Raw genomic sequence first — 288,358 nt, forward strand, 5'->3', positions numbered from 1 at the left:
TCTTGGAAGACCTCTGTTGTTTGCAAGTTCACTCAACAATGTTGCAATTGAACTCTGAACTCTCAGTGCACCTGCATATCCAGTGCATTCTTTCATTTAATGATTTTTTATTGACCACTCAAAATACATCTTTCAAAGAACACATCCGTGCACCCTAACTTTCTGTTTTCAGCAATCAAAATCCACCAATCACTGTTACTGCTTCATGAACACAGAAACTCCACAGTTTTTTTTCATTTTACACTCTCATTTTTTCAACTGCCATTTCATTGCCACACTTCATCTGACTGCAGGAGAACCTTCTCTCACCATGTTTTCTGTCTGGATTGTTGGACATAGTTATATTCACTGGGCTCAAAGGTACGTTGAAAACAGGAATTTACCTAACCTCAATTTACAAGATGTGGAAATTAAGTGGTTTGGCCACAGAGGATTAAAATGTCACCAATTGATACCATTGGTGAAAACCTTTATGCATTTGCCCAAACCTGACCTGTTAATTGTGCACTGTGGAGGTAATGACTTGGGCACTTTGACTGGTGTAGGTCTGGAAATGCTTTTAAAGGACACCTTTGAGCAATTAATGGCACTTTTTCCTCAGACTGCCTTGGTATATTCAAATATATGCCAAAGACAGAAATGGAGGTGGTCAAACCAATTTTGTCCACAAATTGAGAAGTCGAGGAAGCATGTAAACAAATCTGTTTCAGCTTACATGAGAGACCATGGAATGGGCTCCCTGTACAACAATAACTTGCGTTACTACATGCAAGATATCTACAGAGGAGATGGAGTTCACTTCTCAGATGAGGGCAACAGAATTTTCACTCTGAATTTAAGAATGTGCATTGGTACCTACTTATAAGTACCTAAATGTACCATAAACCCAAAAGCTCTTCTCAGAGCTACCCTACATCTAATCACTCACAATTATTATTTTACTCTAACATTTTTCACTAATTTTCAACAAAGTACGCTCCCTGGGGCGCTACCCGGTACGCGAACCGATGACATCACTGATGACATCTCAAATGACATCACTGATGAGATCACTGATGACGTCATCCAGTGACTGTGTGTTTCTGTAAAGTTTAAATATGTTTTACATATTGAAGAATGAGTAGATGTATAAGTGTCTGGACGAAGGATTTAGTAGGTGCATGACTGAATGTATGAGTGAGTGATTAAATGTGTCTCACTGAGTGCATGGGTTAGTGACTAAACTGTCTTAATTTGTGCATCATTATGTCTGTTGTTCTGTAAACTGCTGCATGTGTTGATCATTAGCTATACGAGAGGCTATATGTGTTATTAATTGGTTGCCCAAGTATTTCTATGGCAGATTGAGTTTGTGTGGGGGTGGCTGGAAGGTGTGTGACTCTATGCATAGATGTGTGAGCAGTTTATTCACTAGGTGTATGAGTTCAAGAGTGCATGTGGCAACAGCTACATGGGCAGTTGACTGTGTGCATGAGTGTATTGATGAGTGAATGGATATCTCAATGCTACATGTCATAGTAAGTACATATGTAAAACACAGTACATGTGAGAGTTGGCATATATAAATAACTGTGCATGAGAGCCACTGAATGAGTGAGTGGTTGTATCGATCATTGTGAACTTGTATCAGGGATTGTATAAGAGAGTAAATATGTGTTAGTATATGTTTCAATAAGTAAGGTGTGTTTAACTGTATAGTTGAAGAAATGGAGGTGAGATTGTTTCTTTGCATGACTGACTGGGTGTGTGAGTAACTCCATGGATGAGTGGCAGTGTGTGAGTGTCTGTATACACTGAGTGTATCTAAGGTTATATTAGAGTCTGAAGAGGTTTATCGTATTAGCACAAGAATGATGTCAAATGAGATGTCATCAGTGATGTCATCAGTGATGTCATTTGAGATGTCATCAGTGATGTCATCAGTGATGTCACTGACCATGTCATGAATGATGTAATATGTGACATGATCAGCAGTGGATTGCGGGTGCGCGATATATAGTTAGTGCAACTAACTATATATGGAATTTCAATGGTTTTGTGTGAGTAAAATAAGGTTTTTTAAATGCTAATTCCTAACTATATATGGTCTATAACCTATGGTTTTTTCAGTGAATTTTCAAGGTTTTGTAAATGCTAATTCCTAACTATATATGGTCTATAACCTATGGTTTTTTCAGTGAATTTCAATGGTTTTTTAATAGCAAATATCATAAGCTGTCGAATGTCAAGTACGTGGTAAGTGAAAACATTTTCGTGTTTATGCACACTGATCTGCTTTGAATGGTCCCCCCCCCCCCTCATTTCTATTAGGAGTACTCTCTCTTTGCAGATAGTGAAAGGTAGTTAACGCAGGCCTCTGCCCCCGTTGTAATCCGTCGTGCCTGCTTCTCTCTCCATTTGATTGATTGTTATCCAAGTATTTACTGTTTTAGAATTAGTTCTCTTTGGTTCATTCTCTATTTACAAACAAACACAGAGTCGCAATACTCTGTTTAGTCTTTGCAGATAACGAAAAATCGTGTAAAAAAAAAGAAAAGGAATCGAGCAAAATCAGTAGGCCACTAATGGGATCTCTTTTTGACCTCGCTAAAATAGAAACATTAGGAACAACCCCTCATGACAAATACAAAACTAGTGAGATGAACTGAACTCCACACAATGATGGCTGCAAAACAGCTCGGCTCCGCCACCCACCCCGCCCAAAATAACGATAAAGAGCGGCTGCCATGATTGGTTGCGGAATGGCCACAACGGAGCTACGAAATGGTGGTGCTCTCATGCTAACCCCAGCTTCAGTCTGAAACATCCAGAAACACTGTAGACTACCAATTCGATCAGTTCCGGTAGCGCCCCAATGTAACCCGGTAGAGAAGAACTAGCCCTCCCCTCTTTGACTGATGGTTCTTGTTGCCTGTCCCTTCTGTTGTCATTTAACAGAACTATTTAGCCTGCTCAAAGGGGTTGTGTTTCGACCGCTGGTCGGTGGAGACATTTTGACTATATTCTGGACCTGCGTTGTCGCGTAATGCGTCATATGACGCGCCGCGTTAGCGCATCCGGAAGTCATCCGGGGCGCGCAGCGCGTAACGTAAGCATAACAAGTCATGTGACTTGTTAATAAAACTTTTCATTGGTTCATTTTACTTTTCTTATTCTAATGATGAAAGCCTTGGTCATATCACCTAAAAATTACGCTTTTAATTACTTCCGAACATTATTTTTTCTTAAATATATGTTATAATGTTCCAGGCTAATGTACTTTCCCGGAAATTTTACAACTGTCCTGCAAGTAAAATATATTCTTTTTTCGAGAAAAAGAGCGTTTCTTCGTCCCATGACGGAGCCGTTGAGCAAAAGAGGGTCGACCTGCTGTCTTAGTCGCCGATACGCCTGAATATGAGATTCTTATCGATCACTTTATGTTGCAGGAATAGAAAACACAACAGCCCTTGACCATTTATCTTTACTGCGTTCCTTCGTATTATACCTTTTACCCTTCATGTAATTGGTCTGCTTTATTTCACTTGCCTTTTAATGATTCTAAAACAGTGACTATTATTAAAAACTTTACCAATGTATATACTACTACCATGTTTTCTTTTAAAAACCTTTATTGTGAAAATTTCATTATACAAATACGAGCCTATAACCACGTGGGCCGGCCACGGAGCAAACTGTAATCGTATATGATGAGTAGACATTTACACTGTAGAGGAACGTAACGGGCGGGCCATTAGGTTGCAAGAACTAAGGTGTCTAACAGTTACGGAATCGGTGGACGTACATTTTATAATTAAAATACGACAGGGCCAGTTACAATAAAATTATCTAGATATACATTTGCGGGCAAGTACCATGGGTGACGTTAATTCGAATTTTCAACAGTACAGTAATCAATAACACATCAGAACTTAATATCAATAGGGATGTCGAAATATTCAATCAATTCTCGTCCCCGCCCGCCATGTGCTTCAAAACTGCATACGTATCTCGTGATTTCAAGGTTCTGCAACCAGTACACAACAAGGAGTTACGAGTCCCATTTATTCCGGCGCCATTTTGGGCGAGGACGGGCAGGTCCAGGATATAGTCAAAATGTCTCTACCAACCATCGACTATGATGATGTTCATATGCTGTATTTATTAGAGTAACACTCATCTGTCCACATGAAATTAATTTACCACAATCTAAACATGTCATTTTAATCTTTCCAAAGTTCTTCTAAATATTTGGGACCGTTTCCCTTGCCTCTGAAGCTCTCAGTGCCACTTCTTTGATGAATGTACTAGCAGGTCAGGGGTTCTCCTCCAAATCTCTCTTTTATGCAGCACTATAATTAATTGGTGCCACCTCTCCATATGACGATGCATGGTATAGTTACCACAACTATATTTTTTTTCGGTTCCTCTGGAGAGTTCATCGTGGCAGATGAAGCGTGTAACGTACCGGGCATTTACCTTTTTTTGCATGTACAGGAAAGGAAAAAAAAAATCGAGCGTCCGAGTTCTAAGGTGTCCCAGGGCCATTTTAGTGGACCAGGCCCAAATCCAAAGAACAGGCCGCCATTTTGAGAGTCCTCTTGCAGCCGCCTGTCGCTGTAGCATCAAGAGCAGCCGAAACTCAGCTGAATGGCAACTGAAACGGTAAATGGGCGCCCCACTACATTTCAGCATTGTAGGATGACCACACCAGTACAGCAACTTGCTAGACATCACCTCGGTGCCATCCGGATCTCGGCGCCCCACTGCAGATGAAGTGCCTCTCAACTATGAAACCACCACGGTGACATCCGGATCTTGGCGCGTTGTGCTGCCTTCGGCCTATTCGCACATCGGTCCGCTACTGACGCCATCTCACAGACTAATGGGGTGACCCACGCCGAGTTTCAGCATTGTAGGATGACCACACCAACTTGCTAGACATCACCTCGGTGCCATCCGAATCTTGGCATCTCAACGCCTAGTGGTATCTTCCATACAGAAAATATTGTTACGCTGCCTTTGGCCCCATTCGCACATCAGTCCGCAACTTAGACATCACCTCGGTGCCATCTGGATCTTGGCATCTCAGCGCCTTGTGGTGTCAGTCAGAAAATATTGTTGCGCTGCCTTTGGCCCCATTCGCACATCAGTCCGCTACTGACACCATCTCACAGGCCAATAGGGCGCCCCACGCCGACTTTTACCATTGTACGATGGCCACACCAGTGGCACAACTTGCTAGACATCACCTCGGTGCCATCCGAATCTTGGCATCTCAACGCCTAGTGGTATCTTCCATACAGAAAATCTTGTTACGCTACCTTTGGCCCCATTCGCACATCGGTCCGCAACTTAGACATCACCTCGGTGCCATCCGGATCTTGGCATCTCAGCGCCTTGTGGTGTATTCTCTTCAGAAAATATTGTTGAGCTGCCTTTGGCCCCATTCGCACATCGGTCCGCAACTTAGACATCACCTCGGTGCCATCCGGATCTTGGCATCTCAGCGCCTTGTGGTGTCTTCTACTCCGAAAATATTGTAGAAAATATTGTTGCGCTGCCTTTGGCCCCATTCACACATCAGTCCGCTACTGACACCATCTCACAGGCCAACAGGGCGCCCCACGCCGACTTTTACCATTGTACGATGGCCACACCAGTGCCACAACTTGCTAGACACCACCTCGGTGCCATCCGGATCTTGGCATCTCAGCGCCTTGTGGTGTCTTCAAATCAGAAAATATTGTTGCGCTGCCTTTGGCCCCATTCGCACATCGGTCCGCTACTGACGCCATCTCACAGGCCAACGGGGCGCCCCACGCCGACTTTCAACATTGTAGGATGGCCACAGAAGTGCGACAACTTACTAGACACCACCTCGGTGCCATCCGGATCTTGGCGCGTTGTGCTGCCTTCGGCCTATTCGCACATCGGTCCGCTACTGACGCAAACTCACAGGCCAACGGGGCGCCCCACGCCGACTTTCAGCATTGTTGGATGGCCACACCAGTGCGGCAACTTACTAGACACCACCTCGGTGCCATCCGGATCTTGGCGCGTTGTGCTGCCTTCGGCCTATTCGCACATCGGTCCGCTACTGACGCAAACTCACAGGCCAACGGGGCGCCCCACGCCGACTTTCAGCATTGTAGGATGGCCACACCAGTGCTGCAACTTGCTGGACACCACCTCGGTGCCATCCGGATCTTGGCGCGTTGTGTTGCCTTCGGCCTATTCGCACATCGGTCCGCTACTGACGCCGCCTCACGTGCCAACGTATTTTCTCCGCATTTTACACCCTATGCCGCATAACAGGTCATGTGACTTGTTTATAAAACTTTTCATTGGTTCATTTTACTTTTGGTTTCCTAATGATGGAAGGCTTGATCATGTGACCTAAAAACAACACTTTTCATTGGATGAAAACTTTTTTTTTTTCCCAAACGATGAAAGCCCCACCTTGTTTCTGGATGTTTCAGACTGAAGCTGGCGTCAGCATGAGAGCACCACCATCTCGTAGCTCAGTCGTGGTCATTCCGCGAGCAATCATGGCAGCCGCTCCCCACCAGAAGCCTGCAGGAGTCGGAGCCCCCAAAACTTTTGATGAATTCTCAAGGCGGAGGGGACGCTTTCGAGAATGGGGTCCAAGACCTAGCAGACAAGCGTCCGATTTCCAAGGTGTCCCAGGGCCATTTCAGTGGACCAGGCCCAAAAAGGAAACAGCCTGCCGCCATTTTGAGAGTCCTGTGACAGCCGCCTATCGCTGCACCGCAAGAGTGGGCGCAACTCAGCTGAATTGCGGCTTTTGACACAGTGGACCAAAAACGGACGGAATGGCAACTGAAACGGTAAAGGGGCGCCCCACTACAACAGATGACACTCCACCTGGAGAGGCCCGTTCACGCCGCCTCCCCCGGGGCGCCCCACGCCGTTATTCAGAGCAGCATTGTAGGATACCAAAACCAGTGCGGCAACTTACTGGACATCACCTTGGTGCCATCGTTCTGCTGCCTTGGAACTATTCGCGCAACAGTTTGCTACTGATGACCCACCCCCCGCGACGCCCCATGCCGTTATTTGCTGGGTGGCAACTTACTAGACATCACTTTCGTGTCATCTAGATTTCAGCGCGTTCTGCTGCCTTGGAACTATTCGCACAACAGTTTGCTACTGATGACCCACCCCCCGCGACGCCCCACGCCGGAAATCTGGACGTTGTGCTGCGTTGGGACTATTCGCACAGCCGACCGCTACTTCGTTGTTTTTCCCTAAAAATGTTTATATGTTATTACTATTTTTGTTTTCTTGTATATATTTATAAATTATTAAAGTTTTATAATCTTACTACTTTGTCGGAGTGCTATATATTTTTAATGTGACACATAATTGTAAAAACTTTGATGTACAAAGAGTCATCCCTGGAATCTTCCGCTTCAGGCTCGGTCCCCTCCCCAATCACAATACAGGATGGTTTTCAGATAATAGCAACGCTTCTGCTGTGACGGATCTCATCGAGTGTGGGCCTTGATCTACTATAACTCCTTTGAAGAGGGGTGATTCTTTACAGCTGTGGCCATAAACTACATCTGCAGGGCTAGCTGATACCCTAGGACCAGCCTGGACAATCGGACACAGAGGAAAAGGAGTGTCAGAGGGTGCGGTAGTGAATAGGGCGAAAGGGAGGTGTCGGGCGGGCACAGGGTGTGATTCTCAGGGAAGAGCAGCGCAGATGGGGGGAGGTTTATTACCCATGCATAAGACAGAGAGCGGGGGTGACCACTGCCTGGGGGAGATGCTTGCGAGGGTGGGGAGCCATGCTAAGGATCGACAGCGTGCACAGAGTGGGTCTGGTCAAGGCATCTAAAATGGCTGCCGTGCACGACAAAAGTGTGGCATTTGAAAAAAGACAAGATGGCGCAGACAATGTTTTTCAACACTTCCTGATTTCCTTCGAATCGAACGTTAACAGACGTTGGGGCATATTACCAAAGTTAAGCGATATTTATCCCTAACGATGCTTAGCAACGATTTTTTTACCGTCAGAAATTATCGCAGATAAACCTTGCTATTATCAAGGTTTATCGGAAATACGATAAAAAACGACCGCAATGCATTAATATCGCTGAAAACTCAGCGATATTCATGCATTACCGAGCTAATGCTCTTAGCCATGTTATCCACCTCCCATTGGATAACATGGCTAAGAACTGCTCAGGGCAGGTGGTAGCTTTTGGAGATATTCGCGCTTATCTCGAATATTTCCAAAAGTTGATAATAGGAGATAGCGATGTTAGCGACTGTTTCCAGTCGCTAACATCTTGGCATGCCCACTTTGCATGTCATTAGTGATAAATATCACTCACATGCAAAGTGGGGCCCAAGATGGTCGCTATCTTCTACTAGCCGTCGCTAACTGGTGTTAGCAACAGCTAGGTAATACACATATAATTTTATCTCCGCGGAGCGCTGTTACAGATATATATCTTGTTTCTGAACGTTAGTTTCTCAAAATGCACTGAAGCACATATATTGAGACCTAGCAAAGGCACATCGGGCTACCAGTCCCTACAATTTTGCCAAGTTTCGTGCAAATCCATTCAGCTGTTCCATCCTACCGAGAGACAAGATGGCGGCCGCTACGGACTGTTTGGAATGTTTACAGACACCGGAGAGCCAATCAGCTTCGCTTCGCAAAGCTCCGTAACGCGAAAAGTACGCGAAGCGGTGCGCTGTTACAGATATATATCTTTTTTTGAACATTAATTTCTCAAAATCCACTGGAGCACATATATTGAGATCTAGCAAAGGCACATCGGGCTACCAGTCCCTACAATTTTGCCAAGTTTCGTGCAAATCCATTTAGCTGTTCGATTATTATTATTTTTATTTTTTTTTGCCCCGCGGGGCCCTTTTAAAACCTCCACATCAAACCTAGGGGGTGAGCGACAATGTACTATGCCCCCTTATGGTCATTTGCCCCTTCGCTTTGGCCTCCTCTTGTCTCTCGATCCTACCGAGAGACAAGATGGCGGCCGCTACGGACTGTTTGGAATGTTGACAGATGCCGGAGAACCAATCAGCTTCGCTTCACAAAGCTCCGTTGCGCGAAAAGTACGCATAGCGGAGCGCTGCCCGGTCCGCTGTTACAGATATATATCTGTTTTTGAACATTAATTTCTCAAAATCCACTGAAGCACATATATTGAGACCTACAAAAGGCACATCGGGCTACCAGTCCCTACAATTTTGCCAAGTTTCGTGCAAATCCATTCAGCCGTTCGGGCTAAAAGTGAGGCCAACCGCCCTATGGAAATTAACATGGGAAAAACGCGTTTTGGGACCCCCCTTTTTTCTCAGCCCCCCCTTGACGAACCCCCCCAAAATTTTCAGGGGCTGCTCAGAAACAAAATGTGCCATTTTCCTGAAAATTTCAGCCAATTCCGTCCACAAACGCCAAAGTTATTAGACATAGAATTTTCAAAAATCCCATAGGGAAAAAATCCTAACTATATATACCTACTGGCGACCGCCAATAGGTAATATATATACATATATTCACACACATACATATGTGCATTTAAACACATATCCACAGCCATAACTATACAAGTTTATCCATGTTTCCGAAAGATCTACCAATCACCAGATGGAGTAGTAAAGTTACCAGTGCCCTATTTAATGGAAATTGACTAGCTGGATTCAGAAGAATATACAATTTGATTTCTGCCTCTTTAGAAAATTGGAACCTTTTAGAACAAATATTATTTCTTCATAGTATATAATTTCACTGGTTCTGCCAATGTAAATGACCCCACAACATCTAGGTGTCATGATAGTCATCAAGATAAACAACAACAGGAGAAGCCATGTGATAGAGATGTACATGTAATAACTGGATTACAAAATGATTGGGTGCATGTTAGGATAAAAACACACTGAGATAGCCTTTTCTATTCATTCCGTTTTTGCTATTGTGTCTTAACCTGGACATATTAAAACATCAGGCGTTTCTGATATTCATCAGGGCAGGCTAAACTCCACTTTGCTATTACCAGGGAAAGGGAAACCCTGGAACTCTCTAAAGTTGTGAGCTAAAACATATGGAGAACGCCATCTTTCTTTATCTATTGAAACAGAAAGCAACCAAGCTGCAACACTTCCCAAACTCTTTGTCATTGGATAGTGGGAACTGCTTTTGTTACCTAGGATTTTGGCATATTCCTGAGGATTTTTCAGCATTTTACCTGGATTGGCATGATGTAGAACTTTGTATGGACTGCTGTGTTTTTTCGTCTTCTAGTTTGATTGAGGTGATTTTTTTAAACTTTCTTTGGGTTGTTACATTTTCCAGAATATGAATTTGTTTTTCAGAGGACTAGCAGAGAGGTGCCACTAACATTCTGCTATTTGATTGGTATTCAAAAAAGGAATCAATTGCGAGTTGACAGCGATCTCTATCAGGCTGTGGTTAAATATATTTGATTGCCTGGTTTCTAGGAGGTGATTACTGTAATATTAGAATCCGTTTCTGAAAACCAATAAATGTTATGAATAATCCTAAATTATTTTCAGTTGAGTTCCTTTAGGAATCACTGCACCAGGAATACATAAAGAGAGAGAGAGAGGTCTTGTGCAAGAAGTGAACAAGTTATGGGAGATAAATAATTTCAATTAAATATTCATATTATATTAACCATTCCTTTACCCCTCTGACAGATACCAGTGTTGTGACTACACGTGAATACAGCTCACTTTCCTTTGAACCGGAAGGTTGTTCCTCAACAGTATTTCCTTCTCTTCCCTATTCCCCTATCTGGCTGCAGGGTTTGCTACAGTCTTTGATTCACCGACGCCCCTAGAGGGTGAGATGATTCATCAATGAGCTCTGTCATTCCCGCAGAGATGGTAAGTCCACAGAGAAGACAGAAGTCCTCGTCCTTGTCCCCACGCCCTCAGCCTGGGACAACACCTGTTGGCCCACCCCCAAAGACCCCACCCGGAACCTCGGTATCATACTCGACTCTTCCCTCACCCTGACCTTCCAAATCAATGCTGTCACCTCCACCTGCTTCAACACCCTCTGCATCCTCCGCAAGACCTTCAATTGAATCCCACCCGAATACAGGAAGACCGTCACCCACGCACTCATAACAAGCATACTAGACTACGGAAACGCCCTCTATGTGGAATCAACAAATCCCTGCTATACACACTCCAGACCATCCAGACTAGTCCTCAGCATCCCAAGACATAAACACATCACCCAAAACCTGAGAGACCTCCACTGGCTCCCCGTCAAGAAGAGAGTAACTTTCAAGCTACTCACCCATGCCTACAAATCTCTCCATATCACCGGGTCCACATACCTCAGCGAAATAATCTCCTTCTACACACCCAGGAGAAACCTCCGCTCTGCTGACACTGCCCTCACAGAAACCCTGCTCATCCCCAGGACCAGAGCGGGTGGAAGAGCCTTCTGCTACATCGTGGCAAAAGCCTGGAACGAGCTCCCAATAAACATCAGACGCTCCCTCACTCTGCACACCTTCAGAAAGAGCCTCAAGAGCTGGCTCTTCGGCTGACCCGGAGCAGCAACCCCCCCCACCAACACCTTGAGACCCTCATGGGTGAGTAGCGTGCCTTACAATTCCCTGATTGCTTGATTGATTGAGACTCTCTACCTGAATGTCAAGGATCAGACTACTTTTACCTTCAATGATTTGGGTTGAGCGGCTCCTAACCTTCAAAAAGTGGTATCCCATACACACTCAGAAAACTAGTGGTTAAGACAAAAAGTTGTATATTATAAATATTTCTCACCGGGTGGAAGACCTGAATAACTATGGTACTCCTTTACCCGATGTCCATTTTTGTCCTGCTAGTGGTCAGTGGAGTACCTAAGCCACATGAAAAAATAGCTTTTAAAATGCAACTATGGTGATACAATTTTTATATCCTCCTCAAATCCTGTTGCCCACTGCAGAAACATTTAGTTGTGTCCCTCATAAATTATTTATTTGTATAAAACAATGTAGTCTGTACATTTTATGTAGACCTTTATCCTTTCCCATATCAAAGTTTTGTATAGTTCTGTGTTCATTCCAAAGTTGCAGCATGGCATCAAGAAACTAACTCAGACCTGATAACACATTACAACGAGGGAGAAACAATAAAATGACTATTATAATTAATACATTTTTAGGTCTTTTCTAAAATTACAGAGGTTCACAATCAACCTATGGTGCATGGCCAAGGACTTTCACTCCTTTCACTCCTTAGCTTTAAAAATCCATAAAAACACAACCTCCTCCACCCCCCAACCCCTGAAGATTAGTGGTGGAGTTTAGTAGGAGTTTTTTCTGTAACCTTTATGATCTTGCTGGCTGACAAAGATGGAGTTGTGAGTTCAAAACATAGCCTGATCAAGAGCAGATGATTCTGTACACCAGACACATAGATTAAGAGAGAATGCAAGTTTTAACAGGCAACCAATGTAAGGAGGCCAGCACTAGAACTATATGGCCAAGTGAATTAAATACTCTGGTAGACCAAGGTAGATCAAATTATAATATTCAAAACAGAACGAAAACAAAGGCATTAAAAATCTGGACCTTGTGAGAAGATGAAACATATAGGATACATTTCAAAAGGCCTACACTGATAATAGCAGCTCTTTGCCACTGCACTGAATTGATCCACCAGGAAGAAAGCTGAGCCCATTTTATGTCTACATTTTTAGTATTAAATCTTTTTATTGAAAGATCACAGCACATACATAGAAAACAGGAATCCACAAAGCCCCCAATTCTCGATGTACAGTGAAGTCCAAAGCACAAAAGGAACGGAGCGGGCTGTTCCAAGCTACAGAAAGGGGCCTATTGCCAGGTATACTGTGTGTGCATACAATCAGCATTGAGCAAAAGATTGAACGTACTCAAACAAAACCCCCAGCCACCCACCCTAACCCTCCCAATTCCACCCTCCACCCGTGTTCCAAGTCCACCACTCAGCATATTCGGGGGGAAGCCCCCATTAACCCGCCTTCTGCCATTCCACATCAGACAAGCGTAGTAGGCACAGGTAGCGGGGACAGGTGACTTCTCTAAATTCCGAGGCGAGGAGAGACAGAAAGGGCCGCCACAGCTCTGCATACTTAGCACCTTCTCCCGCCAGCGTCAGGGAGAGCTTCTCCATGCCCAACACATGCCACAAACGATGAAGCCAGCCCTGGAATGTGGGAATGGGTGCGGTAAGCCAATGAGAAAGGATATTTTGAATGGCGGAGTCCAACGCGATAGCAATCAAACGGCCTCTGTGAGAGCGCAGCGGGTATGTAACTGGGTTTGGCAAACCTAACAGCACGTATGAGGGAATTCGCAGGATCTCTGTATCAAAGTGCGCATCCACCTCATCCAGGATTCACTTCCAGTATTGCTGAAGATGGGCACAACCCCAGAGCAGGTGTACCAGTGTGCCTGTCTGACTACAACCCCACCAACATATCGCCTCCCTAGAGTGATCCATCGTGTGTAGGCGCTCAGGTGTATAGTACCAGTAGGTTGCGACCTTAGTGAGTGTGTCCATGAATCCCATATGATATGCAGAGTGTCGTGCTCTATAAAATATGCCCTCTCATTCTTTATGACTGAGTACCCTCCCCAAGTCCCTCTCACAGCGTGCCTTCCCCGCGTTATCAATATAGGTGTATTTGGCTTGCAACAGTTTGTATGAATCCGATATCAGTTTCTTGTCTGTTGTACATGTGATCAACCAGCGTTCATATGGCAGCAACCTTCTATCGGCCGTAGGACGTACATATTCGCTAAGTGCACAGTGTCACGCCTGTAAGCACCATAGTCTCTCTGATTCCAGCAGGCCATACTCCTGTCGAAAAAGAGGAAGGGACATGACACCTTCCTCTGTGTACAAGTAAAATAGGTACCTGCACCCAGCCGGCCTCCAACTTGCATAGGCCACCGAGTCTATACCTGAAGAAAAGTCTTGGTTATGCATTGAGGGAGTAAGTGGGGATGGGAAGGATGTTTGATGTTACAACGCGATCAAAATGATCGCGGTACATCACAACGCATCTTTTACAACGACTTGCGCTGTAGGGTGCTGGACTTAGGAATAGTAAGATTTACTATTCCAACTCCAGCCTACGTACAATAGGGAAGGTGTTGGAATAGTAAATCTACTATTCCTTAGTCTAGAGCGCCCTCCAGCGCAAGTCGTGGTAACGACTAGCATTGTAAAAGACGCGTCGTAATGGCACCGCGGTGTTTTGACAGCGGTGTAAAGGTTGTAGACCGACGGGAAGGTAGTGAGCCCATATTTGACATTGGTCTGGTCCCAAACTTCCATGGGTACCCTGGTGATATACAAGGCATACAGATTGGGGGCAGGATTTCAGTGTATAATTTAAGATCGACATTAATGAGTGAAATTGGGAGTTATGCCCCACATTGCGAGCGATCCTTCCCCAGTTTAGGAATGACCACAATAGTTGCTTCCAGGAGGTCCCTAGGGATCGCCCCTGGTTCTGAAAAGGAGTTAAGAAGGGCCCCGAGAAGGTTGCCCCGAATGTTTTGTAGAAGCTCGCGGGAAAGCCATCTGGTCCTGGCGGTTTTGACAGCTTTAAACAGGAGATAGCTGCGATGATTTCCTCCGGTCGAATGTCGCGCTCTAAGAGTTCTGCTTGATCTTTCGTAAGAGCTGGAAGGGGAATGAGCTCGAGGAAGGATTCATCGCTGGAGGCGCCCGCAGGGGAACCAGCATAAAGGCTGGCATAAAAATCACTAAAGGCCCTGGCAATGTCAGCATCCTCCGTGACTCGCCCGCCATCCTGCCGGAGAATTTCCTGCAGATTTTGGGGCTACCAAGTTTCACGCAGCTTGTGAGCCAATAGACACCCACACCTATTTCCATCTGTATAATATGCATGCTTCAGCCTCAGGGCTGAGAATTCCGCCCGATCTTGATTTATGGCCGCCAGCTGTTGCCTCACCGCCTTAAGCTGCCTCCAGATACGGGGAGCCCCCGTTTGCTGGTGCATTTGTTTCAACTCCCGGGTCTGCTGTGTGAGTTCCTCCCTCTTGTGTGCCCACTCAACATTGTCAGCCGCCGAGATTGCTATTAACTCACCGGAGAATACCGCCTTCTGGGCTGCCCAATTTGTTGCTAGTGTGGTGTCAGCATTATTGTTAAGTGTTAGATAGTCTGCCAGAACTCGCTGTATCTGTGTGACCACCTCCTTGTGATGCAGCAGCGTTTCCCATAGGCGCCAACCACGTGTCGTACGTGGATGGGTGGAAGGGCGAGGACGACTGTCACTGATGCGTGATCTAAAAGAGATGCTGCCCCGATGTCTACGGTGGTCGCAAGTGCATGCGCTGAAGGGGAAATTAACAGATAATCCAAGCGGGCATATGTTTTATGTGCATCAGAATAGTAGGAGTACTCCCGGCTTCGAGGGTGAAAGCAGCATCAAAGATCTACTAAGCCTGAGCCAACAGTAAACGTAGAGGTGCCCATGGAAAATCTATATGTCAGTAGCACTTTGCCCTTAAACCCCTGGGCCACCAGAATTGCGACTCCTGCGGTTTTTGTAGTATTAGAAGAAGAGAACTGTATGGGGAACTTCCGAGATCGGAGACGATGGCAATCCTTCTGTAGCAGGTGCGTCTCCTGCAGGAGGCATATGTCGGCCTGACAGTGAGAGGACTGCCTTGAGCTTTATCGGGTTATTCAACCCCCTCACATTTAACGTAAGGACTTTAAGTTCCAATGCTGGCATCTACTCACTAAGGGTCGAGGGTGCTAAGGGTACAAACACGCCTGTGAATGTGTCTGGCTGTATACCGCTCGGCTCCCAAACTACGCGCGCGTGGTGCGCCTGACATAACCTCCGCCGCACTGTGGACTTGGAACAACTGAACTCTCCCCCCAACTACCCCTTCCTAAGAACAAAACCCCCAACACAAAATAAGAAAAGCATACTCATATTGTCCATCATCCTCAGATGATTGGCAGAATGGTAAATCGGGGTAATCCATTACACATCCAAAGTCCCCCCTCCTGCCAACGACCCAATCAGCATGATGACTACACAGTCGGCCTGAGAAAATTACGGAGATCAGCCAGTCAGGGAGGTGCTCCTGTCCAATGCCACCACCTCCACCGCGGCACGCTGGCCCTCCACAATAGCAGCCACCGAAGGCTTCTTCACTCGACGCCGTCTGCCTTGCTGTTGCCACCAGGGCCCAGAATCATCCACGGCGCTGCTCTGACTCGCCCCCTCACTCTTGTCGACAGGCGGATCAAGGCCCAGCAAGTGGCAGGCCTCAGACACAGTCTGCAGTTGGTAAAGCTTATTGTCCAGTTTGAATACCAGACGGAACGGATGGCCCCAGCTATAAGAAACGTTCCGCTGCTGTAGGTGGGTAGTAACCGGCTTAAAAAGTCTGCATTTCTGTAACGTGAGAGCCGAGAGGTCCTGAAACAAAACCGGCGACTGGACCTGAAACGTTAGCGTATGCATCTGCCTGGCCTTCTGGAGAATCTCTTCCTTTGTGTGAAAGTCTTGTACACAAACCAGAATAACCGGCGGAGGCGCCGGGGAAGCTTGTGGGGGCCCAACCCGATGTGTTCTGTCCAAGCGCAGTTCCGACTCTAATGGGCGCCCCAATATGTGATTGAAGAGTTCTGTCGTGAAGCGAAATAAGTCTCTCGTCCCATTGGCCGCGTCACATTCCGAATCCTAATATTGTGTCGTCGAGAGCGGTTCTCCAGGTCTTCCAGGTGGGTCTGGAGGTCAACCTGCTGGTTGTGCATCCGGACAGTTTCTTGCTGTAGGGCTGCTATCTCGGTGTCCTTCACATCACTCTTGTTCTCTAATTTAGCTACACGCTCGCCGATCCCAGCCACATCCCTACGAGCCTCCCTGATTTCGCCCGCAAACTCTGTCTTTAAGGTGTGGATGTCCTCCCTCAAGGATGTGAATAAAGACTCTAGAAAGGCTTTAGTGATAGGTTCCAAGCCAGCCTCCCACTCCGAGGGAGTCTGTGCCGGGGCAGATGCCATGGGGTCACTCTGCTGACCTGCCTGAGCCTTGGCAAAGAGATCCTTCACTGTTTTGTCTTTGCGTACTCTGGTAGTGGACATCGCCCGTCCTGGCACCACTGCATCCCCCAGACCAGAGCTGTTCGCCGCCTCGCACTGTTCCAACAGGCCTATCAGGCCAAAGTAGCCCTCCAGCTGCTGTCTACTCCAGGCACGACCCCCAAAATCCCCTCCGCCACTCGCAGGGCAGTCACGCATGGGCCAAACTGTAGAGCCTGACCACCTCCTCAGGCTATGACCGGTATGATGTCTCCCAGCAGGTCACCTCAAAGCAGGCAGATGTCCTCGCTCAGACCTCCCACACTCAAGCACAACGGCCTCCGTGGTCCCGTAAGGGCGCTGCAAGCTCACCACTCCATCACCATGATGCAGGCGCTAAAGCAAGTCCGCCACTCTCCAGGACCCCCGGCAGACCTCCAACCACCCTGGTCCTCAAATCTCAGCACCAAGTGCGTGACTGTCCACACCAGAAGGTGGCCCTTAGGCCCTGCCCCAATTCTGCCGCCAGCCGCTTCTACTAGAACTCACCAGGCCCCAGAACGCAGGTTCGTCACTGCCAACACTCTCCTGAGCCCACTTCACTGCTTTCTGACTCCCTGGGCGCGCAAGCCCGTTCTGCAGGAGTCACATCGGCCGCTTCCAAATCCGGGAAAGGAGCCTCGCCACACGTCCGCCAAAGGCCCAGATCAAGCAAAGGTGCTGCAGTAGGACGGCTCACCCAGTCTCTGTGCCCCGCCGACAGCTGGCTCCCACTGGTGTTATAATGTCTCCACCATCAGCCACAGGCCACTCCACCCCCCCCCGCAGAGCAAAGGGCCTTCTGGACTTGCCTCATGCAGCCCCTCACCTGCTCCTCCAGCGGACGTATCAATCTCAGAGCCCACCCGGGAGGAGTCGCCTTTCTTACTAGCAGCTCGCAGGGCACCAGGGCGCCATAGTCGTCACCAAGCCCAGGGAGGCCCGGCAAGGGAACCCCAGGTGTAGCATCGTGCTACATAGAAAACACAGACTCAGATTCTTATTCTACTGGAGCTTTATTGCCTGCTTCCGTTGCCTTCCCTGTCCCTTTTCTAACTGTCGTGGTTCCTGTCTCTGGCTCCTCCCGTTCCTGCTCCTCCCTCTTAACTCCACCCCAACCACTAGACCACATCATACAATCCGACATCTCCCCCCTTCTTAACAAACTGAACTTAATTTCCACAGTGTTCGCAATTCTTCAATCCACCACACGGGTTGGCGGACGGCTTGTTCTTCAAGCATCAGTAGTGTCGAATCCGTGGTGGTCCTGACATTGGCCAATCTTTTCGGTGCCTTAACCAAGACATCCTTGATTACGGGAGTGCACTTTTGAGAATGCAACCCATTATGTGTGGGCTGTTTATTATCCGGTTCCGCAGTTATCATGGTTCTTTCATGTTGTGTGACTGCTGCTGGCTCAGCTCGGCAGTGGCAGTCTGCTGTCCTTGGTGACTCTTGTTCTGTCGACGGTTGATCTCCTTCGGGAGTGGACAATGTTCCGGTCTTCTTCCGAGCTCCCACCTGTAAGGTTATTTCTCTTTGTCTTGTCGGGTTGGGAGCAGCACTGTTCTTCTTTTCACCATCGGGCATGCCAGACATTAATGTACTATCTGAAATGGGTGTCCTGTCTTGATTCCTGGACTCGTTTGCTGCCTCTGTTTGTCTCTCTCTCTCCCACTCATGTTTGAGACCGGCAAAACCCCTGACCATCCGGTCAGGTACCTGTTTCTCTCTCATTCGGTGACAGTCGATCTCCGTCACCACTTTTGGTCCTCCTCCCGGGGTGACAGGATAATCCTTTTCTACTTGGTAGATACTGTCCCATCTCTTTGTTTTCCTTCCGTCAGTTCTTTTAGTCAGCCTCGCTGATCCCATCAGGGGTGACGGCACATTACTCATGTCTTGAAATGGCGATGACTGATGTGACATGGTGTCCTTTGGTTCTGTTGTGCGGTCGGGTGACTGATGCCATGGACGTGGTCGGGACCATGATTTTGTTGACCTGAATGATTGGACAGACATACTTTCTGACTCGGAGGAGTCGTTCGTGGATTTCTTTTGAGAACGTTCCTTTGTGGGCATCGTGACTGATAAGTTTATTGAGTCGGTGGTTTGGGACGACATGCTCCTGAAGTCGGAGCTATCTATGGAGCATTCCTTTGGGTACGTCTCTTTATGTGTCTTTTGTGTTGTTGTGATGGAGAGATTGTTTGTTAACCACACATTTACTTCTCTAGTTTGATCTCGGCGCATTTGGTCTTTACCCTTTACACGGGACATCACTTGTCCCTTCTCCGTTTTCTCATTGACACAACTGTCTTGAGTGCACGTGCCCCCCCCTTTTCGGTGTCTGAGTGACTTACCACTCCTCATGTGGTTGGTTTCTTCTTCTCGTTCGCTAGACGTGCTGACGTCCGTGCCATTGGGGTGATATGTCTCGCTGATTGATGCTTCCTCGGACTCATCTATAGACTTTGGAGCATAGCGGGAGGACGCCCGGGGATGTTCGTGTGCCGATTTCCGGCGTTGACGGGACTGGTTCTGTCTTCTGTAGTTTGTCTTGCTTGCCCCTTTGTTGAGCAATCTGCCATCTTGTCCATGGGTGTGATCTGACCTGCTTGACACTTCATCCGCTTCGTAGCCATTTTCATCATCGGTTGACTGACTCCTTGAGGTAGAGTAACTCCGTGAGGTTGTATCAGTATAGTCATCTGTTGACTGACTCCTTGAGGTTGAATAACTCTGCAAGGTTGTATCAGTGTCGCTTTCGCAATCCTGATTCATCCTGGTCTGTTGTGATGGTGACTTGGGGTGTTCCATGACGCTGTGTCTCTTGTTTCGTCTTGGCTCTGATTCACCCGCCTTCTTTTCAGTTTTGTTTGTTCCCTGGGCCTTGCCCCCAGACATGAGGGATGTCTCTCTCCAGACACCCATGTGTCTTGCATTCGAGTGCATGTCTTTCGACAAGTCTTTTGCTTTTATCCGCACTCCAACCTCGGCCCCTCTGATGATTCTCTTTAGTGACCACTGTTCCTGAAGAATCTTGCGCTTTGTGTCTGTGCTTGAACAGCCTTCGATTATCCGGAGCCGAATTGCTTCTTCATTTGTAAATGTATTGAAATAGCAGCCGGGTGCCAGACTTAACAACCGGGTGATGAATTTCGGCAATGGCTCTCCTGGTTCCTGCCGTGCTGTATTGAAAGCGATGCGAGCATGATCCACTTCCACCGGTGCATGGAAATGGGCACGTAACTTCACTTGGAGTCTTTTATAGCTCTCTGTGTCCCTTTTGGGAAATGTTCTGATTAAGCGTCGGCCCTCATGACCGACCAGTTGAAGGAGTAGCATCAGACATTTTCTGTCTCTTCGCTCACCAATTGCCTCAAGAAAATCGTCCAGTGATTCCAGCCACCGGTTCCATTCTGGCCCCAGGCTCAGGTTGTTAGTCTGTGTCACCGGGGGTGGCACTCCAATGCAGGGGCTCGAAGTATGTGTGTCTTCTCTCACCGACATGATGGTGGACTGCCCTGGCTTGACGATATCGCAGGACTGTTCCCTTACTCTTCTTCTTGTCTTCTTTTGCTGACCCTCCCCGGTCTCTAGTCTCTGTTTGGTTATCTCCTTTGGAATCGGGTAGGTTGAGCCTTTATCGTTGCGTGGTGCCGGAGGTATGCTTCGGTATTCGCCTTTGCTCGTGTTTGTTTACGTGCAGGATCCGTGTTTGCTTGTGTTTGTTGTCAGTGTTCTTGCGGTTCGTTCTAAGCTAATGCAGATTGTCCGGTCACTCGGTTGATGAGAGACGACTTCTTTTATACTTGTCTGCTCCCGCTTCTGGATCATTTGTTTTCTTGACTTCTCCCACTTCTGCAACTATTTGTCTTCCCGTGGTGCTGAGGTTTACTTTGGTACTTGTCTTTGCTCGGGTTTATTGGTGTCCACGTGTTGCTTCCATCTATCTCTTGCATGCGTCTATGCTTGCTTCTTACCTCTGCCGGTGTTAGTTTGTCTCTTTGGGGCAGTCTGGCCTGTCTTCCTTGTGTTCGTGTCCTCAGTCAGGCACTTTCCATTTGCCGCTGCTTGTTGTTTAGATCTCTTCTCATTTACTTTGCACTTGCCAGTGCTTATTGATCTCTTTTGGGGCTCGTGTGTCGCAACTGCGAATCTCCTCGCACGACGCCCAGGGACTGGACACTCCTCATTGGGGTCCGGGGAGAGCCGAGAGCTCATGTCTGTCCTTGTGCTTGTCTATGTGTTTTGCCTCTTGCTTCAGCCTGTGCTTGTTTGCCTTTACACTTGCCAAAGGTTGTTTGCTGTTTTTAGTGTGTTTCCCAATGCTTCATTGAGGTTTCAAGCTCTCTGCCTGACTTCAAAATGGCCGCCGATGATCCCTCGCAGGGGATTGGCTAATGCTGCCTGACTTCAAGATGGCCGCCGGGAATCTCGCTTTCAACGAGATTTTGGTCGTTTCTGCTCGTTCCTTCGACCGGAGCCACACATTCACTCGGGGCTGCAGTTTCCCACTCACCACTCGCCGTTTTCAGCCGCGATCCACCGCCAGAGTCACTGCTGCAGGTGAGATTTCTTTCTTTCGTCTCTTGCCGCCGGAGTGGGCTCCCGGTCAGCTTTTGGTTGTCTCTTGTCCACTCCTCACACGTGGGGTGCTCTTCGCTGCTACTGCCGCCGGGTGGGCTCCGATGGGCACGCTCAAGCCTCCAGGCACGGGGCGAGCTCCGCTCTGTTCGCCGCCGAGGTGGGCACTCGGTGGGCGCTTTCACTTGCGCTTCTGCCGCCGAGGTGGGCACTCGGTAGGCGCTTTTAGCTCCACGCTCCAGCCCCACACGCAGGGCGAGCTTCAGGCTAGTTGCCGCCGGGGTACGCTCCCGGTGGGCACTTCTGTTCTTGTGCTCCAGCCCCACACACGGGCGAGCTCCGACCCTCCTACGCGCGACGGCGCTCCCACGCTCATTTACCGCTCCACGCGGTCATGGAGGTTCAGGGTCGGCTTTTCACTCACGCTGCCGGGGGACAGGGTCACAGTGTCGGGCAGCGTCACAGGATCAGCACATGTCACACTGTGTGCTCGATCCCACTCTCGTCGCCAGTTGTAGCATCGTGCTACATAGAAAACACAGACTCAGATTCTTATTCTACTGGAGCTTTATTGCCTGCTTCCGTTGCCTTCCCTGTCCCTATTCTAACTGTCGTGGTTCCTGTCTCTGGCTCCTCCCGTTCCTGCTCCTCCCTCTTAACTCCACCCCAACCACTAGACCACATCATACAATCCGACACCAGGCACGCCGGTAACTTTCCACTGCCTCGCACTCCTCTGTGGTCGTGGCGCTCTTCACTTTCTGCACCTTTCACGCCAGGTAAAATGTTCCGGCCGAACCACCCACCCGGTCCCACGAACACAGGGACCATGAGACTCACAAGATGGTGGCCCGGGTGTGGCCTCCCTGCTCTGCTCAGAACCCCGGGAATGGGGGCCCGACCATCCGCAACCCTCAGGTCTCCGCGATGAGCACCTGTGCCTCAGCATCCACAGCAGCACCGCCATGTCTATTGGGCCGCCGCTGTACCCCACCGGGTACTCCCAGCCGGCCTCCACAGCAGTGCTCCTCTCATACAGAAAAGCCACGAGGTCAGGTGGTCTCAGGTCGTGGACACTGGACGTCCTCGCCGCAACCTCCGTCAGCTCCAGAAAACGCTCATGAGGCTCCCGAATAAAGAAGCCCCAGGTATGTCTGCTGAAGTATGCTGACACGGCCCGAAAGCCGGTGCTATTCTAGGCCGCTGGCGGGAGCTGCAGAGCCTGCCGTCCACTCACGCCGCCATCTTCATGTCCCCATTTTTAGGTCGAGCCTAGCGTTGCAGCGCATGCTCTGCACGCTTTGCGATACATGCATCATTCAGTATAGCATGGAAGCTTCGTGGAAGCTCCGCCCACACTCCGCCCATCATTTTCATTGGCAGTATTCAGTATAATGAGGAAGCTTCGTGGAAGCTGCCTTCTGATTCATTGAAGGCTTATCTCCTTATTACTGCCATGTCGTCATTTGTGTCATTCCATGGCTGCTGGCCCCTTTACCACACAGAATACTTTCTTCCCATGCCCCCAACCCGCAGTCAGATGCCTTCTGGCCCCCCTTTCATGCCTTGTTGCCAGCCGGTACTATCGTTTGCAATGCAATAGGTCTTGCGTAAATGCGAGTCCTATTGCATTGCAAATGCTTGTTTTATTAGGCATCCTGCTTTTCATTTCCTTTATCTACCTTTGGCTGTGAATGCGGAAAGGCGGGGGCAACGGCCGGTTTCACAGTGCAGAGGGGCCTCCCTCCATAAAGCCAGCATGCTGTCTGAGGTACTGGACCGCGGTTTATTATTTAAGCACCAGTCCATTTAAACTAGGTTGTGCTATTTTTAGGCACCAGGCGATGGAGTGATTTGCACAGATTCACGGGATGTGGAGTCCACACCCGGACTTGAAACTTCATTTCTGCCACTGCGCTTTGTTTTATTCGCCCACCTACCCCGAGTTGGGCTGTTTCTTTACTTTTCAATTTACTTTCCCGGGCAGCAAGAGGCATTGAAACCCTTCATACTACCTCTTCCTAGTCATGGTGGAGGCTTCAGGGGCCTCGGTGGGAGGGGTCTGCCCGGCTGCGTGCCTTTCTTATTTTCTACAGGAGCTCACTTTCATGTAGCTCCCCCACCTGCCCCGTCGCTGCCATGTGCTGTCACTTCGTGTTAGTGTGGGTTTGTGTTTTTTTCAATGCAGCCCTGCTCAGTTCCATGGACCCTGCCCCACACCACATCAGCACAGGGGTAGGTGGTATGTAATGATTACCCACCAACCAGCTTTCTTTCCTTTCTTATCTAGTCCTGCCGGATGCCCGACCCGCCCCCCAAGCCATCAGTCAGTCGCATTAACCTTCTATCATTGATCTCCACGAAAAATTAAATACCGTGCAGAATTCAGTTCGGTTAAAAAACAGAGCCTCAGTTATTCCCATTATGCTGGAATTAACTTGTAACTGCATTTACTCTTGAAGTATTATGGCATTTTACCAGTGTTTACGGGTGCACAGTTACCAACCCGCATGCATTGTAACCTTCTAAAGAGAGGCTTACTGAACGGAGTGGCACTCTGCAGCCCCTTCCCTAATTAGCATTTTTCTAACTTTCGCTGCATTGTCTACCCTATTTTTAGGTCTCGCCTGTCGATGCGCATGCGCATCGAGCAAGCGAGACTATAGGGGCTCATCGACTCTTTATCTAACTTGCAAGGAATCGTGGCGATTCCTTGCAGTGCCCGTGACTTTTAAGCTCAATGCGCATGTGCATTGAGCTTAAAAGCGCGTGCACAGCCGCCCGCATTCCTCCGACACCTTTGAAGTGAAGCTTAGCTTCACTTCAAAGGCCCGGCTTCTTCACACCCACATGCCGCTCTGCCCCGCTCCGCCCCCTCCCCTGAGTCATCCTGCCTGCCCAGACTTCTCCTCCCCCCTACTTACATCCCGCTTTCACTTGTTTTTTTGACTCGACGTTCCCCCCGCCCCCTCCCGCCACGCAATGCCGAGAGCTTGTTGACAATGAAAACAGTTTTAGTGATAGTCCTGTGGCATTGTCGTGTGTAATCTGACACTGAACTTTACCGGACCAGAAAGTATGCTTGTCTTTCATTGCAGCTTTGCTTTTTCTGACTGCCTCGGCAAGCTCCCATCCTATCGTGGCTCCTATCTTTCTAACATGATTTGGCCATGCCAATCTGCCTCATTTGTTTGTAATAGGAAGGAGGGGTTTGGTGTATATACTGTGATATATAACGAAGGCATTTCTATTCCCGGCCGTACTTTTTTTTCTACTCCCCCCTAATTATTCACGGCCGCGTTGCCCAGAGCTGCCACTTCTCTTTTTTTGTGCACACCTTTTTTCTTTTTTTTTTTCTTATTTTTTGCTTGCATTTTTTATCACCTCTCTCTTTCCACTCACCATCTACCTCCCTCCGCGATCTTTCTCGCTCTCTCCCTCCCTGTCTCACCCCCTCTCTTCTTCTCCACCGAGTCCTCCCCTGCCCCCCCCTGCCCTCCCCACTGCCTCTTTTCACGCCGCTCTCTCTTCTCTTTCTCCCCTCCGTTATGTCACAGGTTGTTACCCGCGGAGTGAGACCGGCCGGGTGAGACCCGGTTGAATCAGCGTCTCTCGCCTGTCAGCCTCTCACCCCATCCCTCCCACCCCTCCGGTCCCTTCCCAGCTTCTCCCCGTCTCTCCCTTTCATCGTCCCCGCAGCATCTTCCCCATGGACCCCACACTTCCGGTCCGATTCCGCTCCACATCTACCTTTCCTCCCCTTCCTGCCCCCCTATTCCCTTTCAGTATTTCTCTTTTCATCCCCTCTCTTGCGTTCCCTCGTGCCGCCCTTCCACCCCCTCTCTCTCTCCCCACCTCTCCAATTATGCTTCTGCCACTGTTCTCCCTTCCTGTCTCGTCTTCTCTCCCTTCGCTTCTTCCCAGTCTTTCCCACCCTCTTTCCCTCCAGCTCCCATTTTACCATTATCTTTCTTCCTATCTTCCCCTCTCGCTCTCTTTCACTGCCCTTCCACTCTCTCTCATTTTCCTCTCTTACCATCTCTCTCTTCTCCGTTCCCGTGGACTCTTTATTTTTCCCCCCTCTTTATTCACTTTCCTTTTCCCATCCACCCCTGCTCTCTGCCACTCCTCTCTCCCATGCCACCAGCCTTGTGGAGTGCTGGTACGCTCCCATTCAATGTAATATTACACCTCTACTGAGAAATTAAGGTACTCTCCTTCATGAGTTCTAGAGTCGCAGGCACTGAGTACCGGACAGTACCTGTCCACTCATGTCACTATGCTCAACCGGAAGCTATATGGAAATGCACGTGCGTGTGTTCTTTCACATATGAAGAAGAGCTTTGGTGACTGTAGCGCCTCGCCTTCTTCTCGGTATCAACTTTAAAATGGGTGCAATATTGTGATTTCGCCTCTCTCTCTCCCCACCTCTCCACTGACGCTGCTTCTGCCACTGTTCTCCCTCCCTGTCTCGTCTTCTCTCCCTTCGCTTCTTCCCAGTCTTTCCCGCCCTCTTTCCCTCCAGCTCCAATTTTACCATTATCTTTCTTCCTATCTTCCCCTCTCGCTCTCTTTCACTGCCCTTCCACTCTCTCTCATTTTCCTCTCTTACCATCTCTCTCTTCTCCGTTCCCGTGCACTCTTTATTTTTCCCCCTCTTTATTCACTTTCCTTTTCCCATCCACCCCTGCATTCTGCCACTCCTCTCTCCCATGCCACCAGCCATGTTGAGTGCTGGTAAGCTTCCATTCAAAGTATTATTACACCTCTACTGAGAAATTAAGGTACTCTCCCTTATGAGTTCTAGAGTCGCAGGCACTGAGTACCGGACAGTACCTGTCCACTCATGTCACTATGCTCAACCGGAAGCTATATGGAAATGCACGTGCGTGTGTTCTTTCACATATGAAGCAGAGCTTTGGTGACTGTAGCGCCTCGCCTTCTTCTCGGTATCAACTTTAAAATGGGTGCAATATTGTGATTTCGTTATTTTGTGTTTAATGGCTGAAACAGAAATGTCGAAAACGGCAATGGATTAATGTGTACTACAGCGCACTTCTCCAACATAGTGGCATATATATTTTTTCGGTTTACACATTGTCATGTCCGTTGACAAGAATTTGACCGAAATTACAAAAACATACAGAGGGATTTGCATGCAGACCGCTTTCAAATTAACTCTTTCAACAGAGTGTTTATGATTTTCTACACATTTTTTTTAGCGTGAACTTGACCCGAATGCACTGGAGCAGTGTACAGGAGCACCAGTTACATTACACAAGGGCACACATTCATGTGTTTTTTTTGTTAAGTATCGAGACTTTAAGTGATTTGCCCAGAATCACAGGATGTTGAGCTGCGGAGAATCGAGCCTATCTCACCACTTCTAAAATCAGCACCGCTGGCCGTAAGCCCACATTTTCTGGCCATTTTCTACAAACTTTTTTTTGGGCCAGTGCACTATATCGAAATATTCCATTTCAGCAGACTTTGCACTTATCCTCCCATAGTAATCAAAAACGTAAATAAGTGTGATTAAAAACTCACTTCTACACTTTATATCAATGGTTTCCAGCCACCATAAATGATTGTCAATAAATGGCCGACATTGAGAATACAAAGATATTGTGTCTGGTGAACAAAGGGACTTTTTTGCCCCGTTTTTTCTAGGTGCCCTCACTCTATCTATCTATCTATCTATCTATCTATCTATCTATCTATCTATCTATCTATCTATCTATCTATCTATCTATCTATCTATCTATCTATCTATCTATCTATCTATCTATCTATCTATCTATCTATCTATCTATCTATCTATCTATCTATCTATCTATCTATCTATCTATCTATCTCCCTCACTCTATCTCTCTATCGCCCTCACTCTATCTATCTATCGCCCTCACTCACCCTCACTCACCCTCACTCACCCTCACTCACCCTCACTCACCCTCACTCACCCTCACTCACCCTCACTCACCCTCACTCACCCTCACTCTCACTCACTCTCACTCACTCTCACTCACCCTCAACCCCTCACCCTCACTCACCCTCAACCCCTCACCCTCACTCACCCTCAACCCCTCACTCACCCACCCTCAACCCCTCACTCACCCTCACTCACCCTCAACCCCTCACCCTCACACGGTGCAATAGGTCTCGGAGCATTTGAGTTAGAGCTTTTAGAAATGTTTATGGCTTTTTTTTTTTTAATTCTTTAGCATTGGCTACAGGAAACAAAAATGCTAAAGATTTACAAAAAAAACCATAAACAATTCTAAAAGCACTAACTCTAATGCTGCGAGACCTATTGCATTTCCAATGCTTGTTGACCTTCTTCTCGGTGGTAGTCTTTGTCTGGCTCCAACTCATTAAAACCAATACATGCTTTGGAGCACTGCTGCACGTTTGGGCAGAGTTTTATTTTTGTCTATCTCTCTCCACCACACTACGCTCTGTGAAGGGCTTGAAGGCCCATTGTTTGTGCTGAGGAAGGCCACATAAGCACTCTCTGGAACACCTCACCCCTCAACACAAATGCACATCTCCCGGATGTCTGCTGCTTTAACACAGGCTGACCCTTCCTGCCGTCATTCCTTGCTCCTCACCCCCGAAAGAATTTGAGATGGTATGTTTGACCTCCAACCTTGCTTATACATCCCAGTCCCCATCTATTCTCAAATTTAGTTTACATGCCACTGCACAACAACCGTTTTAAAACCACCCAGGGAATATACTGAGCAGTCACCTGCCACATCAGTAATTGGTTGATGTGGTCTGGGGACTGGGAGGGGGGGAAATCTGTACAGGCACCCTTCCAACGCCTTATTGCCTCCTTGTGGCTTCATATGTACAATTCTGGGTATAATAGTTGTATAATATCAGTTGATATAAATTAACTTTTCAGTTTAAGCGTGAATGTTAATCTTGAGATAAACGAGACTATTCGTCTTCATACGTCTGGCTTGAGGACACGGGGTATGTTGATTACTTTTTAATAATTCTTTAAAATAGCAGTAATGGGCTTGCGTTCGGGCCAGAGGAACATTTCTCTTACCACATGTTATTTCTGTTCTTCACCTCCTGTCCCGTGATTCTAATGTAGACACCTATCTGAGCATGCCGTTATCTAACCAAACTACACTGTTAATCTTTAGGCGTGCTAACTTATGCTTTAATTATGCATTATGATCATTAGGCTTCCTGTGAGTTTTGTATTGTTCTCTTTATTCTGCAGTGCTAGTAATATACTTTCTTTGTTTTTTTTAACTAACCTTGAATATGTCCGTCTTTAGATGAGCATGCCTGCACTGTTTTGATTGTGTATATCATGGCCACTGCTGCCACCATTTTTTTATTATTCTTTACTCCCACTATTATTCAGATGCTCATTGAGTGCACTGATGCTCCTAGTATGGGTGTAGTTGTGCTGTATCAAACTATTGTAAGTGGCAGCATTAGATTATGACACTACATATTAGAAGTCCAAAAATATGTCATTGTAGTGCTGGTCTTGGCAGAATCCAAACTGTTTCCTGTGCTCCCCCAAGTGTTGGCTTCTTATTTCATTTGATGCATTACTGTGCATTTCCATTGTTTCCTGGAGCAGTTTAACCCCTTGCATGCTGATGACGAGCTCAGCTCGTCATCAGCGTTACCTGCCTTGTGCTGATGACGAGCTGAGCTCGTCATGTAACGCGGTAATTTTTAAAATGCCGCATACCGCGGGAAAAGCCGCCGCACGCATGCGGTTAATGACTTGTCTCCGTGGTTAGGGTTTCAGTGCAGACATTTTTTAATGTTCCTAATGTCTCTGTAAACTGTCACAGAAGTTTTAAATATCCATTTCACCAAACTCAGTGTTATCTGATTTTTGCCCCCTCTGGCTTTCCTGTTGTGACCTGCAAGGCAACCTGCAAGTCACCACATACCTCCAATCCACACCGCAGATTTCCACATCATGCCACAAAATTTAACAGCACACCACATAATGCAACTCCACAACACACCAATACCATTGCACATAGTAAACTCCGTAAACAACAATCGCACTCTAAATAATTCCAGTATATTCAATACCATTTAATTATTATCCCCATAATTCCACTGTACACCATGCCATATATTTCTACTACACAACTCCACACCACACAATTCCATTCCACACAATTCCACAGCAAACGATTCCAAATACAACCCATCTTTCCCTCGCACTTCCACACTCCCCTGTCATCTCTCCCCCACACAACCACTGCCCCTCTCCTCTGCCCCTCCCTCTCCCACTACTACTACCCCCTCTCATCTCGCTATCCCACTTACCCCTCTCATCCCTCCCTCACACTCCCTCTCGCCTCTCTATACTGCCAGCTCACACATGCTACTTTGCCATACCTCCTCATGCTGTGCACTGGTCCACCTCTCACCACTCATACCTCTAGGTAGCACTTCCACTCATCCGTCCTTCTCATACTCTCTCTCACCCATCTCTCCCTGCAAGGGCAGCTCCTACATTAGGGCGAAGGAGCATCGCCCCACTGCTTTCTCGAACTGCGAGAAGCAGAAACATAAATGGTTTATTTTTCTGCTTCTCGCGCTGCGAGAAAGCCGAACGGTATGCCTGGTTGGGGACAGGCGGGTGGGTCGGGGAGGAGTGGTTTGCCCAATGCTGTGGGCCTTGGCTGTTTGGTTGGCCCTCTGGGGCCGACAAAACCAGCCATGAGCACTCTGGATTTTCATGCATCCTACATGGACAAAGCAGCATCCCTATAGGTGCCCAGCTGCAAATGCTTGTTTACATTGGTGGACAGCAGTGGTTTCAGACTGTAGAAAGGCGGTAAGAATGATAGGTCGTAGAAAATGATGAGCAGGACAAATTATCTTTGTCTTGTCCACATTAAAATTAGAGATTATTAGCACTAATCCGTCCTTCAACCTTGGAGAGACATTTGTAGAATGCAGTTACTGTCTTGTAAACATTCCTGGTTAAGTTTAATGCAGTCGGGTAGAAGTCAGCATATAGGTCAATATCAAAGGAGTGAATCATGGTGGCTAAAGTGATAAACTAGAGACTGAAAAGGAAATAAAATAAATCCGTGAGGAGCCCTAAAATTGAGTGTTTTGACCGACAAAATGAATTACGGAAATGGCACATAAATGATCTCCCAGAAAGAAATCTGGAGAACCAGGTGAGTACACTGTTGCCGACACAAAGCGAGGATATGGTGACCAACCAAATCAAATGTTAATTGTAGGTCTAACAGAATGAAGGTAGTGGATAGATCAAGACCTGCACAGTAGCACAACGCATGCAGGCCTTATACAACACACACTTTGATTGGTGCAACTGTGACAAAAGCCTAGTTCAGATGGGTGCGATACAGAGTTATTCGTTACAAACTCAATGAACTGCATAAATGCAGTCTGCTTTAATTACTCAGCCAAGAGTGGAAGCTGAGATAAAGAGTGATAGTTCGCTAGGATGTCACCATCCAAGGAGAGTTTTTTTTATTAGAGTACTAAGAGCACATTTGTAATCACTAGGGACCTTTCCATAGTGATAAATTAAGAATGGCTACTGTTGATGAATGCTCAAGTATTAGCAGTTCGTTATGCAGTTTAGTGGGGCGCTGGTCCAGAGATGAACTAGAGCTCATCAAAAAAGAGTCTAGAAAAAAAGCTATCTCACAACGAATGCAACAACCTAGATCAGCACCCAGAAATGTCTGGATAAATAATCCTCATTCACTCATTTGTGGCGTGCTTCATCGTAAGTAACTTTACCCCATCCTAGTAAGATAGTGTTGCCTGGACAGACTCAACCTCATCATAGAGTGAATTATCAATGAGGTAATACTGGAAAGAAGGGATCGAGAGTTGTAAAAATACCTAAAGGGTAAACCCAAAGAAATGTATTTTTATTGATGCGAGTACTCCAGATAAGGTAAAAAGTAGAGGGGGATGTCTAGAGAATACTATGACTCATACATCCTCATCACTTGCCAACATGTTTTGGCCTGAAGTGTTGTCTATATGAGTCAGAGGCCTTCTTCAGGTCTGAGATAAATCTCCACCTAACTAGTACATATGGTCATGCATACAGTACCTGAATAAGAACTATTTTCATACCTCACTGGGTTGACAGATTGTGATTGATGCAACCTAAGGGAATATAAAGGTACTAAATAGGAACATCTTAAATATACATGCACCTCTGAAAATAGCAAGAATGTATTGTTTCCAAAGTGATAAAATGTGCAGACACTGCAAATCAACACAGCACTCATGGGTAAGTGCATACAAGCACTATCTGTTGCTCAACTTTCCCTATCTAATGGATATCATGTTGCCATGGTCATAACATGGGGCACCCTTGGTAGTCACACACTTATATGATCAAAAAGATCGGAGAAACTGCGGCCCTCATCCTCCTGGACCTCTCCGCAGCATTCGACATTGTCTGCCACCGCACCCTAGTGCAGCGCCTCTGCAACGTCGGAATCCAAGAGAAGGCATTAGATTGGATCATCACCTTCCTCGCCGGAAGGACACAGAGAGTCCGCCTCCCCCTGTTCAGATCCGAAGGCACTGAAGTCGTCTGCGGCGTTCCTCAAGGCTCCTCGCTCAGCCCCACCCTCTTCAAGTCTACATGAGCCCCCTCGCGGCCATCGCACTCCAACACAACCTCAACATCATCTCTTACGCCGACGACACCCAGCTGATCCTCTCCCTCACCAGCGACCCCGCCACCGCCAGAGCCAACCTACGCGAAGGGATGACAGACGTAGCTGAGTGGATGATGAACAGCCGCCTGAAAATGAACTCAGACAAGACGGAAGTCCTCATCCTAGACCCGTCACCCTCCGCCTGGGACGACTCATGGTGGCCCACCGCCCTGGGCAGCGCACCCAAACCCACAGACTACACACGCAACCTGGGCTTCATCCTGGACTCCTCCCTCTCCATGACCAGACAAGTCAACGCCGTCTCCTCGTCATGCTTTAACATCCTGCGCATGCTACGTAAGATCTTCAGGTGGATCCCCACCGAGACCAGGAAGACGGTCACCCAGGCCCTCATCACCAGCCGACTGGACTACGGCAACTCCCTCTACGCCGGAACCACCGCCAAACTCCAGAAGAGACTCCAGTGAATCCAGAACGCCACAGCAAGACTCATCCTCGACATCCCCCGACACAGCCACATTTCCGGACACCTAAGAGACCTGCACTGGCTTCCGGTCAACAAGAGAATCACCTTCCGTCTCCTCACCCACGCACACAAAGCTCTCCACAACCAAGGCCCAAGATACCTCAACAGCCGCCTCAACTTCTACACTCCCACACGCCAGCTTCGATCGACCAACCACTCCCTCGCCGCCGTCCCCCGCATCCGAAGAGCCACCACAGGAGGAAGGTCCTTCTCCTACCTGGCCGCCAAGACCTGGAACACCCTCCCGACCCACCTCCGCCTGACCCAAGACCACCTCGCCTTCAGGAAGCAGCTCAAGACCTGGCTGTTCGAGCAGTAGCAGACCCCCCCTCCCCAAGCGCCTTGAGACCCTCCGGGTGAGTAGTGCGCTATACAAATGCTTGATTGATTGATTGATAGTCATGGTTGATAAACCACAGGCCAAAATGGGCTTGCATATGGTGTGCATTCTCTACAGAACCATGGTTAATCACATACATTCAGTTTTAGCCATTGTTTATGGCAATGGGGTTGATATCATCATTTGTATATAAGAACTATGCTAATTGCAAATGCAAATACCTTTCATTGTTTGCGCTAGTTATTTCTCAGGTAAAAATACCCTGTGGAGAATTATAAAGTAGTATTATACCTGTTATCATTGCATGATTTGTTACTTGTCGCAAATGTCAACATTCGAAATAGTCTATTAAATATTTTTGAATTATATTCAAAATAGATTATTAAATTTTAGCTATATAATATTTTTAACATACATTTTTATTTATCTATGTTTTAATTAGTTTTAAATAATGTATTTTGATGTAACATTATTTAATTTAGAGTTTTATTTTAAGACTTTAAATCCATTATTTTCTATAGGAGGGTGCTGCAGTACCCGTTGTTGGTCATGTGCAGTACTAGACTTACTACAAAAGCGTAAATTACTACTTAGGTGTAGGTTACTACAAAAGTGAAGTTTGTGAATACCCAAAAGTAGTAAACTTATTCCAAAGTGTAAACTTAATGAAAAGTGCAGATTGTAAATGAGGGTCAAGCTGTCTGGGTGTTTTGCCAGATATGGCAGACCACATGCATTTGTGATTGTTGCAGATAATGTTTTTGGTATGATTAGAGATATCAAAAGTAAACACTGGTCAACCAGACCATAACACAGGCCCATACACTAGCAAGACTAGCCCTTCTAGCATTGCCAGATTGTCCTGTAGGCAGTCTGATCCAGTCTCTTATTTCTAGCTCCCCCGTTATCTCTTTTAGTGAAAATTAGTATTGCTGCTGCTTTTTGCCTGAATTAACTTCAGTTGCTCATGTCTAGTTTCCCATCCATTATTATGTTATGTTCTTTACACAGTTTATTTCTTACCTATTTCTAGCATTTACAAAAAAAGACATTACAATACATTCATACCAATAAACAGGTCAGCAGTGATTAGTATGGGATGTTATACGTAATGAGGCCACTTTTGTTTTAAAATTCATAATAAAATAGGTTGAATATTTACGAAAAATATAATGAAATATCATAAACACAATCAGTCCTGTTCCCACTAATCTGTAGGAACTGCTTGTTTGTGGACAACATAAACTTTGGGTTAGGTACTGAGACTGATTCCATGCACCCCCATAGTATATAGAGGCCTAGAGACCAGTTAGCTCACAGTGCCACCATAAGCCCCCCTAACCCAAACAAAGAGCAAATGGCTCCTGGTAACCACTGTACATGACAACCCCGACCCATGAGGGATCGTGGTAACAGATTTGGAACCTTTACGCTCAGTCACTCGTGCACTCTCGTTCTCAGAGAAGTATAGAGAGAATACACAATGGGACATTTGGAATATATTTATTGAACCAATGGTATTTCTGTATAGAATACATGTGCTGCGATAATCACTAGACAGAAGCAGAGAAAAGTGATTACAAGCACCAGAAGAGGAAATATCAGTTATAGTTCCACCATGGTGCTAAGACAGTGTATATATGCAGGGATATAGTACAAGGTAGTAATCAGGTGTACTACTACTATGCAATCCCTACTCTGTGTATGTCTAGAGTGTTGTTAGGAGTCGAGCAAGATCCCCCAACATGATGGTTCAACTCTATTACCTGATGGGAAAGAATGTAGGACCCCTTCTTGGCCATGAACTGGACACTCCTCACGGAGGTCTTAGACAATTGCTAGGCGAAGCCTCAGCATGCAGGACCTTTCGATGTCAGCTGAAGTGTGTCCTCTGCTAACCCCCAGAATTGTTTAGGTATTTTTAATAAAAAGTATCCTTGTGATGTATATGCCAATTAGCATTGTTATTAATATGTAGATAACCCTGTTGCCCCGAAGATGCGATACTTGTACAGCATCTGTAAAGGCCTTGTACTTGGTGTTCGAGTCATCATGATAATGTTGCGCGAATCCAGATGTAAAAGCAGAGCCGTTTCAGAGAAACTAATTCCACATTGTCACACACTCAAATATGTGCAAAAGGTTACACTGAAATGTTATTGTGCAGAAAGAAGACAATGTAAGAAAAGGTGCAGCATTTCTACATGGGATGAACCCGGGCACATAACAGTCTAATTCAGCAATTGGGTTAGATCAATTTCCTCATACATTATTAGAACATTGGAATGTTGGGAGCTCTATTGCAGACAATGGAGTGCTCCCTGCTTCTACGGGCCGGTAAAGGCCCGCAGAGCAACATTCCAATGTTCTACTAAGGCTTCTCGAAGTTCGAGGGGATTTATAGCCCCTCGAGCTTCGAGAACCCTTTGTTTAATTTGTTAGAACATTCTGCCCTCTAGCGGCAGAATGTTCTAATAGCTTTATAGCCCTTCGTAGCAGGGCTATACCGGCTATTAAAGTCCCGCTGTTTCGTTAAAGTCCCTTGCCTTTGGCTCGGGCTTTAACGATTCAGCGGGCCTTTAATAGCCGGTATAGCCCGCTACGGCGGGCTGTAAGGCTATATTAGATCAAGAAGCAGTCATAACTAGTCCTTACATGATGCAGATATTAACGAAGAGGCATATGCATAACACAGTCAATATCCCAGCAACAACCCAGGGTGGTTAATCATCATTAGTTTGTTTTTGAATCACTGCATTCATTTTTGTTAGGCACAGGAAGATTAAGTGATTTGCCCCCAATCACAGGATGTTGAGCGTCGTTGCTGAGACTCGAACCCGGTTCCCCAGCTCTGAGGTCAACAGCTCTAGCCGTAAGGCTACATCCTCTCCCCTATTTCTGGTGTCTATTTGATTTCCAGTTTATCACTATGCATGTCTAGTGCCAGGGGGAGAAATGTATTACTGTAATTTTTGGGCTTCTTAGGCCAGTGCATTAGAGGTAGCTGTCAGGTGTCTAGTTTCAATATACAGGTATTTTCTCTAGTGTTAGTGTAATTTTCTCCAGAATTCGGTTATAACTGAGCATAAATAGACCATATATTATCAGTCTACTTGGGAATTCCCAGCTTCACACAGTAGCAAGGTAGTATTTGGATAGATATTTGTGCTCAAACTCCTCAATTGTATAGACAAGATCCTTGTCTTGTTACAGTCCACTCAGTACATTAATACATCCTCTGCATGCAGCAAAATGGCATTGTAGCATTCAGCAATGAAGTAGCAGTCAGGGACAGACAAATGGGTAGGCCCTGAAGAGAAAGTTTCTCACCTTGAACAACAGAAACTGCTGACTCACCACCTCTCTCCTACCATCCTCCAAATGAGACAGACCAGGGAGCACGAATCAGCAATCCCATAATATAAGACTCTAAAGAGAGTCCTGTCTCCTTCTTCCCTTGCTTCAGTGTCTGGGTCGCCACCTTTAAGCCACAAGAATGCAGGCAATACTTTTTCAGCTGTCCTCATTCTTCATGTTGTGCCATGCTACAGAAGGGGCCATTCAGAATGGATCCAACTGGTCTCAGCAGTCATACTCAGACCTCACAAGGAGTCTTGCTACCATAGATGACTCACACATCCATCAGGCATACACACACTCAACACGCGCACACTGGATGTCAGCGCAAGGGTCTGCATGTGACATCTTAATGGAACATAACATGAGCTGGCCAGTAGGCCACACTCCCCCTGAAGTAAAAATAAAGTCCAGTCAGGAGTATGAATCCCTAAAAATTTGTATCTTGCCACCACCCCTGTGTGTTAACAGCCCAGGACATGGATAGTAGTTCCATTCCGTTAGAGAGCGCACACTTGGAGCACCTCTCCAACTCACAGGAAGGTTCTGGACCTTGGGTATACCAATGACGAGCCTCAGTGTACAATGTGGATTTGCATGCTAGGTAACTCGAAAATAAGTCAGGATACCAGTTTCTCATGAAGTCGGGTCACTCATAGTCAGGGCTTGCTACCCGGCTTTCCTTATTAAACAATGCAAAACGAATGTTTAAAAAACGTATACTTTAAAGCTATTTGTTTTGCATTGTTCATTTAGAAGCACCGGCAGCTCCTCAGCAACAAAATCAGCCCCTCCACAGTGAACCTGGACCACACCCCAGCAAAAAACACCCAGCAGCCAGTCTGGCCCTTCTCATAGTCTCAATTAAGTAATGACAGTGGCGGCTCCTCTGCAATGGCAGTGGAGCGTTGCCCTACTGCCTGACTCAGAGCCAGGAAATGTCAAATAAAATGATGTTCTTGCATTTTACATTTGCCAGCTCTTAGACAGGGATTTTGGAAGGGGCGGGGCTGAGGCATGGGAGGGGGAGGAGGAGCGCTAGTGATCTCTACTCCCTAAGTGCTTCCTAAGTGATCATGTGTGCCTGGCAGGCCATCTCAGGTCGATCAAAACACACATGCATGCTGAGGTTTTGTTCAGCCCAGCTGCCTTAGGCTGGAGGAACTCCACAGACGCCCTGGTCAGAGCAGGGCGTCTTTTCTGCCTGCTCAGATTGGACAGGGAGTCTGGACCCAGAAAGAAGAGGAGAGGCGGTGCAATGAGAGGCAACAGGTATGTTTATCTTCAATTTTTAATATTGTATCCCCCTGACGCCTCCCATGCGATGCCACCAGACCACCACCTTTTGTTTATGGTGGCCGCCACTGAGTAATGATAATCTGTAAAATGCAGCTTTATCATTTGTGTTGTGACTAATTTTTGGAAGGGGGACTATCAAGGCTTTCATTGCTTCTGGAGGTAATTTCCCTTCTTGACATGCTTACTAGTATAAGTTATGCATCCTCTGTGCCGCTAAGTCTAGGTACATAACATAAAATTCTACAGGAACACCACCTTTGTGGGTTTTTCCCTTGGACAACTAAATTTTGCATTCTTAAACTCGGATATTGTCAATGGACTCTTCGGTTTAGCTTTCTGTGCTGCTAATTAGGAGAAATGTCAGGACCAGGGAGCTGACTTAGGTGTTTGATCCAGATACAACATGCCTATATTCATAAGAGTGGAGTGCCCGCCTGACCGCTGAGCCTCCGCAGTTGTAAACGGTTAGAAAATGGCCCTCTCGGAAGGGTCACCCCAAACTTTCTGCCTTCCTTCTCATTTTGGTGAACTATTTTTGTTGGCTTTAGAGCTCTGAGCACTTTATCACTGCTAATCAGTGTTAAAGTGCATGTGCTTCATCCCTAAACATGTGTGTTATTGGTGTATACTTGATTGACTTTTTTTATTTCGTGTAAGTACCTTGTAAGGTGGCAAACCATATACCCAGGGCCTGTAAGTTAAATTCTGCTAGTGGGTCTTCAACACTCATTGTGCCACCCACACAAGTAGCCTTTCAAACCAGCCTCAGGCCTGCCACTGAAGTGGCTGTGTGCAGTTTACTGCCACTTTGACTTGCCATTCAAAACTACTGGCCAAGCCTTAAACTCCTCTTTTATTACATATATGTCACCCCTGAGGTAGTCCCTAAGTAACCATAAAGAGAGGGTACTATGAATGAAAAGGTAGGACATGTACCTTTATGTTGTGCATGTCATGGTAATGACAAACAGACTATTTCAATTTTCACTACTGTGAGGCCTACCCCTCTAATAGGCCAGCATTGTGAATTACTCATTATACTTTTAAGTTGTAATTCCTGACCAGATAGGAGATACTTTTTCAAGTCTGATATGTTTGGAATGGTAATGATCAATCCTTCGTGGATGTAGCTTTACTCTTTCAAAACTGACACTTTTCGAAAGTGAATATTTTTCTGTGCTTACTGCTCTTTGTGCCTGACAGCCTGTTTCCAATACACATCTAATTTGGGTGACAGCTACACTTTGTGCATTCCCTCTAGACAGCCACAAACACAGGAAGGTGAGGCTCATCTTCATTCTGAACAACCACCTGCAGTTTGATAGCCTTCCTCGGCAGGACGGGTAGAGGTGGCTCACCCCTCCATTTAAATAGGCAGTGTGCTTTCCTCACAAAACACTGATTTACCCCCCAGGGTTATCCTGACAGACAGTATTTGGCTGAAAGGGATCACTGTACACTTCAGAGAGTTCTTTTAAGGCCACCCCTACATCAAAGACACTTTTGCATGTAAGTACTGGGGCTCTGGCCCCACCAAATCAGACACTTCTGGATCTTAAACTGAACAGTTGGAGCGCTGTGCTGGTTAAAGGACTCAACTGGACTTCTTTTTTGGAAGAACTGCTTTTCTGCTTGCTGCCCTGCTGCCTATTGCTCCATGACTTTGCTGGAAGGAGACCTGGACTCTATCTTACCCACAAGTGATCTCCAAGGGCTTGCTGGCTTGCCTCCTGTTTTTTGAAGTCTCAGGGACACAAAAGACTTCCTGCAATTCGGATTGTGCTGCTGGACTCTGCCTACAGTGAGCCCTACCCATACCTGAGGTGCCTCCTTCTTCGAGCTCTGAGCTTCAGAAGTGGGTTCTGCAGCTACTTGTATTACATAAAGCTCCTGAGCCCCTGAAATCAAGATTTTGGGCTTTTCGCAACAACAAGCGCACCTGTTCATACTGGGACTGTGCTGCTTGCTTAAGGGATCAGGGCGAGCAGGTGCAGTTTAGTCTCTTTGCACAGTGAGTATCACCACCTGTGACAGCGAGGCTCTGTCTGCCATCCGCAACGCCTGGACGACTCTTCACAGGATCATCGCTAGTGACGCTCTACCTGCTCAAGGCAACCATCTCCCCTGCGAACAGGGCTTTTGGTGCAACCTGAGAAGATAAAACTTCAGCAGTACCAGTTTGGAACTATATGAACCTGCGCACCATCACAGTTGGCCTGAACTTTGGATTTACCCCGGTCTAGTGTGACCGATAGTCAATTTTTAGCGCTATTGACTTCTAAGCATTGTTGATGCATTTGTTCTTCTAAAATTCATATCTCGACTCCTACTGTTTGGAATGTTATCATTTTGGTCTTATTTTGCTCAGATATATATTCTCTATTTTTACTAACCTGTTTGGAATATTTTTGTGATGTATTCATTGTGTTACTGTGTGTGTGATGCACAAATACTTCACACATTGCCTCTTTAGATAAGCCTAACTGCTTTGTGCCAAGCTACCAGAGGGTGAGCACTGGTTATCTTTTGGTGTGTATTTAGATTACTCTGATTAGAGTGGTAGTTCCTGCCTGGCCTGGGTGCATACCTCCGCCACCCATGAACCCCATTTCTAACATAAATATACTATTAATTTGGAGTTTGTGAATTCTACAAACAAATGTAAATTTACACAAAAGTGTGTGTTTACCTTTGTAAATCAGGCCCTAAAATTGTAACTACTGGACATATTTTAGGGTTGGCCACTAGTTGTTAAGCATAGGCGCATTTTTGCACAGTGCTTTTGTTGTTGTATACTGATATACACATTATCCAGATATTGGGATAATCCTTTTACTTCATCAGTGCCTAGTTCTGCATAGGGATAAGCTTACTTCATCAGTGCCAATTTCTGTGTAGAGGTTTCTGTAGTACAGTAGAAATACTTGCTTGATCCCAACTAGTGTCTAGATTTCTTGGCCGGGGGTGTCTCGTACTGTAGTAATCAAAGCACCTCACAGTTCAGTTTAATCATCCAGGCTAGCATACGCCTGGCCTTGTCCCCCTTATTATGTGCTTTTGTACATATGTCTTGTAATCCAGAAATTCAGGTGCTCCACCAGTGGTGCATGCACTTTCTTCAACTTATTCACTTCTTCCTTCATCTCAGGAGTACAGGGGACAGTTTATTTCAGTGCTCTCAGATGTTATTCAAATGTATCCATCTTGTTCTCTAGTGATTTCCTTATACCTTATCATTCTTATGTGGAACAATCTTATTACCACCTTAAATTCCCTTAAATACCTTCATTCATTAGAGGTGTTAGAAGCTGTCCCATTATTTTCCTGGAAGAAACATCTGATCTCTTCCCCTATATGGGGTCTTACATCTGTATTTGTATTCATAAAGCACATGATTAACCAAATACATCCTAGCACGGAAAGTATGATGAGTAAGTCAATTTACAATGAAAACAGCCATGTGATAAGATAATTTCAGAGTCTCTGCAAATTAATTTGGCTTCTAAGGGGTTCATTATGTCGGACACCAACTCGTTCGGTAGTCCAGACTGCCCCATTAGTATACAACCAAACATTGTTCGGTCGCCTTCCTATATCTCACTACGGAAGTATGCATTACGGCCGTAAACCGGCCATAATGCATGCTCCCATAGTGAAATTATAGGTGCGCTTTATCCCTGCACCACGTGGAAGGCATCTCATGGTGCCTGCCACAAGGTGCAGGGATCGACGGGGGGGGGGCACCACGCCTCCAATCGGAGTCCATGCATCAAATGGGGCCCTGCTGGAGGCCCCCTAACATGCTTTCCGATATGGTTTCCATGTTGGGCAGACAGGCATGGAACCCATGTCGGAAATCGTGATCTCAATCTCAAGGTTGGAAAGAGCCGCCCGTGAGGTTACAGACCGGATTCCAACAGGCGGACGGGCTCTCTGAGCCCGTCAGAAGCCCGCCAGAATGAACGGGCAGTTTCCTTTCTGACCGCCTCCTTCATAATGAGGCAGTCGGAAAGGAAACCAACCTGCCCTTTACGATGCAGCTCTAAAGGCTCCGACCGAAGGTTGGAGCCTTTACGGGCTGTATCGTAATCGGCCCCTAAGGCTCAAAGGCAAAGAATTTGATACAGGTGTTACTTAGTACCCAAATTATCTGCGACTGTGCAGACTCTCTTTTTTTCTGGAACTTGAGATTGGCTGAAGAAGATTGAAAGAGTGGATGGAGTATACAAGGAAAAAAATAATCTAATTTGGTTCCACTTTGGTTTAGTGCCTTAAACTCAATACAAAGTCTCTTAAAGTTGCTACACTTTTCTACTGTAAGCCAGTGTAAGGATCGCAGGTGCCCAAAAATTTGAGCATTACGAGTCAAGTCAAGAAAGACCGAGTCTGCACAATTCTGAATCAACTGTAAATGCTGTAAATTGCTAGCAGGGTTGCCAAAAAGAAATGCTTTTGCACAATAGAGACGGGCTCCAACCAAGGCCTGAATTATTAACCACTTCCATGCTAATGACAAGGCCAGCTCGTCATGCAGTTTACTGGACCTGTGCTTATGACAAGCTGACCTTGTCATGAACAATGGATAATCTCAAAGCTCAGCACCCAGCGGGAATTGCCTTAGCATTGAAGGTGTTAATCCTGGTCCCCTGATATACCTCCATAAAAAATTGTCCAGAAAATGTTATTTTTGATTTGTGTTTTGGGATCTTTAAAGAAGTAATTTAGATGGGCTAGACATTGCTGAGCTGGGGCAAATTTCTTTTGACAACATTTTTATAAATATTGTATGTGTGGCAGTGATGATGTAATTTTTCAAGAACCATGAGACCTATATACTTAATTTTGGTGTCCAAACATAGGTTTTGGGAGTCAAGTAGTCTTATAGAGACCGAAAATAACTCCCCAGGGCAACCCTTCTGCAATATTCAAAATGGCGGCTATAATAGAGAAAGAGACATATTTAGAAATGAAACAAATAATAATGGTTTTAAATCTTTTTATGTATACACCAAACAATGTTTATGATCTAAATATGGAAAAAAATATCTTGTTTATCTCTACTGTTTTAGACACATTTTCATAGTTCACTTTATTTATTTGTTCCAGCAATCGCTCGTGGCACATTTGCAGAATGTTGAATGTTTGAGAAGATCGCGTTGACAGGGACATGTTTTTGTAGCACAGGTTTTGCAAGTGCATGCACATGTAAGGTTCTAGGTAGAGTCTTTCGAAATTAGTTTTAGCACCCCTATCAATAACTTCCCAATCAAATTCACATTGATCTTTTTTTCTCTACATATGCATGATCCAAAACATGCACACATCCTTTGATCATGTAGAATGCTCTTTTAATGTGTCCACACAAGGATTATGACATCTGTGTAAGGTCATTTAGCATGACTGATCTCTTGAACTAACTGTTCCAAAGATTGTCAAATGTGTGACAGTCAGAACCCGTTTTCCACACACACACAAGGTATTTTTCTACATCTCTAAAGTCACATTCGTCATCTGTCTCAGCAAGTCCTTTTAGAAACTTCACAGGTTCAACAGTTAAATCTCCAAGCTTTGTTCCAATTTTGCTCCAAGTGTCATCACCCGCAAGAATATGTGGCTTGATAAGAACACTGGGCATCTCTGGGTCAAGTTTCTTGTACAGAATATGAAGCAGGATTAATTGTCTTTTCTTGCTTGTTCCATAACTCTTTCAATCCTTGACTTATGAACATTGGAACAAATCTAAGAAGCTCAATAATATCATCTGTGCCATTTGAGTGTGCCACTCAACATGTGGCACAACACGAAGGTCACCTTTCTTTAATTTACTGTTAGGTTCTTGAACAATATGGCCCATGCCTTTTTAATATATCTATGCAGGCACCAACTCCTCATTGACAATCATTCCACTTGTAATAATTGGAAATTAAGTGTTTACTAAAGCATCAGCAATGTTTTGGTGAGTCAACATCTACAAGTTCACCTTGTTCAGCGTTTATGACTGGAATTTATCAAGTTTCACAGGCATAGGTGTCGCATGTTTGATGCTGGCAAAGGTCAATTGTCCCACTTGTAGACGTTCGTCTGATTCTCTTACATTCTTTGAAAGATAGTTCAAGATAACTGCCAAAGGTAATGTGGAGATCTTGCTAGGTGCACACTGACTTTGATATCTGTAGAACAGTCTGAACAACCTCTTCAAAGTTTTGCATTGATGAAATCTTGACCATTTCCAATTGTGACATATAGTCCACAACAACAGCAGTTTTCAACTAGGACACCTTTTTGAATTGAAATTCTTCAGGTGAAAGTTGGTTTCAGCTCATATGTGAGTTTGTGCTTTACTGGTTTGGTTGCAGCATCGCCATCAAATAATGTGTTTGTTGGAAGAAGATCATGCAACAGAATGTCCTTGATATCTTTACCCCTTTCTTTTTCTACATCCTTCTCTGCATATGCTTGTGAAAGGTGTTTTTTGTAACCTGTTTTGTAGTGGCTGGTTGGATTAACCTAAATTTAAGGATTGTGTTAAATCCAAAAATTAGATATGGTACACAAATAATCATAAGACTCCTCTTGTCAGAATTGGCATGTCGCCGCGGGCGCGTTTCGGCATTTAGGAATCTTGGCCTTCTCAGGACAGGGGTGAATAGACAATCTAGGTAAATACACAGAAGGAACCCACAAGGTATTACACCTATCCAACAGCTATCGCGCATCTCTGTGCCACCCTGGTCCAAAGTGACCGTCACCACAAACCGAGAGTGAGTGCTCTAGAAAAATCATCAAACGCAGTGTCAGTCACCCATTATTGTGCACAAAGAGAAAGGGCACAACAAAATCTCAATTGAGAGCCACCTCTAGCCATAAGGGAGTGTCTAAGGAAGGAAGGTCACAACACCTACTACATCCAACTACCTTTATATACCATTTGTGAACCAACCAAGAAAAATATTATAAAATATACCACAAAAATAATAACCAACAACTTACTATTATTCAAATAAATCCGGGTGCCCCAATTTATATAGCATGGACTTAACATAGGACACCCACTTAATGTTGCTAGCTTTCTCCAGTTTGACACAATCCTGGAGGATTTGATGATTATTATTATTTATTATTATTTGAGAGTTTTGTAGAGCGCGCAGCGGCCCCAACGGGGCGTCCCGGCGCTGAGAGCTCTGAAAAATAGAGGTCTTAGGGTCAGATGTACAGTGTTAAGAGGAGAATAGATGTGTTTTCAAGGATTTACGGAAAGCTGATTCTGTCTGACAGGTGCGTAGGTCTAGTGGAAGCTTGTTCCAGCGCTGAGAGGTGCAGACTTCAAAGGTTTTCCCACCTGCCCGAGAGCGTTTAAATCGGGGAGTTTCCAGGAAATGGAGGGTATTAGAACGTAAAGTCCTGGAGTTGGCATAGGGTCGCAGGGTGTTTTTCAGATGTGCTGACCCACTGCCTTTTGATGCTCGGACGGCCAGTGTCATGGCCTTGAACACACATCTTTTAGCTATGGGCAGCCAATGCAATTTGCGGAGATGGGGAGTGATATGGTGTCTAGCCGGGATTTTCTCCACCAGCCGGGCGGCGGCATTTTGGACCGTCTGGAGTTTATGGCAGAGGCCTGCTGTGATACCAGGTATAGGGCATTGACATAATCAAGATGGGATACGATAAGTGCCTGGATCACAGTCTTACGGCAGTCCGCCGGCAGGTAGTTGATAAGACGTTTTATGGTTCTAATCTTAGCGAAGCAGGAGGTAGCTACAGGTTGTACCTGATTTTTAAAGCTAAGTTGATTGTCCCAGCGAACTCCAAGATTTCTCACCGAGTCTTTAGGGGTGGGAGCTAGGCTCAAGTCTTCTGGCCACCAAATACTAGAATCCAGGGGGGATGGTGTGTTAAAAAAAAGGATCTCTGTTTTTCCCGCATTGAGTCGGAGGGAATTGGCATCCATCCAGCTCGAGATGTCCCTGAGGCAGGATTTCAGTGGATCAAAAGCTGAGGCGGAAGGGGAGTTGAAAGTAAAAAGAAGCTGGATGTCATCAGCGTAGGAAGTGGATTTGATCCCCGTCTGTGCAATCAGTTTGGCCAGGGGGGTGAAATACACATTAAAAAGGAGCGGGCTCAGGGAAGAACCCTGTGGGACTCCCCATTTGAGAGGTCTGGCAGGAGAGGAAAATGGAGGAGTGAAGACCTGCTGTGTGCGGTCCAAAAGGTAGGATAAGAACCATTTCAGGACAGCGCCGCCCAACCCTAGGTCCTCCAGTCTTTCCAGCAGGATTTTGTGAGAGACGGTGTCGAATGCTGCCGAAAGATCCAGCAGCACCAACACCGCCCTCGACCCTTGGTCAAGCGCCCACCTCACCGAGTCAGCCATTTCGATTAGGGCCGACTCGGTGCTGTGGCCCGACCTGAAACCGTGCTGGGAGTCGTGGAGAAGGCCATTGGTTGCAATGTAATTCGACAACTGGGAATGTACCAGTTTTTCCAGGATCTTAGCTGGGGCAGGCAAGAGAGAAATAGGCCTGTAGTTACTGGGGTTGTCTGGATCCAAATTGGGTTTTTTAAGAATGGGGACTAAGGAGGCACGTTTCCATTTGGCAGGGAAACAGACCATTCTGAGAGAGTCATTCCAGATAAGATTGAGGTGAGGGTTGAGAAGGGAAGCAAGATTCTGATTCAGAGTCAGTTCTGGGTTAAGCCACGTTTTAAGCCAGCACAATAGCGGGGCGGTTCTTGTGACATCTGAAACATAGCCTTGCCCCAGTTCTTGATGTATATAGAAAGTTGGAGTAGACTGGGGAACAGACAAAAGAATACACAAAAATGTATTTTCTACTTGCTGCAACCCCTCCTGCTGCTTAAAACCCCATATTGAGGAGCCATAGGTGGCAATGGCTAGGCACTTTGAGGAGTACACTTTAAGGATGACTTCCACTGGCCTAGCCCCCAGACGTTGGGCAAACCCTAACAGGTATGATGTAGATCCAGAGACTGCATTTTTTAAAAATTTTCTCTTGGGGATCCTCTCTCGTCAAATACGACCCCAAGGTATGTAAAAGAAGACACCCTAGTCACTTCCACCCCATACAATAAAAAACCTTAGGTTTCTTATGACTTTTACCGGAAATCATAATGTGAGATTTCTCTGTATTAATGATCAAATCCAGTGATATCATGTAGGCGCCAAAAGAGTCCAATAGCCTCTGTAGGCCTATCGCGGTCCGAGTACGGCATCATCCGCGTATAGGAGCACCGGCACCATACAGACTCCTTCACGCAGGATATCCGGACTCGCTTCTACAAGGGATTTGTCCAAAGCATTAATATATAGGGTGAATATCAAGGGCGCAAATATACACACTTGCCGGACGCCCCTTTCTGATTTAAAAGGCCTAGTGCGTTTGCCAACCTGCGAGGCGCGAACAGACGCTAAGAAGTTCCGGTGGAGATCAGCCAAAAAATAAACTAAACAGGACTCGATCCCCATTTCTAACAGGATATTCCACAGCTTCGACCTGTTAACCAGGTCGAAGGCTGTGGATAAATCCATAAATGCCATTTAAAGGGATCCATCTTTAGCCATTGAATATTTATTAATTAATAAATACAAATTAAGACATTGGTCCATAGTACTTCTGCGTTTCCTAAATCAGTACTGTAAATTGGACAAGATCTTGTTATCTTCGGACCCGGACCAGTCAGAAATCTTCGCTAAAACCACCTTGCCTAAGATCTTTACTGCTGAGTCAAAACAGGGATAATAGTCGAATGGGACCAAGAAAGAGGGAACCCTTGCGACCTAGAGGCGTTGAAGACATTTGTCAATATTACTGCCCAGAATTTGGGATCAATTTTAAATAAGTCTGCTGGTACTCCGTCAGGACCCAGGAGCTTTATTACTAGTGGTCTCCTGAATAGCTCTCTCAGTATCCGCCACAGAAAACACAAAAGGCGCAGTTTCCACACGAGGAAAAGACATTGGAGGGAAATATAATGACTCCACAGAGCCATAGATTTCTTCAAAATGAGCCAACCACTGATCTTCTGTGATAATATTATCCTGGTTATCATTTTCCAACTCTGAGAAAAATGGGGTGTTAACTATTGCCCAAAATCTGGAACTGTCCTTCAACACCTCCCCAGATAAGAGGGCATTCCAAGCCTCTGTCTTGATCTCAGCCTTTCGCTTTTGAACTGCGAGTTTACACTGCTTTTGCAGACTCGCTACCCTGACCTTATCACGCTGTGCGCTTTTCAAAGCTATAATTAGGGATCTATGTAAACGGGAGCACTTTCCATCAAACCACCCTCCATGAATTGCACACATGTACGACTGGTTTCTCTGCAGCAACATCACATCGGAACAGGAACCGAAAGCACAACTACTCCATCAATATCCAGGCCATTGTGGACCATTGGGGGATGTTCACCATCTTGCCAGCAAAATACCCAGGGAATGTGCATGACGTCTACATCTTCAGGACTCCATCATCAAGCAGTGCCTCCAGAATGGGCAATATGGGAATGGCCTACTTGTAGGTAAGCAAAACTCAAGTACATAACAGAGCTACTAACAGTTAGAAAAGTATGAAAGAATAGCCATCTCTGTGTCTGTTGACACAACTAGGGCCATATGTATGAGTTGTGTGCCTCATACATGCAGCATGCATCATGGTACCTGTGTTATGCAAACCCCCAAATCACACTTATTAAGACACGCAAAGCCACTTTCAGTGCTTTTGAATGGCATAAAGGTGCACAGCAATGCAATGCAGTCCGAAATGCAGTATATCATCACTGGGTGCAAGGGAGGTGTTCCATGACTGTTGTGGGGATGTCTCCATGCAACTTCCATTATTCATAAGGCATGTCATGTATATCCAATCCCAGGACAATTTTGTAATGTGACAAATCAATTGGCTCCCCAGGTGAAGTGTAACAATGAAAAAGCACTGAAGTCATCCTAGGCATTCCATGTACTTATGTGTGCTACAGTTTATGGCCCACATACATAGATGAACAGGTCTTCGGGGGTTCACCATGTACATGAAGGTGCAGCCTCCTGCAAGAAGACAATCAGCAATGCAGGCCCGATCACTGTGGTGAAAGTCTGTCTGTGTTAGTGATATGCAGCAGATTGTGGGCTAGTGTAGGGTGAAAGTCCAGAAAGGGCTCTCTGGCCTAAAAGGTGTGCACTACTGCCCATTCTCAGTGAAGCATTGCAGTGCAAGAAGGTGGTTTGCTGCACAGCACAGTGCAACGCTCCCAAATATCTGGGTCATTTTGTCATGTGCACATAGTAGGAACAATACACTGCAGTATGTAGACAATGATGTGCCACATTGACTAATCAGTCAATAGCAGTAGTGACAGAATGTCAGTGAGTAGCAATATGCCAGTTCCACTCTTTGTGGATGGATGGAGATACAGCAACTGCACTGGGTAATGAATCATCAATGAAATCATGTGGCATGACACACAACTCAATTATGAGTACAAAGGCAACACCGGGGCGAAGTCTGAGGTGAGTGTCTCATCAATAGCGTACCACCTCTTGGTGTCAATCATAGGTCAAGGTCAGTATTGTGAGAACAAGTACTGTGAAAATGTGCAAGTCTGTTACATATGGCAGTTCACCTATATGCTGACTAAAGTCTCAGGTGCAACAGAGGAAGAAGAATGTGGAAGGCTCACCTGTGGCATTCCATGTTAGTGTAGGCCCCATACAAGTCTAAATGTCAATCCTTTATAATATTGTGACAACAACAGTAAGAAACACACATATGTCTGTGCAAAACTGACAGTTGATGTACAGACCTAGACTTAGGCAGACAGCAGCATTGACCGATGCCACTAATGTGACTGCTCACCTGTTCTGTGTATATAAATCCACCAAGGTAAAACTCACAAAGTCAAACACAATGCTACCAAACATGTCATACATCAGTCCTCAACATAGACTAATATCTTACCTGGACAAGGTGCCACATTGCCCGTAGGATACCAATATTAACATTAATTATCCACAGCAAAGTTGAAAAAATCACTTATGCCATAGAAGTACACAATCACCTACACGTTTTGAGTCATACACATACATGTGAATACAAACGTATTGTAGCTACTTTTGTGGTAATTCTTTAAACAGAAGAGGGGCCCTGAATCTAGGAAAAAACTACAACAGGGGAACAACCCGCCAGGGCGAGAACATGAGAGAACAACATGAAAGGGGTGTTTCCCAAATAGAACAAATCAAAGTTTAATAAATATTAACAGAATACCCACCAATTCACAAAGAGAGTAAATATATTCAAAAAAAGTTTTTAATTTTCATTTTGACAATCAACACGATTTTTTTTATAGATAGTAAAAAAAGTGATTCCATTTGAACAATACATAACATTTGGAAAAAATATACATAATCAGAAACATACAAAATTAGTCTAAAAACTAGGACACGCAAAAACACTTCAAACCGGACAATAAATTAAATCCACTCATACATCAAAACATACCTTTTATACAATCAAATTCATACTCAGACATTCACATCCATATCACTACACATAAAGGACAGGAAAAGCGCCGACGCGCGTTTCGGACAAGTGCCAATAAAGGCTTCCTTCATCAGGGCGCACTTCAAATATTGTACAGACAAGCAGAATAGATAATGTCTGTGACACGGTCCTGACAAGCGGTCCTAGTAGCAGCAAAGCTGTGGGTGGGTATTCTGTGGGCAAAAAGGAAGAATAAAAGGCAAGTCGGGAGAGAAATTTATTTGTTTCAATAATTAAAACATATACTGGTCTAAGACTAGAGTCAGCAAGACAAAAGGGTTTCAATCAGTCAGGGGCATGCACATCAGTGAAGATAAACTATCCTTATATCCCCAAATTTTAAAAGCACCAGAAAGGAATATTCAGGGATTAAAGAAAAGTGTGTCAAGATTATCAAAATTAACATAAGTGGATAAAGAGAAATTAAAGGAAAAAGCATAAGTCGGTTGCCCAAAAATTGGTACACCTGTAGCCAGAGACAAAGTTTTCAAATAATGGTAACCTACCTAAATACCCAACAATAACGAAGCCCCTTTAAATATGTGGTTCACAATCCCAGGGTTTCATCGGTCATGAATAGCGCATATTAGAATAGGTCCACAAGGGATCCAAATGTACGAGGGAACCAGGAATAAAAGCAATACCATGAAATAAATTCCAAGTATCTAGCAGGAATATAAGAATAAAAATAAAAACAGGGGTAACACATCTAAACATCTAGCATAATGACAACACAAGACTGAAGAAATTATGGTTTAAGGAAGGGCAAAACTACCTCAAAACGAATAGCTAGCACTGATGCAGAGCAGTTAGTAACCCCGGGGCCGACAGTGAAAGATGACCTATGAAGCAATAAAAAGCCATAATAAGCTACACAACTCTTGAAAAAGGTCGTGACTCTAACATGAAGCAGACTTAACACACAGCGAACTGCAACCTACCTCAAGACAGTAAAATTGAGCCATTATTTGGATGAGGTGAGACGAACACCGGAAATGTCATGATAAGGCCCAGCTTCAATCCCGGGGAATAGGGGGCCTGTAGGGACAGAAACGGCAGAGGAATTTTAAATACGAATAAAAAGTGGGAATAATAAGGGAAAGATAGCGTGATAAGACGGATCGAGGGGATGGAACACACGGGGCCCGCAGGAGGGAACTCAGGATCCGAAAAACACTAACCTGAAAAACGGCCCGGCAGTGCACGTAGAATGGTGTAGTGACTGCACACAGCACAGAGTGGTCAGGAACATCTCTAAATAGCCATCGCTGAAACCTACTGGAGCAACATGAAAGTCAGGATGTAGATGCGTACAATGTATCAGGCCATTCTCATCATTTGCTATCACACAGAGAAATGGATTAGACATGCCTAAACAAATGAACAATTGTATATGCCACACATATTGTGAATTACTGTAAGAAATGTGTATGAGTATTTCATTATTAGACATGCCTAATCATTTAGTCAAGTCAAGTCAATAATCTTTATTCGGATATTTCATTATCCATAAAAGTACACACATAATCACGAACATGGTCATGATGATAAAAATAACATTAAAAATAGGATAAAAACATTGTTATGTTTTCCATTTCATTAGCAACAGCAGCAATACTTGCATGTCAGTGTGCAAAAATGCATTATTTCCCAAGACATCACCAACTTTCAAATATATTACTATATAGCATCATCGAGTAAAGTGCCCAAGTGCAAAAAATCTCATTTAAGATAGCAGCAAAACATACAAAATACATGAATTCTCATAGCAGCAGCTACAGAAGCAGATCACTAGGGCAATTAGCAGCATCGTCTAAAGTGCGAGTAGTATAAAGTGCGTAGTTCCTATTTAAAATACCGTTAAGATAAAGTGCAAAATGCAAGGTTTCACATAGCAGCAGCAGAAAGGGTAGATTACTAAGGCTCATATGAGTTAATCATTTAATTTGGCGATAAGGATGTTGTAGGAAGGTGGCTACCTGACTATGGTTACCCCAGATTTCTTGCCTTGTGTTTAGCTGGTTTTTGACTTAGTTGACCTGGTTCCCTGCTAATCAGGGCCCCAGGCCATCTGCTCTCTCTGTAAAATGGATTCCATGTACCCTAGGTACATACCACAATTGGAAATGGACTCCTTGTCAGCCCCTGTACCAGGCACTATAGGTGCCCTGGGCATAGGAGCCACCAAGGCCTACCAGGGGCTGCAGCATATCTTTTGCCACCCCTGGCTGGTTCTTAAATTGACACAACTGGCTGATCACTCAGCTGGGGTAAGGTGGTGTAATCACCCCTTGCTTAGATATAGTATACCTATATCTAAACCTATATCTGGACACATATAAACCTGTGAGCCACTCCTATGGAAGGCCTCATCAATCCTGGAGGCAGAGTGCGTGGTTTAATGTGAGATGGAGCTCTAGCATGAGCTGAGCCTGTCTGCAGCTGTCGGGAACAACTCCCTAAGCTGTTTCAGGATAATGCCATACCAAATACTCTTAAGTGCATTATAATCCTCGCGGTTATATAGCAACTTTGGTTTGGCTTTATCAAAACATGTTGTGTAAGGTGTCATACGATTTGGAATACTATCCCCTCGCCAGTTATGGCGACGGGGATAGCATTCCACCCCTCTAGAGGAGTAAGACATGTTACTTTACTTAAATGCGGTTAATTTCTAAAAGGGCCTCAGATCCACAAAATGGATGCTTCTGCCACAGACACAAGTCTGACCCCCTGAAGCTGACCGAAACTCAGCCCAAGGGGCCTGGACAAAGGGTTTCCTGTCGCAGGGAGGTGTTACACCCCCCCAGACAGGAGATAGTGGATTGTAGCAGGGAGGTTTGAAAGAAAGCAGACACTGCATGGGGAGCACAAGGCTGCCCCTTGCATAATCCGGCCAAACCGGTTCTGGGGCACTCCAGCCCTCGTGCCAGCGCGGCCTGGATCAAAGGAAGGGGGTGTATCCACCCACTTCCTGGGTCCCACCCATAGGAGGGGACCTAGCAGGTAATCCAGCCCCCTAGATTGGTATAAGAATGGGAGCAGTGCCAATGCACTTCAGATTATCCTGATGAAACATAAGAAACAAAACTCTGGACCCTTCGACATCCTACTCGACGTAGAAGACTGAATAATCTCCCTTGTGGTCAAGGAGTGACCACCCTGTGCAAACAGGCACCATCCAGCCATCGACGTCTGCTTTGTTGCAGTTCCTGAGCAACAATAGATTGCACACGGTTCCCCTGAGGATGAGTGATGGCGTAGTGCGATAAGCTGTCTTCCTCTCTACCTCATGTATGAGGTGTTAACTTGCCTCAATCCAGCAGGGAAAGGTATCCCTTGTCGGAACTAGGGATGCCTCACACAACAGACTGGTTTTACGGCTGTTGTCATGTCACCAGTTAGTCATATCGTAACATCATCGGCTCCCTGCTCCTGCGTCAAGCCGGCGCTGCAATGCCTGACGGGTAGCACGGAGTGCTACACTCTTGCGGAGATCTTTTGTTCCTATGCCGATAGGTGTAAGGGTGTGAGGGCCCTAGTAGGTGAAGTAGTGAGCGTGAGTGAGGTGAATTAAAACAGGTTGGTGTAAACTACGGCTTAGGTTTTATTCATGTAGTACACCACCTGAAGTAAAAACGTGTGAGGGGCAGTGGGACTGCAGTAGCTACGAGGAGTCAGTCCCATTCAACCCTCAACTGTGAAGCGGTCAACATGTTTCATGCCTATAGTGGCAATTCTTCAGGACCAGACAGAGGTGCTCATAAACTTAGTGATTGAACTGGAAGCCCCGCATAAGGCTGAGGCTTCAGTAGTATACAACCTGTTGGGTTGTTGGATCCAGCCGGAGAGGGGTTCCTGCGTCAACGGGATACCCTGTAGGAAGAGAAGTAGAGTTCAGCTCGTGGATCAAGTCCCCCAGTAGACAAATCAGGGGGGTGTATCTTACTTCCATACCGTGAAGCAGTGTATGATGAGGTGGGGAAGACAGAGTACAGACACTACGCATCAAAGGGATAGTGAGTCTCACTTAACAACGTTGCTGGGTAAAGGTTTCCAGCAGACATGAAGTGTATCCATAAGCCAGGTAGGTATTGAGAGGTGTAGGAGTACACATGATGTTAAAATATTAATAAAAATACAAAATACAAAAGACCAAAGTGACAGGATATCACGCCAGCCGGCGTGCCCCTGCACGTTGTGATGGCAGTGCCTCAGGGTATATTAGAAAAGGACTATTAGAATCAATGGAAAATCGACGGAAAGTCGAGGGACTTACCCTCACTGGTGGTTGTAAAGGCCCCAAGGCTGCTCCCGTGGGGTCTGTGCAGGTAGGGCAGTAATCTAGAGGGTTTGAAGCAGATGGTTATTAATTTATATGGACAGATGGCATCTGGGAGTGGGAACGTTTCCGAGTGTCCCAACACTGGGGACAGCAAGGGGGAGGGGTCGGTCAAGGTATCAGTCCGTGGCGGGCCCCCACACAAACACTCCCGGCGTACTCAGGACAGTCACACCACCCAGGGCGGTCGCGGTCCGGGGGAGCACCAGGGCGGGGCCGGTTTGGCTCTCCTACTGGCATTGGCCGCTGACCGGTCGGCCGGCCGCCCATCACCGCCAAGCGTGGTAGGGGATATCGAGGGACGCTTTGCGGAGGGGCCGAGTCAACCCCCAGCCCAGCGGTCGGCATGCCCGTTGCGACGCCGCCCGGTGCCCCACCAATACCGACGGCCTCGGAGGGGGCCGACGCCTGAGGTCCCTGAGGGGTGTCAGAGAGAGGAACAGCACCGAGGACCCCACCATCGTGACCGGGCTCCTGGCGGTCCATAGAGTTGCATCACCGGAAAATCCCGGTCCGGAAACCTTACCTCTGTAGAGCGGGCTGGTGAAGTCAGTACCTAGTCCCACGTCCAGGCGCGCGGAGTCGCCAGAGACAGCCGTGATTGTAGACTGGTTGGGCGCCCAGATAAGGAGTGGAAGCCGGAGGCGTGTCAAGAGGGCGGCTGCGCGGTGCACCGGTGTGACGTCAGAGCGTCAGAGTGTCGGTGCCTGCCGCCATGTTGGAGAGGGAGAAAGGGAACGTCACGGAGGTCGCTGGTGCTGCAACCATCTATTGTTAGCACAACGAGAGATCACTCCTGGCTCGCTGTATAGGGGACAGGGTGCACTGTAGGGCTCTCAGAAGTTTAGAACAGCCGGGGTGCACAATAGACGGTAGTGACTCAGTGCGGAACCCTTCGGAGTGCACACAAGACGGTAGTGACTCAGTGCTAAACCCTATCGAACAGCAGTAGTATGGAAACCATGTGGTAGATGGTATAATACATAACGGGGGGCCAAGTGGCCTATGGTGACGCCCTGTGTAGTGTGAGACTGTTGGTCAGGGGATGGATACAGGCAATGGTCCTGCAGGGGTTGGGGCGGGGACAAGGAGGAGTGTGGGCCCAGAGCTGGTCGAATGACTGCTGTCATCTGCTCGGTTCTGCTCCTGTGGCAAAGGTATACGTCTGTAACGAGTCTCAGAAGGCCAGCATTAAATAGGGGACCAGTTGAGTATGAAAGAAGACCCTGGGTCAGCCAGAAGGCAAGACTCTGATTGGCTGAAGTATAAGTGGGTCCCACTAGTAGTGAGGACCTGTAAGAAGGATCACGAATAGTAGATACAACCGTGTATTGAGTGCAGTGTGCAATATGACTCTGAAAACCGTCAGTACCAGGATGAAGGAATAATGATAATGATAACAATGATAACAGTCAGGTTTAAGAGCAGATCCGTGGACAGGGCGTCTATCTAGACAATGTGTTCCACGGGACAGAGTCATTCAAACCCTCAGTGTCTAGACGGAGACGGTGTACCCATCTTTGCTCCAATCTAAAGAGGGCCTGTTGCTTTAATGAAGGATGCCATTCTAGCACAACCCATTGAATGTCCTCAGCTGCATGCCCCTTCTCTTGACAGTGAGCATATAGACGCGTTTGTGTCTTTCTACAGCGTACGTTGCTGTTGTGTTCCATGATGCGTGTTTTCACAGGGCGGGTCGTCATCCCAACGTATTTGAGTCCGCAAGGACAGGTGAGTAGATAGATGCAGTTGCTGCTATTGCAATTGGTGTGTCGGTTTAAACACCAAGTGAAGGTATCAGTTAGTTTGACAACTGTCGTTTTGGTTGTTTGCGGGCACACCACACAGTTGCCACATCGGTGATGTCCCACCACAGGGGGCAGGTCCCACAGGGTGTTCTGCGGACGGGTAGTGGTGTTCTTTGGTCGGGTGTGGACAAGCTGGTCCTTCAGGCTGCTGGTTCTCTTGAAGGCGAAACGAGGCCGTGGAATGTCTAAGGCCACAGAATTCAAAATCCCCCAGTGTGTATTCACTGTGCTCTTGATGTAGGATGAGTTTTTGGTGAAAGAAGTCACACACGTGATTATGTTCTCACTTTCTTTGCTGTGTGTTTCCAGGAGGGATTCTCTATCATTGTTCCGGGCTCTCTTCATGGAACGTTTCAGAAGTCTGGTGGGATAGCCCCTGTCTTGGAGTTTGTGCTGCAGGCATCGCGCCTCCCGTTGGTAATCGGAGATGGCAGAACAGTTTCTCCTAAGTCTGAGAAACTGTCCAAACGGTAGACTGTCCCTCAATGCCTTGGTGTGATGACTGTCATAGAGCAGGAGGCTATTCCTGTCGGTCTCCTTCTTGTAAAGGGTAGTGGTTATTCCCGTGGGGCCCAACATGATCCTCAGATCGAGGAACGGTATGGAGTCCTCGGCGATCGTCCCTGTGAATTTCAGAAAGGGATCCTGTTGGTTAATCCAGGAGCAGAAGGCATTGCAGCTCGATCGATCCCCCTTCCAGAAGATCAGGATGTCGTCTATATAGCGACGCCAGAAGGACAAATTCTCGAGGAACGGGTTGCGCTCGGGAGAGTAGATGAAGAAATTCTCAAACGTGGCCATGTAAATGCAGGCCACGCTCGGAGCGAAAGTCGAACCCATCGATGTCCCCCGTATCTGGTGGTATAGTTGGGTGTCATACTTGAAGAAATTCTCCGTCAGGGCTATGTTGGCCAGCTCCATGATGAATGAGATGGGGGTATGGGAGGTCCACTCCTCTAATCTCAGGGTGGATTCCACTGCCTCTAGAGTGGCCTGTTGTGGTATGTTAGTGTATAAGGCTTCCACATCTAGGGTCAGGAGCAGGTCCACGTCAGTCCTACCATCCATCTCATTGATGAGGCGGAGGACATCCCGGGTGTCTTGGAGGTATGACGGTATCTTCTTCACCACTTGTTGCAGTTCCTGCCAGAACTCGAGCGACAGAGATCGACGAGATCAAGCTTGCCTTCCTTCCCACAGACCGATCCACAGTCCCTGCAGAGCTGAGACCCGTGGAGGCGACTGGAAGCGTGGGGCACGCCATCTTGAAAAGAGCATGAGACGCTGACCGTGCAGCCCACGAGTGACCCTCGAAGCTGTACACCGGGGTTTGAGAAGCCCCAACCCTGAGCCACTCTTGCACCGAAGTTCAGCCCTCCACACTCGACGAGTGCTGCGTGGGGCCCTTCTGCTTCTTTTGGCTCAACGCGTTGGCCCGGTCACTTGCCAGCCGGCTAGTGGCCCCTGTGCCGACGAAACCTGAAATTCGACTTGCGATTCTGGTTGCTCCAGATCTTCACCAGCTCCCCTGAAAAGGAGCCCCCACTCTGACCCTTCTGGTTTGAGTGAGAAGCAATCTCCCGGTTCCGCGTGGATTGCTTTTGCCAAGTGTTGTTTGCTCCAATCTTGAAGCCGACAGCGCCGACGGCGGGAGCCTGCGTGGGACAGATCGTGACCCGCTCCTGGACGTCGCAGATGCCCCAGAGCCCATGTGACAGCGAAGAGAAGCTCCTCGAACACCACCTGATTGCGCCCGACATTGCCTGGTTCCGTCCTGGTTCCACCCTGGTCACTGTTGAGTGACCCAGACTCTGTCCCCTCTGCTTTCAGGTACTTTTCGACTTGAGTCCACCCTTGGACTCCACCGGACGCTTCTCCTTCACCTCGCCTGCAGCCCTTTCAGCTCCAAGCACCAAGAGCCTGCGTGACGAAACCCGACTCAACTTCGACCCTGTGCACCCGCTTCCTGTGGGTGAGGTAACATTGCAACGCCGGTGTTCCCACACTGGTACACACCTCTAGGGTCTGTGTCTTAAGTTTTGTTCCTCAAGGTTCAGCGGAAGTGTCCTTAAACTTTAACTTTGTAACTTTTACGCACCATTGGTTAACATTGATGCATGCGTGCACTTTCTGCACTGCACCCGAATCCCGCGGGCTTTTCCCGACTTCAGCATTGCTCGTCCCGACTGCTCCCAGCGATTCCCTAGGCCCTAGGCCTAACCACTGATCGATTGGTATCTCTTATACCATTTTTTTTTTATATGGTCTGAGTGGCCCCTCGTCCTCATCCATAATTGTGCAACTTTGTATGTTATACTGTGCTTTTGATTTAACGCTTGTGCCCCTTTATTCATAAAGAATACTGGGGATTGTTTTTAGTAATAAATACATATATTTCTATAATATATACTTGTGTGGTGTCCTTTCATTTGATAATACAGGATTGTATGTGGTAAAACAGCTCGCTTAACACGACCTCTTAAGTTAAGCCTTTAGGCTGCTTAGTCCATGCTACCCCTAGGATAGCTTGTCTAATAAGGTTGACTTACAACCAGACACCATAAGGGATTGATTGGTCTGATAACAGGTGGTTCAAGAATTGGAAACATCACCTATCAGGCCAACTTCTCACATTGGTGAGCAGCGGTGCGGATTTGAGCTTGCTGTTGTTTTACCATTACAATCTTTTATCAAATTGAAAGATCACATCAAGTACCTTAGGTACATATAAAATCAAAAGCTTAGCATATTTAAGTTCTACTGAACTTAGTAGTTGTAGATTAAAGGGATTAGCACACCCTGACTACAACTCACTAGCAAGGTACAGTAGGGAAACACTTAGTGTAGGTAGGTGCATCACTTACACCACACTAGAGTCATGTCTGGCACAGGTGAAGCCTCAGGCTCTCTGCCTGTGACAGTTGACCTTACCTAGGCAACTTCCAGTTATGACAAACTAACCCACAAAGACTTGGTTGCCTTGTGCATATCAAGAGGGTTAAAAAGGGGCAGAAGTCCCACCAGTCCTTCCCTGATAGCCATTCCAGAACAGGATGACTTAGATAAGGCAACTGCAGTTCCCTTAGGATCAGGAGATGGAGTACAACCCCATGAGAATAAGATTCCCCCAGTGGTAGAAGAGGAGGAGGACTCAGATGTAGAGGACCCTGAAAATCAGGATCAAGGGGTTAACCAGGTTATAGTTGCCAGGCTTAGCCAGGCCAACTTAAACCTACTTGGGAATGGAGAGGGCCAGCACCTCCCCAGACCCTATAACATTCTCACAGGCAACAGAAGAGTGAGATCTCCAGCAGGGGACTCTCATATTTCTAGTGCCTCAAGAGAATCTCAGAGAGGAATGACTCCCTCTCAGAAAAAAGAGCATGAGGCAAGAATGAGGGCTGTCAAACTCCAGATAGAGAGGGAGAAGGTAGCCCTGGCTCAAGCTAGACTTGCCTTGGCAAGAGAACAGAAAATGTGTGGCTTAGATGCCACTGGTGGCAGCAATATTCCTAAAGAGAAACCCAGGTCCTATGATAGTAGAAACCTGACAAAGATTGTGCCCCCCTACAAGGAAGGGGATGACATCCACAAGTGGATAACTGCTCTTGAGAGAGCCTGCATGGTACAGCAGGTTCCTGAGGAACAGTGGGCAGCAATCTTATGGTACTCCTTTTCAGAGAAAGGGAGAGATAAGCTCCTCAATGTCAGACATGAGGATGCAAACAATTACAAAGTCCTGAGAAGTGTCCTAATAGATGGGTTTGGCTTAACCACTGAACAGTACAGGTTGAAGTTCAGAGACACCCAGAAGACACAGACACAGGACTGGACTGATTTTGTAGATTGTGCTACTAAGGCTCTGGAGGGTTGGCTAAATGGCAGCAAAGTACATGACTTCACAGGATTGTATAATTTGATTATGAGGGAGCAGATCCTAAGTAATTGTCAGAACCAGCTCTTACACCAGCACCTGGTGGACTCAGATTTGACCTCTCCCCAAGAATTGGGAAAGAGGGCAGATAAATGGGTCAGAACCAGGATTAGGCCTAAGAATCAGGACAGTAACCAGAAGAAGGAGTCTACCAAGCCTCAAGATAAGGGTGGGGATAAAAGTAAAGAAAAGACTTCCCCAGGGCCCCAAAACTCCAAGAATGGGGGTGGGTCCCAAGACACTTCTTCAACTGAGAAAAATCCCTATTGCCATGTCTGTAAGCAGGTTGGGCATTGCAAAACAGACAACTGTTGTCCCAAGAATGGCAAGAAAGAGAATATACCTCCAAAGCCAGCTCTAACACCTCCTGTTACTGTCAGCAGTAATCCCCCAGGAAGTGGGAGCACACCCAGGAATCTGGGTGGGTTTACTTTTGGAGCCCAGGAGGACCCTGGCCTATCCAGGTCCCCATCCCCAAATAATCTTGTTTATGAGACTGGCATGGGGTTTGCCAACTTCTCTGATTGCCCAAATACTTTGAGCAAATATAGACAAGAACCCATCATCAATGGTTTGAAAGTTGAAGCCTTTAGAGACACAGGGGCTAGCATCACCATGGTGGCTGACTGTATAGTCCCCTCTAAGCAACTTTTACCAGGTGCCACATACCAGGTAACAAAAATTGATGGAATCCAAACAAATCATCCCATGGCAGTAGTAAGTCCCAGCTGGGGAGGTGTCACTGGCCCAAAGAGAGTGGCAGTGTCACCAAACTTGCCTGTAGACTGCCTACTGGGTAATGATTTAGAAATCTCAGCCTGGGCTGAGGTTGAACAGGAAACCCATTCTAGGATGGTAAATTCCAATGGAAAGGTTAGGGGGGCTGTAATGGCTACAGCCCCAATTCAAGATGTCCTTCCTGAAAAGGTTGGTAGAGCTGAGCAACTCTCTGCCCCATCTTTAGCAGAAGCTCTTCCTGAACAGAATAGCAAAGCTGTGATGATAACAACAGAAGAAACCCAAACTGAGTCTCCTCCTGAAAAGGTTGGTGGGGCTGTCATGGCCACAGCCCAAACTCAAACTGATATGTGTGTTGTGAAGCCTGAAATGATGGATAACTCCACACAAACTGAGAGCATGGAGGAGGAAGAGAAATCTCCCCCTCACCAGACTTTAGGACAGGATCAGCCTCCTCAGGGAACTGATCTTACCCCTGATGAAGGAACTGCCCCAGAGGTTGTTAGGCCTGGCCTGACAGAGCCTCTGATGGTGGTGGACCCTTCTCAGGTGAGACCCAGTCTGGAGCAGGTAACCTGCCCCTCTCTCCCTTGCCTTAACAAGCCCAGGGCTGCAGAGGACAAGAAGGACAGTGAGACCCAGAGGGCCCCCTGTCAAATAAAGCACCCCCATCAACAGATTAGGGGCACCAAAACTAGTAGCCCTAGTGAGGTGAAAACTTTAAAAACTCCTGAGGGAGCCCCCTTAAAAACAGTTAGGGACCTCCCACAGATGGATTCTGTTGGGCACAGCCAAACCTGGGACCCAAAGGGCCCAAACCTGAACTGTCCCTCCAGCAAGCCAAACAGAGGGACCCAGCCTCCAGCTTTAGGTAGCCAGAGGTTGACCCTGAGAGCACAGTGCAACTCAGTTAAAGAAAGAAAGGCACACATGGTGGAAGATAATTGGAGAAAGCTGAGCCCTAAATTAGTGGAGCCTCACTTCAATACTCCATATCCAAACCAGCCTTTAACTTTGCATAAACACACCCAAGGTAGTGATTCCCTATGGTGGAGACCCTCTAATACCCCAAGGGTGAGGGACTGCTTAGTGGACCATGAGACAGGGGGTACCCATGCTAGTGCAGGTACTTCCTTATATGGCCACTCAGGCAATATAGGCTTACCTGGCCAAGGATAGCCTTATCTCCTTTCGTTTGGGGGGGGTTATGTAGGAAGGTGGCTACCTGACTATGGTTACCCCAGATTTTCTGCCTTGTGTTTAGCTGGTTTTTGACTTAGTTGACCTGGTTCCCTGCTAATCAGGGCCCCAGGCCATCTGCTCTCTCTGTAAAATGGATTCCATGTACCCTAGGTACATACCACAATTGGAAATGGACTCCTTGTCAGCCCCTGTACCAGGCACTATAGGTGCCCAGGGCATAGGAGCCACCAAGGCCTACCAGGGGCTGCAGCATATCTTTTGCCACCCCTGGCTGGTTCTTAAATTGACACAACTGGCTGATCACTCAGCTGGGGTAAGGTGGTGTAATCACCCCTTGCTTAGATATAGTATACCTATATCTAAACCTATATCTGGACACATATACACCTGTGAGCCACTCCTATGGAAGGCCTCATCAATCCTGGAGACAGAGTGCGTGGTTTAATGTGAGATGGAGCTCTAGCATGAGCTGAGCCTGTCTGCAGCTGTCGGGAACAACTCCCTAAGCTGTTTCAGGATAATGCCATACCATATACTCTTAAGTGCATTATAATCCTCGCGGTTATATAGCAACTTTGGTTTGGCTTTATCAAAACATGTCGTGTAAGGTGTCATACGATTTGGAATACTATCCCCTCGCCAGTTCTGGCGACGGGGATAGCATTCCACCCCTCTAGAGGGGTAAGACATGTTACTTTACTTAAATGCGGTTAATTTCTAAAAGGGCCTCAGATCCACAAAATTGATGCTTCTGCCACAGACACAAGTCTGACCCCCTGAAGCTGACCGAAACTCAGCCCAAGGGGCCTGGACAAAGGGTTTACTGTCGCAGGGAGGTGTTACACCCCCCCAGACAGGAGATAGTGGATTATAGCAGAGAGGTTTGAAAGAAACCAGACACTGCATGGGGAGCACAAGGCTGCCCCTTGCATAATCCGGCCAAACCGGTTCTGGGGCACTCCAGCCCTCGTGCCAGCGCGGCCTGGATCAAAGGAAGGGGGTGTATCCACCCACTTCCTGGGTCCCACCCATAGGAGGGGACCTAGCAGGTAATCCAGCCCCCTAGATTGGTATAAGAATGGGAGCAGTGCCAATGCACTTCAGATTATCCTGATGAAACATAAGAAACAAAACTCTGGACCCTTCGACATCCTACTCGACGTAGAAGACTGAAGAATCTCCCTTGTGGTCAAGGAGTGACCACCCTGTGCAAACAGGCACCATCCAGCCATCGACGTCTGCTTTGTTGCAGTTCCAGCCGGAACTCGAGCGACAGAGATCAACGAGATCAAGCTTGCCTGCCTTCCCACAGCCCGATCCACAGTCCCTGTAGAGCTGAGACCCGTGGAGGCGACCGGAAGCGTGGGACACGCCATCTTGAAAAGACCACGAGACGCTGACCGTGCAGCCCACGAGTGACCCTCGAAGCTGTACACCGGGGTTTGAGAAGCCTTAACCCTGAGCCACTCTTGCACCGAAGTTCAGCCCTCCACACTCGACGAGTGCTGCATGGGGCCCTTCTGCATCTTTTGGCTCAACGCGTTGGCCTGGTCACTTGCCAGCCGGCTAGTGGCCCCTGTGCCGACGAAACCTGAAATTCAACTTGCGATTCTGGTTGCTCCAGATCTGCACCAGCTCCCCTGAAAAGGAGCCCCCACTCTGACCCTCCTGGTTTGAGTGAGAAGCAATCTCCCGGTTCCGCGTGGATTGCTTTTGCCAAGTGTTGTTTGCTCCAATCTTGAAGCCGACAGTGCCGACGGCGAGAGCCTGCGTGGGACAGATCGTGACCCGCTCCTGGACGTCGCAGATGCCCCAGAGCCCATGTGACCTCGAAGAGAAGCTCCTTGACAACCACCTGATTTCGCCCGACATTGCCTGGTTCCGTCCTGGTTCCACCCTGGTCACTGCTGAGTGACCCAGACTCTGTCCCCTCTGCTTTCAGGTACTTTTCGACTTGAGTCCACCCTTGGACTCCACCGGACACTTCTCCTTCACCTCGCCTGCAGCCCTTTCAGCTCCAAGCACCAAGAGCCTGCGTGACGAAACCCGACTCAACTTCGACCCTGTGCACCCGCTTCCTGTGGGTGAGGTAACATTGCAACGCCGGTGTTCCCACACTGGTACACACCTCTAGGGTCTGTGTCTTAAGTTTTGTTCCTCAAGGTTCAGCGGAAGTGTCCTTAAACTTTAACTTTGTAACTTTTACGCACCATTGGTTAACATTGATGCATGCATGCACTTTCTGCACTGCACCCGAATCCCGCTGGCTTTTCCCGACTTCAGCATTGCTTGTCCCGACTGCTCCCAGCGATTCCCTAGGCCCTAGGCCTAACCACTGATCGATTGGTATCTCTTATACCATTTTTTTAGTATATGGTCTGAGTGGCCCCTCGCCCTCATCCATAATTGTGCAAATTTGTATGTTATACTGTGCTTTTGATTTAACGCTTGTGCCCCTTTATTCATAAAGAATACTGGGGATTGTTTTTAGTAATAAATACATATATTTTTATAATATATACTTGTGTGGTGTCCTTTCATTTGATATTACAGGATTGTATGTGGTAAAACAGCTCGCTTAACACGACCTCTTAAGTTAAGCCTTTAGGCTGCTTAGTCCATGCTACCCCTAGGATAGCTTGTCTAATAAGGTTGACTTACAACCAGACACCATAAGGGATTGTTTGGTCTGATAACAGGTGGTTCCAGAATTGGAAACATCACCTATCAGGCCAACTTCTCACAGATGTACCCCTTCTTCACCTCGCTCTCTCTTTGCTTCTCCCTAAGTATTTCATTGCACATAACACTCATGGACAGGAATGCAGCTGCAACAGAGAGCAAAAGCATTGATAGTTTGCTTTTATTTTTCACTTTCAGCTGATCAAGCATATGGTCTCCAGCCATTGGTCATGACCCCAATTGTACATCCCCTGAGCTTTAGGGAAACTACAATCAGGCACACATCAAGACCTATCATATTGTTGAGAGAACCTTTGATCTGCTCATGGCCAGGTTCAAGTTCAAGTTTCAAGTTTCAAGTTTATTTGATTTGGTTCTCCACTGAGAACCACAAATATTCCATACATAATATACAATTTTAAACCGTTTTGTTGAAAGAAAGGTTTTCATTCTAATACAAAGTTAAAAAAGGTTTTACAAATTTGTATAAATTGTAGCAGACAAACTCGTTTGGTGGATGCTTACATACTATGATCAATTCTTGTACAGAGTTAATTCTACATTTGGTATAGATTGGTTGTAAAAACCTTTTTCTTGCCTTTACCACTGTCGCGTTTTGGCAAGTGAACAACAAATGTTCCAAGTCCTGCTCTCCACCATTACACAGATTACAGATAAAACTTGATTTTTCTTTTGGGTGCCACCTATATGTAACTGTTTTTACAGGAAGTATCCCAAATCGGAGCAGCACAATCGATCTCCTGACCCCATGCTTTAAATTAAAATTAATATACTGTTGTGTTTTCTTAAAAACTATAGATTCTGTGACATTTTTATATAAAGGCAATTTAGTGCAGTGCTGAGAGTCAAGGTCAAAACTGAGTCTTGGAGTAAAGTGTTTTAAAAAGAGCTTCAGCTGAGCAGGTGTCCATGATTGTAACAAATTAATGTTAACATCGGATATCTTAAAAGCAGTTAAAACATTCCTTGAGAATACATATTTCAACGATTCTTTTTCAAATGTATCTATTTTAAGTAGAGATCGAAGTGTTCCTTCTTCCGCATGGAGGAAGTTGTATGCCCACCTGATGATATTGGCAATTCCTTTGGCATAGGAGCTGGTTAATGAGAACTCGAGGCGGAGAGCTTGTACCGGTACAGCCTGAGGCAGTTTCGTTAGTTTCCGTAGGATCTTCCCTTCTTTTAGGTCTAGAAAGCTCCATTGAATTATTGGTACATATTCAAGAGCGTATGATCGCACTGGTGGAATCCTGGCACTGTATACCTGAAGCAGAGAAGAAAAGTGTCTTTGTCCAGTTGCAGCATATAACCGTGAAAGTGCCCCCACATGAACATCAGATTTACGGGTCAAATTTTGAATATGGAGCCTATTTTGTAGACTTGGTGAAGATACGGCCTAAATAGGTATATTCATTTGCCACTTCCACCATTTTCCCCCTAGAGACCAGTTGAATTTGGTACTCTGTTACCTTCCTGAAAACTGAACTATTTTTGTTTTCGCGATGTTCGGTATTAAATAGTTTTCCTCCGTATAGTTGTGAAATGCTTTGCAGACCAAATGGTGTTAGGTCTAAAATGATTACATTGTCTGCATACTTCAAAGTGTGGATTTTGTGGAAGGCAATTTTGGGTGGAAAGTTGCATATCTGTTTAAAACATTCAGGCATATCACTAAGGTAAAGGGAAAACAGTAGGGGAGCAAGAAGGCATCCTTGCCTAAGACCGTTTGGAGTTGGGATAGGGTTAGTGAGACCCTTTTCCCTCCCCATTTGAACTTGACACCAAATATCAGAGTGTAATGATGTTAATATATGAAGTAATTTTTCCGGGATACCCATTTTGCTGAGTTTTCTCCACAGTGTTCCTCTATCCACTCTATCGAATGCAGTGGTAAAATCGATAAAATCAGCATACACAACCTGGGATTTTATAGTCACGTATTTATCTTAAATGGTTTGCAACACAGCAATATTGTCGATGACCGAGTGCTTTGGTCTGAATCCAGCCTGATATAGAGGGATTAGTTCAGATGAAATGGCCCAGTCCTTAAAATGGTCTAATACTGCTGCTGTGAAAATATTTGCTGTTGCATCTAAAAGGGCTATCTGCCTGTAGTTGCGAGGATGCAGCCTCGTACCCTTTTTCTGTATGGGTATTACAATGCTCCCCTTCGAAGATTTGGGGATTTCCCCAGTGATAAAAATATGGTTAAAAAGGGGAGATAACATCTTGCTCCATTCTTTGGGGTTGTATTGGAGGACCTTGATCGGAATTTGGTCAGGACCCATTGCTCCTGTCGTTCTCACCTTTTTTATAAGTAGCTCAATTGACAAAGGGCTAGATGCTCCGATATTTGAGAATTTTATTTCTGGATTTCTAGCAAAATTATGAATCATTTCTGAATTAGTATTTAATTTATATAGATTGGCAAGGTATAATTCCCATTCTGACGGAGGGCCCGGGATAGCTTGTAATGCTTTTTTCGTGCCCGTTTCTTTAGCAATTATATTCCAATAGGTACGTTGGTTATTTTGTTTTGCTGCTATCTGCATATCTACCCAGTTTTTATCTTGGGTTATTCTCTTATTTTTTTCTTTTTCTCTCCTACGTTGATTTTTCAATTTGTTAATTTCTAGCTGTTTAGAGACTGAATTTTCTAGAAACTGAGATCTTATCAATTTATTTAATTGTTTTGTATTAGTAGCTAATTTTGTTTTTTTGTTTTGATTCTTTGTTGTTCTCCATTGAATCAACTTTTCCTGTAGTTTTTGTATTAACTTTTTGATAGCCATTTCGAAGTTTAATATCGGATTTGTGAAGTGGATTACTTGCAATAATTACGTTGAATCGATTATGGTAATAATTTTGTTGAGTGTAGCTGAATTCCAATGGATCCGTCTTTGGGCCTGATTTACCAAAACTGTGCTATGACTATACATAATTTGACTTGACAAGGAAAGTTGTGTCTTCCACTCTGAATTTACTTGTAGGATAGCATGGTCACTGCCATGAACAAAATTAATTTGGAGTTGTAAAACTGTTCCAAACAAATCAAAGGTACAGATAATGTACTCCAAGAGTGAGGAACTACAGATTCCTTGTCTTGTATTTGAGGCGGGAATGTCTCCTTCTACATTACCATTTAGTATTATTCCACTCAACATTGGGAGTGATGCTACTAAGAATTTTCCTCTTTTATCCACTTTGTTTTCTTTAGGAAATAATGGAATGGAGATTCCCAGAGCCTCTTCTTTGTGCCAGTTTGCCCATTTTAGAAGTACTTTATTTGATATTTTCCCATTGAAGTCCCCCATAATAAAAAGCGATGGATAGCCTTGTTTTTCTACTGTTTTTTCGATGTCTTTTAGAATTTCTACAGCAAGTACATCCATTTTTGCTCCAGGGGGAATATAAACATTACAGATTAATAGATCTCTTAGTGCTTCTAGAGGATTTATCCCGAACTTAACCTTGATATATTGATGATTCCTTGAGTTAGTTGGAATTATTTCTTGGGCCCATTTGTAATCTTCATTAAGCAAAATCTCTATCCCACCTTTCGAATGTCCCTGATCAACCTGCTCTGCGGGAATATCATATACATAGTATTTTTCTTGATCAAAATTTAGTATAGACCAAGTTTCTTGCAGGGCCACTATTGCTGGACAATTTTTTGTTATTTCAGTCATCTTTTCTTGAGTTTTCCCTGCAATATTCCAAGAGGAGATCGCCAAGCCTGTGCTAAACGGAAGATTTGTTGTCTTTAATTTGTTTGTTACTGTTCAGGGTCCCCGAGGTCCAAGCCCATGAATGATCCCTCTTTGTTGTTTCCCTGTTAGGAGTATTTTTTCTCCAAATTTCTCTTTCGTCATTCTTTATGGAAACAAATATGCGTCATGGTCTGGGGGGTTGTTCATGGTGTTAAAAATTTGATTCAGTCGCTGCGTCTTGCGAGATTCTTCTATTATTTGTATCTTTTGGACTTCATGATTCAATACTGGAGTCAAATCATAGCCGTATTTGTGGAGAATCTCACTCTCCTTTAATATAATGCCTGGTATCACTGGAGACCAGAATTCTACAATCGCTGTTGTTATTTTAGTTTTTTCCGGGAACGTAACTAATTTTATTTCGTTTCTCGCTAAGGATTGTAATGGCTGAATCTTTTGAAGCAGACTGATAATTTGGTCACGATTAAGTGGAGCTTCACCTGAAGTGAATAATTCTGTGATTTCCAGATGGGTAGGCCTGATGTCCTCTTTTTCTGGATAGTAAAAGTTATTTTTGGGATATCTCATAATGCCGGGGTACCGGTCCGTGACCTATTAATAAGAAATTTGTTGCCTTTGGATTAAGTTTGTTAAGTTGGTTAGAATTGACTGTTTGGATTTTCACCGGCGACTTCTGCTCTTTTACCTTCGGGTTCTTGGGCATTTCTGCCCTTTCCTCTTTATCTAGTAGTCCGATTGGTGAAGGGGGATTGTTCTGGAATCTTGTTTTAAGGGCTTTCTTTTTCTCAATTCTTCTGAACGCCTTTCTTCTTTTCAATTCAGTCTTCTTTTGTTTTCTTTTGCTATTTGTACTTTCTGGGCCCTGTGTGGCATTGTTAGATAACACAGTCTCAGCAGTTGCTTTAAAATGTGATATTATGGGACTGCTCAAAGTCAATTTGGGTTTGCTTTTTGTAAAAATTGGATAATATGCTACAAGCGGTTGTGTGCCTCTGATTTTTTTTCCTCCTTGAAAAGTTTTCTGAGTGAATATACCTGGTTATAATCCTGTTTGTCCTTAGATTCCTTAAATAATTTCCTTCCGGTTTGGGTTGCAGTTTCTTTCTTCAGTGGGGTAAGAGCTTTTATTATTTCAACTTTTGGATTGGGAGAATTTTCCCCTTTACATTTACCACAAGCTCCTGCTATTAGTGTTGATTTTAATTGTTCTTTCTTCCTTTTTTTCTCTACTAGATATTTTAGCATTCCTAATTGAGTATCAAGCATTTGATCTGAGTTTTCCAATATGTTCCCTAAATGAGTAAGAACTGATTTCAGGATGGATTGCAGAGTGAACAGAGATTTGGAAACTGGGGTGAAATTGTTCGAGAGTCCTGTATTTTAAAAAGAGAAAGATCTGTTGATTTTTCAAGGAATCCTTCCAGATCGGATGGTTTTTGTGGAGTACTATTCTGAATATTCTGTGTCTCCTTTTGGGATCCCATGTGAAATATCAGATCTTTGATCTTAATATCTGGACAGGTGATGTTACACTCGAGATTGTTGTATTTTGAATGATTCCGGTATTATTGATTCCAATACAGTAGTGTTCGGAATTGACTCCTCCAGGTCTATTAAGGTACTTTTTTGGGGGACCTCTGGTGTTCTTTGATTTTGGATTTGGGTTTGATTGATGGTTTGTATTCCATCCTTTCCAGCCTCGTTACTCCCTTTTTTTTGCTGGCTTATCTGATGGTCTTTTTGTTATTGCCCCTGTTCATCTAGGTTTATTTTTGCAAAGTACTTTTTAATTCCAGGGCTTGCTACAGACTTTCCGGCTCTTATAGTCTTACTGGTGCTCTTTCTAATTGCTTCTTCTGTTCCCATCCTCTTCATAAAGATGGTTCTTGATCTTAATTTTTTTTAGGCCATTAGAGTGCAAAAAAATCACTTAGTATTATTTTAGTTGACATTTCAGTCGTCCTGGTTATGCCAAAGAGGTATTACCTGGTGGATCGTGGCCAGCTGTGCACTTAATCTGCTGGCCCGTGCTGCCCCCTACTTTTGATCCAGCGTTAGGAAAGATACCCTTGTCCAAGTCCAGTCAACACAGTCAGGGAGGTTAAACTCCAAAGCACCAGTATGTCGGTGCGCCGCTCATGCAACACCGAACCTAGCGCCAAGTTCCCGCTCCCTAACTCACAGTTTCTTATGCAATTGTACAAATCCCACAGATATCAGACATTAGTTACCAATCATTAGTTAGTTGATTATTGTACTACTAATACCGCTGGTTATTCCTGCTGCTGAGAGATCCTGTTAATTTAAAGCCTGTTTCCAAGTAAGGCTTTTAAGGCACAACCCGGGCCTTGAAAGACACTATAGTAAATACAGATGGCCACTTAGATGAGATTATAGGGAGTTGCCAGTGTTAGGGTTCATCCACCGCCACCCTTTCTTCACAATGACCATCAGCTCTTGTACTCACAAACTCCTTTCAGATCCCACGCAGCTCCCCATAGCGTCTTCAGGGGATCCTTGCTCTGGCATGCTGCATGACTATTATCAAAATGTATTGCAGCTCCACTGAGGGTAAAGGGTCACTAACAATCATATGCGTTTGTTATCAGCTTACTCAGGAGGGACTATCACTTGTGTCCTTTACCATGGACAAGACCTCCTGCTGTAATTTGGGGTCCCTCGCGGCTTCGGCTGCACACCAGGCACCACTAGCGGGTCCTGCTGCGTTCTGGGGACCTTCACGGCTTCGGCCGCTCACCAGACACCCCTCGGGGCCCCTACGGCGTCCGTGGAGCTCTCACGGCTTCCACCGCAAACCCGGCACCACTCGCGGGTCCTGCTGCGTTCAGAAACAAACTGTTGCACCTGCAACTGCTCAAGCGTCAGCGCCGAGTCAGCGCTCAGCGTTCAGGCGGTCACTCTACAAATTGCCGGCTCTCACGTGATTGAGATGGCTGTGTGGAAACCGCTGCGCGCACATTTTAATTTCACTAAAATAAATTAGTAGCTTGAGAACCAACTGCAAAGGCCTGTGTGCACTCCGCACGGCATATATTCTGATTTGGATAGATAATTGGGTTTGTGCATCTGCTGCTGAGAGAGGTTCAGATTTTGGACATGTCAGAGGGTAGATTTCTCTATCGCCCCCTGTAGTGTACAAGATGATACTTGTATGTGCCATTCTACACAATATCTTTGTCCGTGCAAATGTCCTATGGGCCGGGCACCATCCACAGCAGGACCCAATGAAGGATGATGAAGATGGTGAAGACATCAGAATACATTGACTGGCAATAAGCGACGCACACACATTGTGCAACATTTCTTCACCTGAAGCACATGTACTGTGATGGAGTGTGAACAAACATAATATGAAGGTTCAACATGCATAGAAATGTTTGAATCCCTGATTTATCTTTGCGTTTATGCCAAAGTTCCAGTACACATCCACTCACCCACATCTCGTCAGCTAGAAGTAGGCCTACAAATTTAACACTCATGTCATCAGACCTGTTGACCTACATGGTGCCATGCCGCACAGCTATCACTTGCATATGCACAGAAATACTATGTGAAGCAGTGTACTGCATTAGAGGAAGAGGCCATGCATGCCACATTTCCTATTCCAAATTGATCCTCACTCTCCCCTTGCACTTGAGCAGTGTAGAGCTTCACAGCTTGCAGTCGTGCTGTGTTGTGCAGCAGCTAAGTGTACAACAGATGGCCCTCTGTAAAGTTTGGGACACAAACCACCAACCTCCACACCTGAGAATAACTGCAAAATTTAGCATCTCACCAATGTGTTAGAATGCAGAATTGCGGCATTTTGCTGGAATTAATCTCTTTGCAGATACCATCAGAGATAATGAGTGACAGTTGTCAAGGTCAAAAGCCTAGTGTCATGCTAACATGTAAAATCTGTCACATCTAAAGAGCGCATACTTCCATGTGTGGTTTTACACAAAACACAGGTCATGTGAACTTTTTACTGGCTACATTGTCACATATACCACATCATGCTACAGTAAATAAAGGACATATTTTCCATGCAATGCAAAGAAATGCAATGAGAATCAAAGGCCTGCAAAAATGTCATACTGAGCAAATGACATTTTACAGTTAGTAAATAGCAAGAGCAGTATGACATTGTATAGGTAACATGCAAACATCAGAAGACTTGAAGAAAACTGAAATGTCAAGAGTATGAATACATGTGAATAAAAAGGCACACAAAACTGTATGTGTATATACACAAACTCATTGGACATGGTTATATTGAGGTACTTAGATGTGAAGTTTGGTCTGCATGGTACGAGTTGTCTCCCCCTGACCTGAGTTTACAAGTACATAGTAGAGTGGATTACTAATCTTATGTCCACCCAAAGGGGAAATGCAAGTTGAGTGTGTCCCATTACATATGCCCGTTTCAGGGAATGCACTATCCTTGGACCAGGAGGCACACACAAAGGGTGGCCCTCAGAGTAGACATACTATCATTGACAGGCGTAACACAGAGATCATTTGTAATTGGCAGCATCATGTACATTGAGCATCCCAGTCATGGTACAGTTGTGCCCCACAAAGCACCACAGAGGTAACACAACATGAACCCTGCATGTTAAGGCCACTTCACAGAGGGTGCTTGAGGGATAGTGACAATGAAGTAGCTTTTGGTGTTACAAATGTGGATCACTGTAAAGTCCACATGATGTCCTGCAATTGGAACTAGAGGGGCATACAGTGCTGCCCAGAGAATCTATCTGCCCTCCACCTATGTTTACAAGCTTATTGCACAATTTGCACTGTAACCAACAGGACACTTTAAATGTTGAATCTTGACCTGTGTTGGGGCAGGAATGGCCAACTATGGTCAATACAGGCCGATGAGACAAGGATGCAGCTGTTACATGTAGGAATGGGTGTGACAATAGTGTTGCATCTTACTGATAACCTGTATATGGTCCAACTATGTGTGCTGCTGTACACAGGAGACACATTAAATAGTAGTAAAGATAAGTTGTTACGGTCAACAAACATGTAATATATTTCCAGTGAAGATAGCAGTCGCTGATGCTTTACAGGTTTGCATGGTGTCATCTTTTAGAAAAGGCAAATGAATTACTACCCACATGCTAAGGTTAAGCAACCCCTCTCTGGTGCAGAGCTATACAATGCAGAGAATAGATATACATAAAGATATAAATATAGTGGCACTCAGGATTCACCACACCTGTTTGGACTACTGAAGCAGGACTTGACATGGTCAAACCATCGGCTAACAGATTGAGCCAAGATATTTTACAAGGTGCATTGTGCATGTGCCACACATCTTGTTTCCGACACATAGCCTATAGAGCAGATGTGTCTGCGCCATAAAATCCCATGGTGGAAGTTGGCTACTGTGGTGTCCAAAATGATTTCTGTCTGAATATCACAGGTGTTATATTGGCCCAACACCATACCCATAACATCTGTCCAGTAAATAGATACATAGGGTGCCACATTGTCTGTAGACTGACTGAACCAGCCAGTCCATTTGCCTCCCTGTGTGTTGATTGCATCCATAAGCAAAGCTATGTCATCAATGTAGACAGATGGTATGAATGATAGTGTATACAAGAGCATATTTAATTGCCATAGAAATGCTAGATAATTAGGCTACAAGATGGCCACTAGGCAGCTACCTATTTAGCATACGATTTAAAGTACATGTTAGATAGGATAGGTTTAGTTTGGGTAGCTGTTAGATTTTTGTATATTTCTGAATAGGTTATAGTTTTTACATATTTATGAAGTTTTAGTGGGTGGGGAGATCACGTTTTGGCTTTGTTATTAGGTAAGAAAAAAATAAAAATACATTTGTTTAATATTTAATTTATAGGTAGTGTCTGTATAGGTGTAATTTATGTTTGTATTGTGAGACTTAGGGGCACATGCATCAAAGTAATCATTTGCGATTACCATATAGCAAATTTTAAGGATTTGCTATTTGGTAATTGCAAATGCCTATGCATGAAAGATTCGCAAATAATCTTGCGAATCTTTAACATTCCCTAATAGCGAAGCGCAAATTGTGATTCGCTATTAGGGAATGCATTCCCATTCATTCCTATGGGCCTGTTAGCCCATAGATATGAATGGGAATGCATTCACAATTTGTGATTACCAAATTTGTAATTGCAATTTGCGAATGCTAATCCAAGGGTGCCTAGGGGCCTAAGGCCCCCCTGATGCACCCCCTAAAAAAGGGTAAGTATGCCCATGTGTAGCACACACATGCCCTAAGGCAGCCGCGGAGGGTGGAGGGAGGTCCGTGGGGCAGAAAGGCGGGGCGGGGAGTATTAAACACCGGAATATGGATAGTTGGAGGTAAGTAAACCATTAAATCAATAAAACGAATTTCGTAGCGCATGCTCCATCGCATTTTGCGATGCAGGGCTCGCTACGAAATTTGTTTTCCCTAAATGCATTCGCAATTCAGGTAATCGCAAAAGAATTGCAATTACCTATATTGCAAATGCAAAAAGGTACATGCATCAGAAAAGGCATTTTACTGCTCGCAAATGGGCCGATACTGCTACTCGGCCTGTTTGCAACCCGTAAAATGCTTGATGCGTGTGCCCCTATGTTTGTTAAAGTGGTTGGGGATTGATGTTTAACATGTCTATTGTGATATATGTGTAGAGTTGTTGAGGACAAGGTTAAGTAGGTTAAGATAGGGTTAAGTTAAGGTAGTGTAGGTTAGTTCGCCTGGATTAGTTTAGTCATAGTTTAGATAGGGTAAGATAGTTAGTGTAGTGTTAGTGTAGGCAGTTTTAAATGTAGATATTTTACAATACTTATATTAAAACAATGTTTTCTACTTTTGCCACTGCTTAATGTCTTACTGTGTAGGAGTTCTTTTCTATGCTTAGGTTGATTTGAGCACTTGCTTTTGGATTTGCATGCGTGCTTATAGATATATGTAACTTTATGAGACGCCTATGGACAAGAGTCAGTCAATTTTACAATGGAGTCACTTCAGGAATCTTCATCAATGTTTGGGCAGTGTAAGTGGCCCTCTTTGTGTGATGGAGACACAGTACAACACAGCCAGTCACCTACTGTTGCACTGTGTGTGTATGTTATGCTACATGTATTGCAGAGATGACTATGTCTACATATAATAACAAATACTGGATGTGTTGGCTCACACACTGATGCCAGCCACTTGCACCCTCACCCTTGAACCATTTTATTGTAACATCAGTGTTGTGTGCTGGCTAGTATCAATGGAAGTGGCCCGGAGACTTCAATCACCATTCCAATTGACTATTTGGTCATTCTGCTTTTCAACTAGAAAAACAACTTGCTAGTTTAGATGCACAATGGGCTCACCTTACCTGTTCTCTTGTCATGTGTAGATGTTTCCGTGGGTCTGTCACCTTGATCATAACATGTGATATGTGCGTATATGTTTATGATGATGTCATGTGTCTGTACGTTCACACTCAATGCATGTGAGGGCTCTCAGAGGCAGTGTGCCTTACTACACAATTTATAATTAATTAGTGGTTGCAATTCATGCTTACTAACATCCACGTTGTTGCACTGAGCTTCTACATCCTTCATTGGCAAAGATATGATGCTATACAGGTGGAATCTGGCCATTAATATTGGCCTTTACTCAGTATATGCCTTATGATAGCTCTCATATGTAAACTTCTGTTTGAGCTTTGAGACTGACATATGTGAATTATGACATTGTCATGATTCTTGCGCAAGGTATCTGTGGATGTGTGAGCATGTGTTAGTGGCTCATATGCATCACAGGCCCAATTAGTACACGTTTGCTATCATGTGATTAGTTGGCCAATTTCACTCTGTGGCATCCAAGGTAGCAATTCTAATTGTCGCACAATGATGTCCAATAGTAGTAAGGGATTTGCCACGTATTGCCATGGCAGGGAAGGTGCATGATGCTTGCACTTGTCAGACCTGAGCATGTGATAGGGATAGTAGTGCAATTACCAATAAATGCTGAGAAGTGTATTTTGTATGTACACATCCATTGTGGTCTAATTCGTCCTATCTGCAGCAGACATTCAGCATGCTGGTTCATCTTAGTGCTTTTATTTACAAGTGTTCCAAGGAGCAATGAGCAAGTGACAGTCCTTGCAGCATCAACCCGAACATTGTAGGAGAGACATAGGATGTCCAGATAGAGTACATTAGGATACATGTTGTGACAAGTTGAAGAGAGGAGTGTTCCAGTGAGGAGGAGGCCAAAATTGCCATTAGGGAAGGTAGACCACATCGACAATGCAGACATTTTTTTTTATTTTTTATTAGGCGTACAAATGATCCCTGAGGGGATCTCTTTGCGCAAGAGCCATCAGATACATGTCACAATTCCATACACTGATTAAAGATCAAACAACCATGTTTTCAGGAGTTTCTTAAAGAAGATTAGGTCTGAACAGGAGTGAAGGGGAAGGGGTTGCTGATTTCAGTATCTGGGAGCCAAAAAAAAGGATCTAGCTGGGAACACTGACAGAATATCGTCAAGCAAAATATTTAACTGCCAAAATATCGAGGAAAAAATATAGAATGGCAGAATGTCAACTTTCTATCTACGAACAGCTAAGTACAAAAATATTGAATCCAAAATATAGTTGTAAATAATATAGTTTGGTAAAATATCACACATTTCTAATATCTTAAAAGTAATGTAAAATTAATGAAATAATAAATATAATTAAGTAAAACATACTTAAAAATACTTAAATAACCTTAAAATTAATAAATAATTAATGTAATAAAAATATAAAAGATGCATTTTTATTTTTAATACATATATATTAACTTAATAATATTAAAACATATTCAATATTTTTAGCGTAGGATTGCGAGAGGGTAAAAATTACTATTCCCACTCCAGTGAGTGCAACAGTAGGGATAGGGTTGGGTAGCGTAGGGGTAAAAACTACTATTCCCATTCCAGTGAGAGCAGCAGTAGGGAAAGTGTTGGATAGTGGGAGGATAAAAATTACTATTCCCACTCCAGTGAGTGTAACAGTAGGGAAAGCGTTGGATAGCGGGAGGGTAAACATTACTATTCCCACTCCAGTGAGTGCAACAGTAGGTTAAGCGTTGCATAGCATAGGGGTAAAAATTACTATTCCCACTCCAGTGAGTGCAACAGTAGGGAAAGTAACAATTTAATATTTAAATAAAAATAAATTAAATATGAATACCAATTAAAAAATTAATAACATTAATTACCAATTACAGAATATTTCATAATGAATTAATTATAAATACCAATACATATTATTTACTAAAAATGAATTGCTAATTAATTAACAACAAATTAATTTTCAATACCAAACACTTAATAAGTCATAAAAAATTACCAATTATTAATTAATTAAAATTAAATTAATTATCAATACACACCAATAATTTCAATTTATGAATAAATAAATTACAATTAAATGACTTCCCACTCTATTCCCCTATAAATGCACACCCCACTCCGAATAATAAACTAATACAATTAATATAATTATCAATTAATCAATTAATACATTAATGACCAATTAATAAATAATTAACAATAAATTAATTATCAATACCAATAAAAAAGTTACTTAGTTACAATTAAATTACTTCCCACCCTATTCCCCTATAAACCCACAACAACCTGCAACAAAACTAAAAAGCAAAATTAAATAAAAAATAATTAATAATTTCTAAAAATTAATATTCAATTTACTATAACTAAATGACTTCCGACCGTATTCCCCTATAAACTCACAACCCGCTATGGAATTAAGCTACGCTAAAATTAAATAACATAAAATTCATTACTTAAAAAAAATTCAAACACATTACAAAAATATTACATACTTTTAACACATAAACTAACAATTAAAACGCTGTAAAAAAATCGATATTTTCAACAACTATATTATATCTGTTGATATTACTAACTTCGATATTATAAAAATCGATAGTTCTTACCTGAATTTCGATATTCTGCACCACTTTATTTTTGCTATTTGATATTCTGTCCACTCTATATAAAAAACTCAATATTCTGTCCAGTTGATATTTTTTTTCTTGATATTATGACTAGTTGCCATCTAGCTGTGTGGACACGTTTGGGGCATAGCAGTAGTAGCTCACTGGATCTGAGCCGTCATAACTGGATATTAGGCTGCAGTTTGTTTTTGGGTTAACATGGACCCTTCCCATGCAGTGATTTGAAGACCAAACACTTAAGTTTGAAGAGCACATGTTTTTTTATGTGAAGCCAGTGAAAGGAGCGTAATAAAGCTTCAGATGGAGATTGCAGAGGAAGATTAAAGATGAGGCATGCTGATGTGTTCTGTACCACCTGAAGTCTGGAAAAAAGGTATTCATTCATGGTGACCATAAGGAAATTCCCATAATCGAAATTACTCACTATCAATGCCTGGACTAGGATTTTCCTAGCAAGCAGAGGAGCCCAGTGAAAAGCTTTCCTAAGCATGCGCATCAGGCCGAGTTTTAACATACTTATTCATAGAGAGTTTATCGTACAAAAAGACACCTAAAATTTGAACCAATTTTTTGGGTGTCGGGGATCATCCAAGTTTGGATAGCCACTGGTCAGTGAGCCACCTTGAATGAGCCTTCCCAAAAAGTAAGACTTCTGTCTTACTGGTGTTGAGAGGAAGGAAATTAGCAAGCATCCATGATGCAATTTTTAACATACAATGTTCAAATTTGATTTTGGTAAGTTCCAGATTAGAATCCATGGTGATGACAAGTTGCGTATCATCAGCATATGAAATTGTATCGATACAACATGACCTGAAAAGCCTAGTCAGGGGAGCCACATACATGTTAAAAAGAGTAGGGCACAGGAACGATCCCTGTGCCATCCCTTTGTCCAAGACCATGAATTTAGAATGGGAGGGATCCATTTGTACTATATGAGTTTGTTCTGACAAAAAATTATCCACCCATTTCAGAACTTTGCCGCTGACACCAATCTTTGAATTTGGGTTGGGGTGGAGATGGTATCAAATGCAGCTGATAGATCAAGGAGAATCAGCATTGCTGAATTCTTCTGATCTAGGGCGAGTCTGATTGTGTTGGTGATCTCCATTAATGCTGATTCTGTGCTATAGGAGGCACGGATGCCTGGCTTGGAGGGATCCAACAAGGAGTTGGAGTCTAAAACAAAAACACAAATTGGAGGTTTACTAACGACTCTTTAACTTTGGTGATGAGAGGGAGCATTGATATAGGCCTATGGTTTTGCATGTTTGTAGGATCAGCCATAGGTTTTTTAACCCCTTCGCTGCTAGGCCTTTTCCCTCCTGTGCTGAGGCTTTTTTTGGCGTTTTGGAGTAGTGCGCACTTAGGCCCTTGTAACTTTTTGACCACATAAGGTATCCGCGCCAAATTTGCGCCCTTTTCTTCCAACATCATGTGGATTCTAAAGGCACCCAGGGTTTGTGGATTCCCTTGGAGGGGTCCCAGAAATTAACCAAAATATAGTGATTTTTTTGTTTTTTTCAGAAAAATGGGAAAAACGGACTGTAAATGAAAGCCTCTGGGTTTTTCCCTGAACATGGTATCACAAAAGGGTTTGTAGGGCTGAAATATCCATTTTCTCAGCTTTCAGGGAATGACAGTCTTTTGTCAGAGAACCGAAATTTTTCACTCAGTTTTGGCATTTTTCTGGGACATAGCCTATTTTTGCTATTTTTAGAGCTTTCCACCTCCTTCCAGTTAATGGTAGAAATGAGTTTGAAAGCAATAATGGATCCTGAAAAGCTTTACATTTTCGAAAAGTAGACAAAATTCTGAATTCAGAAAGGGGTCATTTGTCTAAATCCATAAAGGTTTCGTTATAGAAACTAACAGTTAGATATTGGAATATTTGAAAATTTGTTGGAAAAAACAGCCTTTTGTCTCAACATTTTCACCTATAACTTTTTCTAATTTTGACAGCTCTTGGAAAGCAATATACCGTTACATCCGTTAGACCTTCCTGGTTGTGGGGATATATAAGACTTGTAGTTTCACCAAGAACCCGACGAACCCAGATCCAAAAACTGAGAAGCAACTTGCAATGGTATTTTTTCATTTACTGGGTTTAGTGCACTTTGTCTTGGAAAATGTATACATGGAATAATCTGTATGAAAGACACCTATGTATTTATGAATTGGGTACAAATTATAGAGTTCAGAAACAGTATGTAATTGCACATTTTCAAAGTTGGGAATACTCATACTAGATGAGAATTATTGGTCATTTTTCATAAATATTTTCTTTTTTACACAATGTCTTTCATTCAAAGGGAGAAATGCATGAAATCTCAATTGGTAATAACAGTTGATTTACAAATCTGAATTACCCCAAGTGTCCCGATAAAAACGGTACCTCACTTGTGTGGGTCGGCCTTGTGCCTGCGACAGGAAACGGCGCAAAATGCAACGTGGTCACACCTAAATTTTGCAGTTACAAATTGACCCTTTTTTGGCAAAGTGCATACCTGTAGTTTTTGCACCCTAGCTCTGCCGACACCTAGGGAAACCTAGCAAACCTATACATTTTTTAAAAGTAGACACCCAGGGGAATTCAGGATGGGATGATTCGACTGCCTACGTCCAGGTTTTGTTACCCAGAATCCCTTGCAAAGCTAAGATTTTGACAAAAAAAACACATTTTCCTCACATTTCTGTGGTGGAAAGTTCTGGAATCTGCGTGGATAAACAAATTTCCCCCCACCCAGCGTGCCCCTAGGTCTCCCAAAAAAAATGGTACCTCACTTGTGTGGGTCGGCCTTGTGCCTACGACAGGAAACGGCACAAAATGCAACGTGGTCGCACCTCAATTTCCCAGTGAAATCTTAAGCTCTTTGGACAAAGAGACTACCTTTTGTTTTTGAGCCGTAGCTCAGCCAGCACCTAGGGAAACCTAGCAAACCTATACATTTTTGAAAACTAGACACCCAGGGCAATTCAGGATGGGGTGACTCGTCTGCCTACCCCCAGGTTTTGTTACCCAGAATCCCTTGCAAACCTAAAAATGTGACCGAAAAAACACATTTTTCTCACATTTCTGTGGTGGAAAGTTCTGGAATCTGCGTGGATCAACAAATTTCCACCCACCCAGCGTGCCCCCAGGTCTCCCGAAAAAAATGGTACCTCACTTGCGTGGGTAGGCATAGTGGCTGCGACATGAAACAGCGCAAAATGCCGCATGGTCACACCTCAATTTCCCAGTGAAATTTAGCACGTTTCGGACAAAAAGACTACCTTTTGTTTTTGCGCCGTAGCTCTGCCAGCACCTAGGGAAACCTAGCAAACCTATACATTTTTAAAAACTAGACACCCAGGGTAATTCAGGATGGGGTGACTCGTCTGCCTACCCCCAGGTTTTGTTACCCAGAATCCCTTGCAAACATAAATATTTGACAAAAAAACCCACATTTTCCTCACATTTCTGTGGTGGAAAGTTCTGGAATATGCGTGGATCAACAAATTTCCACCCACCCAGCGTGCCCCCAGGTCTCCCAAAAAAAATGGTACCTCACTTGCGTGGGTAGGCATAGTGGCTGCGACATGAAACAGCGCAAAACGCAGCATGGTCGCACCTCAATTTCCCAGTGAAATTTAGCACGTTTCGGACAAAAAGACTACGTTTTGTTTTTGCGCCGTACCTCTGCCAGCACCTAGGGAAACCTACAAACCTATACATTTTTGAAAACTAGACACCCAGGGCAATTCAGGATGGGGTGACTCGTCTGCCTACCCCCAGGTTTTGTTACCCAGAATCCCTTGAAAACATAAAAATTTGACCAAAAAAACACATTTTCCTCACATTTCTGTGGTGGAAAGTTCTGGAATCTGCGTGGATGAACAAATTTCCACCCACCCAGCGTGCCCCCAGGTCTCCCAAAAAAAATGGTACCTCACTTGCGTGGGTAGGCATAGTGGCTGCGACATGAAACAGCGCAAAACGCAGCATGGTCGCACCTCAATTTCCCAGTGAAATTTAGCACGTTTCGGACAAAAAGACTACCTTTTGTTTTTGCGCCGTAGCTCTGCCAGCACCTAGGGAAATCTAGCAAACCTATACATTTTTGAAAACTAGACATCCAGGGCAATTCAGGATGGGGTGACTCGTCTGCCTACCCCCAGGTTTTGTTACCCAGAATCCCTTGCAAACATAAAAATTTGACCAAAAAAAACACATTTTCCTCACATTTCTGTGGTGGAAAGTTCTGGAATCTGCGTGGATCAACAAATTTCCACCCACCCAGCGTGCCCCCACGTCTCCCAAACAAAATGGTACCTCACTTGCGTGGGTAGGCATAGTGGCTGCGACATGAAACAGCGCAAAATGCAGCATGGTCGCACCTCAATTTCCCAGTGAAATTTAGCACGTTTCGGACAAAAAGACTACCTTTTGTTTTTGCGCCGTAGCTCTGCCAGCACCTAGAGAAACCTAGCAAACCTATACATTTTTTAAAACTAGACACCCAGGGCAATTCAGGATGGGGTGACTCGTCTGCTTACCCCCAGGTTTTCTTACCCAGAATCCCTTGCAAACCTAAAAATTTGACAAACAAAACACATTTTCCTCACATTTCTGTGGTGGAAAGTTCTGGAATCTGCGTGGATCAACAAATTTCCACCCACCCAGCGTGCCCCAAGGTCTCCCGAAAAAAATGGTACCTCACTTGCGTGGGTAGACATAGTGGCTGCGACATGAAACAGCGCAAAATGCAGCATGGTCGCACCTCAATTTCCTAGTGAAATTTAGCACGTTTTGGACAAAAAGACTACCTTTTGTTTTTGCGCCGTAGCTCTGCCAGCACCTAGGGAAACCTAGCAAACCTATACATTTTTGAAAACTAGACACCCAGGGAAATTTAGGATGGGCTGACTCGTCTGCCTACCTCCAGGTTTTGTTACCCAGAATCCCTTGCAAACATAAAAGTTTGACAAAAAAACACATTTTCCTCACATTTCTGTGGTGGAAAGTTCTGGAATCTGCGTGGATCAACAAATTTCCACCCACCCAGCGTGCCCCCAGGTCTCTCGAAAAAAATGGTACCTCACTTGCGTGGATAGGCATAGTGGCTGCGACATGAAACAGCGCAAAACACAGCATGGTCGCACCTCAATTTCCCAGTGAAATTTAGCACGTTTTGGACAAAAAGACTACCTTTTGTTTTTGCGCCGTAGCTCTGCCAGCACCTAGGGAAATCTAGCAAACCTATACATTTTTGAAAACTAGACACCCAGGGCAATTCAGGATGGGGTGACTCGTCTGCCTACCCCCAGGTTTTGTTACCCAGAATCCCTTGCAAACATAAAAATGTGACACAAAAAACACATTTTCCTCACATTTCTGTGGTGGAAAGTTCTGGAATCTGCGTGGATCAACAAATTTCCACCCACCCAGCGTGGCCTCAGGTCTCCCCCAAAAAATGGTACCTCACTTGCGTGGGTAGGCATAGTGGCTGCGACATGAAACAGCGCAAAACGCAGCATGGTCGCACCTCAATTTCCCAGTGAAATTTAGCACGTTTCGGACAAAAAGACTACCTTTTGTTTTTGCGCCGTAGCTCTGCCAGCACCTAGGGAAACCTAGCAAACCTATACATTTTTGAAAACTAGACACCCAGGGCAATTCAGGATGGGGTGACTCGTCTGCCTACCCCCAGGGTTTGTTACCCAGAATCCCTTGAAAACATAAAAATTTGACCAAAAAAACTCATTTTCCTCACATTTCTGTGGTGGAAAGTTCTGGAATCTGCGTGGATGAACAAATTTCCACCCACCCAGCGTGCCCCCAGGTCTCCCAAAAAAAATGGTACCTCACTTGCGTGGGTAGGCATAGTGGCTGCGACATGAAACAGCGCAAAACGCAGCATGGTCGCACCTCAATTTCCCAGTGAAATTTAGCACGTTTCGGACAAAAAGACTACGTTTTGTTTTTGCGCCGTACCTCTGCCAGCACCTAGGGAAACCTACAAACCTATACATTTTTGAAAACTAGACACCCAGGGCAATTCAGGATGGGGTGACTCGTCTGCCTACCCCCAGGTTTTGTTACCCAGAATCCCTTGAAAACATAAAAATTTGACCAAAAAAACACATTTTCCTCACATTTCTGTGGTGGAAAGTTCTGGAATCTGCGTGGATGAACAAATTTCCACCCACCCAGCGTGCCCCCAGGTCTCCCAAAAAAAATGGTACCTCACTTGCGTGGGTAGGCATAGTGGCTGCGACATGAAACAGCGCAAAACGCAGCATGGTCGCACCTCAATTTCCCAGTGAAATTTAGCACGTTTCGGACAAAAAGACTACCTTTTGTTTTTGCGCCGTAGCTCTGCCAGCACCTAGGGAAATCTAGCAAACCTATACATTTTTGAAAACTAGACACCCAGGGCAATTCAGGATGGGGTGACTCGTCTGCCTACCCCCAGGTTTTGTTACCCAGAATCCCTTGCAAACATAAAAATTTGACAAAAAAAACACATTTTCCTCACATTTCTGTGGTGGAAAGTTCTGGAATCTGCGTGGATCAACAAATTTCCACCCACCCAGCGTGCCCCCACGTCTCCCAAACAAAATGGTACCTCACTTGCGTGGGTAGGCATAGTGGCTGCGACATGAAACAGCGCAAAATGCAGCATGGTCGCACCTCAATTTCCCAGTGAAATTTAGCACGTTTCGGACAAAAAGACTACCTTTTGTTTTTGCGCCGTAGCTCTGCCAGCACCTAGAGAAACCTAGCAAACCTATACATTTTTTAAAACTAGACACCCAGGGCAATTCAGGATGGGGTGACTCGTCTGCTTACCCCCAGGTTTTCTTACCCAGAATCCCTTGCAAACCTAAAAATTTGACAAACAAAACACATTTTCCTCACATTTCTGTGGTGGAAAGTTCTGGAATCTGCGTGGATCAACAAATTTCCACCCACCCAGCGTGCCCCAAGGTCTCCCGAAAAAAATTGTACCTCACTTGCGTGGGTAGACATAGTGGCTGCGACATGAAACAGCGCAAAATGCAGCATGGTCGCACCTCAATTTCCTAGTGAAATTTAGCACGTTTTGGACAAAAAGACTACCTTTTGTTTTTGCGCCGTAGCTCTGCCAGCACCTAGGGAAACCTAGCAAACCTATACATTTTTGAAAACTAGACACCCAGGGAAATTTAGGATGGGCTGACTCGTCTGCCTACCTCCAGGTTTTGTTACCCAGAATCCCTTGCAAACATAAAAATTTGACAAAAAAACACATTTTCCTCACATTTCTGTGGTGGAAAGTTCTGGAATCTGCGTGGATCAACAAATTTCCACCCACCCAGCGTGCCCCCAGGTCTCTCGAAAAAAATGGTACCTCACTTGCGTGGATAGGCATAGTGGCTGCGACATGAAACAGCGCAAAACACAGCATGGTCGCACCTCAATTTCCCAGTGAAATTTAGCACGTTTTGGACAAAAAGACTACCTTTTGTTTTTGCGCCGTAGCTCTGCCAGCACCTAGGGAAATCTAGCAAACCTATACATTTTTGAAAACTAGACACCCAGGGCAATTCAGGATGGGGTGACTCGTCTGCCTACCCCCAGGTTTTGTTACCCAGAATCCCTTGCAAACATAAAAATGTGACACAAAAAACACATTTTCCTCACATTTCTGTGGTGGAAAGTTCTGGAATCTGCGTGGATCAACAAATTTCCACCCACCCAGCGTGGCCTCAGGTCTCCCCCAAAAAATGGTACCTCACTTGCGTGGGTAGGCATAGTGGCTGCGACATGAAACAGCGCAAAACGCAGCATGGTCGCACCTCAATTTCCCAGTGAAATTTAGCACGTTTCGGACAAAAAGACTACCTTTTGTTTTTGCGCCGTAGCTCTGCCAGCACCTAGGGAAATCTAGCAAACCTATACATTTTTGAAAACTAGACACCCAGGGCAATTCAGGATGGGGTGACTCGTCTGCCTACCCCCAGGTTTTGTTACCCAGAATCCCTTGCAAACATAAAAATTTGACCAAAAAAAACACATTTTCCTCACATTTCTGTGGTGGAAAGTTCTGGAATCTGCGTGGATCAACAAATTTCCACCCACCCAGCGTGCCCCCACGTCTCCCAAACAAAATGGTACCTCACTTGCGTGGGTAGGCATAGTGGCTGCGATATGAAACAGCGCAAAATGCAGCATGGTCGCACCTCAATTTCCCAGTGAAATTTAGCACGTTTCGGACAAAAAGACTACCTTTTGTTTTTGCGCCGTAGCTCTGCCAGCACCTAGAGAAACCTAGCAAACCTATACATTTTTTAAAACTAGACACCCAGGGCAATTCAGGATGGGGTGACTCGTCTGCTTACCCCCAGGTTTTCTTACCCAGAATCCCTTGCAAACCTAAAAATTTGACAAACAAAACACATTTTCCTCACATTTCTGTGGTGGAAAGTTCTGGAATCTGCGTGGATCAACAAATTTCCACCCACCCAGCGTGCCCCAAGGTCTCCCAAAAAAAATGGTACCTCACTTGCGTGGGTAGACATAGTGGCTGCGACATGAAACAGCGCAAAATGCAGCATGGTCGCACCTCAATTTCCTAGTGAAATTTAGCACGTTTTGGACAAAAAGACTACCTTTTGTTTTTGCGCCGTAGCTCTGCCAGCACCTAGGGAAACCTAGCAAACCTATACATTTTTGAAAACTAGACACCCAGGGAAATTTAGGATGGGCTGACTCGTCTGCCTACCTCCAGGTTTTGTTACCCAGAATCCCTTGCGAACATAAAAATTTGACAAAAAAACACATTTTCCTCACATTTCTGTGGTGGAAAGTTCTGGAATCTGCGTGGATCAACAAATTTCCACCCACCCAGCGTGCCCCCAGGTCTCTCGAAAAAAATGGTACCTCACTTGCGTGGATAGGCATAGTGGCTGCGACATGAAACAGCGCAAAACACAGCATGGTCGCACCTCAATTTCCCAGTGAAATTTAGCACGTTTTGGACAAAAAGACTACCTTTTGTTTTTGCGCCGTAGCTCTGCCAGCACCTAGGGAAATCTAGCAAACCTATACATTTTTGAAAACTAGACACCCAGGGCAATTCAGGATGGGGTGACTCGTCTGCCTACCCCCGGGTTTTGTTACCCAGAATCCCTTGCAAACATAAAAATGTGACACAAAAAAACACATTTTCCTCACATTTCTGTGGTGGAAAGTTCTGGAATCTGCGTGGATCAACAAATTTCCACCCACCCAGCGTGGCCTCAGGTCTCCCCAAAAAAATGGTACCTCACTTGCGTGGGTAGGCATAGTGGCTGCGACATGAAACAGCGCAAAACGCAGCATGGTCGCACCTCAATTTCCCAGTGAAATTTAGCACGTTTCGGACAAAAAGACTACCTTTTGTTTTTGCGCCGTAGCTCTGCCAGCACCTAGGGAAATCTAGCAAACCTATACATTTTTGAAAACTAGACACCCAGGGCAATTCAGGATGGGGTGACTCGTCTGCCTACCCCCAGGTTTTGTTACCCAGAATCCCTTGCAAACATAAACATTTGACCAAAAAAACACATTTTCCTCACATTGCTGTGGTGGAAAGTTCTGGAATCTGCGTGGATCAACAAATTTCCACCCACCCAGCGTGCCCCCAGGTCTCCCTAAAAAAATGGTACCTCACTTGCGTGGGTAGGCATAGTGGCTGCGACATGAAACAGCGCAAAACGCAGCATGGTCGCACCTCAATTTCCCAGTGAAATTTAGCACGTTTCGGAAAAAAAGACTACCTTTTGTTTTTGCGCCGTAGCTCTGCCAGCACCTAGGGAAATCTAGCAAACCTATACATTTTTGAAAACTAGACACCCAGGGCAATTCAGGATGGGGTGACTCGTCTGCCTACCCCCAGGTTTTGTTACCCAGAATCCCTTGCAAACATAACAATTTGACCAAAAATACATTTTCCTCACATTGCTGTGGTGGAAAGTTCTGGAATCTGCGTGGATCAACAAATTTCCACCCACCCAGCGTGCCCCCAGGTCTCCCAAAAAAAATTGTACCTCACTTGCGTGGGTAGGCATAGTGGCTGCGACATAAAACAGCGCAAAACGCTGCATGGTCGCACCTCAATTTCCCAGTGAAATTTAGCACGCTTTGGACAAAAAGACTACCTTTTCTTTTTGCGCCGAAGCTCTACCAGCATCTAGGGAAACCTAGCAAACCTATACATTTTTGAAAACTAGACACCCAGGGGAATTCAGTATGGGGTGACTCGTCTCCCTACCCCCAGGTTTTGTTACCCAGAATCCCTTGCAAACATAAAAATTTGACAAAAAAAACACATTTCCCTCACATTTCTGTGGTGGAAAGTTCTGGAATCTGCGTGGATCCACAAAATTCCACCCACCCAGCGTGCACCCAGGTCTCCTGAAAAAAATGGTACCTCACTTGCGTGGATAGACATAGTGGCTGCAACAGGAAACTGTTCAAATCGTACAGTGGTGAATTTACATTACCTTATTGCAAAACTACCTTGATTTTGGGCGGGTGGCATCTGAGTTTGTGGCCCGGGGCTCGGTGGTATTCTTTGCAAAGTAGCAAACCCAAACAGTTCTGAAAACTAGACACCTGGGGGAGTCCAGGGAGGTATGGCATGCGTGAGTCCCCCAATGTTTTATTACCAAGAACTCCTTGCAAACCTTAAAATTAGGTAAAAATAGCACTTTTCCAAACTTTTTGGCGTGGGATCGCCGTGCCGGCAAAAACGTCCTACCACCCTGCGTTCCCCTTGTTCTCCCGAGTAAAAGGATACCTCACTTGTGTGCGTGCCCCAAAGCAAAACACGCCAAAAATGAATTTTGAAAAAAGTAGTTTTTAGTCATATTTAAGTTTTACAAATTAAGCCCCCCAGCCTGAGTCACATGCCTTTGGCCCACCCACACAAGTGAGGTATCATTTTACTCGGGAGAACAAGGGAAACGCTGGGTGGTAGGACATTTGTTCCGGCAGCGAGATCCCACCCAAAAAAGTACGGAAAAGTGGTTTTTTTGACCAAAATTTCAGGTTTGCAGGGGTTTCTGGGTAGGAAAACATTGGGGGACCCACGCATGCCATACCTCCCTGGACTCCCCCGGGTGTCGAGTTTTCAGAACTGTTTGGGTTTGGTAGTTTCCAAAGATGCCCGCCAAGCCCCGGGCCAAAAGCTCAGGTGACCCCCTCAAAAAATAAGATTATTTGGCTAAAGGTAATGTTTTGGTCTCCACAGTATGAATTGGGCCTTTTCCAAAAGCAGCCACTATGCCTACCCACGCAAGTGAGGTACCATTTTTATCGGGAGACCTTGGGGAACGCTGGGTGGGAGGTAATTTGTGTGAGCCCAGTGATGCCACGCTTTCCCACACTAAAAAGTGTGAAAAAACTAATTTTTTCCAAGCAACAAATGAGGTTTGCAAGGGATTCTGGGTAAAGGAACGTTGGAGGATCCACGCAAGCCATACCTCCTTGGAAGCCCCCTGGTGTATACTTTTCAGAAATGTGTGGGTTTGGTAGGTTTCCCTAGATGGCTGTCTCGCACGGGCCAAAAACCCAGGTAACCCCTCTTGCAAAAGCTGGTGAACTTAACATTTTCACCATTGTTAAATTCACCAGCTTTTGCAAGAGGGGTTACCTGGGTTTTTGGCCCCGTGCGAGACAGCCATCTAGGGAAACCTACCAAACCCACACATTTCTGAAAAGTAGACACCCGGGGGCTTCCAAGGAGGTATGGCTTGCGTGGATCCTCCAACGTTCCTTTACCCAGAATCCCTTGCAAACCTCATTTTTTGCTTGGAAAAAATCAATTTTTTCACACGTTGTAGTCTGGGAAAGCGTGGCATCACTGGGCTCACACAAATTACCTCCCACCCAGCGTTCCCCAAGGTCTCCGTATAAAAACGGTACCTCACTTGCGTGGGTAGCCATAGTGGCTGCAACAGGAAAAGGTCCAAATCGTACGGTGGAGAATTTAAAATACCCTGAAGCAATATAACTTTGATTTTGGGGGGGGCACCTGAGTTTTTGGCTCGGGGCTGGGTGGTATTCTTTGGAAAGTAGCAAACCCAAACAGTTCTGAAAACTAGACACCCGGGGGAGTCCAGGGAGGTATGGCATGCGTGGGTCCCCCAATGTTTTCTTACCAAGAACTCCTTGCAAACCTTAAAATTAGGTAAAAATAGCACTTTTCCAAACTTTTTGGCGTGGGATCGCCGTGCCGGCAAAAACGTCCTACCACCCTGCGTTCCCCTTGTTCTCCCGAGTAAAAGGATACCTCACTTGTGTGCGTGCCCCAAAGCAAAACACGCCAAAAATGAATTTTGAAAAAAGTAGTTTTTAGTCATATTTAAGTTTTACAAATTAAGCCCCCCAGCCTGAGTCACATGCCTTTGGCCCACCCACACAAGTGAGGTATCATTTTACTTGGGAGAACAAGGGAAACGCTGGGTGGTAGGACATTTGTTCCGGCAGCGAGATCCCACCCAAAAAAGTACGGAAAAGTGGTTTTTTTGACCAAAATTTCAGGTTTGCAGGGGTTTCTGGGTAGGAAAACATTGGGGGACCCACGCATGCCATACCTCCCTGGACTCCCCCGGGTGTCGAGTTTTCAGAACTGTTTGGGTTTGGTAGTTTCCAAAGATGCCCGCCAAGCCCCGGGCCAAAAGCTCAGGTGACCCCCTCAAAAAATAAGATTATTTGGCTAAAGGTAATGTTTTGGTCTCCACAGTATGAATTGGGCCTTTTCCAAAAGCAGCCACTATGCCTACCCACGCAAGTGAGGTACCATTTTTATCGGGAGACCTTGGGGAACGCTGGGTGGGAGGTAATTTGTGTGAGCCCAGTGATGCCACGCTTTCCCACACTAAAAAGAGTGAAAAAACTAATTTTTTCCAAGCAACAAATGAGGTTTGCAAGGGATTCTGGGTAAAGGAACGTTGGAGGATCCACGCAAGCCATACCTCCTTGGAAGCCCCCTGGTGTATACTTTTCGGAAATGTGTGGGTTTGGTAGGTTTCCCTAGATGGCTGTCTCGCACGGGCCAAAAACCCAGGTAACCCCTCTTGCAAAAGCTGGTGAACTTAACATTTTCACCATTGTTAAATTCACCAGCTTTTGCAAGAGGGGTTACCTGGGTTTTTGGCCCCGTGCGAGACAGCCATCTAGGGAAACCTACCAAACCCACACATTTCTGAAAAGTAGACACCCGGGGGCTTCCAAGGAGGTATGGCTTGCGTGGATCCTCCAACGTTCCTTTACCCAGAATCCCTTGCAAACCTCATTTTTTGCTTGGAAAAAATCAATTTTTTCACACGTTGTAGTCTGGGAAAGCGTGGCATCACTGGGCTCACACAAATTACCTCCCACCCAGCGTTCCCCAAGGTCTCCGTATAAAAACGGTACCTCACTTGCGTGGGTAGCCATAGTGGCTGCAACAGGAAAAGGTCCAAATCGTACGGTGGAGAATTTAAAATACCCTGAAGCAATATAACTTTGATTTTGGGGGGGGCACCTGAGTTTTTGGCTCGGGGCTGGGTGGTATTCTTTGGAAAGTAGCAAACCCAAACAGTTCTGAAAACTAGACACCCGGGGGAGTCCAGGGAGGTATGGCATGCGTGGGTCCCCCAATGTTTTCTTACCAAGAACTCCTTGCAAACCTTAAAATTAGGTAAAAATAGCACTTTTCCAAACTTTTTGGCGTGGGATCTCCGTGCCGGCAAAAAAGTCTTACCACCCTGCGTTCCCCTTGTTCTCCCGAGTAAAAGGATACCTCACTTGTGTGGGTGCCCCAAAGCAGAACACCCCAAAAAGGAATTGTGAAAAAAGTAGTTTTTAGTCATATTTAAGTTTTACAAATTAAGCCCCCCAGCCTGAGTCACATGCCTTTGGCCCACCCACACAAGTGAGGTATCATTTTACTCAGGAGAACAAGGGAAACGCTGGGTGGTAGGACATTTGTTCCGGCAGCGAGATCCCACCCAAAAAAGTACGGAATAGTGGGTTTTTTGACCAAAATTTCAGGTTTGCAGGGGTTTCTGGTTAGGAAAACTTTGGGGGACCCACGCATGCCATACCTCCCTGGACTCCCCCGGGTGTCTAGTTTTCAGAACTGTTTGGGTTTGGTAGTTTCCAAAGATGCCCGCCAAGCCCCGGGCCAAAAGCTCAGGTGACCCCCTCAAAAAATAAGATTATTTGGCTAAAGGTAATGTTTTGGTCTCCACAATATGAATTGGGCCTTTTCCTAAAGCAGCCACTATGCCTACCCACGCAAGTGAGGTACCATTTTTATCAAGAGACCTTGGGGAACGCTGGGTGGGAGGTAATTTGTGTGAGCCCAGTGATGCCACGCTTTCCCAGACTACAACGTGTGAAAAAATTGATTTTTTTCTGCTAAAAATGAGGTTTGCAAGGGATTCTGGGTAAAGGAACGTTGGAGGATCCACGCAAGCCATACCTCCTTGGAAGCCCCCGGGTGTCTACTTTTCAGAAATGTGTGGGTTTGGTAGGTTTCCCTAGATGGCTGTCTCGCACGGGGCCAGAAACCCAGGTAACCCCTCTTGCAAAAGCTGGTGAATTTAACAATGGTGAAAATGTCAAGTTCACCAGCTTTTGCAAGAGGGGTTACCTGGGTTTTTGGCCCCGTGCGAGACAGCCATCTAGGGAAACCTACCAAACCCACACATTTCTGGAAAGTAGACACCCGGGGGCTTCCAAGGAGGTATGGCTTGCGTGGATCCTCCAACGTTCCTTTACCCAGAATCCCTTGCAAACCTCATTTTTAGAAGAAGAAAATCAATTTTTTCACACGTTGTAGTCTGGGAAAGCGTGGCATCACCGGGCTCACACAAATTACCTCCCACCCAGTGTTCCCCAAGGTCTCCCGATAAAAACGGTACCTCACTTGCATGGGTAGCCATAGTGGCTGCAACAGGACAAGGTCCAAATAGTACGGTGGAGAATTTAAATTACCCTGAAGCAATAACTTAGATTTTGGGGGGGGGGCACCTGAGTTTTTGGCTCGGGGCTGGGTGGTATTCTTTGGAAAGTAGCAAACCCAAACAGTTCTGAAAACTAGACACCCGGGAGAGTTCAGGGATGTATGGCATGCGTGGGTCCCCCAATGTTTTCCTACCAAAAACTCCTTGCAAACCTTTAAATTAGGTAAAAATAGCACTTTTCCAAACTTTTTAGCGTGGGATCGCCGTGCCGGCAAAAATGTCCTACCACCCTGCGTTCCCCTTGTTCTCCCGAGTAAAAGGATACCACACCTTAACAGAGTTACTCAAAAGTCAAACATTCAAGCACGGCTATCTATTCCTCAAAGACACACACATACAGGTTGGATTTGGCACGAGGGCGAGTGATGGTTCAGTACATAAAATTTTATTAACAAGATATTTCAAAAAAATGAAATGGTCTGTCAATAAATAAATGCATAAAAACCGAACCAGTGACTCGCAACTCGTGAGCTGTAAAGCCACGACAAGGCACCAACCGTTTTACAGGCCATTCACGCACCTTTCATACCTGATACAAACCAGACCATTGACAGCATCCGAATAGAAAAGCAACACATTACAACAATCACAATAAGGGACAAGGTACACCCTAATGCAGAAAGAGAAAAAAAACAACTATTACTGCACACCCATCTAATCCGCAAGCACACACACATACTAGTTGGATTTGGCACGAGGGTGAGTGATGATTCAGTACATACAATTGGATACGCAAGTAATTTCATCAAAAATGAAATACACTGCGTATAATTGAAAGTATGATAAACTGAACCACTGACTCACAGCTCGTGAGCTGTAAAGCCACGTCAAGGCACCAACCTCTTTACAGGCCATTCATACACCTTTCGTACGCGTGACACATACAAAACATTCACACCGCCAGCCGCGGACCCATCACATTTCAACACTCACACCAGCAAACAGCGCCATTCAAGGGCCCATCACTTTCACACGCCCACATTTCTGACACTGCAACTACACAAAATGATGGACTGTGTGGAGTGTCACTCAACTAGCAGTGTGTGTAGTGACCAACAGAAAGTAACTACTCACACACCGCCTGCCGAGCGCCAGTCCACCCACACCACCATCCAAGCACCAGACCATGCACACTGCCGGCCAAACACCACTCAGCGCACACCGACAGCCAAGTACCACTCCACACACACCACCACCCAAGCATCACTCCACGCACACCACCAGCCAAGCGCCACTCCACAAACACAACACCAGCCAAGCACCACTCCACACACACGGCCAGCCAAGCATCACTCCACGCACACCACCAGCCAAGCGCCACTCCACAAACACACCAGCCAAGCACCACTCCACTCACACCGCCAGCCAAGCACCTAACCATGCACTCCGCCAGCCAAGCAAAAATCCACGCACCCCCCAGCACAACTCCAATCCATGCACTATGCCAGCCAAGCACCAGACCACGCACACCACCAGCCAAGCGCCATCCACTCACACCACCAGCCAAGCACCTAACCATGCACTCCGCCAGCCAAGCAAAAATCCACTCACCCCCCCAGCACAACTCCAATCCATGCACTATGCCAGCCAAGCACCAGACCACGCACACCACCAGCCAAGCGCCAGTCCACGCACACCAACAATTCAAGCACAATCCTGCACACACCACCATCGAAATTAGAATTTTTTAAAGAAATACCACAAATCAAATGTAGAAACCTACAAATCTGCTAACACAAATTCAAAAACTAAATGCTTTGCACTAATGCAAACCTTAAAGCAGACTAAAAAATATTACAGAATACAGACCAGACAGTACACTTACAAGCTCAATGAAACTCCCAAAACTTCTTTTGTGTGTGGTACGATTTAAAACAAGCTGGCACACACAATCCAGGATTTGAAGGACAGTCAGGACAGTGCATACGAGACTCCCACCGCACTTCTCTTCGCCAACAGACTCTACATCTTTTAGTGGGATTGTCTTTTGCAGTTGTGGGAGGAATGTATTCTTGAAAGTGGCGATCTTTCAGTCTAGCCACTTCCTCCACAAATCCAAATCTTGGCACACTTGCCTGTTCCACTAGTACAAGGCTGCCTATTATAGTCTCCTGAAACTCAACAAAAGGCATCTTTGACTCAGGACAAGATTTCTGGAAAACAACTAAAGCATTAAAGGATGCCAAGTGGAAAAGATGGATAGCCAACTTCTTGTACCAAACGTAAGCCTTTCGAAGAGCAGCATAAGGTTCCAACCTCTGATCTACTCTGTCAACACCACCCATGTACTTATTGTACTGTAAAATGCACACAGGTTTACGCACTTCAGCAGTCTCACCCCGAACTGGCAGAGCTTCAGTGCTTTCGTCATGGATAGTAGTCAGCATGTAAACATCTCTCCTGTCTGAAAACTTCACAGCTAGAAGCTTCCCACATCGCAATGCAGTAGACTGTCCCCGCACAAAGCCTTTTGCAAACAAGTTCTATTGGGAAACCTTTCCGGTTACTGCGCATCGTGCCACAAGCAACAGTGCCCACTTTGGCCAACTCCTTGAACAAACGCACACTAGTGTAGAAGTTATCTACATATAAATGGTGGCCTTTGTTAAATAATCGTCTACCTAGTTCCCACACAATTTTCTCAGTCACTCCAAAAGTGGACGGACAAGCAGAAGTGTTAATGCTGGAATCCTTACCGGTGTACACCCTGAAATTATAAACATATCCAGTATCACTGTCACACAGCATATACAGTTTGATTCCATAGCGTGCCCTCTTACTAGGAATGTATTGCCTAAAAACCAAGCGGCCCTTGAACAATACCAAAGACTCGTCCACAGCTATTTCTTTTCCAGGTGCAAAGATCTCAGGAAAACGATCAACAAAGTGATCAAGGACAGGCCGAATCTTAAAAAGACGGTCACAATCAGGGTGATCGTGTGGCAACGCTAAATCATTATCAACAAAATGCATCATGCGAAGAAGAAGCATATATCGATCACGAGTCATAACTGCTGGAAATATAGATGTTGCCATCAAGGGACTAGTGGACCAATAAGAAGACATTGATGGCTTCCTTAGCAAGCCCATCAAAAAAGTTAATCCCAAAAACTTCTTCATCTCTTCAACCTATGTGGGAGACCAATGGGTAGCTCTAGAATGGGGCTTAAGGCTGGCATTGTGGTCCCTCAAATACTGCTCTGCATACAAATTAGTTTGCTCCACAATCTCCTGCAAAAACTCATCGTCAAAAAACAACTGAAAAAAATTGAATTGGCAAAAAATTGTCAGTATTCACTCTACACCCTGGAACACCAGTGAAGTCTGGCAATTCCGGCTGCACCATGCCAGGGGCAACCCAGACGTCATCACTAACATCGGGAGAAAAAGCCACCCTAGCCTGCAGCCCAGATGCCTCTTGCTGCACTACATCAACGGGAACACTAGCATCCCCAGATGCCTCTTGCATCACTACACCAACAGGAATACTAGCATCCCCAGATACATTTTGCATCTCTACACCAACAGGAGAACTCACATCCCCAGCTGCCTCTTGCATCTCAACATCAACAGAAGAACTCGCATCCCCAGATGCCACTTGCTGCTCAACAACAACAGAAAGACTAGCAGCACCAGATGCCTCATGCTGCTCTACAACAGGAAGACTAGCAGCACCAGATAACCCTTGGCGCACCACAGCAATGTGAAACCTTTTGGGCGCAGCCTTTACCACACTTGCCTCTTCCTGATGAGAAAAAAGGGAAACCTTGAGGACCTAGGCTGCCGCTCACATGGCTCTTGCCTCTCTACCGGCACATCAATGTCCCTCTCTACCACAGGCACTTCATCAGCACTAGAAGAAGAATCATCATCCGATGATACCATGCGAAGAGAAAACTCACTGCCTGAATCTTCTGCACCTACCTCATGCTCCGAATCAGAGTCAGTGTCTGGACCATGGTCAGAAGAAGACTCAAAAAGCAAACTAACAACCTGCTTAGCAGTCATCCTGCGAGCAGCCATTATCCTTACAAAGCAAGAAGACTACACACACAAGTGAACAACAACCTACACTGTGCAAAGTAAGAAGTAAACAAGGTAGAGTCTTCACACAAAAATCAATAAACTCAAAAACAATTCAAATCTAACCAAATATAAGAACACTCACCAGCACCTACTCTGCTGAAACACAGCAAAAAGAAAGGAAATCCCACTGGAAAGAAAAAAAAAGTATAGATTAGACAAAGTACACATCAAGCAGCAATACAAAAAAAAGTTAACAATCAAGAAACACAAAGCCACACAAACAGCAATAACTTCACTTTTCATAAAAACATATTCATCTAGGAAAAGTAGTACAAAAAACATTTACTTACCAAGCACATGCAACTACACAAGCTGCAAAACCAGCATTAACTGAACCACAACCTACACCAATACGAACAGCAAAAGCCTGGATCAAAAACAAAGAAGAAAAAAAATAAATTAATGCTACATTTCACAAACAACATAACAAATGAATAAACAACACACAAATTTACCCCCAAAATCACATCCACACAGATGGGCCATCAAAAAGGGAAAAACGGACAAAAGTACGGGTTGATTTGCCCACCGGGGGGCCAGAAAATCTAATTTTAAAATCCGACCCACCTGGAAGCGACCCTTGCCCAAGGGGTCACTTCCTACAATCTAAAATAAAATCCCTGGTGCTAGTGGCGGCATTTCCACCGCACAATCGCAATGCTGTGCGCGACCGTGAGGCAGAAATGCCCTGCAAAGAGACATCAGGAGAGAGGAAATTCACTTGCCTCTCCCCTGATGCCTCTTTGCAGCCCCAAACCCCCCCAAATATCTCAAAACCAACCTAACACCTCAAGGCGCAGGAAGCAAATGGCTTCCCGACCACCTGGGAATCCCTGAAGATGTTGGCGCGTGCTGTGCGCGCTGACGTCATCAGGGATTCTCATGGGGAGGGGGGCAGCAGAATTACTGTGGTTAACTGTGCTGCTGGACAGAGGCACTTGCATCCTTGATTTTCACAAGCGCCATCCAAAAACAATTCCTATGACCAGGAGCTTCTTTCTCCCCATCTGCTGCTCTCATCAGTCTCTGACCATTTATACACATAAGAGGCATATGAACTCACACAGAAGACCCCCGTTTGGCCACGCCCACCAACTAGCGGAGTGCACCATCTTTCCTAAATTTACCCACTATGATGGACAGCTCACTCAAGGGACCTGTGCACACATCGGTGCGATGGCATAGTAACACACACGGTCACTGGAGACAAAGCAAGCGCTCGAGTTGCAGCACAAATTCAGGAAAACATTCATCAGCCCAAAAACATTTGTGACCTTCCCACTATGATGGACAGCTCACACAAGGGACCCCTGCGCACATCTGTGCAATTGCATAGTAACGCACACATGGACACTGGAGACAAAGATGGCGCTCGAGTTGCAGCACAAATTCAGTAAAACAATCATCAGCCCAAAAACATTTGTGAGCTTCCCACTATGATGGACAGCTCACTCAAGGGACCCCTGCGCACATCAGTGCAATGGCATAATAACACACACAAAGGTCACTAGAGACAAAGCAGGTGATCCAGTCGCAGCACAAATTCAGGAAAACATTCATCAGCCCAAAAACATTTGTGACCTTTCCACTATGATGGACAGCTCACACAAGGGACCCCTGCGCACATCTGTGCGATTGCATAGTAACGCACACATGGTCACTGGAGACAAAGATGGCGCTCGAGTTGCAGCACAAATTCAGGAAAACAATCATCAGCCCAAAAACATTTGTGAGCTTCCCACTATGATGGACAGCTCACTCAAGGGACCCCTGCGCACATCGGTGCAATGGCATAATAACACACACAAAGGTCACTAGAGACAAAGCAGGTGATTGACTTGCAGCACAAATTCAGGAAAACATTCATCAGCCCAAAAACATTTGTGACCTTTCCACTATGATGGACAGCTCACACAAGGGACCCCTGCGCACATCTGTGCGATTGCATAGTAACGCACACATGGTCACTGGAGACAAAGATGGCGCACGAGTGGCAGCACAAATTCAGGAAAACAATCATCAGCCCAAAAACATTTGTGAGCTTCCCACTATGATGGACAGCTCACTCAAGGGACCCCTTCGCACATCGCTGAGATGGCATAGTAACACACACATGGTCACTGGAGACAAAGCATGTGTTCGAATTGCAGCACAAATAAAAAAAAAACATTCATCAGCCCAAAAACACTAGTGAGCTTTGCCTAGGCAGGACAGGTGTGTTTTTTAGCCACTTCAGATAAACACAAAGTAATAGAAATGAAGGACAGAGGCACTTGCATCCTTGATAAATATTAGCAAAATAATTATACATTCAAAATGTCCCCCATCAGCATTTTTTTTATACCAAACGACCATTTCTCATCATAGGAGGCACACAAAGACATCCAAAATAATGTTCCCCCAAAAAGGGGAGCAACCCTTCCCCAAGGGGCCGCTCCCCGAACAACGAAAGTGGAAAAAAAATAATAATTAAAATCCCTAGCATTCCAGCTGCACGATCGCACGATCGTGCAGCAGGAATGCTCTAAAGTTGCATCGAGGGAAAGGAAAAGCCTTTCCTTTCCCTCGATGTAAGTTTCAAAAAATTTCCCCCTGCCCCAGCCGCAAAACGAACCTCTAAGTAATCCGACGCGCAGGAAGCAAATGGCTTCCCTGCGCGTCGATAAACAAAAGGAACCTCCAGTGACGTCAGCGCGCCTCGCGCGCTGACGTCATTGATGACGCGGGCGGGGAGGGCGGGGGGAGGCAGGGGAAGGTCTTCCCCTGCCATCCCCGCAAAAAAGAAGAAAATCGGGCAGACTCGGGGGGAGCGCTGGCGCTTCCCCCGAGGGTGGGGCTCATGACGAGCTGGGCTCGTCATCAGCGTGCGAGCGCCCTGCTCCATGACGAGCCCAGCTCGTCATCAGCCCCGAAGGGGTTAAGAATCTCCTCTGTGCAGGTTTCCATTTCTATGGAAGAGTTACAAGAGTTCTTTTGAAGAATCCTTTGGAGAATTAATTATGTCAACAATGTGGGTCCTGCTTTCAGTATTGCAGGTATTTAGATATTTTTTTAATGCAATTTTATAGATGAGTTTTCCCTCATCTGATTTAGACTTTCTCCATTTGTGCTCATGTTTCCTACATATAGATCTTTCCTTCTTTAAGGATTCAGTTTACCAAGGAGCAAGAAGATGTTTTGTTTTGATTTTACCCAGTTTCAATGGAGCAATAGTGTCTAAGGCCTGTGTAAATGAGTCCTCAAAAACCTTTAAAGTGAGATCCATAGCTTCCTAGTTCCTCAAAAGAGGGGGAAAATGGGGAAGATAGTAGAAGGAACTGCCTTCCTCCAAGGTCTGGTACGTTTCAAGACATTGGCATAGACAGCACTGGATTTCTGAATGGTCAAATTAAAATTTAGAGGGAAATGGTCAGTCCACACCAGAACAACTGGGGGTTCAACTGCTAAGTCAGGGGTACTGGAATACTACATCCACAGTACGTCTGGCGATGTACCTTTTGATAGAGACCAAAGGATTCTAGATCTGTGAGAAAACAGATAGAATCAGAATCAGATTTATTGTCCACATGATAGTTAAGATCCCCTAAGAGCAGAAAATTGTCTGCTGCTAGAATATGCGGGACTAGCCATTCCATAAGTTTGGAGGTGAAATCTTTCTTTTCGCCAGGAAGGCGATAGACCAAAGCCCCCTTCCAGGCTAAAAATGCTTCGGAATAGATCGCGCATTAAGATACAAGTTGTGTAACTGAGAAGAGGTACACCTAGGGGTATAAGGGGAAATAATTTTTTATACAAATTGAAGGGCTATGCCCCATGGTACAGAGACACTCAGACTTGGGAACCGATTCCGATCTCGTTCGGAAAGCATTGCGAATAAATCATTTCCTGGAATGCTTTCCGGATGACTCGGATCGAAGAAGTCCGACTGAGCAATTACGATGCATCCATATGCTTCCGGATACGGTTCGGTCGGGCTCCCATTGACTTCATTGGGAGCCTGTGTTAAGAACACAGGCTCCCATGGAAAAAAAGGGCTGTTGGGGAATAATGTCCGCCATGTGGTGGGCACCACATGGTGCATGCCACATTATGCATGGGTGGGAAGTGGGGACCCATGGGTACCCCCAACGGGCCTGATTCAGAGGTCCCCAGGTGAAGGGGGGCCTTCTACAGGCCCCCATAGACAAATTGTGGCAGCTGATTTGTTCCAGTCAAACAAATCGAAAAAGCTGTCTGAATTGTTCATCATACTCGTTTGTTCAGAAACCAAGTCTATTGAGCTGCACGAATCGGATCCGAAAGGCTCGTCCAGTCCGAATGCCTTCCAGAACTGATTTGGACGGCGTAAACGGTTTCCAGGCATCGTACTTGGGAGTTCGGAACTGGGAACAAGTCAATCAGAAATAAGGCCTCCGGATTGGATTTGCAAAACACAAATCCAATTCAGAGACCTTCTGCACGACATTGGCATTGAGGCCATTGTCTGGGAAGGGAAGAGAGCACAGGAAAATGTGCGCATGCTGCAGTGCCATGGACCTACCTCACCCAAGGGTAGTAATGCCCCTATACAGAAGGCACTAGAATTTAGATTCCTTATATTTGTGAGATCAGAACAGGTATTGGATAAGTGGGACATAGTCTACCTAGTAAAGGACACAGCCTTGCTGGTGGCGCCAGGCGCGGACGGCCACAGACAAGCCTGCCTTTGGCTCACCGTCTGCGCGCGTCCGCTGCACATCCGCGTTGGGGCTCTGCTTAAAAAACTGAGGGAAGCTCGTGAAAGAGAAGCATATTGGAACACTAGACCATCAACTGCCCAAGATGGCGGCAGCCGATGATCTAAAGATTAGGCTGTCTGATGCTTCCTCTCTCCGCACAAACAGCACAAACCACGGCAGAACAGAGAGCAGCACTGTAAAGACAATGAGGTAAGTAAGTGTTCTTTTTAAAAAAACATTTTGAGCATTTTAAAACCAGCGATAACAACAGTGCCAAATGAAGAAAGGTAATGAAATAAATAAAATCCCTTCTGCTATTTTTCATATAAAATGGTATACAATCGTGGCCTGCATCCACTGCACATTCTCATTGGGGCTCCGCTTAAATACCTAAGGGAAGCCCAGGGAAGAGAAGTATATTGGAACACTAGATCGTCAACTGCCCAAGATTGGGTCAGCCGACGATCTAAAGATTAGGATGTCTGATGCTTCCTCTCTACGCTCAAACGGCACAAGCCGCTGCGAAACAGAGAGCAGCACCATTAAGACAATGAGATAAGTAATGAGTTATGAGAAACAAATAAGATCAACAGGTGGAAAAGCAAATAGAGGACACTGCCAGTTTGCAAGTGTACTGACATGATCATAAACACAGGTCCAATTTGAAGCTGTCCGGAGGCACAGACAAATGTTACCAGACAGTTCTTCAGGGGGAAATGTAGTAGTCCACATCTTTGTCCTCTGATGTGTGTTGTGCCTCCCCTGTAGGGTCCCCGCATGGTCTCCACCCCCACCCACACCTCATCTCCCAGCTTCCGCTGGACTCCTTACTGGACGCCATTGGAAGACAATTTGGGGGTCCTTGGAGTCCAAGGCTGGGCTTGGGCTGGCAGATGGGTATGGCTGGTGGTATGGGGATCCTCTGGCGACCCTGTGAAGCTGTCAGCACTTCCCGCAAATGGAGATGATGAATCAAAGGAGGCCAACATTTTCTTTAAGGTGTCTAGTTCCAGGGTTGGCAGCATGTCATCCTCAGCACGGTCCTTATCCAGGACAGGCAGTTGGTACGGAGATGTTGTTTCTCCCTCTGCAATGAAATAGAGATATGTTAATCATGATCTGTGTTAGATGTTGACATGAATTACCTGGCTGATATAAGACTTTATACTCATTCATTTTCAGTTCTGCATTGATGTGTTGGACATATGTTACTCATAGGTAATGAGGCCAAGTTGCACTGTAATTGCCTTTAAGATGGCAATATGTCTGCAATGCTCACACAATTACTTTGTGACAAGGGTGACTTTTAATGCCATGACACACATTGCAGCACAGTTACACAGGTCACCGATTACCTTACTTTTTCATGATGTTTATACTGGGGCCACTACTCAACCCACACCTCCTGGGAATGTGATATGGGTTTGGTGATGGATTTGATTTGATTTGATCCTGCAGTCTGCCTTTCACACAGTACAACCCAGCACTCAGCCTTGTTATGCTGTCTTGCATGCATATTGTGCATTGATGTGACAAAGGGTTCATGTTTCACATGCTTGCACATACATTTACACAGCTAACAACCTTGCTACACTGCTGGATTGTGTAAGGGCACATACTTAGCATGGGGTTCCTATTTGTGTATACTCATGTGATTTCATTGCACCACAGTTGGCTCCATAGCTGTGGACAATGGGCACTGTGTACCAACCGAGGGGATTGGCCCAGTCAAATTACGTTGATTGCTAGCACTGACTCTCACCCTATTTCATAATCGACAGTGTTGGTTATCTGCAGAGCATCACACATCATTTGACTCAGGCCCACTCACATGTACATGTACATGACTTCTCTGTCAATCCTCATTCATGCCCAGGAACTCAACTTGATGCCACACAGTGATGAAACCTAGATCATACATTAACTCTCATGTGACTCCAAACTCCAAAAGTATGACAGACCATATCCAGTTGACTGACATGTTAGCCTGTATTTGAAGGCTACAGATTAAGCTGTACTCCACCTGCTAGTAGTGCTGGAATTGGTGACATGTACCTACCCAGGTTTGCCACACAACTTGGCCCATACACCTCATTGTCCCATCATCCCTGAATCCTGCCCTGTGTGGTGGCAATCTAGTTCATCCTATAACTTCACAAAACACTATTTCACATCCTCCTACTTAGACATTATGGCATGGTAAGATATTTTCCAGACTCCCTCCAGCCATGTGCTGCATCTTCATCTATATCCACATCACATGGGGAATGTGGTACACCAAAGGGCTGTACTCTATCATCCCTTCCCATCTGGGACACAAGTCTGACAGTGCCAGACACAGCAGTGCATGTGTATTGGTCTGGCTACCTTGCAATACACACGTCACCTTGCTATGCAAAGTCTCCCCATTCAGACACAGTGCAAGTTCCAATTTCTCAGCCACATCTACAATGCACTGCACTACCAGGAGCCCATCAGGCTCACACAGAAACACACATGAGGCCTCATTTATGAGGAATTAACATAGGGTAGTGCTGGCAATCTTCTCTTCTGTGTGGCCCTACACCTATGTGAAAGGTCAGGAATGCACCATATTAATGCAATATTGTGCATTCCTGCAGTTTCCCCTGTCCTGGCACACAATTTGCTGCCTAGCGCCAAAGGTGGGGCCTTTACACCATAGTGCAAGGGTGTCTCCTTTGCTGGCAGGATTATTTTTTGCTTTGTAATGATCTAGCCTGCACTCCAAAATGAACTTAGTTCTCAAGTGTAAAGTGATTTAATCAAGTGTTGGGAGCATCCCAGTGGTGGACTGTGCCCTACAGTCCCGTGTGATCCTGCTCTGTAGAGACCTAGAAAGACTCGGTCTAACTGGGAGCTCTCCTGATGTCCCTAAGGTTTCAAAATATATTTACAAAAGTTATTCACATTTCGTCCCCAATGAATCAAACGCCAAAATAAACGAACTCTTCTTCTTAAGAATCAAACAATTTATTCATGGTATTTTGAATTTAAGAAATCTCATATGTGTTTCAAAACAAAATGCAATTGTACAAATGAATTTTTCAAATTTTTACATTTGTAATCTATACCAGTAACTATTTTCTGTGTTAATTTACACATATTAACGATAACATAAAAGTGGTAACATTTCCCAATGCATTTCGGGTCCAAATCGACCCTTCTTCAGGGGAATATAACTATTGTGCAAAATCAATTCCTGGTAATTCCTGATGATTCAATGATTTTCAAAACTGTTCCGTTTCCGGGCACTACAATATAAAATTATCTGACATTACTCGTGAACCTGCGTACATGATTTATCAATTAGAATTGACACTAGTCACCCAAAAAGTGTAGAAAAATACGTAAATGGTGAAGTCACCCCGAATAAGAAGATGCGTGTGTAGAATATGAGTGAAAAGATACAGAGAGGCAGCTCACATGGAAAACAAGATCGAGTTAACTATCACCACCAACCTAGCAAAAGTGATCTGGAAGATAGAATCAAAGAACTTAATGATCACAATGCCAAAATACAATTCACCCACAACATCCAGGACCATAAAATACAGTTCTTTGATATAGAAATGAGCAAAACGCAAAAGGGAATCTCGACTACGATTTTTCGAAAACCAACTGATGTCAACAATGCGTTACACTACAATAGTGCACATCCTAGAAATTTAAGGAATCATTTACCAACTTCACAGTTGATTAGAATCAAAAGGATCTCCTCGGACCCCATAGAATGTGAAAATTTGATTCATCAACAAGTAGAGAGATACATAGAAAGAGGTTATCCAACTGATGTCAAGTTTCTTTGCAACGGGCGGGGGAACATGGCGGCGGCAGGCTAACGGCTGCTGCGGAGCTCTCACGCCCTGACACAGCGTTTACTGAAAACCTACCGGTACAATGAGGACCTTGTCGGCCAGCCCTTGTAGATCTCCATGGTGAGAACAGATAACGATTTTGGCTTCTTTTTTCTTCTCGTAAACTAAACTGTTTGCCCTGTCTTTTCTCGTCGGAGAAAAACATCCAGGCACTAGGACCCCGGGACCTGGATTCGCGAAATGCAGCCTTGGTACTACGTCACACGCGACGCCCAGCTGAGCACCCGGTCGGAGGAAGGAGTACGGAGAGCGGGGCGGCAGAACCGTGCAAGAGTCACAGGGCGCAATCACTGTGCTACGAAGGTTGCGGTGAATCCATCCACTGATAGCCTCAGAGATACGAGGTTATTCCGCAGCCGTGGTCATTGGCAGCGCTCGAGAGTAGCGCTCATCCATCGGGCAAAAGGTCCGGTTTGTTTCGACTTTCATCATCTTTCTTCAAGCCCAGGGGATTTCAAGACTGCTGGTAAGGGGGTTTTAAGAGGGAGCGCCTGCATGGAGGCAGAGGTCGTGAGTGAATGTACAAACAGACCGACGGTAGCTAATACCTTGGGCAACACAGAAAAAGGCTTTAAACAGTCAAAGGGGGTAGTGCTAGGAAGTGGTGGAGCTGCAGGCATTAGAAATAGATATCAGTAAAGGTCTAAACAGGACCTTAGGAGGCAGGGGCTTTGGGATTTGGAAGAGTCCCAGGTTAAAGAGGGACCGACCCCGGTATCCCCTTATAAAAACAAGAAGAGGGGGGGGAATAGAAAAGTTGGGGCTGTTAAGGGTAACAAACAGCTACTAGCCCAGAAAGGCACCCCCTCGCTCAAAAGTTTTTTTAAGATAATGGAGCAGGCGGTCAATTCTGGAAAGCCAACGGCGGGAGCAAAAGGAATACAAGATATTAATGCAGAGACTCCCGTTCCGAATGAGGTGGTGGAGGTGGTGGAGGTAGTTGCAAGCATTAATGAACTAGACACTGAGTCCCCCCTCCCCATCATTTTGACAAACTTACCACTGGAAAACAGGTATGCAGCATTGGGGTCAATAGTACAAATGGAAGGATCTGATTTTACACTAACTGCTTCCCCAGAACCAGAAATTGGGTTGAGTACTAATTCTCCAAGTAGACAAGGGCCTCCCCTTTCAAGCATAAACCTGGATGCAGTAAATTTGACTACTGTTTCACCTCCGGTCTTGTCAATGGCCCAAAATATACCTGACAATGAGGGTACCTCTCTCTCTCAAGCCCCCTGTATAGCTCAACCCCCTTCCTCTTACGGTTTAAATACCTTCCTACATGCTCCCACCTCTAGCGCATTAAACACTAGAGACAGGTCTGATGAAGCTCTCAGCTGTGAAGAGACCGACCGAATTGGCTGTTTATTTTGGTCTCTTAGGGAAGACCTGATGGACAAATTTGCAACTTCGGAGAGTAATCAGAGAGGGTTATATGATAGATTTGATAACCTGGAGGCAAGTATGGAGGGTCTAACGGCTCGTACCAGCATCCTAGAAAATAAAGTCACTTCGTTGGTGGGAGTATCAAAGGACAACTCCGAAGACATTAAGACCCTGAAGGAGCAGAATCGCAAGCTCACAATGGATATGGAAAGACTAGAAATGCAGAGCTGTCGGAACAACCTGAGAATTCTTAAAATCCCAGAAGTGACGGAGGTGGAAGATATAAAAGGATTCGTATGTAGATTATTGAGGGAAGATATATTAAAGGATAGCCCTGATATAGACTTAGAAGCTGAGATTCAGCGTGTACATAGAGACCCCTTTCGGTTACATCCAGACCGTAAAGCTCCCCGAAAAATACTGGTGTACTTTCAGACATACACTGTTAAAGAACTAATCCTCAGTAGGTGCCTCGCAAGATCTTCTCTACACTATCAGGCCAACCCCTATCAGATCAGATCAGATATTGGGGGGAAAACGGCTCAGAGGCAATGGGAGCTGGGCTCCAGGATGCCTGAACTTAGTTCTTTGGGGGCTCAGGTGCAAATGAAATTCCCTGCCCTGCTAAAAATCATGTGGAAAAACAAGATGCATAACTGTAATCATCCTGAGGAAGTAGATGAGCTACTAGACACAATGAGAAAATAGTCATGTTACACCTAGTTACAAATTTATCACATTTGACAAAAAATTACACAGTAGTACGTAACAGTATGTAATAGTAATGAAGGCAGAAAAAAGCTTTTATATCTTGCTGGAAAATATACAAAGAAAGGGGGACAACAAGGGGGGGAGGGAAAAAAAATATATAAACAAACAAAAAAAAAAAAGAGGGGGAAAAAAAAATGCACGCGGGTTGCCGAGGGAAACAATAGTTGATGGATAAAATGGTTAAAATGGTCAACACTTAGAATAACGTAGAACACGGGTAGGATAAACTTGTTTTTTCTTAAGTAAGATGCGGTGTCACGGCGGAGAAGGGCTCTCTAGGGCGTAGGTACGCCTAATAAGAGCAAGGAGGGAGGATTCCTCGGTGGGAGGGGTGGGTGGGGTCACTGGGGGGAAGGGGTAAAACATTTAAAAACGTCCTCATATGCCAGAAGTTTTTATTTTGACGGGCTGAAAAATGAATTCAGATCTCAACGAGCTATAACTATTAGCTTCCACCATGGCAGTGAACACTAAGATACTATCTTGGAACTTAAATGGAATAGGGGATCGAAAGAAACAGCAAAGAGTCTGTGAGTTCCTTAAGAGCACAGAAGCACATATTCTCCTTTTACAGGAAACTCATCTTGAGGCGGAAGCCTGCGGTAAACTTTTTTCCGGATTTAGATGGGTTCAGGATGTTTTATGCTCTGGGCAGAAGGGTTCCACTAGAGAAGTGGCTATCATAGTGCGAGCAAATAAGGGTATTAGAGTACAAAATTGGGGGACAGACCAATCCGGGCGTTGGCTAGTAGCGGTCCTCTCCATAGGTAGCCTCTCTATTCTATGTACTGCATATTACGGCCCTAACGAAGATAATCCCAGGTTTCTCCAAAAAATCGAAGAATACATGATTCAATATACAGCTCCAGTTATTATGGGAGGTGACTTTAACCTTGTTTTGGATTCTTCCTTAGATTGCACCTCTAAGGCAAAATATAATCCCCCTAATAAAACTTTGTTAGCTCTGAAATACATTATCAGAAATTTCAATCTTAGGGAGGTCTGGAGGATCAAGCAAGGGAATCGCAGAGAATACTCTTTTTACAGCAAGAAGTACAAACAATATTCCAGAATCGATTTCTTTTTATTAGACCAAGCTTTCATACCAGATATTATATCTATATCTCACATTCTGGTCGGCTTCTCCGACCATTCGGTAGTGGAACTGATAATTGATCTTAGGGTCAAAACCCCAACATACAGATGGACTCTAGATAGAACGATCCTTTTAGACGATACAATTAGAAGTAAAATCAAGGGAAATTTGTCAGAGTTCTTCTTATTTAATACACACACAGCTCCCGAATCCATTGTCTGGGATTCTTCTAAGGCTTATTTGAGAGGTACCCTGGGATCACATATGGCCTTAAAAAGAAAGCTCATGCTAGCTAGAGATAGATCTGACCATGATAAGATTAAAACTAAAGAAAAACAACTACAGTCAGCTGCATTGGAAGACAGGAATAGAATTCCACTACTCGAGAAAGAGCTGACTGAATTACAAACTAACTTCAAAGCACGCGCTGATAAAAAAATCAAGGACAGATGGGAAGTGAGTAAACTTCGAAATTTCGAGTATGGGGAGAAGTGTGGCTCTCTTCTCGCCTGGAAAGCTAGAATGGAACGATCCAGGAATAGTATTAGTACATTGATACAACGGAGTACAGGTCTGCCCATAACCGAAGATGCCGACATTAGGATAGAGGCTAGAGGGTTCATGGAAGAACTTTATCGGGAACAGAACAGCTTGGAGGAAGAAGATTTAGAACGTTGGTGGGCCACGAGAGAACTACCTCAGTTGAGTGAGCCTGATAAAGAATACCTAGCTACAGAGATCACTGAGGGGGAGGTGCGAGCCCAATTTAAAAAAATGGTCAGGAACAAGGCTCCGGGTCCAGATGGACTGCCAACCGAGTTGTATAAGGATAATGTGGAAGAAATAATCTCCCCACTATTGTCATTATTTAATAAAATCTTTATAGAAGGAGAGGAGGCCCCAGTTTCTTGGTCAGAGGCTACTATCACTCTGATCGCAAAACCAAACAAAAACCCTAACTTTATAGAATCATATAGGCCCATTTCACTCCTCAACTCGGATTCTAAAATTTATTCTGGTATTCTTACATCTAGATTGGCAAAGATAATCAAGTCCATCATTCACCCTGATCAACGTGGATTTATACCCGGGCGCCAATTAAACGAACTTACCTTTCAAGTAGTAGGAGCAATAGATATGGCAGTACAGCAAGGACTTCCGCTGACCATTGTGGCGATCGATGCTGCAAAAGCATTTGATCAAGTCAACTGGCTTTTTCTATGGAAAACCATGGCAAACCTCGGACTCCCAGAAACATTCATTAGAGGAATCCAGACACTATACAGGGGCCCACGAGCCAGGGTATTAATCAATGGAGGGCTGACGGAATGGCTGGATATCTCGAGGGGAACGAGGCAAGGGTGTCCCCAATCTCCTCTTTTCGATATTTATATTGAACCGTTCGTTTACTCCTTGAGATCTGACCCAGTGATTCTCCCCTTTAAAATTGGAGACTTGCCCCTTAAGACAGCACTTTATGCTGATGATTTGCTTTTGTACACATCAAATCCTCAGCAGGCCATTCCCAGACTATTTGAATTGGCAGAAGATTTTGGTAGGGTCTCGGGATACAGTATTAATAAAGAAAAAACCGACATCATGAGTTGGAATAACTTGCAACCGATACCAGAAGCCAAACTAAAAATTAGATATTTGGGTATTCAGCTTACTCACAATTTGGGTGAGACTACCAAATGCAGTTGGCAGACGGCAGTAAAAGAAATTAGAAAGCTCTTGACTAGATGGAATAATTTACCTCTGAACATTTATGGGAGAGTGAATCTAGTCAAGATGATAATACTGCCGAAGGTCACTTTTCTTTTTAATTCTATCCCCTTATATTTTAACAAAAAAGATATTTCTAATCTTCAAGGGAGGATTGGCTCGTTTATCTGGGTGACCAAGTCCCCCCGAATTGCCTGGCGGAAATTAAGAAGGGGTTTAAAAGTGGGCGGACTGGCTTTGCCGGATTTACTTTTTTATTATTATGCTTTTCAATTTAAGAACTTTAGACTCCTGACAAATAAACTATATTCTTCCTCACACGGAAGACTTTTTCATGCCATGCTATCAGACCTGCCACAAGGGCGGGAGTATTTTCTATATAAATTTGGGGACCAGAAGTTTTTTAAAAAGGTTAGACTGAAGCTTCTTGGGACAGCACTCAACATCTGGAGGGCAATACGTAGAATTCTTAACATACCCTATTATCACCCCCAAGCTCCCATTTGGGACTCCCCAGGTACACCAGACTGCTTGTTAGATCGATTGGCTCTTCCTCTGAGAGCTGCAGGATTAAATAAATGGGGAGATCTAACCAATGACTCGAAACTACTAAGCTGGGAATCTATTTGAAATCTAACAGAGGGTTCTATTTCCAGGTTTAAGTTTTACCAACTATCTTCTTGGTGGGGCAGTCAAAGTTGGGTTAACGAGGATGATATCCCGATCCTGGGACTCATTAGTAGGGCGACTGGGAAGAAAGGGGAGGTTTCACTCTGGTACAATGCACTGGTGGGGGCAAAAGATGAACTAGGAGGGGACATCACCAAGCTCTGGGCTAATGCCATTATCCAAGACCCCGAAGAGTTGCTGAAGATTTGGATAGACTCTTTCACAATTTCCTAAAAGACTATAAAACCATCCAATCTTAGGAGAAATCACCTATTTACAACCCATAGGGCCTATTGGACTCCAGCTAAATTATCAAGGATCTCAGCAGAAGAATATGTCTGTCCAAGATGTAGGTCACCAGATGCAGACGATAGACATATGTTTGTAGACTGTCACGGAATTGTCAACTACTGGGACCAGGTGACTGGGTTTCTAGAAGAGGTCCTATCAATACCAGTTGTAAAATCCCCCAGGTTAATATTTTTCGGCCTCCCGATGGAATATGGTGTCAGCAACAGTATTTCACAGTTCATTTTCTACGTTATTGTTATTGCCAGAAGAGAATATGCAGGGAGTGGAAATCGGCCAGTCCTCCTCGATTTGCAAACTGTCTCAAGAACATTATGGCTGTTAGTCGTTTTGACCAACTATGTGGAGGAGAGAGTGCGGCAAATGTATGGTCCCAACTAATAGCATGGTCTGAGAGATAACGGACAAGGTATACAATAATGTCCAATGATTATGCCAGAGGTTCGTGGTCCGGTCCTCCCATGGGTCTCGATACATTACGGAAGGGAGTGGGACTAGGTAACGACCTACCTCTGGGCGATCTTCGATGGCTATACACGGCAGCCAGGGCATGAACAGTTATTCCGTGGTAAAGGCCAGGAGATAAGCCCATCTAGAGTTGACAATATCTGGTGGCATTTATGAGGACAAAAAAAAACAACAAAAAAAAGAAAACCAACTGATGTCAACAATGCGTTACACTACAATAGTGCACATCCTAGAAATTTAAGGAATCATTTACCAACTTCACAGTTGATTAGAATCAAAAGGATCTCCTCGGACCCCATAGAATGTGAAAATTTGATTCATCAACAAGTAGAGAGATACATAGAAAGAGGTTATCCAAGAAACATATTGGAAGATTCCGTACAAAAAGTTGCTACATTAGATAGACAAAGACTTTTGCAGAAAACCGAAAAATCCCCTAATGAACGGATAGTGTTTGTAATGAAACATTCCACGCAATCACAAAGGATTAAACAGATCCTCAAGAAACGATGGGAAATGATAGCGAATGAACCGGATTTTGCGAACCCATTTAGAAATGTTCCTATTGTGGCACATACCCGTGCCAAAAACATCAGAGAGATACTGAAAAATCCACGGGAAGTGAAAACAACCAATTTTCGAGGGATGAGAAAATGTTAAAATTGTGGACAATGCAACAATGTGATAGTCAGCAAAGTGTTTTCACATCCACAGACAGGAAAAGATATAAATCTCAAACACAGTGCAGATTGCAATTCTACAGGTGTGATTTACGCCATACTATGTCCATGTGGCCTCACGTATGTAGGAAGAACCTCCAGAAAAATAAAGACTCGCATCATCGAGCATAAGAGTACAATACGTAACAGGTCTTCCTCATCCTGTTTAGCCACACATTGGATTAAAAAATCTCACATAATACCGCAATTGCGTTTTACGGTACTAGAACTAGTTGAAAAGCACACAGGCAGAGACCACAACACAGCCTTGTCACGTAGAGAGACATTTTGGATTAAAAAATTGGGAACCTTGACCCCGGGTGGGCTCAATGACCAATATGAAATGTTATGTTTCTTGTAGATATATGATGATGTCAGATATGCTTGATATAATGCTGCTCTTTTGCATATATCATGAAACCACGCACAGAATGTATTCAATAATCAATATGTCATTTTTTGTTATACAAATCATAGCTTAGAGACATTTCATGTTACCACATGTATCATCAAGATTGAACAATATGGAGTGTACAGGATTGACACATAGTATTCTGGGTTTACCTTTTCTTCTTTTAATTTTTTTCTTAATTTTTTTCTATGTTATTAATTCTCTTGGTCATTTTCTTTCTCTTATTTTTTATTATTCACTTTTACTTTGTGTTTCGCATTGACGTTTGTATAGTACACACTTTGTGATAATCTGCGTTGCTAGCGTAGCACCGTCCGACACTGAGGAATAAAGTTATGAGGATTCAATGTACGGCTCGCCATAAGAGGGGAAGCCACGCTTTACCGGATGTTTACACCGGAAGTAATCCTAAGGTCACAGGCCAATGCACGCCATCGGGACGGGGTAGGCACGCAAGGGATAGCGGTTAGTGGCGTTCTTGGTTGTTAAACTCTAGTTCACTCAGGACTCTGAATCTTTCTTCATTTAATTTTCCTTAAGCTGCCACTTTTGGAATCACCGAACGCACTGTAGCGTCGAGGGAAAACAAGCGAGAATAGATCTCGTCGATACAATTGGGTAAGCCCTCGGTAAATAATGTTGCACCGAGGATTGTTTTTATCGGAATCTTTCACATAGTTTAACCAAGGGTTTTTCCATTGTTAATTTTCAGCCGTGATTACATGCACTTCCGCAACCATTTCCGGTTTTCACCTACAGTTACACCAAGTTGGTAAGAGCTCATGTTATTGAACACCATGGCATTTTATTGGAAACGAGTGTTGGACATAGGCTCGAGGAATTTTTTACCGACTTTTCACACTGAGCGGGTTAATCGACACATTAGGTTGGTGGTGATAGTTAACTCGATCTTGTTTTCCATGTGAGCTGCCTCTCTGTATCTTTTCACTCATATTCTACACACGCATCTTCTTATTCGGGGTGACTTCCCCATTTACGTATTTTTCTACACTTTTTGGGTGACTAGTGTCAATTCTAATTGATAAATCATGTACGCAGGTTCACGAGTAATGTCAGATAATTTTATTTTGTAGTGCCCGGAAACGGAACAGTTTTGAAAATCATTGAATCATCAGGAATTACCAGGAATTGATTTCGCACAATAGTTATATTCCCCTGAAGAAGGGTCTATTTGGACCCGAAATGCATTGGGAAATGTTACCACTTTTATGTTATCGTTAATATGTGTAAATTAACACAGAAAATAGTTACTGGTATAGATTACAAATGTAAAAATTTGAAAAATTCATTTGTACAATTGTATTTTGTTTTGAAACACATATGAGATTTCATAAATTCAAAATACCATGAATAATTTGTTTGATTCTTAAGATGAAGAGTTCGTTTATTTTGGCGTTTGATTCATTGGGGACGAAATGTGAATAACTTTTGTATTTGTAAATATATTTTGAAACCGTAGGGACATCAGGAGAGCTCCCAGTTAGACCTAGTCTTTCTAGGTCTCTACAGAGCAGGTTCACACGGGACTGTAGGGCACAGTCCACCACTGGGATGCTCCCAACACTTGATTAAATCACTTTACACTTGAGAACTAAGTTCATTTTGGAGTGCAGGCTAGATCATTACAAAGCAGTTTAACATAGCCCTAACACTAGACCTGCACCAACAGAATTAAAGACAATGGCTTCTTTTAAAGACATAGCAAATCTGACACTGAACCCGGCTGAAACTAAAGTATATAGCACAGATGATGCAGCATCCATCTACTCTCTAATTGAACAGGTACGCACATTCAGTACGTCGAAGGGTACTACGACACAGATGTTGAAACAACTTGAATACACTATGCGCAGAGAAATCAATCAACGACTTCATGCGACGACATTGATCGAATACCACAAGGTTAAACGCATACCGAGAGGTTTACGCATTGCATTAAAACCCATGTTGTTTAAATTCAATAAGGCATTCATGACCAAATGGCAAGCAATCTTGAACAAATGTTCATTGGACTTGATACTTCTGATAATAGAAGAACTATCACAGATATTGAATGATCTAAAAGAAGATATTTATAAACTACAGCAAGAACTGTCAAGGAACATACCAGAAGAAGACTGGACGAAAATATTGGAGGACATCAATACCAGACTAGACGTCCACGCAAAGGAAGTACATGACCGTAAGATCCGTATATTTCGTAGAGATACGATAGATTATAAGCTGGACGAAGTCTACACTTGGGTAGAAGCCTATGCTCAGAAAAGATTTTCCAGTCAACCTTCTAAGAATACCTCTTCAGAGGAAAGTGTAGTACAGGATGAAGACCTCTCTATACAAAGGGCACGAGCACCAACCATGATAGTGGTTGACCCGTTAGAAATCACAACGGCAGGACCATCCAGAAGTGGGAAACCGTCTTTTTTAGCAGAAGGCCAATCATCAATCCACCCACCAGATCAAACAACCGAACCACGTTCAGACGGACCCGTAGGGGACAAGGTCACAAAAAAACCTACAGAGAACGGACGACCACAACGAGTTGTCACGAAAAAGGGAAATTAGTGGTTAATATTTCCAAAAGGCAATTAACACAAGATGAGGAAAGAGTGTTAAACAAGGGCACCTCCTTTGTTCCCACCTATGTTTCTAATGGTTTAGATACAGAAATTTCTCTTTTTTAATTTTTGCGTAAACTTCGACTGAAGTGGTTCTTTTCAACCACGATGACGAATGGAACTAGACGAACACCAGAAAAATTCAAACCCAAGAGTAAATTCATGTCTCCAATTTCACACAAAATATTGGACAATTTTGAAATCCTAGTGAGAAAAGACTTAGAGGCTATTAAGTATGAAACTCCCAAAAAACAAAACTTATCGAAAAAAGAGAAGAGGATTCTAAACGATTTGAGACAAGATACCTCTATCACATTCCAACCAGCTGATAAAGGTGGAGCACTGGTGATGATGGACACCTCATTTTATGATCGTAAAGTCAACTAACATGTCTTCGACACTGAAACCTATATTCAACTTGATCAGGATCCAACACAGGAATTCAGCAGATTACTAGATGAAATCATCACCAAGGCGGAAGAATCAGGGACCATCAACATCAATATGGGCAAATACTTAAGAACAAGCACACCTCAAATACCACATATATACATGTTGCCTAAAATACATAAAGACACCAATGATCCCCCGTTTAGACCCATCGTGGCAGGATGTGCTTCTATTCATGAACCAGTGGGACGTTACATTGACCATTATCTACAACCACTTGTTCAAACTTGGAACACCTACTTGAAAGACACAACTGACTGCCTGACGAAACTGGCGGAAGTAAATGAATTCATTGACGACACCACATTACTGTGCACCATTGATGTGGTGTCCCTTTACACATCAATAGTGCATGGGGAAGGCTTAGAAGCCATTGAATGGAGACTGTTGCAGTCAGACCTTGATCAACAACAAAGTGTCTTTTTACTTGAACTTTTACATTTTTCATTGTATCATAGTTATTTTACTTGGCAATCACAGTTTTTCCTTCAAAGAACTGGAACATCCATGGGCTTCTCGGGGGCCCCAGCATACGCGAACATTTTCATGGCGTACTTTGAACAACGATTCATTCTATCAGACACCAGATGGACAGATAACTTAGTGTTACTGTTGCGATTTATAGATGACATTTTGATTATATGGCATGGAAGCAAAAGTGATCTGGAAGATAGAATCAAAGAACTTAATGATCACAATGCCAAAATACAATTCACCCACAACATCCAGGACCATAAGATACAGTTCTTGGATATAGAAATCAGCAAAACGCAAAAGGGAATCTCGACTACGATTTTTCGAAAACCAACTGATGTCAACAATGCGTTACACTACAATAGTGCACATCCTAGAAATTTAAGGAATTATTTACCAACTTCACAGTTGATTAGAATCAAAAGGATCTCCTCGGACCCCATAGAATGTAAAAATTTGATTCATCAACAAGTAGAGAGATACATAGAAAGAGGTTATCCAAGAAACATATTGGAAGATTCTTTACAAAAAGTTGCTACATTAGATAGACAAAGACTTTTGCAGAAAACCGAAAAATCCCCTAATGAACGGATAGTGTTTGTAATGAAACATTCCACGCAATCACAAAGGATTAAACAGATCCTCAAGAAACGATGGGAAATGATAGCGAATGAACCGCATTTTGCGAACCTATCTAGAAATTTTCCTATTGTGGCACATACCCGTGCCAAAAACATCAGAGAGATACTGAAAAATCCACGGGAAGTGAAAACAACCAATTTTCGAGGGATGAGAAAATGTTAAAATTGTGGACAATGCAACAATGTGATAGTCAGCAAAGTGTTTTCACATCCACAGACAGGAAAAGATATAAATCTCAAACACAGTGCAGATTGCAATTCTACAGGTGTGATTTACGCCATACTATGCCCATGTGGCCTCACGTATGTAGGAAGAACCTTCAGAAAAATAAAGACTCGCATCATCGAGCATAAGAGTACAATACGTAACAGGTCTTCCTCATCCTGTTTAGCCACACATTGGATTCAAACATCTCACACAATACCGCAATTGCGTTTTACGGTACTAGAACTAGTTGAAAAGCACACAGGCAGAGACCACAACACAGCCTTGTCAAGTAGAGAGACATTTTGGAATAAAAAATTGGGAACCTTGACCCCGGGTGGGCTCAATGACCAATATGAAATGTTATGTTTCTTGTAGATATATGATGATGTCAGATATGCTTGATATAATGCTGCTCTTTTGCATATATCATGAAACCACGCACAGAATGTATTCAATAATCAATATGTCATTTTTTGTTATACAAATCATAGCTTAGAGACATTTCATGTTACCACATGTATCATCAAGATTGAACAATATGGAGTGTACAGGACCGACACATAGTATTCTGGGTTTACCTTTTCTTCTTTTAATTTTTTTCTTAATTTTTTTCTATGTTATTAATTCTCTTGGTCACTTTCTTTCTCTTATTTTTTATTATTCACTTTTACTTTGTGTTTTCGCATTGACGTTTGTATAGTACACACTTTGTGATAATCGGCGTTGCTAGCGTAGCACCGTCCGACACTGAGGAATAAAGTTATGATGATTCAATGTACGGCTCGCCATAAGAGGGGAAGCCACGCTTTACCGGATGTTTACACCGGAAGTAATCCTAAGGTCACAGGCCAACGCACGCCATCGGGACGAGGTAGGCACGCAAGGGATAGCGGTTAGTGGCGTTCTTGGTTGTTAAACTCTAGTTCACTCAGGACTCTGAATCTTTCTTCATTTAATTTTCCTTAAGCTGCCACTTTTGGAATCACCGAACGCACTGTAGCGTCGAGGGAAAACAAGCGAGAATAGATCTCGTCGATACAATTGGGTAAGCCCTCGGTAAATAATGTTGCACCGAGGATTGTTTTTATCGGAATCTTTCACAAAGTTTAACCAAGGGTTTTTCCATTGTTAATTTTCAGCCGTGATTACATGCACTTCCGCACCCATTTCCGGTTTTCACCTACAGTTACACCAAGATGGTAAGAGCTCATGTTATTGAACACCATGGCATTTTATTGGAAACGAGTGTTGGACATAGGCTCGAGGAATTTTTTACCGACTTTTCACACTGAGCGGGTTAATCGACACATTAGGTTGGTGGTGATAGTTAACTCAATCTTGTTTTCCATGTGAGCTGCCTCTCTGTATCTTTTCACTCATATTCTACACACGCATCTTCTTATTCGGGGTGACTTCACCATTTACGTATTTTTCTACACTTTTTGGGTGACTAGTGTCAATTCTAATTGATAAATCATGTACGCAGGTTCACGAGTAATGTCAGATAATTTTATTTTGTAGTGCCCTGAAATGGAACAGTTTTGAAAATCATTGAATCATCAGGAATTACCAGGAATTGATTTCGCACAATAGTTATATTCGCCTGAAGAAGGGTCGATTTGGACCCGAAATGCATTGGGAAATGTTACCACTTTTATGTTATCGTTAATATGTGTAAATTAACACAGAAAATAGTTACTGGTATAGATTACAAATGTAAAAATTTGAAAAATTCATTTGTACAATTGCATTTTGTTTTGAAACACATATGAGATTTCATAAATTCAAAATACCATGAATAATTTGTTTGATTCTTAAGAAGAAGAGTTCGTTTATTTTGGCGTTTGATTCATTGGGGACGAAATGCAAATAACTTTTGTAAATATATTTTGAAACCTTAGGGACATCAGGAGAGCTCCCAGTTAGACCTAGTCTTTCTAGGTCTCTACAGAGCAGGATTATTTTTTGTGCATGAAGGGGCACAAGGAAAAAACAAGGAGAAACAAATATATATCTCCTCGTTACACCTGGTCTGGGAAGGTGTATGGTTTTGGTGCTGCCCCAGGTTTATATGATTAAGTAAATCTAGTGCAGTGTCCAAATCCGTGGGCACTGCATGGGAGACCTTTTGTTCACCATATATGGGTGTATAAGTGTACATCTGTTTGATTTGAGATAAAAGGAATTCATGTTTAAGATTTCATTACGTTGAAAAAGGCAATAGACTAAAAATGATGGGCTGTCAGGTGCTTTGTGCGTGGCTACATTCAAGGGATTTAACGATGAAAGTTTCTTTGGCAATCTTGAAGGGTAAGTGCACAATTCAGCTAGCGATTGACAATGACTTTGCTTGAAAGATCCCTGCCCCGCAACCGCCATTATTACTCTGGGGTGACTGAGTTGCTGCTGATCGATTGTTCATTCGAAGAAGGAACTTAGCGGCCCTACAGGAGAGCTGAATTGATTTACTGTTCAGTTATGTCAGCACTGCAGTATGGCATGATCTTATGTTGAGTGCTCGAAAGGCGGGGCAAAGTAGTTTCTGCCTTAAAGAGATTACAGATGGACAGATGCATAAAAAGTGTAATAAACTTTCCTCAAATTGGCCGCAAAGTCGGCAGAGAGAGTTCGACTATCTCGGTTCCCAGAGCGGCACCTGATCTTTTGAGGGGAAGGCTCCAATTTGTATTACTAAGTAGAAATGCTGGCTGGTTTGAAAAAGATGACACTTAAGTATGGTTGAGGCCCCCAGATGCTGTAAGATTGTAGGACTTTCCAGCTGTGTTTTTTGCCTGTCAATTATGCTTTAGCCATCGACCATGATTTTAGTTTGGTGGTATTATTGGCAATTGGTTTTTAATGCTGCGTGGCTAATATTTAGCTCCCAGGCCTCGTATAAAATGAGGGATGACAATGCTTGGCTGAGCGCTGTTGCCTAGCTGTTTTTGGTCGTGCGCTGATTTTTCATTTCGGACCAACAAAAGGCAGCCAAAGAATCTGGAAGGGCTGCTCTCAACTTCCATCACAGTTTTAGTAGGGCAGCCACTCTTGCCGGCAGCTTTTGCTGGAGCCCAAATTCGAGGCGGACTTGAGCTTAACAAGTGTGTCTTGAGATGCAGTAGATGCTTTTGAACAGGACGGACTGTAGAGTATTGAGAGTCGATACGTCTTTGACCGTAAGAATTTCTGAGCCGTAGGTCAGTGATGGTAGGAATTTGGGTCTAATGGTTTGCAGTAAATAGGTCTGAGATGAACTCCCCATTTTTTTATTTATTAAGTTGAGGGCAAAGAACAGTTTGTTTGCTAAGGACCTTTGTTGAGCAAGATGCTTTTTGAAGTTTTGTCGAGCGTCGAGTTCCACCCCAAGGTATTTACAGGTACTGACCTGGTCGATCTTATTCCCGGCAACTTTCCATTGAATTTCAGGTTTTGCTGTCTGTTTTTTGGCACAAAACAAATGACTTTAGTCTTACTGTAATTTAGCTTCAAGCCTAGGGATTCATTATACTATATAGGGTGGTTATTTGTCGCTGCACGGCAATAGGAGTCTGGCTATGCAAAACAATGTCATCCATGTATTGGAGGCTATGCACTGGTCTATGTGAGAGTTTTGGAGGGTTACTCAAGACTTCAGATAGCAGGGTATCCAGATCTGCTGTATAAATATTAAAAAGGCAAGGGGCTAGAACACATCCCTGTTTGAGACCAATGGATGTGGGGATCTTTCTGGTCCCTCTATCACCCTTGCCTATTTTAATTTGTACCCAAGTATCAGTGTAGATGAATGATAGATTTGAGAGGGTTTGGGGGCACACCCCATCTGGCTATTTTTGCCCATAAAAGGTCTCTTGGGACCTTATCGAATGCTGATTTTAAATCACCAAAGCAGGTTTATAAGTTGGAGGCCTTATCGGTAGCTTTTTTGATCATAAGAGTGAGAGCCAGGAGATTATGAGTTGTGGTCATGCCTGTCCTAAAGCCAGTTTGGGTAGCCAGAATACTTTTTGGGGTGGATACCCATGCTTCCAAGTCTGTCAAGAGATTGGTGGCGTAGAGATTTGTTTCAACATCGATCAAAGCAATTAATCTATAGTTTGCTGGATTTGTCCATGTGCCTGATTTAAAGATGGGATGGAGAACACTGCCCCTCCATGATGAAGGAATTGAATTGGTGTTGAATGCAAAGTTGAATAGGGGTGTAAAATAAGATGCCCAAAAGACCTGTTCGTATTTGAATACATCGTTGGGGAGACCATTTGGTCCCGGTGCCCCATCTGATCTAAGATTTTTCAACAATTGCCCAACCTGCGATTCGTCAACCCAATTGGTCTCTGGCAAACTTACATTGGGCGATATGCCCTTAGCGGCTGCACCTTTTTGTGTGGCACTGTGGGTGGTTTTCTCTGGATGGGAAGCCTCAATATACACTATCCAATCCGATTCTGAGAAGCCAGCGTTATGATGACAATGACTGCCATTTGTAAGCGTATTGATTTATGCCCAGAATAACAGTTTTATCCAAATGCTTTCCTGATATGAACTTTTTGTCGCCCAGAGTGCCTTCTTGGAGGCGCGTCTTAAGCCTGCAATTGCGATGGTGAGGTTGTTAGACAGACTTTGTTCAATCCAGGTTTCGAGTGATTACGGAAGCTGTGAGTCATTGGTGTGTCACGTATCAACAAATGAATGCAGGGAACAAGCCTGTTGTTGCCTTGCTCCACATTGGCAGATGAGAGGGTCCCTTTAATCGGATCCCAATGGATTTTGTTGAGATGCCTGTGTGTAATGGGTTGAGATACATTCTGGTTGTTTTGTGCATCTTTTCTCGACGAGTTGAGCCTTACCTGACTAGGAGATGTGATAGCCTCACAGTAGCTAAGTTGTTGTTAAGGGAACTCATTCCTAGATTCCGATTTCCAACTACATTTGAGTTAGATAGAGGTACATATACTCACAATTTAGTAATGAAGTTGCTGTGCACTTCCTTTCATGTGGACCAAAGACTACATTCTAGCTACAAGCCAGAGGCACCAGGAATGGTGGAGCAAATGAACGGTACCTTGATGTCGAGGTTGGCTAAAGTGTGTGCTTCGACATCTTTGAAGTGGCCTGATGCGTTACCTTTAGTGCTAAGGAGTCTGCACAACATCCCTGACAGGAGAACTGGGTTGTCGCCTCATGAGATACTTATGGGAAGAGCAATGCATTTGCTTGCCATGCCCGCTACCGCATTAGTTAACATCACAGATAATTTGGCCCTTGAGTACTGTAAAGGATTGGCTGACGTGGTTCGTTCTGTGTCTCATCAGGTTGAAGCAGTGAATGCACAAATATAAAAAGATCTCCGCCACGACCTGAAACCAGGAGATTGGGTTCTCATCAGAAAGCACAAGAGAAAAAACTGACTTGATTCTTGTTGGTATGGGCCATATAAAGTGATACTGGTGACTACACTGCTGTGAAGTGTGGCGGAGTGCCAAATTGGGCACATGCCTCTCACACTCGACGAGTCTTAGGTCCCTCTGATGAAACAGCTCCTCTCCCAAAAGAACTTCCAGCTGTGACCGAGGGGTCATGGAAGGGGACAAGCCAAGCTGTAGAGGTACCTGAAGAGGCTAGATACACACCAGATTGGTCTGAAAGAGGTCAAGCTACACAATACCCTGCTATATGTTCTGAGAGAGATGGTAATATTGTGAATGACAGAGAGTCTGACTCAGTAGAAGAAACTGTTGTGACAAGTGGTCGTGTGCAGGTAAGGAAGAAAGATGCTGCAGATGAGACCTTGGTTGTGAGACAGAGAAGAAGGAACCTGAGACTTGCATCTGAAAGAGAACTTGCACCAATAGGTGAATCTTCAGAGTCTGATTTAAGTGAGACTGAGCAAAACACAGAGACTGCGACAAGACCCAGGAGAGCTTGAGTGCCTTGTTGGAGGTATTCCTCTCCCGAATAGACTTATCTGGTTGCAAATGCAAGCAAGATCTGCGATTTCGTTGCTGATTGCCGAGATCTTGCTGAGAATTGCTGGGAATGAAGCCAATGCACTTCTGTCATTGATGGTTCCTTTTCCAACAAGGCTAAGTGGCTTATGGACTCTAATTTTGGAAGACATTGACTTCCCGCGCACCACAGTCTCCTCAAGAGATTTCAGTGTTGTGAGCTGAGCTGTTACAATGAGTCATTGAGGACATTGGCTCTGACCTGATAAGCGATTTGAATTGAACTTTGATCTGTAAATAATTTGTTTGGAGAAGATAACTTAGGCCCTGGTGGAAGAAAAATACATTTAGGGATATCTGTCTAGAAGAAGAAGAAGAAGAAGAAGAAGAAAGAGGGCTAGCGAGGTCTTCAAAGCTGTGTAAATACTGTAAACTAGAGACTGTTGAAAAGAACTTTCCAAGATTTCAAGGATTGCTCTAGAGCTTTGTCAGATGGAGAGAGAGATGTAAAAAGGTCAGGCTACCAACCAGAATAAAAGATCCTTAAGTATTGCCCGGCGGTATCGCCTCTTAAACCCACAAGATATTAACCAATGAAGAGGCAGGCGCTGGAGACTGGAAGGCAGGAAACAAAGGTTTTATTCTCTCCGGAGGAGAACACATCAGTTCAGACAGCCAGTATCGTCACGAGGTGCTCTAGCCGCATCTCTGAGGCCTGGCCTCTTATACACATTTTCATGATCTTTATTGCAGGTAACACATTTGTGTAATGCTTTGAAGTATGAAAGGGCATCCTCTGAATCTCCCCTACAGGCCCGTTCCCACACACATTTACAGTTGAAGTCCCCACCCCGGTCACAACAGGTGATGATTATTGCGCAGCTGGACATCCCGCCGATTCACGGGATGTGGGGGGGTTGATCGGATCTCATAGGGTGGGGGCTTTGATCAACTCGAGGGTCCCTTGATGAGGGAAGCTCCCTACTGTACGGGGGGGGGGTAATAAACAGTATCCGCAGAGCTAGGTGGCGGCCTGGGAACGAGGAAGACAAACGGGCACACAGGAAAGGGGGTTTGTATCAAAGGGCCTGGGACCATGAAAGGAATGAAGGGAGGTGTCGCGCTGGGAACAGGATGGGGTTCTGAGGCAGAGCTGCGCTGAAGAGGGGTTTATGACTCAGGGCATGCGAGAGCGGGGGGGTTGTCAGCGCGCGGGGGGGATGCCTGCGAGGTTGAGGGAGAGAGAGACGCGCTGGCTATCAGCGAGGGGCAGGGAGGCCATGGTGCTCAAAATGGCTGCCGCTTACGTGCACGAATGGGTTCAAGGAGAGCAAGATGGCGCCGATAATGTTGACGTTTGCAGCCTAACTTTTAACAGTCCTCCCTTTTCAACATATCTAGCCAACTTGCCTATTCAATGTCAATCTTCATCAAATTCCTAACCTCAACATCATATAATGCTCCCATGCGTTTGTTTCCAAAGTCCACAGTCTTAGGGCAAATACAGTTTGCTCATAATGAACACAGGGGTGGCAGACATTGGATTCCTAAGCATAGACCGCATATTACAACTACAGGAATCAGGATAATGGTGAACAGTCTCCAGCCCCAGGTCTTAACAGTGTTCCAGAACCAACCACCAAGCGACCATTCTTCCTCATCCTGGTGGACTTCTGAAGAGAGTCTGTGAAGATGTTCGATGGCTTTGTACACTGAGGGCGAGTTGTCCGGTATGTATGTACAGCAGCTGGACCCAATAATGCGGCATGCTCCACCACGGTCCGCAAGAACCACATCTAGGACAAGGCGGTTCTGGAGGGCCACCAAGCGGACCGCTTGGAGTTCGGCGGTGTTGTTAGCAAAGATACCAGCTGTGATGTTCATCGTTGTCTCAACTGCCTGAGTCAGATGTCGGATGGCACGGCTGTTTGCCATCGGGCCCCAGAGAGGAACAAGTCCCTTCATAGCATCGAGGAACTGCGCTCCTGTTGAGTCGGCTTGCTCAATGTCCTTGGCTCGTTTATGTCTATGATGATTCGCTGGGGCCACATAAGTCGGAGGGAGGATGAAGGAGATGAAACAAGTGCCCCCCCAGCCTTTGGGGAGCCAGGTGTAGGCCTTTGTGCCGCAGACGAAATACATGTTTGGGGACGACACAAAGGAAGGTGGATCCGTGGAGTCCAAAGTTCTGGTAAAACGGCAAGTACTGTGGCCCACCAGCTGTGTCCCATGTCCTTCTATGCACATGTGGCCTGTGACGTTGATGACTGACAGGGCCACAGTCAGAGTGGCAGCCGTTCGTTTCCGCAGGTAGGAGAAGGTGGGTCTGGTTGGATTGTTGAATACCTGCATTTCAATTCGTTCTTTAGCAGGGATGTCCATGTGGATCGAGTCGTTGGAGGTCTGCGGGCAGAAGTGTGCCTTTGTTTTGTTCCGCCAGACCCCGTGGAAGAAATGCGTTACGGTTTTGCTGGAGGTGGCATTGTCCTTATAGCTTTCTTGCAGGAGGATCAGCCAAGCAAGGCAGGAGCCATGAACTGAGAAGGGTGAGGGGATGAATGGTATCGAGTGTCCAGTGGCGTGGGATAGCAACCCACAGATCCAACAGTTGGTGGCATTGGTGGCGAGATTGTGCTGGTGAAGGAGCTGTACGAAAGAGTTATTCCAAAACTCCTTTCGCCTCTCTCTGAGTTGAGGAGAGAGCGAAATCAGATAATGTTCCTTCATGGTGGTAGGCTGAGCAGTGGTCAGGAATGTTTCGTGAGCAGGCGCATTTTCTTCCACAATCCAGAGTGTGGTCATGAGGAGAAAGCAGAAAAGGATTGCGATGAAGAGTGCAATTGTCTTTGAGCTATGGAGTCTGTCTGTCCTTGGGTTTCTGTAGTGGGTATTTCCTGTTGCCTCCATCATCTTCTTATTTGGCGCTTCCATCATCTTCTTATCTGGCGCTTCCATCATCTTCGTTTTCAAGGTGCTCGGTAGTGGGCAGAACCACAGACTTAGTTTAGCTTCTCTCCAGGTAACCCTTGGTTGCTTTGGGTCACCGTTCTGAGATTTAACTTAGTTCGTGGTCTGCTTAGCCGAAGCTCCCTCCTTTCGACGCAGGAAATACCCTTCTCTGGATGGCACAGTGGGATCAGAGAATTTTGAAAGTTCAAGTGCTTCGGTATCGGGATAGCAGGTTAGCGACGGTCGGTCTTTGTTCAGGAGCTCTTCTTGGTTGTCGATGTTTTCCGTCGTGGCCAGGGTCGAGGAGACCTTCTTACAGTGGTGTGCGTGCAGCCAGTGCCGTTTCCCCTCCACACGAAGAGCCGTCCGGGTGGTGATCAACACTTGCCAGGGGCCCGTCCACCGGGGTTCCAAACTCTTCGACCGCTGAAAGTTCCGGATCAGCACGAAATCTCCAGGTTGGATGGCGTGACCCGGACCCCTGGAAGCATCGGGGATGGCCTGCTGCACCTGCTGATGAATGACAGACAGAGTTTCAGTCAATTTATACAGATAATCAGACATTAGGGCGTCCGGGACGTCATGAATGGAAGTTGGTTTCGGTGCAGACCAGACACTCATGGGTCGACCGAAAACAACTTCATAAGGTGTCAAGTGATGTCGGGTGGGGGTGGAACGCATCGATAGCAATGCCAGTGGGAGGGCGTCTGGCCATTTCAGACCCGTGGTAGCCACTATCTTGGCCAGTTTAAGCTTTAGTGTGGCATTGTGTCGCTCAACAAGTTCAGCAGACTGGGGGTGGAAGACTGCGTGAAATTTCTGCTTGATGCCCAACCCCTTTAAGATGAACTGGATGACTTCGGCTATGAAGTGGGGGCCATTATCGCTCCATAAAATACGACAAAGGCCGTAACGGGGGAAAAACTCCTTTAACAGTACTTTTGCAGTGGCCATAGCAGTGTTGTCACGGGTTGGATATGCTTCCACCCATTTGCTAAATGCGCACACCACGACAAGTACATATTTCAGGCCTTGGCACCTGTCTAGCTGGATGTAGTCCATCTGCAGGACTTCAAATGGGTGATTTGGGACCCCAAATCCTCCCCGGGGTACTACAGTTCCTTTCCCGGGGTTGTGTTGCAGGCATATCAAGCATTGTTGGACCAGACGTTTGGCGGAATCTGTGATTTTATCATTGTGCCAAACTCTGGAGACAAGTTCAATCATGGGGGCTGATCCTATGTGGGCAGGGGAGTGTGCCATAGCCAGTATGGGAATCAGGTATGAGTCAGGTAGCAACCATTTGTTTGTGTCTCTTGTCCGCCAGCAGCCTTCATCATCTTTTAATCCCACCCGTGTCCATTCAGTCAGCTCGTGTTGTGTGCTAGCCGTTTGAATGTCTCTAATAGTGTCCCTAGCGTCAGTCCATTTTTCTGCTTGTGACCTGGTCACATACATATGTGTTGTCGTCCTATTTTCAGCTGTCGTTCGGGCCGTGATGTCGGCTAGCGCATTTCCCTGTCCAATGATGTCTGTCACCTTTTTGTGTGCCTGGCATTTGACGACTGCAAGATTTTTGGGGAGAAGGACAGCTTCGATCAAGGCGGAGACTAGATCCCCGTGCAAAATGGGGGTGCCGTGTGAGGTCAAGAATCCCCTTTCCCTCCAAAGGAGCCCAAAATGGTGAACCACCCTGAAGGCATACTGGCTGTCGGTGTAAATGTTCGCTGTGGTTCCTGCTGCCAGAATGCAGGCTCGTGTCAGGGCGATCAGTTCTGCTGCCTGGGCAGATCGTTGCACGATGCGGGCTATCTCGACTACCGTTCGAGCCGTGGTGACTGCATAGGCAGCGGAAGTGATGCCATCGGGGAGTTTGATGCAAGAACCGTCCACCCACAGCTCCCCGTGAGGGTCAGGGAAAGCTGTGTCTCTGAGGTCAACCCTACTTCTAGTCTGTTCGTCCGTAAGAGTCACGCAGTCATGTACAGGGTGCACATTGGGATCGTTCTCTGGCAAGGGTAACAGAGTTGCCGGGTTCAGTGTGGTGCATCTTTTCAGGGTGATATGGGGGGCAAGCAAAGTCAGTTCGTATCCAGTCAGTCGTGCACTCGTCAGGTGTTGCGTCTTGGTTTGGTTCAGGAGGGTGTCAACTGCATGGGGTACCAGTACCGTGAGGGAATTCGAGAGTACGATCCCCTCACTCTGTCGGATAGAGATTGCAGCAGCAGCTACAGCTCGAAGGCAGGCAGGCAAGGCTCTGGCTACAGGGTCAAGAGTGGCAGAGAAGTAAGCGCACGGTCGTTGCTTTGGGCCAATGGCCTGGGTCAGGACAGATAAAGCGCACCCCTCCCTTTCGTGAGTGTAAAGGGAGAAGGGCTTTTTGTAATCAGGGGTACCTAGGACAGGGGCCGAACAAAGGGCATCTCGTAGTTCCGTGAAGGAGGTTTGACACTCAGGGGTCCAAGGGAGTGGGAAGGGGACGTCTTTACCTAGCAGAGAAAGCAGCGGTTTCACAACGAGGCTAAAGTTTGGTAACCACTGTCGGCAGAAAGAGGTGAGGCCTAGTAGAGAGCTAACCTGTTTCTGGGTCTTAGGGACAGGAGTTTCGAGAATGGTTTGGATTCGATCAGGAGTGAGTTTCCTTCCCTCTTTGGACAAAAGGTGGCCTAGGTAAGTGACCTGGGGTTGGCAGAATTGCAACTTCTTCTTGGAGACCTTGTGGCCATTTTCCGCAAGGAAGTGCAGGAGTTGAATGGTGGCTGTAACTGCTAATGGAGTGGTGTCGGCTGCCAAAAGGATGTCATCGACATATTGCACTAACACCACTCCATCGGGTAACTGGACTTGGTCCAGTTGTCTCTTGAGGGCCTGGCTATAGATGCTAGGGCTTTCTGTGTAGCCCTGGGGTGCTCGGAAGAACCTATATGAGCGGGCTTTTAGGGTGAAGCCGAAGAGGTATCGGCTGTCTGGGTGGATGGGGATGGAAAAGAATGCGTTTTTGAGGTCAATGACAGTGAAGGTGGTGGCAGTAGAAGGAATCAAAGTCAGGATGGTGATGATGTCCGAGACCACAGGGTACTGGGGTACCACCACTTTGTTGATCTCTCGAAGGTCAATGATAAAACGGTATGCTTTCTCATCTCCCTCTCCCTGTTTCTTGATGATGGGCAAGATAGGGCTGTTGCAAATGTTGCTAACCACTTCCTCTACCACTCCTGCATCTATTAGTGACTGAATAATCTTTACCAATGCCTTCTCGCCCTCGGGCGATATCCGATATTGTGGAAGTTTTGGGAGTGTTGCGTCTGGTCGGACAGTAATGTGCACTGGGTCAATCAACATGCGCCCTACGTCCGAATCCGCCTTGGCCCACAGATACGGAGGCAGAGTGTCAAGCAGGGATGTGTCAACGTCGGTGATGGAAAACATGCGTCGGGGAGGGCAATGTCTAAGCAGAACGGGGTTGTCGTAAAGGAAAACTCGAACTCCGTCTTGAGAACATCTGATCGTCGCTCGGAAGTGTTTCAATAAGTCAAGTCCCATAATGGCGTCGGGGCTATTGGAGGAAAGTAAAAACGTGGTGTCAGTGGTGTTGTTTTCCACGTCAAAGAGGATCGGGCGGACAAAGGGTTAGTGGAGGGCGTTCCATCGAAACCCGTCGATGTTATAAGTGAGCCAGACAAGGGTGCCCTTGGAATCAGTCGTTTAGATAACGCACTACGTGTTGCGCCAGTGTCTACCAGAAATGGAGACTTGGTACCCAGGACCTTAGCAGTGACGTAAGGGCCTTGCTGGTCAACATGGAGCTCGACTGGATCCCTCCCTTGCCCTTGGCTGTCCTATGCAAAGTCGTGGGCGTCATCGTAGTCAGATTGCTGGTATTGGTTCTGCCTGGGTCGATCAAACGTATTTGGTCTGCCTGATCTGTCGTTAGTCGTGTCATTTGGGGGCCCTCGCTGTTGTCCCTTATTTCTCGGTCCACTTGCTACGTCCTTGGGGTCTTTGTTCCTGATTATTTCCAGAAGAACTGGGCACTGGGATTTCCAATGGCCAGTTCCTTTGCAGAAAGCACACTGGTCCTCTCTAAGGTCTGTACGTCCACTGTGGGGAGTCAAAGTGCGGTCCTGGGGAAATACAGCCTTAGGAGCGTTTGTCTGATAGTTTCCCCGGTATTGGTCTCGCCCTATAGTCACCCCTTGCAGTTGGGCCATCATCACCCTCTCTTTCAAGTCCTTCTTCTTTTTCTCTGTTGCCCTATCGTTTTCATTTTTCTGATGTTCATAATATTGGGCCATCTGGAGGATAGCCGTAGGTTTGGAGGCTGCCCAACTACTCTCGCTAGCCTGCAGTTTCTGGGAGACCTCCGATGACAGACCCTTAACATAATTCTGGACAAACAGATGGTGTCCGGTTGCAGTGGTCATGTCCTGGCCGCTGTAATCGGAGAACACCGTTTCAAACCGGGAGAAGTATTCCGATACATCCTCCTGGGGTTTCTGGCGACAGGCCGTTACTATCGACCAGTCCACTTTCTTTTCTGGGATCAGGGTTTTTAATTTCTGTACGATTTTATCTGGAAGGTCTAGAATGGATTTCAAAGGCTTTTGTCCAGGTCCTCGTTGTTTATCAATGTTATCGAGTTGTGACCAGGTATGTCCAAACAGCTCAAGGTGGTCGACTTTCCGGATTTGCTTCCACACATCAGCTGGTAGACATAACCCGAAAAACAAGTCGATGTCAGCCAGGGTCATGATCGTTGAACCTAGGGCTGTACCCAATTCAGTGTAGAAGGCCGTGGGGTTTTTACGTAGGTCAGGCAGAGATTTCCGGAATGTCAGAATCTCTTGCCGGTCCCATGGCTGGTAGACCCAGTTGTACACTACCCTTCCCTTTGCATCTGGGTGGTTTGCATCATCGTTAGTCCCTGCACCTCATGGAGGAACCCAGTAAGGGGCAGCCTCTCGTATCGGCATCATGGTGTTAGATTGCTCAGTTTGTGGCTCGGTCGCTACGGAGGTCGTGGGTTTAGTTCCCGATTCTCGTTCAGTGAGGTGGCGGAAAACCTCAAGCGTACGCGTAAGGAGGTCCGTCACATCACACTCGCCCTCATCCCCGATATCAACCTTCCGGTACAGAGTCGTTAGGCTCTCGGGACCTTTGTCTCGATATCGGTCCTCGTATGCGTTCAAGACATGGTAACACAGTCGTACGGTAAAATGTCGTCTGTGACTCCCGGTATACGAGTTAAACATATCCGTGATGTACTCTTCATCTTCCTTCCTTTCTACCAGTGTCCTTGCTATCTTGTCGATCCCTGTTCGCTCATCTTTGCTTAGTCTGTTTGTTCTTGCAGAACCAGCCCTTCGGGTCTCGGGGTCGCCTAACTTTGTCGTTTGTGTAGTATTTAATACAAGGGGTTCGGCCGGCACAGAGGCCATGGGGGCCGAAGCTGTGACGCTACCTTCGTTTGTACCTGGGGGTGGTGGGTGCTGTGCTAAGGGTTGGGAAGGGGCATATGGAGGGGGCATGTAGATGGTCGGAGGACCTAACAGCAGATCATCGTTGGCTCGTTGTCTCGAGGATAAATCGGGGTAGAGCATGGAGGACGTTCTAACCGGACACTGACTTGATGTTTCCATTTCTAGTTTCTGTTTGGCTTTCTCCCTTTCCTTAATCTCTCCTTCTAGTTTCTGAGCAGCTAGGTGGGCTGCTTTTCGCAGCTCTTTTCCCAACCTACTCTCAGTTTTCTTTTTACGTTGTTCAGTTTCTTTGCGCCACATGCCGAAACTATCAAGCATAGTGGGCGTTGTCTTGTTTTTACCAAGGGCTGTTTCTAGCGCATTTATTTTGTCATCATCGAAGGATCCTATCAGTGGCCACTGACTTTCTCGATCCTTTTTCGTATATTTCTGCCACAGTTTGTTATAGGCTATAGCGATCAATCCATGCTTCATGAACATGTCCTTATTAGGGGTGCCCTCCAGTGGAGCCGGATGGTTCACCTCTAATAAGCGGTCCGGGCTAAACAGGCTACCAATCAGTGGGGAGAAGACAGACATGACGGAGCACACTGGGGACAAAAAGTCAGCACTGCCTATCTTATCACTGCGTGCAAAGACTAGACAGAATATTCCTATTCTACGTTGTTTGCAGGCAGCGAATACCTCATGAACCAATATCAAATAGTCAACGTTCGGTCAAAAAACAATTCAGTGGGGAGAATAAGTAGGCCCGCAAAGGTCTGCGTTACCTACCCTTTCACTATCTGTAAAAAGGGGGGGGGATGCCTTTCCTGTTTGCACACAGAGAATCTCCAGAAAACAGTCGGCGAACAATAGTTCAGTTTCAAATAATTAATCAGTGGGGGAGAAAGATAGGCGCGACGGTTGCATTACCTATCCTCCACTGCTTGCAAAGAGAGAGCCTGTTGTTTCTCCGTTTGCAGACAGTGGATCTCCAAATAAATTAACAAAGAGTAATACTAGTATTTTCGGAACAATTCAAATAATCATTTCGCAATTCGTCGTGTTTACACGACCTTACCCGGACCGCATGGACAGTTTCTTGTCTTCCGAATCCAGCGCCCGATCGTCCTCTTTTCTTCGTAATCCTCGCGGCACTCCTGATGGTTCCCAGTCAGGACCGTAGATCACTCGAGAGAGGTCTGTTCGGAACCAGTGAAGTTCGGATGATCGGCTGTCAGACGAGGGTCTATCGGACAGGTGCACTCCCGATCGTTGCAGTCGTTCACTCTGTCGTCAGGACCTCTCCCACTGGATCCACGAGTCACTGATGGGCCCCACGTTTGGGACGCCAATTGTAAAAAGGTCAGGCTACCAACCAGAATAAAAGATCCTTAAGTATTGCCCGGCGGTATCGCCTCTTAAACCCACAAGATATTAACCAATGAAGAGGCAGGCGCTGGAGACTGGAAGGCAGGAAACAAAGGTTTTATTCTCTCCGGAGGAGAACACATCAGTTCAGACAGCCAGTATCGTCACGAGGTGCTCTAGCCGCATCTCTGAGGCCTGGCCTCTTATACACATTTTCATGATCTTTATTGCAGGTAACACATTTGTGAAATGCTTTGAAGTATGAAAGGGCATCCTCTGAATCTCCCCTACAGGCCCGTTCCCACACACATTTACAGTTGAAGTCCCCACCCCGGTCACAACAGGTGATGATTATTGCGCAGCTGGACATCCCGCCGATTCACGGGATGTGGGGGGGTTGATCGGATCTCATAGGGTGGGGGCTTTGATCAACTCGAGGGTCCTTTGATGAGGGAAGCTTCCTACTGTACGGGGGGGGTAATAAACAGTATCCGCAGAGCTAGGTGGCGGCCTGGGAACGAGGAAGACAAACGGGCACACAGGAAAGGGGGTTTGTATCAAAGGGCCTGGGACCATGAAAGGAATGAAGGGAGGTGTCGCGCTGGGAACAGGATGGGGTTCTGAGGCAGAGCTGCGCTGAAGAGGGGTTTATGACTCAGGGCATGCGAGAGGGGGGGGGTTGTCAGCGCGCGGGGGGGATGCCTGCGAGGTTGAGGGAGAGAGAGACGCGCTGGCTATCAGCGAGGGGCAGGGAGGCCATGGTGCTCAAAATGGCTGCCGCTTACGTGCACGAATGGGTTCAAGGAGAGCAAGATGGCGCCGATAATGTTGACGTTTGCAGCCTAACTTTTAACAGAGAGGCGGAGAAGAGAGAGACTCTGTGTGTTGATCCTCCTTCAAACTGTTATCCGAGCTACTCTAAAATGGAATCTGGAAATTTAAATCATAGGGACAAATGTATTGTAGGTGCACTCATTGTAAGGGTAGTTGTAGTAATAGCTGGAGTCATTATAGAGTCAATTTTAGGTTCACCTGAAAGCAAAGAGCATAAGATGGTGGTACACAGGACATCCACACCTACCACTGCTGTCTCAAAAGAGAACACACTAGGATCTGAGAAAGACTTAATAGAGCAAACTAGTTGCTTCCTTCATGCTAACCTAAACAAGGGTGATTATACATCGAATGCTTATGCTAAGCTGATATATGACTATGTGGGCACTATGGAATTTAGAGATTGCTATGTGTGCATGCAATTACCTGCCTCGGTCGAGGAGGGAATACAATACCATCAATTAGCCTTTATTTTTGGCATTTGTTATATTGTACTTAGAATGTTTTATGGAAACTGCCATTATAAGGTACTCCTTTATAAATTATGACGTGGTACTTTCAGAAATGCATGGAAAAAAACATCTGAATAAATACGATTACTATAAGAGAGTCGAAAGAATAGAACATTGCTTCACACCAATAATGACACAAAACACTGCTCACATGCATAGGCATAACTTAACATGCATACTTACAGATATAGAAATGAAATGTATATGTCAAGTAGAAGATAGACATATGGGATTAGTTAATAATGTTGACAAGAGAGACAATGATTCTGATTGGACCAAGGAGGATTTAGCTCAAAGGCAAAGGAAAGTTCAGGTCCTATAGCTTTGGAATGGCAACAAAGAGGCAAGCTTTGCACACATCAAGCTGAAGGTAGTTACGATTCACTATTTGTGGAACAGAGTAAGTGTGATCATACCTTCTTAGTCAATGGTCCTTGAAAGATGTTTTTGCAAGAGTCATTTCGAATGGTACCAGGAGTATATTTTGTGTGTGGAAAGAATGCATGAGTTCGATTGACAAGCAAATGGTATAGTACTTGTTATTTGGTGGTTGTGTTTCTGAAAATATGCCATATGGATGACTTGGAGACCTCTGAAGGAAAGTCGAACAGCAGGGAAAAATGTGGACTAAGTGCTTGAGAGGTTGTGGGAAATATATTATTAGTGATAATACCAATTTGAAAGTGATGTTAAGTGACATCAAGATTAGAAGGCTGTCCACCATAGTGGATAAGTTATCTGTTAACCCGACCCGGGAGACGGTGTCGATTAGGGCAATGGTGATGCAGATTCGCATTGCATTAGATGTGCTACTTGCAAAAGAAGGCAGAGTCTGGTGTATGCTGAAGGTCCAGCAATGTTGTACTCATATCCTTGATAGAAGTAAAGATCTGAGGGGATATATTATTAACATCACTGATATACATCATGAAATGCAGGACTTAGCAGCTGAGAAGTTTGGGATAAGATAGGAAAAGGATTTGGTGTGGTTAGAAATTAGTCCGCAAATCTGGAAAGTGGAATTTTTGGATACATCTTATGCCTGATAATGATTATTATAATCTGCATCATTGTCTTGGTGTGGATGATAAGGGCATATAAGTGGCACAAAGCAAGGCAAGAGAAAAAGAGAGAAGGATGTAAAGACTTGAGGACAGTCACTATGAGAACTTGAAGCGAATGGAGGAGTTCTGGCAGAGAAGATTAGCTGAGACATCTGTTTAGATCAGTTTATTCTGCAGGGATGTTTTTAAGGTTTTTGTGATTGTGATGACTCAACGTCATCAGAGAGGGGAGCTGATGGAGCGGAAATCTCATTCCATGTGCAGGGGTGCATCACAATCATGTGACTATAGTAATGTGAGGTATTAGAATTGTGAAATGTTTTAGAATAACTACGTAACATATTTTAAGTCAAGTCAAGTCAAAGAGGCTTTATTTCGACATATAAAATATCTTAAAAAGCATACATACAAGTAAAATTCATTTCAAAGCATTTAAAGATAAAAACGTATTTTAAAAAGAAACCCCTTGCATGATCTAAGTCTGCAATTTTTACTATTATGTTTTTTTTTTTTTTAGGGGAAAAATATTTAAATTACCTAAAATAGGCATGGTTATGGAACAGCCGTAAAAATAAAAACATAATTAAACAATTTGTCTGAGTCTTTTTGACCGAATCCGCCATGCCCACCCAAGATACTTCGAGGTGGCGCATGCATAAAAAGTGCGAGTGTCTGAAACAAGAATCCTTAGTGCCTCGTTGCAATGTCTAGTTCCCAATGTACGACACAGAGGTTTTAACCATTTCATCCTTGGGACTTTATAGGCAGGGCACTCAAATAAAAAGTGAGGGACAGATTCATGGCGCTGTGGGCAGAAGGGGCACCATGGAGCAGTCTGGTAGGGACTTTTCCAGTGGCTAGTAAGATCCTTTACAGGGAGAAGACCAATTCTAAATTTAAAATACAGGGATCTTTCCCAAGGGGCTGAGATAATGTCCAGATACGGTTCTCTAATGGGGACATCTTTGGACTCCATAAAATTTCTGGTCGACTTACAAAACGAGACAGAAGAGTTCCTTCTACTTACCACCCAATTCCAATAAAGCTGTTTTATCGTTGATTTGGGCGGGGCTGACTGTTGGTGCCATGCTTCTTCCAGCCCCAAATTGGTGAGTGGTGCTTTGATATCCGTTAGCCACTTTATTTTCGCCCAACCTGTCGATCTCATTATCTCCCGCAGGCCATCCGCATAACTTGAGAGCTCAGGGACTCTCCAGATGCGGGCCCACAAAAGTAAAGGGCGTAGCTTTGCTAGATCTTCAATCGCCCGACAGCCCATGTCCAATTGCAGTGGCAAGATGGGGACAGAGGGACCAAGGGACATCAAGCTTCTCAAGAAGGTGTTCTCAGCTCGAGTAAGATCTTTCGAGTTTGACATTCCCCAAAGTTCCGCCCCATACAGAGCGGCGCTTACTCCTCTGGCCGAGTAAATGTCCAAAACTGCAGCTATAGGTTTAGTTGAGGCAGCTCTCTGCTCTTTCAGCAGGGTCCCGGTTACTCTTTTCAAATTTAGCAGCATTTTGGTCAGGTGCTGGTCCCATTTCATAGAATCTACCAGCCGGATACCCAGATAATCGAAAGTCTTGGTCCTATCCAGAGCAACCGAGCCCAGTGTTGGTGGAGGGCCAAGTTTTTGCGGGGGATTCAAGATAAGATACTTTGTTTTGTCTGTGTTTATACAAAGTCCTCTTTGTTTGCAAAAATCATCAAAACCAGAGAGAAGCTGTTGTAGGCCCATTGGCGATTTTGACAGAAGCAAAGTATCGTCCGCAAAAAGCAGGGTGGGAATTAAGCGACCTGCCAAGCGAGGTGCATCTGCTGATATCCTTGACAGGTGGTCCACCACCCCGTTAACATAGAGCGAAAAGAGTGTTGGGGCAAGAACGCACCCTTGCCGCACGCCTCTATTCACATCTATTCTTGAGGTCTTTTGACCATTCGGTCCCCAGCGAATTTGGGCATAGTTTTTTTCATGGAACTTCATGATCAAGTAGAGCAGGTAAGGTGGCAGGCCAAGATCACTAAGAACCTTCCATAAGTTATTTCTGGGGACCAAGTCGAAGGCCGTCCGGAGGTCGATGAAGGCAAGATATAAAGTGCCCTTCCCAATCGTGACGACCTTCCAGTAAATCATGAATAGCCTTAACGATTGTTCGATTGTTCCTGTACCAGTTCGGAACCCTGCTTGGAGATCCGAAAGTATCCTGTTTTCATCTGCCCACTGCTGTACTCTGGTTAGGAGGACCTTGCCTGCTACTTTTTGCGAACAATCTATCAGGCTAATCGGCCTGTAGTTCGCAGGGTCTTCTCTTGAGCCTTTTTTGTGCAGAGGGACCACTTCGGCGGCCATCCAAGAGGCGGGCAGTGGAGCACCCGCCATGGCAGCGTTCAGTACTGATGAGATTAACATACTCCAATCGCCTAAGTCTGCACGAAGCAGGTCGCCCGGAAGCCCATCGGGACCAGCCGCCTTGCGCGGGGCGAGAGATTTTATAGCACCTTCCGCTTCTTTCTTGGTAAACAGACTTTCATCATAACTCGCATCACCTCGAGGGATCTGTGGTAATGCGAAATCCATCGCTTCAGCTACTGGTGCTGTATACAGTTTCGAAAAATGTGAGTACCAGAGATCCTCAGTTATGTTACAAGTGATGACTGTATCTAGGGGTCTGTTTTTCTTGCGAATTAAGTCCCAGAACCCTTTTGCGTTTTTTCCACCACTGGCGATACGGAGTTCCTGCCAAAAATCATCTTCCCAGTCTCTCCTTGCTGTTTTAAGCTCCGCTTTATAACTTTTACGTTTGGTGGCTATTAAGATTGCATCTCCACTTTTTACAGCCAATATCAGTGCTCTCTTTCTAACACGGCACTCCTTCGAATACCAACCCGGTTTGCCCTGCCTCATATCCCGGTTGGTATTTCCCTTTTTTACTTTGGTCTTAAATAGGTCCCCAATTAACAGCGAGATCTCACTAAACATTGCTGTAATCCGATTTGGGCTGACAGGCTCATTTTCGAAGGTGGCACAGGCTGTAGAAGTAACAGCTCTGATGCATGAAAGTTTCTCTTCATCTATTGCCACTTTGTCCCATTTCAAGCGTCTTAGGCAGTTTGATGGAACCACCCCTCCCAATGGCCCAGACGCTGGTATATCCTGGTTTCCACAAGCAGGGTGAATCTCCATCCACCAATATAATAGGGACAAGGAGAGTGCATTATGGTCACTATCCAAGGATGGTAGAACTATCATATCTTTAGTGTGAGCCCACAAAGAGAAATTTAAAAGAATATAATCTATCCTGGATGAATGACCAACCCTATTATATGTGTGTGCCCCCGCTAGGTCTGAGCGTGTCCTCCCGTTGGCTGCTCTCAGGCCGTGCTCAAGTGTGAGAGAATTTAGCTGGATAATTCTCGGAGTCCAACTATTTATGATTGGAAGATCAAGTGACGGGACACCTCTCCTTGAATCTTCATCATATAAGTCCAGGGATTCGTCGGGCAACAGGGGCTCGAATGTACAATTAAAGTCCCCCATGACCATAATTAACGAATCGCTATTACACTCACCCAAGACTACCTCCAAGTCCGAGAGAGTTGGTGACAACGCTCTCCCAGAGGCCCCTCGTGTGTAGATATTAATAATCTCCAGTTTTTCAGCTTTCCTCGGGCATGTTACAGTGAGGTGCATCAAGTCTGGAGATTTTTGGGGATGATGGTGTACCCTCCATCCCAGGGAGATATCTACCCAAACTAAGAGACCTCCATAGGGGCGACCTCTTCCCGATGCTGGAATGTCTGCCGGGACAAAGAAGGTGGCATGGCCCACTCTGTGCCTTGGTTCTACGCACCACGTCTCTTGGAATGCGCAGACTGAATGGGGTTCAATGAGCGCCACCCAGTCCGGGACATCTATCTTACTGTTTAAGCCTGCCACATTCCAACTAATGGCTTTCAGGGATGCATGATGCAGGGGCTCAACGCATCCTGCATTCCCACCCTGTGTACCGGGAGTCCGTGCTCCATCCACTAACTCAATATTCTCAGACCCATCGCCTGAGAGAGAGGGCATAATTGGATTAGACGGGGATTGGGGCACAGAAATATTGGACAAGGGAGCCCGCCCAATTGCGCATGGAGTATTGACCCCAGGAAGGGGGGCTTTTGTTGCCACTAAATTACCAAGTCACCAACCCCAACCCTGTGGGGGGGCTGCTTGAGTAGGTGTCCATGCCCTTGCTCTGGGGTCCAATAATGGATAACGAGGGAACCATGCTCCTCTACCCTCATCTTGTAAAGATTTTCTGGGCCCCATTAGAGGAGGGGGGTGATAAAAGTACCCCAGATCCCTAGTTTGAATGTCGCAGAAATTGTAATGCGACTGCTGACTACAGATCGTACCTGCTGCTCTGGGGTCGTTGAAATTGATCAACACGCAGTCCCCGGTAAGATCCTTACGTCTGTTACCAATCCAACCCACACGTCGAACAAAAGCTATTCTGCCATCGATATGCCCTGGGAGGGGTCTATTAGCTTTGAGCCAGGAGAGCGTCTTGTGTTTAAGGTCAGAATATAACTCACAAGAACCCTCTTCAAGCTCAGGGACCCCCGTTAAAATTACCACATAAGGCTTACAACCAGGGGGAAGGCTAGCATTTGGCGTGTGCCTTCTTCCCCTGTCTTTAGCCGGGGATTTTACCGTGGTTTTTGCTGGAGGTTTGGGCACAGCCTGTTTGGCGGGAATTGGGAGGGATGGGGTTGTATCACCCTTCTTAGCGCTCACTGTGCTTCCTGGTACCTTGGGGTTTGGCACTATAGGCTTGGGATTTGCAGCAAAATTAAACTTCAGCGCCTTGGGTGCCTGGGTACTAGCTTTGTTCCTTGGTCGGGCCAGACTAGACTCAAGAGTAGGAGTTAGTAGTGAGGGTGTGGTTCCGCTTTTGGGATGCTGCGGTTGGGGTGCCTTTCCCAGGCCGGGCGACTTTAGGCAGGGTGTGGGCTCAGGGTGGGCTATGGTGACAGAGGGAACTAAAAGAACAGCACCACTCCTTAGCCCGCCATTTTCTTCAACCTGGGCCTTAGCGTGAAATTTGACTAATGATTTCACTGCGTAAAAGTTGTCCAGCATTGACTGTTCAAGTGAGGCTAGTTTGCGTGTGAGGCCATCGATCTTATCTACCAGGGGCATCACCACAGACTTAATTATGCTCTCAACTTGAGGGAAAATGCTGGTATCTATAGGAGCTATTTGACCGGGAATGCCTTCCAATGGAGATTCTCCGGTGAGGGTCGCGTATGGTTTTGAGTAAGGAACCTGATTCGAACTGGTACTCCCTTTGGATACAATGTTCCTACTTACTTTGCTGTAGGGCTTTAGAGAGCCTCCCCTACGGGGGCTAGCGGGACGCTTTCTCTTCTTTTGTGGGACAGAGCCTAAGACTAGATTCCCTGCGGGTATGGTTTGGTGTGCTACTACTCTGGGAGTACTGGCTTCGGTGTGTACTACAGTGTGTGCTACAGTGAGTGAGGAGTTCATGGCTTCCCTAGATAGCATCGGGGGACTAGAGACTACATGGGTTTCAGGATTGCAATTCAGGGTTTGCCCCCCCGGCGAAGGGTTAGTTTGGACGGAGGAGTTGGAGTGTGTCGGGTCAAGTACAATACTTGGTGCGGTGGTAGATACCCTTTCTAAACTAGCCCTAATCCGGCTCACTCTCTCATCACATGTTGGGGAATCTATTATTACCAAAGGAGTTGGGGAAATATGTTCAGGGCTAGCAGCTAGGGCAATGGCGCCCAGAGATGAGCGCCTGTTGGACATACTCATAGAATCCCGGGATAATCTTCGTTCAGCCAGGATTATCTCCTTTTCGACTATGGAAACTGCTCGAGTTATGAATTGGTCCATAGTACCTAAAACAACGTCTCCTGCAGATTTCTTCGTTTTACAGGATCGAGTACCTGAAGCCATTGTCCCGTTGACTGGATGCCCACTTTACGTAGCCAAGAGATGTGGCCCGGCCCGGCCTCGTCTGGCCCCTGATGGCCTGAGATGGTCCCGCCCTTGTCCCGGGCTTCTCCCGCGGTGCTCCCGCGTGCTCCCGCACAGCGGGGAAGGGGCGTTCCTTTATGGGGCGTGATTCGATTGGTGGGAGGGGCAATCGGTCTGCAGGTGTGCCGTGGCGCAGGGACTCCTGGTTAGTTGAGTCCCTGCAGCGGCACCGGCGGCGCTGGTGGATAGAGCGCGACCCTGCTCCCAGATGACCTTCCTAGGGGCTGTGAGCAAACGTGCTCCCAACAGCCTTGCTCAGCCAAACTGCGACGCGGCACCCGCGCAGCGGGTGCGGCTAGCTGTTGCTTGAACTGAAGGCGGCTACAGCAACACTTGACTGCAAACGTGGGAAGACGCCGGTAAGCCCTCGGCGTTTCTGTGTCCCCGTAACATATTTTAGGTTGTTGACAAATAGCATGGATAATTAATGTAGGAAATGATTGTAACTGGCAGAAACGTTAACATGAAGAACTCATGTTGTGAAGTTTACACCACTCATATACTGAAAGTGTTTAACACTGATATTTCTGTCATGTTGTAAATGTGTTAGTTAAAACACAATAAGGTTATGCCAATCTGCTTAATGCTTAAAATGAGACGTTGTTATGTTGGCTAAAATTGTAGGCCTGAAATTCAAGTCCCTTAAAACTCTTGCTTTGGAATGAATAGTGCCCTCTGGAATCTGTTCTTTGTCACATTTTGTATTGCAGGTGAAGGAGCATTCTTTTAGGCAGAGAAATGTGTTTGTTTTAGTAGCCAGGCAAGGAGAGAAGAAGTTACAATCGTGTGACTTGGATCGATGAAAGAAAGACACTGCGTTTCACACAGGAGAAGGGAGCCAAGGTTGAAATGTTGCAAAGGTTGCACATGGAGAACACTGTGGAAAAGAATGCTCAGGACTGTATCAAGAGTGGATGGCGTGTACAAGGTGCACTAAGGGAAATCTACCTGTGGATAACTGTTGGAATTCGGGAAAGAGACCCACTTTTTCTTGACTTCAGAGCGAGAGCATCCTGGAATAAGCTTTTTCTATGTGATGGTGGCTTTATGCTACTTGAACCATTGATTGTGGGGAGGCTTCTTAGGAAGACTCCACTTACTGACACCTTTTCTTTCTATTGAAAAAGCTTATGGAGGGATGTCATCTTAGTGCTAGAGTAGGAGTAGATTTAATGCTTTTCACTCACCAGCCCTAGATGTAGGGAAACTTGGACTCATGCTCCTTGATTATCTGTATTCTACTTCTTGCATTAATAGTTATGTTCATGCTGCACCGTCAAAATTTGGATATGTAGATTTGGCTTCATGCTAATTCCTTCGTATTTCCGTACCCTTGTGTTGAGGTGTCTCTATGTCCAGTTATATTTGGCTTTGTAGTAAACTAATTAACCTAATGTAGCTGTCATTGATTTATTATATACCTAAGATAATTATTGGCTAATTAACTGTTTATTAACAACTTTTCTCCCCTTTACACTTTTATGTTGTGAAAAAGAATCATCGGAGTGTGTCTCTAGAAAAGTTCCAGAACTAATGGGCTCGGCCCTTTTAAAAGCATCAGGAAGCCCTCACAGTGGCTACCGGAGAGGTTCAAAAGATGCCACGTACTCCATTGGCAGTTGCAACCCCACCTTTTTCATGCAGCTACCACATATTAAGCATGATTTACTTACATTTTGGATTATTCAGTCCTAGCTGAAAGATGTTGAATTTTCAAAAGTTAGCTTTCATTCTACATTTATAGTACTTCAGCCATATTTTCTTGGTTGGTTGCTGTCAGCTGTATTTAATTGCTTATATCGTAACCTTTTCCGTTTCACAGCAGGTTTCTGGGTAATTTGCAGTGGGCTAATTATTACGTCATTCTCTATTACACTGTAAGTACCCTAGGGAATTTGTTACTGCTGGGTGTTAACCCCTGAGTGGAGAGATTTTATAGACTCATTTCTCTCTGCTCAAGCGTGTTCCTCGACTTGCCTGTCTCATTAGTACCTCCCTCTCCAAGGGAAACCAGGTAAAAATTGCTCTGTGGGCGGCATCAGGCTCTCCATTGCCCTTTCCTGCTGCTTAGAACCAGAACATTCTGGTAGGTTTTACGAAAAAACTCTGGTTTCCTCTTTGGCTGCCTCTGAAAGTCAATAATATGTAAACCAGAAAAAGGCTAAATCGGAGTAGCTTTTCTCCTCTCACAACCGCAGCAATTCCAAAATGGATGACAGCATCAACTGTTGAAGGTGATGGAGCTTCTTGTTTCATGGACACCCTTCAGTGAGCACAGCCTGCCCTGCATGTCTAATGCTGGCGGTGAGTGTTTAAACCTGTTGGGGAATTTCGCCATAGAGCAGCTTGTACTGAGTGCTAGAGGAGCAGTATAAGTTTGGCTCCACCCTTTCGTGATAATTAGGACAAATATATATATTTACTTATGGTGTTATATATTCCTGTGACTTAACAATACTAAAATATGGTGCACTTGAATCAATATGGAATGTGCATTTCTGTGTAATCTCAGCATTTATATATGTACATTTAAATATGTATTCAAATGTCTGTGACACTAAGTAGACCAAAGGCCTTAAGCACTTGGATTTCGCAATGTTTAATCTTCAGCGTGTTGCTTTGCATGCAATGTTTTTCTCCACTGCAGGGTGCGGGAAATCGAGCTCAGGGACAAAGAAAGGCACATTGTGTGGAAAAGATAGTGGACTCGAAAGGAGTATCTCTTGGCAAGGACAACATATTTTAACGAACGTGGGGAGGACTCGACTGTTTGTATGAATGGTACCCAAGTACTTTGGATGCACAGATCAAATGAAAGAAATTCTCAATTGAGGGTGCCAAAGTATTGTTGGTCTCTGCTCGGCTGCTGCTCTCTGCTCTGTTTTTCTGCTTTCTGCCTTTTTTGCTCATCTGCTCTTTTTCTGCCTTTTTGCTCCTCTGCTCTTTTTTCACCCTCCTTTTATCTATTACTGCTTTAGTCACTTTCTCTAATTTCTCTTCTTTTTTTCGCCTGTTTTCTTTTTCTGTATCCTTGCCGCTGCTCGTTCCCCGCAGCCCACCGCCCTCCAGCGCCGTTTCCACTTCCTACCTCCCAGATGTCCGCCCTCCCCAAACCCTACTTAATGGCAGCTGCTGTGCAGTGAATGAGTGATCTTACTGACCTTGTTAGTAAATTCCTTCCCTCACCGCACAGCTGTGCTTGGTAGCTGTTGCCCCCTGCCTCTTTCAGGTCCTAAGTTCGAGGCTTTCTTCCATATGCAAGCACCAGCCTGCGCCTCCTCCCTGGCGGTCCAGTGGGGAGCATATCTGCTCTGCTACTGCTACTGCTCTCTGCTCTCTGATTTTCTGCCTTTTCTGCTCCTCTGCTATTGTTCTGCCTTTTTGTTCCTCTGCTCCTTTTTCGCTTTCCTATTATTAACTATTACTGCTTTTCCCCCTTTCTCTAATTTCTCCTCTTTTCCCCCCCTTTTTTCCCTTTCCTTGCACCTTGACGCTGCTCGCCTCGCACAGCCTGCCCCCCCCAGTGCCTTTTCCCCGCTTCTCGCCTCCCAGCTGCCCAGCCCTCCCCAAACACTACTGATTGGCACTGCTGTGCGGTGAAGGAGTGATCTTTCTGACGTTGTCAGTACACTTCTTCCCTTGCCCCACAGTTCTGCCTGGTAGCTGTTGCCCACTGACTCTTTAAGGTCCTAAGTACGAGGTCCACCTCCACCTGCAGGCACCTGCCTGCACCTCATCCCTGGTGGTCTAGTGGTGAGCATCTCTGCTCTGCTGATGCTCTCTGCCCTCTGTCTTTCTACTTTCTGCCTTTTTTTCTCCTCTGCTCTTATTTCTGTCTATTTGCTCCTCCGTTTAGTTTCACCTTCCTTTTTTCACTTTCTCTAATTTCTTCTCCTTTTTTGCACCTTTTTCCCTTTCTGCGCCCTAGCCGCTGCTCGTTCCACCTGACCCACCCCCCAGCAGCACAGTTTTCCTGCTTCCCGCCTCCCAGCTTGCTAGCCATCCCCAACACTACTTAATGGTGACTGTGCCGCTTGCTGCCAAAGGCGTGCCAAAGGTAAGCCCGCCCATGCCTGGACCTTGCCCAGCACCACGGACCCTGGTTCTCGGACCATCCACAGATATCACTCCAGCACCCTCCATGCACTCATGCACGGGCGGTCCACCGCTTGCCATCTCACATCACCGAAGAACACCCAAGGCCTGTTCACCTGCCGCAATTGTGCCTTCCCCTGCCTCAGCACACCAGACCCACTGACCGCACAACCTTTAAGAACCAGACCTGACCACCTCAGATGCATCCTACTCAACATCCTCTCCCTCAAAAAGACATGATGTGGTGATGTGGAGATCTGGGACCTGCTCGACTCCATTGCCCCGATGCTGGCTTCTTTACGATAACCTGGATGACCCCACCTCAGCCACGGACATTTCAACCGCCATCCCCGACGGCTACAAAATCATCCTCAAGGACTGTGTCAACCGACTTGGAGGAGCATTGCCGTTATACACAAAAACATCCTCTGCCTCTCCACCAGCTCCGACAACCACTCATCCAACATGGAGCACCTCCATTTCCACTTCCTGACCAACTGGAATGTCGCCCTCCTTCCCGGCACCCTCCTCCATAGACCTCTCGGACCCCGCTCCCCCTTCTTTGAAGCCATGGCCGACTTCATCACTCACCACATTTTTGCCTCAATGGACTAAATCGCCCTCAGTGACCTCAATTTCCAGCTGGAAAACCTCGAAGATCACAACACCTCATCCCTACTGGAGAACCTCGCCACCATCGCTCTCAAGCAACTGAGAACATCTCCAACCCACTCAGCAGGATACACACTCAACCCCATCTTCTCCACAAGCAACAACATGTCTGTCAGCCACAACTCCGAGCCGCACTAAACCGACCATCACTGCATCCACTTCTCCTTCACCATACCCACCATACCCCACAATGCTCACTGCTATCCTCTCAAAAGCTTGAACAAGGCCACCGGAGACCAGCTCACCAACTCCCTCAGCAGAACTCCACCACTGACTACCACGAATGCCAACACGTCAGCACATAACCTCCACCATCGGACTTCTGACTGCGCCAAAACACTGGCTCCCCTCAGGAAACCCTCAGGCAAGCAGCCCTACAAGAAAGCCAGCTGGTTCTCCCCGACCTTCCAAGAGTCCAGGCACAACTGCAGATGGCTTGAGAAAAGATGAAGGAGCAGCAAGATGGTGGTAGACCATGTAGCCTTCAAAACTATTGTGTCCGCACACCACCACCTCATCAGAACAACAAAGAAAACATTCAGACAGAATTCACCAAACCTAGCACTGAGACAAGTGACTTCCCCCTCTCGAGACCTCTGTGACAACCTCACCACCTTCTTCCACCTCAAGATCAAGGAGATTTAGGAATGCTTTGCAACCCAAGACCCACCCACCCGCCCACAACTGCAGCGCCCAATGGCTCTAGACCCCAGCATACCTTGCCAAACTGGACCACCCTCAACCTTGATGATACCCTCAGAATCACTCCACTCCAGAGTTCTCTCTGATCCCTGCCCTCACCATATCTTCAACAGAGCCGGCACCTCCATTGCACCCAAACTCTACCAACACCATCAACTGCTCCATCGAGTCTGTCACCTTCCCTGAAGAGTGGAAGCATGCAGAAATCAACCCCCTGCTGAAGAAACCCTCTGCAGACCCAACGGACCATAAAAACTACAGACCCATTTCTCCGCTCTCCTTCCCAGCCAAAGACATTGAGAAGGTCATCAACGCCCAACTCTCAGAGTTTATCGAAACAAACCACATCCTGGACCTCTCAAAATCAATCAGGCTTCAGAAGCAACCACAGACAGAGACCGCTCTCCTTGCAGCTACAGACAACATCTGCACCCTCTTTAACCTTGGTGAAACTCATCCTTCTGGACCTCTCAACCACGTTCAACACCATCTCCCACAAATCCTCTGCGCAAGACTCCATGACGCCAGCATCCACAACAAAGCCCTAGAATGGATCCGCTTCTTCCTCACCGGCTGAACACAGAGAGTCTGACTTCCACCGTTTAACTCTGCACCCACAGAGATCTGCTGCGGAATGCCTCAGGGATCTTTCCTGAGCTCCACCTTCTTCAAAATCTACGAGGCCCTGCTTACAGTCATCATCAGAAGCCACAGACTCCACATTGTCACCTATGCTGATGACACCAAACTTTTTCTCTCCCTCACAGACAAACCTACAGCTGCCAAGAGCAACTTCCACAACAGGAAGAGGCAGTCACCACCTGGATAAAGAACAGCTGCCTAAAGCTTAATTCAGACACGACTGAAGCCCTCTGCATGGGATGACGTCTGGTGGCAGAGGTCGGAACCCCCCCACACCCACAGATCATGCACAAAACCATGGCATCATCCGGAACTCCACCAAATCAACGCTTCTTAAGATTTTTAAGTGGATCCCCACGAGTCCAGGAACACATTCACCCATGTGCTTGCCAGGAGCAGACTCAACTACAGCAACGCACTCTATGCTGGCACCACCCAGAAACTCATAAAGAAACTGCAGAACATCCAGAATGCCTCCACCAGAATCATCATGAACATCTCACACTGCAGCCACATCACCGGCCACCTTAGATACCTTCACTGGCTACCTATCAACAAAAGAATTACCTTCAAGCTCCTCACTCATGCCTGCAAGCCCTCCACAATGCCAGACCTGCATACCTTAACCTTGCTTTCCACACTGACAACCGACATCTCCACTCCGCCTTACCAGCCCTGACCACCAGCCCCCAAATCCTCAAGACCACTGCTGGAGACACATCATTCTCCTACCTCTCTGTGAAGACCTGGAACTCCTTGCCGCTGCACCTAAGGCAACCATCATCGCTGCCACAATCAGAAGGACCTCAAGACCCGGTTCTTCTACTGAACTGCAGCTCCACCGCCACCACTCAGCACCTTGAGACCCTTACAGGTGAGTAGTTGCGCTTTATAAACAACTGATTGATTGAAGAGTGAGAATGAAAAATTTCCTAGCTAACGTAACGGAAAGTTTCAATTCTATTAAGGACTCGGAGGCGAGGATTATGACTTCTTTCTTCATTTTATTCCACAGCAGCAAGAAGGTAACAACAAAAATTACTTTTCCCATCAACCACTGGGAAAAAGTAGAAACAGAAACAATCATGGTAACAACCAATCATGAGCCAAGACCAAGTCCAATCAGGGGCAGGCAGCCCAATATAGTCCCCCTCTATGGTCCAGTCTTCCTCTTTCTGAGCGCGACGACAGTTGATCCGCACTCTTCAGGCATCCTGCTTGTGAGCGTCCGAGCCTGTAGAGAACAGGGACATGTTATCCACTCAATACCAACTCAAGGATGTATTAATTAAAGCACCAACCAACAACAATATACAAATACAGTTCATGTAAACCAGGTACATTAATGGAAGCTAGTTACTTACTGATGTACGGGGAGGGGTCTCCTCACAGAGCCAATGGGCAGGATAATCCTCGCCCGAGTCCTTAATAGAATTGAAACTTTCCATTACGTTAGCTAGGAAATTTTTCATTCTATGTCAAGACTAGAAGCGAGGATTATGCTTCTTCAAAGCTTGCCCACAACCAGTTGCGCCATATTCAGCACTGGTTTGAATTAAAACCTCTTAAAGGTAGAATCCGAAGACCAATCCACTGCATTAAGGATGTCTTCCAGCCGTGCACCTAAGCCAAAGGCTTTCGAGGCCATCGCTCCCCGAGCGGAATGTGCACCAAAAGGCCGCAAACTAATGTCGGCCTCCTGCATAACCCACCTAACCCATCTGGCGATAGTGGGTGAAGACACTGCCTTAAAGGGCTTCTTGAGAGAAATAAGTAACTGTCGCTCTCCCGGGGGACGAAACTCTTCCGTCATGTCCTCGTATGCCTTGAGGCACTGAACCACGCACAGCTTAGGCGAGTCCGGATACGCTGGGTGCGAAATAACCCTGGTATGACACTTAGTGGATGGTAGGAGAGTAAAGGTGACACCCTCCGGAGAAAAAAATCCTACCCGTGATGTTAAGGGTCCGCACATCAGAGACCCGGTGGCACGAAACCAAGCAGAGGAGCATAGCCAATTTAGCCGAAAGCTCCTTGCGAGACAGGAACCGATTAGGTTGCCATGACAGAAAAAGGTTCAGTACCTGGTTGACATCCCAGAGGGAGGAATAACAGGGTTCAGGCGGCAAAGAAAGATGCACACCCTGAAGGAGTTTACAGACCAGGGGGTTCTTCCCAACTAGAGCCCCATTGATCGGAACATGACCCGAGGAGATCGCGATCTGAATGTATTTATAGAGCGATACGCAAAGCCATCAGAATCCAGTTCCGCAAAGAAGTTCACCACGGCAACAACGTCGGCGACCAAGGGATCAAAACCCCGTCACAGACACCAACGGGACGATCTGCCCCATGCAGACCGGTATTGTTTGACCGTGCTGTCTGCCCAGGCTTTGGAAATGAGGTCTTCAGCCTCTCTCGAAAGGCCCGGGGTTTCCCATCTACCCCGAAATCCGGCATGCCATGAGAAACAGGGAGCCCGCTAGCACCAGCGGAGGATGATTCCCGTCTGTATCCGTGAGAAGGGCTGGAAACTGGGGGAGTAGGATTGGAAAATCCCAAGAAAGTTCCAGAAGAACTGGAAACTAAACTTGCGACCTCCACAGGGGTGAAATCATCACCAGATCTACCCTTTGCCTGCGAACCTGACCAGAGCAGCGAGTAATCATCGCAAAGGGGGGTAACGCGTACCCCCGCTCCAGGCTCCAATCCTGGAGAAAGGCATCCGTGGCTTCCGCTGCGGGATCCGGCCGCCAGCTGAAGAACCTGGGAATCTGGTGGTCCAGGTGGGATGCAAACATATCTGCCGTAAATGGACCCCAATGAGCGCTCAAGGCTGCAAAGATGGAGCGATCCAACATCTACATGCTGGAATCCTGGAAGTGGCGTGACTGGTTGCCTGCCTCCGAATTGTCCCGACCCGGGAGATACTCTGCCGTGACCGAGATCCGACTGTCCAGGCAGTACTGCCAAAAGCTCGCCACGAGGTCCGAGAGGGCTTTCGATTTGGTGCCCCCCAAATGGTTCACATACCGGACCGCCGACACGTTGTCCATCTTCAGGAGGATGCAGGACTGCACTAAATCTTTCAGAAATTACACATAAACTGTCTGGAGCTTTTGGCAGGTTCGTTTGCCATACGGTGCTGGACGAAAGATTTAGTGCGGTCCTGCGTCCTCCTGAAGATGGACAACGTGTTGGCGGTCCGGTATGTGAACCTGCCAAAAGCTCCAGACAGTTTATGTGTAATTTCTGCTCGTCTGGAGACCACAAACCTCCTGTGGACAGATTCCCGCAGCGCGCCCCCCAGCCCAGCCTGCTGGCATCGGACTCTATTACCAGATCCGGGGCCGAACCGAAGATCGCTCGCCCGTTCTAGGCTTCCATGTGGTCTAACCACCAATGGATCTCGGCTCTCACTTCTGGCGTCAGGGCCACTTTGTGGGAATAAGGGTACCCTTTTCGGAGGAAGTACGCCTTGAGGCACTGCAAAGCCCTGTAGTGCAGGGGACCCGGAAATATGGTCCGAACAGAGGCCGACAAAAGACCCACTACTCTCGCAACCTGACGGAGGAAGACCTGGCGGGTGGCAAGAACCCGTCGCAACTCATGCCGGATCTTAGACATCTTTCACGCCGGAAGGCTGAGCGTAGAGGACGTCGAGTCGACGATGAACCCCAAGAAGGTAAGTGAGTCGGTTGGAACATGGACTTTTCTCTGTTGATCACAAACCCAAGTCTCTGTAACAGGTCCACCGCCATGCGAAGCTGAGCCTCCAGCTGATGAGGACACGATGCCATCAAGAGGAGGTCGTCGAGATACACAATCATTCTGACTCCTCTGGCCCTCAGAAACTCCACCGCTGGCTTGAGGACCTTTGTGAAGCACCAAGGTGCTGAGGAGAGGCCGAACGGAAGAGACTTGAACTCATAGACCTGGCCTCTCCACATAAACTGCAGGAACTTCCTGTGTGCGGGAAAAACTGGGACCACCAAATACGCGTCTTTGAGATCCAAACAGACCATCCAGTCACCGGGGCGCAACACATCTCGAAGGAGGTGAATACCTTCCATTTTGAAATGGCGGTAAACCAGCCACTCGTTGAATTCGCTTAAGTTTATGACATGGTCTCTTGCCCCCGTCTGACTTGTCCACCAAGAAAATATTGCTTAAAAACCCCTCTGGGTGGAGAACCGAGAGGGAGCTGGTGCACTTGCGCAGAAGCGCCAACACCTCTGCGTTCACCAAGTCGGAATCTGGCGCTGAAAAATGAAGGGGCTGGGGAGGGCAGGGTTGAAAGGGGGACCCCATGAACTCTATTTGGAACCCTTGGACTGTCTGGAGGACCCATGCATCGCGTGTGAGTGATACCCAAGCCTGGTAATAGTTTGCCAACCGCCCCCCTATCTCTGATGAGGAAGAAAGGTGAACACTCACTGGTATTATTGTTGGAGGCGCCGCCACAGAATCCTCTTCCTTTCCCTCTGCGGCCTCTCGTCGGGTAGAAGGACCCAAAACGGGACTGGTCCTGTTGCTGACCGGAGCCTTTTTGATTACCCTGTGGGTGGCCTCGACCTGCCGAGCGAACCCTGCCTCAGCCGGCCCCGTGGAAAACACGGGGAAACACCTTGCGGATCGTAGACTGTGCCCTATTGAGGTAAAGGTGTTGACAAATTTCCTGAGCTCCTTCACAAAGGGCTCGCTAAAGAGGCCCCTTTGAGCCACTGCAACCGCCTCAGAAACCACCAGATCCCCAAGCTTGGGGTCGATCTTTATGAGGAGGGACCGTCAACGCTCTGTTGAGAGAGCACAATTTGCATTGCTTAGGAAGACAGCGACTCTCTGAGCCCAGTTGGAAAGAATCTCAGGAGAAATCACGGAGCCGGACTCCTTGGCCTCCTCGGCCATGTCCAATATCTTCGTAGCAGGCCTGAGTGCATCCAGAAGCTTGTCCTGGCAAGCCCGCCAGGATCTATCTATTCCCTTCTTCGGGTCACAAATAAACTTCTGCAGGAATGTATGCATCCGCGAATCAATCTCCAGGGTAAGGGCGACTTTACCCTCCAAGGAGGGACGAGGGCATTCAGCTCGCAAGCAATTCCTGGCCTCCTTCTCCAAGGGACGGCAAATGTGTTCTGCCACGTAGGCAGCAACCTTTTCTCCAGTAACCCACTTCGAAGAGCGGGGATGGACGATCTCATTGGGGTCCAGCATATCTGCGATGACCGGAGGGGGAGCAGAAGGATGTGAAGAAGGACTAAGGTCCGAGTCCAGATCCTCAGACGGAGGAGCCACGAGAGGCTGAGACGGAGCTGGAGCGGGAAGGGGGAGGGAGCACTCCCGGCTGCCCTGCCCGGCTATCCAAAAAGGCCTGGCGCAAGTGCTCGAAGGCATCCGAGTCCACTCCCCGAACACATGGACGTTTTGCTGGAGGGGAACCCACCTTGGCGGGAGGCGAAGAAACCACTGGCGTGGCGGAGGGCCCCATGTGTTTCTCCATGCGCGATAACACCTCAGTAATTTGGCTGGACAATCTATCCTCTAAGGGCGTCATCGCCTGGCCCACAGCCTGGTAGATTGAGGAGTCAAAGGCGTCATAAAAAGCATCACCCCAGGGCATCTCTGCCAGAGGATCCTCCTCCTCGGGGTATTCGTCATAATACTCCATACCTGACGACATAGAGGGCCCCTGCAAAAGGCAAGGTGTATTGGTCCTGATTAGATCAGGCTGGAAAGGTAAGCTGGTTGTCAGCTGAAACATCACAGCGGGCGGGTACCGCCACAATTCATGGGGTTCTAGCCCCAGGGGATCTCTGCTGGCAACAACTGATACAAACAGCACACCCTAGCATAGGGCGCTTTCCAGTCTGGGCCTGATCCCCTATGGGGCCAAGCAACTGGCCATACAAGACCTCTGAAGAGGCGTTCAGAAAATGCACAATACAGACTCCTGCTCTGTAAACTGCTTATCGAGGGCAGGAGCTTGAAGAAACACCGCAGCAAACCGGTAACGCAGCCGATTCCGCCGCTACAACCCAATCGGGCGTTCCCCGCAGACCAGGGACTCCGTTCTTACAAAAAGTGACGCGCGTGCTGCGTTTGAATCTCAGGAGAGATCAAACCCGCGCCGCGTCCCTCAACAGCCTCCCGTGCCCTCTATAGGCGGGAGGCCTCCGGAGCCCAAGCCAGCATAGTACGCGCCACGTAGGAAAGAGGGGAAGCCTCAGCCCCGCGGCGCTGCAACAAAACTCTAAAAAAACCCGCACCAAAAGGTGCCACGCTAATCTCCAAAGGAGGACTGACCGCAATGGGCGATAGAAGCGCCCGAGGGAAAAAAACACAAACGCTGCTTAAAGCATCAACAGGCAATGAAATAGCATGGAACACGCACAGTAACAGCAGCGCACTAAAATCCCTTACAGAAACAACACATTTAACAAAGCCAAGAACTGAACAGCCCCCAAAGGAAACTGAGGAGTACTTATCTCTGCTGTGGAGCAGCGAAGAAAGAGGAAGACTGGACCATAGAGAGGGACTATATTGGGCTGCCTGCCCCTGATTGGACTTGGTCTTGGCTCATGATTGGTTGTTACCATGATTGTTTCTGTTTCTACTTTTTCCCAGTGGTTGGTGGGAAAAGTAGTTTTTGTTGTTACCTTCTTGCTGCTGTGGAATAAAATGAAGAAAGAATGCATAATCCTCGCCTCCAGTCCTGACATAGAATTAATTGTGCACGTGATCTGAAGTCTCAAATTTTCCTACTGTATGTGTTAACAAGTAGCACAGTTTGATCATAATCAGATTCCCCTAGACTTGGAGAGGTACAGAATTCTTTGCCGCCTTTTCTGTTATACAATATTCTTACTTTGTGAACTCCTACACAATTTCTGCTATGCTGACACCTTTTTACTCAACTATATCTTTTTTGGGATTTTCCCCATTTAGCATATATAATAGTAAGTTACTTAAAGAGTATTAGAATTCCTCATGCTTTATAGGCAGAAGGACCAAAGCTTTCGATCCCACCATCAAACACTGTTTCTTATTCTATAAACTGTGGCTACCAAAGTTCTTATTTGTTTCCTGTTATTATGGATAAACTTTGTGCCTCTGTTTCCATTGGTGAGCTTATATTTCTATACTATGTTTTTGAGATTGATTTAAATGATCTTGACTTTAAATCTATAATAAATCCATACTTAATCCCAGCTATTAACTCTTAGCTTTACTGTGTGGTGAAATGGGTTACACTGTCATTTGTGAGTCTTAACTCAGACCTAACTCTTTTTATATCTCAGGCACTTAAAAACATTTCCATTGCAGGGTGTACATGAAGAGGAGCAGACTTTATGTGTGAGCATTAGCATCCTGGCAGGTGGATATGGTACTAGAAAACCATAGTCAGAATATCATCTGACATACATATTGTGTCCTCTATATATTTAGCTAAAATATTGTACCACTGGAGTTCATAGTAGAACATATTGCCCCCCTGGATTTGGCAATAGTATATACACTCAGTGGAACAATAGTTTTATAAATGATATTTGGAAAATAATATATATGTCACACAATATTTCTGTATGAGATAATCTGACATACAACTGGCAGCTGATAACCTTTATTTCCACTTACTAGGAGCTTATCACGCTATATTTAATGAGTCAATTTGTATTTAATGCATGATTCATCATTAACTGCTTTTTTCTAACCTGATGATGTGCTGCATACTCACAGAATTATGTATTACTGGAAGTGTAATTCATACACAAATAACTTACAGTACATTTTTCTTCTTTACCAGCTTTTATACAGAACTATATCAGACTGTTCTAGCCATGGCTTTTGCAACAGAAGAAATTAACCGAAATCCTACTATTCTCCCACAAACTACCCTAGGATTCAAAATCTACGACACTTGTTACTCCGAGGCAGCTGCTATTGAAGGGACTTTGTGGTTGCTATCGGGTCATCAGGCGACTATCCCTAATTATTATTGTGTCAGCAAGTTTAAACCATCTGCCATCATTGGTGATTTATTATCCTCAGCATCCATTCCAATAGCCAGAATCCTTGGTCTCAGCAGATATCCTCAGGTATGACTTGGACACAATTCGATAGAAAGTTCAATAGCACTCCATAATCCATAGTAAGACATTTCAATTGTGTGATGTTGTGAACCTCCAAATACTGAGGTCTGTGTAATATTAACATTCATTATACCTCTAGCATGTGTTCACCTAAATTGAGAGTACAATATTGATAATGTCTGTATTCTTGTTAAATTTTTCAAAAGGAATGCTATGTAACTAATGTGAAATTTCACTTTTGAGATAAGGGTGGGCATAAGTTGAATAATTCTGTGTAGCGTTTATCACTCAGAATTACCAGAGGCTTCCGCAGAATTTCTAAAAAATAATAATTTTGCATTAAGCTCTAATTCTTAGAGCATAAATGTCCCCATGCATACAAAATGGGAGCAAGCATTCATTTTGTGCTAATAAATAGCGCATGCTAAATGTGCTCTTGGGGTAGAATTTTCCCCCAACTCACTCTCGACATTTAGAGCTATTTTCTTATTGCCAAATGTACTTTTCCTGTTCAAAATATTTTATTAGGATTTTTTGTAGACATGACAAACAAAAAAAATACAATGTAGGTATATGTAATAATAATAGTACTAACAATAAAATATTATCTTAGCAATATCCATATATAATTTGTTTTTACCATTCTCATAAAAGCAGTCAAATTATAAAAGTTAAAAAAAGGGGAACAAGCAAGGCTACTCCTCAAAGCAGTAGTTATACATAACTGTTAACCGAAGCAATTTGTGTTATTAAATATTATATAAATACATTTTAATATAATCCTCAATTAATTTCCAAAACTGTTAAAAAGACAAAGTATTTTTTAATGGCCCCTTGTAAGATAATTGAGCGCCATATCTTATAAAAATAACATATGACCACCATGCATGGATTGGCATTGTTTCTGATGATTTTCAATCAAAAGGAATGGATTTAATAGTAATAAAGAAAAGGTGATGTATGTATGTATGTATTTATTTATTTGTTAAGCGCGGCTGCCACCCAAAGGGTATCCTGGCGCTGAGACTACATCTGTGCTACAGGCAGGACTACCATTACATTATTCTCGGGAACAAAAAGGTCTTAAGGTCCCTTTTGAAAGAAATAAAATCTTGTCTGCTGATTAAAAAGTTTAGACTGAGGTTCCAATAAGGTGGATGTTTGAACATAAGATTTAACAACATGTATGCTCTAAGTGAGAGTCTTAGAAATAGGAAGTATTTTAACAATGATATCCCAAACATTTTTGCAGAATCATTTGCAGTTCCAACAAAGTGGGGAGTCTATAAGTTTAGCCTTAAATAATTTATAGGGAGTCCACAGACAAATGAACAAAATAAAGGCGTTGGTTTGGGATAATGATACAGGAAACCAACCTGAGATATTGATGGACCAAATTTGTCTCCATTCTTTTAACCAAAGATTTAAGGAAAGTTCTGTGTTTTAAAAAGTGGATAAAAAGGTATTTTAGTAGCATTTGTACAATGGAATTGTTTATAAAATTTGGAGACAGTATGTTGGGAAGCAGAAAAAACTTTAATACAACTTACTGAATCTGGAGTCTTAATTTGGGGTAGCATAATTGGAAAGGTGTTAAGCAGTGTGTTACAAAGAACTTTATATTTAGTTGTTTCGGTATTGGGTAACATGAATCTGGTTATAGTTTAGAAAAAGAGAATACAGCAGTATCTTGATAAATATCCAGCAGAAAGAAAATACCAGCCGAAATCAATAATTTCCAGAATGCAATTGTACGATTATATTTCAATGCAGGATTATGCCAAAGGGAGATTATCGTAGAATCTGAAATACGTGATGAAAAGGAAGCATCAAACTCCGTAATAATCAGTTTAGAGGATGCAATGATGGGGGAGGATTTGAAAGGTTTATTTGAATTAGACATGGACAGAGGTGTTGGACGAGGAAATGGTGATATTAAATTGTGCTCAATCATTAACCATTTAGGGGAATAGTTAGGGTCCAAGACGATAAACAAAAAAAAAACAGTTTTAAAAGAAATTCTTTATGGTACTGGAAAAAATCAGGCATACCAAATCCTCCATTCAGTTTAGATAGTTTAATTTAGCGTAAGCAATACAAGGGAGTTTGCTATTCCATATTAATTTAGAAATAAAATTGTCAAATATTTTGCATACTGAGAGGGGCAATTGTATTGGGATCATACATATAGAAAATAATTGGAGCTAATACCATGTTAATGGTTTCAAGTTTCCCTCCACATGATAAGTGTAGAATGGACCATTGTTAATACATAAACATTCCCAAATGAGAGTAATGGAGTGTTTTAAAGGAAGTGAAAAAAAGTATACCTAAATATAAAGGGGCAGAGCAGATTTACAAACCCTTGCGCCTTTTTTACGCCGCCGTTGCATCACTTTTGTGACGCAGCGGTGGCACAAAAGATGCGCCATGGTGCGGGGTATTTACAACGTGATGCATCTGGGAGATGCGTCACGTTGTATAGCCCTGCGCCATGAGGAGGCATCCCGGCGCAGGGGGGGGGGGGGCGTTCCTGCGCCGGAACGCCTCCTAAAAGAGGCTGAGTGAAATCTGCAAGATTTCACTTAGTCACTTTTAGGCCAATGCTGCATCAAAACCATGCGCCTGCTTGAAGCAGGCGTAATGCTTGACGCAGCATTGGACAGATAGGGCCCCCCAAGGCTTGCTGGAGCTGCGTTGCACTTGCGACGCAACTCCAGCAATGCGCTGCCTTTACGGCACAGATGCGTGACGCATCTGTGCCGTTTTTGCCCCATGGTGTGCCGCAATGTAAATGCTGCGCACCATGGGTGGCGGAGCTGCGGCGCACAATAACTGGCGCATCCCTGGGGATGCGCCAGTTATTGTAAATCTGCCCCAAAATGTTCTCTTTTTGCCAAATAATTTCAGTATTGCCTAGTACTGAGGGTGTACAATGCACATTTAGGGGAAAAATTCAGTTATATGAGTATTTATAGTATAACCAGAAACAGTGATATAATTGCGTACAACATCTAAAACCGCCGGTAGAAAAGTAGTTAGATTGCTAAGATATAATAAGACCATTAGATGTAATGGGGTGACCCTGTAACCCTCAGAACCTGGGTGGGTAGTAAAACAATGAATAATGGTTCTGTCGGAATGAAATACACAGTTATATAGTATTCCCTCTTGTACTATTATTGTCCTCTGTCCCCACACTGGGTATGCAGATACTAGTGGTTTTGTCACTCTAAAGAAATACACTGAACCCAAAATTGAAACAAAGTAAAGTTTTTTAGTCAAATACTTTCATGTTGTTCAAGATACATACTAGGACTAAGAATAACCCTGTGGGACTATTGTATTTCCAGTTGACATCCTTTAATAACTATTTGTGAATTGACTGCGTTATATGGTCATCTTATATGTTCTTGAGTCTCACACACACACTGTAAATGTCATTTTTGTTGAATCGTTTGAATGTTTTGTTTGGACAGCTATCTATGTATTTTAATGACTATCTTGAACAACATGAAAGTATTTGACTAAAAAACTTTACGTTGTTTAAATTTTGGGTTCAGTGTATTTCTTTAGAGTGACAAAACCACTAGTATCTGCATATTGTCAGTGTTTGATCTGACAGCCTTTAAATCCTCCAGGATAGTAATAAGGGAGGGTTGCGATGAGTTAACCATTTTTAACTTCAGAGTAGGAGGAGAAACAGTTTGTTTACGCTTATTTGCCGTAGATTTATTTTCCATTCTCAATAAAATAAATAAACCCAGGCAAAAGTTGTCAAAATTACAGAAAAAGTAAAGAAAAGTAATTCAAACCGGTGCAGCAGCTAAAACTAGTTGTGGGAGCAAACCAAGGCTGAAGCTGCACCCTCTCTTGGTGCAGTACTCCGCCTCTCTGACAGGAACCTTGTAGCACGCTGAGGGAAGTCTTGGTGAAAAGGAGACTGCAGCCTGAGGGGGTCCAGAGTCATAGAAATCGCTGGGAAAGCTAGTGAAATACTCTCCTTAGGACAGGTGAGTGATGTTGATAGCAGGAAATGCCCAAATCCTGTATTTGCGGCTTAATTTACCTCGTTGTTAAGACGGGTGAGCCGGAGCTAACTAGCGAGCGGCCATCTTGGCTCCCGCGCTCGCACGTCTCCAAGCGCCAAATGTACTCTTGCATCCAAAATGGACTCCAGGATACATTGTCCACTAGGATACAGCACTAAATGCAGCACAACACAAGTAGCAAGGGCAAGCAGCCAATCACGCTCACTAAATGAGGTCTCAGAGTATGATTTGTTTCTCTCAAATTACTCAAAATTACACGAGGAGTAATTGTGTGATTATCTGTAATTTCGTGTCAAAGTAACACGGAATTACCCAAATTACTAAATGATTACTCAAATATAATTGATGTTCCACAAAGCCTATTTTGAAATATACCTACCAAAAATAACCTTTAACTAAATAGCTACCGCTGGAACACTGGACCAATCTGGACACACAATATCAGACACTATACAAAAAGTAGACACCCTCCCACAATTCTGCTCACTACCAAGATTACATACTCGCATGACTCTACACTGATGAGCTGCAGGGTCGATACATTTTTAAACATTTTAATTTACTGTCATAATGTTTAAATTCTTTTTAATATTCTGCCTATTAATTACTATCAATGCCATTTTTCTGTCTATTTTTATGGCAACATATATAATTTATACTTTAAACTGGAGTTAAATAAATGTAGGAAAGTACCCCTTTCTGTCTTGGTCGTCCTCACTTTTTGCCACTGGTACTGATGCTTTTTGACTGATGTGCACTGGGTTCTGCTAAGCAGGCCCCAGTGTCAGTGCACTTTTCCTTAAACAAGGTAAAATGGTCTAATTGTCACACTATTGACACTCATTTTGGCACCCCTGTAAGTCCCTAGTAAGTGGTACCCCTGATACCTAATCATGGATACCAAAGAGGGTCCCTAAGGGCTGCACCTAGGATTATGCCAACCTAAGCAGACTCCCCAGGATATTGCGGCATGATTCAGCAAATTTAGCGGACCAAATATGGAAATTTAGCGGCACAAATATGCAAATTTAGCGGCATTTTTGCGGCACTTAATTTCACTCATAATCATTCATTTTCTGTCTGAAATCAATGGAAAATGTTTCAGCAGAATATTCCACTTTGCAATAGACATGTTTAAAGAGTGCAGCTCTACGAAAGCACAGCTCCACTGCTTTCTCGCAGTGCGATAAGCAGAAAATAAAATGGTATTTTAAATACCATTTTATTTTCTGCTTCTCGTGCTGAGAGAAAGCAGACCGGGGTATGCCTGGCTGGGGCGGGTGGGAGCATGTGCCTGGTTGGAGGCTGGCGGGTGGGCGGGTCGGAGAGGTGTGGCTTGCACCAATCTGAGTGCCCTGACTGCTTGGTCAGCCCTGGGGCAAACCATAGCAGTCATGTGCACTCTACGTCTTCTCGATGTAGGCTGCCAACATAGAGAAAATGGCCTTCCTACAAGCACCCGGCTCGGTGCTGCCCGCGACTCCGCACCAGTCACAACGCTGCCATAACAGCGTTGTGATTCTCTACAGGAGGGGAGGGAGCATGCCTGTTCCGGACGCCCCAGGAGCAGTGGCGGCGCAGGACCGGGATCAGGTAAGTTTTTATTATATTCTACTCCATACCCCCCCTGTAACAGCTGCGTGACCCCCATTGCCCCCCCTCACGCGAGAATTGCGAGCGGCGACTGACCGGACATGTTTTCCTGTTCTGGGGTACTGTAAATATTTCCACTAATCAGCAGGAGCTGAAACGGCTCTACAGGGATGTGTTGCTGTTATACCTCTCACCTCAGGGTAATTGTCAGAAATGCCTGGAAGCCATTCTCTGGCGCTATGTCCTCAAACATCTAAATATTTTCCAGATATTGCAGACGGCTGCCGATTTGGTTATTATAACCCCACTCATTTCCGGAACATTTATCTACCTTGTGACCAAATTATGATATTCTTGACTCTGGTGCTGTAGCCATTACGATTTTAAGTGCCGATTTTTTTTGATCAGTTATGCAAATCTGTGTGAAGGGCAGATGTTTAAAATGCAGAACTTTGCATCCTTTTAGCACCATTTACAGTTTTGTGGGACACGTAAATAACAAATTTTGCATTTTTTGCAAGCATAGACTGGGTGCTCTGCTTAAAGGGGCAGAGTTAAGACAAGGCATAGATAAACAACACAACAAGCTTAGGGATCAGACTGGAACACTGACGCAAGGCTTTGCTTCCTAGATATCTGTGTTGTTCCGCAAGGGAAATACAAAGGGCTGCCAGGCCAACGCCTTGCGGAAATATGAGACTGAAGCAGCTGCAAACAACTGGCGTGTGATCAGTGAATGAAGATTTTAAAGGGATGTCCATAAAGCCACATGATGGCACGCACATGTGATATACAATGACACAGCACCACCTTCATCAAAATTGATAATATGCATGGCACATAGAATAAACAATGACATGGCTTCATCAATGTATGCACATGCATGGCGCACATGAGAATGGCATGGCACACGTCATATAAAATGGTATGGCACACCCTTCACGAAGGCATATTACATATAGTGTAAATGACTTGGCGTATGTGACATAACATTGTATGGACAACCTTCAATCAGGATAAGAAACTGCATCATAAATATTGACGAGGCACGGCCCATGGGTGACAAAAAATTGCATGGCACAACCTTCAGCTACATACATTAATTAAAGGCAGACGTGATAAACAATGACGTGACTCAGGTGATATAACAGCGTGCATACTTTCGGCAAGATATATATATATATATATATATATTCACTGAAAAAACCATAGGTTTCACATCAGTTATAGTTAGCTGGAAATTTTACTCGCATAAAACCATTGAAATTCCCACGTTATAGTTAGTTGGACTCACTATAACTTGCGCGTGCAATGCACTGCTGATGACGTCACATATTACATCACTCATGACATGGTCAGTGACATCACTCATGACATCACTGATGACACCATCCAGTGAATGTGTGTCTTTCTGAAAATTAAATATTAGAGAATAATGTTTAAATATTTAAATATATGTATTAGTGTTTCACTTTGTGTATAAGTGGCTGCATGGGTTGCTGAGTAGCTACATGTGTGTGTATATGGGTTAATAGATTTTTTTTAGTATCAGTATGAGTGTCTGTATAGTTTGGTGGGGGTATTACTTAGCACATAGATGCATGAATGACTGACTCACTGTTTTTATGTGTTTTGAAGACAGCATATGTGCAGGACTGTATGGGTGGATGAGTGTGTATATGTGTGTGTTAGTGAGTGAATGACTGTCTCACTAGTGTCTTTATCAGTAACTACATATGTTTTAATCTAGTATATGTGAATATTGATGTATATAAGTGAGTATATGTGAGAGTGAGGGATTGTAAGAGTTCCTGTTTAAATAACTATGTTTTTCAATAAGTGATTGTTTAACAGAGTAAATATGTGTATGTTTTCTTAGAAGTAAGGTGGTAGTGTGTGTATAGCTGTATATGCAAATAAATGGATGTTCAATTGTTTATTTGCATGTGTGAGTATGTGTGTGAGTAACTTTTGGAACACTGTTGTTGTGTAACAGGATATATAGGTGTATCACTATATATGATGAGTGAGTATATGTATGAGTGACTACATAGAACTGTTGGTGAATGAGTGGATGTGTATATAGATGGTGGAATTACTGAATTGGTTGTTGTAACTGGTATGGGTATCTCCATTTTTTTGAAAATTTTAGTTTCTATTTTTCAATATGTGTTTCAAGGGTTACATTACAGTGAAAGGAGGTCTGTCACTCTGTCACAAGGATGGTGTCATGAGTGATGTCATGAGTGATGTCACTGACCATGTCATGAGTGATGTAATATGTGACGTCATCAGCAGTGCATTGCACGCGCAAGTTATAGTGAGTCCAACTAACTATAACGTGGGAATTTCAATGGTTTTATGCGAGTAAAATTTCCAGCTAACTATAACTGGTGTGAAACCTATGGTTTTTTCAGTGAATTTCATAGGTTTTCTTAATGCTAATTCCTAACTATAACTGGTGTGAAACCTATGGTTTTTTCAGTGAATTTCAATGTTTTTTTAATAGCAAATATTTATAGGTATAGAAAGTGAAACATTTTAAAACAAATTTTATATTGTATAAATATGTTATTTTATTTTTTTAATTTTTTTAAATTTTTTAACCCTGGGGCGCTCCGGGGGCACGTACCGGTGAACGCACGGGTAAGCGCAATCATTCATGTGATAATACGATGAACCTCTTCAGACTCTAATATAACCTTATATACACTCAGTGTAAACAGACACTCACAGACTGTCACTCATCCATGGAGTTACTCACACACCTAGTCAGTCATGCAAAGAATCAATCACACCTCCATTTCCTCAACTATACAATTATACACACCTTACTTATTCAAACATATACTAACACATATTTACTCTCTTATACAATCCCTGATACAAGTTCACAATGATCCATACAGCCACTCACACATTCACTGGCTCTTATGCACAGTTATTTATATATGTCAACTCTCACATATACTGTGTTTTACATATGTTCTTACTTTGACATGTAGCACTGAGATATCCATTCACTCACCAATACACTCATGCACACAGTCAACCGCCCATACAGCTGTTTCCACATGCACTTTTGAACCCATAAATCTAGTGAATCAACTGCTCACACATCTATGCACAGAGTCATACATCTCCCAACCACCCACACACACACTCAGTCTCCCATACAAATACTTGGGCAACCAATCAATAACCCATATAGTTACTCATATAGCTACAGATCAACACATGCAGCAGTTTACAGAACAACAGACATAATGATGCACAAATTAAGACAGTTTAGTCACTAACCCATGCACTCAGTGAGACACATTTAATCACTCACTCATACAGTCAGTCATGCACCTACTAAATCCTTCATCCAGACACTTATAAATCCACTCATTCTTCAATATGTAAGACATATTTTAACTTTACAGAAACATACAGTCACTGGATGTTGTTATCAGTGATGTCATCAGTGATGTCATTTGAGATGTCATCAGTGATGTCATCAGTGATGTCACTGACCATGTCATGAATGATGTAATATGTGACATCATCAGCAGTGGATTGCGGGTGCGCGAAATATATAGTTAGTGCAACTAACTATATATGCGAATTTCAATGGTTTTGTGTGAGTAAAATAAAGTTTTATAAATGCTAATTCCTAACTATATATGGTCTATAACCTATGGTTTTTTCAGTGAATTTTCAAGGTTTTGTAAATGCTAATTCCTAACTATATATGGTCTATAACCTATGGTTTTTTCAGTGAATTTCAATGGTTTTTTAATAGCAAATATTAAAAGCTGTAAAATGTATTCTTCTTTTAAAGGAAAAATATATTTTATAGTTATTTAATATAATTCTTTTATGTATATAATTATTTTATGTTTTTAGTTTCGCTACCGGTCCGCGCACCGGGTAGCTTCCCGTTAGCTCAATTTGGTGCCGCAACCCGATCCGCGCACCGGGAAATTTTCCATTTGCACAACTGCCGCGTTCGAGAACAACATCATGACGCGTCGTGTAAGCGCGACGTATCGCGTTGCCGCGTAATGCGTCTTATGACGCGCTGCGTTAGCGCACTCGGAAGTGCTCTGGAGCGTGACCCGAGGCGCAAGCGCAGCACGCCGGAAGCGCTCCGGGCGCGGAGCGGGACGCGTAACGTAAGCGTGACAGGTCATGTGACCTGAAAATAACACTTTTCATTGGTTTAGAACATTTTTTTTCCCAAATGATGAAAACCCCACCTTTTTTCCTCACTCTGACTTTCATCTTTGTGAGAGGAAGACCTGTTTCTGCTTGTTCAGTCATGGCATCTGTAGTAGCTGCAGCTGGTGGACCCCCACCACCACCACAACCACCTAGGAAGGAAGGACCACCTGCACAGTTCCTTCCAAACCCAGAGGAAGAGGAAGAAGAAGAGGAAGAGGAGGTAGAGCCGAGGCAGTTCTTGCGTGAAGAGCCCCAGAAATCCCACCACATAGACCATTTTATATGGCAATTTTTTTCTTACCCTCGAGAGCAAAAAAAGGTCAATGCCCGGCACGTGACATGCCTCATTTGCAATGCAGTTCTGTCCCGAGGCACAGACAAAAAGTATAGTTTTGGAAACTATACTATGCACCGCCACATGCAGAGGTGGCATCCAATCAATTATAGCGTTGCTGAGGTGCGTCACCTCCAGGATAACCCACCAACTCCTGTGGCCAGTATATCGTCACAGGAAACTCTATCGGGACAGAGGCGAGGGAGACGGTCCCAAGTATTCAAAAGAATTTTGTGCACCTGAAGCTAGTGTGCATTTATTGTGGTGCACTAATTTCTTATGGGCAGAGGAGTATCATTTTAATTAATAGAGCCTTTGAAAACCACAAGTGCTAAAACACCCCAAGAAGTAATTTTTTTTTTTGCTCCTTTTGAGCCCTTTCTAATGCCTGTTTTTCGTTGTTCCCCCCAAAAAAACAAAAAAATATAAAATTGTTCAAAAAATACAAAAAAAAATGTTCAGAAAAATAAAAAAAAATATAAAACAACAAAAACAATAAAAAAAGTTCTTTTCAGAACTACCTCCCATTTATAAAAAATTGCTAAAATGTTTAGCACTCTGGCAATCTCTTTTTTTTGTGATTCGCTTCCCGGTTCGCGCGCCGGTGCGCAAACCGGAAGCAAACCAAAAAAAAAATAAAAAAAAAATAAAGAGTCAATATAAGGGAAGGAGACAGAGAGAATAATGTTAAAAGAAAGACAGCTAGAGGGAGTAACACAGAGTTACTGTATAATAGATAATTATACAAAGAAAAGATGTAAGAGGGTATAATTGAGAAAAAGAAAATAGATAAGGAAGTGAAAGAAAAAAGAGAGTAGAAGAATAATAAGCAAGAGTTACTTTGAGAATGTGAGTGAATGTTCAAATTAAAAAGAAAGAGAGTAAAGGATGTGGAATGAGAGGTAGGGATAGAACCGGACTAAAACAACAACCCTGAGGGAAGGTGTTAAAAAAACTGTGAGCGAAAGTAAATAGGAATAAAACAAGGTGTATGATAGTGAATAAGGTTAAAACATGTGGAATGACAGAGAGAAAAAGCAGAAAGAAGAAAAGAAGAAGTGACAGAAAAGTAATTGAAGCAGCAAAGAAATGTAAATAACATAGTGTGCTTGAACTACAGGGAGAAAGCATAATGAACAACTAGTAAAAGAGTGAAGAGACAGTGAGAGTAAGAGAGACGGACTGAGTGAAAAGGAGTGAGGAACTGTGAGAACAGAGGGACTGACAAAAGGAGTGGAAGGAGTGGAGTAAGTAAGTAATAGAAAAGGAATGAGGGAAAAAGCAAAGAAAGGAAACTGAGGGTTAAGGAAATAAAGCAGTGGAACTAATAGAAGTTGAATGTGATAGAGATGTAAGGGAAAGAGTACTAAATACTTACCTTAGAGTTGTCTTGGTTTTCTAAATTCAACATTTTGTTGTTGAAGATGGAACATTCTTGCAGAGTTGGCATCAAACATATCCCAGATTTCTTCTCAGTAATTTCCTTAAAAATATTCTCTGGCAGAACGTCTTCATCTGGATACAAATTTGACAGTAATCGTGCATGTAAAGCTTCCTTCCCTGTTGAAGATGAAACATTCTTGCAGAGTTGGCATCAAACATATCCCAGATTTCTTCTCAGTAATTTTCTTAAAAATATTCTCTGGCAGAACGTCTTCATCTGGATACAAATTTGACAGTAATTGTGCATGTAAAGCTTCCTTCCCATGCTCGGTCACTTTTCCGATTCTAACATCTTGTAGAATATTCTTATAATCTTCATCCTTCGCCTGACGCATATTTTCACGCAGTTCAGCATAATTGAAGTTTAACCATATATTAACGTTGCCAATGCTCCCTGGTATCTTCATGCGTAAGCAGTTTAAACACTGGTTGTCCTTTCACTGGCGTCAGCTGCAGAAGATCACCGAAAACAATGATGTGTTTGCCACCAAATAACACATCATACTCTGTTTTAAGAACTTCTTGTATTCTCAAATGCACAAAGGCAAGCATGACATTGGAAACCATGCTTACTTCGTCAATGATAAGAAGTTTCATCTTCTTTAGGACTCTCGAAACTTCACAACAAGCATCTCCAGATAACTTATGGTATTGTAATTTGTTATCATGCTCCACTGGCAGCATCAGTAGACGATGCAAAGTAATGCCTTTAATGTTATGTGCTGCCAGTCCAGTTGGAGCGGTGACAACACAAGACAGCAATGACTCAGTCCTTTTCTGCAGATAACATGAAATTGCTTTAATGAGGAAACTTTTTCCAGTTCCTGCTTCTCCACTTACGTACAGTCGGACAGGCTTCAACGACGTACATGAGCACTCTTTCTTCTCATGGCTTAATCCATGATCAATTTGGTTGGTAACTTCGTCATATATTTTCCTCTGCTCAACGTTGAGTTGTCTTTCCAAATCTTCTAAGTTAACCGCATCCTCCTGAGCATGTGCCATGGCTCTTTCCACTTCAATCATGGCAGTGGCAGCTTCATTTTCGATAACTGGTCCTCCTATTGGATCCTGACTCAATGACGTGGAACTCTGACTATCCTGAGAACTGTCTCTAGCAATCTCGGCTGCAATTGTTGCTTCCTGCTCTACAGAGGAGACGGTGTACATTGAATTTTAGACTCTTCATTGGTACCTACATGTTGGTACTTACATCACCCACACAACACAACAGCTCTATTCAGATCTACCCTACCTCAAAGCACTCTAAAATATTATTTTACTGTTTCCCTTGGTTTTCCCCTTGTTACGCTTTCCGGAACGCTACCCGGTGCGCGGACCGGGCGCTAACCGAGCGAAAATTGGAAAAAAAGGTTTTTGTTTTTTTACATATATGGGCCTCCTCAGCCACCCTCAGAAAACCTAGGAGGTCAGGATATGTCTTCCATGCCCCCTTATACCCATTCCCAACATTGTTTATCCTCCATCTTGTGACTAAATTCGTCCGAAACACAAGATGGCGGACTCCCGTTACGCTACCGGTGAGCTACCCGGTTCGCGTACCGGGTAGCGCTTCCACCGCGAAAATTCATTTTTTTTTTTTTTTTTTTGCCCAGCGGGGCCCTTTAATAGCCCCCACATCAATCCTAGGGGGTCAGGAGGGGTCTACCTTGCCCCCTTTCATTCATTTCCCCCTTCGTTTATTTCCACCTCTTGTCTCTCGATCCTACCAAGAGACAAGATGGCGGCCCTCCGGACTGTTTAGAATGTTGACAGTCACCGGAGAGCCAATCCGCTTCTCCTCGCGAAGTTCCGTTACGCGTCTGGTACGCGAACCGGGGCGCTAACACAGATATATATATTTTTTTGAACGTTAATTTCTCAAAATCCACTGGAGCACATATCTTGAGACCTAGCAAAGGCACATCGGGCAAACAGTCTCTACAATTTTGCCAAGTTTCATAGAAATCCATTCAGCCGTTCGAGCTAAAAGTGCGACCGACCGCCCTATGGAAATTAACATGGGGAAAACACGTTTTGGGGCCCCCCTTTTATCTCGGCCCCCGCTTCACGGATCCCCCCCAAACTTTCAGAGAAGGACCGGAGCTGAAAAATTTAGGCAGATTCCTCAACCGGCGCCAAAGTTATTCCCAATAGAATGTTGCGATTTCCCTATGGAAATCAATCCTAACTATATATTGTCCTAGAGATGAACAATGAGGAAATCATTGAACCCATTGACTTGGAATTCATGGATGAATCACGGGACCATGAACTTCTACAATGTGTAGAATCTGTGGATTTGTTAATTCAATATGAGGACGTTTCTGACAGTCAAATGTTGGAAGTTATGTTCACTCAAAAAGAGGACATTTCGGACAGTCAAATGTTAGACGTTCTATCAAATTTTGAAAATGAATCTCAAAAATAAATTTAGATTTAATAATTCTAAAATTGTTTGAGACATTATTCATTTTTATATGTAAATCTTAAACTACTACCAAATTGATTATAATGTAAAGTCAAACTTATAGTATACTGTGCAACTTTTTTGTTTTACATAGTAATTGTGCTCATAGATACTTCCTTTCTCCCACTATATTATCTCCAAAGTGTATTTGACATCTCTTGTTCATCTCCTGCCTCCATGTTCTTTATGTTTTCCTGACAGACTATGGTATGGATTCCATATACCACAATAACTTCTATAACAACATGCAAATTATCTACAGAGTAAACAGTGTACATTGAATTTAAGACTCTACATTGGTACCTACATGTTGGTACTTAAATCACCCACACAACACAACAACTCTATTCAGAGATACCCTACCTCTAAGCACTTTAAATTATTATTTTAGTGTTTCATTGAGTTTTCCCCATGTGTGGGGGTGGGGGAGGTGGGTGTGGGGGATGTGTGGGGTGTCTGTGAGGTGTGTATGTGTGTGTGTGTGTGTCTGGGGGGATGAGGTGTATATCTGTGTGGGCTATGTGGGTGTGGGTGGGGGTGTGGGTGTGTAAAGAGTGTGTGTGGGTGTGGGTGTGTGGGGTGTTTCGGTGTAGGTGGAAGTGTGGGTGTGTGAGGTGTGTGTGGGGTGTGTGTGGGTGTGGGGAGTATGTGTATAGGATGTGTGTGTATGTGTGGGATGTGTGGATGTGTCTGTGAGGTGTGTGTGTGTGTGTGGGGGGGAGGTGTGTGAGATGTGTGAGATGTGTCTGTGAGGTATCTATGTGTGCATGTGTGTGTGTTGGGGGGTGAGGTGTGTGTGTGTGTCTGGGATGTGTGGTTTTGGGTGTGGATGTGTAAGGTGTCGGTGTGGTGGTGTGGGGTGTTTGGGTGTGAGTGGAGGTGTGCGTGTGTGAGGTGTGAGTGGGGAGTGTGTGGGTGTGGGGGTGTGGGGTTGTGTGCGTGTGGGAGTGTGTGGGACGTACTTGTAGGTACCTAAAACAGCCACAGAACCCAAAAGCTCTTTTCAGAGCTACCCTACCTGTAATCACTCAAAATGATTATTTTACACTATTATTTTCACTATTTTTCACCAAAGTACGCTCCCCGGTACGCTCCCCGGTGCGCGTACCGGGTGCTCCCCCCGCGATAATCGAAAAAAAAAGGATTTTTTTTTTTACCCGAGGGACCGTTTTATGGCCCCCACATCAAACCTAGGGCGTCAGGGGGGGTGTACCCTGCCCCCTTTTGGTCATTTCCCCCTTTGTTTTTTGCCACCTCTTGTGTCTCGATCCTACCGAGACACAAGATGGCGGCCGCTGCGGACTGTTTCGAACGTTTACAGACACCAGAGAGCCAATCAGCTTCCCGTGCGCAGGTCGCGTGGCGCGCCCGGAGCGCTCCCCGGTACGCGTACCGGGGCGCGGCTTTAGATATATACATTTTTTTGAACCTAAATTACTCAAAATCCTCTGGAGCACATATCTTGAGACATAGCAAAGGCACATCGGGCTACCAGTCCCTACAATTTTGCCAAGTTTGGTGAAAATCCGTTCAGCCGTTCGAGCTAAAAGTGCGACAGACCGCCCTATGGAAATTAACATGGGGAAAACACGTTTTGGAAACCCCCTTTTATCTTGGCCCCCGCTTGACGAATCCCCCCCAAACTTTCAGGGAAGGAGCGGAGCGCTGCGAGGCAAAGTTGCTGAAAAATTCAGGCTGATTCCTCAACCGGCGCCAAAGTTATTCCAAATAGAATGTTGCGATTTCCCTATGGAAATCGATCCTAACTATAACTACCTACTGGCGACCGCCAGTAGGTAATGTATGGATATCGCACACAATAAACAGTGAGATGGAATGGCGCGCACAGCCTTTGTCAAAGTATATAAACACATATCACACATTAGGACAGTGACGTGGCACAGCATGCACAACCTTCGTCAAGTTATATGCACGCGCATCATCCAGGATAAACAGTGACATGGCATGGAACAGCCTTCACTAAGGCATAGAACAGCCTCCACTAAGGCATAGAACAGCATGGCTCAGTGCCATTCACTGCTGCTGCCTCCAAACCATGGGAGGCCTCGCCCGGGCAGTGCCAAGGCCTAGCCACAGTGAGTTAGAACCTCGACCGGAATGCAGCACTTTTAAGAGAATAATACTGGTACTTCTCAGATGCAGCAAATACTCTGAGAGAGTGAAAACCAGCACTTTTATATTTTCTGTTTCCGCACTGGGTACAGTGGGTGAAAATCTGCCCCATTCCTAGAGCTCTAAAATTACGACCACAGCTTTACCCCGAGCTATGCAGAGGAATCAGCTATTTTATGGCTACACGGCGACACCTAGTGACGTGTGTGCAACTTGCAATCAATAAAAAAAAACAAATTATTCCTTTTTTCAGGGAGACCTTTTTTTCCGGCCAAATCAGCAAATATCGCGGCCATTGCGCTAATCTGTTGATTTTCCGATTTGTTGGTGAATCGCGAAATCGCAAAATGCTGGAGGGTTACCTAAGGGACCCCCATACAAATTGCATGCAGACTGCATGTTATGGTGCAAACCATGAGTGAAAACACATGGCACACTCACTGTGTGTCATGCAAAAGTCACTTCATTTAATATATGTTAGTCACCCCTACAGCAGGTCCTGTAGTCCTAAAACAAGTTGCACTATGTTACATGTAAAGGCATATCTGTATGAGCAGATATGTCCCTGTGCTGTCGAGCTCAATTACTAGATGGTACAAGTGAACAGGGAAGCCATCTTAAGTACATGTACTGGGCACTGGTAATTATGAGTTCCCCAGCTACATGATGGCTTCACTGAAACCTATGGTATTTGCTATCAAACACTTTTTCCTAATAAATCTGTACTGTTATCAGTACAAAATGAACTATGACATGCACTCTGATGCCATCTGAAAGATGCTGCCTGAAAAAACCTACCACTATCTAATGTGCTAGCTGGCTGGTCTTGTCCAGCCTGCCACCACAGATATGTTTCAGAGCCCTTCCAGATGAGGACCCACGCTATCTTAGGGCAGAAACAATGCCTGCTCTGAAGGAAGGTGTTCACACCTCCTCCAGCAGGATGGCTAGTGCCTTAGCATATCAAGGCCAAGGGCTTCAAAGTCCCTGCTGCCTTTGATATTCAATCCTGGCTTTTCCCAAACCTGGGAGATGCCATCCCCTGCCCTGAGGCGCATTTGGGACAAGGACAGGAGGGAAATTAGCTATGCTAGTAGGCTTGTTGCACCACCAGGCTAGTCACATCCCTAAGGTGGGCTACCTGATGTGCTCCACGAAAGAAGTGTTCCACCGTTTTGTTTTTAGTGGAGTTGATAACTCTGGGACAGAGTTATGCCCGCTCCCCATAGCAAGTTGTCACATAGGGGGTGTAGTGACCCCAAGCGGCTACACCCATATATGACACATTGGCTACTATCCTTCATTTCCCTTAACACCCCTAAATTCAGTCTTTAGGTGGCTCCCAGATACCAGGAATGCAGATTCACCTGAGCAAAGAAGAAGATGGACAAAGTAGAGTTGTAGAAAGGAAGAACTGTGGACTAGCTAAGGACTTCTAATCAAGCCCTGTCTGCCTGCTTCTGACTCGACAATTGCAAAGACCCGAGTCATCATTTTTATGTTAAAGGTCTTCTCCATAGACTTCAAAAGTAGCAATCGAGGCTTTCATTGACACCATCACCTCTGCATCAGGACACAAAAGGTCAGGTAAACCAAAACTGCTGGTGGTTCTAAATACTTTGGCCACTACTTGCCTTAAGTCCAGAAAAACTACCAAGTTACTCAATTGCAAGTACCCCTATGCAGTGTATGCCTCAAATCTGACAGCTGTATTTTCTGTGTTTCAGGAAATCGTTAACTCGAAAAGTACTTACCTAATGCCATTGCTCTTGGTGTCTAAATGAATATAATAATCTTTATTTTTCTAAATTGGTGTGGGATATCCTTATTGAGTGGGTCTCTCATTTACTGACTAACACTCCCCTCCGATAAGCCTAAGGCTGCTTGACCACACTACCAAAAGCACCTTGGGATTATTAAAGCAAGGCCCGGTACACTAATAAGGGATACCCATACTCTCTGCACAGTGTATCTCATTTTGGTACACTTTATAGAGAATAAGCTTCCTACAATCAAATCTTAAGTGTATACCTAGGGGTCTATTCACAAACTACACTTTGTAGTACATTTTGTAGTACTACAGTCACTACAAACATAATACAAATTGCTACTCACAACCTTAGGTGGGTGAGTCTATGCCTTTGCTTCTTCTACCTTTTTTTATGGTGTGGGATGGGATTCATTAGTGTGTAAGTAAATGAGTGGTTACAAACACAAGAGGATTATTTGTATCCAGCGCTGCTGAAAGACGTGAAGAAGCAGAGGTGTGATAGACTTGAAGATACCCCATCTGGTTGGGAAGATACCGCCAGACACGCAGTCTTTCTTCGCTCTCATCCTCAGCGCAATTCTCCTTTTGCTAAACCAAAAGTAGGCTGGACCTAAAGGTGCCTTTCCCCATGTGTGATGGAGGACATTTATTCTGCTGGACCAGAAACATAGGTTAATGAACAGTGCTCTAACACTGGTTAGAAACGTTAAAAAATCTGACACAGATTAACCTTCGTCTTTTGCTTGGGGAAAATGAGGAATGCCATGGAGAACAGATCATTTCCGTACCAAATTCTGTATTTTCCAGAATTGACCTCATTTTTATCTCCCAGCAGATTTCAGCATGTTTGACCTGCCAAAATGTATCAGTAGAAAAGTGTGTGTCTGTGTGTGTGGGGTGGGGGTGTTAACAGCAAACCTTGGAATTCCGATTCCAGCACAAACAGGAATTTGAGCAGATATCAGAATTCACCTGCACCCACTTGTAACGAGGGCCATAGTGGAAAGAGGGATGTTTGCAACATACTGTCTGTCTTTCAATAACAAAGCCAATGACTGAGAAGTTATGAAAAGCACACTATCACACTGACCTATGATATAAAGAAACGGATAGATTTTTCCCTAAAATAGGAGGTTTCTTGCTTGTCAATTTACATTATCACAGTTGTGAAGTAGACTTTTTTCTTTTTTAGCAGTTAGTGGTTAGCTTAAATGGTTGCATACTTGAACATGTATTCATATTTAGTCAATGCCTTTGTCTTCAATGAATACTTTCGAATTAGATTTTGTGAGCAACATGTCTGACCATATGCATGCCACAGAAAATGTTAGAATAGTGTATTCATTTAACATACGTATTGCATTTGTCAAGAGGAAGCAGGTTAAACAAAAACAAAATTAACTGTTATTAACTGCATTATTTCTTCCAAAAATAATTTAAAGAACATTTTAAATAATTACATGATATCAAAATGACAGGCATTCAACAAATTAGAATGCAGTGCATCTGTTTTTCACAGGTATCTGGATTAAGAGGGTATTGAAGCAAGTTATTGTGTGAAAAAATTGCTTTAAGTGTCTCAAACGTGAAATCCAGATATATATGTTTGTCTCACCGTCGTAATCAACAAAGACTGACAAAGCCAATAGGTCTGGCTGCATTGTGACTTAAGAGCCACTCATATTGATTTTGCCAATGGTTGTGCACAGCTGAAGGAAGCCACCGGGTGATCTTAACAGAATCAGCAGCCCAGTACAGGGAAGAAGAATGCTAGTTGAGCTCACATCATGAACTTTACTCCGGCTGCAGGGGAGAAGAACCACCATATAGCATCAAGGAGGTAGGGGAGAGATGAATGCAGAGGACTGGGCATACAAAAATGATGCAGCAGCCGAGCTGCAGGGGAGAAAAATGCTAGGTGATCTCACAGCGTGAGATCTCCCCCGGCTGCAGGGCAGAAGAGCCACCATGTAGTATCACGGAGGCAGGGGAGAGATGCAGATGGGTGGAGATTAATGCAGAGCCACTGGGCATACAAAAATGAAGCAGCAGCCCAGCAGCAGGAGAAAGGAGTGCTGAAGTATTGAATGTGTGATGAGTGATGGTAGTTTGCAAAAAAAGATATTGCATGTGTGATGACAATTTTAGCTGTAAAATATTTCTACTTTCATCCCACTGGAGGATGAAGGACATACCCAAACAGTCAATACAATTACAGTGAAACTAAATTATTTATGTGGGCTGATCCAAGATTGGATTCACAATGTCTCAAGCCTATAGCTAGCTGAGGGGTATTGAGCCGAAGATGCTAATGGCTGAAGGAAGCAGGCCTAAATATGTGAATATTTATATTTTTAAAACAAATGGTCGTGTTGTAAACCAGACCAAGCAGAGTTTCCTCCCACTGTAGAAGTTTCTTTGGATCTAATATACAGTGATAATTTCAATCCCAGATCATCTCTATCATACGCCTACTCCCAGGATACAAGTTGTGTTGAGAAATATGTGCTGCTAAACAATGAGAATCAGAGGCTCCAATCCTAATGTGAGCTGATGCTGCTTTCCAACACAATCAAAACACTTCTTATTAAACAAACAGTATTCTGTGATGAATCCTTAACTTACTTTGGTAGCTTGGCACAAACAGCAAAGCCTTATGTAAAGTGAAATGCATGTGGTACTTGACAGCTCATTGAAAAGAACAATCATTAGTTATTAAAATAGCATAAACATAAGTAAATCTGATATAGTGATCAGGAACAGTTATGAAATGAATTGAGATGGCAAAACCAATAGGTCTGACTTTGGCAAACTAGTGCAATAGCTTTTTTAATGTCAGCACATGGCACAAAAACATTAATGTATCACAAAAAAGGTGCCAGCGCTGCTGTTCCTAATTCAACAATTATTTTCCTTGCTCACAAACGAATAAAACACTATGTGAGAAGGATTTTATCTTTTGATTCAATCTTTTTGAACTTACATTTTATTTTAAAGTTTCATTTTTCATCTCATTTTTTTCGTTTTAAATATTTGAACATAACATTTCAAAAAAAGAAAGAAGATTTCAAAAAAGCAATCACAAAAACCAAAACATTTACTAATTCTGTTGCTCCTCCCTTCCGAGCTCATTCATACACCCTATCACTAAAGATCTTTTTCAAACATCACACACATTCATCCTCCTAACAAACAAAAAAATAATTATTATGTACAGTTTATATACAATTTATGCAAAGACAACCATAGAATCACATTTAGATAACATAGCACATAGCGATAGAAATATCATTGAATTTTCTTATGGTTTTTTAATATGACGAAATCATATGGCAAGGTCTACGCGTTTCGAACTCGTTTGGATGTCGAGTTCTCATCAGGACCATAGACTGAAAGTGAAAAAAGGGAACCTCTGTTAGTGTTCATTGTATATTTAAAGAAGCTGATGTGAGCTCAACAGCCACTACTCTGCCTCTTACCTCTCTAATAGCCAGCCAATCTTGTAATCCCAAGATACACCAACAAACCTCAGCGACGCAGGTCAACCTAGATCACAAATAAGCATTCTTATTTTCAGTCCTACTGCATGTATTCGTAATCAATCAACCACTATAATGTACTCACTTATTTAGTGAAAATGTGGCGCTTCTCTCTGAAAAGAATGGAAAGTAAGGATGTTTTAGATGGAGTTAGCAGTGTAATCACACCGTTGCAAGGGAGTCCTATTAAGACGCTGGGTCTCATACCGGTTTAGTTGTTCTGTGTCCCCAGATATTTTGGTTGTCTTTGCATAAATTGTATATAAACTGTACATAATAATTATTTTTTTGTTTGTTAGGAGGATGAATGTGTGTGATGTGTGAAAAAGATCTTTAGTGATAGGGTGTATGAATGAGCTCGGAAGGGAGGAGCAACAGAATTAGTAAATGTTTTGGTTTTTGTGATTGCTTTTTTGAAATCTTCTTTCTTTTTTTGAAATGTTATGTTCAAATATTTAAAACGAAAAAAATGAGATGAAAAATGAAACTTTAAAATAAAATGTAAGTTCAAAAAGATGGAATCAAAAGATAAAATCCTTCTCACATAGTGTTTTATTTGTTTGTGAGCAAGAAAAATAATTGTTGAATTAGGAACAGCAGCGCTGGCACCTTTTTTGTGATACATATTAGGCAGGGTTTGGCCTTGCTGCTTGGGAGCCCATACCCAGTGAAGAATAGTAACAAAAACATTAATAGCTCAAAGGAAAACATTCTGGTGCTTAACTTTGATGACCACATGCTTCCAATAAACAACTGGAACATTTTAGATGTTTAATAGAAAATATCCATAGTATTTAATTTAAAAAGAACAACATAGGTGCCTACTAGCAAACATGTCTATTTCAAGGAACAAAGGTCCTAAGCAAATAACAATGTACACAAAATAATTAGAATATAACCAACGATGGGTTACTCTAGCCATCCAGTGTCCAGCCGGACAGTGGAGTTTTATTTTTACAATGGAGAAAATAAAGTCAGAAATGTTCATAACAGCATAAATAGTGAGGCACACGCCTGTACCTTTAAAGAACCGGGAAGTGTGGGGGAATGGGGTAACAATACAGACAATTGAACCAAAACAGAAATACAGGCAAAGACTTTGAGCTTTGGCCACCTGCATTCAGTTTAAATAACAGCAAGTTTTGGCCAAAAATAGATACCACAACAGTTAAGCACAATGGACATTTGTGGTTCTATTTAGAAATGTCGACGTTTCGATCCCTTGCTCATGGTAAACTGGGATCATCATCAGGACTAGCAAATAACATTTGCCTGGTTCAGAACATGTTTGTGCCTGTCAGGATAAAAACAAGGAGAAAAGGGAAGAAATACGGCCTATAAGAAACAATGACAAACATTTGACAAAAAAGTTACAGTAGGGCAGCGTATTTACAGTAGGGGCAGCGAATTTAAGACATAAACAAATCTAATTCTCTTACAGACATTCGTGGGCAAGCAAGGATGAGTGGTGTGTGGAGTCCGGGGTTGCGACACGCGGTACTGATTGTGACTAATTACGGCCGGATGTGGCGACCTTAGTCCGAAGTCACAAACTCAATTTTTGATACTTCTGCCGACTGGTAAGCGTGTTATGGTTACGTCTCGCCACATTCACTGCGGAACCCACGTACGCCCGAAATGGCATTCACTTTGCTGCGATCTAAATAACGCCTCTTAGGCACATAGACTATCACCCGCGGTAACTTTCACCCATGTGCCTGTTTACCACAATCCTCTTTCGCCTAGCCCAACACTATCAATTAGTCATCACCACTCGTGCCTAGTCATCCTTACTTAAGATCCCTTTGCGACCTAAGCCAACGGGACTTAGACGCCTGACGCCTCAATTCGTTTCACACCAAACATCCTGCGGCACATCCGGCTCCCCGATTCCTTAAATGCAATTACAAAATAAGGAATCGCAAATTTAGCGATTCCTTAAATGCAATTACAAAATAAGGAATCGCAAATTTTGAGATTCCTTATTTTGCACCAGTTTGCTTAATACATTCCATTTAGCAAATTCGCATTCGCAAAGGCCGAAATGCAAATTTGCATGATACATATGGCCCTAATACCTAATTTTTAGAACATCAAAAGTTCACGATTCACCTAGCTTTAACAGACCTGAGACTGGGTGATTTATTAATGTAGTTGTAGACATGTTTACAAATGCTGTGAATTACCAAATTAACATACGCTTTTCAATTGTTTGCATTCCTCTCTACCAGCAATTGTTTGTAAATGTCCCTTGCATGACCAGTCCCTTAGATATGTCTTTATTGGACTGTGACCAACTGACCTGCCCATGAAAGTGGCATATGGTTAATTGAAATGGGGCTGGAACACATTTCAGAGTGGGGTGCTGGCCTGTAGTGTATGTTCACAAAAATTACAAGACTTCATAAAAATACTTGTGTTGAGACGTGCTTTTAGCAAATTTGAAAACCCCTTCTTCAACAGAGGCCTCACATTTATTTCATTGTTGCATTTTGGACTATATATATATATATATATATAGATAGTTATAGTTAGGCCCTATTATGCATAGGAAATCTGCAACATTCTATTGCCAATAACTTTGGGGCCGATTGATGAATCTTCTCGAAATATTTCAAACTTTTGGCCAGCTTATCTCCACTCCTTCCCTGAAAGTTTGGGGGTGATTGGTCAAGCGGGGGCCGAGAAAAAAGGGGGGTCCCAAAACGTGTTTTCCCCATGCAATTTCCCATAGGAACTTTAGCCACTGCTACAGCCCGAACGGCTGAACAGAATTGCACCAAATTTGCAAAGAGGTAGTCCTCAGTTCAGACTTGTGCCTTTTGCTTAAATGGTGTTAATCTGTTCAGTAGTTCCTGAGAAAAGTACGGTTAAAGTCATTTATATATCTATGGGCGCGGTGGATCCGCGGATTGTGCGAGGATTGGCATCGTAGAATAAGCGCACCATCCCTATCACGCGCTCAATGCTAATTGGCTGTCAAGCGGTTGTAAACATTCAAAACCAGGAACTGTTGGCAGCCATTTTGTGCCTCGGTAGAAGCGAGGCTGAGGAAGTCAGTGGAATATGTGTGCAAAACAGAGAAAGGGGGCAGGGTAGAAATAATTTTACCATCTAGACCTGCTTAGGGGGTCCCAAAAGGACCCCCCAGGGCCCACATTATTCTTTTTTTTAAAAACCAGCAGGCGCGTGTAAGGTGCATGGACTCTGCCGTAAAATAAATAAAATAAAACAGAGCTTTTTTTTATAATTAGCCCCCGGGGGGTAAAATACCGGGGGCAAAATTATTATATTTTATGGGGGGGCCCTTATAATTAGTCCTTGGGAGGGCTAAATACCGGGAGCAAAATAATAACATTTTATGTGGGGCCCAGAGGGGCCCCCCAGCCCTGGGGATCGTCACCCTTGGGGTTAAAAAGAAAAAAATTGTGGGGGGAGGGCTCCAAGGTCCCCAAAGCCGCGGGGACCATCACCCCAGAGGCTTTATGTATTGTGGGAGGGGGACTGCGTGGCCCCCTTCCTGGAGCTCTCGAGGGCCCCGTTACCCCCGGGGCTACAAACAAAATGGTTGGGGGGCTGTAAGGTCTCCAAAGCCCCGGGGACCACCACTTGTGGGAGGGGGACTGCATGGCTCTGTTACTGGAGCACTTGAGGGCCCCGTTACCCCCGGGGCTACAAAATAAATGGTTGGGGGGGCTGTTAAGTGTCCAAAGTCCCGGGGAGCACCACTCCCCGGGGTATTATGTATTGTGGGAGGGCTGGCTCCTGCAGTGTCCAGGGGTGCCCATCCCGCCCTCCCATAGCAAGGAAATCTGTTCCCTCTTTCAATATCTAAATGACATTGATTTTCTACATGGAGAGCTGCATGTTAGTATCTCCCTATGTGGAAAAGCAATGGTGGCTCCCAAACGCGTAGAAGTTGTGCACCATAGGTGCTGGATTCGTGCACCCTACAGGAGGGACGGTTCTATGATTTGCGAGGCCCTGGGCCAAAAGGGAATGCGCGAGGCCCCTCTAATTTACTTAAGGTTATGCACGAGGCCCCTTTAATTTACTGAAGTGACCCCTTGCAAAGCATTCAGAGACACCGCAGGAGGCCCATTGTACAGGATTTTAGCACCCCTATTGTTTTAACTATCAGCCCACAAGCAATTCTCTCAGCTTCAGCCTAATAGGTGTAAGAATTGCTTGTGGGCTGAGAGTTAATACTGTGTGGGTGCTAAAATCCTGTACAATGGGCCTGGGAGGGGGGCCTCCCCTGGACCCTAATTGCAAGGAGACAGGGAAACAAGAGGGCACACAATCAGTTCGGGCCCCATGCTGGTGGGCTGTATGCGCGGCCCTGGACAGCTGCCCACGCTGCCCATGCCTAGCGCTGGTCCTGCCCTACAGATTATGAGTCGTGCCTTCAGCGCGTGCACACCAGTGGGCCGCACTGCCGGGGCTAAAAAGAAAATGTTTGTGGGGGGCTGCAAGGTGTCCGAAGCCCCCGGGGACCACCACTCCTGGGGCTTTATGTATTGTCGGAGGGCCGGTTCCTGCAGTGTCCTGGGGTGTCTATCCCGCCCTCCCATAGCAAGGAAATCTTTTCTCTCTTTCAAAATGTAAATGAGATTGCTTTTCCACATGGCGAGCTGGAAAAGCAATTCCGGCTCCCAAACGCGTAGACGTTGTGCACCAAAGACGCTGGAGTCACGCTCCCTACAGAATATGAGTCATGCATCCAGCGCATGCACATCAGGGGGCGGCACTGAGCTGGGTGCGCGACTTTTAATTTTACCGTAAAAAAATAGCCTCTATCAGTAATTTCTAATATTCCCGGGGACCCTATCCCCCGGGTCTTATAAAAAATGTTGGGGACCGTGGGGGGTGCCACAATGTGCCCGCACGGTCCCGCTGGCTTCCCGCGTTCTTCGGGAGCCGGCATTGCTTTTCTGCATGGGGAGATGCTAACTTGCATGTGGAAAAGCAATCTAGTTTGGATTTTGAAAGTGAGAACAGATTTCACTGTTGTGTCTTTTTCAAAATGCAAACTAAGTTTGCTATGGGAGGGCGGAAGGCACAAGACTTACGCCCTCTCATAGCAAACAGCAGTGTCCCGGGGTAGGCACCCCGGGACAATGCAGGAGCCGGCCCTGGGGCGTGGCAGTCTCTTGGGCCTTCAAGGGCTCTAGGCATAGGGTCACGCAGTCTGCCTCCCACAATATACTAAATCCTGGGGGTGGTGGTTCCCGGGGATTGAGGGGGGTCTTTGAGGTTCCCACACTTTTAATTTTGAAGGAAGGGTGTTGGAGCCCCCCACAACCATTTATTTTATAGCCTCGGGTGGTGGCTTTCAGTCTTGTATAGGAAACAGCAAAATGTTGAGAAAATCTTCCGGTAAGATAACAAAGGATTTTGAAGTCCGTTTTTTTGTGGTTTTTTTGTACTTTGCAGGCGTTAAAGCAGCGACAATTTTAACTCTGTCTTTGTAAATATGCCGCTAAGTTTTGTAATGTCGACAATCTCATCTTCCATTTAAATAGGCACAAAGTATTTATTGAAGTTCATTGTGAATCGTGAAACAACACTGTCTAATTGTGATCGATAAAGAAGTGAATGGGTTGTGTACTTGTTTTGCTCATAATGTGCATAGGGGTAGATTTACAAGTTGATTGCGTTACTATTGCATCACTTTTAAGATGGGAAAAGTGACGTGAAAGTGGTGCAAGGGAGTTGTAAATCTGGTTTGGATTTTGAAAGAGAGAGTAGAGTGCATCAGTAGGGTAAGTGCAGGTTAGTGTAGCGGTAACAATTGCTATTCTAACACCAGGGGGGTGCATCTGTACGGAATGTGCTGGATCGGGTATCACTAAAAAAAAATATTCCAACCTCAAGGTGGTGTATCTGTAGGGTATGTGCTGGATAGTGTATGAGTAACAATTACTATTGCAAATCCAGGGGGTTGAATCTGTGGGGTATTTGCAGGATAGTGTATGAGTAACAATTACTATGAAATAGAAGAAGTTAAAGGAGAAGGAGACACACACTTTCACGGTGAACGTGGAAGAAGAGAAAGTGACGAGAGATTATTTGTGACATGTTTTGGCTTGAAGGACATGCTTTCAGTGTGGGTGTTCATGTGATGCTGAGGGGGAGTTCTTTCCAGGTCTGGCCATGATGTACAAGAAGGGTGTGCCTCGTGTCTGGTTATGTGAATACAGAGGATTTCGGCCAAGGCCTGGTCAGAGGAGTGGAGGTTTCTTTTGTGGGTGTAGAAGGAGATTGAGGTATTGGAGTCCGGTGTTTTTTTCGATGGGGAGCAAGTGCAGTTCTCGTTTATGCTGAGTAATGTGGTCGTGTCGTGGGATCCTGAGGATCAGTCTGGCTGCGGTGTTCTGGACAGTCTGAAGTTTGTAGAGTGGAGATTTGTTGATTCCGACATAGAGGGTGTTTCCGTAGTCCAGTCTGCTGGTGATGAGTGCTTGGGTGATGGTCTTCTTTAATTCGGGGGTGGGTCTATTTGAAGGTCTTGCTGAGTATGTGGAGGGTGTTGAAGCATGTGGAAGCTGCAGTGTTGGCCTATGGGTCTGTCACATGAAACATGTTTATGTACTTTAAATCTAAGTTGGGGAGACTTACTGTTGTGGTAATACCATTTGTGGTAATACCATTTGTGGCACACTGTGTGTGATGATTTGAATTTTACTTGATTAGAAGCATTTAATATTGATAAACATTTTCCTAGCATTCTGCTGATAATTTCATCTGGAATTTTTTGGTGGTTACTACTGACAATTGTGCCTAGGGTGGAGATAGTGTAATGTTAATAGATACCCCCAGCACAACCCCCTACACTTCACAAACACCACTACACTATCGTAAACCCTAAACACTATCCCCAGCATGAACCTCTACAGTACATAAACACTATTGCACTGCTCTAAACCCTAAAACACTACCCATTACAGTAGATGAACACTACTGGACTATCCTAAACCCTGAAACACTACCTTCAGCATGACCCCCTACACTACACAAACAGCAGTGTACTACCCTAAATGCTAAATGTACCACAAACATGACCCCCTACTCTAGACAAAGACCTATGCACTACTTTAAACCCTAAATCTATCCCCAGCACAACCCGTTCACTATACAAACACCACTATACTACCCTAAACCCTAAAACACTACCCCTAACACTTATAGAAACAGCTCTTCATTTATTTATATAGATAGTTACTCATAGTTAGTGTTATAAAATCACTAATGCTGGTATACAGTTATCTATACAGTTACTGATGCAATCACTGAGTCATATGTATACTACTTTATATACAAGAAATGTCACATACGTTGCCTTTTATTGTTGTACTTTATTGCACATGTACCATTGAGAGATACATTTGCTAATCACCACACCCATAAAGATGTTAACTCACCAAAACAATTGTTATGCCATGTAGTCTTAACGTCATATACCTACTGAATCAACAATTCACACATCTTTGGGCAGTCACACATCCCCCACCGAACCACACACACATTCATTCTCCCATACAGATACTTAGTTAAGTATTCAATAAGTAATATAGACTTTCACATAGCTAGTAACCAACTTTTGCAGCAATTTACAGAACAACTGTCAAAGTAATACAAATATTCACATTGTGTAGTCACTATTTAATATAATTAATGAGACAGTATAAATTAGTCACGTAAACAATCAATCACACTGTACTAAACCCTTTATCCAGATTTTTTTATATCCACTCAATCTTTAATACAGATTGTTATATATATATCAAACAGGCACTAATAGCGAAAGATGCCCGAACCTTTTGGAATTTGGTCCACACTGGGAAGCCAGAAGGCAAGGTAAAGATCGATCCCAACATCGCCGAGGAAGCCTGGTGTGCATACTTTGGTGATCTTTACTCTAGCCCTGCTTCCCCCTATAATGCGTTACTTATAACGTCTTTGAGACCGGGCCTAGAATGCCCTTCCCCCCCCTTTACTATGTCGGAAGTTACACTTGCAGTCCAAGGGCTAAAATGTAATAAGGCCCCTGGGCTGGACAAGATCCCTGGTGATCTCTTTAGAGATGAGCCGAAGATCTGGGTCCCCTACTTGACCGTCATATTTAATGCTATTCTTGACGGCCAAGAGCCTCCAAGCACTTGGCTGGGGGCCGAAATTATTCAGATTTATAAAAAGGGATCTCCGTTGGCCCCGTCAAATTATAGACCAATCAGTCTTATTGACGTTACACAAAAAATCTATGCCAAACTGCTTTTGCAACGCTTGCAAGATTGGATTAGTGAGAATAACATCCTCTCCCACCTGCAAGCAGGGTTCCGTGCTAAAACATCGACCATTGACCAATTACTACGGCTCCAGGTCCTTTACTGGAAGCATGTGGTGATGGAAGGGGGGAGCCTCTACCTGACATTTGTGGACCTCAAATCCGCATTTGACATGGTGGACAGAAACCAACTCTGGAGTATATTAACAACAATGGGGATTCCACCCTATTTATGCCACCAATTCAAAAGACTCCATGAAGGAACCTATGCAAAGGTTCGTTATGGCAAATACGGCCAGCTAACAAGAGATTTTCCCATTGAGAAGGGAGTTAGGCAGGGATGCGTACTGGCCCCTACGCTATTTTCCCTTTTTTTAAATGGCCTTGTTGATGACTTAATTAGTGTACATAACAGTGACGCCCCTAACTTAGCTGGTGGTAAATTTCCTGCACTCATGTTTGCGGATGACACCCTGCTGCTCTCAAAAACATCTATGGGGATGCAGCAGGTGTTAGACCAATTCACCAAATTCTGTAGGAACAGGAATCTGGTAATTAACATAGATAAAACAAAGTACATGGTGTTTAATGGCACTGCAACTAATTGCCCACGCCCGACAATGGATGGACGAGCCCTGGAAAGGGTAAATAATTTCACTTATCTAGGCCTGACCTTAAACGATAAAATGAGTTGGGAAACCCAAATGACTAAGGCTAATTTAACCCTTTCTCAGTCTATGGGGGGTATCCTTAAAGTGCAGAAATCTTGTGTCCTTAAGCTAGTCAGCGTACCGCTGGAAATATATAAGGTTCAAACCAGATCATCCACCCTTTACGGGGCGGAACTCTGGGGCCATTGTCCAGCGAACGAGATCAGCATAACAGAGAATAAATTTATTAGACAGCTGCTCTCCTTACCAACCAACACCCCTCTAGTTCCACTAAGGTTGGATATAAATCTGAGGCCCATTGCAGAAGTAATTGCCTCACGCCCGCTTCTCTATTGGCTTAGATTGTGGAGTGTCCCGGAGCTTGAGTGCTATAGAGAAGAATTAAAGATTGTGATGGCACGCCCGGGTGCAGGGAGGATAAAGTGGTTATCTTTTATAAGGGGGCAGGCGTCTAGGATCGGCATGGAGAATCTCTGGTCCAACCCGGAGGACACATGCAAATCCATCTCAAAGAGAACCCTGGCTGAGTCTATAAAATATTATAACTTAGAAGAGGTTCTTCGATCAGCCAGGCCTTCTAGCCTCACTGACAGCTTTTTGGATTCCAAGAATGTCTACAGTTTTGAGAAAGAATTAGACATTATAGAACCTGTCTTAGCAAAAAAACTGTATTTACAGTTCAGATATGGTACACTACCCCTCCATTCTTACACTGATAAATGGAAATTGGGTTTAGCTCGTCCTTGTCCAGGTTGCAATGACCCAAATGAATCCTTAATCCATGTGATCTTGTTTTGTCCTGCTTATTCTGTTAGCATAAAAAAATGGATCATACAGCTATGTGTGAACCTAGGAGTCAGGAACTATATAGACTATTTTAGAATTTTAAAAACTGATACTAATGCACTGATAGTTACTGCTATTGCTAAATTTTTGTTTTCGATGTGGTTAATTAGACGAAGACTGATTCGGTAGTAGTAACCTACTTAATGTAGGTAGACTGCTCTGTCTCAGTAATAACTAGTCTTTCATCGTGTTTTAAATTTTTTTCATCCCTTGTATTTTACTGTCTTAGTGTTTTTATCGTCACATTATAAACCGCACGCTAACTGACTTATTGCAAATATTCATAATGAGATGTAACTGTGTATTAGTTGAGTTGTAAATGTACTTTTTCTATTTTCGATGTACTTTTATGGTTCATAAACAAACCGAAATAAAGTTAAAATGATGATGATGATATATATAATACATATTTAAATAACAAACCAAACCACATTCGCTGGATGTTGTCATCAGTGATGTCATAGGTGATGTCATATGAGATGTCATCAGTGATGTGATCAGTGGTCATTAACCATGTCATGAATGAAGTAATATATATACGGAAAGAGCTGCGTATGAAGGGGCCGTATTTCTAAGGAAAGGAATAGTCATGCAAAGTAAATTTTTCTCTCTTTGTAAATATGGAGGAGGCACCTACGCAACCAGTATGTCACAAAAAGTGACGTACTGGTGGCGCAGAGAGCTTGTAAATCTGCTGCAGAATTGTTTTAATTTCTGCTCATTTTTTTCTTCCAATATATGCTACAATGCACAGCATAGATTGTAGGAGAAAAATGCCTTCACTGATTGTTTTTGTACTGGACAAAAACAAACTCCACACGACAGATATTCTTGCACCATGGTGAAAGGGTGCCTGTCTCACCACATGCCTGCAGTTTAAGCAGCAGTGCAGAGGGAAGAACAGACTTACAACATATTTCTGTACATATGTTGCATCTCTGTGCTTCGGAAGTAGCTCAGGACGTTGTAGCTAAAGAGCTTAGAGTATCATGCTACAGCACTTCCTCATAGTTTTGCAGTTATACATTCAGCATATACTACAAATGCATTCTTTAGTCAATTATGCAGTATGTATACATTTATGTAAACTTTCACAAACTAGCAAATAAATTTAGCTCTTTCTTTAACCAGAATAGTTAGTTCTGAAAATAACTTTTTTTAGTTTTTTGTACTTTTATATTTTTTTTATTTTTTAGACTTTTTTTCTTTTTTATGGTTTTTTTAAAAGGAAAAAAAAGTCAACAGGACGAACAAAACCATGAACTTTGAGGGAATAAAAAAAAAATAGCATTGATGGTTATCAATTGCTCTGCAAACTAGGTCTACTGATTGCCCCCCAAAACAAATTAAACAAAAGCACTTCACGCAGTGCATTCTAACTTTCACAAATTGGGGACATATGTCTGGTGGCGATGTTAAAGGTGATGCCACAGAGGTATTGCCGGTGGTGGAGGTGTATTTTGGCGCAGTCTTCTATATTCTTTGTGAGCATAGTTCACAGGATGCTGGGATTGGAGGTGCTAGCAGTGCCACAGGAGTATTTCTTGTTTGGATCTCCTCTGGACAGCACTGCCTGGCAAATCTTGCACGTCATCTTGGTGGCATTACATTTCTTTTGTCCCTCCGGAAAAGTAAAACATGTCCATACAATATATTTTCCAAAACTTTAAACGCGCCACAGGGCGTGTTTGCAGACATGTCACCTCAGGCCCCGCCCCCTTTCTTCACCATTGTGCAAACGTGCCCTGTGGTGCGTTATAAGTTGAGGAATTAATTCCTCTTCAATCTTGAGGGTCCCTGGGGGCCAGCTAGTCCACCAGGTACCTCCAGTATGCGCCAGGGAGCTGCGTTGCAGTGAGGTGTTCAGAGGCCACTCCCCTTTTTACACCTCTTTGCATCACAGCTCTGTGGTGCTTACTGGAGGTACCTGGTGGGCTAGTGGCCCCTAGGGGACCTCTGGATTGAAGAGGAATTAATTCCTCAACTTAAAACTCGCCACAGGACGTGTTTGCACACATATCACCTCAGGCCCCGCCCCCTACCTTCACCACTGTACAAAGGCACCCTGTGCCGTATTTTAAGTTGGGGGATTAAGTCCCCTTGAATCCTGAGGTCCCCTGGCGGCCAACTAACCCACCAGGTACCTCCATTAAGTGCCACAGCGGGGGAACATCCATGACAACGCGGTCAAAACACTGCGCTGCCATTACCACGCGTCTTTTACAATGCAAGTCGTACCCACGACTTGATCTGGAGGGCGCTCTAGACTAAGGAATAGTAGATTTACTATTCCAACATCTTCCCTACTGTACGTAGGCTGGAGTTGGAATAGTAAATCTTACTATTCCTAAGTCCAGCACCCTACAGCGCAAGTCGTGGTAACGACTTGCATTGTAAAAGAAGCGTTGTGCTGTACCGCGATCTAAAAGATCGCGTTGTAACATCATACAACCAACACAGAGCTGCATTGCAAAGAGGTATAAAAAGGGGCGTGGCCTCACAACACCTCTCAGCAACTCAGCATCCTGGCGCATACTCGAGGTTCCTGGTGGGCTAGTTGGCTCCCAGGGTTCCCCAGTATTCAAGGGGAATTCATTCCCCCTCTACAAACGTGCCAAGGGGTGCGTTTGCAGGGTCGTGCAAGGAGGGGGTGTGGCCTCCGGCCCGAGTCCGTTTTTTTTTTAAAGAAGGGGGCTGTGTGGCCCCCCCTTCTTTTTCTAATTTATTGGCCCTGGGGACCCCATTCCCCAGGGCCTGCCCCCAATTTTTTATAAAAAAAAAATCTGGAAGGGGGCTGCGTGGCCCCCCTCCTGAGACCATAATTTGCCCCGGGGACCCCATCCCCGGGCATGGCCCTTTTTTTAAAATTGTTATTTCGGAGGGGGGCTGCCTTGCCCCCCTCCTGTGGCCAGTTCTGGCACCGGGGACCCTATCCCCCAGGGCCGTCTCTTTTTTTAAATGATTTATTTTTTTGGGGAGGGGGCCGTGTGGCCCCCAGGTCACTACTAGCCCCGGGGACCCCATCCCCTGTGGCTGGCCCTCTTTGTTGGGGGCCGAGGGGTGTCCCCTATCCCCCACGGTCCCAGCCGGCTCCACGCGTCCTGCGGGAGCCGGCATTGCTTTTCCAAAACAATCTGCTTTCCTAGTTAGAAGAGAGAGCAGGTTTCCTGCTCTCTCTTCCAAGTAGGAAAGCAGTTTGCAATGACAGGGTGGGAGCCGCGAGGCTCCCGCCCTGTCATTGTAAACTACAGTGTACCCCGGGTGGGCACCCCGTACACTGCAGCAGCCGGCCCAGGGGTTGGAGGTCCCCAGGGCCTAGACAAGGCTCCAGGAGGGGGGTGGCACACCCTCCCACATTTTGAAGAAGCCCCAGGGGTGGCAGTCCCCAGGGCTGGGGGGGCCTGAGAGCACCCCACACATTTTAAACAAGCCCCAGGGCTGCAAATCCCCCCCACACGGCCCGTGAGCCCTGAACATATATTAAGTTAGAGCCCCGGAGGATGGCAGTCCCCGGGACAGTGTGGGGGGGGATTTGCGACCCCCACACAATTTTTTTGATGATGCCCTGGGATTTGGCCCCCCCCGGGGGCAAATTAGCATATTTAGCACAAGAGACACGTTTGTTTTTTTATCGGCAGGAGGCACATCTGCCCATTTCTTTTTTTTTAAAAGAATCATTTTTCCTTGTGGGAGCCCCTGAGCAGGCCCAGGGGGTCAGGGTGTTTCTAACCTGCCCCATTTTTGCGTTTTGCGATGTTTTTTGAGTTTATTGTGCCTCGGTTCTACCGAGGCACAAAATGGCTGCCAACACTTCCTGATTTCGAGTGTTGACAGCCAATTAAAATACAGCTTGTGCACGGCAGGGTGCGCGTAGGCTGCGCTTAGGGTACGCGGACCCTACGAGGCCATAGATATATATATACTTTTAAATGTAATTTTTCTCAGGAACTACTGAACGGATTTACACCATTTAAGCAAAAGGCACGATTCTGAACTAAGGACTACCTCTTTGCCAAATTTGGTGTAATTCCGTTCAGCAGTTCGGGCTGTAGCTGCAGGTCCTGTGGGAAATTGCATGGGGAAAACGCGTTTTGGAACCCCCCTTTTTTCTCGGCCCCCGCTTGACAAATCACCATGAAACTTTCAAGATAGGAGCGGACCGGAGCTGGCCAAACGTTTTGAATATTTTGCGAAGATTCGTCAACCGGCGTCAAAGTTATTCTAAATAGAATGTTGCAGATTTCCTATGGATAATAGGTCCTTCCTACTGGCGACCTAACTATAGCTACCTACTGTCTAATCAGTTGTCGCTATAAAACCAGAAGGCATAATATAGTGCACAAAGAATCATGTACTATACATAAGTGTGGTTTTAATAAGTATGTTTCAATTTGCACAGGTTACATAATCATAGCAATGAAACTGACAACATGTTCAATTTTTCGTTTTTCGTTTTCCGTTTTCTGTATATTAGAAATGGAATCGTGACAATACCTGGATAATCTAAACTAACAATGATTCCTATTGGTTAGCTGTGAAATGAAAGTATGACCGCGTAACATCATTTGAAAATAAGATGATGTCTGCCCAGGTGAATTGTTTGTAAATATTTGAAACTACATGTCCCAGAATTCATCTGAGTGACGTAGACATAGGAAATGAAATAAACAGTTGCAAAAAAGTAGTGCCATCTACCGTGAGCAAGGCCGCAATGCTGAAACGCGTTGGTGTGTTAGACTGGGCTCTGTTGAATAAAATCTAAAAACAAAGTTCCTGAGTGCGGCATCCTTTGTCCAAAAACTGACCTTGGCCTGGCCCAACGCCTGCACCCGCTGTTGAGCAACCCGGTGAATAGTCCACATTTTATATATATATATATATATATATATATATATATATATATATATATATATATATATATATATATATATATATTCACTGAAAAAACCATAGGTTTCAAGCCTTATATAGTTAGGAATCAGCATTTAAAAAACCTTTGAAATTCACAGAAAAAACCATAGGTTTCAGGCCTTATATAGTTAGGAATTAGCATTTAAAAAAACCTTTGAAATTCACTGAAAAAACCATAGGTTTCAGGAGTTATATAGTTAGGAATTAGTTTTTAAAAAACCTTTGAAATTCACTCAAAAAACTATACGTTTTAGTGCTGTTATAGTTAGCTGGACATTTTACTCATACAAAACCAATGAAATTGCTCCTATATAGTTAGTTGTACTAACTATATTTCGCGCACCCGCAATCCACTGCTGATGATGTCACATATTAGATCATTCATGACATGGTCAGTGACATCACTGATGACATCTCAAATGACATCACTGATGACATCACTGATGACATCATCCAGTGAATGTGGTTTGCTTCGTTATTTAAATATGCATTATATATATAGCAATTTACATTGAAGAATGAGTGGATATATATAAATAAATATTTGGATGGAGGATTTAGTAGCAGTGTAATTGACTGTTTACTTGACCAATTTATAATGTCTCACTAAATATAGTGGATAGTGACTAAACTGTGTGAATATCTGTATCACTTTGTCAGTTGTTGTGTAAACTGATTCTACAGTTGGTTACTAGCTATGTGAAAGTCTATATTAGTTATTGATTAGTTAACTGAGTATTTGTATGGGAGTGTGAAAGTGTGTGTGGTTCGGTGGGGGGTGTGTGACTGTCCAAAGATGTGTGAATAGTTGATTCAGTAGATATATGAAGTTAAAACTACATGTTCTAACAGTTTGGGTGAGGGAATCTATTTATGGGTGTGGTGATGAGCAAATATATTTCTCAAAGGTACAGGTCCAACAAACTAGAAAAATAAAAGGCAGTGTATGTGTCAGTTGTTGTATATAAATAAGTATACATAAGACACAATGATTGTGTGAGTGACTGTATGGATAACTGTATACTTGTAATAATGATTTTATAATTCACTAAGTATGACTTACTATCTAAATGAATAGAAGAAGTGGTGTTTGTATAAGTGTTTTGCTAAGTATATATGTAAGTATGATCCATTGTTTGCATAAGTGAGTAGGATGACTTCATATGTGAATAGGATGCGTGCTGTTGTTTAATGTCGATATAGATGTATAAGTATTTATGATAGTGTTCTATTGTTCATTGACAGCATGTATGAGTGAATCCATAGGTAAGTGATTAGATGTGTGTATACATCTATGAATCACTGAGTGGATTTTTAGATACTTGTATTGCTGTGACAATGGATTTAAATATGATACTCTGTATTTTACAAACAGTGATTAAAAATTGTAATAGTGTATGAAAAGGTGTATGTGATTGTCACGTGGATGATGTCATCAGTGATGTAATTTGAGATGTCATCAGTGATGTCACTGACCATGTCATGAATGATCTAATATGTGACATCATCAGCAGTGGATTGCGGGCGTGCGAAATATAGTTAGTACAACTAACTATATAGGAGCAATTTCATTGGTTTTGTATGAGTAAAATGTCCAGCTAACTATAACACCACTAAAACTTATAGTTTTTTGAGTGAATTTCAAAGGTTTTTTAAAAACGAATTCCTAACTATATAATTCCTGAAACCTATGGCTTTTTCAGTGAATTTCAAAGTTTTTTTTAAATGCTAATTCCTAATTATATAAGGCCTGAAACCTATGGTTTTTTCAGTGAATTTCAAAGGTTTTTTAAATGCTGATTCCTAACTATATAAGGCCTGAAACCTATTGTTTTTTTCAGTGAATTTCAAAGGTTTTTAAATGCTAATTCCAAACTATATAAGGCCTGAAACCTATGGTTTTTTCAGTGAATTTCAAAGTGTTTTTTTTCCGCAAAAGTAGCAGAGAATCCTGCTCAGGTCTATCCGACACTGGGGAATAGACGTCCCGGAAATATTCCGCAAAACACTCCACAATCTCAACAGGGCCAGTTATTCTCGCTCCATTCGCACTCTCAAGCACCGGAACCACACGACTAGCACACTCCTTCTTATCCAACCACGCAAGCAATTTCCTGGCTTTGTCACCCACATCATACAGACGTCCCTGCTGCTCTCTACTCATTACTTTCGCAGCATCAGTAACCAGTGCTCTATAATCAAGTTGCTTAAGACTAAGGAGGTGCAGCTTATCTTGGGTAACCCCCGAATCGAACTCCCCTTCCAAAGCAGTTATTTCATTTTCAATTCCAACAACCGCCTCCTGTTTATGTTTCTTAGCATTGCTAACTAAGGAAAGGGCCTGGCCCCGAATGACAGTCTTGTACGCTTCCCACAGTGAGACAGAGGAGGACACAGAGCCCACATTCTCCGCAAAGTAATGATCTAGCGCTTTAATCAGTTCCGCCCGCACCCTAGGGTCCCGGAGGTACCAGGGGTTAATCGGAGCCACCCGACCCTCCGTTCCCAGCTTCGTGTCCATAACAAACCATAAGGGGGAGTGATACGATAGGCCTCTGGCCAGATGTTTAATCTCCCTAATAGAGGAGTCTTGCAAAGAGGGCACCAGCACATAGTCTAGTCTTGAGAGACTACCGTGGGCACCGGAATGGAACGTGTATTGCAACTGTCCCGGGTGGAGCAGTCTCCAACAATAAACCAGTCCCAGAGTGTCCCAGAAGCCACCCAACCAGGATTGAGACTTCGCAATTTCCCTGGGAGGGTAGCGATCACACATCCCGGAAACCACTGAATTAAAATCTCCACCCACCACCAACTGACCCTCCGGAACTCCCAGGATCACTTTCCCCAAATCAGCGAAGGTAGTAGTCTGCAAACCAGGTGGAACATAGGCAGAGAGGAGGGTGATGACCCTCCCCTCCCAGCGCCCGACAATGGCGGCGTACCGCCCTCTACCGTCGAGGATAATATCATCAACCTGAAGAGGGAGGGAGTTCCTGACTAGAATACCAACCCCCCGGGAGCCAGAGGTGAATCCGGAGTGCGCTAAGAGATGATAACCACGCCTGTTCATAGCATGGCATGTATTGCCTATTAAGTGCGTCTCCTGTATCAACACCACATCAGGGGATAAACGACGTAAAAGTTGTAATACCACCCCTCGTTTTATCCTATCTCCCAACCCATTGACGTTCCAACACAATAGCCTCAATCCCCTACCCCCATCCCAGAAACCAATCCCACCCCAATCCCACAACAGATGCAACACAGAGCTACAGTAGATCATCAGTACATTGCCTTGAGAGAAACAAAAGAACAGTAACTTCGCCCCGTCTACGCCCCAACAGATTGCAAACATCACATCCCCCACCCTGCACCCCTGCGTGAGACTAAAAAGCCACCCCAACTTGCAGTGTGCCTGTCGCCCTAACACACAACTAATCTACCAAAAGAACCCTAGAGGAGGAAAGACCCACCCAACCCCCGCCCGTGCCCCGAAAGACAGTACATTAGCAAACAAATTTGCATAGCATCAAACCGCTGCCAAAAGTCAATATGTTGATCTGGGAGCCGATCTCACCCCTTATTCCTGCTCCACCGGGCCGCCCTCGGCTCCTCCTGAATACTCAGAATGTTCTTGCCGCATGGGCAGTGTGTCAAGCCAGTCTCCTGCAGCCTCAGGATGGTTAAAGAAGAAAGTCCGGTAGCCGGGCCGGGAAGAGCATAGCATACTTCATGTCCCTGTCTCTTAATCTCTTTTTCACCCCTTGAAACCCCAGTCGCTGTTTCTGTACCTGCTGGGTGAAGTCCGGGTAAAAACTCACTGCAGTGTTTTCAAAGGCAGTGGGACCACTCTTACGCGACGCTTGCAGGATCGCATCTCTGTCCCGAAAGTTGAAAATCCTGCTTGGGCATTCCTCCCGGTATCCTATGAGCCCGTTCCACAGCGAAGAACTTACTGAGACCCTTGGAGGCAAGGTGGTTCACAACAAGGTCCTCCACAAGCAGGTCGGCCGAAGAAGCATCCGCCCTTTCCGGGACACCGACCACACGAATGTTGTTCCGTCTTGCACGGCTTTCAAAATCTTCCAGGCGTCGGGAGAAAAAATCGTGTGAGGATCGCAGGTTACTGACCTCCGCCTGTAGATCAGAGACATCAGTGGTGAGACTGGAGGTCTTTAAATCAAGAGATTTGACCTTTTCATTAGTCTTAGCTAGATCTGCCCTGATCAGAGTGACATCAATAGCAACTGTGTCCAGTTTGTGGGCCAGGGCTTCGTATTGTTGACCCAGCGAGGCCTTCATGGCAGCAATCGCGCCCATGACATCGCTCAGCTTCAGGTCCTCACCCGTCGAGGAATCTTCTCCAACGTTGCCCGGGGGTTTAGTCAGTCCCCCCGGAGAGCTCTTGGAAAGAGTGTATCTGTCCATAACGTTCGACTGTACGGAGCTCCCACGGAGAGCCGGCTTGTTCTTGCGCTTCTCACCCTCGGGCTTGGTGGCCATCTTGGGTTCAGCGCCCCGGAGGGGAACCTTGGACCTGGTGAAAATGGCTACACTCGATGCGACCAAAACAGGTCCTCAGGATAAAGTGGGCACTTCACACCACACGATAAACCAGAGTAGGCCAGCGCGGAGCTAGAGTTGAAGCAGGAGAGCAGAATGCGACCAGTGCTGGTCAGGGCAAACCAGAGTCGGGGAGGTCTCAAGCCAAAACCGAAACCGAAAGTGAATGGCGGAGCGAGAAGACTCGGGCAAGCCGTTGTTGTTCGATTACTGCCCGGCTGGCAGAGAAATCGAGCCCGGGTCAGCACCAAGGAGCAGGCCAGAAAAGTTCAGGAGCCCGTAACTTCGGCTCCCAAGCTCCAAATCGAAATCCCAAAACAGCTATTAGGTCAGCCAGGTTGTGCCAGTAACGACTCGTCGTCGTGGACAGGACAAGATGCAGGATAAACGGCAGAGGCGGCGAAGGTCCGGGACCCTGTGCTCACGCGACCATTCTGGTTGCGAGCGAAGCTCCTCCCCCCTCAAAGGTTTTTTAAATGCTAATTCCTAACTATATAAGGCCTGAAACCTATGGTTTTTTCAGTGTTTTAAAAAAAAATTGATTGGTTCACTGGCTTATTAAGTGTATCTTAGTGAATACATATATTAGCGAGTAATGTTTAAATATTTAAATATATGCATGAGTGATGTAATATGTGACGTCATCAGCAGTGCATTGCAGACGTGCAAGTTACAGTGAGTCCAACTAACTATAACGTGGGAATTTCAATGGTTTTATGCGAGTAAAATTTCCAGCTAACTATAACTGGTGTGAAACCTATGGTTTTTTCAGTGAATTTCAAAGGTTTTTTAAATGCTAATTCCTAACTATAACTGGTGTGTAACCTATGGTTTTTTCAGTGAATATATATATGTATAAAATTTCTATGGCAAAATGAAACCCCTCATTTTGTTCCTTTTCAAATTAAATGTATTAAGTGTTACCACTTTATTCCAATCAAGATGACTTCAGGTGTGCCATACTTTTGTCATAAGTAAGACTGTTAGCATTCTAGTTGTTCTTTAGAACACTATTCTGTCATTGGGCTATAGTTGGGCTACATCTGGCTGATATTTGGGCTACATTTGGGCTCTTTTGTCTCTGGTGGCCATCTTGGGAGACTGCATATCAGAATTTTTTTAATGAAATATAAGAGGATTTGAGAAGTCACTCAAAATGTGCCCTAATTTTTCTTTCTTCATCACTAATCATAATTTCCATGGCAAAATGAACCCCCTCATTTTGTTCCTTTGCAAATTAAATGTTTTAAGTGTTAACACTTTATTCCAATCAAGATGACTTCAGGTGTGCCATACTTTTGTCATAAGTAAGACTGTTAGCGCTCTAGTTGTTCTTTAGACATTCTGTCATTGGGCTATAGTTGGGCTACATCAGGCTGATATTTGGGCTACATTTGTTTTTTTTGTCTCTGGTGGCCATCTTTGGGCTACATTGGGCTACATTGAGCTACATTGGGCTACATTTGGGCTCTAACATATATATAGCCCAATGTAGCCCAATATATATTTTTTCAAAGTTAATTTTCGTAAAAACCACTGGAGCACATATCTTGATACATAGCAAAGGCACATCGGGCTACCAATCCCTACAATTTTGCCAAGTTTGGTGGAAAACTATTCAGCCGTTCGGGCTAAAAGTGAGTCCAACCGCCCTATGGAAATTAACAAGGGGAAAACACGTTTTGGGACCCCCCTTTTATCTCGGCCCCCGCTTGACGAATCCCCCCCAAACTTTTAGGGAAGGAGCGGGGCGACGCGAGGCAAAGTTAAGGAAAATTTCAGGAAGATTCCTCAACTGGCGCCAAAGTTATTCCCAATAGAATGTTGCGATTTCCCTATGGAAAACAATCCTAACTATATATACCTACTGGCTATCGCCAGTAGGTAATATATAAAAATCAGCAACATCAAATGGGAAGGCAATATGAGAATGTTAACATTAGACATTGAATCCCTATACACTTGTATAGATCATCAAGTGGGACTAGATGCTATTAAACATTTCCTGTCCACAAGACCAATCGAATATTACGAACACAACAAAGTAATTATGAGAAGTATTGACTGGTGCCTAAACAACAACTATTTTGCATTTTCTAAAAAAATATACAGACAATGTAGGGGCGTAGCAATGGGGTCTTGCTTCTCCCCCAGTTATGCCTGTTTAGTGGTTGGCTGGTGGGAGGAGCAGATACTGAGGAAAGAATTGTCGTCAAAATACGGTAACAACATAAAAATTTGGTTACGTTATATAGACGATGTCTTCGTGTTGTGGAGAGGGGACAATGAAAGTGCAAATGCTTTTTTACAAGATATCAATGTGAACAAAATGAATCTGAATTTCACTTCAAACATGAGTTGTACTGAGGTGGAATTTCTGGACACAAAGGTATATGTGAAAAATGGTGAGTTACAAACAACATTTCATAGAAAACCCACAGCGGGTAACTCGACGTTACATGCCTCTAGTGCCCACCCTAGACATCTAATTGACAGCATTCCCTACGGTGAGCTTGTTAGAATAAAACGCATATGTAGTGATGAGAAACAACAGACTATATGTATGCAAGAGGCTGTGGAGAGATTCCGTAGGAGAGGCTATACGGCAAAAATTCTACAAAGGGCTTTGGACAAAGCCAATAGTAGATCTAGGGAATCATTACTATCTAATACAGAAGAAAATGCCTTGCAGGAAAATGAGGATACCCCCAATACACCCAGGCTAATATTCACCTACAATAACCAGCACCGTCAAATTCGCTCAATAATCAATCAAAACTGGGCGATAGTGCAGACAGATGCAGTCATGACACCAGAATTGCCTCAAAAACCCACTATAACCTTCCGGAGAGGCATTTCGATGAGAAATAAAATAGCTAAAAGCGTCCCAGACCTTAGTACCAAAAAGAAGAGCACTCTTTGGTTACCAGAAAAACAGGGTTTTTTAAAAAGGTTCATCCTGTCGGGCCTGTAAATTTGGTACAACCACCAAAAAATACATTACACCTTTCAGCCCGAGGGAATTTAAAATTCAGGGATGCTACGACTGCAAGACTGAATATGCAGTTTATATTCTGACGTGTACTTGCGGGCTCATTTATGTGGGTAGTACCAAGCAGCAAGTACACGTCAGAATTCTGCAGCATCTGCGTGCTATCGTGAACAACGACAGCACGTATCCTGTTGCAAGACACTTTAAGGCAGTCCACCAAAACAACTTAGCAGACTTAAAATATTTTGTCATCGGAGCAGTAAATGAGAATCCGTGTGGTGGAAACAGAGAAAAAAGCCTTAGACAGCTGGAATCCAAATTCATTGTAGAATTAGACAGTAGACAGCCTAATGGTTTAAACAATACAGAGGACTTACATCATTTCCTCTAAGAACTCATCTATTGGGTTAGGATGTGCCCGTCAAAGTTTCTTTCAAACCTTCTGTTTTCTAAAATGAAGTCCAATAACTTTACTGTGACCCTAGTACCTTTTCCACATTCTTTTAGAAAATACTTTTTCAATTTTGGTTTTAGTCTTTCACGTTATAAGTATAAATTATTTTTATCTTATAAATTTTAAAATATCACACGAAGCTTGTGAATATCAAGTTTTCTCTGCCCTTAAAAAGGAAACACCACTATTATGGAATGGGAAGATATCACCGTTATTGTTTGCACTTTAACTGAAGAAATACTTTTATGCTGCTATAATACATCGTATGCACTTTATTTGTATTTTTGCACATGAGCTCTATTTTGCACAAACTCTCTATGTTGCTTAGTTCAATATTGATGAGGTTAGGTCCTTATAATCTTGGAATTCAATCCGATATTTATGTATAGCCATCTTTGAAGTACCAACATTTTTATAATATATTTCTATTTTTATATTGTATATAACATGCATATTTATTTATATATATATATATATATATATATGTTTTTTCATATGAAGGGAAAAGGATATATATATATTTTTATATGTCATGGGTACATTCATGAAAAATAATGGAGTTATACGCATAAGTGACCATAAGCGCAAATTATGACATGCTCTGTGCTAATATATCAAATACATTGGTGCACTATGTTTTATTTTCTATGAATCAGCATTTATGCGGTTATGTTGTTTTGATTTCTATATGAAATACAATTGATTTGGGTATTTGGTCTAAAAACTACAAAACCCAGTATACACATGCATATAGTATCTCTTCTATGTTTAGCACTTAGATGAGGTGAAAGCATCACACCAAAAATGTATAAAAATAAAAAGCGGACCATCTGTTTGTCACATTGAGAAAGAATACGGAGGTATTCGAAACGCGTCTGGCAACATTTGAAAAATAAAAGACCTGCTGATCCACGAAAATTGGAGTCTGTATTTCGTTCCTTTGGCTGTGTCCTGGCTGGGCATTGCAGAGGGGATTCGGAGATATCGTCATATATATATATATATATATATATATATATTCACTGAAAAAACCATAGGTTATAGACCATATATAGTTATCAATTAGCATTTACAAAACCTTGAAAATTCACTGAAAAAACCATAGGTTATAGACCATATATCGTTAGGAATTAGCATTTAAAAAACCTTATTTTACTCACACAAAACCATTGAAATTCCATATATAGTTAGTTGCACTAACTATATATCGCGCACCCGCAATCCACTGCTGATGATGTCACATATTACATCATTCATGACATGGTCAGTGACATCACTGATGACATCACTGATGACATCTCAAATGACATCACTGATGACATCACTGATGACATCTCATTTGACATCAATGACCACATCACTGATGATATCATTCATGTGACAATACAATGCATCTCCTCACATTTTAATATAACCTCTGTTTCACCCAGTGTTAAATACAGAATATAATTTTTGAAACCATTGACACACCAATACTAGTTACTACATACGCACTCACTGATTCCTACGTCTACACATACCTTCACTCATTCACCCATACAATCATTCATACATACAATCACTCATCTTTACAACACTATCATATGCACTCATACACCTATACAGACACTCACAGTCTGCCACTCATCCATGGAGTTACTCACACACCTAGTCAGTCCTGTAAAGAATCAATGACACTTCCATTTTCTTGTCTATACAGTTAAACATAGAGCACCTTACATTTTCAAACATATACTAACACATACTTACCTTGTTATACAATCATTGATACAAGTACACATTGATCTGCACAGAGTCACACACCTCCCAGCCAGCCACACACACACTCAGTCTCCCATACAAATACTTGGACAATCAATCAGTAACCCATATAGTTAATCATATAGCTACTGATCAACACATGCAGCAGTTTACAGAACAACAGACATAATGATGCACAAATTAAGACACTTTAGTCACTAACCCATGCACTCAGTGAGACACATTTAATCACTCACTCATACATTCAGTCATGCACCTACTAAATCCTTTGTCCAGACACTTATACTTCCACTCATTCTTCAATATGTAAGACACATTTTAACTTTACAGAAACATACAGTCACTGGATGTTGTCATCAGTGATGTCATCAGTGATGTCATTTGAGATGTCATCAGTGATGTCACTGACCATGTCATGAATGATGTAATATGTGACATCATCAGCAGTGGATTGCGGGTGCGCGATATATAGTTAGTGCAACTAACTATATATGGAATTTCAATGGTTTTGTGTGAGTAAAATAAGTTTTTTTAAATGCTAATTCCTAACGATATATGGTCTATAACCTATGGTTTTTTCAGTGAATTTTCAAGGTTTTGTAAATGCTAATTCCTAACTATATATGGTCTATAACATATGGTTTTTTCAGTGAATTTTCAAGGTTTTGTAAATGCTAATTCCTAACTATATATGGTCTATAACCTATGGTTTTTTCAGTGAATTTCAATGTTTTTTTAATAGCAAATATCATAAGCTGTCGAATGTCAAGTACGTGGTAAGTAAAAACATTTTCGTGTTTATGCACACTGATCTGCTTTGAATGCTGCCCCCCACCCCTCATTTCTATTAGGAGTACTCTCTCTTTGCAGATAGTGAAGGGTAGTTAACGCAGGCCTTTGCCCCCATTGTAATCCGTCCTGCTTCTCTCTCCATTTGATTGATTGTTCTCTTTGGTTCATTCTCTATTTACAAACAAGCACAGAGTCGCAATACTCTTTTTAGTCTTTGCAGATAGCGAAAAATCGTGTAAAAAAACAAAAGGAATCGAGCAAAATCAGTAGGCCACTAATGGGATCTCTTTTTGACCTCGCTAAAATAGAAACATTAGGAACAACCTGTTGAAAATAGCAATGTGTATGTACATAAGCGGCGTTCATTTGTGTTCACAGTACCCCTTGTTGATTGTTTGAATCGAGCATTGAATTGTTCTTAGATGGTTCTCTTAAGGATCTTCTCTGCCTGCAAACGAGGAAGAATAGGAATATTCTCTCTCCCTTTGCAGATAGTGAAGGGTAGGTAACGCAAGCCTTTAACACGTCGTACCTATTTCATTCCTCATTGATTGATTGATTGTCCGAACATTGACTGTTTGGGAATTAGTTCTTTTTGGAGGTATTCCCTGTTTGCAAATAAACGTAGGAAAATCTTTGCAAGTAGTGAAAGGGTACGTAATGCGGACCTTTCTCCCCCGTTGTAATCTGTCATGCCTATCTACTCCCCACTGATTGATGCACCTGTTTCACCCGGACCATTTACTAGAGATAGGTCATCTGGCCCGACCAGAGAGCACCCCTAGTGAAAAGGACATATGCAATAATAACGAAGTGATCACTGTATCCTGTTAACAGAAACTTTAGCATGAAACAACCTGGAAAGAAAAGAATAGGAAAACGAAAATCAGTAGGCCACTGATGAACTTTTTATTAAATAACAAACAAAGAAACGATAACAATACGTAATGATAAAACCTATTATTGTCCTAGAAACAAGAAACGTTAGAAGTAAGCCCGTAATAAGAAACCTGAAAACATCGCCCCTCACTGCCCCAAAACGTGTCTGTCCCACCGCCTGCCACGGCCAAATAACGGCAAACTGGGAAAGATAGAAGTCAGCAGACATCCGCCCCATTCTAGAAACTTCCAAAGGGCAACAGGTTTTCGGCTACGCCCAGCCGGAAGCAACACATATAAGGCGGGTCCTGCTGCCACGCCTCGGCCAGGAGATCATCACGTAGGGTGTAGCCGAAGGAGAGGCCGAGGCCAGCGGGACCCGGCCAGGGGGATTGACAACACTGGAGAGTTTCAGGGGGGGGAATGTCCGTGTCCTCGACCCTCCCCTCTCTCTCCCAGTCCGGCCGCGGTGGCCCTTGAGAGTTGCAGGTTGTCCCTCCACACTCTCTCCCGGTCCGGCCACCAACGGCCGGGGGCTGGGGCCGACGGGATCCGGCTGCAGCCGATGAGCCAAGGAACCCGTTCATGGGGCCAGAGCAAAGGGCGTCCGGCCGCCATCCACCGGAGGTCCGGCCCAAAGACGGACGGGACATTTCTTCTTTCTTGAATAATTGCTGCAACAACCCTGGGGGGGGGATGTCTTGCACATGCCTCCGACCCCCCCCCCCCTCTCTCGTCCTCATCGCCTGGTCCGGCCATAACAAATCTCAAGCGAGACGCCGTGGGGTGCACTGGGAGGGAGAGACGGTGCGAACAGGCCTCTCCCGCCTCCCCAGGTGGAGGCTTCCCAGCTGCACCCTCAGCGCTCCAGGCGCCCGGAAAAGGGTTCTTCCACTGTGGCGATGCTGCAACGTCTCGCCAGGCAGGGTGGAGCCCGTCCGCTCATTTGACCCCGCGATCGCCAGTAGCTACCGAACTCTCAAAATGGCGGTCAACCTGGCAAGAGCGGGCCCAGCATAAAGAAATGGCCCGGTCACTGCTTGACTCCACCACCGTAGTCCTCCACGACCTTGAAGATTCTAGAGGAGCCGCGGGAGGCCCCGACCCCCGCAGACACCCCCGATGGGGAATGACTGCCATGATCGCCCGTGGAGTGACGAAACTGTAGCCGCGGGACGTCGGCGCTCCCATGCTGGCGCCAGCCTCAGTTTGAATGACTAGAATCCTGCAGACCTCAGTTCCGGTGAAAGCACAGTGTGACCCGGTAGGAAAAATTGTTGCACCCCCTCCCCTTTTTGACTGATGGTTCAAACCACCGATCCTTTCCTTTGCCCTTTTAACGGAACTTTGGACTGCCTCCCCCCCCCCCCCGGCGCCCCACGCCGTTATTTGCTGGGCGGCAACTTACTAGACATCACCTTCGTGTCATCCAGATTTCAGCGCGTTCTGCTGCCTTGGAACTATTCGCACAACAGACCGCTACTGACAACCCACCCCTGGGACGCCCCACGCCGGATACCCAAATCAGTGCGGCACCCAGGCAACATCTTCTGAATTTTCATAATTTGAAAGAACTAGTAACATGTCCTCATCAGGAATTTCCTCTTCAATCATCTCATCAGGAATTTCCTCATGAAAAGTCTGCAATGATGATTCTTGTAACTCTATGGTCTCCAAACATTCGATAAATTCGCCATCAAGACATTGATCAAAAAAATCATTCAAGTCATCTCCTCCTTGTGAGAATATTTCATTATTGGTGCTGTCAATTTCAATAAATGTAGTAAATAAATGTTGTGGTAAATAAATAAATAATAATACCTCTCTTTTTGACTAGACATATATCATAACAGATAGCTCAATAAATAAGAGTCAAGATTCGAGGTAGTAGGAGTTTCGCAGGTTTATTACAGCATAAGGACAGGAACAGGACAACCTGCATAGGAATAGGATGACAGGGCCCAGCAGCTGCTGGGGCTGGATCTGGGATGAGCGCGCTGACTTTTAATAACAATACATGAGCATATATACATAACGCAAACACATAGCATTACATTGCAATAGGCGTAGCAGTGGGTGGAGCAGAAGGCGTGACGTGTAGCAGTCGCGAAAGATAAGGGCGAAAGTAGGTGTAACTGGGCGTATACATAGACATGTGATGCAAACGTAACAGAATATGTCATGAATGGGGCGGAAACCATGGAGGGGGCTACCTAAGGAGCCGGGACCTCTAACCTAATGGTGCGCGCAAACTGGCAATGACGTATCACTAGGAGAAGCTGGGGGCTATGAACTCTGTGCTAGGAGCAGAGACTGAAGTCTGGAGAGTCAGAGCGACATGTACCTAAGCAGTATCTAGTATCTGATGTTTAGAGAACATGTTGATATAAACTAGAAGTCAAGAGGGGAAAGGCTAACAGACTCTAAGACTGGACCATGCATTATTCTACATGTAGTGCGTGATGAAGAATATTAAATGACCATTAAATGCAGTATTTCTCTAACGTGGAGACGTGAAGGCTAGACAATGACGGAAACTATTGATGCAGTTCAGTAGCTTAGGAATGCAGAGAAGGAGGACTGAACTGATAACTGGAATCATAACATATTCTTGGCAGACTCAGAGACTGAGCCAGGCTGGACCGGGCACTGCGAGGCAGGAAGTAAGTGAAGGGTCGAGGATACAGGTGGGGGCTGTATCGCTCCTCAGCGAAGCTTCAGGAGACAGGAGCTGAATCTGGTGTCCAGGCCCTTTTGAGGCCTAGAAACGGGAACTTTATAATAGAATAACGTGCACACTGAGAAACGTGGCAACGTAGCTTTACATAGGCCTGATATTCGTAGTATTCACGAGGACTGGAAACTGGCATACTAGAGGTGGACACAACTGTAATTGCGTCATTAATCGAACATGGGGAATGCATATGCATATTTAATCATGCACACATAACATATGATGGATGGCACGTAGGGACACAGAACATGGCAAAATTTACTTTTCCACATTCCCTCCTTGTCACTACGTTTCCATCAGGAAACATCAATATTCATGATACCATCTATCATTTCATACAGTATCATTTGTTCGTCTCGAATTATCCTGGAACGGGATTTAGAACGGGGCTTGGGACTAGGAATACAAGAGGTAGCACAAATGCCGCAAATCGCAGGGCCACATTGTATACAGAGGCAGCAGCTGAATATGATCGCTACTGCAATACCTAGAAAGGACAATATTTTCCATCCCCATGCGGAAATTATATTCCAGAACCAACCGGACCATGTCCAGGTGCCTGGATCTTGGTGTATCAGATGGGCAATTTTATGGAGTCTGGTTATAGCTGAATAAACAGACGGCGCGTTATTTGGAATGAAAATGCAGCAACTAGATCCGATGACTCTACAGGCCCCGCCCCTATCGGCCAGTATGACGTCAAGGACGAGACGATTCTGTAAAACGACAAATCTCATAGCAGATTGTTCTTCTGTTAAGTTACCTAGAGCAGAGGCAGTCTCATTTACTACAGCTTCGAGGGTTCTGGTTAACCTACGGATCAGTTTACTATTCTGGATAGGTCCTATAAAGAAGAAGAAACCTCTGTTGAAATCTGTATACTGTTCTAGAGCAGTTTCAGTATAATCGACAATTGGGGACTCCCTTTTATGTCTAATGTGTACTAGATGTGTATTCCTATGATAATCAGGTGGGGCTAGAAAAACTGGTGGCAGTAGGAAGGCAATGTAACAGGTTCCCTCCCAATCGAGGGGCAGACGAACATATGCGGTTTGACCACAAATAAAATAAGAATGACGTGAAGCTTTGAAGATAGATTTCCCACTGTCACTATACTTGACAATAGTAGTACAATCACTATGTCCTACGTGTATGGAACCATTATTTCAGACACATAATTCGCCTTTGACTGGTAGTACTGAAATAGCAGGTAAGTCTGGAGTGGTATCAGATTGAACATTCAGGACCATAAAATTCGACGAATAGTTTCCTAGATTATATACTTCATTTTCTAGATCTAACCCTGTTCTGTGGGGGAGACCTTGCTTGTCTGGAAAACATGTATTGTTAAGAAAAGATATATCTGTTGAGGATGACGTTAACGTGGACCATGCTCCACACGAACCATTATGTGAAAATGGATAAGGAAAAAGTGGCAGAACTCCCTTCGGGGTCTGGAAAGGGGGGAGTCGACCACACACCCAACAATTAGTGGTATTGCTGGACTGGTGTGAGTAATGTAACATGCGGATAAATGAGTTATTTCGCATAGCGAGGCGGTAAGACAGTTCATGAGGGGGCAGGTCACTAAACGTGTGCTCTACTGTAGCATTAGCAGACTTATTTACATGTGAAACTGGGAAACATAGGTAAAATGCATAACTGGTGCAGGAAATCATAAGGCTGGAAAACAATATGAAACATAGAAAAACGATACATCGGATTGAGTTTTGACTAACTCTCTCACTATGGGGGTCTATTTTATACATGTCAGAAACAGTCTAACCGTTTCACCTAGGGGAGGACTTAGACAATCAAACTGACTGACTTATTTTACTAGACCGGAGTTTTAGTTTATACTCCTGTTGCGGAGTTTTCTCTAACAGGGGAGGGGTTGTAGCAATGTCTTTTGCGGGACAGTCCTTGAGAACAATATTTTGGCAATCCTTCAAATCCTGGGAAATGTTCTTTAAGACGGGTTTCAGTCCATTAAAAAGTTTGACATGAGAAAGGTGTACCCAGCCTTTGCGTCCTTCCAACTTCACGGCTGTACGGGTGGTGAGGAGGACCTGTCGGGGCTCTTTCCAACGAGGCTCCAGCGGACTTGATCTGTCAAAGTTGCGGACCATCACCATGGATCCTGGAACGATTTCATGCGGTGCCACCTCGGTATTGTCTGGAAATGCGGCGGCAACCTGTGAACGACATGAGTTGAGGGCAGACATCAAGGAAGCTAGGTAATCTGTCAGCATATTACTTGAAACATCGGTAATACTTCGGGGTCTAGGAGTACCCCACATATTAGGGGGGCGGCCGAAAACGACCTCATACGGGGACAGACCTGATCTGGAATGTGCGACCATGCGCATATAAAACAAAGCGACTGGTAGAGCTACTAGCCAGTCCACACCTTTCTCTTTACACACTTTTGCAATACGGATTTTCAGAGTCTGATTATGTCTCTCTACGAGACCGGCTGCTTCAGGATGGCGTACACAATGAAACTTCCACTGGTACCCTAATAACAGGGAAACGTGCTTCATGAGTTCAGATGAGAATGGCTGGCCGTTGTCAGAATATACGACTCTAGGGAGTCCATAACGGGGGAAGAACTCACGAACCAACTGCTTGGCAGTGGTCGCGGCTGTGTAATCTGGGACTGGATATGCTTCTGTCCACCTGGACAAAGCGCATACAACTACAAGGACATACTTGAAACCTCGACATCGCTCCATCTGAATATAATCCATCTGGAGGACTTCAAAAGGGTGGTCAGGGGGCTGGAACCCACCTTGTTCCACCGGGACACTTTTACCTGGATTAAACTGACAACATATCATACAGGTACGGACTTTCTGCTTGGCTGCAGCTCGTAAATGCTTGTTGAACCAAATGTTCTGGGTACTATCTAACATAGCTTTTTCTCCTAAATGTGCTGGACTATGTGCGGTATTAATAATGACTTGAACCATAGAGTCGGGGAGAAACCATGTGGCTCTACCCTTCGTTAACCATCCTTGATCTGTCTGGACCCCTCCTTGTTCGGACCATTTCTTGATTTCTTCGGGAGTAGCATGTAACTGTATGTCTATGACATCTTGTGTAGGGTCTTTAACTGTCATGCATGTAATCGGATCTGGAGTGTGGGTCATGTTAACTGGAATGTCTAGAGTCTGTGCTGTAAGCTTGGCTGTGCGATCTGCTAGATCATTACCTTGGGAAATAATGTCAGTAACTTTCGTATGTGCTTTGCACTTCATGATAGCAATAGATGTCGGCAAGTGTATGGCATCTAACAGAGCTTGAATAAGGAGACCATGCTGAATCTTGGTTCCATGAGAAGTCATGAAACCTCTCTCCTGCCAGAGCACTCCGAAGTCGTGTACAACTCCGAATGCGTAGCGTGAATCTGTGTAAACATTAACTCTCAAGTTCTTGGCATGTATACAGGCTTGTGTCAGAGCAACTAGCTCTGCTGCTTGAGCGGACAGGGTGTCAATACGGTGTGTTTCAATAACTTCGGTGTCAGTAGTCACTGCATACGCGGCGACTAGTTCTCCTGTACTTGTTCTCATACATGAACCATCCACATAAAGTGTCAGGTCGGGGTCTGGTAACGGAATATCTGTCAGATCTTGTCTTGGCTTTGTCGTAATGTTAACTACTTCCACACAGTCATGTGGGTCAGGATTCGAAGTAACTGATGGTAACAGTGTAGCAGGATTTAAAATGTTGCAGCGTCTGATTTCTATGTGAGGCTGGAACAGTGTCAATTCATAACCTGTTAAACGTGCAATTGTCAAGTGCTGAGTTTGTGTTCGGTTTAAAAGAACTTCCACAGAATGTGGAACTTGTACTGTCAAGGAGTGTCCTAAGACTATGGAATCACTTTGTCTGATAGCTAGGGCTGTGGCTGCAACTGACTTGAGGCACGCAGGCAGAGCCTGGGCTACAGGATCTAATGTGCTCGAAAAATAAGCACAGGGCTTGTATTGTCCTGCTTGATCTTGTGTGAGAACAGATAATGCTGTACCTTCACGTTCAGTAACGAAAAGTGTAAAAGGCTTACTGTAGTTTGGTGTTGCTAGAACTGGAGCTTGGCATAGGGCTTTCTTTAACTCATTGAAACTAAGTGTATGTTCAGATGTCCAAGGGAGGACAGTCGATACGGCTGCCTCCTGTGTCGTTAACTGTATCAGTGGTTTGGCTAGAAATGCATACTGGGGAATCCATTGTCTGCAGTAAGAAGTAAGGCCGATAAAAGCACGTACCTCCTTCTGGGTCTTGGGCTGAGGAAGACTCGCTATTAACTGGATACGGTCTGGTGTCAACTGCCTACCCCTCTTGGACAGTAAGTGTCCTAAGTAGACCACTTGCTGGACACAGAATTGAAGCTTCGAAGGGGACACCTTGTGCCCCATCTCGGCTAGGAAATACAAGACTGTAAGGGATGCTCGCTCGCAAGCACGTTCAGAACGGGCTGTGATCAGTAGATCATCGACATACTGGAGCAGGGCAGTGTCAGTTGGCATGTGAATGTTGTCTAGTTGTCTCTTGAGTGCTTGACTGTAAATACTAGGACTTTCTGTGAAACCTTGAGGAGCTCGTGTAAACATATAGCTCCTTCCATTTAAACAAAATCCGAAAAGAAACTGGCTGTCTGGATGAATAGGAACACTGAAAAATGCGTTCTTGAGGTCTATGACAGTGAAGAACGTGGCTTCGGAATCAATGGCTGTCAATAGGGAAGAGATGTCTGGGACAACTGGGTACTGCGGAATAATACATTTATTAAGCTCTCGTAGGTCAATCACTAATCGATATACTGGGGGTGCATTTGGATCAGTACGTTTCATGACTGGAATGATCGGAGAATTGCATACGTTGGAGTCAGTTTCTACAACTACTCCTTGAGCGATGAGTTCGTCAATAATTTTGGATAAGGCTGCAACAGCCTCAGGTGGCAATCTGTACTGTCTGATTCGTGGTAACACTACACCTGGCTTGAGAGTCACACGATAGGGTGTGATTTGCATGTAACCTACATCAGTTGGACCTTGCGCCCATAAGTGCTGCGGAACATTAGACAGTCTTGAATCAAAATCTCGTAATACATAGTGACCCTTGAAGTCACGTAGGAACAATCGTATTCCCTCTGGGGAACAGCATATAACTGCACCCAACTCTTTCAGTGTCTTAATGCCTAATAGGTTTTCTGGACATGACTTAGTAAGTAACAGATCAGTAGTGCGGGACAATGGACCTACTTCTAGAGTAACTGGCTTTGAAATCTCATTTACGATAGGTTTTCCTGAAAATCCAAGGGAAACATTTCTTGAGCCTGAGAGCGGAGCCCCTGGAACTTCGGCGTGGCTAATTGTGGTCCTACTTGCCCCTGTATCAATCAAAAACTTTCTGTCTTTCCCTAATACTTGACTATGAACATAGGGACCTTCTTGATCTACAGGTATCTCGATGAGAGGCAAGCCTACCTCCCTCTCTAGGCTGTTTCATGAATACTGCTGGTACTCTGGATACTCAGACTGTGCATACTTGTACATCTGCGATGTAACATGCTGTGTTGCAGCAATAGGCTGCGGTGCTGGAACTGTCTGTGGTGCATTCTGTGGCTGAGGAATCTGGGAAACTTGTTCTTGTCTAGGCGGACGTGGTCTTTCTTTAGTCTTACCAGTAGCTATGTTGTGTTTCAGAACTGCACACTCATTTATAAAATGACCTGGCTGTTTACAATAATTGCAGTTCCCTTTAACGGGAGCTGCAGGATGACTGGCTTGATTCGGACCCCTCTTCTGACTGTCTTGAGGAACAGATTGTGCAACTAGTACTTTCATTTTCGTATCTTTCATACGTTTTCTTTCGTGTTCTTGCTCTTCTCTGATTCTATTCTGATGATACTGAAGCATTTGCAACATCTGGGACGGGGTATTAGCTTGCCAGGTACTTTCGACTTTCAAAACTCGATTTTTAATTTGTGGACTTGAATTCTCGACTAATTTGGTAACAAAAAGGTGAGGGTATGACTCACTACTTGTCTTGAGGCCACTGTTGATGCTAAAACATTTTTCAAATCTAGAATAAAAATCACTAATATCCTCATCTTGCTTTTGTTTACAGGCTGAGATTGCATCCCAGTCTTCTTTTCTAGTTGTCAATAATCTGGGTAAAACTTGTATCAATAATTCTGGTAATTCTTTACATTTATCTCCAAGACCGGTACCTGGTACTCGTGCCTTGTCTTCAGCTTCTAGGACTGCCCAATCGATCTTTTTCTCTCCCACCTCCCATTCTTTTTCCTTGAGCTTTTCATACACCCCTGCGGGCAGCAGAACCTTTAACATTTTAATTATATCTGGGTATGTGTATTCTCCCATACGGAGCATGTCTTTTAGTTCTCTATGGAACCCTGCTGGATCTTTGTCATGACAGGGAATTAATTTCTTCATCTCGAGGAGTTCCATCTTTGTTATTGGGGTGTATACAAACACTCGCTGCATTTCGCCACCCGTTCCTTTAACTGGGTGGACTTCTCGTAACGGATTCTGTCTCTCCATGTAAAATGGTTTACCTTCTGGAGGTGAGGCATGAACAAAATGCGGGTTCAAAAACGTCCTATATTTGTGGCGCTGTTCTAGAATGACACTAATTAAATCGGTACCTAGACCTTTCCATCTATACTGGAGTAACTCGTTCAGGATATCATGTAGCGGGCCTGGATCAGAGTGCTGACCCTCATACAATGTAATGAGGTGCTGGATCATATACATACCCGCCAGTCGCTGCTCGGCTGGGGGCATTTTCAGAAACATTTGTGCCACTATTTCGTCTGGAAAAGTGGTAGAATCAGTAATCCATCGGACTGCTGATCGGGCTAGTTCTTGTTCATGCATGGTACTTAACTCACTGTAACCGATTCGTGATTTCAGAATGTGATCGGTAGCTTGAAACACTTGTTCTAGTGAACCTTGTTCTGGTGCTGGATGATGGAAAATAGACTTGTGTTCTAGGCGTAAATGGCGATCTGGAAATCTAGATTTTCCTACATACGCTATTCTGGCGGGATTCTCGTCCTCTACCTCTTCAGTATCAGAGTTACTTTCTTTCTCGCTTACTTGTGCTGCTTTACGCTGTTCGTGTAATTTTATTATTTCTCTACGGATTTTCTTGTACATACTCTCCATAGCACCGACGGTCTTGTGCTTACCCTCGGCTATATTATCACTCCACCTTGTCAGGGTTTTCATTTCGGCCGGATCTTTAGACGGGTAATCTTGTTCTCTTATTAGACAATTGATCAGAAACTTTAATATCATGAGCTGGATCTCGGCTTTCCTTTGAGACATGGCCTCGCTAATGCTTTCTGGATCATCTCCTGTACGGATGAAACGATATATTCTGTCTAGATCTTCTTTCATATTCGGTAAGGTGACTAGATACTCGGCCACCTTTCTTACGCGGAATGAATATAAAACCATATTATCCTCGCCTGGGACTGGATCATAGCCGCATTCGGCAAGGGATTTTCTTATTTCTGCTACAGTCTGATGTCTGGGCGTACGCTGTGACGCTTGTGCATGTAATTCGGCTGTCGTTAGACGCTTGTGTGGCGGCGGGGTTTGAGGAGTACCTCCCCCTGCGGCCCCTAAACTGGAGTCTAGGTCTACTGAGGCTCTTCGTCCTGGCAGAGTGGGAAATGGAAATGTAGGCTGGACTTGTATGGCGGGCTGGGCCGGGGGTACCGTAACAGGTACTCCGGTGTCTGGAGGAGCGGGAAGTGCCTGATTTACAGGGACTGGTGGAGCGCGAACAGGATTTGCATATTCTGGGACTGTGTCGTCCAAATAGGACGAAATAAAAATATCAGCTGCGGTCTGTTTGTGACGTAGCTTGGTCGGAACTAATGGTGGCGGGAAATTACTGGATGCCTCTGGGGTCGCTTTTGGCAAGCCCTCGGCAAGGAGAGGATACATACCCCTAATAAGGGCATGCCTCTGTCTGTCTGACTGTTCGGCTTTGACTTGTTCACCTATCTCGATTAGTTCTTTTTCGTGTGCTCGTTCTAAGGATTCTCTACTTAATTCTGACTTTCTGATTTCTTTTTCAGTTCTTTTATGAGCTTCTTTGCGCCATAACTCGATGGCATCTTTCTGTGACTGTCTGGCTTTCTTTTTCCATAATGCTTCTTCTACTCGCATGATGCACTCGGCATCCCATGTACCCGATACGGGCCATCTATACTTTTCTTCTAACTGTTTGGTATACTCTACCCATAAATCTAGATACAATATGGCGCTTATGCCATGCTTCTGATACATAAAATGACCTGGACTGTCCCTCGGCGGAACAGGAACTGCTTCTTCTAACAAACCCTTTCTAGTTTTTAGCTGACGTAATCTCGAAAAGAGAGACATTGTAAACTCGAATCGGAACACAATACAATACACGAGAAACAATAACAACTGGGAAAACAATTCAGGCATACCACGACATTGGAAATACATTGAACAACATCATAACATAACAGTTCGGACAGAATATTACCTGGAATACTGAGAACAGAAACACAAGAATTTCTCGAGAACGGAACAGACTAGAGTTACTGGATGCACTGCTGAAACAGTACGGAACATACCGGTCCCATAAAGGGACGCATCAAGACCCGTATCCACCTAGGTGAACACTTCGTTTGTGAGTCTGTGTACCACCAACCCACGGACCAGAGTCAATTTAGATTAACCCTGTCTAGATACTACCCCAGTAATGGTACTCACCGGGCAGCAAGAACGGAAGGCCTCGGATCGGACTGGACTGCTACGACGACGGACGACGAACTTCGGACTTCAGTTACGGGTGGGCCTCCGGATACCTCGGACCTTGGACTCTTGGCTTGGGCTCTGGTCGGGACTCGCCGCGTTCCTCCACCGTCTCGTTTGGATGCTGGACCGCCTCCTCCGTCTCCTCCGCGGGCCTTAGGGATACTTGAAGCAGAAATATCTGCCGGTGCGCAGAAGAGTTCCGTCACGACTGCAGAGGGTCAGGGGGTCGGCGTGGCTTCACCGACGCGTGGGGAAAGGGCAAGTCCCTATTCGGGCGCCATTATGTGGTAAATAAATAAATAATACCTCTCTTTTTGACTAGACATATATCATAACAGATAGCTCAATAAATAAGAGTCAAGATTCGAGGTAGTAGGAGTTTCGCAGGTTTATTACAGCATAAGGACAGGAACAGGACAACCTGCATAGGAATAGGATGACAGGGCCCAGCAGCTGCTGGGGCTGGATCTGGGATGAGCGCGCTGACTTTTAATAACAATACATGAGCATATATACATAACGCAAACACATAGCATTACATTGCAATAGGCGTAGCAGTGGGTGGAGCAGAAGGCGTGACGTGTAGCAGTCGCGAAAGATAAGGGCGAAAGTAGGTGTAACTGGGCGTATACATAGACATGTGATGCAAACGTAACAGAATATGTCATGAATGGGGCGGAAACCATGGAGGGGGCTACCTAAGGAGCCGGGACCTCTAACCTAATGGTGCGCGCAAACTGGCAATGACGTATCACTAGGAGAAGCTGGGGGCTATGAACTCTGTGCTAGGAGCAGAGACTGAAGTCTGGAGAGTCAGAGCGACATGTACCTAAGCAGTATCTAGTATCTGATGTTTAGAGAACATGTTGATATAAACTAGAAGTCAAGAGGGGAAAGGCTAACAGACTCTAAGACTGGACCATGCATTATTCTACATGTAGTGCGTGATGAAGAATATTAAATGACCATTAAATGCAGTATTTCTCTAACGTGGAGACGTGAAGGCTAGACAATGACGGAAACTATTGATGCAGTTCAGTAGCTTAGGAATGCAGAGAAGGAGGACTGAACTGATAACTGGAATCATAACATATTCTTGGCAGACTCAGAGACTGAGCCAGGCTGGACCGGGCACTGCGAGGCAGGAAGTAAGTGAAGGGTCGAGGATACAGGTGGGGGCTGTATCGCTCCTCAGCGAAGCTTCAGGAGACAGGAGCTGAATCTGGTGTCCAGGCCCTTTTGAGGCCTAGAAACGGGAACTTTATAATAGAATAACGTGCACACTGAGAAACGTGGCAACGTAGCTTTACATAGGCCTGATATTCATAGTATTCACGAGGACTGGAAACTGGCATACTAGAGGTGGACACAACTGTAATTGCGTCATTAATCGAACATGGGGAATGCATATGCATATTTAATCATGCACACATAACATATGATGGATGGCACGTAGGGACACAGAACATGGCAAAATTTACTTTTCCACAGATAATTCAAAAGAAATTGCCACGGTCTCTTGGTTGTTTAAATGTTTTTACTGTTTTTGTTTTGTTGTATATATTTATAAGTTATTAAAGTTTTATATTCCTACTACTTTGTTGGAGTGCTATATATTTTAAATGTGACACATAATTGTAAAAACTTTGATGTACAAAGAGTCATCCCTGGAATCTTCCGCTTCAGGCTCGGTCCCCTCCCCAATCACAATACAGGATGGTTTTCAGATAGTATGAACACGTGTGGTGTGACGGATCTCATCGGGTGTGGGCCTTGATCTACTATAACTCCTTTGAAGAGGGGTGATTCTTTACAGCTGGGGCCATAAACTACATCTGCAGGGCTAGCTGATAGCCTAGGACCGGCCTGGACAATCGGACACAGAGGAAGAGGAGTGTCAGAGGGTGCGGTAGTGAATAGGGCGAAAGGGAGGTGTCGGGCGGGCACAGAGTGTGATTCTCAGGGAAGAGCAGCGCAGATGGGGGGAGGTTTATTGCCCATGCATAAGACAGAGAGCGGGGGTGAGCAGTGCCTGGGGAAGATGCTTGCGAGGGTGGGGAGCCATGCTACGAATCGACAGCGTGCAGAGAGTGGGTCTGGTCAAGGCATCTAAAATGGCTGCCGTGCACAACAAAAGTGTGGCATTTAAAAAAAGGCAAGATGGCGCAGACAATGTTTTTCAACACTTCCTCATTTCCTTCGAATCGAACGTTAACAGACGTTGGTGCATATTGCCAAAGTTAAGCGATATTTATCGCTAACGATGCTTAGCAACAAATTTTTTACCGCTAAGCATCGTCAGAAATTATCGAAGATAAACCTTGCTATTATCAAGGTTTATCGCAAATGCGATAAAAAACGGCCGCAATGCATGAATATCGCTAAAAAGTCAGCGATATTCATGCATTACCGAGCTAATGCTCTTAGCCATGTTATCCACCTCCCATTGGATAACATGGCTAAGAACTGCTCAGGGCAGGTGTTAGTTTTTGGAGATATTCGCGCTTAGCGCGAATATCTCCAAAAGTTGGTAATAGGAGATAGATATCTTGCATGTTGTAATGCAAGTTATTGTGGTATATGGAACTCATACCATAATCTCTCAGGAAAGCAGAAACTGATCCTTTTGGGACCGCCTGAGAAGGCCTAGGGGGTGAGGGGTACTCTACTTTGCCCCCTTTTCACGTTCCGAACTATTTTATTTTACTCTCTTCTGTAATTACACAAAATGGCAGCGATAAGATGCATCAGAGACAGACAGTGAGAGAAAGGAGGCCGGAGATGAAGAAGAGATGTCAAATACACATTGGAGATAATATAGTGGGAGAAGGGAAGTAAATATGAGTAAACTTACCATGTAACATAAAAATGTTCCACTCTATACTATAAGTCTCATTTTATACTACAATCACTTCGCTACAACCTCATAAATTAAAAATAAAAATGAATAATGTCTCAAACAATTTTTGTATTTCTAAATATAAATTTATTCTTCTGAATTTTCAAAATTTGAAAGAACTAGTAACATGTCCTCATCAGGAATTTCCTCTTCAATCATCTCATCTGGAATCTCCTCATGAAAAGTCTGCAATGATGATTCTTGTAACTCTATGGTCTCCAAACATTCGATAACTTCGCCATCAAGAGATTGATCAAAAAAATCATTCAAGTCATCTCCTCCTTGTGAGAATATTTCATTATTGGTGCTGTCAATTTCAATAAATGTAGTGGATAATTCAAAAGAAATTGCCACAGTCTCTTCATTGTGAGCCATTTTATTTTGAAATTGCTTGCTGTAAATTGCAGAAAAAAATAATCACTTTCATTTATCGTTTTTAGTAATACATAATATAAAACTAACTTTATCAAGTATTTAGTATAACAGAAGGACTGTAAATAAATAACAGAAAACATTTTTCAAATTATCTTAAAGTGTACAACATAGTTCCCCTTACAAATTAACAACTCACCTTTTTAAAAGTAGGAGAAGTGTTAGTACTGTGTAAACCAAACACCAGAAATTGAGCACCAAAAATTCCTCACAAATGTACCTCAGACAGTGGTATCACAAAATGGCTGTGGTTTCCTCTCATTTTAGATATATACATAACCAATTAACTTTCATCACACACAAATACAAAACCAAAGTAACATTTTAATTGGTTCTAAATTTCAATACTTTCAAATGTGTTTTCCCCATGCAATTTTCCATAGGACATTTAGATACGTCTACAGCCTGAATGGCTGAACGGAATTACACCAAACTTGGCAAAATGGTACATCAAACCTAAGAGGTCAGGGAGGATCTACTATGCCCCCTTATGGTCATTTGCCCCTTCGCTTTGGCCTCCTCTTGTCTCTCGATCCTACCGAGAGACAAGATGGCGGCCGCTACGGACTGTTTGGAATGTTTACAGACGCCGGAGAACCAATCACCTTCGCAAAGCTCCGTAACGCGAAAAGTACGCGAAGCGGAGCGCTGTTACAGATATATATCTTTTTTTGAACGTTAATTTCTCAAAATCCACTGGAGCACATATATTGAAACCTAGCAAAGGCACATCGGGCTACCAGTCCCTAATATTTTGCCAAGTTTCGTGCAAATCCATTCAGCCGTTCGATTATTATTATTATTTTTTTTTTTTGCCCCGCAGGGCCCTTTTAAAACCTCCACATCAAACCTAGGGGGTCAGCGAGGATCTACTATGCCCCCTTATGGTCATTTGCCCCTTCGCTTTGGCCTCCTCTTGTCTCTCGATCCTACCGAGAGACAAAATGGCGGCCGCTACGGACTGTTTGGAATGTTTACAGACGCCGGAGAACCAATCAGCTTCGCTTCACAAAGCTCCGTACCGCGAAAAGTACGCGAACTGGAACGCTGCCCGGTCTGCTGTTACAGATATATATCTTTTTTTGAACGTTAATTTCTCAAAATCCACTGGAGCACATATATTGAGACCTAGCAAAGGCACATCGGGCTACCAGTCCCTACAATTTTGCCAAGTTTCGTGCAAATCCATTCAGCCGTTCGGGCTAAAAGTGAGGCCAACCGCCCTATGGAAAACTCAATGTTAAAAACACGTTTTGGGACCCCCCTTTTTTCTCGGCCGCCCCTTGACGCTCAGTCTTCCATACATCCACTCATTCTTCAATATGTAAAACATATTTAAACTTTACAAAAACACACAGACACTAGATGATGTCATCAGTGATGTCATTTGAGATGTCATCAGTGATGTCATCAGTGATGTCATTTGAGATGTCATAAGTGATGTCATCAGTGATGTCACTGACCATGTCATGAATGATGTAATATGTGACATCATCAGCAGTGGATTGCGGGTGCGCGATATATAGTTAGTGCAACTAACTATATATGGAATTTCAATGGTTTTGTGTGAGTAAAATAAGGTTTTTTAAATGCTAATTCCTAACTGTATATGGTCTATAACCTATGGTTTTTTCAGTGAATTTTCAAGGTTTTGTAAATGCTAATTCCTAACTATATATGGTCTATAACCTATGGTTTTTTCAGTGAATTTTCAAGGTTTTGTAAATGCTAATTCCTAACTATATATGGTCTATAACCTATGGTTTTTTCAGTGAATTTCATTGGTTTTTTAACAGCTAATATCTGTAGCTGTAAAATGTATTCTTCTTTAAATCCAAAAATATATTTTATATGTTTATTAATAACTTTTTTTTAAAATATTTTTTTTTCTTCGTTCCCGCTTCGCGAATCGGGAAGCTTCCCGTTAGCTGACCTTGATGCCGCGAAATAGACCGCGAGCCGGTAAACGTTTCTTTACCGCAAATGCCGCGTTAGAAAACAACATCATCACGCCTCCCGTCCGCATGACGTTTCGAGTTGTCGCGTGATACGTCATATGACGTGCTACGTTAGCGAACTGGTACGCTTACCGAGTCGCAAAGCACAGGTTTCTGGAAGCAAACCGGGAGGCCCTGCAAAGCGCGTAACGTAAACACAGCAGGTCATGTGACTTGGTAATAACACTTTTCATTGGTTCATTTCACTTTTGGTTTCCTAATGATGTAAGACTAGGTCATATAATATAAAATGAACACTTTTCATTGGTTGAGAACTATTGTTTTTCCCAAATGATGAAAATCCCTCCTTCTTTCCTCACTCTGACTTTCATCATTGTGAGAGAAAGACCCTTTGTTACCAGTGAGCAATGGCTTCTTTAGTAGCTTCAGCTGGTGCTTCCCCACCACCTCCACCACATCCAAGGAAGAGTGGACCACCTGCTCAAGTTATAATTCAGCAAGAAGAGGAAGAAGAGGAACAGGACGACGAGCACGAAGAGAGGCACTTTTTGCCTGAGGATCCCAGGACGTCTCACCGGAAAGAAAACTTCATTTGGCAATTTTTTAAAATTCCCAAAGGTCAGAAAAAAGTAAATGCAAGATACGTAACTTGCCTTATATGTCAAGATAGACTGTCCAGAGGGACCGACAAAAAATACAGTTTCGGAAACTACACAATGCATCGCCATATGACTAGGTGGCATCCTAACAACTACAGTGCTGCACAGTTTCGTAACGACCTAGATAATCTCCCTATTATGGCCGGAAAAGCTGTTGTACCGGAAGTGACGGGACCAGAGGGCAGGGAGATGGTGCCAAATATACAAATGAGATTTGGGGAAGTAAAACAAATCTGCGTACATTGCAGTGGATTCATTTGCTATGGAGAAAGTAGCATCACTCTGATCAACAGAGCTATTGACTATCATATGCAAGTTTGTACGAAACGCCCCAAATAATAAATTCTTTTTTTTTGTTTTGTTGCTCCTGTTGAGCCCTTTACAATGAATCGTTTTCGTTGCCCCCTCCGAAAAAAACCCAAAAAAATATAAAACTGTTCAGAAAAATTCAAAAAAAGTAAAAAAATGTTCAGAAAAATAATTAAAAAAATATATAACAACAAAAACAATTAAAAAAAAGTTCTTTTCAGAACTACCTCCCCGTTATTAAAAAATTGGTACAATATTTGGAACTGTGCCAACCTCTATTTCTCTTAGTTCGCTTCCCAGTTCGCTCCCCGGTACGCGAACCGGAAGCGAACCCAAAATTTTTTTTTTTTAAAAAGAACAGTAAGTATAAGGGAAGGAAACAGACAGTTATGTTAAAAGAAAGACAGCTATAGGGGAGTAAACTAGAGATACTATTACCCGTAATCCACTGCTGATGATGTCACATATTACATCATTCATGACATGCTCAATGACATCATCAGCAGAGGATTGCGGGTAACAGTATCCCTAGTTTATTCCCTATAGCTGTGTTTCTTTTAACATAACTGTCTGTTTCCTTCCCTTATACTTACTGTTCTTTTTAAAAAAATTTTTTTAGATCAGTCAGAAACAGTGAAAGTAATGAAATATAAAAGACTACGTACAATATAAGCACTGTATGCAAAAACTTTGACACTTACAGAAGCCTCACCTTCTCCATGCCTCCTACACAGTTCTACATGTACATCATAAATGCAAACAGAACAGAATTAATTATACATGTTAAATGGTTTATTTTTGCTGTTCTCAGAATGTATCAAATTTCACTAAAACAGTGACTTGAAGGTATTCATCATATAACAGCGGGGAAAAAATAACACAATCAAAATGATTGTGTTTAAAAAACCCATACAACATAACGAATCAGAATTCAGAACTCCTTAAAGTTAACTTACTTTCCATGACGGCCAAGGATGTCCTATGAACAGCTTACACTCTGTTGTGCTGTTATTACTTTCAACCCGCCACTTTCTGAAAGAAAACCTCCATCGTTTTCAAAAACATGTTACATACAATAAATGACTTCTCGCTCTCTACCACACGTTTCCACAAGGCCAAATCGTGTCTGAGCCATTTATAACTCTTAGAATTCTTTTAAACCAATCCCGTCATGTTGTATTTCCGCAACTTTCACAATTAAAATGTTGAAGATCATTTTCACAATCCTGGACTAGTAATATCTTCCCCTTCTTGCTCAATCATGTTCTACATTTCCTATCACACTGATACTGCTTACTATGAAGCAGACTTACACTACCTTTATGACTAGTACAATTATTTAATTCTCTACATCACTTTTAATCACAAAGCAATGGAAAACAGTAGACAGCATTGCAGACTTACATTCCCTCTACTCCATGTTTTGATTGGCTGCTTCAATTAGCTTATAAAAAGAAACAGTTTTTCTGAACTCATTCAAAGTGCACGTATTTCTCCATGACGTCCAGTGTTATGATAAGAAGTTATGTCTCTATACTACACTTATCCTCAAGGCTAAATCGTGTAGGAGCCATTAGAACTTCTTGAAATTCCTCAGAGCACATCCCGAGATTCTTTCCCTAAAATTTTGGTTTTAAAAACACCAGGTAAGAGTTTTTAAGGTCATACGGCAATTTTTTTTTTTAAATTAAAACAGAATCATTGCAGAATGACCAGCCATTTCTACACTTTAAATAAGCTGTATAATGTCCTGATGTTATTGAAGGACCATCATGATATATAATTGCTACAGATACAAAAGTCCTTCCTGATATTGACAACTGTGAAGCCACAAAATTTTTAATTAAAGTTGTCAATTTTGTTCCATCTGGCCTACATCGTTGGAACATTAAAATGACATACTGGCCATATGTTCGTATAAATAATGTGGACATCATTTCAGATTTACATTGGCTACACTCCATGTTGTGATCAGCTGCTTTTACTAGCTTATTAAAAGACACTGATTTACTGTCTGGCAAAGTTAAATATATAAATCTTTCTGAGTCTACACTAGTAGTACTTGATACCCTACAGTTCTCGCAGTCATGCTGCCATTGATAAGAAAGCCCAAACAGGTGATCTACATCTACACCTTCATCATGCAATACATCAAGCATATACATTAAAAACTCCTGACAATCTTGCTGACTATTTTGAGAGAATTGTGTTTGGCCTGAACATCTGTCTAACAGATTTCGAATTTCAGACACACTTTCTATGTTTGTTCTATCAGTGCTACATTTCTCTAACACAGAATTTAACAAACTGCAAAATCTTTGATCAGAATTGACCACAATCTCTTCTTTTACATTTTCTAGAGAAAACAAAACATTAACCACTACATTAGCATAGCAGTTGACACCAGAACTGTTTTCAAATTGAAAACCAACAACATCTTCAACAGAATCCTTTTTGTTTCTGCTTATAATTTCAGGTTCATCAACTTTTCGTCTTTTTGCTACAACCTCCCCAGTATTGGTCACATTTCTTCGTTTCCGGCCTACCACACGTTTCTCAAACAAAGGATACTGAGGCAAATGTGGCGCATACTCTCTTCTTAACCTATTGTATTCCTTAACACAATCTAGATCCGCACAAATGTTTGTGACATCACACTCAATCAAGTACAATCCCGATAAAGTTCTAACTCGTGACAATGCCACATATGCCATACCCTCCTTGAACACAGAACTGCCAATATTCACCAATGCACAGTCTACACTTAAACCTTGCGATTTATGGATTGTCACCGCATATGCCAAGCAAACAGGAAACTGCTTACGACGAACATATAAGTCTTTTACAAGCAAAAATCTAGCAGAACAACGACCAATTAGCTGTACTTCCTCAATGCCATCAAATTTAATTTTTAAAAATTCAATTCCATCTCTATTTCTGTATTTCACAAAATCAACAACATTACCCATTGATCCATTTACCAGACCTCTTTCGACATGTAAATTCCTTCTTAAAATTATACGGCAGTTCAAGCACACATTCAGAGTCTTTTCAAAACCCGCAGTTTTAGATATACTCTTCTCTAATGAATCCAATTTTATTTTCAGATTCTCAGACAAAATAATTGTTGATCCCATATGCTCTACTCTGTCAATAGCTTCCAGTTTCACAATCTCTTGCTTTTCTAAATGCAACATTTTGTTATTGAATTTGGCACATTCTGCAAGAGTTGGCATCAAACATATTCCAGATTTTTTCTCAGTAACTTTCTGAAAAATATTCTCAGGCACAATATCTTCGTCTGGATATAAATTTGTCAGTAATCGTGCATGTAAAGCTTCTTTCTCATGCTCGGTCACTTTTCCAATTCTAACATCTTGTAGAATAGTCTTGTAAACTTCATCCTTTGCCTGACGCATATTTTCATGCAGTTCAGCATAATTGAAGTTTAACCATATATTGACGTTGCCAATGCTCCCTAAGCACTTCCTGGTATCTTCATGCGTGAGCATTTTGAACACAGGTTGCCCTTTCACTGGTGTCAGCTGCAGAAGATCTCCGAAAACAATGATGTGTTTGCCACCAAATAACACATCATACTCTGTTTTGAGAACTTCTTGCATTCTCAAATGCACAAAGGCAAGCATGACATTGGAAACCATGCTTACTTCGTCAATGATAAGAAGTTTCATTTTCCTCAAGACTCTTGAAACTTCAAAACAAGCATCTCCAGATAGCTTGTGATATTCTAATTTGTTGTCATGCTCCACTGGCAGCATCAGTAAACGATGTAAAGTAATCCCTTTAATGTTATGTGCTGCCAGTCCAGTTGGAGCGGTGACAACACAAGACAGCGATGACTCTGTCCTTTCCTGCAAATAACATGAAATTGCTTTAATAAGGAAACTTTTTCCAGTTCCCGCTTCTCCACTCACGTACAGTCGGACAGGCTTCAACGACGTACATGAGCACTCTTTCTTGTCATGACTTAATCCAGGATCAATTTGCATGGTAATCTCGTCATATATTTTCCTCTGCTCAACATTGAGTTGTCTTTCCAACTCTTCTAAGTTAACCGCATCCTCCTGAGCATGTGCCATGGCTCTTTCCACTTCATTCATAGCAGTGGCAGCTTCATTTTCGATAAGAGGTCCTCCTAGTGGATCCTGACTCAATGAAGCAGAACTCTGACTGTCCTGAGAACTGTCTCTGGCAATCTCGGCTGCAATCGTTGCTTCCTGCTCAATTTCCACATTCAACATTTCTACATATTTGGGAAAAGCAGGACATTCTATGGTCTCCTTGGCAGCATTGAATGAGTCTTCATAACAAAGGAAATGTCCAAGCAGTTCCTCTTCTGCACGCCAAGGCTTAAAAAGTTGCAAAAGTGCTAAATAGAAAAACTCCTTTTTTTCAGGAGATTCGCCACTCAATTTTCGATGGTTTATCAAGTGGCATTTTCTTTGCTTGACCAGACATCCCTCACTTCCTATTACAGCATACACTCCTTTCTCAGTATCTTATTTGATGTTCTTCTTGAATATGTAATTTTGCAGAACCTCATACAGACAAACATTCTCGAGGTGACTGCTTCGATTTGGATAATATGTATCCAACATGTTGCTCTTCAAAATGTTGGTACTGTTTGGCTCCTTTTCCGCCAAATACTCAATTTCCCGCACAGGTTTCAGAACTCGATTACGCGTTGCAGCAAGACCAACACTCGCCCAAACGATACTCCTGGACTTGGCATAGAGACTTGCTGAAGACAACCGGTCAGAACATTCGTAAGCTCCGATTTCTCGATGCGACAACATCTTCAGACTGAAACTGTACAACTTCTTGCTGAGGCTCTTTTCATGGGAAATGTCCTCCCACATATCCTTCAATTCTGTCTTCTCTTTTTTGGTGATGTAAGATGTCACATACCGAGCCACAGCCACACAGTTATCAGCCACAAACTGTATATCCATGTTAGCATTCCACATGGACAAAATCACCGGGTTGTAGTCGTTGATGTACTTAGACTCTTCGTTCCTCTTCAAATTATATGTGTTTTTAGGTGATTTCTTCATCACATTATGTCGCAGCGAAGACATCAAACTGTTCACTCTTCCTTTAGAAATCACCGGTCGTGGAAAGCCGAAACGACATTTGGTGTAGAACTTGTCTTTGTTCCGGAATTTATGACGACAGTACTTTCCACATCGATGGCTTTGGAAACGTAGAACTTTTTCTCTTAGGCTTTTTTTCTCCTTTGCGTTTGGAACAGCACACGTAGAATACTGTTCTATGAAACTCATCACTGAGTCTTCTGCATCCGTTCCAAATTTAGGTTCATCCTTGATCCACAGCAACATATGTATATGAGGAGCACCTCTTGCTTGGTACTCCTTCCTCCAGAAGAAATCCAACACCTCTCCAAGAGGTGGATTCTTCTTATTCATGATGAAAGACATCATACCTTCAAATCTATGATTGAAGTACCTACATACATTGACTGGATCCAAAGAGCACAGTTCTCCGGGTGTCTTGAATTCGATGTTTTCTACGTTAGCATTTGCCTCTCGTAGAAATTCAAGTAAGTCTTCCCAGCCATACTCAGCACAGCTCAAAGTGAGGAACCATGTGGGAGTTCCTAAGTTCCTCAGCATACATTTTAAATCACCATGACGACGGTACCAGTACTCATTAGTACCACGCTGACACGCCATGAGATTAATCAGGTGAGAATCCAAAATACTGTCTTGGACATTGACTTTATCCATAAAGTCACTTGCCGAGATGTTTTGCATGTGTATACCACTTTTCAAGATGTGGTTCACTGCATATGACAGTCCAGACAGATCGCTTTCAAACAGGAGATGAAACAAATAAGGAATGCATTGTCGAAGCCTAGGATCTCCTGCATACAATCGCAAAGTCCGGTATTCAGAAGCAGGAATTTGATGAGGTCGCTCATCATATCTTCCTCCCTGACCTGTTGGAAAAAGCTGTGGGAAACACCGAGCTTCCAAACTTTCCTCCCAAACACTAATGGGACTCCCTTTCGCTTGTTTCATTTGAAACAACTCAATAGCATTCCCCATGACTTCCTTGGAATGCAAAGGATGAACACTATAATGTTCATATATTTCTTCACTAGTACAGGGTTCTACTTTCTCAATTTGACCAGCACACAAATCGCTATCCTCTTCCTCACTTACTTCCTCTTCTGCAACATATACATTTTTATAGTATTTATTATATTTTTTCAAATACAATGTTGCCCTTTTCACTTTCCTAACATCTACTAAATCTTGCCATATTTTCTTATTCTTTGTCGGAACCCCATTAACTAAGATAACAAGAGGTTCCTCTTCCACTTTTTCTACTCCAATTGTGTTAATGTTTTTCTTCAAATCTAGAGGCAAATAAACAACTCTTCCCTTTAATCCTCTCTGTAAATCTGATGGAGGCAATTTCCCTGTCTTTGGCTCCATTCTTACAATAGCCTGAAAGGGATGTATACTTTGAATCAAAATAGATTCATAAGTATTTAAATCCTTCAATTCAGAAGGAATCTCAACCAATTCCAGATTATTATGAACTGCTCTAGCAGGCATCTGGTTTTGATTTAATTTGTTACAACAATAAGTACACACACGTTGATCCAATCCCAAATCAAAACAATTTTCTACCATCAAGTATGTTGTAAAATCCTTCCATTCACTATTATTTTCCCTTTCACTTTTTGCATATAAATCCACTAACTTAGTCTGATTCTTATAATAAGTGCGTCGACAACACACACAAGTGAAATTTGGCCTCTCACTTGATTTCACCTCAAACGTCGCAATTTCCCTCTGGAAATTATCTGTACTGGAAACCTGTACACTATCTTCCACATTACTCTCTTCTTCTTGGTCAATTTCAACATTCTCCTCTTTACTTCCAAAGTAACAAAACTCAATTTCTTCACATATATTCTTCACATCTATTTCAGAACCATGCAAAAGAGCAGCGCATAATTGTTTAAGCATAATTGCTGGACTCTTAGCATAATACAACATTCTAACTAATTTCCTTACTTTATTATGATGCACTGCTAGCATCCTGAAATGATGAAAAACACTCTGGCATACTCTCCTGGAAAGACAAGCCAGTGAATGACCATGCAAACCTATCACTTCTCTCACTCTGCAAGGATCTAATTCTTGCAACAACTTCATTTTCTGCTTCAAACTTTTCTTATTAAATGACCGTATAAAATCACAAAGCAAATTGATGGAATCCTGTCGTACACTGCAAATACTACTACACTTCCAGGTGTACACAGGACCCTTAGGACGTCTCCCTAAAACCTCATTACCTAACACCTCTTCTATCTCTGTCGTCACAAGTTTTTCTTTTTCAACTGGACAACCATCTTTCACTTCATAACCTCGACCACTGGTGTCAACTGCATGCACCAAATCATTATCCTGGAAATAACTCTCCTCATTAAAAAATGCCTCAGAGCTTGAACTATGCATCCATTCTCCAGAAAAAACTTCACAAAAATTACTACGATTAACTATTCTCTTCCATCTACTATTTCTTTTGAAATCATAAATTGCCTTGTTTAGCTTCCTAATTCTATTGATTGTCAAAATAAATAACTTACGTTTAATTTCAAATGCCTGATCAATAACTTTCTCAACTATTTTTTTTCTCTTATAAAAAACCACTTTCTGTTGACCTTTCTTAATATTTTTTAACAAATTGCCAATTATCCTGTTGCGGAACATTCGTTTACGAATGTCCCTAAACTGTTGTTTCCTTCTACTTTCATGCATAGAGTTATCTCTTACTCTAGCAGTAACATTTCTCATTGGCCTTTCCTTACCGTTTGAATTCCTTCTCCTTTTCTGGACTGAAACATTTTCTGTAGTAATATTTTTTTTACTAGATATATTTCTTATGAATGTTTTTGTACTCTTACCCGGTGCTTTCTTGGTGACTTGACAAATCTTTTTGTTAGAGGACTGCTGCTTTTTTTCATTCACCTGCTGTCTTTGACGTTTTGCAGCCTTTCTCACTCTTTCTTTGCTTGGCATCCTAAAATCTTGAAATAATCTGCAGTTGAATCTGTGGTAAAATAGAATAAAAAATGTTATTAACCACTATTACCCAACAGTAAATTAATAACAGTCATCAAAAACTTAACACACTACTTAACATTTTTACATAGAAGAATTTTTTGTACATGGCAAATTTAGAATACAGAAATAGCAGAAAAGAAATGGAATTTATATTCATTTTACCTGTCCTGTTTTATATATGAATCTGATCTAATTTTATGACCATATTTTAATATTTTATTGAAGACACTACACATAACCTGTTTTTGAAGGTGTCTTTATTTATAAATTAAACGGTTTACATATTTACTTTTTATTTATTATAAATTTATAAAATAAATGTTTATAGTTCCATAGGCTCAAGCAAGTCAGCTTCCCATCCTATGTCATACAATTCTGACAAATCTGCATCCTCATCACGTTCTTCTTCATCCTCAGGATTGAAATCATCCAAGGGATCAACATCCACTGATGTTTCAATTACGAGTTCAATGATGAGGTCGAAATCAACTGATTGCTGATTGTCGCTCATGTTGATGTTGTCTTTATCTTTAAAGAAAGATAACAACAATGAGATGTTGCACAGTAAGAGACAAATCTCAGAGATTATAATAGTAAAATTGTTTAACAAGAGTAACATTTTGCAGCTATTATTTAACCATGTCCAACGATGCTAAGGAGCAGAGGAGGTGAAGCCTATCTCCAATTTTTCACTGAACAGGACTCATCTCTTCTTAACCTTGGATAAACCTCACCGACTCTGTGTCCCCTGCACATAATTAAATGTAAAGGGGCAGATTTATATTAACTAGCACATCCCCAGGGATGCACCAGTTAACATGCACCGCTGCTCTGCCACCCACAGTGTGCCGCATTTACCATCAGATAGGACAAAGCTACATCAAAACCCTGCGCCTGCTTGAAGCAGGCATAGATCTTGACGCAGGTAGGCTGAAAGCTAAAGCAACAACTAAGTGTCGTGTGCAGAAGTTGCAAAAAAGGAAAAATGGCGTTTAAACCAGTAATGAGCCCATGCTAACTTAACACAGAGTAAAGATATCCAGGATCTACATCAGTTTGGGGTTCACGAACCTGGCAGGTACAAGGCACTGAGGCTTTGCACCGTGCATGTCTCATCCCAAATCATATGTTGTTTGTGAATGAAACAATTTCCGAGACCAAATGCTTTGGATTGGCTACTTCTAAAAAATTAAACACCCCTACTATCCCGGAGTTACAGGAATATGATGCTTGGAGTAATTTTACTCGTTGTCCATTAAAGATTTACAGGCCCTACTCCGTAATTCTTCCTTTAACATTTCCAGTATAAATCCAAAAGGTTGACTGCTTTGGCAACGTGCCTTATCCACGGTTTAATAACGCTGCCTTTTGCTTTATATAAGTTTTCAAATTGTATGAAATATATAACAATAGGTCGTTATTAACCTTTAGGTAGTGGTTTTCTTCATGAGGTCTGGTCGCTTCCATACACATACAGATTTTCAAAGATGATCAAGAAGTTTATCTGAATGGAGAGGAATGCACTGAGACGCCAGATCATTCACTAATGTGTAGGCACATACAGTTACACGGTTCATGCAACAAACACCGACCAAATATGGCTTGCGTGTTGCAAGGCACGCCAGTTCCTGCTATCATCCCCACGTTCAAGTTGTTGGAAAATGGTAGTTATTTGATGCTCAATAATGAAGATTGTTCTGGGTTAATTAAAAGTATTCCTTTTATCGTAACAGTAAGTGAACGGGTTATTTGCTGCAGAAATGTTCTATTTCCTCCCACACATGAACATAGGGAGTTTTCAATCTGGCCACAAATACCAACCTTGGGAGCACATTTCAACGGCATGGCAAGAATAAGAGCTCTTTTGTCTCAGAGAGAGGTGGCCTTGACTTCGGCCCGTGAAACTTTCGTGCTTCACATAGCGAACACCCGTACAGAGGTGCAGACCCTTTTAAATACAGATTCGCCTTTCCATTTCAGCAAGATGGTTCGGACTATCTCTAACGCGTCCTCTACAAAGGGCCTGGCACACTTTTTTAAAGTTGTTACCAGTGGTCTCGTGACTTCATTTGAGAAAATCTTTGGAATCATCCCTGCTTTCTTTCATTCTATTTTTTCCACTGTGCTTGGTAGATTCCCATTTTTACTTGCATTACCAGCGGACGCTCTTGTGCTTTTTTACATTTTTAAATATGGATGTCCCTCCTGTGCAACCTCCCGCCCTGCAGCTGCTCACGCTGTTCCGCAATCGCATGCTTGAATATTATGGCACAATGCCGTTGGCGATATTAAGCACGGCATATGGATTATCTTTTCGATTCTCCTACTTCACCTGTGTCCAGCCTGTATTTCACTGCCTGACCTGTGATTTCGATTGGGCCATTGATTTGTGTCTCTGCGGACCGGTTTCTCCTGACGTCGACTTTAATCAGCTGATGAGTCCTATCATTACTCACGAGTTGGTTTGTCCTGGCGAAAGTATTATGGCTGTGGCATTGATCCATGGACTAATTGGTCCCTGGAATTTACTGGCGGCAACACAGTCTTTCTTGGAACAGAGCTTTCTTGAAAACCCACCGAGCTGTCCTCTGATGGTGATAGAGGATCCGGTGCTGGAAGAGCACGTATGTTCTTTTCCGCTTTTAAATTGGATGGCTGAACTCTTTTCGGATGAAGACGGTGACTTCCTATTAGAGGCTGTTGCAGCTTATTTTGCATACACAGTTATGTCATAGACCTTTTTCATGTTTGATATGCTGAGTACTAGCATTTCATTGACAAGTCATTGACTTATTTGTCAAGTTTTTATCATTTAGCTTGCCTATTGGCTTAAGCCTCGATAAAGTAGTTGGCTGTTTTATTTTTCTTTAGCATTAAATTTTCCTAGTTTTTAATGTTTTACCTTGCAGACCGTCCACATATAAAGTTGCAATCTGCTCTCATGAGATGGCACTTCTATTATCTTATTCAGTTCGTTTCCGGATCATGGGGAGGTGTCATGTAGATCCTATATATCTTTACACCGTGTTAAGTTAGCATGGACTCATTACCGGTTTAAACGCCATTTTTCCTTTTTTGCAACTTCTGCACACGACACTTAGTTGTTGCTTTAGCTTTCAACCTAATAGTTCATCGTGATTTACATGAGAATAATATGTTATTGCTCTACTATCTGCTTTACTTGTTAAACTATATCTGTACAGCGAGTGCTGAAGTTTCAAGAACAACACGATACAGAATTGTTATGAGGTCTGATCTCCACGACTTCATACTCATAACATAAGTGCAGCTTCTGCCAATTCTGGGCATGAGGCGGGTTTTATATTGCTTTGCCGAACACACATACACAACACTTGATGCGGTTCACATGAAGAGAGAGCTGGTGTATGCTGATGTGATTCCTTCAAATCTAAGACACTAAAGTATGGGCACGCCCTAAACCAACACAAAGAGACCTTCTTAGCAAATAATATAATATGTGTATTAGGGAGGGTGAGATATAAGCAGCCGCGGGCCGTGGAGGGAGTTACGGTGGGGCAGGGAGGCGGGGAGGGGGAGGGGCAGGGTGGAGCCCTCTCCACCCTGCCCCTCCCCCTCCCCGCCTCCCTGCCCCACCGTAACTCCCTCCACGGCCCGCGGCTGCTTATAAGTGTTGCTAACTCTTATTCATTTACAGCATGTTAACATACTGTCACCATTCGCTTTTTATGTACTAGTAACTGTGCTGGTAATTTTGCTACTGATAATATGTGTACTTGTATTATCTAAGATACTACGCCTGAGAAGACGGCATTAGTAAATAAACATTTCAAATACACATGTGTTCTTCTTAACTCCATGTTCTGGTTTCTAAGAAATATATAACGACCGACTGTTCATGAGTTCCACGTATCCTGAGGTACTATAAGTTCATATTCTGGATTGTCTAAACATTGAGAGTTTGTTATATCCAATGTGACACTGTACCTAGCTTGCTAAGGGGTTTTTGATTACTAAGGTGAGTTTTGGGGCACCCTAATTCGCCGAGGTTCCAATCCTCTGTCCACAGTTCTGTGTGAGAACAGAAACCCTACGACAGGGGCACCCCTGAGCCTTGCTGGAGCTTCATCACACTTGCGATACAACTCCAGCAATGCGCCACCTTTACGGCACAGATACGTCACGCATCTGTGCTGTTTTTGCCCCATGATGCGCCGCATTGTAAATGCAGCACACCATAGGTGACGGAACAGCGGCACAGAATGACTAACACATCCCTGGTGATGCGCCAGTCATCATAAATCTATCCCTATGCTTCTTATCTTGTTAGACATGAACCGCCATATGTATCATCAAAGTTTTTTGCATTTCCTAAATAGCGAACTTTAAGGAATAAATAGCGATTCTTTACCATTCCTAGTTTGCGATGAGCTATTTGCTAATTACAAATTACCCATTCATTTCCATGCAGCAGGAGGCCCATAGGAATGAAGGTGCAATTTGCGATTAGCAATTACCTCATCGCAAATTACGAATTTTTCCGAGGGTGCAGGAGTGTCTCAAGAACACCCTGCTGCACCCCTGAAAAAGAAATTTGGGGGCATATGGCGCACATACATTTTGAAAACATTCCTTTACCTCAAAAACGATTTTCAACTCATAATTTGAAAACACTGCACATGGGGAAATGACTTAAAATGTCCTTAAGACACATAAAAGCGTTTTTTGATTGCCTTTGCAGCATGTTTCAGTCACCTTTAACATGCCTATGTAACGCAAACATTCAAAATCTAAATTTGCCATGCACAGGTGGGAGCATATTTACAAGCAATTTGCTCCACAGACAAACTTCTTACATTGAAATGGGAAAAATAACATCAGAGACTCTCAATTACCTTATAAAGAAGCAGACACCATTATGTCCTTCTCATCAATATTAAAACCATTGCTTTTTCTCAAAAACGATTTACAAGTCATAATTTGAAAACACTCCACAGCTCCTATGCACATAAACACCCTGTCAGTACTAATACTTCACATTTTCTCCAATTTCAATTTCTCAAAGAAACAAAATCTATTTGTAAAACACTTGAGACAAAGCAACATTTGAAAAACACAACTTTCTTCATAATTTTCTCCTTAAAGCACACTATTTTCTATCTAAATTAAAGAAATCTTTTCTCACCTTAGCAAATACTTTGAGTTTCAAAACAGTCTCAGAAACACACCAATTTGTCTTCAGCAGAGCAAAAGGTATGCACTCCAGAGTCTGCAGCTATCAAAAGCACAGAAATGCTGTAATTCCTCACACATATCTCTCATGTCACCCAATCAAAACTCTTCCCTCACTTTTTTTCAAAGCAAAACCCTTCCCCCCTCTGCCCCCTCTCTGCTTTTTCTGCATAGCAACCACCTCTTGCAAGACCTCTGGTGTTTCCAAGTTCACACAACAAAGTTGCAATTGAACTCTGAACTCTCAGTGCACCTGCATATCCAGTGCAATCTTTCCTTTAATGATTTTTTCTTCGCCACTCAAAATACATCTTTCAACGAACTCATCCATGCACCCTAACTTTCTGTTTTCAGCAATCAAAATCCACCAATCACTCTTACTGCTTCATTAACACAGAAACTCCTCAGTTTTTTTCATTTTACACTCTCATTTTTTCAACTGCCATTTCATTGCCACACTTCATCTGACTGCAGGAGAACCTTCTCTCGCCATGTTTTCTGTCTGGATTGTTGGACATAGTTACATCTATTGGGCTCAGAGGTACGCTGAAAACAGGAATTTACCTAACCTCAATTTACAAGATGTGGAAATTAAGTGGTTTGGCCACAGAGGATTAAAATGTCACCAATTGATACCATTGGTGAAAACCTTTATGCATTTGCCAAAACCTGACCTGTTAATTGTGCACTGTGGAGGTAATGATTTGGGCACTTTGACTGGGGTAGGTCTGAAAATGCTTTTAAAGGACACCTTCACAAAGCTCCGTTGCGCGAAAAGTACGCGAACTGGAGCGCTGCCCGGTCCGCTGTTACAGATATATATCTTTTTTAAACGTTAATTTCTCAAAATCCACTGAAGCACATATATTGAGACCTACAAAAGGCACATCGGGCTACCAGTCCCTACAATTTTGCCAAGTTTCGTGCAAATCCATTCAGCCGTTCGGGCTAAAAGTGAGGCCAACCGCCCTATGGAAAACTCAATGTTAAAAACACGTTTTGGGACCCCCCTTTTTTCTCGGCCCCCCCTTGACGAACCCCCCCCAAATTTCCAGGGGCTGCTCAGAAACAAAATGTGCCATTTTCCTGAAAATTTCAGCCAATTCCGTCCACAAACGTCAAAGTTATTAGACATAGAATTTTCAAAAAACCCATAGAGAAAAAATCCTAACTATATAACTACTGGCGACCGCCAGTAGGTAATATATATATATATATATATCTCCAAACACGCAGCTCGAATACCCGAGCTGTTCAACAAGTAAGGACACTCCAGCCAATTTTCTTTGTCTCTGCGTTTAGTTTATTTTCGCGCACACACTCAGTCAACAAACGCGTTTCGGCGTTGCCGCCTTCGTCAGTGTATATATATATATTCCTTAGAATATTCTCGCCTCCTAGTACCCTCCTGGTGGAAGTCACGGCACAACAGCAGGTAAGTTTCTTTTATGAAAGTTTTATTTTATACACACCATGTGCAAAATTACGTGCAATATTAGGACGGGCTACGCGTTTCGGCTACTGCTAGCCTTCCACTAGACCATAGAGTCCCTGTTGTCTAGACCATTCTTAAAGTGTAATGTGAAAGTACCCTTTTCCATTTCTACTCCTCCTCTAGACTGTCAACCTTATTCACAAATTATGGCCAAAAGGTGGTCGCCATTTTCTTGATTTTCTTGAGTGAAGAAACTTAAACGTCACAGTAAAGTACATGTGAAGATCAATTAAATTGAATTAAATTAATTTCATTACGCGCAGCATGCAATTGTCTCTGATAAAGTCTGTTTCAATCACAGTAAAGTACTCGTGATTTACAAAATCAAATTAATTATCGAGTCTTATTCTTCCATTTCTCTTTCAAAATTGATTTGTCCCCTCATGGTTTTCATTTTTTTACGACTATATACAATATTTACAGTTTTGTGTTGCAACTGATGTCATTTGTGCATTATATGATTCGTTTTCATTCTCATTATACCATTTCTTCGTATATGTGAAGTACTTTATCCATATTTCAAAAAGTATAATTCAATAAATTTCTGTTTAAGGGCAACTCAATTTTTCATTCAAATTCTATAAATTCATAGTCGTTATTTCCCATAACATGATGATAATTCCAATTTTCCTTATCAGATTATCTTACTGCTGCCCATGTTTTATTTTCACTCAAGTCTGGAGGGCCAGTCAAGCCACTGTTATTCAAGATATTTACACCTATATACATATAGCCAATTGATATTGGAGTTCAAAGGCTTGCCTGGATTCATCGCTTTCATAGTCTATTTACAGATGTATAAATAATTCAGCATTTTGATTGTGTCCATGCGGGTACTCCGTCCCCATCCCCAGGATCATTCTGCACTCTAGTTTTCTTAGTTGCATTGTGCGATCTCCCCCTCTCTGCGATGGTTTGCCGATCTTTATCCCTGAATATTTCAGTAGGCTGCAATTTGATGGAATTCATCGAAATGTTTGGCCATAGGGTAATTGGGGTCCTTGTTCTTAATCGCACGTAGGTGTTGGAGTATCCTCAGCTTCAATTTGTTTATGGTGCTCCCTATGAAGGACTTCCCACAGGGGCACAATAGTCTGTAGACTACATATTTGGACCTCCCATTCTCAATTTGTATTCTGTGATGTTCAGACCATGTTCACAGGCCTTGCATTTGGAGCACTTCCAAAATCCAGGTGTGGTTAGCCATGAGATCTTCATTGGTTGTCTGATTTCTAGATGACTCTGAGCAAGGATGTCCCGTAAAGAGGACGTTTTCCTATAGGTAATACTTGGAGACGATGTTAAGTTCTCTTTCAAAGTTTCATCTAGTAGTAAAATCTTCCAGTCTTCTTTAGTGCCCTTCTAAGATCATCACTTTGATTGCTGAAATCCATTACGCCCTTCGTCTCTCCCGTTTCATTTTTCATCTCTTCTGCTTTGTCAGTTGCTAGTTGCTATATATATATATATATATATATCACCAAGACTCCTCTGAAGAAAGAGCAGAGGCCACAGCAGGGGTATGCAGGTAGGCTTCTTTATTCAGCAATTAAACAGTGTGGCGAATGCATTTCGGCATTTAGTATGCCTTCTTCAGTGCCAAGAGTATTTCAGGAGGTGCAGGCGTCATCGTGGCTTTAAATGGCCTGTCCCAAAACAATTGGTTCTGGTCCGCTCCGCCCCCAAGAACAATGTCCTTTCTCACCTTCCGCAGTGCACTTGGTACGTGTGCACTACAGTTCCCAGAATGCTGTGTTTGTCCAGGTAGGTACTGTGGGGGTAAACAGGTGTTAATGCAGATGTTTGCAGAATGATGGAAAACGTGGGTGTGGCCTCCGGCAGCTTCGCAGCAATCCTTCTGTGTGGGACTTACTGGAGGTATTACCTTCAGTAAGTCCCATACAGCAGGATTAGTGAAATCTTATAGCAGGCCATGCCCCCTTTCTCCATAATTCTGCAAACACACCTCTAGATGCACTGCAAGTAGGCAATGAAGTCCCCTTGGCAATTGAAGGTCCTTGGAGGCCAACTACCCCTCCTGTTACCTCCAGAAAATTCCCATATAGTGGGTTTGCTGAAAGGTTTTCAGGGGCCAAGCCCTCTTTCTCCTCCACTCTCTCGCACTGCTATTTGGGTGATGAAGTCTCCTTGGCTCTTGAAGGTCCTTGGGGGCCAACTAGATTGCTGAGAGGTTGACAGAGGGCAAGCCCCCTTTCTCCACCACTATTTATACAAAAAAGGTGAAGAGGGCCTGCGCGACCCCCCTCCCCGGGCCAATATTGCCCTGGGGACCCCTTCCTCTGGGACATGCCCATGTTTTTTAATAATTGGGAGGGGGCCTCACAGCCCCTCTCCGGAGGCTGATTTCGGCCCCAGGAACCCCATCCCCTGGGGCCAGGGCCTCAGCTTTTTCCTAAAAAGGGACTGGGGCCATCGCGGACTGCCTCCGCTGGACGATATTGCCCCGGGGACCCCATACCCCAGAGCATGGCCTCTTGTTGGGGACCATGGGGTGAGCATCAAAGCCCCAGCAGTCCCAGCCAGCTCTCCGCCTCCTGCGGGAGCCGGCATTACTTTTGGATAGAGGGAGCTGCAAACATGAGGCTCCCTCTATCCAAAAGCAATTCTTCTCTGCTTCATGGAAGCTAGAGCATTTTCTATGCTCTTGCTGCCATGAAGCGGACCAGAATTTGCTATGGATTTGCTATGACTTGACGGGAGCACCATACCTGCAAACTGCAATGTTCCATGGTGGAGCCAGCCCTGGGGGGGTAGCGGTCCCCAGTGCCATGGAGAACACTTGGAGGGGAGGCACGCGGCACCCCTTCCATCTTCTGTATAGCCCTAGGGAGGTGGAAGTTCCTGGGGCCCACAACAGACCCCTGTCATTACCTCATTTGTGACCCGGGGAGGTGGTGGTCCCTGGGGCTGCATGGCCTGGAGCCCCCACACAAATTATTTTTACATATAGCCCCGGGGGGTTTGCGGTCCCTGAAGCTGTGGGGGAGGCATGAGCTCCCACATGTTTTGGGTGTTTAGCCCCAGGGAGATGGTGGTCCCCATGGAGGTGGGGGCCACGTTCCCCCCACATTCCAATCAATTAGCACCAGGGAGGTGGTGCTCTGCGGGACTGCAGGGAACCCGATGGGCCACTGCATTATTGTTTGTAATTGCCCCCAGGACCTGGACCACCCGGGGGCTTAATTAAACGAAGCATGGGAGTCCGCGCTTCATTTTAAAAATAGAATTTGGCCATATTCCCGAATCCTTTGCGACACCTGCCAAAACAAAAACAAAAACGCTTTATTTTAGCCCTGGGTGTACTTGTGGGACCCCCTGAACAGGACTAGGGGAAAGGGTGTTTCTATCCTGTCCCCTTTCCTTTTTTTATATTTTTGCTTGTGACTCAGGTCAACTGAGTCACAAGATGGCTGTCATCACCTCCTGGTTTGAAGTATTGGCAGCCAATCAGATCTCAGGCATGAGATCGGGATGGCTCACAGATCAACCAGGTCCACAGTTGCATATCTGAAAAATCTATACATTTCTTAGGTACTACTGAATGGACTTACACCATTTAACAAAAAGAGTGCTTTCCGGACCAAGAGCTACCTTTTTGCCAACATTGGTGTAATTCAGTTTGGCAGTTTGGGTGGTAGCAGTGTCTACAGTTTCTTTTTTGTTGTTATTCTTGTTTGTTTGTTTTTGAAAATTCATACATTTTTAACCCAGCTCCCCAATCCCCACCCAAACCCTATCCAAGCCAGCAAAAATACAAATCAGGCAAGTAAATGAAAAAACGAAACTAGAGAGAAAAAAAAAATCCTAACATTCCATAGCCATCAAAAGATTTCCCTCACAAAGTTAGGATTCAGAAATCCAGAACCACAGAGAACCCCTGTATCAGCCGCATCACGTTAAAGGGGTACTGACTGAATGATTACACTACTGCAAGGAGAATGTATAGTGATTTTATATGTGATTAAGTTTTGGTGGAGTGATTGGATTAGGACATGGGACTGGCTGGGTAATTAAAGGAGTACATAGGTAGTAACATGGAGATCACTAAAGTGTATAGGTAGCACTCAAAGGATTGTAAAAGTGCAAGAGTTAGTTCCTGTGTAATTGTATGAGTACATAAGTACTGACTGGATAATTGGAGTACAGCAATGTGAGAGCATGGTGATTTTATAAGTGCTTCGATTTTGGCAGAGTAATTGCAGAAGTATATGGGACATTCTAAGTAACTGAAGGAGTGCATTGGTAGTAACAGGGAGGTTAGTAAACTGTATAGGTAGAAGTCAAAGGAATGTAGAAGTACAGGGATAATTGGCTAGGTAATTGCATGAGTACATGAGTACTGACTGGATAATTAGAGTACTGCAATGTAAGTGCATGGTAAATGTATAAGTGTTTGGGTACTGGCACAGTGATTATATAAGGACACGATACTGACTGGATAATTAGAGGAGTGCACAGATAGTGACAGTATGATTGCTGGACTATATGGGTACTACTTGGGTAATTGGAGGAGTGAATCAGTACTGTGTAGGTGGTTAGGGGACTGCATGATAGTGCACATTTGATTGTAGTACTGCATGTCTTAATGCCTGAGTCATTGTACAATGACATGGATAGTGACTGGATACTTAGATTGCTGCAAGTTGACAGCATGGTGAATTTATAAGTGCTTGGGTTTTAGCGCAGTGATTAGATAGGTACATGGTACTACCTGGATGATTAGAGGAGTGCAGAGTCAGTTAAAGTGTGATTGCTGGAATGCATGGGTACTACCTGGGTAATTGGAGGAGTGAATAAAGACGATGAAGGTGGTTAGGGGACAGCATGGATAGTGCACATTTGATGGTAGCACTGCATGTCCTAATGCCTCAGTCATTATACAAGTACATGGAGAGTGACTGGATACTTATAGTGCTGCAAGTTGACAGCATGGTGAATTTGTAAGTGCTTGGGTTTTGGCGCAGTGATTAGATAAGGACATGGTACTGGCTGGATGATTAGAGGAGTGCACAGAGAGTGACAGTGTGATTGCTGGACTGCATGGGTACTACCTGAGTAATAGGAGGAGTGAATCAGTACTGTGAAGGTGGTTACGGGACAGCATGGATAGTGCACATTTGATTGTAGCACTGCATGTCTTAATACCTGAGTCATTGTACAAGTACATGGATAGTGACTGGGTACTTAGAGTGCTGCAAGTTGACAGCATAGTGAATTTATAAGTGCTTAGATTTTGGCGCTGTGATTACATAAGGACATGGTACTGGTTGGATGATTAGAGGAGTGCACAGATGGTGACAGTATGATTGCTGGACTTCATGGGTACCACCTGGGTAATTGGAGGAGTAAATCAGTATTGTGTATGTAGTTAGGGGACTGCATTGATAGTACACATTTTATTGTAGCACTGCATGTCTTAATGCCTGAGTCGTTGTACAAGTACATGGATAGTGACTGGATACTTAGAGTGCTGCAAGTTGACAGCATGGTGAATTAATAAGTGCTTTGGTTTTGGCGCAGTGATTAGTTAAGGACATGCTACAGGCTGGGTGATTAGAGGAGTGCACAGAGAGTGACTGTGTAATTTCTGGTCTGCATGGCTACTACCTGGGTACTTGGAAGAGTGAATCAGTACTGTAAAGGTGGTTAGGGGACTGAATGGATAGTACACATTTGTTTGTAGCACTGCATATCTTAATGCCTGAGTCATTGTACAAGTACATGGATAGAGACTGGAGACTTAGAGTGCTGCAAGTTGACAGTATGGTGAATTTATATGTGCTTGGGTCGAGGCACAGTGATTAGAAAAGGACATGTTACTGGCTGGGTGATTGGAGGAGTGCACAGAGAGAGACAGTGTGATTGCTGGACTTCCTGGGTACTACCTGGGTGATTGGAGGAGTGAATCAGTACTGTATAGGTGGTTAGTTGACAGAATGGTTTGAGCACATTTCATTGTAGCACTGCATCTCCCTAATGCCTGAGTCATTGTACAAGTACATGGATAGTGACTAGATACGTAGAGTGCTGCAAGTTGACAGCATGGTAAATTCATAAGAGCTTTGGTTTTGGCTCAATGAAGTTCACAGCATACTGAATTTATAAGTGCTTGGGTTTTGGTGCAGTATTTAGATAAGAACATACTGGCTGGATGATTGGAGGAATGCACAGACAGTGACAGTGTGATTGCAGGACTGCATGGGTACCGCCTGGGTAATTGGAGGAGTGAATCAGTACTGTGAAGGTGGTTAGGGGACTGCATGATAGTGCACATTTGATTGCAGTACTGCATGTCTTAAATCATGAGTCATTACACAATTACATGAATAGTGACTGGATACTTAGAGTGCTGCAATTTGATGGCATGGTGAATTTATAAGTGCTTGGGTTTTGGCGCAGTGATTAGATAAGGACATGCTACTGGCTGGATGATTAGAGGAGTGTACAGAGAGTGACAATGTGATAGCTGGACTGCATGGGTACTACCTGGGTAATTGGAGCAGTGAATCAGTACTGTGTAGGTGGTTAGGAGACTGAATGGATAGTGCATTGTTCATTGCATGAATTCATGGGTAGTGCTTGCATAATAACAATAATGATTGCACAATAAAGAATGAGTAAATCATTTCTTATGTACGTATAAAATCACATATTCACTACCTTTGCACTCCTGTAATCAGTCAAGCACCTCTCAAAAATTCAGTAAATATACGTACAACTATATAAATACCATCTGAAAACATAAATGAGTCATTACATACTGTCTAGTTAAGTAGATAAGTACCACATGCTACAAGGGTAATATATGGTGATTTATTTTTCATTTACATCTTGAACATTCAATGTACAAATATGCAACATCATTAAACTATACCTCACAACAGAAATAAGAAAGAAGAGCTATTAACAACACATTTAATGATCACTTTAAAAACCATCTGGCACATGCATCAACGTAGGCTTTTGCGATTCCTAAATAGCGATTTTTTAGGAATCGCTATTTAGGAATCGCAAAAGCCTATGCATGTAGGAATTGCTATAAAAATAGCGATTCCTAAACATTCCTTAATTCCTATTTGCAAATTGCTAGTCGCAATTAAGGAATGTTGTCCCATTATTTCCTATGGGCCTACAGGCCCATAGGAATGAAGTGGAGATTGCATGAGCAATTTGCGAGTACCAGTAGGTACTCTCAAATTGCTCATGCAATTTCAAGGGTGCAAGGGTGTCAACATGACATCCTGTTGCACCCCTGAAATTGATCTCTGCACATATGTTGCACACACACATGCCCTAAGGGAATGTGTGTGCGCAACATGAAACTTTGAAAAATGCACAAAAGTGCATTTTTCAAAGTTTTAGCAAATTACCATGAAGTTCAACTTCATGGTAATTTGCTACTCCTATTAGCGAAATGTCTAATTTTTTAACTTTCATGCATTGCCTTTAAGGAATCTCAATTTGGGATTCCTTAAATGCAATCGCAATTTAGGGAATCGCAATTTAGATATTCCTTAAATTGCGATTTTTGCATTTGGGATGATGCATCCCAAATGCAAAAATACCGGTGGCAAAGGGGCGGATTCTGAGAATCTGCCCAGTTTGCGACCGGTATTTGGTTTGATGCATGGGGCCCCATATATTTCAGCTTTGCATCTAAAATTATGTGGCATCATTCAACTATACCTTTACTTAGACTACAAAGAGAAACCTAATTAACAGCACCTTATTGCACCATTCTATCTTTAATTATATGCCATAATTTAACTTTACCTTCTGTACAAACTATTAACAGAAACTGAATTAATAATACCTTATATGATCATCTTTCAAACAGCACAGATGTGCTACATTTTACCAAACTGCCTATAAATATTTAGTATCATTACACTATACCTTAGAAGAAAGAAGAAAAATGATGCCTAATAAACTACACCTTATATGAACATCTTTGAAAATACACATTTGTAGTGCATGTTCAACCAACTATCAAAAAATAAGAAGCATCATTCAGCTATACCTTTGAACTGACTTAACAATACATATATATTACTGTACAAACAGTTTTTAATACAAACTTCAAGTACAACAAAAATAATCCTGTATATATCTCTACATTTAATAATATATTTCAAACAACACAGTTTTAGAATAATGTCAAATCTATTTTAAATAAACCTCAAAAATATATAACTCACCTTTAAAGAAATCTGTTGAATGAAAAATATCACATACTCAGACACAATTTTCTTTTACACCCAGAGAATATAGATCACCACACTCTCCAAGATAAAAACAGTAATGCCAAGATTTGCCTCTATTTTGCCATACAAATACACATAAGCAACAAATAACATTGCTTCCCAGAGATTTTCAAATTGAAAAACACATTTCCATTGGTCATACATAATAACACTTTTCATCTGACTTTTTCACTCCTTCTGCTTAAGGCAAGTTTCCATAGCAACAGCTCATGCAACATTCAACTTAACTGTCAAGTCAAAAGTTCAGGTCAAAAGTTCACCACAGAATGTTGCAAATAAGAATTGCAAGTGTGATTGCTTTTGCAAAACATGACCTAATCCTTTCTGCTGTACCTTTCAAACATGTTTTACTAACAACTAAGAAACATGCATTTTAAACAAGGTAAAATGCACTCTATTTTTGAATGTATAATCTTTTAAACAGCCAATCAAATCTCTACTTTCTTTAAAACAGCATATTCTCCACCATTTAAGATATCTCTCTTTCTACAAACTGACTACCTCAACTACCTCAGCTACAGGCATCTTTTCAGTACCTACAGAGATCCCTTCTAGATGCTTTCAGTGTGGATTGTTGGGCACAGCTATGTATTCTTGTTGAAATGGTGTGCTGAAAGCAGAGGTATTGACAAAGACCTAGCTTTGCAAAATGTAGACATTAAATGGATTGGACTGAGAGGATTAAAGTGGGACCAATTGATGCCTTTGGTTAAAACCTTTTTGCATCTCCAACCCCTTGACTTCATTATTCTGCACTGTGGTGGCAACAACCTAGTCCTAGGCACATTGACTGGGGTAGGTCTAGAAATGCTTATGAAGGACACCTTTGCAGAAATGATGTTGCTTTCCCCACAAACTGCCTTTGTGTACTCTAACAAATCCCAAAGACAGAAATGGAAGTGGTCAAATCAATTTTGTCCACAGTTGGGAAAGCTAGAAAAAATGTTGTTTCTGCTTACCTCAGAGACCATAGAATGGGCTCCATATATAACAACAATCTACGGTTCCATATGGAGGGCATCTACAGGAGTGATGGAGAACACTTCACTGATGAAGGGAACCGAGTGTTTCTCAACAACCTAAAGCTCAGCATTCGCACTTACATTCAGCTGCAAGAAACTCATAATAAACACAAGGGCTCTTTTTAGAGCCACCCAAAAACGCAACAAGAGCCGAGGCACCAATCGCGTTCGGACCAGGGGGCAGTGCTGGGAGCCGTGCACCCCTCGTGTTCACAATAGGGGGCCACGCTGAGCATCACGCACCCCTTTGCATTCACATCACATCAGCGCTGCACTGGATCGCGACTCCAATTTCTTTTTTTTTACCGTCCACCTTTATTAATTTACATTCGCACCGGGGACCCCATCCCCTAGGGCCTGGCATGTCCTGCCAGCTCCCCACCTCCTGCCAGAGCTGGCATTGCATTTCCACATGGGGAGCTGCTAATTTGCCTGGGGCAAAATTATTACATTTTATGGGGGGCCCAGAGGGGTCCCCTAGCCCCGGTGATCGTCACCCCCGGGGCTATAAAAATAAAAGGGTGGGGGGAGGGGTCCAAGGTCCCCAAAGCCACGGGACCACCACCCCCGGGCTTTATGTATTGTGGGACGGTGACTGCGTTGCCCCTCTCCTGGAGCACTGAAGGGCCCTGTTACCCCCCCAGGGCTACAAAAAAAATGGTTGGGGGGCTGTAAGGTCTCCAAAGCCCCAGGGACCACCACTCCCCGGGGTTTTATGTATTGTGGGCGGGCCGGCTCCTGCAGTGTCCGGGGTGTCCATCCCACCCTCCCATAGCAAGGAAATCTGTTCTCTCTTTTAAAATCTAAATCAGATTGCTTTTCCACATGGGGAGCTGCATGTTAGTAGCTCCCCATGTGGAAAAGCAATGTCGGCTCCCAAACGTGTAGAAGTTGTGCACCAAAGGTGCTGGAGTCGCGCACCCTACAGATTATGAGTCGTGCATCCAGTGCGTGCACACCAGGGGACCGTACTGAGCACTGCGCTGGTTGCACGACTTTTAATTTTACCGTAAAAAAGTAACCCCTATCAGTAATTTCTAATATCCCAGGGGACCCTATCCCCGGGTCTTATAAAAAATGTTGGGGACCGTGGGGGGAGCCACAATGCCCCAACGGTCCCGCCGGCTCCCTGCATCCTTAGGGAGACGGCATTGCTTTTCTGCATGGGGAGATGCTAACTTGCATGTGGAAAAGCAATCTGGTTTGGATTTTGAAAGTGAGAACAGATTTCACTGCTGTGTCTTTCAAAATGTAAACTAAGTTTGCTATGGGAGGGCGGGCGCCGCGAGACTCCCGCCTTCTCATAGCAAACAGCAGTGTCCCGGGGATAGGCACCCCAGGACACTGCAGGAGCAGTGTCTGGGGCGTGTCGGTCCCCAGGGCCCTCAAGGGGTCCAGGCGGAAGGCCACGCAGCCTGCCTCCTACAATGCAGAAATCTCTGGGGGTGGTGGGTCCCGGGGCTTGAGGGCGGTTGCTGAGGGCCCCACACTTCTAATTTTGCAGGGGGGGCATTGGAGCCCCCCACAACCATTTATTTTATAGCCCCGGGGGGTGGCTCTCAGTCTTGTATAGGAAACAGCAATGTTGAGAAAGTAAATTTTCTATTTTTTTGTTGTAGTTTGCAGGCGACGACAATTTTAACTCAGTCTTTATAAATATGCCACTAAGTTTTGTAATGTCGACAATCTCGTCTTCCATTTAAATAGGCACAAAGTATTTATTGAAGTTCATTATTAATCGTGAAGCAACACTGCCTAATTGTGATCGATAAAGAATTGAATGAGTTGTGTACTTGTTTTGCTCGTAATGTGCATTGGGGCAGATTTACAAGTTCATTGCGTTACTATTGCATCACTTTTAAGATTATTATGATTATTTATGAGCTTATAAAGCACGCTTATGCCCAAGGGCGTCCTGGCGCTACGTACTGACTCCAGAGCTGAACGGGGAGTTAATCCATGAATAGCCAGGTCTTGAGCCCCTTTCGGAAAGGGAGAAGCTCTGGTGTGTTTCTAAGCTACCCAGGCAGGCTGTTCCAAGCTTTTGCCGCACAGACGAGGAAGCTGCATTCTCCCCATCTGGCCTTTTTTGCCCGTGGCACCACCACCAGTTTGCTGTCAGCTGATCGAAGCGCTCTGCCCGGCACATACCTTTTTATCCCACTGCTCAAAAACACTGGTCCTATGCCCTTCAATGCTTTAAAGACTGGACATAAAGCTTTGAACTGAGCACGCCTAGGTACTGGCAGCCAGTGCAATTGTCTGAGCCCCTCACGTACTGACACAAATCTGGGAATCCCAAGCAGCAGTCTAGCCGCCGCAGTTTGAGCCAACTGCCGTCTGTATTCATGCTTTTTTTTCAGATTGAGATACAGGCTAATGCAGTAGTACAAACATGGGAAAAGTGACGCGAAAGTGGCACAAGGGGGTTGTAAATCTGGTACACAGTGTTCTGTTTTACTTTGCCTTCCTTTCTGTAATGTAGGGGATCCTGGGTAAATATAACGGTTTCTGTACAGCCAGTACCTTTCAACCCTACCCCCCAACGATTTTCTGCCTGTTACCATAGTTACAGTTCATGGAACACTTAAATGAGCACAGAGGTTAGAAGTTCGCCACACTATTTTGCTAATCAAAACAGTTACTGTGCTGGAGTTTTAAAACATTTCCATAGGACCCGCTAGTCGTAGCTATAGACTCTGGTAAAGATCTGGTAAAGAGTTAGCCTCAGTATTATACTTCAAGTTATACCTATCATTTCTATTTTTAAATATTTTCTAACTATACCATTAACACACTAAATAATAATGAAATGTTGTCAAGAAAAAGAAGACGTATATACTTTTTTAATGAACTTTTATTGAACCAATAATAAATAACTGGAAACATAACTTAAAGATAAAAATGTAATAAATAACTAGAAACATAACTTTAAAAAAACAATTCAACAAAATGTGATATGGACTCCAATAGAAGTAGGGTAGGTAATCTGAAAAACAAAAATTTAAAAAAGTGTTTAAAATTAGATCGATGTGACTAAGGGCCATATATATATCAACGCATTTCCACATAGACAGTGACAAAGAATGGGTAAAACCCTTTGAGACATCTGGCCCTAAATGAGGTCAAACATTACAAGTTAAGGTAACACTTGGCAAAATTTCGTTATTTGCATGTCTGCAGTGTGCCTGATACATTTCACCCGTCTTATAGGCCCGCGTTCAAGAGGTGTATGTATGGAAGTGCCTACTGCGTCAGATTTACACTATGGACCAACATGTCTTTAAAATGATTCAGAGATTAAATAGAATTAGGTGAGAGATCAATTCATTATGCAGGATAATATTCTTTAGGGCTTATTTACAACACTCTTGTGCCACTTTTGTATTACTTTTCCCATGTTGAAAGTGACGCAAAAGTGGAGCAAGGAGCTTGTAAATAAGCTCTTTTATTTATAATGCATTTAATTGGAGGCATTGTATATCTAGGCCGCTCTGCTTACCTTCTGTAAACAATGTGGCCAACAGAGTTCACAACTTGAACTCAGCTTTGGTTGTACACTGCAGACTGTCTTACATTCAACCTCGGCAGAGTGGACAGTAGCGTCCACAACTTTCAAAGAGAAAGAGAAACGATGTGAGAGAGAGTGAGAAAGAAAGAGAGGAAAAAACAACATTAAAACTGTGAGAGAGATAAAGTTATAGATGGAGCAGTTAATATTGAAGAAAATCTTCGTAGCTCAGATTTTTGCCTCCTTCATGTGTCCAAGCACGTGCCAGTTCATAGTGCACCCTCTAGTTTAGTGATCTAAAAGATAGTATATAGCGTTAGTAATAGCATAGTACATACAACTGCACACGTATATCTTTGCTTTATTTATTTGTACACTCAGGATAAAGTATTTCATCCAGTTCCACTGTCAGGAGGTGTCTGTGCGCTGTTTTTCTTCCAAAGTAGTATATCCCATGCACTCCCACTGCATAGCAGTGAGTTCTCAATATTGCGTACCTAGACTGTTGCACCCCATTGACTCGCAGAGTCCGGAGGTGAGTGTTTTCTTTGGAAAGTCAGAGGCAGATTTTGAAGCTCCTTGCGCCTCTTTTCTCATGTTAAAAGTGGCAGAAAAGTGGCGCAAGGGGCTTGTAGATTTGCCCCTCAAAATGTTATAACCTATCCTCACTCCTCGGAGGTAATTGTACATTCCTATGCAGTGAAGCTGCTGCACACTACCCAACTTTCTCTTTTCACAGATAAGTTGTCGTGGTTTCGTAAACAAGTTTCTTTGCTCACCTTGTGCCATTGGTGTGATTCAAAGAGGGTGCACCACGTGTCGAAGCAGGCTTCTCAGATGTTATTACGATGGCCACGCATCATCGCAGAATACACGAACGTAGAGCTTTGTAGATTTTTTTTGGGGGGGGTGACGCCAATTTGTGAAACACAACCTGTAAGATAAAAAGGAAGTTAAGATTGTGTGTCATTTCATTATGAAAGGAGAGAGGAAGTGAGAGAGTGACTGAAAAGAATATTCGCAGCTCACCTTTCAGTCACCGGTGTGTTTTTCACCATGTGCCGGGACATAATGCACCCTGAAGCTCTACATCTAAAAGATAGTAAAAGAAAGATGTTATTATTGATATTTGTTACTATCTCAATGTGAAGTACAATAACACCGCCCTTTCACACACCTTTCCTCCCGCATTTGAAAACAACTATTTGTACAGTTTATATTCTGGACGTTTGACCGATTATAAAAACGTTCCTGCTATTGGAAAAAAAATATTAATGGAATAAGATTCGGTATATAGGACTGCGTTTGTCTAAATCGCAGCATCAGTTTTTTGTATCCAGTCTGCTGCAGCCCATCGACTCCCTCCGATGCGCACCCTGGCCTCACTGCTCACCTTTTCGTGGACAGGACACCTTCTACATCATGCAGTCCCGCTCTGCCACCAAGAAGTCTCACATATGGTGCTGAGTCTTGATATTGCTATGGCTAACCACAGACTTGTGCTCCCATCATCATCGCAGGTTCTTCTCCTGCTCAGTCCTTTTTCTGGTACCACTAACTCAGTGACCAAAGAGGCCATGCATGTAGTGGTGGGCCCTTGTACTCACTGGTTCGCGCCTACATGAGGCGTCTGAACCACTAGGATGGGCCATCACAGCGCTTGCAATGGGAGCAACTCTCAAATGGCGTACAGCACTTGCGCCCCGTCTTTTTTATTGGTAGGGTCACGTGTGTAGTGATGCATGCGCTGGATGGGTGTGGTGTGGGTGTATACTAGCCATGAGGGAGTGTGTGTGTGCCGTTCTGACAATTAGACCTGGAACTAAGAAATCAGTACAATGGAAATCTGGCCAATATTTAGTTTTTGTTTTTTCCTGGTAGCGTAAGTGGAGTGGGATGGCCTGACGTATGCCAGTGCTGCCCGAGGCTCTAAACCATGATTCTGGAGCTATGGGCATGGTTCCGTCGTGAGCTATATGAGAAATCAAGTGATTTTGGTGTCCGTTTTGTAGTGTTGACGTCACCCGGGTCTTAAATGCAAATGTGTCATTTTATCTGTAAAGTTCCACAACTTGGCCAACATGGAAGGTATAGGGTATCACTGACTATATTCGTTCATAGTTGCACACATAAAAGATGGTGGACATGACACATTTCTGCGATTATGAATGTTTGTTGTACATTCAGTGGAGTGTTGTAGCTATAGTAATACAGGGCTGTGAAAGGTTTAAATTGCAGTTTTTGGCGCATGAAGGGCAGCTAATATATATACGTATGTGGTTATTCAGGTACACTGTAGAACTTGGTGCTGGAAATCAGTGTTCGAGGCTCAGAGTTGCGTCCATATCCTGTTATTGTAGAGTAATGACGTAATGTACGCATGCCTGAAAATATATTAGTTTTGGGTTGATTTTGCGCTATATAAATATGCTAAAAAAGGACATTAAAGAAAAGGAGGAGTAGCCCACCCTTACTGTCACAGGTAAGATGGTTGTATATGCTATTTATTGCACAATATAATGTGGTAGGGCAAAGGAGCAGCATTTTACAAACACAATAAATACACAGACACAGATAGTTGAAGTGGGTACGGGCACGTGTGATCGACTCCATTTTATTACGTTGTTGTTGGTAACAAGTAGAACAGTAATCATTATATCATATACAGATATTTAATCATAAACAGTTTATGACTTCTACTGTACAAAGGTAGGAGCATTGTATGTGAAATAATACACAGAAGATTCTATCGTAAAGAGTTCATGAGTTGTGGTGCACTGAGGTATGGGCGGTTTGTGTGGAACCTGCGATGATGCGTGGTCCAGGCAGACAGCACTGGTAAAAATGTGTTTTGACTATTGAATTTTGCCTTAACTAGGGCATGTGGCCATTATTTACGGTGTATTGAGTTAGTGGTACGTCTGGTGTTTATCGTGTGCTCACCCTGTGATGATGCATGGTCTGAACGGGCTGCACTGAAATCATTCACTGTTGCATACTGGACTATATGAACTTTGAGGGGGGAAAAAAACCTAGCATCAATGGTTATTAATTGCCATGCAAACTAGGTGTACTGATTGCTCCCCATAACAACTTAAACGACTCCTCTTCACGTAGTGCATTATAACTTTCACAAATTGGGGACGTATGTCTGATGGCGATGTTGAAGGTGATACCCCAGAGGTACTTGGTATTGCTGGTGGTGGAGGTACATTTTGGCGCAATCTTCTACATTCTTCACGATCATAGTTCACACGATGCAGCTACTGAAGGTGCTTGCACATACTAGCAGTGCAAGAGCACTATTACTTTTCTCTGCTTTAAAAAAATTGACGCTGAATTTAATGCTGTCTGTAGTGTAGATGAAAAGGTAAATTCAAGTTGTGAACCCTACTATCCACAGTGTACATAGAAGCTAGTAGTCAGCACAGTTATAGAAAAATGTTTTTTTCACTTATTTTAACAAAATCTGAATACATACAGTATAATTCTCTCTGCATTAAATAAATTAAGGTTTCCTACTGTCCATCGTTTAGAGACAAAGGTGAATTCAAGTTGTAAACTCCACTGTCCGCAGTGTAGATCTTAGGGTGGAGTGCATCATCTGCAATTATGATTGAAGGGGAAGATAGAACATGTATTCAGCGTGCATTTTATTATTCAACTAAATCTTTAAGTGATATAAAATTCGTTTTTTAAGGAAGCATAATAAAGGGATATTGTGTAGGGTTTGATAGGTGTAATACTTAGTTTGGTTCACACTGAGTTAGTGGTATCTAAAACAAGAAGGTTCTGTGGAGCCTACGATGATGCGTGGTACAGGCAGGCTGTACTGATAGTAATGTTTTTTGTGTTGTGAATGGTGCCTTCGTAAGGCCACGAGATAATCATTTTTGGTGCACTGAGTTACTAGTACCTTTGGTGCTTAGTGGTTACATATTCTGCGATGATGCGTGGTCTGGGGGGAGGGGGGCACAGTAATTGGAGTAATGTCTTTTGCCGATTGGATTCTGCATGAATTCCACTTAAAAGTGATAGTATTCCTCATTTCTGACATACAACTGTTCACTCTTCTTTCCGATGATTTATGGTGCACTGAGTTAGTAGTATCTTTGACGCTGAACTTGTACGTACCCTGCAATAATGCGTAATGCAGGGGGGCTGTACTGGGAGCAATGTTTTTTGCCTAGTGAATTCTGCTTTAATAAGACTACGGGGAAATGACTTGTGGTGCAGTGAGTTAGTGGTACCGAAAGAACTCAGCATGTGCATACCCAGTGATGATTCGTGGTTCAGGGGGTCACAGTGGTATAATGTCTCTTCTCTACTGGAATGCATCATGTACAATCATTATTCTATCTGAAAAATCTGAACACATACAATACAATTGTCTCTGCATTAAAATACTCAAGGTTGAATTCCTTACTGTCCATAGTACACATGCAAAGGTGACTTCAAGTTGTGAAACCTGCTGTCCGCAGAGTACATCAAAGGCTGTAGTTGACACAGACATCGGGGAATGCTTTTTTTGTCACATACTTTAACAAAATCTGACGACACAGTACTATTTTTCTGCCTTAAATAAATCGAGACTGAATTTTATGTTGTCTGTAGTGCTTATGCGCCACTGGTATCAAGTGGTAAACTCTTACATTTGAAAACAGAACTCACTACAGTCTTTGAAGAATGTTTTTGTGGCATCCTTTAACAAAAAAGTCTTTGCCTTATATAAATCAAGGATAACTTGAATGCTGTCCGTAGTGTAGATGGAAAGTTGAATTCAAGTTGTGAACCCTGTTGTACGCAGTGTAGATTGCGTACGTTGGATCAGCCCACTTCAGTGCTGCTTGGAGGGGGGAGACAACACAGCAACATGACTGAGATATTACCCACAGTCTGAGATAATATGGTTGCGTCCACTGTGCAGTACACTACACGTATCAATGGTTTATCTACACACGGAAAGGTTTTTGGTTTGTATAGTCAGTTGTGTATAGAATATCACTGGTAGTATTAGCATTGTGTACATTATTGTTGATGTGCAAATTCCTTCCCTTATACATAGTTGGTTGCCACATCTATCTATCACATATATTATTTTGGGAAGGTCTGTTTTCCTGTTCTGCGCTGCCTCTGAGGTAGTAGATGAGGAGGGGTCAGGAGGGGTGATTAGATGTGTGTGTGTAGATCTAGGAATTACTGAGTGGGTTTTTAGATACTTGTATTGCTGTGTCAATGGATTCAAATATGCTACTCTGTATTTTTCAGTGAGTGATGAAAGGTTATAGTAGTGTATGATGAGGTGTATCTGATTGTCACGTAGATGATGTCAACAGTGATGTCACTTGAGATGTCATCAGTGATGTCATCAGTGATGTCACTGACCATGTCATAAATGATGTAATATGTGACATCATCACCAGTGGATTGTGGGCGCGAGAGTTACAGTTAGTACAACTAACTATAACGGAGGAATTTCAATGGTTTTGTATGAGTGGAAATATCCAGCTAACTATAACACCCCTGAAACCTATAGTTTTTTCAATGAATACAAATATATATCTATATATCTATATCTATATCTATATCTATATATATCTATCTATATATATCTATATATATATATATATATATATATATATATATATATATATATTCGGCATACAGACGTCCAACAGCAGCATGCAGCAGCAGAACAGACGAGGCAAACCCAGTATTCGTGAGTAGTGATTTTAATTACTCATCACCATACCGCCATGACGCGTTTCGGTGCAAACAGCACCTTGATCACATGACATCGATACAAGGCGGGCGTGCTCTATTTAAAGGGCTCAGAACCAATGAACAGTTGGTAATTTGCATAAATGTAAAGATAGATAATATACTATCACAAACGAGTAATTGCATAAATGCATGGTCGTACTGTCGACACAGATGGGCTTAGTCGTGACATTTGGCTATACAGTTTAAACAGTATCTAGATATTGTACCATATTTCTGTTTTGATGAGATAATGATACTTGTGCACTGAGTTTTAAAATGAATAAGTAAACATTCATATTGTATACGCTTATTTAAAATTCATCAATTTACATCACTAGCAGCAACAAGTTAAATTTAAGGAAAACCCTTTGTGCAACATATGCAATGTAAATAAACTAAAGTGCAACATGGGAGAATTTGCTGTATGTTATATAGGCAACAGACATTATTTAAATAAATATATATAAAACATACATAGGTTAATGTATACCTTTGTACATATACAAAAGACCAATTTGAATATTGGAATTTAAAAGTATTTACATTTATAAAAATTCTGTTCAATTTGTGATTTAATTCATGTAGGACTCCCTTACTTGTTAATTACTATCCTAGTGGAATAACCATATGTACTAGGGATGACTCCCTAAATAAAGTATACTTGTGTGCCCATATGACCTGTAAGTGACTGATGGTTGACTGTCAATTGGTTCTCGAGCTGTTACGTGCAACCCAGTGAAAAATGTGGAAAATTATAATAATTAAAATGTGATGTTGGAATGAGGCAGTTGCTATGTTCATTCAAGGATATTCCGCTGTGTGTAAATTATTCAGAGATAAGTGTGACAGTCCTCCCCCGCATTTAATCTATTGGGGCTCTTTGTATCAAGCAGGATAATGTGCCTCGTTTCCAGTCTGCGCAGCAATAGGTCCCGATCTCCGCCCCTTCTTTGAGGTGGGACAGTGTCTATTACAAAGTAGCGCATTTCAGAGGCCTTTTTGTTATGTACTAAACCGAAATGCCTGGCTACCGGGTACGCAGATGTCACTGACCATGTCATGAATGATCTAATATGTGACATCATCAGCAGTGGATTGCGGGTGCGCGAAATATAGTTAGTACAACTAACTATATAGGAGCAATTTCAATGGTTTTGTATGAGTAAAATGTCCAGCTAACTATAACACCACTAAAACGTATAGTTTTTTGAGTGAATTTCAAAGGTTTTTTAAAAGCTAATTCCTAACTATATAACTCCTGAAACCTATGGTTTTTTCAGTGAATTGCAAAGGTTTTTAAATGCTAATTCCTAACTATATAAGGCCTGAAACCTATGGTTTTTTCAGTGAATATATATATATATATACGATCCCGGCAGCATAGCACCTCTGGGCACAAATCTAGACCACAACGGCAAGTTCGATTTCTCAGTGCTTTATTTCCTTCATGCAGACATGACCCGTTTCGACTGGGGAACCCGGTCTTGATCATATATATATATATGTATTACCTACTGGCGGTCACCAGTAGGTAGTTATAGTTAGGATTGTTTTCCATAGGGAATCCGCAACATTCTATTGGGAATAACTTTAGCGCAGATTGAGGGATCTACCTGTAATTTTCCTCAAATTTGCCTCGCGGTGGTCCACTCCTTCCCTGAAAGTTTGGGGGGGATTCGTCAAGCGGGGGCCGAGATAAAAGGGGGGTCCCAAAACGTGTTTTTCCCATGTTAATTTCCATAGGGCGGTTGGACTCACTTTTAGCCCGAACGGCTGAATGGATTCCCACGAAACTTGGCAAAATTGTAGGGACTGGTAGCCCGATGTCCCTTTGCTATGTCTCAAGATATGTGCTCCAGTGGATTTTGAGTAATTTAGGTTCAAAAAAATATATATCTATAAGCGCGCCCCGGTACGCGCACCGGGGAGTGCTCCTGGCGTGCACCGCGAGTTCGCGCGCGGAAAGCTGATTGGCTCTCGGTTGTCTGTCAACATTCGAAACAGTCCGGAGCGGCCGCCATGTTGTGTCTCGGTAGGATCGAGATACAAGAGGTGGCAAAAACAAAGGGGGAAATTACCATAAGGGGGCAGTGTAGACCCCTCCTGACCCCCTAGGTTTGATGTGGGGGCCATAAAAGGGCCCCGTGGGGCAAAAAAAAAAACGATTTTCATGGGGGGAGCGCCCGGTACGTGCACCGGGGAGCGTACCGGGGAGCGTACTTTGGTGAAAAATAGTGAAAAAAGTTAATGTAAAATAATTATTTTGAGTGTTCAGAGGTAGGGTAGCTGAGAAAAGAGCTTTTGGGTTGTGTGGCTGATTTAGGTACTTATAAGTACATCCCACACACATCCACATGCACACACTCTACACACACACCTACACACACCTCACACACCCACACCTCCACCCACACCCAAACACCCCACACACCCACACCCACACACACACCTTACACACCCACACCCCCACCCACACTCACACACCCCACACACTCACACCCACACCCACACCTCTCCCCCCACCCACACACACCTCACAGACACACCCCACGCATTCCCCACACACACCTCCTCCCCCCTCCCCCTCACACATGAGGAAACCCAGTGAAACAGTAAAATAATAATTTAAAGTGCTTAGAGGTAGGGTAGCTCTGAATACACACATCTTACACACCCACACCCCCACCCACACTCACACACCCCACACACCTACACCCACACACACACCTCCCCCCATACACACACACCTCACAGACACACCCCACACATCCCCCCCACACACCTCCCCCCTCCCCCCTCACACATGGGGAAAACCCAGTGAAACAGTAAAATAATAATTTAAAGTGCTTAGAGGTAGGGTAGCTCTGAATAGAGTTGTTGTGTTGTGTGGGTGATTTAAGTACCAGCATGTAGGTACCAATACAGAGTCTTAAATTCAATGTACACCGTCTCCTCTGTAGATATCTTGCATGTTGTTACAGAAGTTATTGTGGTATATGGAATATATACCATAGTCTCTCAGGAAAGCAGAAACAACATGGAGGCAGGAGATGAAAAAGAGATGTCAAATACACATTGGAGATAATATAGTGGGAGAAAGGAAGTAACTATGAGCAAAATTACTATGTAGGACAAAAAAGTTGCACAGTATACTATAAGTCTCACTTTATGTTATATTCATTTTGGTACTATTTCTTGAATTACATATAAAAAAGAATAATGTCTAGAGCAATTTTTAATTAATAAATAAAAATGTATTGCTCTGATTTTTCAAAATTTAATAACACTTCCAACGTTATATCGTCAGGAATGTCCTCATTTTCAGTCCATGATTCGATTTCTTCCACACAATTAACTAATTCTTCGTCTAGAGACTGATCCATAAAGTCCAAGTATTCCACAGGATTGTTTTGAAGAACTATTTCGAAAGAAATATTTGCTTCTCCTTCCATTTTCTTGCTGTAAATTGCATTAAAAATAAATATATCAGTAGAGTTAGGGCAGTGTTGGGTTTAAGTTGAGACAGGTACTTCTGAGTTTTTAACAGTGAAGTTATCTTTGGGCAGTGTATGGTATCAGGCAGAAAGGAGAAATATAAAAAAAGTGTATGTAACAGAGGGACAGTAAATAACTATCAGAAAACGTTTTTACAAATTACCTTAAAGTGCCCCTTACAAATTAACAACTTACCTTATTGAAAGGTGATGAAGATAAATCGAGAAAATTGTTTCAAGATGTACCTCAGGTAGTTGTAGTCAAAATGGCCGTGTTTCCCTCTCATTTTACATTTATATTCATGTACATAACCAATCAAATGTCTGGAAAAAATAATAGAAAATGAAAGTAACATTTTAATTGGTTGTAAATCCTAACTGTTCATATGTGTTTTTGTCATGTAATTTACCTCAGGATATTTAGACAGGGCTACAGGGCAAATGGCTAAATAGAATTCCACCAAATTTTGGAACATGGTAGGGACTGGTATGTAGTATGGCCTATTCTATATTTGGTGAACATCTCTAAAGAGGTTTTTATGTAAATTAACTTTTAAAAAATGTGGGAGCGCTCACCGGTGCGCGCCCCGGTACGCGTACCAGCAGCGCAACGGAAGTCCTCCATCTTGTGTTTCGGTAGATTTGAGACACAAGATAGAGGACAAACAACGTTGGGAATGGGTAAAAGGGGGCACGGTAGACACTTCCTGACCCCCTAGGTTTTCTGAGGGGGGCTTAGGAGGCCCATATAGGCCAAAAAAAAAAAAATGTTTTAATTTTCGTGGGGTGAGCGCCCGGTACGCGCACCGGGAAGCGTACCGGGGAGCGTACTTTGGGGAAAGATGTAGGGTAGCCCTGAAAAGAGCTTTTGTGTTCTGGGGCTGATTTAGGTACCTACAAGTAGGTTCCAATGCACAATCTTAAATTCAGGAGGAATATTCTATTCCCCTCATCTGAGAAGTGCACACCATCTCCTCTGTAGATATCTTGCATGTTGTAATGCAAGTTGTTGTTGTATATTGAACCCATTCCATAGTCTCTCATGTAAGCAGAAACAGATGTATTCACATGTTTCCGTGCTTTCTCAAATTGTGGACAAAATTGGTTGGACCACTTCCATTTCTGTCTTTGGCATATATTGGAAAATATCAAGGCAGTTTGAGGAAAAAGTGCCATCAATTGTTCAAAGGTGTCCTTTAAAAGCATTTCCAGACCTACCCCAGTCAAAGTGCCTAAGTCATTTCCACCACAGTGCAGAATTATGAGGTGAGGTTGTGGCAGATGCAAAAAGGTTTTCACCAATGGTATCAATTGATGACAACTCAATCCTCCCTGGCCAATGCATTTAATGTTCACATTTGGTAAATCAAGGTTGTGAAAAAATGTTGGTAGCTGCATACCTTTGAGCCCAGTGGATGTAGCTATGTCCAATAATCCAGACAGAATACATGGTAAGAGGAGGTTCTGGTGCAGTCAGATGAAGTGTGGGAATGAAATGGCAGTTTGAACAGTAGGAGTTTGCAATAAAAAAAACGGTGGCGTTCCGTGGCTCTTGAATCACAAGCAATGATTGGTGGATTCAGATAGTTGAAAACTGAAAGTTAGGGTACATGGTTCTGTTTTGTGAAAGAAGCAATTTGAATGGTTAAGAAAAAGTCATTTAAAGAAACATTGCACTGGATAAGCTGGGGTATTAAGAGGTCAAACATCCTTGCTAAGTTGAATTGCAACATTGTAGAATAAACTTTTAAACCTGAGAGCTCAGTGAGGAGGGAGTTGCTATGGTAACAGGTAGAAAGGGCTGAGAGGGGGAAGGGTGTTGATTTGAAAATAGAGAGGGAAGAGTTTTGATTGGTTACCATGAGGAATATGTGTGTAGAATTAGAGGTTTTCTGTGCCATTCATGGTTGCAGTGCCTGGAGTACATACCTTTTGCTCTGCTAAAGAAATATTGGTGTGTGTGTCTGACACTGTTCTCAATCTCCCAAAGCATTTGTAAAAGTGAGTAATGATTCATTTAATATAGATAGAGAGTTGTATACTCTATGGAGAATATTTGAAAGCATATTGTGGTTTTTTAATGTTGCTTTGTGTCATGCTTTTTGATAATGCTTGGTAAAAAGTTTTTACTGCATAGAGGAATTGTATTTTGTAAAATTGTGAAGTTTCAGTAGTGACATGGAATGCGTGTACATAGGACCTGTGCTGTGTTTCTTAAATGTGATGTCAAAAACGATTTTGGGGAAAATGAATGGCTTTTAAATTTTTTAGAAGGAATAAATAATGTGTGCATGCTTAAAGAAATACATTTGACTCTTTCATAATGATGTTACCTGTGTTACCTCAGATTAGGAAGTAGATTGTGCAGATGAGGTGAGGCATGTCCAGAGGGACAGAGGAGGTAATGTAAATGTATGAAACTTATATAGCGCAGGACTTACCCTGGGGCATCTCCGCGCTTGCTTAGGGAACCCGTCCTGGTATTCCCCTGTGAGAAACCCGGCAGGGTATCCACAAGGTGAAAGCCAGGCATCCCGCCGCGAGGGGCCGATGTGGAGATTAAGCAAGCTATTGCCCAGAGTCGCAGAGTGTGACCCCGTGAGTCGAGTAGGCACCGGAGCGAGAATTGTCGAGACCGTGGAATTTATGAGCCCTAGACCCGCCGAGGCGGGGAATCGAACCCTGGTCCACGGTCGATCTCAGATTCCGGGTCTGCCGCCTCTAACCACTGAGCCACACTTCTCCAAGTGAGGCCTGTGTTCAAGACTGTAGTGGGGGAGAGGCCTTTCCTGGGGAGCATAGGTGGTGAGGCCTGTGTCTAAGAGTGCAGTGGATTAGACTTCATGAAGCCTATCCCCCACTGCAGTCTTAGACACAGGCCTCACCTTCTTTGTACCCCTGGACAGACTTATCTTCCACTACACTCTTCAATACAGGCCTCACCTCCTCTGCACCCCTAGACAATCCTCACCTCATCTGCAACCCTGAATAGACTTCAACTAATCTGCATCCTTAGACAGGCCTCAGCTTATTTACACCCTTGGACATGCGTCACCTCATCTGCACCCAGTTACCATCATTTATACTCAATACATTGAGGCCTGTCCAGAGGACACAGATGAGGTAAGGCTTTCCTGGGGAGCATAGGTGGTGAAGCCTGTGTCTAAGAGTGCAGTGGACTAGACTTCATGAAGCCTATCCCCCACTGCACTCTTAGACACAGGCCTCACCTTCTTGGTACTCCTGGACAGACCTCTCATCCACTACACTCTTCAATACAGGCCTCACCTCCTCTGCACCCCTGGACAATCCTCACCTCATCTGCAACCCTGAATAGACTTCAACTAATCTGCATCCTTAGACAGGGCTCAGCTTATTTACAGCCTTGGACATGCGTCACCTCATCTGCACCCAGTTACCATCAATTATACTCAATACATTGAGGTCTGTCCAGAGGACACAGATGAGGTAAGGCTTGTCCAAGGGTCAGAGGAGGTCAGTCCTCTCCACTGTACTCATGGACACTGAATGCTTGTACATAGGACCTGCACTGTGTGTCTAAAATGTTATTTGAAAAACGATTTTGGGGCAAATCAATGACTTTTAGATTTTTGATAAGGAATAAATAGTGTCTGCATGATTAAATAAATATATTTCAACTTTTCACAATGATGTCACCTGTGTTACCTCAGATTAGGAAGTAGATTGTGCAGAAGGGGTGAGGCATGTCCAGAGGGACAGAGGAGGTGAGGTCTGTGTTCAAGACGGTAGTGGGAGAGAGGCCTTTCCTGGGGCGCATAGGTGGTGAGATCTGTGTCTAAGAGTGGAGTGGACTAGACTTCATGAAGCCTATCCCCCACTGCAGTCTTAGACACAGGCCTCACCTTCTTTGTACCCCTGGACAGACCTCTCTTCCACTACACTCTTCAATACAGGCCTCACCTCCTCTGCACCCTGGACAATCCTCACCTCATCTGCAACCCTGAATAGACTTCAACTAATCTGCATGCTTAGACAGGCCTCAGCTTATTTACACCCTTGGACATGCGTCACCTCATCTGCACCCAGTTACCATCAATTATACTCAATACATTGAGGCCTGGCCAGAGGACACAGATGAGGTAAGGCTTGTCCAAGGGTCAGAGGAGGTCAGTCCTCTCCACTGTACTCATGGACACTGAATGCTTGTACATAGGACCTGCACTGTGTGTCTAAAATGTTATTTAAAAAACGATTTTGGGGCAAATCAATGACTTTTAGATTTTTGAGAAGGAATAAATAGTGTCTGCATGATTAAATAAATATATTTCAACTTTTCACAATAATGTCACCTGTGTTATATCAGATTAGGAAGTAGATTGTGCAGATGAGGTGAGGCATGTCCAGAGGTACAGAGGAGGTGAGGCCTGTGTTCAAGACTGTAGTGGGAGAGATGCCTTTCCTGGGAAGCATAGGTTTTAAAGTTAGTGTGTAAGAGTGCAGTGGACTAGACTTCATGAAGGCTATCCCCCACTGCACTCTTAGACACAGGTCTCACCTTCTTTGTACCTGTGGACAGACCTCTCTTTCACTACACTGTTCAATACAGGCTTCACCTCCTCTGCACCCCTGGACAATCGTCACCTCATCTGCAACCCTGAAAAGACAGTTTGCTTTTTGTCATTGCTTTGTTGTTTGGTAATAGTGGTCTATAATGTGTTATTTCTTTCTTTACCACAGATTGAAATCAAAATTTCAAGAGTAAGGAAATATGCCCTCAAGGCAGAGGAGAAGGAAAGATGATAAGCGGAAAAAATCAAAAACAGCAAAGGAATTACAGCACCCCTCTACAACAAATACTTAAAAAAACAGGAAAAAAGCTCCTGGTAAGACAACTACGTCTTTCTTACGGAACATATGTAGATAAAAAAAAAATGTTGGACAGAATGTAGAAAAAGAGAAGGAGAGAGCAAATTTGAAAAGGAAGGAGACGCCCTCAAAAAATTTTATTACTGGAGCAGGAGAGAATAATATGTATAGGAATAGAAGGCAGAATCAGTTTAGAGACATTCGTAAATGAATGTTTCGCAATAAGGTGGTTTTAAATTTGTTAAAAAACATTAGGAAAGGTAAACAGAGAGCTGCTTTTTATAAGAAAAAGAAAAATGTAGAGAAGATTGTTGATCAGGCTTTTGAAGTTAAGAAAAAATTATTTATTTTAATAATCAATAGAATTAAGACACTTAACAAGACAATTGATGTTTTCAAATCAAACAGTAGATGGAAAAGAGTAATTAATCGGACTAATTTTTGTAAAGTTTTTTCAGGAGAATGGATGCACAGTTCAATTTGTGAGCCATTTTTTAATGAGGAGAGTTACTTTCAGGAGAATGATTTAGTGCATGCAGTTGACACCAGTGGTCGAGCATATGAGGTGAAAGACGGTTGTCCAATTGAAAAAGAGAAACTTGTGCCTAGAGAACCAGAAGAGGTGTTAACTGATGAAGTTTTAGGGAGACGTACTAAGGGTCCAGTGTACACTTGGAAGTGTAGTAGTATTTGTAGTGTGCGACAGGAATCAATTGGTTTGTTTTGTAATTTCTTACGTACATATAGTAAGAAAAGTCTAAAGCAGAAAATGAAGATGTTGCAAGACTTAGATCCTTGTAGAGTGAGAGAAAACACAGGTTTGCAAAGGCATTCACTGGCTTGTCTTTCTAGAAAAGTCTGTCAGAGTGTTTTTCATCATTTTAGGATGTTAGCAGTGCATCATAACAAAATGAGGAAATTAGTGAGAATGTTGTATTATGCAAAAAGCTCAGCACTTAAGCTTAAACAGTTAAACAGTGCTCTTTTGCATGGAACTGAATTAGATGTGAAGAAGATTTGTGAAGAAATTGAGATTTGTTATTTTGGTGATAAAGAGGACAGTGTAGAAATTGACACAGAAATAGAAGGTAATGTGGAAGAAAATGTACACATTTCAAGTACAGAAATGTTTGACCAGGAAATTACCAAGTTTAAGGTGAAATCAAGTGAAAGGCCGAATTTTACTTGTGTGTGTTATCGACGAACTCATTATAAGCATCAAACTAGATTAATTGATTTATACGTAAAAAGTGAAAAGATAAATAATTATGAGTGGAAGGATTTTGCAACTTATTTGTGGGTGGAGAATTGTTTTGATTTGAGTTCTGATCAGCGTATTTGTAAATATTGTTATGATAAGTTAAATCAAAACAGAATGCCTGCTAGAGCTGTTCATAATAATCTGGAGTTGGTAGACATTCCTCCTGAATTGATGGATTTAAATACATATGAGTCTATTTTGGTTCAATGTGTCCATCCTTTTCAGGCTATTGTTCGCATGGAGCCTAAGATAGGGAAATTGCCTCCTTCAGATTTACAGAGAGGATTAAAGGGAAGAGTTGTTTATTTGCCTCTAGATTTCAAGAAAAATATTGATACCTTTGGTGTAGAGAAAGTGGAAGAGAACCTCTGGTTATTCTAGTTAATGGGGTTCCGACAAAGAGTAAGAAAATCTAGCAAGATTTAGTGGATGTTAGGAAAGTCAAAAAGGCAACATTGTATTTGGTCAAAAACAATGAGTACTACAAACATGTATGTGTTGAAGCAGAGGAAACAGCTGCAGATGAAGACAGTGATTGTTCAGCTGGCCAAATCGAAAAAGTTGATGTGTCTAGAAGTGAAGAAATATATGAACATTATACTGTTCATCCTTTGCATTCCAAAGAAGTGATGGGGAATGCAATTGACTTGTTTCAAATGAAAGCAGCAAAAGGAAGTCTCATTAGTGTTTGGGAAGAAAGTTTGGAAGCTCGTTGTTTTCCACATTTATTTCCAACGGGTCGAGGTGGAAGATATGACGATCGACCACTTCAAATTCCTGCATCTGAATATCGAACTGTAAGATTATGTGCTGAAGATCCAAGGTTTCGTCAATGCATTCCTTATTTGTTTCATCTACTGTATGAAAGTGACTTGTCTGGGCTTTCTTATGCAGTGAACCATAGTGGAGCACATCTGCAAAATGTTTCGGCGAGGGACTTTATGGAGAAAGTCAATCTGCAAGACAATATTTTAGAATCTCATCTAATCAATCTCATGGCATGTCAGCGTGGTACAAATGAGTATTGGTACCGTCGTCATGGGGAATTGAAATGTATGCTAAGAAACTTAGGAACCCCTACATGGTTCCTCAGTCTTAGCTGTGCCGAGTATGCATGGGACGACTTACTTCAATTTCTACGAGAGGCAAATGCAAATATACAAAATATAGAATTCAAAACTGCTGGAGAACTGTGTTCTTTGGATCCAGTGAATGTATGCAGATATTTCAATCATAGATTTGAAGCTATGATGTCTTTTATTACCAACAAAAAAATTCCTCCCCTTGGAGAGGTTTTGGATTTCTTTTGGAGAAAGGAGTATCAAGCGAGAGGTGCTCCTCACATACATATGTTGTTGTGGATTAAAGATGCACCCAAATTTGGAACAGATTCGGATGAGACAGTGATGAGGTTCATTGAAGAGTATTCAACATGTGCTGTTCCGAAAAGTACCGAAGAAAACAGTTTAAGGCAACAAGTTTTACGCTTTCAATCCCATCGTTGTGGAAAGTACTGTCGTCGAAAATTCAGAAACAAAGACAAGTTCTATACAAAATGTCGTTTCGCGTTTCCACGACCAGTGATTTCTAAAGGAAGAGTAAATAATTTGATGTCTTCTCTACGACATACTGTGACGAGGAAATCACCAAAAAATACATACAATTTAAAAAGAAACGAAGAGTCCAAGTACATCAACGACTACAACCCAGTGATTTTGTCCATGTGGAATGCTAACATGGATATTCAGTTTTTTGCTGACAACTCTATTGCTGTGGCTCGATATGTGACGTCTTACATCACAAAAAAAGAAAAGACAGAACTGAAGGAAATGTGGGAGGACATTTCACATGAAAAGAGTCTAAGCAAGAAATTATACAGTTACAGTCTGAAGATGTTGTCACATCGAGAAATTGGAGCATATGAATGTTCTGATCGATTGTCATCAGCAAGTCTATATGCCAAATCTAGAACCATCATTTGGGTGAGTCTAGGTCTTGCTGCAACCCGAAACCGAGTTTTGAAATCTGTACAAGAAATTGAGTATTTGGCAGAGAAAGAACCAGAAAGTACAGATATTTTGAAGACAAACATGTTGGATACATACTATCCAAATAGAAGTCCTTACCTTGAGAACGCTTGTCTCTATGAAGTTCTGCAAAGATATATTTATAAGAGGAACATCAGAGAAGAGATCAATAATGGAATATATGCTGTCATTGGATGTGAAGGATGTCTAGTGAAGCAGAGAAAAGGCCATTTGATTAATCATCGAAAATTGAGTTGCAAAAATCCAGAGAAAAGGGAATTTTACTATTTAGCTCTTTTGCAACTCTTTAAGCCATGGCGTACAGAAGAGGAACTACTTGGAGATTTTCTCTGTTACGAAGATTCTTTTAATGCAACCAAGGATACCATAGAATGTCCTGTTTTTCCAAATTATCTGCAAATGTTGAACGAAGAAATAGAGCAAGAAGCCGCAATTGCAGTAGGGATTGCTAGAGACAGTTCTCAAGACAGTCAGAGTTCTGCTTCATTGAGTCAGGATCCACTAGGAGGACCAATTATCCAAAATGAAGCTGCCACTGCCATGGATGAGGTGGAAAGAGCTATGGAACAAGCTCAAGAAGATGTAGTTAACTTAGAAGATTTGGTGAAACAACTAAACCTTGAGCAGAAACAGATATATGACGAAGTCACAGAACAGGTTGAACATGGATTCAGTCATGAGAAAAAAGAGTGCTCATGTACATCATTTAAGCCTGCCCAACTGTACGTGAGTGGAGAAGCGGGAACTGGAAAAAGTTTTCTGATTAAAGCAATTGCAACTTATCTGCAGAAATGGACTGAATCACCGCTGTCTTGTGTTGTTACCGCTCCAACTGGGCTGGCAGCACATAATATTAAAGGGATTACTTTACATCGTTTACTGATGCTGCCAGTGGAGCATGATAACAAATTGCAATACCACAACCTATCTGGAGATGCGTGTTACGAAGTTTCCAGAGTCCTGAAGAAAATGAAACTTCTTATCATTGATGAAGTAAGCATGGTCTCAAATCTAATGCTTGCTTTTGTGCATTTGAGAATGCAAGAAATTCTTAGAACAGAGTATGATGTGTTATTCGGAGGAAAACACATTATTGTTTTTGGAGATCTACTGCAGTTGACTCCAGTAAAAGGACAACCAGTGTTTAAAATGGTCACGCATGAAGATACCAGGAAGTGCCTAGGAAGCATTGGAAACGTTAATATATGGTTAAATTTCAAATATGCAGAACTACTCCAAAATATGCGGCAGGCAAAGGATGAAGATTATAAAAATATTCTACAAGATGTAAGAATTGGAAAAGTAAGTCAGCATGGGAAAGAAGCTTTACATGGACGATTAATTTCAAATGTGTACCCAAATGAAAACATTCTTCCAGAGAATATTTTTAAGAAAATTAACGAGAAGAAATCTGGCATATGTTTGATGCCAACTCTGAAAGAATGTTCCATGTTCAACAACAAAATGTTAAAGTTAGAAAATGAAGAGATAGTGAAACTGGAAGCTATAGATAAAATAGAGCATATGGGAGCAACAATTATTTTGTCAGAAAATTTGAAATCAAAATTGGATTAATTAGAGAAGACTATATCTAAAACTGCTGGTTTTGAAAAGACTCTGAATGTGTGTTTAAATTGTCGTATCATTTTGAGAAGGAATTTAAATGTTGAAAGAGGTCTGGTAAATGGAGCAATGGGTCATGTTGTTGGTTTTGTGAATTACAAAAATAGAGATGGAATTGAAAAATTTTAAAAATTTAATTTGATGGCATTGACGAAATAGAACAAATTTGTCGTTGTTCTGCTAGATTTTTGCTTGTGAAAGACTTATATGTTCGCCGAAAACAGTTTCCTGTTTGTTTAGCATATGCGGTGACAATTCATAAATCTCAAGGTTTAAGTGTAGATAGTGCTTTGGTGAACATTGGAAGTTCTGTGTTTAAAGAGGGTATGGCATATGTGGCATTATCACGAGTCAGAACTTTATCAGGATTGTACTTGATTGAGTGTGATGAAACAAAGATTTGTGCTGATCTAGATTGTGTTAAAGAATACAATAGGTTAAGAAGAGAGTATGCTCCACATTTGCCTCAATATCCTCTGTTTGAAAAACGTGTGGTAGGCCGAAAAAGAAGAAATGAGAATAATTGCAGTGGCGTAGTAGCAAAAAGACAAAAAGTAGATGAAACTGTAATTGTAAGTAGAAAGAAAAAGGATTCTGTTGAAGATGTTGTTGGATTTGAGTTTGAAAACAGTTCTGGTGTCAACTGCTATGCTAATGTAGTGGTTAATGTTGGGTTTTTTCTTCAAAATTTACAAGAACAGATTGTTGAAAATCGGGATCAAACATTCTGCTGTTTATTGAATTCTGTGTTTGAGAAATGTAGCAGTGATAGAGCAAAAATAGAAAGTGTTTCAGAAATTCGAAATCTTCTAGACATATGTTCTGGTCAAAATCAATTTTCACAGAATATTCAGCAGGATTGTCAGGAATTATTTTTTATTTTTTTACTTTTTTAAAAACGTTATTTGTCATTTTCACAAGCATTGCACATAAACCATCAGCAATGTAAAAAGCACACACCATCATATAATGCAGTACACCAAATCCGACAGACCATAGCACAGCAGCAACTGTTAAAAAGGGAGGGGGGCATCCATCGCAATGATTCACAGACACCAAATAGCCCCGGTCTTAATAACGTTCCTACATGGCACATGCATTTAGTAATCTGTAACATTGTACAGAGATTGGTAACATCGTGGGCTAACCCACCCCTTCTGGGTACAGCTGATTGTCCAATTGTGCCTGACGCTCCGCCGTGAGTTTGGCAATATAAGTGCGGTATGGTCCTCATATGTCCAAGGGTCGAGATGAAGTGGGAATGGTGGAAGAGTATTCGACACAGTTAACATTGCAGGAGGCCAAGCTTTTTAGCCAGGACTTCACACTTGGACTTCTTTTGGAGCACCAAAGCAGGGCCACCTCCCTCTTGGCTAACAAAAAGCCCAGCGCTGAGAGTCTGCGGACTGCCTGTGGAAATTTTGTCACATAGCCCAACAAGGCAATTTCAGGGGAGGGAACCAGGGGGACGCCCAGTATCTTACCAAATGTGGTGTGTATCTGTGGCCAGAAGTCACTTAGTCGGGGGCATGTCCACGATAAATGTGCAAAATCAGCGTCCACGGCCTTGCATTTCGGGCAGTTAGGAGCGCGAGAGGGGTCTATCTTATGAGCCAATGCAGGGGTGTGATACAAACTCCTCAAGAATTTAAAGTGAATGAGTTTGTGCCTGCTGTTGAGTGACACCTTTTTGGTTACTGTGCAGCATTGTGCCCACTCTGCATCTGTTATGGTTTTCCCTAGATCTTTTTCCCACGCCAGTCGGACCTTCACATCAGCTGCGGGAGTGGCTGCGATGCTAAGTCTGTAAAGTTTAGTAACCATATGTGCCCCTGAGGGATGCTGGATGACAGTCGTCAGAGGTAGTGCCTCCTCTGGAGCCAGCGGGAAGGTGGGAAATGTAGCCCGCAGCATTGATCGAAGTCTGGACAGTACAAAGGAGTCCATAAAGCTGCGACCCAGGAAATGGGGGTCCTCCGTCAGACTAAAGGCATGTCCGTCTGGGAAGAGGTCGCCCAATGTATTCAAGCTGAATTTGGAGAGTGTAGTACGTACCACCGTTTCACCAGTGATAGGGAGCCAATGTGCATTGGGGAGTGGAAGGAGTGGAGAATAAAGGACATCTAGCTTCAGTAGCCTCCGGAGTTTCTCCCACGCCCAGCATGTGGAAGACACTGTCTGTATATCTTTGGGGTCTCGCGGGAATCCCTTCGGGAGTAGCGTAGCTAATGAATGCGGTAGTACCAAGTCCGCCTCCGGTTTCAGGTACAGTATGCGGGCATCTGGGTGGAACCAGGGATATGCAAAGGAACACTGTGCTGCCCAAAAATATAGATAAAAATCAGGTACCCCCAGGCCGCCTCTCTCATAGGGCAGGGTCAGTGTGTGCCAAGGGACCCGAGGAGTCTTGTTTCCCCATATCAACCGTAGCAGCAACGTTCGCAGCTGTGTAAAAAATATCTTAGTCAAGGGGATTGGAATGTTGTTAAATAAATGCAAAAACCGGGGCAGAACCACCATTTTCACTATGGCAATGCGTCCCACCATAGATAGTGGCAATCGCAGCCATCTGTCAATGCTATCTTCCAGAAAATCCAGTGCTCTCCCATAGTTGAGCCGAACAATGTCTACAGTGTTAAGATGGACGTGTATACCTAAGTATTTAACCGATTCCAAACACCACTCCAGCGGGTACTCGCAGACCCATGGCGTAGTGGCAGGGGTCAGCGGGAAAATGAAGGATTTGTGCCAATTCATGCGCAGCCCAGAGAAAGTGCCAAACCGCATAATCTCCGCCAGCAGCGGTGCCAGGTTGAGGGAAGCTGCTCGGACATAGAGTATTAAATCATCTGCGTATAGCGATGCCAGTAGAGGACCAGTGCGGAATTGTAGGCCCCGAAAGATGTCTTTTTCCTGAAAGCAATAAAACCTTCACTTGCCTGCAACACCCTGTTTAACAATGGATTAAAGATAACATCGTGGAATATGGCTGGGAAAACTAAAAATAAAATCATTGAAGCCACGAATAACCAGCCTGACATCCTGACTCTGCAAGAAACTTGGGCAACTGAACCCTTCTCCCAGAAAGGCTACTATGTTTATGATATACCAGCAAAAGCAACTAACCGGGGCCATGCTAAAGGTGGTTTGGCTATTCTACTGAGGGAAGAATATTTGTGGGCCCAGGAGATTGTTGAGACCAACCTCGATAACTTACAGTGCATTAAGATTTCCTTAAAAACACATAATACTGCCTCACAAAATGCAATTCTGCTTTTCAACATATATGCCCCTCCTGGTAAAAAGCAAGATACCCTATTTGTAGATATCATGGAAACCATTACGCAGATAATAGAAGACCAACTTTATCTGTCTTATATAATTATGGGTGACCTTAACGGAAAAATTTCCAACTCCGAAATAAGAAAGTGGGAAAGTATATATAAAGAAGAAACACTGGAAATTTCAACTCCACAGTTCCCTAAAGGTATTCGTTCAGATAAAAGAGGTAAACTGTTACTATCAGCACTGCCTAATATAAATGGGGTAATCTTGAATGGTAATGTCGAAGGAGATATTCCGGCATCGTACACTAGACGGGGAAATGGGACCTTTTCTATTATAGACTACATCATCTGTGGTATGGATTTATTGGAAACAGTTACGTATTTGCACTCTAATTTTACAGTAGATAGTGATCACGCACTGATGCATTTAACCACCTGCTGGTTGGCTAACCCTACAGCTGCAGGTCAGATCATCTTTTATAGAAATACAATCTTGGTAAAAAGTGAACAGAGACGCATCTTCTGGAACTCATCAACTATGGACAATATATCCGCTCTGATCAAATATACTAAATTTCTAAAGAAATCATATTCAGATGATCCAATAGCAAACTTTGAGTACATAATCAAGGAACTTAAAGACATACTATTAAATAAGTTACAACAGGGTACAATAGGAAATAAAAAGAAGAAAAATAAAAATAAAAATAATACCCGGAATTTAATAACTAAGAAAAAGCTCAATAAACTGATACGTGCTCAATATGCGTACTTTTCTCCTTCAAATAAGAAAGAAATCAATAAACTAAAAAATCAATTGAGAAGAGAGAAACTTAGCTATAAAAAAATATTACAAGATCGCAATTGGGTTGACATCCAAATAGCCGCAAAAAAATATAACCAGCGCAAATATTGGTCCCTAATCGCTAAAATAACTGGAACAAAAAAGAAACTACAAGCCATACCGGTTCCACCGAACGATTGGGAAACTTACTTGACTGATCTTTATAAAGCAAATCTGACTATATTAGATGAAAAAAGCGCTGATAACATCATGGAAAAGCATAATTCATCAATTTCTAAAACCACAGCAATATCTGTAGAAACATATATCCGAAAAGCAAGAAACACTGGTGCCTCAGGCCCAGACCAAATATCCATCAAGGTCTTGCATGCAGACCCCAAGGAGTGGAGCCAGATGCTATCACCACTCTTTAATTACATCTTCAACACTGGACAAGTACCAAAATCATGGCAGGGGAGTATCATCATCCCCATACATAAAAAGGGGAGTAAAATCATAGCAGGAAATTACCGTCAAATAGCACTGATGGATGCCACCGGAAATTATTTCGCCGCAGAGGTATTAGAACGATTGAAAGATTGGGCCTTCTCGTTGGGTCTAATACCTATGTTTCAAGCTGGCTTTAGACCTAAACACTCCGTTACTGACAATATTGCAATCATCCAGGTTATCCTTGATAAATACGCAACACGGAAAACTCAGGCTGTATATGCAGCATTCATAGACTATTCTACCGCGTTTGACCGTGTCGATCGACCAACACTATGGAATAAATTAAGGAGTCTTGGTATACCAGAACAATTGCTACAGGTCATAGTAAGCCTCCATACCAATACCTGGTGTCAAGTACAAATGGGGGGAGAAAAAGGTTTAACGAAAATAATAAAAACAGCTAACGGTCTTAAACAAGGGTGTCTTTTAGCCCCGATACTATTTTCCCTATATCTCAGTGACTTACCATATCAGCTACAACAGGGCTCAAGTTTGCCTCCTAAAATCGATAAACAAAGTATTCATGCGTTGCTTTACGCTGATGATATAGTGATGTTAGATCTCACTCCTTTTGGACTGCAAAAACTACTAGACATCCTGCATAAATATTCAAAAGAATTTTTTTTAATCCCAAATATAAAGAAAACAAAAGTTGTAGCCTTTTCTGGGAGGAAACAAAGTGCTAAATACAACTGGAGGCTTGGCGGAGAAAAGATAGACGAAGTTGACGAATATATATACCTTGGCAAGATTCTCTCAAAGAACTTAAAAAATACAAAACAGATAAATAGCTTAATAAAGAAATCCGATCTACATGCTGGAGCACTTTCTAGACTCTACAGTGCTACTGGTAACAGGCATTTCTCCTCACTGTTAAAAATATACAGAGTAAAGATCCCCCCTGTCTTATCCTATGCGACGGAATATATCCATATAAAGCAGTGGGATTATATGGATCGTAAAGAAGGAAAAATCCTAAAAAGAATTATGAAGGTCTCAGACTCCATATCAGTTCAAGCTTTAAGATTAGAATTTTCCATCACAAGTTCTTATGCTACGGCCGTGGCTAACGTTATTAGGTGGGCTTACAACCTCCTCCATGCAAAAGAGGGAACATTAAGATTCCTGCTGAAAAACGAAACTTTCGATTTAGAAGCCGCAAAGCAAACTTTTCTAGGGAATATGACTGTTGTATTTCGAATGGCCAAAATTTGTCCGGACATTTTGCTCTCCTGGTCTGTATCACAATTGAAACTTTTTCTAAAATGTTTTACCCCAAAATTGAGCTATGAACTCGATCTTGCACACTGTAATAAACTATCTACCTACAAACCTTTCATAGAATTACTGGAGTACAAACATATCCAGCCATACATTGGGTTTTCCCTTACGCATAGCGCAAGGAGGGCGATTACAATGTTACGACTAGGCATTTTACCTGTGCAATCTTTTAAATCAAGATGGTCACCCAGAGGATCCTCGCTATGTTCTCTTTGCCAAGGGGGTGACCAGACCATCGAGCACTTATTATTTGTATGTCCTAATTCTAACGTAACAATAGCACGTGCAAGATATCTTGATCCTATATACCGCACCTGCAGAATTACAACGGTAAAAGAACTATTAACAGTGTGTAAACAGCCACCAAATGAACTTGTATGTTATAATTTTTATAAATTTTTAAAATCTCTGTTATTTTTATATTGATTAGTGATGTAAATTTTCTTTTATTGATTGTTTAATGCTATATTTGTGGTCCTCTGTTGAGTACCAATACAAATAAAAATCTTTTGAAATCTTTGAAATCTTTGAAAAATGTCTTTTTCCTGAAAGTGTCGAACCAGTGGGTCCATCGCTAAAATGAATAACAATGGGGATAATGAACACCCCTGTCTTGTGCCCCTGGACAGGGAAAACGCCTCTGTGATGGTGCCATTTAAGCGAATTCGGACCGTGGGTTTAGTATATAACAATGCCACCGTGGAGACAAAACACTCCGGCATACCCATGCGTCTCATAATTGATAGAAAAAAGGGCCACTCAAGGGAATCGAACGCTTTTTCTGCGTCCAAAAGCACGGCGGCCGCCGGGGTGCTGGGGTCTACCCGGTGAATCACTGCGAATAATGTTCGCAGATTTAATGAGGTAGACCGGTGTGGCACAAACCCGGATTGAGCGGGGGATATGATGAATTCCATTAAGAGGGCTAGCCGTGTGGCCACTATTTTAGCCAAGATTTTATAGTCTGTGTTCAACAGCGAGAGAGGCCTGTAGGAGCCACAAAGGGTCGGGTCTTTTCCGGGTTTCGGGAGCAATGTGATCACTGCTTCCCTAAACGTGGGGGGCAAGCTACCCCTCTCCAAAGCCTCCGCATAGACCTCTATCAGCACTGGAACCGGTTCTTCTTTGTACGCCTTATAAAAATCGGCCGAGAAGCCATCCAAGCCAGGAGCAGCTGCGCCCCGTAGGGCGTCAATGGCCTCCACTACTGAGTCAACCGTTATTGGGTGGGCGAGAAACTCCTGCATGTGTTTTTCCAAGAAGACCAATGCAATTTCGTCTAAGTAAGAGCATTGATCTCGTAGATCAGTGGCAATGGACGAGGTATAGAGATCAGTATAGTATGACAAGAAGGTGTGGCAGACTTCAGGGGTGGTGTGTAGCAGTCTACCATCCGGGGCAGTTATTCCAGTTATGTATTGTGTTTGACGCGGAGGGCTGAGTAGGTGTGCAAGTAGCCTCCCGGGTCTGTCTCCCTCCCCGTATTGCCGCGCTGAGTGTTGTGTGGTTAGGAAGCGCAGTTCCCTATCCGCCTCTTCCCGAAACTCTAACAGTAGTGTAAGACGACGCTTCTCGTTTGCCTCAGAGGGATTTCGGAGCAAGTCCTCTTCCACCGTTCGGATATCGTTCTCAATGCGAGTGAGGGTGGATATGATAGAGCGTAGGACTCACACATGTGTAGCAATGCATACCCCTCTGATAGTGGATTTAAATCCCTCCCACAAGGTTGCTTGAGTCTCCACTGACCCTGTGTTGAGCTCAAAGTAGTCAGTGATGGCAGTCCGGAGTGTTTCGGCAAACACCGTGTCAGCTAGGGCCTTTCCGGGGAATCGCCACTGTCTTTCAAACCCGCCCGGTCTGGTAATACCCAGGCGTAATGCCACCGGGGAGTGGTCTGACAGCATACGTGGGAGTGTAGCATGTGATGTTACCCACCCAGCCACCCCAGGGGAGAGTAGCCAGTAATCTAGTCTCGTCCACGTGTTATGGAAGCTGGAATGGTGTGTGTATTCCGGGGCCCCCCCGTGCAGCCTAGCATCGATGTCAATGAGGGAATAGTGATCGCAAATGTCAACTAGGACTGGTCTGGAGTGTTTCCTGGTGTCCGCTGCAGTTGAAGTCCCGTCCCGTGAGGGGTTAAGGAGTAAATTGAAATCCCCACCGACAAGCAACTGGCCTGTGGCTATTGTGAGTAGTTTCGCCTGAAGGCCCTGAAAGAAGGCAGGGGTGTCAGTAATAGGGCCATATACGTTTACCAGGGTAACAGTCTGATGGAATAGGGAGCCCGTTACCACCAAGTATCGACCTTCCGGGTCCCCTATAGTGGAGTGTAGTATGAAGGGTATTCGTTTATGCACCATGATGGCTACCCCCCTTGAATATCTGCTATAGTCAGAGAAGAAGCGGTGTGAACCCCAGCTTCTGGCAAGGAGCTGGGACCCTGCAGGGCTCAAGTGCGTTTCCTGCAGAAACACAATGTCAATGTTATGTCTGCCCAGATAGTTAAAGACCTGCCTGCGTTTCCTCGTGTCATTCAGACCCCTGACATTCCAGGACATCAGGGAGATCAGGGAGGAGTCAACCTGCGTAGTCTGTCTAGACATTAGTGTACGAGCTTGCGTGTCCAGTCCAGAGTGTGCCAAAGTCAAATGTAACGTGTAATGCGATGTGGTGTGTGCCTGCTATCTGAGTGCGGATTGATATCAAACTAAATAAAATCCCCTCCCCCCACCCAGCCTCCAAACAGCCCAGGGAGGCATATCCCCATTAAAAATGCAGCGAACCGAACAAAACATTGAGTTACAAAGTACAATGTCAAACTGTAGTACAACTGCAGGAAGAAACTAAGTAGTAAGTCAACAGTGGCATCCGCCATGGGGAGTGGCAACGCCACGCCGGTCGGGGAGTAGACAATACCGGAAAGTCGAAGCTTGTGTAACCACAACGAACTGGGTGCATGTGGAGCATCCAAAGCGGACCTGAAGCCCCAAGTGTCTGGTCATGATCGTCAGCCATTGCCTGTCTCAGCAAATAGATCGCCGCTGGCCTGCGAGGCATTTCTGACTGGAGAAGCCGGAGGCTGTGCATCAGACCGGGCCGGGCTTTTGTCTCGCCGCCTGTAACGTTGGCAGAATTCCTGTACTTCCGTCGGTGTCTCAAAGATGCGGGGCCTGCCATCAATGTCCACCTTAAGTCTAGCGGGGTAGAGCATTCCATATCGAAGGCCGAGATTTCGGAGTGTAGCTTTAAGCCCAGTAAATTTCTTGCGTGCTTCCTGGACAGTGAAGGTGAAATCCGGAAAGAAGGATAGAGTGCTGCCTTGCCATGTCACCACACCACGGTCCCGAGCCGCCCGGAGGACAGCATCCCGATCCCTGAAGTTCATAAGGCGAGTAATAATTGGTCGCGGCGGGAGACCTGTTCTGGGCCGGGGGCCTAGCGATCTGTGGGCACGCTCCACCACGAACCCCTGAGTGAAGGTGTCGCGGCCAAACAGGTCAATTAGCAACTGCTCAACAAAAGTGTCCATCCGGCCAGTTTGTGTCGTCTCTGCTACGCCGGTGATGCACATGTTGTTTCTTCTCCCCCGGGCCTCAAGGTCCTCGTTTTTAATGGCGACTTCCTTGAGGATTCTCTCCACCCTCTCCAGTCTCTTCAGGGATTTCGTTGCGCCATCTTCTACATCAGAAATTCTGGATTCCACTAGGTCCAGCCTTCGGTCGTGCGCCTGAATTTTGGAGCCCATATCTGCCATGCGCCGCTCCAGCGTGTCAAACCGCCCATCTAGCGCCTTAAAACCAGCCCTCATCTCGGTCATCATGGCAGTCATGAGGGAAGTGGCATCCTCCGGGTCCGCACCTCCCGCCGCCTCAGTCCGGGCCTCTTGTGGGGGGTCAGCGACGGGGAGGGAAGCCCCAGCAAAGTTAAGTTTGCGCTGATTAGGGTCGCGTTTACCCATCGTGGTAGTGCAGCAGGGCCACCGGGTCTAGGCCTCTTTATCTTCTGCGATGACGTGCTAATTCACTCCGGAACACCCCAAAATGACAGTGGGGCTGTAGCAGGGCAAGGATCTTACACGCCCGGGGGAGCAGCTCGGGTCTCAGCCCAGTCCGGATCCCCAATCAGCAAGGGGGATCGCCCAACGTACAGTGGGCCAGGCGACCACGTGGCAGTCCGCTCGGGTACCTCCGCGGTCCGGCAGGTCGGGCCAGGTGTAGATTCTCCCCTCGCTGGTGCACCGTGGAGCAGGGAGAGGCCAGAAGCGCCGCAGGCGCGAAGCAGAGCAGCGCCGGCACCAGTAACGCCCAGTGCGGCCCCCGGGCCAACCTCACAGCAATCCGCCCCCAGAGCCGCGCCCGCGCCCTCCGCGCGGCCAAAATGGAGCTCCCGGCTTCAGCCCACCACACCAGGCCCCAAGGCCCAAGTGCGTGTCTAGCGCACAGCGCCGCCCAAGGGGAGCCGGGTTCCAATAGGCCAGCCGCGGAGCCGAGCCCCCAGCCCCTAGAGCGCGGAAATCACCGCGGTTGGACCCCGCCGGCCACCAGGGCGCCCCAAGCGCAGCGCTCCCTACCTCCACTCCGCGGCTCCGAGGCCTCTCCTTCTTGACCCGGCTGCTGGTCACGTCGCCGTATCTCCGGATCCGCTGCCGCCACTGCCTTCAAATTTTCACCCGTCAGGCTGCACAGGATGTAGAGCAGGATCGTAGGTTTGGGTGCTGGTTAGAGTCGCGGGGTTACTGCATTTCACAAGCGTCGGTTCTCCGATTCGGCGGAGCTTCAGTAAGAGGCGGCCATCTTGGTCCCCTCCTCGGCCACGCCCCCCCATTGTCAGGAATTTTTTATGTATATGTTTGATGTTTTGGAAGATGAAGGTGTAGATATAAAAAATCTTTTTAGCCTTTCTTATCAATGGCAGCATGACTGCGACAACTGAAGTTTATCAAGTAGTACTACAATAGACACTGAAAGATTTATAAATTTGACTTTACCATACTGCAAATCAGTGTCTTTTAAACATCTAGTTAAAGCAGCTGATCACAATATGGTGTGTACATAATGTAAGTCTGCAATGCTGGCTACATTATTTTTACAAACTTATGGTAAATATGTGATTTTAATGTTCCAACGATGTAGACCTGATGGAAGTAAATTGTCAACTTCTATTAAAAATTTTGTGGCTTCTCAGTTATCAATTTCAGGAAGAACCTTTGCAACTGTAGCTATTATTTATCATGACGGTCCTTCAACAACATCAGGGCATTACACATGCTATTTAAAAAGTCGGAAAGTTTGGACCCACTGTAATGACACGCATTTGACTTTCAAACAACGTTTGCCTTTTGACTTAAAAAATTCATACCTAGTGTTTTTAGAACCAAAATTTAAGTAAAGGTAATTGGCCTATGACGACGGGAGCAGTTAATAAAGGTTAGTTTGCTGTTTAAAATTATATTCTGAGTAAAAGTGATCAAGATAATATAAAAAATTGAGTTGTCATATAGGTACTGTAAGTGGATCTCATAGTAAGTGATATCAATATTATAGGAAATGATGAACATGAGTGAGTCAGAGATGGAATTACGAAAATTTAAATATTGTGAAAATGTTGTTTGAGCCTTTCTTTCAGAACGTCGGAAAAACGGTAATTTTAGAGTTTGTTTTAATTCATTTGAAAATATACTGATACATCTGACACTATTTGGCCTTAAGGAATGGTGAAGGAATGAGCAAAGAGTTATGACTGAACAGAAGGAGTATATGAAAATAATGAAAATATTTCAGATGTTCTTCGAGGTTTTCTTCTAGAAAGTCGATGAAATGGAATTTTTAGAGAACAGCAGAGTACTTTCCAACGAAAAGGACCTTCATGATATACTATTTGGCCTAAAGGAAAAGTAAGTGAATCAAAGATTAGTGTACATTTGTTATTTTTAAGTTCAGATGTTTTTTTTAAAACACAATCTTTTTGATTGTGGTTTTTTTCCCGCTGTCATATGATGAGTAGTTTTAACTCACTTTTTTAAGTGAAATTCAATATATTCTGAGAACAGCAAAAATAAACTATGTAACATGTTGTACAAGTTAATCTATAGTTTGTATTCTGTAATTTAAATTGTATTCCCATTGTCTCACACTCGCTTTCCTTTTTCCACCCTCTTTCAGCTCTTTTTACTCACTTATAATGTCTTTCTTTGACTCTCTTTCAACCCCGTTATTTTACTCCACTTCTTTCACAACCCCTCATTCTCATTTCAACTGTCTGCATCCCCTCTCTCCCTTGCATAACTATTCAGCTTTCAGTCTGTCTGCTTTACTTTCCTTTTCCGTGTTTTCCTCCTTTGCTCTTTTAGTAATTCCTCTTTACTCACTCACCAGTATTGTCACACTCTATCACTATAAATCACCCACTCTCCCTCGCTTATCTTTGTTTCCTCCTTTCTTTTGACCTCTTCTCTCTATTTTCCGTTAACTACCTCTATGCCCTCAGTCCCTCACTCTCCTTGTGTTATGTTCACTTGTGTTTATCTACCTTCTATCATTTCTCTTACAACAACTTCACTGCTCCTCTCTCATCGTTCTTCAACCTATTTCTTTTGGTCCGGTTCCGTTACTACCCCTCATTTCCTATCTTTCAGTGTCCTTCTCTTTACTTTCATCACCGAATCACTTTCTCTCAGTACCACTGCTTTAGTCCTTTTCTCCTCTCTTTCCTTCTTTTGCTCCCTTACTCATTTTTCTTTCCTCACTCATTGTACTCCACTTCACTCAGTCCTTCCCTTAGTCTCTCTGTCTACTAACTTCCTCACTCCTTTTCCCTCAATCCTTCTATATTATCCTCTCTCCCTTCATCCCTTCACTCTATGACTCTCCTTCACTTACTCTCAGTTATCTTCCATTCCTCATTCTTCTAAATGCATCCTTAATTAGACTCCTTTCCCTCTCAGTCATTATCTTTTTACTTACTCCTGTTTCCTGATTTAGTTTTGCTAACTCATATTCTTTTAGTATCTTTCTTACCTTCAGTTCATTTTTCTCTTCTTCTCTTCCTTTCTGTCAGTGAATCTATATGCCTTACTCTTAGTAATTTGCTCTCCTTCTATTTCTTTTCCCATCTTTTTGTCCTTCTACCTTACTTTATTTCTAAATACACTGTTATGATTTTTAACCTCTTCATTTGTATCTTTAATTTTAAATACATATTTGACTAATTATAACTTATTTTTTCTTTTCTCTTTACTGATACAAAATGTAGTAAAAAAATGTAATTAAAGTTACATTTATTATATGGTAAGTGTGACTAAAAAAATGTAGTTTGTCATGACCCTTTGCTTTAACCTCACTACTATTTTCTCAACCTACCTCACTCCTGTTTCTTTACTCTGCTTCTCTCACTTATTCATATTCTCCATGTTTAATACCCTTTCCCAATTTCCCCTCCCACATTCAACTTCTTTCAGTCCCCGTTCTTTACTTCCTTTACCCTCTGTTCCCTTCCTTTGCTCCCTCACTCATTCTCTTTACCTTAATCATTTACTTCACTCCTACACACACCTCCCCCCAACACACACACACACCTCTGATATACACCCCACACACACACCACACACACACCTCACACACACACACACAGCCACACACACACTCTTCACACAAACACACCCACATATCCCACACACACACACACACAAACTCCACACACATACCCCCCACACTCACACCCCCCACACATATCTTACATACCCACACCTCCACCCATACCCAAACACCCCACACACTCACACCCAGACACACACACGTTACACACCCACACCCCTACCTACACCCACTGACTCCCTATAAGTCACCCACACTGCCTTACTTACCTTTCTTTCCTGTTTCACTTAGACCCTTTCAGTCACTGTTTCCTTTACTCTCTCTCTCTTTTCTGTCTGTCACTCCCCATGTCTTACCCTAATTCAGTTTTTTCACCCTCTTTCACCCCTCTTTACTTACACTCACTGCTCTTTTCTCACCCTCCCTCACCGTTGTTCATTTATCCCGGTTCCGTCACTACCCTTCTTTCCCCATTCTTTTCTGTCCTTCCTTTTTCTTTCAACACCCACTCACATTCTCCCAATACCTCTACTTTAATCTTCCTCGTCTCTCTTCCCTAATTTCGCTCCCTTATTCATTTTCCTTTTCTCAATAACATCCTATTATACCTTCTCTGTTTTTTACTATGCAATAAACAATCCCTCTGTGTTGCTCTCTCTAGCTCTCTTTCTCTTAACATTAGTCTCTCTGTGTTCTTCCCTCATGCTCACTCCTTCATTAATTTTTTTTCTTTTTTTTGGTGCGCGCCCCGGTGCGCGTACCCTAAGGAAAAAAGAATGACAGAGATTCTTTAAAAATATAGGTTTATTTTTATAAATTAAAGGAAGTTCTAAAAAGAACTGTTTTTTATTCTTTTTGTTGTTTTATATTTTTTTTATTGTTTTTTTTAACATTTTTTACTTTTTTTGGCTTTTCTGAACACTTTTATATTTTTTTTGTATTTTTTATGAGCAGAAACAAAAAACAGGGAATTGTAAACGGCTCAACTGGAGCAAAAAAAAAAATCAGGAAAAAATTAGGGTTTTTTGGGGCAATTGTGGTTGTCACCAGCAAGAACGATGAGCTTTACGCTCTGCTCACCATAGCTGATGGTCTTACCACAAAAAATACAAGTGACCCTGAATTCACCAAACTGTGGTTGTAAGATTGGCATCGTCTCCCTTGTGTCTGGTCCCGATGGAGTGGGTTGCTTTCTTTTGGAGGTGATGGGTGAAGATTGGGGAAGGTTACTGGTCATTTCTCTCATCTCTGCAGCAGCATAGTTGTTGGGATGCTTGCGCTGCATATGCCTAAACATGGTGTAAATACCAAATGAATATTTCCTATTAGGGTTCTCCCTTGAAAGTTCCATGCCACAGATTCGGCAAGTCACCTTTGGCGCATCCACTTTTTTCTTGCCCTCTGGGATGGAAAAAAACTCCCATACAATATGTTCCTTTGGCCTATATGAGGTATTGTCTTCTGGGAGGAATGTCCTTGTCCCCTCCTCGTCCTCCTCCTCCTCTTCTTCTTCTTGACCACCAATGTGATGTTGTGGTGGTCCTCTTGGTGGTGGTGGTGGTGGTGGTGGTGCAGATGCTCCAGCTGCTGCTGCTACTGTAGCCATTTTAAAGTAGAAAAGATTAGAGACAGATCTCCAAACAGGTCTTCCTCAGTCAAAGGACAAAGTCAGAATAAGGAAAAAAGGTGGGGGCTTTCATCATTTGGAAAACAAAACTGTTCTGGACCAATGAAAAGTGTTATTTTCAAGTCACATGATCCAAGTTTTCATCATTTGGAAACCAAAACTGATCTGCACCAATGAAAAGTGTTATTTTCTGATCACATGACCTGACGCGCTTACTCGGGGGCGCGTAGCGTAAGCGCGTCAGGACGTTGCGCGATCGTATGCGCTCGCGTGTTTCCGGGTGCGCTTACACAGTGCGTCATATGACGCATCACGCGGCTGCGCGATACGTCACGATGTTGTTTTCGTTCGCGGGAATAACGCTAACGGGATGCTCACCGGTACGTGCCCCGGGGCGCGCCGTAGCACTGCGCATACCCGTGAGCGCATCGGTACGCGCCCCGGGAGCGCTCCGGGGCAACATTTTTTTTTTTTTTAAACAAAAACTATTACATAATTATACAATATAAAATTCGTTATTACATTTTTTACTTTTTATACCTATAGAGATTTGCTATTAAAAAACCATTGAAAGTCACTGAAAAAACCATAGGTTTCACACCTGTTATAGTTAGCTGGAAGTTTTACTCGCATAAAACCATTGAAATTCCCATGTTATAGTTGGTTGGACTCACTATAACTTGCGCGTGCAATGCACTGCTGATGACATCACATATTACATCACTCATGACATGGTCAGTGACATCACTCATGACATCACTGATGACACCATCCTTGTGACAGAGTGACAGACCTCCTTTCACTGTAATGTAACCCTTGAAGCACATATTCAAAAATAGAAACTACAATTTTCAAAAAAATGTAGATACCCATACCAGTTACAACAACCAATTCAATAATTCCACCATCTATATACACATCCACTCATTCACCAACAGTTCTATATAATCACTCATACGTATACTCACTCATCATATGGAGTGATACACCTATACATCCTGTTACACACCGACAGTCATCCAAAAGATACTCTCACACATACTCACACATGCAAATAAACTATTGAACATCCATTTATTTGCATATACAGCTATACAACACTACCACCTTACTTCTAAGGAACCTTACACATACTTACTCTCTTAAACAATCACTTATAGAAACACATACTTATTTAAACAGGAACTCTTACAATCTCTTACTCTCACATATACTCACTTATATACATCAATATTCACATATATTAGATTAAAACATATGTAGTTACTGATAAAGATACTATTGAGACAGTCATTCAGTCACTAACACACACATATATACACTCATCCACCCATACAGTCCTGCACATATGCTGTCTTCAAAACACATACAAAGAGAGAGTCAGTCATTCATGCATCTATGTGCTAAGTAATAACCCCACAAACACTCATACTGATACTAAGAAAAACATCTAATAACCCATATACATACACATGTAGCTACTCACCAACCCATGCAGCCACTTATACACAAAGTGAAACACTAATACATATATTTAAATATTTAAACATTACTCTCTAATATATGTATTCTCTAAGATACACTTAATAAACCAGTTAACCAATCAATTTTTTGTTTAAAACATCCATGTAAACACTTATTTAAACATTTATTCTTCCATCAACTTTTACATATACATATATAACACATATTTTTTTTTTTTAAAAGACACCCATTCACTATAGTGAGTCCAACTAACTATAACGTGGGAATTTCAATGGTTTTATGCGAGTAAAACTTCCAGCTAACTATAACAGGTGTGAAACCTATGGTTTTTTCAGTGAATATATATATATATATATATATATATATATATATATATATATATATATAATATATGTATATATATATATATATATATATATATATATATATATATATATATATATATATATATATATAAATCCATTAAAGGTTTCCTTGTTTTCGTAATAATAATCATCCGGCACTCCAAGGAAAGTTTCAACACTTGGTCTGGTTATTGAAGCGAAGTTAACATCTACGCATTTCAGAAAACTCACTCTGCCTTGTTCACGATGCCTGAGTGCCATTACTTTGTCAATAAAATACACAAAAGTAGTGAACGACATTGACATGGGACTTAACTCATTCCATTCAATGCTCTACTGCTTGTAATTTGGCAGACATTTTATAACATGTTCATTCTTTGTCAAGAAGCATGTTTATCTCGTCATCTATTGCTTTTAAATACTCTTTCATGGAATTTAAAAAACAAAATAATGACATACATTTATAAAATTCAAAGTGGTCACACAGATTGGATTTTTATAATTTGCAGGAACTTCAGTGTCTTGCATTTCTATATCCAACTATTGTAATTGATCACATTTAAAATTCAATCATAGTGCATATCATTTATTAAAAGTGCAAGTGCAAGCAATTTTATGGAAGCTTGGTTTCAACATTGTACTCTGACAAGTTCCTGTTTCATTAGGTGCAAATCTTGGCAATTTAAAGTGCTAGTGCTAATGTGCAAATTAAGCAGTTTCCCTACTTCGAAGTCATTCCAACAATTTGGGACCTCCAATTATTTCAGAAAAAGTACAAATGCCTCATAAATATAACATATCATGACCTATTTAAAAAAGTAATTTTCTTATATTTAATAAAGCCAATTATTTATACATAATATAAAAAGGAACCTAAAAATCATAAAAACAATATTATTGGTGATTAATATCATCACACAATCTTATTCTAAAGTGCTAGTGCTTTTGTAAACCAGGCATTCCATCAATATATGCCTTTTCCTCCAGTAACCTTCCATACTTCAATACAGTACAAAGATTATTAAAAGTGCAAGTGCATGTTAGCCAAGAAATTAAACCAAGAATCTGTCTTTCCAATAGAGCAATTCATTGTGTTGTACGTTCCTCAATTAGTGTAAACATTCACAACAATTTGAAAAAAAGGGGTGATTAAAAACATGAAATTAATAGTCTTACATATGTGCAGATTTTCTTTTTATATATCTCTTCTTACAATTCAAGGCAGGCAAGTATAAAGATCCTCATCTACGTTCAACCCCTGGTGTTCCTTGCAGTTGAACTTCAATATAAAATATGTTTATAATTTCCTGAGTTCTTTTCCCCTGCCCCCCTCCTTTTACTGGGGACTTCGGCTATACAGGTATACTGCAGGATTCACAGGGTTGCTTTGTGATGGGTTTCAAAATGTCTTGCAGTTGAATAAGTTCTGTCTTGATTTACAGTTGCTCTCCTATGCTGCAAAATGCATGTATAAACAGGTAAGGTTGTACCTCATATATATATTTTAGGACAGGAGCACTGTAATAAATACACAACAAAACTCGATCTACGGGTCAGAAAACTTCTAATAGTAATAGTTTTATTTAAAAAAAATCTAAAATGTGTGTAATTCATGCCATGCTGGCAAGCCTTGCACTTTGAGCATTTTTTAAACCTGGTTTCTGTTTTAGCCATGTAGGGCACCTCCTTTCCTTTCTAGATATTCACTCCTGACAATCATCTCTTTCAGGGATTTAGATCTTTCATACGTTATGTCAGGATGTCTTTTCACTCTAGAGCCTAACACTGGATCATTTCTTATCAGATGCCAATGTTTATTTAAAATAGACCTGATTTCTTTGTGTTTAACATTGAATGTTGTTATGAATCTAGAATTATCTTGGTTTTTTGGCTCTTCTCTATTTTTTCCCTCTGTTTGGTTTTAGATGGTGAAACATGGTCTTTTGTCTTTCTAGATTTCTAGCCTTGGTCGATGCCCCTTTTATAACATCAGGTGAATATCCTCTCTGGATAAATCTATGTGTCATATCTTTATTTATTGCATCATATTCTTCCTGGTTGCTACATGTCCTCCTTGCTCTGTAGAATTCCTCAAAGGGGATAATCCCAATTAGTGCAGCAGGATGGGCACTTTCCGCATGGAGAATTGTATTTCCAGCGGTAGCTTTTTGGCATACTGTAGTTTCCAGTTTCCCTCC

The sequence above is a fragment of the Lissotriton helveticus genome, chromosome 7, assembly GCF_964261635.1.
Source record: "Lissotriton helveticus chromosome 7, aLisHel1.1, whole genome shotgun sequence".
NCBI classification, from domain to species: domain Eukaryota; kingdom Metazoa; phylum Chordata; class Amphibia; order Caudata; family Salamandridae; genus Lissotriton; species Lissotriton helveticus.